The sequence below is a fragment of the Colletotrichum graminicola genome (genome assembly GCF_000149035.1).
Source record: "Colletotrichum graminicola M1.001 genomic scaffold supercont1.6, whole genome shotgun sequence".
NCBI classification, from domain to species: Eukaryota; Fungi; Ascomycota; class Sordariomycetes; order Glomerellales; family Glomerellaceae; genus Colletotrichum; species Colletotrichum graminicola.
Window position 1 is genome coordinate 958,843 of NW_007361010.1, and position 248,844 is coordinate 1,207,686.

At 55.6% G+C, this 248,844-nt stretch overlaps 60 protein-coding genes and 3 non-coding genes across 63 annotated transcripts; 37 read left to right on the plus strand and 26 right to left on the minus strand.

Annotated features, from left to right (window-relative positions):
* Positions 1-891: 891 nt before the first annotated feature.
* GLRG_02320 (cell wall anchored protein) lies at positions 892-3,151 on the plus strand (the record flags this gene model as incomplete). The annotated part of the gene is made up of 4 exons (XM_008092978.1): positions 892-1,099; positions 1,172-1,604; positions 1,666-1,923; positions 1,981-3,151. The coding sequence occupies 4 exons, from the start codon at positions 892-894 to the stop codon at positions 3,149-3,151; spliced, it is 2,070 nt and encodes a 689-aa protein (XP_008091169.1).
* A 4,825-nt stretch (positions 3,152-7,976) lies between these two features.
* GLRG_02321 (uncharacterized protein) lies at positions 7,977-9,143 on the minus strand (the record flags this gene model as incomplete). The annotated part of the gene is made up of 3 exons (XM_008092979.1): positions 7,977-8,481; positions 8,549-8,608; positions 8,941-9,143. 3 exons carry the CDS (start codon positions 9,141-9,143, stop codon positions 7,977-7,979), a joined length of 768 nt encoding a protein of 255 aa, XP_008091170.1.
* Positions 9,144-18,923: 9,780 nt separating this feature from the next.
* Positions 18,924-19,805, plus strand: GLRG_02322 (uncharacterized protein). The gene has a single exon (XM_008092980.1). It carries the CDS (start codon positions 19,100-19,102, stop codon positions 19,544-19,546), a length of 447 nt encoding a protein of 148 aa, XP_008091171.1. The 5' UTR covers positions 18,924-19,099; the 3' UTR covers positions 19,547-19,805.
* Positions 19,806-20,059: 254 nt separating this feature from the next.
* Positions 20,060-20,900, minus strand: GLRG_02323 (uncharacterized protein; the record flags this gene model as incomplete). The annotated part of the gene is made up of 2 exons (XM_008092981.1): positions 20,060-20,448; positions 20,516-20,900. The coding sequence occupies 2 exons, from the start codon at positions 20,898-20,900 to the stop codon at positions 20,060-20,062; spliced, it is 774 nt and encodes a 257-aa protein (XP_008091172.1).
* Positions 20,901-25,189: 4,289 nt separating this feature from the next.
* On the minus strand, positions 25,190-25,280 carry GLRG_13072. The gene has a single exon. It is a non-coding gene; the product is annotated as a tRNA-Val (tRNA).
* A 677-nt stretch (positions 25,281-25,957) lies between these two features.
* GLRG_02324 (phosphoribosylformimino-5-aminoimidazole carboxamide ribotide isomerase) lies at positions 25,958-26,844 on the plus strand (the record flags this gene model as incomplete). The annotated part of the gene is made up of 2 exons (XM_008092982.1): positions 25,958-26,447; positions 26,558-26,844. The coding sequence occupies 2 exons, from the start codon at positions 25,958-25,960 to the stop codon at positions 26,842-26,844; spliced, it is 777 nt and encodes a 258-aa protein (XP_008091173.1).
* Positions 26,845-29,624: 2,780 nt separating this feature from the next.
* GLRG_02325 (PH domain-containing protein) lies at positions 29,625-34,407 on the plus strand (the record flags this gene model as incomplete). Its single annotated transcript, XM_008092983.1, has 5 exons — positions 29,625-29,645; positions 29,726-29,872; positions 29,935-33,103; positions 33,160-33,893; positions 33,949-34,407. 5 exons carry the CDS (start codon positions 29,625-29,627, stop codon positions 34,405-34,407), a joined length of 4,530 nt encoding a protein of 1,509 aa, XP_008091174.1.
* A 987-nt stretch (positions 34,408-35,394) lies between these two features.
* GLRG_02326 (WD domain-containing protein) lies at positions 35,395-37,788 on the plus strand (the record flags this gene model as incomplete). Its single annotated transcript, XM_008092984.1, has 8 exons — positions 35,395-35,428; positions 35,513-35,601; positions 35,736-35,878; positions 35,987-36,133; positions 36,205-36,626; positions 36,681-36,717; positions 36,768-36,882; positions 36,937-37,788. 8 exons carry the CDS (start codon positions 35,395-35,397, stop codon positions 37,786-37,788), a joined length of 1,839 nt encoding a protein of 612 aa, XP_008091175.1.
* A 1,060-nt stretch (positions 37,789-38,848) lies between these two features.
* On the plus strand, positions 38,849-40,276 carry GLRG_02327 (uncharacterized protein; the record flags this gene model as incomplete). Its single annotated transcript, XM_008092985.1, has 3 exons — positions 38,849-39,347; positions 39,456-39,601; positions 39,680-40,276. The coding sequence occupies 3 exons, from the start codon at positions 38,849-38,851 to the stop codon at positions 40,274-40,276; spliced, it is 1,242 nt and encodes a 413-aa protein (XP_008091176.1).
* A 935-nt stretch (positions 40,277-41,211) lies between these two features.
* GLRG_02328 (STE like transcription factor) lies at positions 41,212-43,649 on the minus strand (the record flags this gene model as incomplete). Its single annotated transcript, XM_008092986.1, has 4 exons — positions 41,212-41,491; positions 41,701-41,784; positions 41,857-43,462; positions 43,526-43,649. 4 exons carry the CDS (start codon positions 43,647-43,649, stop codon positions 41,212-41,214), a joined length of 2,094 nt encoding a protein of 697 aa, XP_008091177.1.
* Positions 43,650-58,645: 14,996 nt separating this feature from the next.
* Positions 58,646-59,190, minus strand: GLRG_02329 (uncharacterized protein; the record flags this gene model as incomplete). Its single annotated transcript, XM_008092987.1, has 2 exons — positions 58,646-58,649; positions 58,805-59,190. 2 exons carry the CDS (start codon positions 59,188-59,190, stop codon positions 58,646-58,648), a joined length of 390 nt encoding a protein of 129 aa, XP_008091178.1.
* Positions 59,191-64,576: 5,386 nt separating this feature from the next.
* On the plus strand, positions 64,577-64,692 carry GLRG_12506. Its single transcript, XR_001139442.1, has one exon. It is a non-coding gene; the product is annotated as a 5S ribosomal RNA (ribosomal RNA).
* A 4,944-nt stretch (positions 64,693-69,636) lies between these two features.
* GLRG_02330 (plasma-membrane proton-efflux P-type ATPase) lies at positions 69,637-72,979 on the minus strand (the record flags this gene model as incomplete). The annotated part of the gene is made up of 5 exons (XM_008092988.1): positions 69,637-70,263; positions 70,326-72,047; positions 72,113-72,336; positions 72,416-72,711; positions 72,813-72,979. The coding sequence occupies 5 exons, from the start codon at positions 72,977-72,979 to the stop codon at positions 69,637-69,639; spliced, it is 3,036 nt and encodes a 1,011-aa protein (XP_008091179.1).
* A 13,526-nt stretch (positions 72,980-86,505) lies between these two features.
* On the minus strand, positions 86,506-90,237 carry GLRG_02331 (RecF/RecN/SMC N terminal domain-containing protein; the record flags this gene model as incomplete). The annotated part of the gene is made up of 3 exons (XM_008092989.1): positions 86,506-86,804; positions 86,869-90,131; positions 90,200-90,237. The coding sequence occupies 3 exons, from the start codon at positions 90,235-90,237 to the stop codon at positions 86,506-86,508; spliced, it is 3,600 nt and encodes a 1,199-aa protein (XP_008091180.1).
* A 4,451-nt stretch (positions 90,238-94,688) lies between these two features.
* Positions 94,689-100,641, plus strand: GLRG_02332 (SNF2 family domain-containing protein; the record flags this gene model as incomplete). The annotated part of the gene is made up of 3 exons (XM_008092990.1): positions 94,689-94,699; positions 94,778-94,795; positions 94,989-100,641. The coding sequence occupies 3 exons, from the start codon at positions 94,689-94,691 to the stop codon at positions 100,639-100,641; spliced, it is 5,682 nt and encodes a 1,893-aa protein (XP_008091181.1).
* Positions 100,642-101,454: 813 nt separating this feature from the next.
* GLRG_02333 (uncharacterized protein) lies at positions 101,455-103,068 on the plus strand (the record flags this gene model as incomplete). The annotated part of the gene is made up of 3 exons (XM_008092991.1): positions 101,455-101,478; positions 101,570-102,850; positions 102,943-103,068. The coding sequence occupies 3 exons, from the start codon at positions 101,455-101,457 to the stop codon at positions 103,066-103,068; spliced, it is 1,431 nt and encodes a 476-aa protein (XP_008091182.1).
* Positions 103,069-107,295: 4,227 nt separating this feature from the next.
* On the plus strand, positions 107,296-108,390 carry GLRG_02334 (uncharacterized protein; the record flags this gene model as incomplete). Its single annotated transcript, XM_008092992.1, has 1 exon — positions 107,296-108,390. The coding sequence occupies one exon, from the start codon at positions 107,296-107,298 to the stop codon at positions 108,388-108,390; it is 1,095 nt and encodes a 364-aa protein (XP_008091183.1).
* Positions 108,391-109,907: 1,517 nt separating this feature from the next.
* On the plus strand, positions 109,908-111,039 carry GLRG_02335 (uncharacterized protein; the record flags this gene model as incomplete). The annotated part of the gene is made up of 2 exons (XM_008092993.1): positions 109,908-110,134; positions 110,241-111,039. The coding sequence occupies 2 exons, from the start codon at positions 109,908-109,910 to the stop codon at positions 111,037-111,039; spliced, it is 1,026 nt and encodes a 341-aa protein (XP_008091184.1).
* Positions 111,040-112,800: 1,761 nt separating this feature from the next.
* Positions 112,801-113,336, plus strand: GLRG_02336 (uncharacterized protein; the record flags this gene model as incomplete). Its single annotated transcript, XM_008092994.1, has 3 exons — positions 112,801-112,975; positions 113,102-113,204; positions 113,267-113,336. 3 exons carry the CDS (start codon positions 112,801-112,803, stop codon positions 113,334-113,336), a joined length of 348 nt encoding a protein of 115 aa, XP_008091185.1.
* Positions 113,337-113,645: 309 nt separating this feature from the next.
* On the minus strand, positions 113,646-115,158 carry GLRG_02337 (uncharacterized protein; the record flags this gene model as incomplete). The annotated part of the gene is made up of 3 exons (XM_008092995.1): positions 113,646-114,018; positions 114,073-114,940; positions 115,086-115,158. The coding sequence occupies 3 exons, from the start codon at positions 115,156-115,158 to the stop codon at positions 113,646-113,648; spliced, it is 1,314 nt and encodes a 437-aa protein (XP_008091186.1).
* Positions 115,159-115,586: 428 nt separating this feature from the next.
* On the plus strand, positions 115,587-117,260 carry GLRG_02338 (uncharacterized protein; the record flags this gene model as incomplete). The annotated part of the gene is made up of 2 exons (XM_008092996.1): positions 115,587-116,546; positions 116,595-117,260. 2 exons carry the CDS (start codon positions 115,587-115,589, stop codon positions 117,258-117,260), a joined length of 1,626 nt encoding a protein of 541 aa, XP_008091187.1.
* Positions 117,261-118,014: 754 nt separating this feature from the next.
* On the minus strand, positions 118,015-122,965 carry GLRG_02339 (ATPase; the record flags this gene model as incomplete). The annotated part of the gene is made up of 3 exons (XM_008092997.1): positions 118,015-119,676; positions 119,733-120,011; positions 120,062-122,965. 3 exons carry the CDS (start codon positions 122,963-122,965, stop codon positions 118,015-118,017), a joined length of 4,845 nt encoding a protein of 1,614 aa, XP_008091188.1.
* Positions 122,966-125,335: 2,370 nt separating this feature from the next.
* GLRG_02340 (uncharacterized protein) lies at positions 125,336-125,596 on the plus strand (the record flags this gene model as incomplete). The annotated part of the gene is made up of 1 exon (XM_008092998.1): positions 125,336-125,596. The coding sequence occupies one exon, from the start codon at positions 125,336-125,338 to the stop codon at positions 125,594-125,596; it is 261 nt and encodes an 86-aa protein (XP_008091189.1).
* A 53-nt stretch (positions 125,597-125,649) lies between these two features.
* Positions 125,650-125,931, plus strand: GLRG_02341 (uncharacterized protein; the record flags this gene model as incomplete). Its single annotated transcript, XM_008092999.1, has 1 exon — positions 125,650-125,931. The coding sequence occupies one exon, from the start codon at positions 125,650-125,652 to the stop codon at positions 125,929-125,931; it is 282 nt and encodes a 93-aa protein (XP_008091190.1).
* A 1,781-nt stretch (positions 125,932-127,712) lies between these two features.
* GLRG_02342 (carbonic anhydrase) lies at positions 127,713-128,672 on the minus strand (the record flags this gene model as incomplete). Its single annotated transcript, XM_008093000.1, has 2 exons — positions 127,713-128,101; positions 128,192-128,672. The coding sequence occupies 2 exons, from the start codon at positions 128,670-128,672 to the stop codon at positions 127,713-127,715; spliced, it is 870 nt and encodes a 289-aa protein (XP_008091191.1).
* Positions 128,673-132,682: 4,010 nt separating this feature from the next.
* GLRG_02343 (uncharacterized protein) lies at positions 132,683-132,960 on the plus strand (the record flags this gene model as incomplete). Its single annotated transcript, XM_008093001.1, has 2 exons — positions 132,683-132,712; positions 132,787-132,960. 2 exons carry the CDS (start codon positions 132,683-132,685, stop codon positions 132,958-132,960), a joined length of 204 nt encoding a protein of 67 aa, XP_008091192.1.
* An 11,194-nt stretch (positions 132,961-144,154) lies between these two features.
* On the plus strand, positions 144,155-146,822 carry GLRG_02344 (uncharacterized protein; the record flags this gene model as incomplete). Its single annotated transcript, XM_008093002.1, has 3 exons — positions 144,155-145,144; positions 145,314-146,705; positions 146,775-146,822. The coding sequence occupies 3 exons, from the start codon at positions 144,155-144,157 to the stop codon at positions 146,820-146,822; spliced, it is 2,430 nt and encodes an 809-aa protein (XP_008091193.1).
* Positions 146,823-147,097: 275 nt separating this feature from the next.
* Positions 147,098-147,535, plus strand: GLRG_02345 (uncharacterized protein; the record flags this gene model as incomplete). Its single annotated transcript, XM_008093003.1, has 1 exon — positions 147,098-147,535. A coding segment is annotated over one exon (438 nt), but the record flags the coding sequence as incomplete, so codon positions are not given.
* A 570-nt stretch (positions 147,536-148,105) lies between these two features.
* Positions 148,106-149,856, plus strand: GLRG_02346 (dihydrouridine synthase; the record flags this gene model as incomplete). Its single annotated transcript, XM_008093004.1, has 2 exons — positions 148,106-148,252; positions 148,336-149,856. 2 exons carry the CDS (start codon positions 148,106-148,108, stop codon positions 149,854-149,856), a joined length of 1,668 nt encoding a protein of 555 aa, XP_008091195.1.
* Positions 149,857-150,141: 285 nt separating this feature from the next.
* On the minus strand, positions 150,142-151,352 carry GLRG_02347 (short chain dehydrogenase; the record flags this gene model as incomplete). Its single annotated transcript, XM_008093005.1, has 4 exons — positions 150,142-150,453; positions 150,563-150,895; positions 150,979-151,169; positions 151,259-151,352. The coding sequence occupies 4 exons, from the start codon at positions 151,350-151,352 to the stop codon at positions 150,142-150,144; spliced, it is 930 nt and encodes a 309-aa protein (XP_008091196.1).
* A 512-nt stretch (positions 151,353-151,864) lies between these two features.
* Positions 151,865-152,767, plus strand: GLRG_02348 (DSBA-like thioredoxin domain-containing protein; the record flags this gene model as incomplete). The annotated part of the gene is made up of 4 exons (XM_008093006.1): positions 151,865-151,898; positions 151,960-152,038; positions 152,098-152,138; positions 152,196-152,767. The coding sequence occupies 4 exons, from the start codon at positions 151,865-151,867 to the stop codon at positions 152,765-152,767; spliced, it is 726 nt and encodes a 241-aa protein (XP_008091197.1).
* A 174-nt stretch (positions 152,768-152,941) lies between these two features.
* On the minus strand, positions 152,942-154,083 carry GLRG_02349 (bucentaur or craniofacial development; the record flags this gene model as incomplete). Its single annotated transcript, XM_008093007.1, has 2 exons — positions 152,942-153,638; positions 153,725-154,083. The coding sequence occupies 2 exons, from the start codon at positions 154,081-154,083 to the stop codon at positions 152,942-152,944; spliced, it is 1,056 nt and encodes a 351-aa protein (XP_008091198.1).
* A 1,021-nt stretch (positions 154,084-155,104) lies between these two features.
* GLRG_02350 (uncharacterized protein) lies at positions 155,105-156,043 on the plus strand (the record flags this gene model as incomplete). Its single annotated transcript, XM_008093008.1, has 1 exon — positions 155,105-156,043. The coding sequence occupies one exon, from the start codon at positions 155,105-155,107 to the stop codon at positions 156,041-156,043; it is 939 nt and encodes a 312-aa protein (XP_008091199.1).
* A 1,876-nt stretch (positions 156,044-157,919) lies between these two features.
* Positions 157,920-159,698, plus strand: GLRG_02351 (WD domain-containing protein; the record flags this gene model as incomplete). Its single annotated transcript, XM_008093009.1, has 1 exon — positions 157,920-159,698. The coding sequence occupies one exon, from the start codon at positions 157,920-157,922 to the stop codon at positions 159,696-159,698; it is 1,779 nt and encodes a 592-aa protein (XP_008091200.1).
* Positions 159,699-161,194: 1,496 nt separating this feature from the next.
* GLRG_02352 (SNF2 family domain-containing protein) lies at positions 161,195-165,732 on the plus strand (the record flags this gene model as incomplete). Its single annotated transcript, XM_008093010.1, has 3 exons — positions 161,195-161,284; positions 161,388-165,446; positions 165,505-165,732. 3 exons carry the CDS (start codon positions 161,195-161,197, stop codon positions 165,730-165,732), a joined length of 4,377 nt encoding a protein of 1,458 aa, XP_008091201.1.
* A 1,462-nt stretch (positions 165,733-167,194) lies between these two features.
* GLRG_02353 (heterokaryon incompatibility protein) lies at positions 167,195-169,825 on the plus strand (the record flags this gene model as incomplete). The annotated part of the gene is made up of 1 exon (XM_008093011.1): positions 167,195-169,825. The coding sequence occupies one exon, from the start codon at positions 167,195-167,197 to the stop codon at positions 169,823-169,825; it is 2,631 nt and encodes an 876-aa protein (XP_008091202.1).
* A 1,076-nt stretch (positions 169,826-170,901) lies between these two features.
* Positions 170,902-170,985, plus strand: GLRG_13073. The gene has a single exon. It is a non-coding gene; the product is annotated as a tRNA-Ala (tRNA).
* Positions 170,986-171,337: 352 nt separating this feature from the next.
* On the plus strand, positions 171,338-171,556 carry GLRG_02354 (uncharacterized protein; the record flags this gene model as incomplete). The annotated part of the gene is made up of 2 exons (XM_008093012.1): positions 171,338-171,464; positions 171,522-171,556. The coding sequence occupies 2 exons, from the start codon at positions 171,338-171,340 to the stop codon at positions 171,554-171,556; spliced, it is 162 nt and encodes a 53-aa protein (XP_008091203.1).
* Positions 171,557-172,168: 612 nt separating this feature from the next.
* On the plus strand, positions 172,169-172,753 carry GLRG_02355 (uncharacterized protein; the record flags this gene model as incomplete). Its single annotated transcript, XM_008093013.1, has 2 exons — positions 172,169-172,391; positions 172,476-172,753. The coding sequence occupies 2 exons, from the start codon at positions 172,169-172,171 to the stop codon at positions 172,751-172,753; spliced, it is 501 nt and encodes a 166-aa protein (XP_008091204.1).
* Positions 172,754-176,557: 3,804 nt separating this feature from the next.
* GLRG_02356 (uncharacterized protein) lies at positions 176,558-180,139 on the plus strand (the record flags this gene model as incomplete). The annotated part of the gene is made up of 3 exons (XM_008093014.1): positions 176,558-176,564; positions 176,653-176,731; positions 176,875-180,139. The coding sequence occupies 3 exons, from the start codon at positions 176,558-176,560 to the stop codon at positions 180,137-180,139; spliced, it is 3,351 nt and encodes a 1,116-aa protein (XP_008091205.1).
* A 452-nt stretch (positions 180,140-180,591) lies between these two features.
* On the minus strand, positions 180,592-180,919 carry GLRG_02357 (dolichol phosphate-mannose biosynthesis regulatory protein; the record flags this gene model as incomplete). Its single annotated transcript, XM_008093015.1, has 2 exons — positions 180,592-180,777; positions 180,863-180,919. The coding sequence occupies 2 exons, from the start codon at positions 180,917-180,919 to the stop codon at positions 180,592-180,594; spliced, it is 243 nt and encodes an 80-aa protein (XP_008091206.1).
* Positions 180,920-181,650: 731 nt separating this feature from the next.
* Positions 181,651-184,383, plus strand: GLRG_02358 (MIF4G domain-containing protein; the record flags this gene model as incomplete). The annotated part of the gene is made up of 1 exon (XM_008093016.1): positions 181,651-184,383. The coding sequence occupies one exon, from the start codon at positions 181,651-181,653 to the stop codon at positions 184,381-184,383; it is 2,733 nt and encodes a 910-aa protein (XP_008091207.1).
* Positions 184,384-185,472: 1,089 nt separating this feature from the next.
* GLRG_02359 (isochorismatase hydrolase) lies at positions 185,473-186,535 on the minus strand (the record flags this gene model as incomplete). Its single annotated transcript, XM_008093017.1, has 2 exons — positions 185,473-185,747; positions 185,851-186,535. The coding sequence occupies 2 exons, from the start codon at positions 186,533-186,535 to the stop codon at positions 185,473-185,475; spliced, it is 960 nt and encodes a 319-aa protein (XP_008091208.1).
* Positions 186,536-189,138: 2,603 nt separating this feature from the next.
* Positions 189,139-190,600, minus strand: GLRG_02360 (uncharacterized protein; the record flags this gene model as incomplete). Its single annotated transcript, XM_008093018.1, has 4 exons — positions 189,139-189,210; positions 189,272-190,155; positions 190,356-190,516; positions 190,587-190,600. 4 exons carry the CDS (start codon positions 190,598-190,600, stop codon positions 189,139-189,141), a joined length of 1,131 nt encoding a protein of 376 aa, XP_008091209.1.
* Positions 190,601-191,200: 600 nt separating this feature from the next.
* On the minus strand, positions 191,201-193,827 carry GLRG_02361 (PHD-finger domain-containing protein; the record flags this gene model as incomplete). Its single annotated transcript, XM_008093019.1, has 2 exons — positions 191,201-191,347; positions 191,419-193,827. The coding sequence occupies 2 exons, from the start codon at positions 193,825-193,827 to the stop codon at positions 191,201-191,203; spliced, it is 2,556 nt and encodes an 851-aa protein (XP_008091210.1).
* A 734-nt stretch (positions 193,828-194,561) lies between these two features.
* On the minus strand, positions 194,562-195,441 carry GLRG_02362 (uncharacterized protein; the record flags this gene model as incomplete). Its single annotated transcript, XM_008093020.1, has 4 exons — positions 194,562-194,703; positions 194,771-194,866; positions 194,932-194,985; positions 195,065-195,441. The coding sequence occupies 4 exons, from the start codon at positions 195,439-195,441 to the stop codon at positions 194,562-194,564; spliced, it is 669 nt and encodes a 222-aa protein (XP_008091211.1).
* A 1,894-nt stretch (positions 195,442-197,335) lies between these two features.
* GLRG_02363 (uncharacterized protein) lies at positions 197,336-198,664 on the minus strand (the record flags this gene model as incomplete). The annotated part of the gene is made up of 3 exons (XM_008093021.1): positions 197,336-198,004; positions 198,091-198,172; positions 198,261-198,664. 3 exons carry the CDS (start codon positions 198,662-198,664, stop codon positions 197,336-197,338), a joined length of 1,155 nt encoding a protein of 384 aa, XP_008091212.1.
* Positions 198,665-200,069: 1,405 nt separating this feature from the next.
* Positions 200,070-201,569, minus strand: GLRG_02364 (tat pathway signal sequence; the record flags this gene model as incomplete). The annotated part of the gene is made up of 2 exons (XM_008093022.1): positions 200,070-200,874; positions 201,004-201,569. 2 exons carry the CDS (start codon positions 201,567-201,569, stop codon positions 200,070-200,072), a joined length of 1,371 nt encoding a protein of 456 aa, XP_008091213.1.
* A 7,525-nt stretch (positions 201,570-209,094) lies between these two features.
* GLRG_02365 (uncharacterized protein) lies at positions 209,095-209,768 on the plus strand (the record flags this gene model as incomplete). The annotated part of the gene is made up of 3 exons (XM_008093023.1): positions 209,095-209,128; positions 209,195-209,253; positions 209,361-209,768. The coding sequence occupies 3 exons, from the start codon at positions 209,095-209,097 to the stop codon at positions 209,766-209,768; spliced, it is 501 nt and encodes a 166-aa protein (XP_008091214.1).
* A 796-nt stretch (positions 209,769-210,564) lies between these two features.
* Positions 210,565-211,382, minus strand: GLRG_02366 (ribosomal protein L24e; the record flags this gene model as incomplete). Its single annotated transcript, XM_008093024.1, has 3 exons — positions 210,565-211,122; positions 211,188-211,299; positions 211,378-211,382. The coding sequence occupies 3 exons, from the start codon at positions 211,380-211,382 to the stop codon at positions 210,565-210,567; spliced, it is 675 nt and encodes a 224-aa protein (XP_008091215.1).
* Positions 211,383-211,892: 510 nt separating this feature from the next.
* Positions 211,893-212,354, plus strand: GLRG_02367 (DnaJ domain-containing protein; the record flags this gene model as incomplete). Its single annotated transcript, XM_008093025.1, has 3 exons — positions 211,893-211,943; positions 212,003-212,130; positions 212,213-212,354. 3 exons carry the CDS (start codon positions 211,893-211,895, stop codon positions 212,352-212,354), a joined length of 321 nt encoding a protein of 106 aa, XP_008091216.1.
* A 1,373-nt stretch (positions 212,355-213,727) lies between these two features.
* GLRG_02368 (QDE-2-interacting protein) lies at positions 213,728-215,515 on the plus strand (the record flags this gene model as incomplete). Its single annotated transcript, XM_008093026.1, has 4 exons — positions 213,728-214,090; positions 214,186-214,232; positions 214,296-215,024; positions 215,077-215,515. 4 exons carry the CDS (start codon positions 213,728-213,730, stop codon positions 215,513-215,515), a joined length of 1,578 nt encoding a protein of 525 aa, XP_008091217.1.
* Positions 215,516-215,719: 204 nt separating this feature from the next.
* On the minus strand, positions 215,720-218,237 carry GLRG_02369 (Ku70/Ku80 N-terminal alpha/beta domain-containing protein; the record flags this gene model as incomplete). Its single annotated transcript, XM_008093027.1, has 6 exons — positions 215,720-216,210; positions 216,296-216,507; positions 216,567-216,961; positions 217,035-217,586; positions 217,642-217,702; positions 217,750-218,237. The coding sequence occupies 6 exons, from the start codon at positions 218,235-218,237 to the stop codon at positions 215,720-215,722; spliced, it is 2,199 nt and encodes a 732-aa protein (XP_008091218.1).
* Positions 218,238-218,967: 730 nt separating this feature from the next.
* On the plus strand, positions 218,968-219,789 carry GLRG_02370 (uncharacterized protein; the record flags this gene model as incomplete). Its single annotated transcript, XM_008093028.1, has 4 exons — positions 218,968-219,014; positions 219,095-219,128; positions 219,241-219,544; positions 219,623-219,789. The coding sequence occupies 4 exons, from the start codon at positions 218,968-218,970 to the stop codon at positions 219,787-219,789; spliced, it is 552 nt and encodes a 183-aa protein (XP_008091219.1).
* Positions 219,790-220,405: 616 nt separating this feature from the next.
* Positions 220,406-220,912, minus strand: GLRG_02371 (uncharacterized protein; the record flags this gene model as incomplete). Its single annotated transcript, XM_008093029.1, has 1 exon — positions 220,406-220,912. The coding sequence occupies one exon, from the start codon at positions 220,910-220,912 to the stop codon at positions 220,406-220,408; it is 507 nt and encodes a 168-aa protein (XP_008091220.1).
* Positions 220,913-223,561: 2,649 nt separating this feature from the next.
* GLRG_02372 (uncharacterized protein) lies at positions 223,562-223,894 on the plus strand (the record flags this gene model as incomplete). The annotated part of the gene is made up of 1 exon (XM_008093030.1): positions 223,562-223,894. One exon carries the CDS (start codon positions 223,562-223,564, stop codon positions 223,892-223,894), a length of 333 nt encoding a protein of 110 aa, XP_008091221.1.
* Positions 223,895-223,945: 51 nt separating this feature from the next.
* GLRG_02373 (phosphoglycolate/pyridoxal phosphate phosphatase) lies at positions 223,946-225,253 on the plus strand (the record flags this gene model as incomplete). The annotated part of the gene is made up of 4 exons (XM_008093031.1): positions 223,946-224,014; positions 224,155-224,176; positions 224,261-224,329; positions 224,493-225,253. 4 exons carry the CDS (start codon positions 223,946-223,948, stop codon positions 225,251-225,253), a joined length of 921 nt encoding a protein of 306 aa, XP_008091222.1.
* A 234-nt stretch (positions 225,254-225,487) lies between these two features.
* GLRG_02374 (uncharacterized protein) lies at positions 225,488-226,660 on the minus strand (the record flags this gene model as incomplete). Its single annotated transcript, XM_008093032.1, has 3 exons — positions 225,488-226,124; positions 226,188-226,252; positions 226,310-226,660. The coding sequence occupies 3 exons, from the start codon at positions 226,658-226,660 to the stop codon at positions 225,488-225,490; spliced, it is 1,053 nt and encodes a 350-aa protein (XP_008091223.1).
* A 947-nt stretch (positions 226,661-227,607) lies between these two features.
* Positions 227,608-229,866, plus strand: GLRG_02375 (DNA topoisomerase; the record flags this gene model as incomplete). The annotated part of the gene is made up of 6 exons (XM_008093033.1): positions 227,608-227,688; positions 227,747-227,944; positions 227,999-228,177; positions 228,227-228,396; positions 228,444-229,777; positions 229,834-229,866. 6 exons carry the CDS (start codon positions 227,608-227,610, stop codon positions 229,864-229,866), a joined length of 1,995 nt encoding a protein of 664 aa, XP_008091224.1.
* A 3,978-nt stretch (positions 229,867-233,844) lies between these two features.
* GLRG_02376 (uncharacterized protein) lies at positions 233,845-234,246 on the minus strand (the record flags this gene model as incomplete). Its single annotated transcript, XM_008093034.1, has 1 exon — positions 233,845-234,246. One exon carries the CDS (start codon positions 234,244-234,246, stop codon positions 233,845-233,847), a length of 402 nt encoding a protein of 133 aa, XP_008091225.1.
* A 2,497-nt stretch (positions 234,247-236,743) lies between these two features.
* GLRG_02377 (uncharacterized protein) lies at positions 236,744-237,787 on the plus strand (the record flags this gene model as incomplete). Its single annotated transcript, XM_008093035.1, has 1 exon — positions 236,744-237,787. The coding sequence occupies one exon, from the start codon at positions 236,744-236,746 to the stop codon at positions 237,785-237,787; it is 1,044 nt and encodes a 347-aa protein (XP_008091226.1).
* Positions 237,788-242,675: 4,888 nt separating this feature from the next.
* Positions 242,676-243,245, minus strand: GLRG_02378 (APSES domain-containing protein; the record flags this gene model as incomplete). Its single annotated transcript, XM_008093036.1, has 2 exons — positions 242,676-242,696; positions 242,889-243,245. 2 exons carry the CDS (start codon positions 243,243-243,245, stop codon positions 242,676-242,678), a joined length of 378 nt encoding a protein of 125 aa, XP_008091227.1.
* Positions 243,246-244,510: 1,265 nt separating this feature from the next.
* On the minus strand, positions 244,511-244,738 carry GLRG_02379 (uncharacterized protein; the record flags this gene model as incomplete). The annotated part of the gene is made up of 1 exon (XM_008093037.1): positions 244,511-244,738. The coding sequence occupies one exon, from the start codon at positions 244,736-244,738 to the stop codon at positions 244,511-244,513; it is 228 nt and encodes a 75-aa protein (XP_008091228.1).
* Positions 244,739-248,844: the final 4,106 nt, after the last annotated feature.

Consider the following 248,844-nt stretch of genomic DNA (forward strand, 5'->3'; position numbering starts at 1 on the left):
CACTAGTCTGCCCTTTTATCTCTGAAATTCACTGACATTGATAGATATACTCGAAGGATACCTCAGCCAAGGTCGCTTGCTGGGGTTTCATTATGCTGAGACGATACGAATGCCTTATGCCACCATATTCATCCCTCTACTGGGTTTCTGTGATTCGTATCGCCCCCGGGGGTCTTCCCACGCATGCTTTGTCGCTTCCAGCCCAAGTAGGCAACCAGAGCAACGGAAAGTGGCAGAACCAGACATCTCGATGCGTGACGCCCCAGCCCACAGACTAGGAGTCCAGCTCCCCCAACTGGGCCAGCCTCGGCGCTGGAGCCGCACGGCGGTGCGCGAATCTGGTTCCGGCCTGGTTTCGGCGGGCGCCGGTCGAGGGGTTTCTGACGGTACCGTGGCTTGCTTGACAGCCAGTGGTGACTTGTCATGCCTGAACTCTCATTTCCCATCTTCCCCGGACCTCCTCTTTGTTGATCGGAACAGCGTCTCCCGTCGATCTTTTTCAAGCGAAGCAGCTTTGCCTGCCATCATCTACCTGCAGTCAAGAACTCCCCGTCATTTGTGTGCTTTTGACTTCCGACTTTCTCTCGGCCCTTGCTGGAATTCGGTGTAATCTCTCCCAACGTTCCACCGCTTGTTCCATACCAGAGGATCTTTCCTTTCCTGTCTGCAGAAAAGTCCACATACTTCCCGAGACACAGACCCTGGAGGGGAGTATCCCCCATCGATACCTTTTCGAATTACTCGAAACCGTCGTCGGGAAACAAGACCCATTCTTTGGTCACATACCGCATGCCCACAACGCAATCCGACTGACGGCTGAGTATTACCACGAGCCCATCGATGGACCGGCTGGGATCGACATCCCGTCAACGCGTCGGAATATCGCCCAGAATGCGGCACAGAATGTCGCTTTCTGTTCCCGTAGTCGCCCTCCTGGGTCTGTCGCTGCTCTCGGCACCGACGGCAGCGCAACAAGACCCGGTGGCTGATTTCTGCCGGCGCTTTGGACATCAGACAGCTGTTGTTGACAACAAGCTGTTCATCGATGGTGGTATCGTCAACTGGAATCCTCTCTCTTCCTTCCCTGCCAATTACACGAGTATGCCGTAACCTTGCGACCGGTCCAGAGGTCCCTTTGACGCAGCCGAACCTTTGCTAACGCCTCGCCTAGATACATGGCTCTCCTACCAAGACCTCTCCACAACGTCGGCCACGGGCATGCCCCCCCTGTACGCGAACCTCTCCAAGAACGGTTCCATCCCCAATGTTGCTGGCGGCGTCCTCTGGTCCGACTCGGTGAACAAGCGTCTGTATCTCTTCGGCGGCGAGCATAACCTGGGCGAACCCCCATTGCCTTTCAATCTCTACGGCTACGACATCATAAACAATCAATGGGATTCCTTCGGCCCGTCCCGCACTGGGGCTTCCATTTCAAAAGTTAGCTACGGTGCAGGGGTGTCGGTCGATAGCCGCGGCGAGGCGTACTACTTTGGCGGATGGCTGAGCAACAACTCCGTCCCTGACTGGGGCACCGGCCCGCGGGTGGCTACTACGGGGTTGGTAAAGTATACCATGGACACAAACAGTTTTGCCAATAACACCGGGTGGGTAGAAAGTCACTCGCGTGCTCGGGTGGGTTCGGATGGGAGCTAACAACCTCTATAGTCCTGACAACATCCGGCGCGCGGAGGGCAGCTTGCATTATATCCCTGCCAGCGACGGCGGGATGTTGATCTACTTTGGGGGTATCCAAGACCTATCTGCCAACGGCACGGTCACGGGCCAACCCATGGACCAGATCTTCATCTACGACGTTCTCAGCAGTAAGTGGTACACCCAGAAGGCGTCGGGCGAGGTTCCGGAGATGCGGCGGCGGTTCTGCGCGGGCGTGACATGGGTGGCAGATCAGTCGTCCTACAATATGTGAGTGTGCCCTTCGCATCCTTGTCCACTACACCAGCAACTGATACCCCCGTCAAGTTACATGTACGGCGGCGCAACCGCCCCAGGCGTGCTCGGCGGAGGCTACGACGACCTATACGTGCTCTCGATCCCGACCTTCACCTGGGTCAAACTGTACCCCGTCGGCCGCAACGGCACCGGCGACTATCCGCACCACTCGCTCTCTTGCAATATGATCCCGGGCCGGGGACAGATGATCATATCCGGGGGCCAGTTCCCGACCACGTCGATCTGCGACTCCCCGGGCCAGTGGGGCACCCACAACGTCGACCTGGGGAAGCAGAACCCGAGCAAGAGCCTCTGGGAGCTGTACAGGCCCAACAAGACGGCCTACGCCGTGCCGGACGAGGTCCTCGCCGTCGTGGGCGGGAACGGCAACGGCGGCGCGACCAGGACGGCGCCCGCCAACGGGTTCGATTATACCGATGTGGGCCTGCTGATCACCATCAAGGCCGACGTCGCCGTCCGGACGCCGACAAGGGTCGTTGCCGCGTCCGGCACGCCGGCACCGAACACGAAGCTATCCACAGGTGCCATCGTCGGCATCGCCATCGGCGCCGCGGTCTTGCTCACCGCGCTCGCGATGGGATGCTGCGTCGTCTGCAAGCGCCGCCCGCAAACACATCGCACGTCGTCGCCGGGGCAGAGCCACCTCTACCACGCCCAGAGTATGTCGGAACCGTGGTCGCCGTCTTCATCCCGGCTTAGCCCTATGCCGTCGCCCTACTCACCGTCGTTCGGCCACCTCGCACACGCCCCATTGCCTCCGCTGTCCCCACACCCGCAATCCCCCCGCGCGAGCCCGCCGGTCGAGCTGCCCACGCAGTCGTCGCTGTCGACGCCGGGGATCCTGACGGGGGACACGCCAGGGCTGACGCACGTGTCGTCGGCGGCATCGTACCCGCCGCAGCAAGCGTACTTTGGCGACGCGATGACGCTGCTGGGACAGGCGCAGTACGACGCCCACGGCAACATGTGGGTGCCGCAGGTGAGCATGGTGCAGGTCGCCACGGGGGCGAGCCCGCCGCTGCCGGGGTACACGGGGCCGATGGGCGATCAGAAGACGACGCCGCAGCCGGTGCAGGCCGAAGTGCAGCCTTCACCAGCCCACGAGCCGCAGGAGTTGAGCGCGGAGACAGGCGACCGCGCAGAGCAGAGCGCCCAGCACCAGACGTATTACAACCCTTAGGGCAACACGCGCTTGGGCAGTCGGACGTACAGTTTCGTCAATCAGTCAGAGTCTCAAGGTATGACATAGCAGGGGGGCGAGGGAACAGCGGAGTATGCAATGTGTGCTTGATTATATCTCCTTGGACGGGAGCAGGTTGTGATGTCTTTTCCCTCTTTCTTTTTTCCTTTTTCCTTTTCTCGACGATTCCCACTTTGGTGTTTGCTTGCGATGACGGGATGTTCGGAGTTGCAGGCCAGATAGGGATCGAACTAAAAGAATACTACGCATCTTTGAACATGGCGCAGCACTCAGCCCATCAGGGTTCTTAGTTCACCAGGGTCCGGCATGACAATGGGCATCAAAAAGACGCCGCCATGAGTCGCACGTGTCCGTGACCACAGCGGGCTCTGTGACGCCCAACTCCGAGTACGGATGTTCCTCTGTAGGAATTTTTAAACTTTGTAAGACGCTCTAACCTGTAAGAGTCATGAAAGGGGAGCTGTTGTGCAAATTATCAACTGCTTGGGGCTCTGCTGCAAGAATCCTCATGCAGGAAAAACAAGTTCCGTGTCCGTCCTGATGAACAATAAGGCCGAACAAAAGACCGTCGTCGACATAACCTTCCGAGATTTCGTTGTGGCGGAGACACGAGGGCAGGGATGAGAGTCAGTTGTTCCCCTCTTGGGGGGTTGCCGGTAAAATGCCAGTGCACTTTTGGTCGGCGGCCAGTGTCTACCCCGATCTAGAAGGATTACCACATAGGAGCTTGACATAATACCATATTCTAGTGTATCACCCTAACTCTAGGTAACCCAGACCCTAACCAAGACCCTAACCACTAACCCTACATATCTTTAAAAGCCTACGTAGCTATAGGAGATACATAGGGTTAGTGGTTAGGGTCTGGGCTACCTAGAGTTAGGGTGATGGAATATGATTATTTTATCTGTGGTAGTGGTGGCAGTACCTTCCAAAATAGGCTTAAATCACTGGCAGACTACCAAAAGCACACTGGCATTTTACCGGCAACCTCTTGGGGTGGCACCGGAGGTGTCGTACCCCCACCCCCCCTCCCCCGACCGACTCCCGAGCAACCGGGTCTCCGGACCCCGCTCCGAGCAACATCGGCCTCGCCGACATTCGTCCTCCCCCCCCCCCTTCTCACCTTCCTCTCCATCTTTTCCTCCCGACCGCAACCGGCCGATTCTGCGGCTGTAGCGTTCGTCGTATATGACCCCCCTCCCTTGCTCGACGGCGGAGGAAACAGCAAAGACAGGCAGCATCATCATTGTCACACTCGCAATCCCACCTCAGCGGTTTATCACATCCCAAAAACCGGTTACATGCAGTGCCCTTTGCAACCTCGCGATATAGCGCGGGCGTGAAGGGGGGGGGGGGGGGGGGGGGAGGTTCTGATGGCGGCGTCGTTTCGCTGTCGATAATGGGCCTCTAGTCTAGTCCCGCCGCACAGCCGAAGCTACCCTATCTGGCCATCCCCTTTCGCTGCGACATACTAAGTAATCAGGCCCACCCCCAAGATAGTAACAGTCCATCTCAAGCGGCACTATCAAACTAGCTTCGACAACTAGCAGCGTGATCGTCGTCGTCGTCGTCGTCGTAGTCTTCGCTGATCCAACTAGAGAAGATGACCACTCTCCGACTAATCAAAATAATCCCATCCCCAAAGGGAGGAGGGTAGGGCAAGCAAGGGCCCAGCACCTCACGTCATCCGCACCACACCCGCCCGCATCACAAGGTGCGCACGCCGGCGTCAAGTGCGCTTCAGCAGGCATAGTCCCGCGCACCACGCATTTGAACTCGTACCGTATACGGACAGGACACACTCAGCCATGCCACCCTCACCTTTCCCACACCTTTCCTCTCACCTTGTTTGTACCACCACACCTTGGCCTTGACAGAAGAGTCCCCTCCGCCGTACCTACATCTACGTGCCTGACTTGTGTGGTCACTAGCCTTGGGACCTGGCATCCACCACCACCACCACCACAATCACATCACCATCACCGCCGCCGCCGATCCCAGTCGTCTCTCGCGGAAACCTGATCAGCGTCCAGCTTCACCGCGCCAGCCGAGCCCCGTCAACCGCTCCCTTGTCACCTTCGTCGTCACACACACACGCGCACGGCAGAATCGCCACGGCGTCCCATCACGAGATGCGCTCACCACACCAGGCCACATTCCGTCATGACACCGGTCCGTTTGGCTCGACCCGGGACAATCCCTCTCTATCTCGCCATCGCCCGAGCACCTGACTCGAAGCGCCTCGTTCCCCCATCACCTCATACCTCGAGATCCATCGTCATCGCTCACATCGTGAACGCCCTCCCTTCCCCCTCCTCCCCCACGCCGCTCGGCTGGCGGCGAGCTCTGAACTATTAACAGAAATTGCCAAAGTCACCCGCCCGATATCGTCCCCACCCGACTCAGACCCCAAGTAAGAGTAAGTCACAGCCACAAACCAGCCGATTGCCGACGCCGTAGTGAAGATGCAGGACACTGGATCCCGTGCCCTCCCTCCCGCCCTCTAAATGCTTAAATAAAGAAGAACAAAAAATAAAATAAAATAAAAAAACACCTGTGCGGTGGCCTCTTAATGGGTTGTCCTTCTCCCTGGCGCGCGACACGGAACCACGTCTCGGACGGCACTTCATTCCCCATCTCGACTCGTATGGAAGATGGGGGGGCATGGAGCAGACAAGGCTGCCGACCAAGGGCAACCAACGGCCGCGAAAGGGATCCTAACCGGCCGGCGCTGCACCACCGTTCGCACGGAGTGGAAGGGGGGCAGGAGTCTCGCCCGCGAGAACCGCTGGTCGGCCGCCTCCGTAAGCAGAAACACGTAAGAAAATAAAATAAACTACGACGTGTATACCTCTATTGTCGAGTTCCCTAAAAAAAGAATTTTTTCCTAGTCTTCTTATTTCTCACCCATCAGAGCCCTGTCTCGATGGCCCAAGAGGGCCCAGGCCTCGGCCGAGCGGGCGGCACAGACTGAGCGAGCACCGGATCCTGCGCCTGTAAATTAAGTATCCCCCCCCCTCTCCACCAACAACAAGCAAATGAAGTCGTGACCTTGATACCTAGAACAGTCTATGTGTGTGTGTGTGTGTGTGTATGAGAGAGTGAGTGTGTGTGTGTGAGTGTGTGTGTGTGAGTGTGTGTCATACAATATCGACACCCCCCAAACAACAACAAAAACATCACACAAAAAACAAAACCGGGCGTTCTTATCACGGCATCCCTAAAGCTGCAAGTCCGTATTCCCGCTTCCGAGGGGGAGGGGGGGGGGGGGGGCTTCTGGGGCTTCTCCCCGGCCTGCCCCCCACCTCTCTCTATTTCTGCTGGTATCCTGCTGGACTCCTGTCCATCTCCCGAGTCAGTCTCGCTTCATCAGACCCCCCTTGCGGGCCCCCTTCCCCCACTAGGTCGGCGACTTACCATCTGGGGAAGAACCCGCCAGGAGGAGATCGACGCCGTGCGTCTGGGGGAACTATCTTCACATTGGGGGGGGATCTAGCGGATCGTTGTGTGTACGTGTGTGGTTCAGGTGGTGGAATTCTGCTTCATTGCTATCTCCCAAGAAAGCCAAGCTCCTCCCCGTTGTCCGCCGTCATCGATCCGCCGATCTGACGGATATGTGCTCACGCGCCCTTTGCGCATGCATGCGAGAGACTGTGATTCTGAACCGCGAATCCGTCCATTGGCGAGAACGGCTCCATGCTTTCTGCTGATCCGAGATATGCTATATAATTTTTTGGGGGGTGACATGAATAATGTGATTCCGTCGAGAGAAGGGGGAGTACTGTATCCGCCATATGCCTCCTCTGCAGGTCTCAAGTGTGAGAGGAAAATAATAACAAAATGCGCCCTAGATACTGCGATCCGTTGTGCCCTTCCATGCAAAAAAAGATATTCGGCGACCGTGGATGCCCACCCACCTTTCTATATGCCAAGGTGGTGACGGTGGCTGGATGGCGTAGACAACATCGTATGAGTGAGACATAACAATGCCCAGCACAACCCGTGAAAAAAAGAAAAGATGCAACAAGCTCCTGTCAATGAATCCTCTTCCCACGCCCCACACGCGCGCCGAGGTTTAGGTGGAACCTCCATGTTTGTTTTGGGAATGGCGTACCAACTGGCTGGTTCAGGTCTTCAAAGATGGGGTGGGAGAGGAAAAGAAAAAGAAGGAAAGGAGGACGAGACAACCCCCCCCGACTCGCTGTGCCAATGCCGCCAACAATCAATGCCTGTGCCAATGCAACCCCAATTTTGATTTTGATTCCTTCGCAGTTCCCCTCTCTCCTCTCACATGACCGAAACCATGGCGCTCCGCAGTGCAGGAAAAGACTTTGTAAATACGCAAATGAAACCTTCGCAGCCTGCAATGCTGGCTCTCCGTGCCGGTGACTTCCCCCTTGTGGGTGATGTCGCGCGCGGACGGGGGAAGGAGTCCGGTGAAGGGCATGCGAGTGATTCTGGAAGGTAACGATCCGGCACACCCGTGGAAGGGGGAGATGAAGACTGATCCAATCTCCCTTGCTGGCCTTCGTTTCTGTGGTTGCCCCCGCGTTTTCCGGTGCCCAAGATCGACGCTAAACCCCCACGGTCTGGGGCTGGGGTAGGACACGCGAGTACGAGGATGATCTCATGTTCCCCGCCCGCCGCGCACGCAGCACACCGAGGGCGTGACGCCCTGCAAAAGGCCGTCCATCGCCTTCCCCGATGCTGCCGTCGTGGGATGAGCCGATTGAACTGTCCGTGTCTGGTGGTGCTGCAGCTTCCTACGAACCCCCTCCCCTCAAACGCCATCAGGTGAGGGTTAGCGACCCACCATGGGGGTAACCAACTCGATGCTTTTCGGCCTCGAGTAGCCCGGCCCGGTTGGCCTCCGCGTCGGCAGCGGCCGGTCCATGCCGCTGGAGCTGTAGTTGTAAGCGTGCCCGTTCGCGGCGTAACCTCCGTCGTAGGTGGCAGGGAAGAAGCTGTTGGTGCCACGGTTGTACGAGGTGCTGGGGCTGTTGGTAGTACTCTTGGTGAAGGGCCACAGGCTGGGGTGAGACGTAGAGGGAGATGGCGGGCTCGGAGGGCGGATGCTGAGCGACCTCAGCGCGGAGACGGCCGATGAGTACTGGCCGCCACCGCTGGTGGTGGTACCCGGTGTCGTGGGCGGAGAGAAGTGCATCGAGTTCGGCCTCGAGGGTGACGCACGAGGTACGATGTCCCTCGGCTCTGGGTTGCCAATGGCGTAGAAGGGGTAGTTGCCCATGTGCGCCTGGCTGTGACTCCTGCCCGTTGATGCGCTTTGCTGGTCATGTTTGCGGCAGCTGAGGAGCGAGTGTCAGTGACGAGTCCTTGGGGGCACGCATGTCCTGGTCTAGGAGGGTAACTTACGCTTCTGAGCAGTAGAGGAAATTGGCGTCCTGGGGCACAAATTGTTTTTCACAAGTCATGCTAGAACACAACCAGTCAGCGAGGCTTCTTCAATCGATCGAGGAGCAATAATCCCAGTCATGGGCGTCAACCGTGATCGGGCAGGTTTCGGCGGATAAGCAACACGACGAACTGGACGCCCATCGTGACGCTGCAAGGCACCGAAAAGGGGAACACAATTTGTGACTGCATTGGACGACGGCGGCCGGTGTCGTCAGACGACGTGTTGCGGGGTTGGCGGTGCAGAACATGGCGCCAGCCCAGCAGCCGCTTGCACCCCCAAGCCCCGAGGAGAAACAAAGAAAAAGAGATGGAGAAAGGGGTTGTTGCTGTGTTGGCGCGTGTAAACATACCAGAACTGAGGGAAGCTCTCCCGTTGATCATCCCACGAGTCTTGCAGCTCTCGTTCCCGGTCCCTGGGGCTCTTGCCCAGCTTCTGAGGTGTCTGGCGGCGGGTGAGGGTCGAAGGGCGTTTGCCATACCGAGAAGGGTCGGAGGCAGTGACTGTCTTTTCCGACATGGACGTGTTGCCCGACTTTCTGCGGGCGTGATGCATTGTGAGATGTGGTGTTGCGGTATGGCTGAGGATGACTGAGAAGCAGAGGGTTCGAGTTCTAGTGTAGAGACCGGTGCGAGGTTGGCAGGGGTCTTGTACTCTCTCGCTCCGTCTCTCTCGTGTAAATGTAGGTGTGTTTCTTTCAGTCAGTGTCGGTGCCTGTATCGGTGGATGAACGGTGGGAGGAGAAAAGCGGGGAATGGTCGTGTTTGGTGGAGGGGTAGCGCTGTTCTATTCCCCTAAGCAGCGATGATTGACACTGGAGCTCTGTGCGATGCTTGTCTGTCCTTGTCTCGGCCGTCGGGTTTGGCAGAGACCACTGAGACGCAGGATGCAGTAAAAGAGAGAAAGAGAGGGAGAGAGAGAGAGAAAAGAGGAGATCCAGAGAAGAAGGTATCCGACTCTGTGAAAAATTTTTCGCAGTAATCGGCGAGATCTGGATTGTCGGTGGTCTTGGAATGGGAAATGCAGGAAAACGGTCCCTGTGTCTCACGCGGTTCCGAGTCGAGTGGCAAAGTCGGGGGCCCTTGGTCTTTAGTACCCGGGCCTAGGTAAGGGTTGTTGGTGGTTGTGGTTGGGGGTTTTTGGCAGTGCTCCCTTAGGTACGTTGCCCGCTGCTGAAGAGATTTTTTTTCTTCTTCTCCCGTTGTTGGTTTTCCCCCGCGGGTCAGAGCGGGTGCTGGGAGGATTAAGAAGGGTCTCGAGCTATCGCAAGTGCAGGGGACGCCTGATGTGTGGTTTGGAGGGGGGTGCCTTATTTCCAGTAGCTAAGGCGGCTTGGTGATGGATTGGAGAGATAGCGGCGGGTTTGCGTCTGGGGGGGTGTGTGTGTGTGTGTGGGTGTGGATATGTGTAATGTATATTTGGTCGAGAAGCTGATAAGTGATGGGAAGGGATGTGTGTGCGGCGTGGTGTGGTGGGCGTGAAGTATCCGTAGGTAGGCTACCTGTAGATAGGTACCTTGGGTTAGGTAGGTAGGTGTGTGTGCGTGGGTGGTGGGCGGGCTGTGTGACTGTGACTGCGACTTCTGACCTGATAGCGATTCCTCGAGGGGAGGTGCTTGATCCCCTAACCAGTCCAGTCGGAGGTTTTTAACTGCTGACGGAACCCAAGTCGAGGTCCAGGCGTGATGAGAAATAAAAAAAGGCGTGCCGCCAGTCCAAGCAGATCCCGACGTGTTGCTGCAAGCTTGCAAAGGAGGATTGGCCGGCCTATGCCTTTTTGGTCCTTTCTTCTTCTTCTTTTTCGACGTGGCCAACTCGGCTAAAAGAGAGAGAGAGAGAGAGAGAGAGAGAGATGGAGACTGTGAAACCCGCGCTTACGGTTATTACTGCTACCGTATCAAGCGCGAGTTGCTGGCCAAGCACGAGAAGGGGTGGTATGAGAGGTTGCGAACTCGGTGTCTAAGTCATGAACCGGGGTGGGCGACGGTAGTGTACTAGTAGTATGGGTACACTAGGTCCAAAGTAGCGTGTGCTTGGCCTCGGTCCAGGGATTGATGGTCTGATGCTATGCTGCCTCTGCGTGGGAAAGCAATGTTTGCTACCGTCTCGAGGTGTTTTAATCAACAGCCCGGCGTGCAGAAACGAATAGGCGCTCTCGCCAGAAGCACGATGACGACAGAGCAGGAGGGCGAGTGCGGGGATCGGGGACTGGCTTAGTTCGGGCAGTTGTGCGTCCGTCTCTCCGAGTTCATGCAACGAGATGCAATTCGCGTATCAACAGGACTGAGAGGTGAAGAGAAGATAAGAGAGAAGGGACGAAGACGACAGGAGAAGACGCTGACGTAGTGACCGACGTCGTCTTATACTTGTGTGTGTGTGTGTGTGTGTGTGTGTATGTGCGCCGCGAGATGAGGAACGAGATTATTCGAGGTTATCTCTCTCTTTCTTTCTCTCCTGGGTCCATTCGAGGAAGATGGGCCTGGGAAATATTTGTAGTCCCACGGGCGGAATGGATTATGGCCTTGGAAGTGCCTGTATCAATCAATGCCTCAGTTTAATGGATCGGTCAAGTATGACTCTTTCCGGTTGCCGGACACTCTACTCTGCCTCACTCCCTTGTGAAAGACGGACAGCTCTTGTTTTATTTTATTTCTCTCTTCCCCCTTTCCCTCTCGTAAGCCAGGGACCCAGCCGAAGACGCAAGGTACCTCGGATTGACGCGGGGACAGGCAGGGCCGTGGGTTCGCCGAAAGCGGAGATGTCGGGGGTACGAACGGACCTTGCGCCTGTGAGGTGAGAAATGCGCTGCCGATTCGCCCGTCGTCTCAACGTTGCCGATGACAGCCAGCCAGCCAAAAGCCAGCGAGTATACCAGGACAAGGGGTGCACAGGGCACACAGGCTGTGTGTGTGTGTGTGTGTGTGTGTGTGTGTGTGTGTGTGTGAGCGTGTGGTGGCATCCGCGTTGGTTGTTGTTGCCGTTGTCGTTGCTGTGGGCGTGGTGGATGTAGCCCGCAGTGCCAAGTAGCAGCGACAGTACGGATAACTGGTGCGAGTTGCAGGCACCCTGTTGAACCTTTCTGTTCTTGTGGGTTCGGAGTCGGGCAAGACGTGTCCGGTTTTGCTCTGTTTGCTGGTTCCGATTCTGACACCGGGTACGAAGTAGGAAGGAAGCAAGACAGGTAAGGTGCACAGGACAGCCAGCCTAGGTAGGAATAGTCTTGTTCCCCTCCTACCTAGCTAGCTGTTTGTCTCTATGAGGTGGATCGGGGAGCTTTGATTTCTTTCGCGTTGGGTGTGAGACCTGGAGGATAAACATATTAATTACCGCAATTGCAGAAAAGGGAGAAACGAAGAAAAATCAATAATGGTAGGTACTCTTTGTCTCGTCTGTGTGTCATGCTGGCGTGTCTTTTTTTTCGTTTTTTTTTTTTTTCGTAGCGAGCTAATTTGGCTAGGAATGAATTTCTGGAACAATGCAGCTTCTGTGTGAAAATTTCTCTCTCGCTCCAAATCCCCCCCTTTTCTTGCTCGAATGCTTGCTCTTGTTGTCTCTCTCTCTCACTCTCTCTCCACACCGACTTATTGACGCACTTGAGGAACGCGGCGGCCATCGAAATGAACCTCGTAGTACGGATAGTCAGATCGAGATTCAAGATCGTGACTGAGGTTTATATCGTGACTGGCCCCCCAGGGTATCCGTGCCTACCTTCATACTACATGATTGGTTGTAGTGAATGGTGAGCTCGCACTGGACAGGGAAGGCCTGCCAATCTTGTTGTCCCTTCTATCCTCTTTTTTCTTTCTTTTTTTTTTTCCTCTCGTTTTTTCCAGATGGCTGCTGTATTGGGCAACCCGTGACCCTTGTCTGTGACTCGGCAGGTGGGTCGATGGAGCTGTGTGCCTGGGGCAAAGGTATCTTTTAGCTGCTCGTTGCGTGTGTGTGTGTGTACCCATCTCCTCAGTATACTCCGTACGTAGGTAGGTACTCCGTACTTATGTGCAAGACAAGACAGGCGGGCCTTCCCCTTCCCCCTTCCCTTCTGTGGGGATGTCGTGCTGGTGGATACGGTCGAGGCTAGTGCACTAGCGGTTAGCGAGACGAGGGGGATGTGCCGACCAGGGCAAATGCCAAGCAGGGCTTCTGGTGGTGTAAAATATGGGGATGGTCCAGAAGGGAAACCAGATGATGATGCGATGCACGATGGATGCTTGCCGCAGGTCTGGGAGCCAGTCTGGGGAGGAAGCTGTGAAGTAATGGAAATGCATGCTTTCGGTACCTTAGTTGGTGCGGCGGTCGTGTGTAGTGTCACGTAGTGGGCACCTCGTCCGAGATTGTACCCCTTCCCGCTACTGAGCTTTCCGAGTGTACGCATAGCGTGTACACTACTCAAGCCGCAGTACGTACAGATACCTCATCGCTCCGCCTACCTGCCCACCTGTGTGCAGGTACCTACCTTAGCACTGGATACATTGCCTAACATACCTGCCTACCTACTTCGGGGATCCAGCGAAAAACTAGAACCACGATATAGCAGCAGCTCCTCAGTAGCGGTCAACGGTAGTGGAATAGTGATTCCGTGGCTGCGATCACGAATGCTAGTCGCCAGCCACCCCCCCACCATTACACGATCGAAACTCGAATGCCAGGCACGGAGGTGCAGCGGGGTGCGATGCGTTGCGGTGTTGCGCCATACCGTACCGCACTTGGGAACTGTACCTGTTGGTGTAGATGAGGTAACGAGTGCGACCAGGTGACCGGTCTTGCGATGCATCATTTTTGCAATTCTGGCGTCAGCTCAGTCCATCGGGGCGGCGGCACCTGGAGCTGTGCCCAGCAAGTTTGCACGCCATCAGGGTATCCCATTAGCTAACAGCCGCGCAGGACCCGGCATTAACTCCGAGCCAATCATATACCCTCCCCCGGACCAACTTATGTAAGACAGCAGGGAACGCACAAAAGGCAATCGAGGGCGTGCCTCGTCTCCATGTGCTCGAAACCTCTACGGCCTCAACGCCGGCTCCCTCAGAACGTGCAAATGTATCGATCCACACACAACGGGGCCAAGAGGTATATCACACGCCGGACCGTCCAAATTAGGTACTTGGACGAAGAAACAAGCACTCGAAATGCGGTGGGGCGGGAGAAGGATGCAGCGAAGCAGGACGACGACGTGGCCGGGATTTTTTTTTATGGCCATGACGACCTAGGTAGGTACAAAGTACATCGTACGGATACTTGAACAGGAAGGTGCTGCTAAGGCTAAGGTACATACCTAGGTAGGTATCTGACCTGCCTGCTCCATCCGCATGAACACTGCAACATGACAATTCCCCCTCCGGAGCCTCTGGGACGCGCCTGCCCTGCCGGCTCGCGGCGCTGCAACGCCATGTGCCTGGCTGCATAGGTACATTATATGCCGTTTTACGGAGAAAGGGTCAGCCGCCTGCATGACCAGCAAAGAAAACTGCCCACGGGCATAGGTATGGGATAGGTTTCTAGGGACCTTGCATCATCGTGAAACTTACAGCTGCTGCAACTTTCAGCAACCTCGACGTCTGATTAGACCGTCATGTTAGTGTGCACGCCGTGTACTGTATGTGTTATGTATTCCACTCGCAGGGGCTTGGCCAAGGCAGTCTCTGATACCATGTGCACTACGGATGGGTGTTTTACGTACGGGTTTCCCTCTCTCTCATCAGCTGCTAGAACGGGACTGGCCACTGAGCCAATCCCGTCTCTCGCCTTTCGTCTAGTATGTACACTATGGAGTGCATGTTCGCAACCGCACAACGCTGATGTTTCTCCCGTTTCCTTGATTGAACCTCTATTTCCCCCAGGCTGAGACTCTACAGTACATAGATTGGAGGGGTGATTGGTTCCACATGTCACGTCAAACCTTTTGTCGTCCGACTTTATTCTATATGTTATTCTTATAACCGCTCGGTTGAGTTCAGAACGACGGCCGTAATGCATTACGGCTTGGGCGAGTGTTTGTTTTCTTTTTTCGGCTGGTGACGTATTTCCCGGTCCTATTTTTCTTCTTCTTTCTTCCTCTTTTTTTCAAAAAACAATATTATACTTTCGGCGCATTCCTGGGATCACCAGATGTTGCCTCGGTGCTTAACCGGCTCGACAATCTGGGAGCAAACTGGACGGTCGCCAAACACTTCCTCAAGCCGCGTGTCAGCGAAACCCCACCGCGGCTCGACTTGACTTGTTACAATTCCCGTCCGTCCACCTTCCCCTGTCTCAACCGTCTCGTCGGCGAGTCGGGTCTGGTGGCGCGCGCACGAGGGCCGCCGTCCACTACAGCGGTAACCCCAGGACCGCACAACAAACTACCTACATAGCCTGTCATAGGCGGGACATGTGCGAAAGACGCGCACTCGATGCCTGGCAGTGCCGATATGTGCAGCGTGCGCAACGGAGCAAAAGAGTCTAACTGCTTGGTAATTTACTCAGACATCACCTCATCCACTGCCCTGAGCACGTTTGCTCACGAACGGGGGGGAACCCCATACTCCGTATGCAGAGTACGGTACACTATTCTGCATCCATCCCAGAGGACAGGGCAGGCAGTTCGAAACAAACTCCACCCGGGGACTTGGAAGACAACTAAAGACTAAAGTAGACCGTATACACCCGAATTGCCTAACCTACCTAGGTTGGTAGTGGTTAGACCTCACCTCCACCTCGCGGCCCTCCACTCGGGAGGCCCACGTCCCGCGTCCCAGCGAGCGATGGAATGGGAGGGAGGGAAGGCTCGGGGCCACTCTCGAGACGGGGAGAGAGACAGATACACACGCACAGAGGGAGAGGGAGGGAGGAAGAGAGAGGAAGAAAACCCAAAGCACGCCTAAAGGTCAAAAAAGGGAGTGAAAGCTGAGAAGGCAAGAGGCGCCCCGAGCCCCCGTGTGGGGCGTCATGCTCCCGAACGGGCGTCGCGAGCTTAGCCGGTCCGAAGCCTTGTTCCCATGGAGTTGTCGTGCCACGCCATTTGCTATATTTTTAAACTAGGTTCCGAGGTCCCGCAGCTCCTGGGTTAGTTAGGTGGTAATTCAGGTAGGTTGTTGTAATCTAATTAGTCTTTGGTCTCCAACCCTCTCCCTCTCCCTTGGACGGTCTGCTACTAGGGGGAAGGCCGTGGATCCGTGGACCTCTCCGGCCCAGCCGCACCGGCCCGTAAGCCACACGCCGACCCGTAAAAAAAAAAAAAAAAAAGGAGAAGGAGAAAAACAGTGCAGCGCCATTTTCCCTAGGAACAACACACGCACACAGCCACAAACAACGCAGCCCCCATGCTATGAGAATGAAATGAAATAAAAAATGTAACAAAAGGTACACAGTGTAGATAAGGAGAGCGAAGGGATAAGCGAACGGAAGAGCCAAAAGTGAAAGGGAAGAAGATAAAGTAAGAATAAAATAAAATAAAACTGGACAGTTTTGTAGAAAAGGGCGGAATTTCCAAGATTCCAAAGCTCTCAACCCCCATGAAAAAGACACACATCACCGTCCATGGAACCGAACGAAGGAAACCCTAGGTAATCCTCGCATCTCTCACGATGTCAAGAATGGGCATAGCCCCGCGGAGCCCCATGGAAGAAACGGCATCCGCTTGTTTTCATCTCTCCCGGTTCCGTTTCTGCAAGGGGAAGGGTTCTCCCGGTGCCCCCCCCCCCCCCCCCCCCATCAGTCGATTCAGTCGGTGTTTGGGCGGGGCATGCGTGCATCACCTACCAAAGCTGTTGCTTCATCCCACGTTGAGACGGAACAACGTGAGTCGACACCACCCATCGCAGAGCACGTGTTTCCATCAGGTTTGGCGAGACGACGTTCGGTTCCATTTCCATTATTCAAGCCAAACACCACAGACGCATTCCGCTGTTTTCCCCTCGCCCTGGCGAGCGGGGGCGATCCGACCATGGAGAGAGGCAGCCGGCGGGAAATTCTCTCTCTTTCTCCCTCTCTCTATGTATGTGTGTGTGTATGTGTCGCTCTCCGTCTCCGTCTCTGTCTCTGCCAGGGACCTATCTTCACCCCCTTACCCAAGTGCCAAGTCGCTGGTTGACAGGAGTTGATGCCAAGTCAGCTCACTCCGTCTCTCCCTCTCTCACTCCCTGGTAAGGTTATGTGGGAGGCACGTGGGGTAAGAGGGCATGAAATAGTGTAGCTAGCGCTTGTTACAGGCTTGCAACTTACCGCCAGGTACCTACACTACTGCGGTGTAGCTGGATATGCTGGGTGGGAGCTCTCCAGTGCACTGCACCTCAGTGTACTTAGGTACCTTAGGTACCTCTCTGCATTGTTCCCAGATACGGTACGTACTGGGTGTAGTTGACTATGCGCCTTGTTTACCTAAGGCAGTACCTAGCTAGGTATGCCATGTATGTACGGATACCTGGTCCTAACCAGATACCACATCATAAACTGCTGGTACGGATACACATACGCGTACGTACCGTACATACCTTACGACGGAGCGTAGTATCCTGACACGGACTCCACCGCGCAAGTCTGCCTCGCCCTTTCCAGCCCATCCCTCTACAAACAACATGGACGGTCCCCACGAAAGCCCACGTCCAGCCGCCAGAAACAACAGCCGTCAAAGCCGTCCCCTTCTGCATTGATACAAGCAGCTGGACATTGCAGTCCAAGCAGTCGCGATCCGTACGCCCACTCTGTTGACGCAAATAAAACATCATCATGCTCCATGCACGCTACCTCCGTCTCCATAGACACGGCGACCCCCGTCTGGTGCTAGGCTCGATGGATGGGGACCGACGGTTCTGTGTCACGCCAAACGGCCATCAATGAATGGTCGTCGAGTCGGGTTGCGACACGGACGGCCCTCAGTGTTGATCAACACTACTCTACCTATCATCCTATGGTCGCTACCTGTCTTAGGTTACAATCACATCGGGTACCCGTAGAATGCGGGGTATGGGCAATGCAAAGTCGTTGACTACAACGTGCACCCCTTCGTCCCTCGTTGACCATCGGGGGCATTGAACCAGACGAAATATACGACCCCTTGCGGACGACCCCTCGTCCGTCGCGATGGCTCGACTGGCGTGGCCGGCAGCTGTTGTGTGATTCCTCGTCGACCGCAACTAGAGCAGAGAGAGCCATGGAGCACATACTTGAGCCACCAACCCGCAGCTGCGTCAAACACAAAACGCCTTCGAATCGCCTACAACTCAACTCGCATACACAATGCTGCCGGTGCAATCAAGACCTCGCAGCCACTTGCCGCTCTGGGGAGTTGACGCATATTGCCGTGGCATTTTACCAGAGTAGCTGCGTCGAACCATCGACTTTCCTGTCCATCGAGACTGCCACATCCCCGCCATTGGCCCTCTTTCGTCGTACTCCAGACGTGCCAGCCAACACGGTCGAGGGCCCTACCTACTGCGTGTCGACCCGTGATTGACACAGTTAAAAGGGCATGATATGAGCAACTCCCGAATCACGCTTCCTAGTTCTAGCCGAGATGCACTCCCTCAGCCAGCCTTTGCCATGCGTGGGGGGTCTCGTATGATAGGCTTGGCGACTTCGACCTCTCTTTTCCCACTCGCCTGGCATGGGAGGGTTACGTCCATGCACCCAGGCTTCCACGCTCCCGAAACGAGCATGCCAGGGTCGCAGAAATTGGGTGCCGGCCGGGAGAACGAGATTGATAACGGCTCAGTAGCACGGCCAGAGAGACATACCCGTCTGGTATGCCTGTTCTGTCCAACGACGGCACGGCTAGAACATGCATGGCATACGCTTTCACCCCATGCTCGCGACCACGCCCCTCTCTTGCGCCGTCACAAACGACGCTCGATTCCAATTCATACTCGGAACAATCCCGGCACGAATACCCACGCATCAGCGTATGCCACTTTGGGTCACAAGCACACCATCAAGGTGAGCGAGGGCCAGCCTGGCCTAGGCATCCTTCGCCTCGGCAGCTTACCTCGACGCCTAGATGCTGGGATGAAAGGTCAGCCCGTTCCAAGCCACGCCCTGGTTCGAATGCAGCTGGATGGGAGCTCCCCATTGACCGGGGTAGGAGAGGGGGAGGTGGCCGACGGGCTTGCCTGCTCGCTTGTAACCCGAAGCTGAAGCAAATGTCGATGGAAGACTCTGCATCGAAAAACCAGCAACCTCTCGGCCAGACCCAATCGCTTGGACTTCCCATAACACGCACGTCGTATGTCGCATCACACTCACGAACCGAACATCGAGAGTCGGATACTATCGGGATTGCTTACCCACGTATCAAGTGGGGTTCACCCCTCCTCGGCAGGCACCCAGACCCTTCGGGCGCCATCCAGACCAGACAAGACCAGGGGGGGCTTATGCGAGATAACGACACATGAACTTCTCGCCGCTTCGTGAGCCGCCGCAAATGTCTGCCTGCCCACCAGTTGGTCCGCTCGCCGAACCCCCCGGGTTGGATGAATGGTTTCGTCTAATTAAACATTGGCGGAGAGGGGTGATGTTGGATATGCGAGACCAACGAAAATGCAGGCAGTAGCCGCCACACGCACGATTAACGGTCGTCCGACATCACGCCCACCCAACGCTCGAAGTGTCAGAAGTCCAGACTCGGAGCTATTGTGGATTGCCCTGTCCCGCCCCAAACCTTTCCCCCACGAGGCTCGACAGCCTGATCCGATCCACAGACACTGGGAACCCACGAGGCGCCCCGGGAAGGGCTATTCGGGCAACGACCGCAGCCTCCTTGGGGTGAACGTGAGCGAAGACGATGTCTGGTTCGCAGGAAAAGATGGCTTTCTGCTTATCTATGGAGCGCGCGGTTGCGCGGGAGCGGAGGCTTTGCGGAGCGGACGAACCCAACCAGAAGGAGCTGGTTCACACTACCCTGTCATCGCGTGGGGTGGCCCTCAACCCGCTGGCCTTTGCCAAGCATCCGGGGCCCATCCGTACCGTGGAATTGGGGGACCCTGAATGCTTCGAGAAAAAAAAGATTTTTTTTTCTCCCCCATCTTAGGAGCGGCCACGGCAAGCGTACCGGCTCTATTTCCGTGCTCCGAAAGGGACGCTTATGTTGTCGAATGCTAGTTATAACGGCACACCGGCCATGGTTGGTGATGACAGACGCCAATGCCGTAATACACACGACTATCTGATTCCCGGTGGCACCTTTTTGCCATCTTACGGATTTGTGTGTCCGCTTAGCACAGGCAGTCGAGATACCGTTTGTGAATGAATTCCCGCTATGCCATTATTATCCAGCTTATTAATTGAATTTGTTCATTGAAGTGTCGCTATCATAATGTTGTCATCCCAACCCATTACTAATACACCCGATGTATTACTTTTTGTGCCTTTCCCGTTCTGTTGTATCAGTCACCTCCACAAGTTTCGGGCCGCGCCAGACGTGATAAGGGCCATGGCCCAGAAATACAAAAAAAAAAAAAAAAAAAAAAAACTACACTACAGACTTCCACACCCTCCGCTCTACGCGGTGTTGTAGTACATGTCAATCTTCTTGATTTTGAACAAGGCATCCTGGGCCGGGGGTCCGGCGGTCCAGCCCGGGTCCCCGTTGGCCCAGTTGTTGAAGACCCAAGAACCGGGGGCGCTGGGCACGTTCTGATCCGTCTCCCAGCTGAGGTTGCCATCGACGTAGAAGCGGACGCGGTCCCTCAGCCAGTCGAGGCGGTACTCGTGCTCGGTGGTGGTCGGGTCTGCGGGCGGGGTCACGTCGATGATGGTTTTGTCAGTGCTGCTGTCCGTAGCTTGGTTCTCGAACCAGAGCCTGCGTTCGCCGTTATTGCTTAGGGAATGCGGGTCAGACAGCCACTCAATGTCCGTCTCCTGGTTATTGTTCGCATAGAAGAACATGCCTGTTCGGGGCGTATGTTAGTCATGAGTCTCGAGACAAGGTCCAAGAGGGCAAGAGGGTCTCCCTACCATTGCAGACGCCGGGGGTCTCGGAGAAGATGGCGACGGTCCGGACGGAGGCGTACTTGATGTTCGAAAACTTGGTGGTGACCTCGCCGGACCTGTATGGCATGGCCGTCTGGCCGCCATCGACACGGAGGTTGAGGTAGCCTCCCTGGATGAAGACGTTTTGCTTCAAGTACTCGTGCGTGTCGCCGATGGGGTACTGGCTCGCCCACAGGCCCTTGGGGAGCTTGGCGCCATCGGACAGTGTGCTGAAGTCCCAGGTCTGTCGGTTGGAGAACGTCACGCCGTCGAGGATGTTGAAGACGCCCGCGATGCCCGTCTTCCGCGCGGGATTCGCCGAGACGCAGGCGGCTAGGAAGGCCGTGACGAGGAGCGAGAGACGGCCCATGTTTAAGATGAGACCGGAGAGAGGAATGGAGGGGCTTGTGAGATCTTGTGGCATGGGAGGTGGCAGCCGGGTCTTGTTTCTTGAAGGGAAAGGGATGGTGGGGGATGTTGAGGAATTCCGGTACGTGTGAAAGTGATGATATATAACATGTCTCATTTGAATCCCGGTGGTTGATTCTCTTATAGCAACATTACAGTTTCCGCTATCTACGCGTGACGGACGTCATCCCACAGGCGTCTACTTGCACGGCACGGTTGCTCTCGACGACTGCAACTACCGAGCAGTCTTTCAAAGGCTTGCAAAAGCTCGCCTCCCGCGCTCACTCCGTAGCGCCCATATCCCCGCAAGCATCCCGTGGCAGTCGCCGTCGTGATTGATGGGCGGACTTCTAGGTCGTCACCCGCCGGAAGGGGGCAAGGCATGGGCACGATCGAGGCAGCGCTTCTCCGTGCGCCTTCCCATCGAGCGGGCTGCATGAGGGGGAGCGCGGGGAACGACACGGATGGCAGAGCCACTCCTTCCCTTAGCTCTATTGACTCGACGTCCGAGAACGAACATGGGTGGGTAGGGCGGTGCTTTTGCTCGAGTCCAACGGCTTCTCGGAGGTTCAACCGGACCAACCAGATTCCCTCGACCGCCGCCGAATAGAGGGTCTTGGCCCAGAGGAAGCGCCCTCATGGGCATCTGGGCTCGCCCATCCCGCCGAGCTCTGTTGGCGGACGTGGTCTTTGGGACCCGGTGCTCACCCATGGCCGCCAGCAGCCTCTGCCGGGCCTAGGCCGACCGCGGCCCTGGGACTCTGGCTCACACAAACAAGCGACGGCCGGACTGTGTCTCTTGGCCCTCTTGGGTGCTAGCGGGCTGCCATGCACCCGGGGGCGGGCCAGCGAGGGCGGCACTAGGCGGCACGGACTGCTAGGCTAGAAGGGCCAAGGTAGCCACAAAGGGGGACGTCCCTGTGCCCACTGCGCTTCTCGGCCGGGATCGCGATAGCCGCGTCCCCTAGCGCCCCGGTCGGGAAAGAAAACCTCGAGCCGCATCCGTCTGGCTGCCGGAAGCAGCGTTGTCGGGGCATCTCGGCCGCCTATCAACGGGATGGGCGTGAAAGAAAAGGCATGTACCGGTAGTGTGGATGGGGATGGAAGCAAGATAACAAGACATGTCTTTCCCACTCTATTGCCGGTGTTTGTTTTTCTTTTTTTCCCCTTCTTTTTCCTGTTCTCTCTCTCCCCCCCCTCTCACCCTCGATGCTATGAGACATTACGTTGGGCTGTGAGACACCCGTACGAAATAAGAGGTTGGTAATCCTCCCTTGGCGGATGAGGCGCTTGAGACACTCTCAAGGGTACAAAGAGAAACAGTGCCCCCCCTCCTTGCAGTTGAGGCACGACCCTTGGGGGTTCCCGCTGACGAAAGACCCTGGATCGAAGGATCAAAAGAAACCCAAGAGGCGACAATGGATTACAGACGACGCCGTTTGGCTCTGCTCCTTGACCCGCGCCGGATCGATGAGATCTCATAATGTGTTCTTCTGTGGAGCTTGATCGTCGGCGGTTGCGGCGGGCGAGGATGTTTTTGCCTTGTCGCTCGACGATCTACAAATATCAAAGAAGAATGAAGACATTTCCGTTCCGTTCACGGCGATTGAGTCCCCCTCTCTCGCCTTTGGCCGGACATTCGAGCCCGGCCATTCTTCGTCAGCATATCAACTCATGCTTCGTATAACCCTCACTGATCAATACCATCTTTGAAGGTCCACCACCGGCCCGTCCCTGTCTGGGTAGACCCGCCGGGCCACCGGACCGGAGCCGGGAAGGGGTGCGGGGGGAGGGGAGGGGGGCGGGTGTGGGTTCCTAACGCTCGCTACCAGGCGTCGAGAAATAAGCAGCAACAATTAACTCAGAGCCACACTTCGCTTTCCATCGGCTTCTTGACTCGGGTCGTCTTGAATGGGCTAAGAGGACCCAGGCCGGTCAGCGAGGTGGATATCGCCCTTCTCTGGCGGGGAAGGGGGACGATGGACCATACACGCGGTGAACAGAGGGATCCACCCTCGATCAGCGGTCTGTTATCGCTCCGCCTGCGGGAGCTATATCGGAGCGGGCCTGTGTGTATGCAAGAGTTGGGTAACTGCACAACAGATGCCGTCCCGCCGCTGGTTTGGGCGATGCGGAAGTGGGACACATCGGCCGCCGTGGTTCCTCCACTCGTCCACCTGTTCCGAAGATGAGGTTGGGGTCGTCAGTGGCTGTCGGTCAACTGGAGATTTGCAGCATCGCGCATAAATCGATATTCTTCGACGCAGGACTGTCGACCTGCTCACACCGGTCAGCCACGTGGCCTAGGGAGGGCTTTGCTGTTGTCCAGTATCGCGCGGTCTACAAATACCTCCAGGAAACTCGCCCCAGTGCTTCGATATAGACCGTTGTAGGGCCTTTATTCCTTATTCTCGGTCCGTAGTCGAGAATGCTGAACAAGATATATCACTGAAACATGCTCATAGATTTATGGAAACGATGATCGCAACGCTACCGCAGTTCATACAAATCATGCCCAAAAAGATCTATTTACTTTCGTAGATCCAGTTCATACTTTGAGCTCTGCGAACCTCTCTACTCAGCCGCCGTGGATACTGTCTCCTTCACGCCTCCCCCGCCCGCCATGGCTCATTGGACCTCGATACTCTTGAAGCGTTGTGACAGGGGAACTCTCGCAAGGCAACTGACAAATCTGATGGACCCGGTACGATTGTCTCGGAGATAAACCTGGGAGCAGAGAAATCAACACGTCATCTGGAACGGCTCGCCTTTCTCACATGCAGCGTCTCCTCTGGACGTGCTGCAAGGGAACTCGTCGATGGCCTAAAGGTCGCGGGGCCGTGGATTTCAGCGGCAGTTGGCGCTCATATTCGATGTCGCCAAGGGCATCACGATGCCACGTGTCGAAAGGCTGGATGAGCAACCTGATGCCATCCTGGTCCGCTCCCGCAACATCGGGGAAGGTTCTCGTCACTGCCTCCTGCTACACTGCCTTGAATAACATCAAGAACGAAGCGCCGCGCCTTGTTCTCGTTTACTGAGCCGTAGGTCTTACGACTAATGGGACGGTCGAGGTGGAGCAGGTACCGAGTCGCCCAGCGCTTCATTCCACCAAGCGACATGCACCATGGGGCGTCGGATTCCTCGGTACGTGATACCGTGTCAGTCAAGTTGCGGACCCGGTATCAGGGAAGGAGGGTTACTCGCGTAACCCCGCGATCCTTGGGCTTACCTAGTACCCAAGCACTCCCGTCGTTAGTAGCTGTCGTTAAGTTTATACATTTCTCGCATGGCGTCCCTGTCTTTGTTTCTGTCAGATGGATGTGCGGCAGCCCGGTACAGTTCACGGGTAGTCGCGGAGAGAGGCTCTCCTAGACCAACATTGTGGTTGTGTTCGAGAACGGCCTAGACGCGATGACTTGGAGAAATGGATGCGTAAAGGTTATGCTGATCCGTTGTTGACCCTCTCTGTACGCGAACCACTTGGTCCATGTCCAACTCAGACCTTGACCATCTCTTCGCCGCAACTGGTTCACAAGTGGGAACCGGCAAGGCAGCTGACCCGTGTCATTGCGTGGTCCGGGTATTGTCGAAGCAAACCCATAAGGTTGTCGAACCTGCATGGTTTGATGGGTGGATCTGGTTGATACCTGGTGGTTCAGATATGCTTTCTGCCTTTCTTGACTGGCTTCATTGGACCTTTAATGCAGCCCTTCTTGAGGTCCCTCTCATCTCAAGAACAACCCGATCTACTCTTGCAGATGGAACTTGCATCAACCAAACCGTTGGGCATATATCGTGCCCCCGGACGAGCTTCATCGTGCCTCAGTGCAGCGTTTGCTACTGCTGGTGTTGCTGGCAACGGAATTACTTGTGTACTGGCTCCATAGTGAGCATTCGAGAATTCTCTTTCGTGCTTCAACCCGCTGGGTCTCCGCCCAGTTACTTCATCGGTCAGCTCACAAAACTGATGTCGGGTTTTCACGTTGTGCAAGTGAAATCTTGATCGATGTACTCGCCAATCAAGCTCAATACCAAACAACCGGCTTGCTGACTGTCTGCCCGTACTACTTCCTGCTTTACCTCTTCGATGCTTTTTCAGTTGCTGCCTAACTTTCCATTTGGCAATTCGATCGACGGTGAAGGAAGAGCTTGCTTACTTACTCAAGGGAATAAAAGTGAAAAAATGCATTTGTGTGTGGTGGTTGAAAGAATAATCGATGGTCGATACTGACAAAAAGGAAACTGCTATGACCGTGGCAGGGCTCGAACCTGCGACCTTCTCGGGATCAAGTGCACATACTTGTGAACGAGAAATCATAATCCACTAGAACACACAGCCGGATTGTTACATTATCGTCCCATAGCTGATAACAAGTACCCCCATCATCTGAACTGTCAGACACCCCGCACCGTTGTTGCAGATTCCATGACACACAACTAGCTGTGGTTTGGACTAGTTCGAGCAACTGAGATCTGTACAGAAGTCTAAAAGAGCAATCAAAATGCTGTCGACGACACGGACAAGCCGACGGCAGCTGAATAAACACTCTATCACCTCCTTCATATTCCTGAAAACTCATTGGTCAATTTCAATTGGGAAGATTAATAGCTATGATTCCTTGGGGCTTGGATTTGGTTGGGTTGGGTCAATGTGAGCTTTGGCTTGGTCGAAGTCAACACCTAACGCCAACCCCAAATATGGCCCGGCCAAGACACACCAGAAAACATATCATAGAGGTTCCAGGCTCTCCAAACCACTCAAATACGAAGCCAGATACTTTGAGACTCTTCTGGCCTGTTCAAAAAGACTGAAACTGAGTTGCAAAAACCGCATTAGGAGCTCGCCAAGCTGGCGAGACAGCCCACCAGAGTTAAGCAGGTACCGAAATCGCAACCCCACCATCCACACAAAATTGTACAGGAGGGGTTCATCAGCAGTGACGCACCTGGATCTATCTCAGTTTGAGGGAACTTCTTCACCCAACAGGAACAGACCTGCACACCCGCACATCGAATATGACGCGATTCCGCCCTTGCATAGACCTGCACGCCGGGCAGGTGAAACAGATCGTCGGCGGCACGCTCGACAGCACGACGGCGGAGCTCAAGACCAACTTTGTCTCGACACACCCACCGGCGCACTTTGCGCGGCTCTACAGGGACAACGGCCTCGCCGGGGCCCATGTCATCATGCTGGGCCCCGGAAACACGGAGGCGGCCCGGGAATCGCTCAAGGCGTGGCCGGGCGGGCTGCAGGTTGGGGGAGGCATCAACGACGAGAACGCGAGGGAGTGGATCGAGGCCGGGGCCGAGAAGGTCATCATCACGTCGTACCTGTTTCCGGACGGGCGGTTCAGCCAGGAGCGGCTGGACGCGGTGCTCCAGGCGCTGGGCGGCGACCGGAACAAGCTCGTCATCGACCTCAGCTGCCGACGGCGCGGGGACGACAGGTGGTTCGTGGCCATGAACAAGTGGCAGACCATCACGGACATGGAGGTCAATCAAGGTTCGTTCTACCGATGCCACGTGGATACACGGGGTTGTTCAAGGGAGGCGTGGGAGTGAGTGTATGTCAATGGGTGGCTGACGAGAGTTTGATTGTTTTGTCGCGGGTAGAGTCGATCAAGCTGCTGGAACCCTATTGCTCAGAGTTCCTCATCCACGCAGCGGACAACGAGGGCCTCCAGAAGGGCATCGACGAGAAGCTCGTGGAGAGGCTGGCCGAGTGGTGCAGCCTGCCGGTCACGTATGCGGGCGGCGGCCGGAACTTGGAGGACTTGGACATGGTGAAGAAGCTCAGCAAGGGCAAGGTGGACCTGACGATCGGGAGCGCGCTGGACTGTTTCGGCGGCAAAGGCGTGAAGCTCGAGGAGTGCGTCGCGTGGAACCGGGCTCAGCAGTAAAGGGGAAGATTCCAAAGCGGGACAGCGGGATCTGTACATAGTAGACGGATCGCACCGGTGAACAAGTCTCACACTCACTCACACACACACTCACTCACTCACACACACACACACACACACACACACACACACACAGGAAGAGAAAGCCTTCGTGATGGACTGGATTCGGTTTGGGTTGGCATGACAGGCGTCACATCTGACGGCAGCCGTGCGACCCAGGCGTGGTAGAAGGATTCTGATGCCGTTCCGGCGCGGTGCGACGAAGTAACGGGGTGCCGCCGCGCTAGAAGATGCGTAGATGAAAGAAAGGAACAGACTGATACGGAGCTGGCTGCAAAATACACTGTTGGCGCAGGTTCCTAGCTCGTTTAGCGTCCCATCTTTCTTTCTTGTGTTGGGCGTGGCGCTGCGACGGGCGGGCGGGCTTTCTGCGAGATACTTACCACTTACGTACACATGCACGTACATCCGTCGACCGTATTTGGGAGACATGCCTTGCACGATGGTGTGCATCGGGGAATCCGCCTGGGCAGTTGTTGTGTATGCCCCTCCCTCTCTCTCTCGGGGCTGAAGAGGGGCGAGGGGCGCTCTATCAGGTTTGTTTGGGCCATCTGGTGCTCCTGGCTTCGCGGAGACGAGGGAGGGTCGGGTCGGGAGAGGAGCAGGCTGGAAACCCTGACAGAAGCACCCACCGGGCCGGTCAATCCATTGTGTCTGGGAAATGGGTTTGCGCCGGCGGGGGGAGGACGAGAAATAGCGCAGGCGCTAGGAGCATAGTCCGCGCGGCGACTAGTCCTGCGACGGGGCTCCTTTATACACGGGGAAATCGACTCGGCGTGCATAGGATTCGGAAAACAAACAAAAACAACAATGAGGGTTGGCAGTCGAAGCAAGAGGGGGAAGGGGGAGGAGCCAGGCTAATGCAGTCAACAAGAAACTGCGAGCATGTGCTGGGGAGATGGATGGGTGCATAGGACAGCGCGCAGCCAGCCACTGACAATGAAGAGTCGTGTTTTTTTTTCCCGAGCCACACAGACAAGATAATACGAAGAAATTCCAACATCGAGAGGGTGAGGCTCCCCTCGATCGCACGGCTAACGAGCGAGCGAGCGACATGGCGATAACAACAACACATACCCTGGTAATGCACGGGCAGAAAGAGAGAGAGAGAGCGAGCGAAAGGAAGGAGGACATGACGTGTAAAATAACAATGAGCTCCATCCTCTCCCCGTCATCTGATATCACCAAGCATCCCGGCATTCGGGCTAAGTAAGGTACAACACCATGAAAAACAGACGGCAGGAACCCACCAACCAGGCCCCATCGGATGCGATGTGCGCAATATGTGTACGACGATGCGATGGAGACAAGCACGACATGCGGGAGCCAAAGTGTCCAGGTCCAGGTTCAGATCCAGGGCAAGGCTGGCGGGTCTCCCAGGCCCGCAGAGAGTTTGATTGATCACGATGACTTGGCCTTGACTGCATAAGACGGCAAGAACCCATGTATCCTAGCTCCTGTTGGCCCGGCGAATTATCATGGTTCGACCACAACAACAACGGGGGGTTAAGCGTGATGCTTAGATGGTTACGGAAAAGACTGGACCCGCCTCTCGCGTTGTTGAATCAAGTTGACGCTGATGCAAAATGCTATCCTTCTTTTTTCTTTTCCCGTCGTATCCCATGCCGCTGCCTCGGATACCTACTTGCTTTTGCCCTGCTTTCCTCCCTCCCCCTCTCTCTCCTTCTCCCTGCAGGCGCTGAGTGAAGTGATACTCGAGAGAGGGAGGGGGATGTCAATCTGTTGTGGCGACGCCTAGGTCACCTAGGTACGGAGTAGTAGTATAAGGTACCTAGCTAGGTAGGTAGGTAGGTAGGCACTGTGGTAGCTCGCTAAGGGAAGGCATGAATTGTTGCACCGTGAAAACCGCTGAGAAGAGAAGCGTCACAGAAAGAGTGGGCACGTGCAGCACCTCAACCGCCCACGGCTAGCCACTCGTCGTCGTCTTCCACTCTCCCCAGTGGTCCGCTGCCAACAACCCCTCGTCCCAAGCCCCTCGTCTCCCCCTGTCAGCCTAGAGTCGCACTAAACAACAAGGTCGCTAGGAGCAACGCCACCGACAAAGAGCTGCCTTCCTTGTTTGTTTACTTCTCCGCGCGCACCAATCATCGCCACCTCAACGTCAACTCATACCGCCTCGTTGCCCTTAAACAACGCCCGACCACATCGACGCATCTGAACGCTCATCGTCTTGTTCACCCTCTTGTTGTTTCTCAACCCACGACGGCCGTCAGGAACGCTACCAGTTATTGTTGCCTGCATTTTACGCGGCATCGCCCTTTTTGATTGATTTTTTTTTTCTATCCTCGTGTGTGTCCGCTGTTGCTGCTTGTCGTTTTGCGCCGCCCCCGCCTTCATCACCTCCGGCATCAAGCATCTCCATCTCTCTTCTGTCACATTCCAGTCCACCATATCTCGACTTGTCTGTTCCCCGGATTATGACCAAAGCCGACAACTGACTGCACAAGGCGACGGATCCCAAAAAAGTCAAATCATACATTCTAGTAGACACTCAAGACGCCTTTTCCCCTTCGTATCTTGCAGAATCCAGGCCCGCGAAACATTGCCACTACCTACCTACCTGCCCCCCCCCGGAAACACCGCAGCAGAGCCTGCTCTTTACCTTGCATTCTCCTTAAGAGTACTGGTTGTCATCACCCTCTGCGACGCTTCTTGCCCTCCCCAGATGCGCTTGCGCATTCGCCAAAATACCACACAAAATGGCTTCTTCTGAGGAACCTGTAAGTTTCCTACCCATCTCACTGCCTCGCATCCTCGCGCGCGCGATTCCTGTCGACTAACATCTACACCCTCTCCTCAGGTGCACCCGCTGCGCATCTCCAAAGGCAGCAGCAATCCGGGATCTCCCCCCACCGCCAAAGCAAATACGGGCATCCCTCGCCCTCTGTCAGAGCTTTCTCCTTCAGACCACAGGAGGAACTCGCCCAGCTGGAAGCAGCCGTCCAAGGTGAGCCGAGAGTGTCTCAGGCTGGGCCTGTGTAGCATTTCGTCTAACAACCCGCCTTGCAGAAAATGACTCTCAACACCGACTCGTCTCCATTCCAGTCGTCCCCGCTGGAGACCACCACCTCGCCTAGGCTCTTCTGGCAGAAGCGCAACCTTGACTCCATCAGCACGGAGAACGCCGGCTTGTACGGCGGCCGCCACGGCTCGCCTTCGCCAACGCGCCGCACCTCCATCGAGCGTCTACAGAAAGCTTCGCGCGTCAAGAACAGCAACATCCTCGCCCTTGAGCAGAAGCAGGAATACGATCCTACCAGACTACCTCAGGTTGAGCGCCCTCTAGCTAAGCATCAGGGGAGCTCCTTTGACGGCACGACAACCATCATCAACGGCCTCCGGTCCTCCGATTCTCTCAGCAGAGGCGTCGGCCACCAGCGCAACAACAGCAAATCGAGTATCCCCATCTACAACCCCGCCGCGAGCCCCACAAAGCCCTCCACGCCAACCCAGGCTGGCCCTTCCAACCCGCCCCGCAGCCCAGGCAAGGATCAAGCGTCCCCGATGAAGTCGTCCCTCTCGAGAAGCCACTTCAAGAGCAGCTTCGACCACGAGACTGGCACTTGGTCGGACGACACCTCGTTCGACGACCGCGAACTTCCGTCGGGCAAGTCGCTGCATCGACACGCCAAGAGCGTCACATTCGATGCTGCCCCCCCTCAGATTAACGAGTATGAGATGGCTACACCCGACATCTCCTCCATCGGGTCCAACTCGCGCGAGGGCAGCTTCGATTCGATGGATGATGAGGACGACGAGGAAGGCCACTACCACTTCGGTGAACACGACATCGAGGGTGACAGCTTCGACGCCTCCCTCGAAGACACGGACAAGACGCCGGTTGTCGGTCCCGACGACTGGAGGCAATCCGCTGAGCGTGTGGAGGAGGACCCGTTTGATGGTAGCCCGATGCCCGACACCCTTCCGCGTCTCGGTCGCACAGAGCACAAGCGATCCGACTCCTCCACCTCGGACCACCGCCCCCTGCCTCCTCTTCCCGGCATGGGCTCTCCTGCCCGCAGCGACTCCCGCTCCTCGCCGGGCCTGTCTGCCACTGCCGAGAGGATGCTGAGTGCCCATCGCAGCCTGCCTTCGCCTCCGCCGGCGGCCGCGAGCAAGTCCGAGATCCAGAGCATCGGCAACGGCAAGATGACCCTCGAAGAGAGACTCAAGCTTATGATGCTCTCAGACGACCACAAGTCTGCCAACGAGCAGCAACGAGAGCGCCGCCTTCGTCGGGGTGCCACGCGCGATAGAATCCAGAGCCCCGCCTCGGATACCGAGACGGCCGAGTCCAGCATGCTCTCCCTCGATGCCGATGAGGCCGATGAGGCTGATGACACCATCGGCGACATCTCTGCTCTCGAGAACTATGAGCTGCCCTCTCGCATCTCGCGCGAGTCCATCATGCGCCGTGTCAACGGCGGCAACAGCGACCAGGGTGGTGACTACTTCTCGTCGCCAGCGCCCAGTTCAAGCCCCGAGCGGCCCGGCCCTGAGCATCGTCTCGATCTGCCACTAGATCCCGATGTCCCCATCCCATCGACGGAGGATGACTCGATTCTTGATGACATATCTGAGCTGAGCGACGAGGGCAGTGTCATCATTCACCGTGATGAGCCCTCGGATGCCGAGACCGAGTCCATCACACACTTCTACGCCCGGTCCGACATTGATGATAACGACACGGATTCTGCCAGCCACTACTCAGACGGCCCAGCTCGTGTTCCCGAGGTCACTCAGGTTGAGGATGATATCCTGACTCCTCGTGCCGCAAAGTCATTCGGCATGGCTTCCGAGGTCAGACCTCTCGAGCTCAAGTCTGACAGGGCCGGCAACGTGTCCGACCAGCAGGTCGACGTCGTTGCCGAGGCTTCAGCCAAGGAGCCGACGCCCGAGGACGAGATGACGCAGGTTTTCGAGCCTGAGGTCGAGACCCAGCCTGAGGCTGAGGCCCAACTTGAGGCAGAGAAGGAGCCATCACCAGAAGCCCAAGCTGCCGCGCCCGTCGATGCTCCAGCAGAGCGCGAGCACAGCCTTCCAGAGATGAAGGATGAGAGCAGGGACAACGAGTTCTCTAGGGGTCTGCAGTCGTTCATGCTGGCGCCGCCCCCAGAGCCCTCGGCCAAGGAGCTCGAAGACCTCCAGCCGCCGCCCAAGATGACGGACCTCCAGGCTCAGACGCAGCGGCCCTCGACCCCCAAGCAGTTCCAGCTTTCCAAGCCCGACTATGACGGCTCTGGATGGGGTGACCCGGAGGATGAATATGAGGAGGAGCCCGGTACGCCCGAGTCCGTCATTCATCGTCCCATGTCCTCCGACGAGGAAGAGGAGGAGTCGGAGATCTTTGATGAGCCTCCTATGGAATCCCCTGCCATCCCCGAGCGACAGGCAACCATCAAGGCCTCGGGCTCGAAGCTGAAGACCAGACCATCCAACACGCCTTCTGACATCATTGCCATGAGGGAAGCACGGCGCCAAGTTAGTCGCGAGGTGCCCGACATCCCAGTCATTCCGGAACGCCACCGCAACAGGCTGTCGAGGGACCTGCAGGAAGAGCCCGGTATTGATGAGGACTTCGTGATGAAACGCCACTCGAGCTTTGCCAAACGCAGTCTGACATTGGATCTCGACTTTGGCCTGAGTCTAGATCAGGATTTCGACCGGGTTATCGAGGCACAAAAGGTTGCTATTTCTCATCAAGTCCATAATTCGTCTCATTTCGCGAGTGGAGGCCCCAGCAGACAAGCGTCCAGGCCGGCCGCAACCACGAGCAAACTCGGTTCAGTAGAAGAAAAGTTACAGAATGCTAACAAGAAGAACCAGCGCGGCTACCTCATGCGACAAAACACAAAGGTCGTGACGGCCAGCGACAAGGAATCTTCCGACATGTGGAAGAGCCGATCAGCCGGCAACTCCCCAGTCAAGACGGATCGCCCCCAGTCGTGGACCGTCGAGCCCTGGAATGGCAGGCCCAGACAGAAGAGCGTCAGGCGCCGTCCCCAGACCAGCGGGCCGGTTCCGCCCATGCCTGGTCAGGAGAGCAACGCGCAAGCTCTCAATCCCTTGACCGAGGAGGACCTGAACCCCGAGCTGGCCACCGAGGAGAGCGGCGAGCGCGGCCGTCTCTTCGTCAAGGTTCTCGGTGTCAAGGATCTCGATCTTCCCATTCCCAGAAGTATGCCCTCCTCTTTCTCCCCCCTTTCAGCCCTTGAGATGACTGACCTCTTCCAGCGGAACGCACCTGGTTCAGCCTTACTCTTGACAACGGTGTACACTGTGTTACGACCGCCTGGCTCGAGCTTGCGCGCAACGCCCCCGTGGGCCAGGAATTCGAGCTTGTTGTGCCGAACGAGCTGGAATTCCAGCTTACCCTCAACGTCAAGCTGGAGAAACCGCCGCCAAAGAAGGTCACCGTGCAGTCTCCTACCAAGGCTATCAAGCCCAAGACGTCCACCTTTAGCAGGGTGTTTGCGTCGCCCAAGAAGCGCAAGGAGATGGAGATGCGCCAGCGTGAAGAGGAGGAGCGCCTGGCGGCGGAGCAGCAGAAGGCGGCCCAGGCCAGACAGGTAAAGGTTGCGCCCACCGCCTGGGATCTGTTGTCCCCGCTCGCTGCCGAGGACGGCAGCTTCGCTCGTTCCTACGTGTGCCTCAAGGAGCACGAATCTCGTTGCTACGGCCGCCCGTACGTTGTGGACGTGGCCTGCTTCAACGAGTGGGCAACTGAGGAGGCTGCGTTCGCCTCCAGCGTCAAGAGCAAGCGCGGCAACACCGCTGTTGTACGCCGTGCTCCGTACAAGATCGGCAAGTTGGAGCTCCAGTTGCTGTTCGTGCCCCGTCCCAAGGGATCCACCGAGGAGGACATGCCCAAGAGCATGAATTCTTGCATCCGGGAACTCAAGGCTGCCGAGGAGCGCCTTGCGAAGAACTGGGAGGGTCACCTGAGCCAGCAGGGCGGCGATTGCCCGGTAAGTAACTCCATGACGCCCAGCCTAACCTGACCATGCGCTGATCCGATTCCAGTACTGGCGTCGTCGTTACTTCAAACTTGTCGGCCACAAGCTCACTGCCTACCACGAGGCCACCCGTCAACCCCGTGCCACCATCAACCTGGCCAATGCCAAGCGTCTCATCGACGACCGGCGCGCACTCACGGAGAAGGAGACTACGGGCAAGGGCGGCAGGCGTCGGAGGTCGGCCTTTGCCGAGGAGGAAGAAGGCTACATGTTCGTCGAGGAGGGCTTCCGCATCCGCTTCAACAACGGCGAGACCATCGACTTCTACGCCGATACTGCCGAAGACAAGGCCGGCTGGCTGGCGGCCCTGACGGACCTCGTCGGTCGTGGCGACAGCGACGACGAGGTCGGTGGGCCTCGCAAGCAGGGCAAGTGGTGCGAGCTCGTCCTCAAGAGGGAGGAGGCGCTGCGACGTCGGGCAGAGGGCCGGCGGGTGCACTCGCGGACGAAGAGTACTTTCAACTAATACCCCTTCTTTTCTTCATGATTTGGCATGATCGCGTACGATTAGGCGACACGCAGAAACGAGAGGGCACGGCATGATCTATGATTCTCTTGGACCTGGAGTTCGTGATCGGATGATCATGTGTCTTTGGTCCGCCCTCAAGATGGCTTGTGTCTGCTGGATGCGCCCTTGCCTCGACATTTAATACTTTGGCAGGCAGATGGCGTTTCGGCATGGATTTGGATGGCGATGGAGGAAGTTCCCAGAGACTGTGTGAGAGCTTGTGTGGTTTAGATTCGCACTCAGACTCTTCTGAGCATTGTTCTTGGAGTCGGGTAGCTCGTTGGTTGTACGTAGCGTGTTGTTGTAACAAAAAAATGGGAGGCTTTTTATCGCTAATATGTTGGGCTCCATGACGTGAGGATGAATGTGGTGGCATCACATGACGGCACAGTGAAGATGAAGACTGGCTTGCTTGCCAACTGCGCTGTGTTGAGGAAGCGCATGCATCACGTGCATCATGACACGCATTGCATAAACTTGGCTGGATCCCCGGTCCATCGTTGTTCTCGCCGGTGGAGGGAAGCCATGGGGCGCAGCTGGCCGGGGGAGTTTCACCAATGTGTCCATCCCATCAGCCAGTAATGTAATGTACTCCGTACAGCTAGCTGTATGAATTACCTATATGCGAGGTGGGTACGTACCCATGGGAGCAATTGATCGCTACCCGAATTGTATTGGCCTGCGGGACCAGCAATAGCAGCAGCCGTACCCGCGAGCGGCAAGCACCAACCTCATTAGGTAGTTCGTTATTTGGGAGGGCCCGCCATCGACAGCTCCCAGCCCAGCTATTACACCGAGTCCTCCCCTTTTGGATCACCACAGGATCGCAGGTTGCGTCGTCACAGCATTGCATATCGTCGTCTGCATCTTTTTCTTCCCCTTTCGAATCCTCCTCCTCTTTCCCATCCCGCCACCCAGCTTCCCGAACATACTACATCATCCCCAATGGCGGGCCGCTTTGTGCGAGCGTCGAAATATCGTGGGTCTTTTTTTTTTTTTGTCGCAAGCCGCCGCGTTGCGCTGGGAGGGCCTGACTGCTGACGCCCGAATCCTTCTCGTCCAGGACACGTCTTTGGCAAGCCGACCCGCAAGGAGTTCTGCTACGATAACCTTCGCATTAGCCGGAATGCATGGGATACCAACTTGGTGAAGGTAATGGGTCTCCCTTTTGTTTTTGGCTTTCGTTTTCCGCCCCCCCTGTTTGTTCTGGCTCCAAGACAATTGATGGGTCAATGCCGGAACACGGGTTCGAGAGAACGAGCTGACCAGAATCTCCTTACTTCTAGGCCAACCCCGACTACCTCTCGGTCAATTGGGAAGCCGGCGGCGGTGGCGCCTTTGCTGTCATCCCCCTCGGCGAGACGGGCAAGGTGCCTGACCAAATCCCTCTGTTCCGAGGCCATACCGCCACCGTCCTTGATACCGACTGGTACGCCGATCCCAGCGACCGCCCGCGCGCGAAGTCCCCCCCCCACACTCCCTACCCATCTACCGACCACGAGCGCACGCGACACAGATACTGACGGCCACGTGATAGGAACCCCTTCAACGACCGTGTCATCGCGTCTGGTTCCGAGGACGGAAAGGTCTTTATCTGGCAGGTTCCCGAGAACTTCACCCTCTACACCGATGCCGAGGAGCCCGCCGACGTCTCCCCTGTCGGCAAGCTCGCTGGCCATTCGAGGTTCGTCGACGCCGGTCACTCCCCCGTCCGCCTCCTCTTAATCGACTACGAGACTGACAAACGACGTACAGAAAGGTCGGCCAGGTCCAGTTCAACCCCGCCGCCGAGAACATCCTCGCGTCCGCATCCGGCGACTTCACGATCAAGCTCTGGGACATCAACAATGGTTCATCTACCCATACCCTGAAGCACAACGACATCGTGCAGAGTCTCTCATGGAACGCCAGCGGTTCGCTCCTGGTGACGACGTCCCGCGACAAGAAGATCCGCGTGTGGGATGTGCGCGCCGAGAAGCCCGTCCACGAGGCACCAGGCCACCCGGGCGCCAAGAACAGCAGGGCCGTGTGGATGGGCGAACACAACCGCTTCGCCACGGCCGGTTTCTCGCGCATGAGTGAGCGTCAGCTCGCGCTGTGGGAGCCCGGTCGCAATGAGCCCATCGGAGGCTTCTCCATGCTGGACTCGATCTCGGGTGTCATTATGCCCTTCTGGGGTGGGTCTTCGTGGTTTACGTGACAGGGGCGGCCAAATGCTGACTTTAGGACAGACGAGGGATCCAACTGTTTGTATCTTGCTGGCAAGGGGTAGGTATCCCGGTACCGTCGGGTTGGTGCTTTGCTGACGGATCATGCAGTGACGGCAACATCCGCTACTACGAGTATGAAAACGACAAGTTCGAGTACCTGAGCGAGTACAAGTCCGCCGAGCCCCAAAGAGGCATTGCCTTCGTTCCGCGCCGCGGCATTAACGTAAGTTGGCATATGCAGGTGGTGCAGCAGGAGGTCAAGTCTAACACTGCTTAGGTGCACGATAACGAGGTTATGAGAGCTTACAAGACGGTCAACGATACTCACATCGAGCCCATCTCCTTCACCGTCCCCCGTAGAGCCGAGACCTTCCAGTCCGATATCTTCCCCCCTGCTACTGGTCTCAAGCCGGCCGTAAGCGCCCAGGAGTGGCTGGGTGGCAAGGATGGCATCCCCGCCAAGATTGACCTGGAGAGCGTGTACGAGGGCACTGCTCCCAAGGAGGTCGCCTCTGACTATAAGCCCCCTGCGATTGCCTCTGCTCCTGCGCCAGCTGCTAAGCCGGCGCCGAAGCCCGCCCCTGCTCCGGAGCCCACCCCGGTCGCCCGCTCACCGCCGCCCTCAATGAGGGATCAGCAGGTCTCCATGTCCAACATGGCGTCCAAGTTCAAGGACGACGAGCCTGCCGAGCCGGAAGATGATGACGACAACTCCAGTTTCGAGGAGATACAGAGACCAGCCCAGCGTGCTGCTGTCCCTGCTGCCGCTGCCGCCCCTGCCCCTGCCCCTGCTCCTGCTCCTGCTCCTGCCCGTGTCGAGCCCGCCAACATCCCGCCCCCCATTAAAGCGCCGTCCCCCTCCCAAATCAAGTCGCCTCCCGCCCAGCAGTCGCCTGTCAAGGCGTCAGCCAACTCACCTGCATCCCCGACGCACATCGAGTCGTCTCTGGACCAGATTAGACAGATGCTGGAGAACCAGACGAAGCTGATCAGCAAGCAGAACGACAAGATTAGCCAGCTGTCAGGCGAAGTTGAGGGGCTGAAGCGCAAGGTGAACGCCGGCGGGTCTCAGGATCAGAGCGAGAGGATCAGGCAGCTGGAGCTGGAGCTCGAAGCCGCGCGCTCTTAAAGTGTTATTTTTGCGGTGTGAGTGATGTGCAAAGGGGAGAGAGGGGGGTTAGTGGATATGCATGTGCGTGTGTCAGTGAGGGGTGTGCATCGGGGGTTGGAAAGATGTGATGAAAAGGGGTTTTGGGATGGATAGCAAGCAGTGTTTGTCACAAGCAGAGTTAGTTAGTTTGGTGTTACCCGCATTTTTGTTCTCTTCGGTCTGTCAAGTGCTTGGTGCATAGAGGGTGGTGCATATGTACATGGGTATTGCGTGGTCTGAGATGGCCGTCACCCTATTGTAGTGATTGGCCCTCGCCCTGAACCTAAGCTCCGACGGCCGACCGGATGGCTGCCAGTTTCATCTAGTTCATTAGACGTGAGCTATTCTTGGGCTGTCGGTCGAAAGTGGTGCACGTCGCGAAACACGTCACATTGCGAAGGCCTCCTTTGATGTCTGGAGTTGAGGGCGTCCGTGGCTCCTTTCATCCCACAAATGGGATATGCAGGAGTAAACTATGGGCAATGCGGAAGAGAAAGAGGGTAGGGTTTGGGGGGGGTTGTTCTGATGTTCGGGGTTTGACGTAAAGGATCTGGTGGGTGATATTTTTGGATGAGGAGGAGGAGGGGGATGCAAAAGCTGTGGCTTGCCCCTCCGTATTATCCCACCAAGGCTGAGAGAGAGAGCTCTTGCACCGCCCCTTGCCCCCACCTCGTCTTTCTAGCGGGTGTCCAATAACATGGTATTATTCAGCCACATTTAGGACGAGGCTGAGGAGAAGCATTGGGGGAGGCCCGCTGAAATTTCTGGGAGGGTGGGCAGACTGAGTGAGCTACAGGTACTGTCGTAGGGGTTTTTATTTTATTTTTATTTCTTACTTTTCTTGCTTTCCTTCCCCCAGTGTTTTGCGACTGCATTTTCCCCGACACGACGCGACCGACTCGCCTGGGCAGCCATCAATCCGACGCCGCAGGCCTTGCATCGGACGACCCCCCTTTGTGTGTTTCGATATCGGTATCCTACACACACTCCCCCAGCGACCAAGACGAGACCGTTTCGCGGGGCCGAAGACAGGGAAGCAATGGCCTCCGTCCTCGGGAAGCGCAAGGCGCCCTCCTCATCCTCCGCCGCCTCCGTCAAGGCCAGCAAGCCCATCTCTACAAACGTCACAAAGAAGGGTACTGGAACGCCAAAGACCACGGCGGCACCGGCGCCGAAGAAGAAGAACAATAAGAGTCTCGAGGCCACAAAGAAAACCGGCCCCGTACAGAAGATCGCCGCGAAGGCGAAGAAGGTTAAGAAGAGGGAAGAGGAAGAAGACCACGACGATGACGAAGAAGAAGAAGAGGTGGACGAGTCCCTGCTCTCCGCGCAGGAGATCTTCCGGAGGCACTTCGAGGCGCAGTTCAAGCCCATTGAGGAACCGAAGCGGAAGAAGGCCAGGGCCGCCGGGGTCCGGGGCGAAGACGGCGACGAAGCCGCCTCGTCGGACGAGGACGACGAGGACGTCTTTGAGGACGAGGGTGTCGACGGGCAGGAGGGGGAGGGAGAGGAGTGGAGCGGCCTCTCCGGCGAGGACGGTAAGCCGACACCTTTTTGTGCTCTCTGCTTGAGGGGACGGAAGCCCGGAGCTGGGCTTACAGGAGAAGAAGAAGAGGGCGTGCTGCTGACGGTTCACGTTTCGGCAGAAGACGACAACGGATCTGGCGAGGAAGAAGAAGACGACTACGAGGACGACATCGAAGAGAACCCCGTAATCGAGGTTGTCGACCACACAAAGTCCAAACCCCAACCCGTCGCGAGCATGAGCAAGCGCGAGCTCAAAGCCTTCATGGTATGTGGCCACCCCCCCTCCACCCCTTACTCTCCACAAACACATACACGCACACACATCCTAACCCGCCCCTCACAGTCCTCCAAACCCCCCTCGCAAACCGACCCGTCTCCCTCCGCCGCCATCTCGGCCCCGGCGGACCCAGACGATGAGAATGACAAGTCTATGCTGGCCAACGACCTCGCCCTCCAGCGCCTCCTCTCCGAGTCACACCTCCTCGCCCGCCACACCGTCACCCCCTTCTTCAACCCCACAGCCGCCGCAAAGACCTTCTCCGAGGGCCGCCTCCGCCAGCGCCAGGCCGACCTGCGCACGCAGGCGCTCGCCCGCGGCGTCTCGGGAGTCGGCTCCGTCTTCACCCAGGACAAGATGCCCATGGCCATCCGCAAGGGCATCGTCGCCGCCACCGCCGGCAGGGAGGCCAAGCGCCGCCGGCAGGCCCGCGAGAACGGCATCGTGCTCGAGAAAGAGGCCGGCCCGGCCCCCGGCAAGAAGGCCAAGAAGAAGGCCGGTCGCGCTGAGAGGAGCGTCGACGGCCCCGCCGTGGGTCGCATGCGCGGCGCCGAGCTGAGGCTGAGCGAGAGGGACGTCCAGAGCATCGAAGGCGGCGGCGGCAGTGGCAGGGGTGGGAGGGGTGGCCGCGGCGGCGGTAGAGGGGGACTGGGGAGGAGGTAGGACTGGCTGACCGTTGGGCCACGATATAACTTGGAAGTCAAAATAGTCCAGTTTTCTTCTCCTTTTTTCCCTCCACCTTTTCTTTCCTTACCCATATTCAATGACAAACTGGTAGCGGGTGCGGAGTATCGCCGACTGGATATATAGACGCGTAGCATCCCTGGCCAACCAATAATGATGAATGCATGAGCATACACATGAATGCCACTGGCATAATTGAGACATGGCATTCGAACCCCACTGGGCGTCATCGGATGCATTTATGCAGCAATATCAGTCCTCCTAGCGACATCACCGGGAGCGAACAGTCACTTCAAGTGGACAGTATAATGTGATCAACATGTATCAGCATTCAAAACTCTGCTAACTTGTGACATGCTCTGTCCAACACTCTTCAGAGTAGCCGAACAGTCTCTCCTGCCTGGTATCATCTGGCCTTCCAAGCAACTTTGCCTCTTCTCAAAGTATGCCCCTCCAGCGCAAAGGAAAAGAAACAAGTATATATACATGTGCGAGTCGTTTCTCTTCTTCGCATCTCGACCCTAAAGCTCATGCATGAAATCTCCCTTTTTCGGTGGGGTACAAACGCGCAGAGAGATCTTCCCAGTCTCTCCGTGCGCCATCTCTATGTGTGCGAGTTTCCTTTTTCTGTCTGGAACCAACGGCCAGACTCGATGCTGAACACACGAAACTGAAAACGAGATAAATAAAAAATCGTCCGGAGCCAAAGGAGCAATAGCCCAATCGCTAACTCGTGCCGAAATCCATGTCTGGAAATGGATGAAGTAAAAGAGAAGAAAAAAAAAATGGAAAAAGAAAAAGTTCCAGACCCATTCCGAAACCGTTATCATAGCCATGCCGCCCTCTAAGTAACACCGTGTCGAAGGAAACGTAACTCCAGTCGTAATGAGAGCTTTAGCTCATAAGATACCGTCTCACATAATGGCGCTCGCGTTCATGGCCGGTTGGCTAATGGTCATCGGCATGCTGAGCGTCTGCAAGCTGTTGAATGACTGGGCCATGCCGTTGGACGTCGGCGGCGTCGAGCCGTTGGCGACGCCGTTGAGCGAGGCGGTAACGTAGGCGTTCTCGGAGTTGGGCGAGGCCTCCCCGAGGGAACCAAGCTGGTCCTCACCAGAGTACTCCTCCTCCTCCTCGCCGGAGAAGTTAAGAGTAGTCTCGCCGTTCTCGCCACGGTCATGAGTACGCTTGTGTCTGCAAGAAAAACATCCCAGTCAGTCCATGTTGCTGTGAGAAGAGGATTGCTTCGCCCCCAATCTAGCGGCTGCGTAATGATGGTGGTAGTGCTGTGGCGCGGCGGTTTGGACGTTGATCATCGCTTGGGGTCTCTCTCGCTCCACATTACAATCTTCTTGACAAAGGAAATGACAAAGGAAATGAGATGAAGGAAAATTGGGGCATACTGTGCTAGGTTGTCTGATCTGGAGAATGCCTTGCTACAATAAGGGCAGATGTAGGGTCTTTCTTGTGTATGTGTTCTCACGTGTCTGGAGGTTTGGTCAGATTTCAGGCAGGTCGTTTTGGTTGGTGACAAATGAAATGTTAGATCTGAATCTTACCGCTTGAGGTGCTCGAGACGCTTAAAGAGGCGGCCACACGTGGGGATGGGGCAGGAGTGGGACTTTTGGGGGTAGGGTCCAAGTTCCATGACAGTCGCGGAGCGGGCTCTACGAACGACGCCGTTGGGGCCCTGCATACCAGGACGCGGAACACCATTCATAGAACCATCACCAGACATGTCATCGTGTTGGAGGTGGTAGTCTTGCTGCTGGAGGGACATGGGGTTGAGAGCGGGGCTGCCCTCGACAGTGGACAGCGGAGTGCCGTGCCGGGACAGGTCCAGCATCTCCTTGTGCTGCTGGCTTACCATGGACATGGCGGAGCTACTGTAGGCAAGGCCGGGTGGGGAGTTGTCCGCAGACTCGTCGCCTTCAGCAACAGGACCGACTGATGCAGAGACCGACCGCCGGAGATCCGATGGTCTGTGCTGCGCCTGTGCTTGAGCGGTGGCAGCGGCGATGGCGGACATTCCAGGCGGGATGGACGAACGGCGCCTTCTCTGCTTGTAGGTGGGGGATCCTTCAATCACCGAGTAGACGTTGTTGGAACCGTAAGCTCTGGAGAACTGAGGGCCGGCGAGGTTGGAGGGGGGGAGCTGGATCATGCCGTTGAGGCCGTTGACGTTGCCGCCCATGTGGTCGGGGATAGCGGTGTACAGACCGGTCTCCTCGTTGGCGATGTAGGCGGGCTCGGCGGCCATGCCCAGAGCCTGCTGGGGCGGCGTGATGGGTTCGAAGGAGATTCCCCGGTTGCTGTAGTCCTCGTACTGAGAAGAGACGAAAGACGGGGCAGGGGAGTACTCGAGGCCGTAGGCAGGCATCGAGGCGTGTCTCTGGTGGCCCTGGGTGATGGGGACACCATTCTGGTTGTACTGAACACGGCTGTAGTCGGGCTCCCGCTTGACCATCTGCTGCGGGGGCATCTGGGGAGGCATGCCCATCGCCCCGTACGGCACCATGGCGTCCATTCCGTCAGACATGGGAGCAACCGACTGGGGGATCATCTGGGGAGGCGGCATGTTGTCCATGGGACGCATAATGGGGGAGGTGGACTGGGACTGGGAAAATGTCACCTGCTGAGCGTTGAAGGAGGACGAGTTGGCCTGCTGGGCCTTGGTGAGCTGCTCGTAGAGAGACTGAGACGAGTCGTACTGGAACGAGAGAGCAGGCTCGCTGACAGCGACGGTGGTGGCTTCCTGACCCATCTTCTCGCGCTTCAGATCCCGCTCAAGAGCGTCGAGGAAGAGCCTGTCGTGGGGGACGCTGTACCAGTAAAAGACCTTCTGCTTCTTTTGTGTGCGAATGCAGTTGTTCTTGTAGAGGAAGTCGAGGAAGGGGCTCTTGGGCTCCTCGAGCGAAGCGTCAGTTCCCGACTTCAAGTTTCTCAGGTCGGAGAAGATGCCCTCCTCGAACTTTTTGGAGTTCTTGACTGGCCGGCCGAAGGCCTGGAATCTGAAAGAAAGGCACCTGACGATGTCGGTTCCGGAGATGTGGAAGAGGTTGTTCCAGAGAACGCAGGAGACATATTCGCCTGTGGGGAGGAGGAATCTGCGAATGTACTGGTCGGGTTGCCAGTCGACAGGTGCAGAGATGAGGAAGTATTTGACTGTGCAATTGCGTCAGCTTAAAGGCCCTCCAAGCGTCCTCGTACCGTCGGTGCGCGACTTACGGTTGTCAACCTGTTGCAGAGCAACCTGAGCGTCATGGGGCAACGCCTGCTGGGCTTCGGTGCTGAGCATGAAGGTCTCTGGTTTTTGGGGGGCCATGCCCGCGGCGGCATGTTGTGAATACATCCTGGCTGATTGTGATCTAGGATGGAAATTGACGACGTGTCGGTCGCGTCTGACCGGATCGGAGAGAGACTGCGCGCGTCAATCGACTCGGCGGGATAGCGCGGTGATTGAGAGTCAAAGAAAATTTGGGTTATGCGAGACGAGGATCGCAAGTGGAAAGGCGCTGCCCTTTTTTGATGAGCCCGGATGAGGGGGTCGATGATTCTTTTTGAGTGTTACTTTTCAGATGTGAGTTCGAGTCCAGCCCGGAGGTAATAAATGCTTTGTGATGTTGGCACGATTGTTGACCAGCACGACCCAAGATCGACCTGTGGTGAATGGTGGACAATGTCCGACGCAGTTGGAAAACCGTCAAGGTGCTGCGAAAAGAGATTTGATGGATTGTTTATCGGCGGCCTTTCGGTCTCAGGATGGAACCTCTAGGTCGAATGGATTAAGGGTCGTCGAAGGAGAACGAATAGGTGCTTCAATGGCAAAACTGGTGGCAAAAGCTCGACGAAGAAACCCGCAGGAACCGATTGGCAACTAGACAAAAAGCTTGGGAAGTTTGCTGGCGCGATGGGATTCGCGATGATGGGCAAGCGTGCGACAGGCAGTGTCTGATGTGTCGTTGGGAGGGGATGATTTGCCTCGGGGGTGGTCAGTCCTGATGAGATGAGAAGAGACACGGGGTGGGAGGTATGTGCGGCTCCGACGAGGAGAGAAGGGGAAGAGGGAGTGGGAAGTGGAGAGGAAGAATAAAAAAAAGAGAGGATGGGAAGAAGAGAAGAGTCTTGTAAGAAGAGATATCAGGAGAGTTTAGGAAGGGGAGGATGGTCTGGGGGTTTAATGATTTTGGACGGGGTGGGAAAAGGGAGGAAGAAAGAGGGTCGGGTTCGCGGCGGGACAGGTTCAAGCAAGGAGAAGCGAGCAGCGGTGCGCGGGTGCGGGTGCGGGTGCTGGTGCTGGTGCGATGGTGGGTGGTGCCTTGGGTGGGAAGGGGAGGCGGAGAGTCGACTGACTATGTGGACGTACAGGAGTGGGAGTAAGACCAGCGGTAGCAGCGAGGTAGGTACACTACTAAGGTACGGTCGCAGCGCGCGTGGGCGTGTGCCGTGGCGGGAGTGAGAGCCAAAATGTGGCAGCGGATGGGCGAGCGAGGGCACAGAGGAACAAGTTGACCTGGGGGGGGGGGGGGCTGTGACCGACTGACTGAGTGACTGACGGACTAAGTGGATGATGGATGGACCACGGGCGACAGGTTAGGGGGGGGGGGGGGAGGAGGGTAAGGAAGGTACGAAGTAGGTAAATAGACGAGGGGGGAGGGGTTTAAGAAAAGAAAAGCAAGGGGGGGTGTGAGCGAAGGCGGGGACGACAAGGGTCAGGAAGAGCGAGAAAGACGAGGAAGGCAGTGTACCCTGCAGCTTGTACCTGACCTGGACCGAATTGGACTGGGCTGGCGGGGAAGGATACCTGGAAGAGAGATGGCGCCCATCCACACGTCCACACCTTCACACGCAAGCCAGGTTAGGTCGGGTAAGATGTAGTGTACCAAGTAGCGCGGGTGGTGGAGGACAAGAGAGCGAGAGAAAGAGAGCGGGCGAGTGGAAGTGGGCTAGTAGCAAGAACAGAACAGACGGAATGCGGTGGTGGGATGGAGACGGAGACCTGAACAGAGGGGCTTGGTTGGGATTGCAGAAGTGGGTAATCTAGGATTGGGCTGTAGGTAGTAGTGTAGTGGTGGCCTAGGGGGGGTATGGGTGTGAGTATATGTTGTAGTGGGTGTGGATGGAACGAGTGGATGGTATTGTGGAAGATGAAAGTTGGAGGGACTAGGGGGAGAGAAGTGGAAAGTGAAAGATGTGGAACTAGAAAGAGAGTGCGCGCGAGCAAGAGACAGGATAAAACAGGACAGGACAGATACACACGGCCGGGGGGGAAGGCACACGCGGGCCCAGGAGATGCGTTACTATAGCAAGAGCAAGGGAAGGGAAGGTACTTCCCATTATTACTTACCATTTTGCACGGAGAGGGACCACAACGAGAGCAATACATATTTTATACTCCGCACACAGTAGTATAATACCTACCTAGACAGTAAGAGACAACAATAACGACAACGGGTCTGAGTTTAGTAGGTAAGAGAGAGACTGAGACTGAAAGAGAGACAGAGAGAGAGAGAGATAGAGCTATCAGGGAGAGGAATAAGGTGCAGAGAGAGCGCTAGGAACTAAGCATAGTATCCTGTGTTTGTCTTTTCCTTGCCTCTATAGATAAAGTTCGCTTCTTCTGCTTCTTCTTATTATTCTTCTTGCCCTTCTTTTTTTCTTCCTCTTTTTTTTTTCTAACTAATTACGTTTCCAGTAACAGTGCCTGTTGTAGTGGTGGTGGTAGTGGTGGTGAGGTCAAATTGACGAACCAGGGAACTCGTGGTTCAGGCCTAAGAACCATCTGACAATTCCTGTTTTTTTTTTCCCCCTTCTCGCCTTCCTCGGTTTTAGATGTATGATGCACACAACCACAACAAATGCGATGTAGATTCTTGGATAGAAAAACCATCTCACCCAAGAGGGGGTAGTTGCTTAATCGATATCTCTTGATTCTCGATTGGCGACGACGACGATGACGACGAAGACGGCAGCCAACCACCACCATCACACACACTCACACACATACGGCTGGGCAGGGAGGCTGCAACTTGCAGACCGCAGACCAGTGAGCATGCCTAGGGCTCTCGGGCGCACGCGCGCGTGTGTACGTGCGCGTGTGCGAGATGAATGAAAAAATTGAAGGAATTGCTTGAAGCGTGGTCGTGGATGTGGACCAAGGTGGATTGCGGCCGCCCGGTGTAAGAGCCAGTGAATCCAGCCTCCCTCCCTCACTCTCTCTCACTCTCTCTGCGATGAATGATGCGATAGTGCTGCGCGGAACGGTATTTTGACATCTAGTTTACAAGTACCTAGGCTCCCCCCCCCCCACGGTGTCTTCTCCACTAGCCCCTATGCCTGACCCAGTATTCCCCTTCCTACTTAATTGTGTTCCTGTCCTAGTGTATCTGTATCCGTAGTATAGCGTACTATGTAGTGTACCTAGGTAGTATGCAGGGCATGCAGTACTGTCAAGGGGAGAAATCCAAGTGGAAGGGGCAGCAGAGCACAGCACAAGGGGGGAAGGACTAGAAAAAGGCAACTAACTGACTTGACTGAGGTGACAGAAGGGAAGGAAAGCGTGCGAAGGTACCGACCGGGGAGGGGGCGACAGGAGGGTTCTAGGGCGTGCTGTAGATCGCCGATTGGCCGGACATGGACCTAGCCTCCAAGAGGCGGCAGAGCAAAGGCAAGAGCTTAGTTCGCTACTTCCTTTTCCTACCTTCCCTTTTTTTTTCTTCCTTTTTTTTCCTTTTTTTTTTTACGTCCTCAACTGTGCTGTGTGCGTGTATCGTGTGTGTGGATGTGTGTGGATGTGTGTGTATAAACATGTCCACGTTTCTCTCCATCTCTTGTCAGAGAGTATGTTTCCCAATGCAAAAACCATAGTGCTCACTTGGCGTCCTTCTTTAGTGACAGGTTCCAGAGAAGACTCTTGACTAACGCCTTACCAAGAACAAAGTAATAAGAAAGCAAGGCGGTCCTCGCAGCTCAGCGTCGCCTTCGTGATAGGTTTTTCCCCTACCGCACGGGGCACTTGGGCGGAAAGTGTAAAGACAGGAGGGGAAGAGTTGAGCAGAGTTGGACGGGAGGTACCCTCATCTCTGCCCTGCACGCAAGCCGGAGACATGTATCGCCCGGTCCCTAGCCACCCACCCACACACCCCTTTTCCTTCTTTCTACACTAAGATCATGGATTGAGTTGAGTTGGCCCAGGATGGGGTAATGCATTGCAGAATGGCGCCACAGCACAACACAGCAGGGAGGCAAGCAACGGTTGCTGTAACCTACAGCATAGCATAGAGCGCCGGATAACGGATAAGCAGTCCGGGTAACAGGCCAGGCTTACCCTGGTAGGCTGTGTTCTCTCTCTCTCTCTCTCTCTTTGCCCCAGAGGCAAAGGCAAAGGCAAAGGCAAAGGCAGAGCACCGCGACGCAGAGCCCAGAGCCTCTCTCTCGATCGCTGACAGAGCGGACAGCGCAACACTGACCGGCTTTGGCAGCGACACTGACTGACACTGGCTCCCGCTCATACACAGCCCGCCCGCCGGTCCCTTGTCCGCGCCTGCGCTTCCATGCCCGGTTGTGGGAGACGAAGGAAGAGGTAACGGGGGAGGGACAGCGCTTTCGCGGACTCTGACCGCTGAGCCAAGTCAGTTAGACAGTCAGACAGTGTCTCTCGCATGGTCCCTCCTCACTGCGCTGCGGCGGACAGTGACTTCCACTCAATCGGGAACAGTCCCTGTGCGCTATGTTGCCCACCACAAGGCACTGTCATTGTCGTTGCCAACCTTGCTCTGCTCCTGTCAGGGTTTCCCCTCCCGAGAGGGTGCGGAACATGCGGACTTCGTCCAACAGAGGGGGGATGGATTGTTTACACCGCAGACGACTGCTCTTCCCTAGAGATGAAGGACGAGGACCACGACGACGAAGAAAGAAAGGGGGGGGGATCGGAATAAGAAACCCCCCGCCTCCTAAACGGTCGATTCGTTCTAGACTGGCGATGCGGTCATGACGGCATTGCTCTGGTTCCATGAGGGAACCGGGGGTGAGGGGACCTTTCCAAGCGATGAGCGACGGCGGCAATGCGCTTCTTTGTCTCACTCTCTTTTAATCTATCTGACAGAGCCTTGTCTTGGTCTTGCAGACCGTCTCTCCCCTTAGAAAAGAGGCGACTCAAGAGTCATGTTCCCGGCCGTCTTCAGAATCGAGAAACGGCTTTTGAGTGCTTGAACGACTGGGCCTTCCAATACATCGCATTCCTAGCTCCACCACCCATCTCGGAATTAATATGCGCTTTGCCTTCAAGCCTCCCCCCTCGAGAGATGTCTAGCAGCAGATCTACCGCATTCCCCCCCCCCCCCCCTCTCTCTCATCCACATCACCGACAGCCGCTACAAGTCACCACCACACCCATATGGCATACTAAACTATTCCCCTCCCCCCCTCCCCCCTCGTCCGTTAAAGTTGCCCAAAAGGTTAAAAAGACCGGCGGCGGACCCAATCTCGATAGTCCATGGGAATCTCATTTCCATCCAGGTGCAGATATGCCCATCACCGATTAAAGTGTGGGAAAACAAGAGGCACTTGCGCGTGCCAATTAATTCCGGCATGGCATGTCATGCCTCTCTCTCGTGACCCCTCCCCGATAGACCCCAACAAGACCCAATACATATATACGCTTAGTAATGTACAATGTACGCAATCTGAGGAATCGTGCCATCGGGCGTCCGGCCGGGTTGCCATCAATTGGCTCCATCTATCCAGTCCACACTAACATCCATCCACCCATGCCCGGGTGCGAAGAAAGAGGTGTACCGATAAACTTCGTCTTTTCCTCCTTCCTTTTTGCCAACAGGACGGAGCATGGATTCGCAATGCGAACGGGCTGCCGGGGGGTGGTGCCATTGCACGGAATCGAAGAAATACTGGGGAGTGGGCAGACAGGGGTGGGGGATGCAAAGTAGAGTGCGGGCGACACGGTCGTCGTGACCTTTTTTTTGTTTTTGCCTGTTCTCCTTCTTGTTCCCAAGGCCTTCCTCTGTCACGGGCCAATCGTACGAGGACGCGCAGTGCGAACACAGCATAGCTTGTCTCCGTCTGGTCGCTTTGTTTCTCTTGGCTTCCGCCTTCACCCCCTCCTGTTTAGTGTTTCGAGGATGTGATGCTCTCGATTTGCCGTCGCGATCCCGTTGTAGATGTTTGGCCACGGGGCGTCTGGCGGTTGATGAGACGTCCACTTGGTCGTCAGTCTCAGCGCGCTGATTGGGCGCGTCGCAGAGGGTGGGTTTCGGGCGTGCTGGTTCATGCCGCCGCAACCGTTGAGATGTCGGGGCAATAAAAAAAAGTCAATAAAAAAAAAGAGGAGGAAGGGAAGGGAGACCTGGTGATGGTTGCACTGGCTGAGATTACCTGCCAGCGAGCAATCGTACTATTATTACGTGTAGGGGTCAACAACGAAGAGGGGGCGGAAGAGACCCAAGCGTGTGCGCTTCATATCTACCTACACTGCTCTCTTGTTCTTCTACCTAGAAGCATGCCCATCAGCGGGAGACATGCTGGCTGCCGCCCTGCTGAGAGCTGCGAGCCCGTCGTCTGTGTGAGGCCCCTGTCATGGGTATCCCCGTATTGTCTTATCGACAAGGTCCGCGTGCGTCCTCATTCTCTGTTCCTGACTTGGGAAAGAGGGTTACACGGCACGCGACAAGGGTTGGAAAACAAAATCAAAAAAAGATTGGGGGAATGTTCATATCTGCCTGTGTTAAGGGCAGCAGCGAATGTGGCCCCGGGGATACAGTTACATTGACTCTTCGCCCCCCCCACCGCACCATATACCGTCCGCCGGTCAGAGCAGACCCCGCCTGCCTGATCACCACAGCCGGTCGGGTCTATTGAAGATACCTGATAAATCTTTTGATTCATGATCCAAGAGCCCTTGCGGTCGGTCCAGGGAGAATTCCGTCCCGCTCGTATCTCTTTTGCCATCTTTGTTTAGCATGTCGGCAAGCATGTCTGTACAACGAATCTAGAATTTGTCGGGAGACACATGGAGGTCTTTCCTTAAACGCAACGCGCGAATGTCAGCGAGGGCTTCATCGTCGTAGGCGACGGAGGTCATCTGACAAGGAAGCCACGGCACTCTTCTTTTTTTTTGTCCCCACTCACTGGAGGCGAGCGGGCTTACTAGTTTATGTATCCGTAGAGGTCAAGGCGTTGTCGAAACTCTGAGCGGTCGTCCTATCAGTATTTGACATGTCTCTACGCAAAACGGTAATATGACTTTGTAGCGAGACAAGTCATCGCATCTCGCGAACTCTCCCATTGTCTTCCGCGAACCGGGGCAAGCAAGGCCCTTGGAGCGGAGCCGTCCGACTCACAAGTCGTCTTTTCAGAACAAACCCCGGAGCCCTATGTTTCTGTCTTTGCGCGCTGCATTTGTGTTTCCCAAACATGAGCCAGCATACCAATTGGGGCAATGAGAAGCCAGGATGTGCGGGAGAAAAAAAATGAAGGAAAATGAGGGAAAGAAGGTTTAGGTGGGCTAACCGTAAAGAGAACTGGCAACGTGCGCGTACATAGTACTGCTGGCAGGCAGGTCATCGGTAATCACCAATAATCTCCACATGCAATATCGCTTGCTTCGGAGGGCCCAGCTCTACAGCGACTTCGCTCGGGGTGCAATGGGCTTCAATAGCTGACACATCGCTGCCATTATCTCGTAATATTGCCTTCTCCTGAGCAGCTGCAGACAACTACGGATGAAAACGTCGTAGCGGCGGGGACATACGACGACACCGACGACGACGACGAAGACGACGGCGACAACAACCGCGATGACGGCACACTGGTGAGATTTCGCTCGGTCCGAGCACCTCGTAGCTTGATGAGACAGGTCTGCCAACAGCTGTCGTTTGGGACATCAAGATGCAGCTCGGACGACGATGGCTGAATGCCACAGCCATGAGCTCCCAGCCAGTGTGACTTGCAGCAAGCAAGAGCGTTGAGGCTGCGGGGAGGGCGGACAGGATAGGATAGCGCACCGCGCCCTCTTGCGACGCCAGCCAGCAGCCATCGTCTCGCGGGTCCCTCGTCGAAGCCTGTGCAGCAGTGTGGCTCCCTGCCCAGGACCGGGTCGGATGTGCTCCCTTTCCTGACAAGCGTCGATTGCGCGACGACAGAGGGCGCTGAAGAAGTTCGGCCGGTCATCTCATTCCGAGGTTCGTATTGTGCCCCTGGACGAATGCAGAGCGCAACCTTCAATGTGACGCTGTTGCCATCAGCTGAGGGTCGAAATGCAGGTCCGAGGTTCCTGATGTCGGTGACAGCGTTCGCAAGTGTGATAGATCGGCAGGTTAACCCGGCCGAGGGCGGGGTGGTAACCCAGCAGATCTGCCAGCTGCCTCCAGCTCTGCTCGGGCTGCCTGTAGGTAATCTCGTCGAGCCCCGCCCATCTTTGTCGAGTTGACGACGGCCGTTGGAGCGAGCCGTTGGCGGCATGTGCTAAGCTCCAGACATTCTGCATTCCTCATCAAGACCTTAATCTTCTTCTTTACAGCCTTGTCGTGACGCGGAGGTGAGGCCGCAAACGTCCGTGTCTAAGTAGGCAGAGACAAAGGGGAGGGAGTGGCTTGACAGATCCAAGACAGTGAACGGCGCTATCCACGGGCGATGTAAGCCATCATCAGACTGCATTCAGGACGGCGCACCCTCCTCATCTCGGTCCATTCTCAGCGGGGTTTGGAGTACGGTATGAGAATTCCAGAGCCACGTGAGGAGGACACTCTGAGCATGTGGGCAGAGCTCACAACGACTGCTGTTCCATGTGTGCGCTGTGCAGTTGTCGCTCGCTGGGACTGAGGGGAATCCGAAAGAGCCACATCCATCCAGGATCCAAGTCGGAAAGGAGAATGACGCCAAAAAGGAAGCCGGTGCCACGACGCCAAGCCAATACGCGATTGGCTGTGCCTTCTGCACGAAATGGAATCCTTTCCCGGTGCTGCCTTGAGCCTTAGGCCAACATCACTACACTCAATTCAATGCTCGGCAAAAGGGCAGGTGCGGCAGTACGTACCCTGCCTGCCGCCTACCTACATCAGGTAGCTCACATGGAAAATGCGTGTCGCTGCCGCATGTTCCTCTGCTCGAACCTTGCAAATTGTGAAACAAGCCTGGCGCATTGCTTCAGAAAATAGCTTGGACAGCTAGCTTTTCGCGTCAGTCCACTTCCAGCCATCCTTTTCTGCCATGGGTGCAGTGCAGTGCAGCCACCCTCGCATCCGCTACTCCCACACCCCTCCTTCTCGCGTGCACATCTCTAGGTATAGTAGGAACGCTTTGCTTTCCTCGAGTCACGAACTTACATGCCTACCTACCATAGGTAGTATAGTGTCGTGCCGTGCCAGGCCTGACTGGCTGGCTGGCTGCACTAGGTATACAGCTCGACACGAGATGACTTGCTGCCGCGTGCTTTCGCCTGTACTATTGGGGGACAGAGTGAAGTTTGACAAAAACAAGCAATATCTTGCGGTTTCCGCGGGACCATTGGATGGCCTCACACATATTGAGTTGGCCAACGACAGTCTTTCCTGATGGCCTCCATCAACCTGCAGGCCACGTCTCGCCGGCCACTGGCGCTCGGCTTCTCGTCGACTTTCATGCAGAGCATTGTACACCTCGATACTGGCCCATGGGTTTTGTTTCTTCTGCACGCGCTGCATCGGTTACCCATATCAGCGCTTGCTTGCAATCGTTGAACTGGCCCGGCCGGCATCTGAGCGATGTCGTCAATCGGGCCGCCTGAGTCGCGTATTGCCGTCTTACTGACTAAGACCCCGTTATCGGTCGTATGGAGATCTCGGGGTCATGTGGCAATGCCGTTTTGGCTCTTGGCCATCCGATCCGGGCAGGTCTTCGACCTTACCGTTACGTTGCACTTAGCACTTTACGGATTACCGCCTTCAACTACTACTATGCGGTGCTGCTATGATCAAGACCGAGTTGGCTCTTCGGGTATTATTCGCAATCGTAGTCCGCATGGGACCACCAAAAACAAGAGTGCGGCAACGTCGTACTCGTTAGTTGCTTTATGCCGGCTCGGTACTACTGATTCGGCAGATCGGCGGCCCATCGCGATGGAACGAGTACTAAAAAAAAAAGAACAAGAAGAAGAAAACGCCGCGGTCAAATTGGACCATGGATGAGGGTTCGTGACCCCGAGACCCATGGAGCAGAATAACGACACGGCGTCAAAATGAATGGGGACTACGGCCGCACCTCGGACAGCACTGTGTCTCCATGCAAGGTACGGGATCCCAAGCATCAGGCTGCAAAAGGCGCGCACAAGACGGCAAATCGGCGTTTTACGGTGCGTAGGGATTCGAGAGCGGGACATTCTGCACCCATGGCCGATGGACCGTGGTTATGTCTGTTTGATCATCCCCTAAGAATGCGACGCACGCTACCCCGAGCTTTCTGAAACCCCAAACCAGCAACTGCCAGCTGCAAGTCGCCTGCCTCGAGGCCTCGGGGGCCGCGAGGCCCAACACCTCGCCCCGCCCAGGATGCGGTGCGGTTCGCTATCATGGTCGACGTGGGCGGTAATGATGATGGTGCTGGTGGTGGTTGCAGCATGCCCAGGCAAGGCAAGCAAGCCCACACTAGGCCCGAGTCAAGGTCCGGGCCCAGATTCAGATTTAGAGGGAAGGCGACGACCAGCTATCCCGCCTCGACAGATCGTCCCGTTACCATGGCCGTGTTCAGTGCGCACCGTCAGGCTGTGAGAGTTCAAGTTGACCGCTGTCTAACTTATGCTTACCGCACGGCCGGGCAGTACTATATCCACTTGTCTGGGAAGTGCTTTTCTGTCATATAATGCCCATAGCGAAGACCTAACAAGTACGGATACTGTCAAGTTGATGGAACGGAGTCCGCGGCTCGGGCTCCGGGGCTTCAGCTCAAATACCTAGCAAGCAACGAGGGCGGAGATGTGTCCTCAAAAGGAATGTGCCCCGTAAGCCTGAATGTCACGATAGCATCTGCGGAGCCCCTCCTTAATCTTAGATGTTTACCACCCGCTTCTGCGTTCTCGCAGCTAGCGGTAAACAATAGAGGGGCATCGGGAGGCTCTAGAATATTGGGCGACGATCACCCTCCTCCTGGCAGGCGCATCCTGTCCCGGCACGGGTACATCGTGAGACTTGTGCTGAGGAGACTGCAGTGGTCGTGGGACTGGATAAGTCAGGTTGAGCAGGGATGGATGTGTCGCCTATCGCCGTCGACGCAAGGGAGGGCCAGTGCCTGGAGCTGAGCCAACAGGTCCGTTCACGTGAGTGTTTACGAATCAGCTCGAGGTGCTGAGGCCATCGATGCCTGCTGCTATTTTTGAGCCCAGAAGTGGATAACGGGACCTCATCACATGGATTGGACCATTCCAACACCCCAAAACACGTGCGTCCCCAAGTGCTCGTACGTACAATAGGTAGGTGGTTGCCAGCGATTCAGACTCGCTGCACCACGCGGCCAGTGGCGACGTTAATGTCCATATTTTCCGAGATGGCATCGCGGGTTCAGATGTCAAGCGTAACGCCTGAGGACCGCCGTCATCATGGGCTCGTCCCCGCCAAACAAACCCGCTGGCGGGGCGCCTCTCTTGCCTTGGTGGAGCAGCACTAGCAGCAACATCTATCCGTTGAGGAAAGAGTGGTGATCAAGTCTAGACCCCTCGACGCACGCCGGGATGCCTGTCAGCTTGGTGCCAATTCGTCATGACGTGGGGGCCTGGTTGACCAGTGAGCAAGCCAGACAGTCAGGCACGCTGCTCATGGATCATGATTAAGTCGAGGGAGAAGTGTGCTTGGTCACTCGGAACGAGGCCTTGGGTACAGCGTCGGATGGGATGGGGATGCTGCTAGTCGGGTCGTGCTGACTGATCCTGGAATAGGCAGTTTCAGGAAAGGACCCTGGGTGGATTCGGCCTAAGCTTAAGCCGTAGGAGCCAATCAGAATCCTGAAGAGCTGGCCTTGCAAGCGCTACGAGCTCTTCAGGTCTCTCATTGGCCCCCTCAGAATCATCCCATGATGCGGAGTGGAGCCCAATGGGCCCGCCTGGGTATGTACCTTGACTCTCACACACCTGCGAGTGGCCCCGTCGCCAGCCAACCACATCCACTCGCTCTTACCTATTCTCTCTCTCCCGCTGTTTCTGTCGGCTATTGCTCTCTTGCAACGTCTGGCCTGGTGTCCTTCCCGTCCCACCTATTGGACTGGGACCATATACACCCACACACACACACACACACACACAGAGGTATACCGGTACCACACATACCCACTCGCATCACGATGAATCAAGACGGGCCAGAAATAGCTCCTGCTACTTCAAGGTTACCTGCTTGTCTGTTCAATTGGGGATCGTTGCACGGCGCATGCGGGAGTGAGATCGGGTCGCAGAACCTTCGGCCGCCTCGGCCTTGCTCTGGTGTGTGCCCGGCGGCTGCTGAGATTACCTGCCAGCCGTTCACCACCTCTCCTTTCCACCACTTCGACTGCCTGCCTTCTTGTTTCGCGCCCTTCCCCGCCTTGCCTTGCCTTGCCTTGCTGACGAGGGGCTCCGGCCCGCCAGCAGGTCGAGGACCTTGACGCCGGCACTGCATATGCCGTCGAGGAAACAGGAATAGAAACATCACAAGCGACGCGGTGATGTGATGTGCCTGGCGGCCTACGTGGGCCTTGAGGGAGAAACATCGACTTCCTAAACTAGGTGGTTGCCAGGCTCTAGCTCAAGCGGCATAGGGAATCGCCCGGCAACGACACACTACGAAGAACAACTCTAGCGATGAGGTGAAACTTGAACCCCCGACGACCTACCTAGTTTACCAAGTACGGAGTGCCTGTAGAGAAAGCGACCGGGATCCAGGTCTGCCGGCAGTCGACATTGGCTGGCTTCACCATCGCCCACCCTACCGTCAGCTAGGTAAGTATTTCTCCGGCCGCGTGACGGCTGCCATCGCTGGCGTACCTGCCGCTCACCTGTCAGACCTGCACGGTAATCCCCGAACAATGTGGGCGAGTTCCACCAGAGTAGTGTAGGTACAGTACTTACTGCGAGCGGGAGGCTTTCTTCAAACTTTGCGGGTCGGTTCGGAAGTCGTTGACATCCCGATACCCCAACCGGCACAAGGCTGCGTCGTTTGGCCACGAGATGACAGATACGGATACAGCCAAGTAGGTACAATGGTATCCGGCCGAAGTTAATTACCCCTGTTAGGTAACTAATGTTCACCCCCCTACTGCAGGACTTCACTTTTGGTGAATATTCCCCCTCTACTATGATATCAGCTGTGGGGGGTAACATCATAGGGGTAATTAACTTCCCCCTGCCACCCTGTAGGTACCATGACCTATCTGTAGGTATGCGCGTAGGACAACTCTGCCCAAGGCCCGCAGCATCTCGAGTACCTGGATGGATACGGCTCGGTGGGGCTGGGAAAGCCCCCAACCTCTGCGAGATTCTGAAACGACAGGGGAGAGATGGCTGATCTTTTTCGCCTCGCTGAGTCGACGAAACAGGACACTTCGACGTCGACTTCTTTCTTGACCTGTAATGGTGGGCACCACGACAACCTCAGTGGGAAGGAAAGCAATGCACCCCCTTCCAGCGCCGTGTCGGCCGCTTCCCATCACCCAGGACGGTATGATTCGTGCATGAACCTGCCTATTCAGTACGGACATCTACTGCGCACTGCGGTGCGGTTCTCCTTGCGCTTGAACCAAAGTTGCGGTGACGGCGGGGAGCCACCGTGGAGGATGCAACACACCACCAGCCAGCTATACCAGCATGCACCCAGCCATCTATTTCCGCCGTGGTTTCCTTGACAAAGTTTCCCCCACCCTTGGTACGACGCTGGTCGGTTCTCAACTGCGAGCACGACCGACTGGTCGTGTTGATGTCAACCCGCAGGCCCTTCTCCAGTTTTCCGCTGCACCCGGCGACTTTGTGATTACAGATACACGCAGAACATGGGTATCGCCGCGTTGCGCCTGCGGTCTGGAAGCGTCACGGTGTGCTTGAGCCAATGTTGTGCAGCACCCGAAACACGGCGAGAGGGGCGATTTTCAGGTACATGAAACACGAGCGACGAGCCATCTAACGACATGTCGCGTCGTCTTCCAGAACGATTTGAAGTAACGATCGCCCGTTTATGCCGGCGTTGGGCCTGCTGGCCTTGCTACCATGGGTTACTACCTATACGAAAGGGGCCTCTTTTCAGCAGGGCTGGAACTGGACAATTACATTGCGTCCCTTGCTCGCGGACTCGGGGTCCGTCCCTCTGCGCGGTATCCATCTTTCTCTCGACCGTTCCTGTTGGTTTAGCTACGCCTGGGCACCACTCATGAGATCCTTTCCCCCAAACGGCGGCAGATGCCAAATGGGGCGGGAGGTATCCGTACTCCGTAGGCATATCAAGATGAGCTCCGCTACGGGTGCTTCTCGCGTCGAGCTTTGCGGGCCGCGGCAGACAGCCAGGCACAACTCGACTTGGCTGCACACTATCCGCGCGAACTACTACACACCTAGCGTACGCCTTCTCAAATCAGACTAGTCGCCGGCCGCCAGCCAGCAGCAGCAGCCTCATCCTCTCCGTACTCGGGGAAACTCCCCGATGGATATCACACCGCCGTCCTCACAAGTCCGGACGAGGCATCAGCTGGCTAGTGTCATTTCCCAGTTTGGACACACGACTGTGCTAACTGCTGCTCTTATTTTTGGCCGTATCTCAAACTTGACGGCATCTGCCATCAGGTTTTTTTATACCCTTACCACCATCAGTTCTGCCGCCCACCTGCTCTTGTTTCACATCGCCACGTTTGTTTCGCCGCCCCAGCAGTCCCATGGACATGAACAGGCTCATTCCCACCACGCACCGTCCCTCTCTGTCCCGCAGTTTACGTACCGGTACTCGTCCGAAGCGGTAAACACCTGGTTAGGTCGGCTTTTGTACGGCCTGGGTGGCGCACACTACTGGTGAAGTGTTCTCGACGCTGTGACCGAGTTGCACAGGTAGTGCTCAGGCAGACATCTGAAACCTTGACAGACGAATTGTCCAGTCTTTTTTCCGTCACTAACAGACGTCTCCTCCCTCCCTCTCTCTCTCTCTCCGGCGTCCGCGGTTAGATTCACCCGCCTCGTGGTCATGCTATGCCGCCTGCCTTGACTGCTGTAGTGTAGTCCGCGTCCGTGGGCGAGGAAGCGCCGACATAGCCTCCCGAGCTGCATGGAACCCTTCCATCTCGCAGCCGAGCTTTGGCTCCATCGCCGGTTGTTTCTAGCCACCTGCCCGCTTCCTGCGTCCGTGGCGGTCGCGATGCTACCTACCTGTCACTGTCAGTCTGCGCCACTGGCGCCTGCTGCTTCCAAACGAACAGCACCGACGGGCCCATCAAACCAGACCTTGTCAGCCGGGCAAACATCCCCTCTCCCGCTTTTCGCTACAGCCCAGCGTCTGCTCCCCCCTCCACTTCCTGGCCCACGATCTTCCAGGCCAAGGTCTTCCCAGATCGAAGAGCTTCCTCGGCCTCGCCTCGCCGGTAGACCCCTGGACGAGATCGACTTCTGAAACCGCAGCCCTCGTCCGGCTGCGCCTGCTATTGGTGTATGCCGCCCTGAGGCATAAAGATCCGAGGACGCTCAGACTTGGGACACGCAGGGAAGCGCCGCCCTCTCTCGTCCGGTTGACTCGTTTGGTCCCCTGAAAATAGGGGTGGCCTGCCGGGCGTCGCCTCCGACTGGCCGGGAGGCGGGATGGCGAGTAGGCGAGGAACCAAGAAACCTGCATATTGACGGAGGCCTTGTTCCCTGCACGTGGCGCCTCGTGAACTCTCAAGGGAGGGAGGGGAAGGTTTGCCGAGCCCTTCATGCTCTCGCGCTTGGCGCCGGCAAGGCTGGAGCGATCACCGAGGACTGGGGACTTGGGGGCGAAAAGATAGGTAGACAGAGAGGAGAGGGAGGAGGAGGAGGAGGAGGAGGAGGAGGAGGTTGTCGTAAGCTATGCTGCCCTCGTTGCGTTGGTATTGTGGACGGACGGCCATGAGGCGAGTCGGGGGGGCCAAGAATCGATGACGGCGAAGGAGGCAACAGCCAGCCATCCTCCCCCCTAGTGTCTGAAGATGTCTTGCCGTAGCATGACGATGACTTGACAGCCCTGTACCATGGCATCACCAGGTCCATGCCGTTCCTCCACTTTGCCGCCGTTCGTTCTCTTATTCCTCCTGGTACTGTCGACTGTTGTTGGGCTTGCTTGGACGGGTTCAGCCGGTCCGGATACAGCCCTCCATCCTCCACCGGTTCTGTTGTCAGCATGACTCCAGAGGGCATAAGCAAGGCCTTGCTTTTCAGGGCCGCAGTCCATTTATCCGGAATCCAGCATTTGCTTGCCACATGTGCTGCCCCGGTGTTCCCTTATTCATGGGAGGGCGGCAGGGAGAGGAGGAGTGAATCGGTTCGCATTGCGAGTCGTGGGCGTCGGTACGCAAACCTCGCCTGATTCTGACAAATGTACCGAATAGAGAGGGATACCGAGATGATGGCGGTCTCTCTGGAGCAAGGCACTGCCGACTTGGACCCCTTGCGACGGGAACTGCCCTCACAGCTTGGGCCGAGTTGGCGGCATCAAGAATGGCATTATTGCCTGCGTAGCGCCGTGCCCGAAAAGCCCTTGGCCGTTGTGCGTAATCAGCAATTAGGGTTTGAATCGTCTACTTCTAGAAAGAGGATTTGCCTCCTTGTTTTTTTTTATGGTTTTCTTTTCTAATTCTCGGGACGACGAGGACCAGAGGCAGGGCGGGCGGGTGGGCACGGGACTGCGACTGACTCTTGGTTAGTTCTTCCTTTTCACGTGTGCCCGATGGCCCGACGTGGGCAGCGGATCACCGCGTGGCTCCGAAGGGTTCGGTTCGCATCAGACTTGTCCTCCTCATCGCTGTCCTCCGTCGTTCCCCCTGCCGCCAACCCTGGCTGGGTGAGGCGGACTGTCCGAACCAAGAGTGCGGGGGGGGGGGGGGGGGCGGAAAAAAGGAAAACGGAGAGGAAAGAGGCAACTCGCCTCCAAATGCGGAGAAGTCTCTTTCTTGTCCCTCCCGAGTGGGTTGGTCAATGGTTGGGGGGGGGCTACCTATTGCGTGAGAATGACGGAGCCCGGATCTCTCCTTTGAAGTTTATTCAAGTGTTTAAAAAAAAAAGTTGAGTTGGGTTCGGCTGATCATGGCATGTTGTGCCCGTGTGCGAAGCAATCGAGTATCTAGAACCCCCCTCCCCCCCACCGCTGCGTGCGTGTTCGTGTTGTTGGTTGGTGGGCGGATTCATGCTGCTCGCGCGCGTGTGTGTGTACGTACATTGACTCGAGGTCCTTGATGATCTGATGTCGGGGTCGGATGGGATTATGTGACGGTGACGCGGACGGGCGAGCGAGCGGGCGGGCGAGCGGGCGGGCGAGAGAGAAAGAGAGGCAAGGAGGGACTACTCGATCATGGTGGGTGGTGACCCGTCTCCGGGTCTACGCAACCACAGCCCTCGTGCGCGTCATGTATGGATGGGTGGGGGTTTCTGGTTTGCTTCTTTAGTCATTGAAGCGCGGTTCACCACGAGAAAGACAAGTGTCTCCCGGCGGGAGAACCGTCGGTCCTCTCTCGAATGAGGCGTTTGCGGCAGCTTTGCGCGCTGTCTCGGTACACCGCACACCGCCCACACCCCCCTTCGTTATGAGCTGTTGTTTCAATGACTTGTGGCGCGATGCGCAATATGGCGTTGGGTGCACCCCCGAAATTGTCCGGGTCACGATGGTATTTGTCGGGAGGACCGTGGTCCCGTGCCGGTTTCCTGTTTGCTGCCGACCGGTGAACCAAGGCCGGGTCGAGGTTATGAATCGCAAGCAGTCTCTTGGGCCGTCGATCATGTTTCGTTGTTTGGTGAGTTTGGAGGACACCACGCTGTTTGGCACCAACATATCTTCTTATTGTCTTGGATCTGCATTCGTGTCCGTAGAGCTCGGGAATTCTTTCTGCTTGAAACCGTACTGTTGTCGTCGGATCTGCTATTACGCGCGTACGTAGTATCACTTTGAATCAGTGTCGTTCGTCCTGATGCTTCACAGCTCATCCAGTCAGCTGCTACTAATCCAGTGCGGCCCCATACGGCCTCTGTCAAGGTTGTAAGAAACAAATGTGGCTCTTGCTGTGTTTCCGGCAGAGCGGGTTTGTTATTATTGTTGTTATCATTATGATCATGACAATTACTACTGTTAGCGATCCACCGGTGCTACCTGCATCCTGGGATACACGTTCAGATGAGATGTCCACGGTGTTGAAACATGTATCAAGTTGTTCAACTATTCAGTCGTATCCACGAGGGAAACGAAACAACCAGGAGGCTGCCGTATTGGCCATGGCCGCACTTTTCAAGTATCCCGTAGCTCAACTGACCCAAGGACCACCCCGATGTCCTGAGTCTTGCTTCGTACGTCCCAGGCTTTGTCGAGGTAAAAGGCTGTCTAGCGTAAACATTCTCGTTCTCTAGTCACTCTGCCCTTCCCAAGTGAGTGCAAACAAGATGTGTGAGACATTCGTAACCCCAGCAGGGCGTGTCGTACACCCCCCCCCCCCAACAACAACCCGATCGTGACGCTACTCGGACTACAGGCCTCGTGGGCCTTGGTCGAAACAAGCTCAGCGGATTGATTGACATGCTGCCAGTTAAAGTCAGAACTACGGTTCCATTGACATGCCCCCGCTAGTTCTCTCTTCCGAAGGGCCTTTCCGTTCTGCACAGGCGGGTGGCTGCCTTTAGCCAGGTATGCCTCTGTATCACCGCGTCGAAGCTTCTGAAGCAGATTGCAAGTGGCTTAGCTATGGTGTACAGTCTGCGACTCTTCGCCTGTTGTCCTCTGTGATTTGCTGGGGAGGTAAAGAAGGCTTAAATGGTGTTTGGGCTCCGGTGTCAGGTAGACTATGTCGCTTGTTGATGTCTCTGAGACTGCATTTTGAAGTAGACAGCCATGCGGACAACATCGCCAGTATCAAGAGCCCCGTTTGACCACGGTTTTCGGACGTTCGAACCATGGTAAAGCGACCCTTCTTATATTATATCCAGTGACATTTTGCGGATGCGCTTGTTGCTATAGGATCACAGAAGTCGCATAACTCATTTGGGCGGTTCTTGACATACTCCCCCCCCCCCCTAAGCCAGCGATGTGTAGACACCATCTGGGATAAGTCCTCAATGTTTGATATCAAGCAATTAGCTTAGCCAGATACCTAAGAATACCCTGTTGCTATGAACTGCGCTGCCTAGTATTTCAAGTCCTCGAGAGCCGAGTACGTCGATGGGGTTGCAGGTTTGCTGAAACCTGACCGTGTGCTAGAGACAGTTTCTGCAGCCCGTCGCGCCAAAAGGAAGAGTTTTGAAGCCACCTACTCCTTCTATTTCACCAAGAGATGTACGAGCAGTGTAGCTCATACGGGAATGCAATTGAGAAGCAGCTACCGTGACGAATACGAGACTCACACATAACGATGGGTTTATACATCCTGGCAGGAAAGAAGACACAGAGCAGTGCGACGCCGAGAGCGGTTTCTACCTAGCAGCCACAGTTCTGTAGATCTCACTCTCCTGCTTCCAGGTCTCTTGCTTTTCACCTCTTGTCACTGCCGCATTCTCCGCTAGAATGACCTCGGACTCCAGGTTCGAATAGGCTTTCACTTCCACATACTGAGTCTCTTCTAGACTGAGTGAGGATTCAGTGAAGATCAAAGGTAGAATCCGAGCTCCACGCTGGTTTCGAGCGAGACAACACAAGGATAACTGTATAGAAGCGAAGCTACGATTCCTGGTATGCTGCTACTGGCATACACGTGAATTGGCCCTGACATACAACTAATTTGTCGAGGACATAGACGGCGGCGTTCAAGCTTACCCTATTCCTGAAATGATTCTGTGGACCTCCACGCTACCAAGGCTATCAACTCGGTCAAAAGTTGACTTCAAAAGTGCTCAATGCCAATATTCATATTCCTTTCTGAGACGCTAAGCTGGTTATCAAAGGGCAGAGCCACCGTCGCTCACGTTAAACGGTGAGACTGTAGTCTCATTATTCGCAGAGGATGAAAAGCTTCACAAGCATGAGGTTAACAGTAAGACTGGCTGCCTTGCGCTACCTAGGCAATGCAATTGTACGCCAAGCCCAACGATATCTGTATCCAAGTAGCTACTTGCACCAATGTGGCAGGACGCCCATCATCATCTACCGTCTTCAGCACAATTGCCATGCGCAAACAACAAGAGAAGAGGCAAACAATTCTACTGGGATCGCGCTCTATCATGTATCATCATTGTGTTGAAGTTGCTCTTCTACAGCCTTTATCTGTATTCATGTCCTAGACTTACCAGTCTTTACCGGTAGATACTTGGCATGGCCATGACTTCAGAGAGTCCAGTAGATATTGAGAGCATGAAATAACACAGTTCACTCACGGCATTGTTTTGGACAAGTCTTGCTCTCTATCTCTAGTGTAATATGGCGTAGGAACTAACAATAGTGAATAATCACAATGTAAATCAAGCATTCTGAGAACAGCCTCTCGGCTTTCCATAGTAAGAATTATGTTTTGGATTATATGGAAAAGTAGTATGTACCATGGTATCTGCTCTGGACGATTAATTACTGGACCTCTTCTCGTTTCGTGGGTGGGATGACTTTGTGAAGACTCGGCAGCGTGGGCACTAGGTAACAGGACTGTAAAGACTAAGAATTCTTTTCTTTGAGTATGAGTGTAATTCTAAGATACATACAGATGAAATCTCTCGTGCTTCACTCCAATTCGGGGGCTCGCTACCGCAGCCGCATACGGTCCCAGACGCCACGACGAAGCAATCGAGCAGGCCCAGCTACAATCACCGCGAGGCAGGCCGTGTACAAGCCTTTTGGTTTCAGTAATAGAACCCGAATCAACGGAGGTTCTTCAGAGTTGTAGCTACCTCGTAGAGATGCTGGCTTAACCCCAGAGTGCTTACGAGGGCTGTCCACGACGGTGCTGGAAGCACTGCATGCAAAACTACCATGCTGAGGTGCGATGATTTCCGTCAATAAAAAGGCTGAGAATACTGTTTGAACCCCAAGAGAAACCACAGATAGAGTCTCGAAGGGAAATATAGACCATAGCTTTTGGAGAGAATTAGGTCTATGGGCATATCACTAGGCATTACCGGATGGGTTCCTTTATATACGGCTCTAATACCTTCTTCACGTACATACGACCATACCCATTGGAAAACTCGGGATCCCGTCCGCTCTCCCATAGATAAGCCAATGAGGGCTGGAGTAGTAGTCGGGTCGGTGACGACCGGCGAATGCCCTGTGTTGTATGTTCTTTTTGCGATCCTCCTTGATCGAGGATCGCTGTTCGTTTTGTTCAACCATCTATCCCTATCTGCTTTGTGTAGGCAGTCGTCGTCGTGCGGCTTCGTCTTGCGGGCTGGGGAGGAACGACCGGGGACGCTGTCGACCCCATCAAAGTCGAGACGTCCTCGTCGTGAACGTCCGTTGGCGTGATGGTACTGCTGTGGTGCCGACCGAACATATCCGGGCTACCACGACCTCCCCTCCCCTGGATACGCACTCTTCTACTCGCTAAGCCAGGACGGATGTAGCCGAATCGATACCTATCAGATGAAGTTTCCATAAAGATGGCGTCTTTGCGTTTTCATATGGCCTACTACATTCTCGTCGCTGGTCGCCTCCAGCCCAGATCACGTGATCGCCTGAGATGGCTTGACCCGTCGCTTGAAAGGCAGTGGATTTCGACTCTTTTGCTATATGTCAAAAAATTCCAACCGCTCATAGACCTCAATAAAAGAGACGGTAGACTATTATCACGTAGAAGCTTTCTATTCTGTTATAAGGTGCATCCTGAAGAACAAGCTAGTATACCCGCAGGCGAACTGAACATCCTCAGTACTCTGCTTATAGGGTAGCACTTATGGCCTTTCTGTTAAGAGTCCGAAAGCAATATAAACGAAGAGTATATCTAAGGCTGGTTTGGACTTGTTGACATACAGGTGGTATGCTCTAGGGAGGTAGGTCACGTGATATTCACGTGAACACCGCTATCCCTAGTAGTATCTACCCTTCCCCTACAACAAGGGTATGCCACTAGTAGGTGCCTAAAAGTGTAGATACAACAAGCAACAACTACACCACAATCCTACCACATATGTATATATGACCTCAGGATATCCCTTCGTAGTGATTAACCAACAAGACTATAGGGCAATGTGGCTGGTCATTAGCACAAGGGTGCCGAGCAGCCGATAACCAACAACAAGTATGTTGTGCCAATGACCCAGACCGGAAATGGCGAAGCATTCGATCAATACCCAATTGTGGAAAGTCAAGAATGAGGGGTACCCACAAATCAAACGGTGGGAGGACCTACCGTAGCCTTCCTTCCGCTGTAGAAGCTGGCGACACATCCAACTGGTGAGCTAAATAGAGAGTGACGAGTTGAAGGGGGCATGAGGACTTTCCTCCTTCCCTCCAGCCCTGTAATCGACTAGAAAGACGACCAACAAAGAAAAATATCCAACGGAAAAGTGCTCATGGAGTCCTTTGACCTATGGACACCTCCATGGCCCTATGGAGCGCTCGTGTTACGGCGGTAGCCCTCCCATGATGCTGTGTCCAGAACCGCAGAACGGCGCAAAGCAGTCTTCTGGGTCCCTAGATACCATAGCGTTGGAAGCATCTTGTCAGAGAAGTAGTGGCTGGGAGCCATTAAGCTGGCGATAATGGTGATAAACCCATTTGACAAGGTAGCCCTCGAGACGGGCTTGGTCCACAGGCACTATCTTGGAACACGCGGAAGCGGCGCTTCTCCCTAGACGGTTGTTCTCGTACACCCCGGAGCGAACCGCTTCATGTCTTTGCATGCGCCAACTACCGTTCAAGAGACGAGTGTACATTCCGGGCTAGCGAAACATCGCGATTCTGTTCTTGCTCCGTCAGGTCGAAGGTGATAGGCAGTCCATACCATTCGGAAGAACATTTACCAATCTTTCCGATTTTGACTTGTAGAGTTACAAACAGTTTCTCTGAGGGTAAGTGGCCGTCTAGAGCATGAGGTACCCAATATAAGCATCGGCTGGAGGAAGCCGGTTATACTCCTGGCTGTAGTAGCCGTACGGGGCTTCATGCCTATCCTCAGCCCACTGGACAGGAGCTATAAAACTGATTCTTGTGGACATTCTAGTCCAAAGCCAACTTTCGAGGCATGGGAATCATATATACGTATTTACAACATGGAAAATATCAGCATATCCTACTATTCTTCACCTTGGAATAGCCTCATTCACTGCTCACACAACAGTGCCACGCTTATACAGATACAACCTCGACCGGCAGCCCCTAGCCTTGAATCCGGCTTTGGGCCAAGAACTGCGTCGGGGTCTCTTCAGACGATGCAGGGCGGGGCGCAAAGATGGGATGCAGTGTCCCACCCCTCCCGAACGACACCAGGATGTTGAGGATCATCTCTCTTGGCACGACACAAACATGGTGGCAGGGAGGAAGGGGGGGGGGGTTCCGCGATCGTATCTACATTCCCTTTCTTAATGTCTAATTTCCGAATTCACGTGGCAAAGCCTTCTTGAGACGTTGCCAGCATTCTCGATCAACCTTTGCCTGCACGATATACTAGGCAGACTGGAGAGCTCCATGTGAGGTGGGTGGTGACGATCGGTGTCACACTTCCTTGACGGCATCTCCGCGCGATCAAGAACGACACGGCTGTCTTGGCATCAGGTTGAAAATAGAAACAGGCTGGCCCAGGGGCTGACGGAGACGTTGTCATCGTCGTCGTCGTCGCCGCGTATGCAACCCATCCCCATGAGCAGGGAGGGGGCAGGCGCAAAGGAGGCTACGGTGAAAGGGACAGAAGAGATGCCACATGCATTGTTGTTTGCTTTTGGGGGGTGGGGGGGAAGCGTTGGCATCACGCACGCCGAGACATATCGGGATTGCTCCTGCGTTGTGCTTGTCATAACGAACCCCCCTCCTCTTCCTCTTCCTCCGCCAAGGTGTATCTCACTTTCGAGATTCGCAGACATTCAACAGATGAAGGCTCCGGGTGGGACTACTTGGCCATGACGTTCGTCCTTCCACGGACGAGCCTGATAGGCCCATCGGTCGTACATAAGCTTTCAGGTGTAACCTAATCGATCTCAAGGGATAGGGGGAGGGCGGAGGAGAAGGTTTCCTAGGCGACTAGAAGGGGGGCGGGGAGGTCGGCGAGATCGCCGCAGTGCTCAGCAAGGGACGAGAAGCATAGTGCATGCCGCTTGGTGCTTACATCGAAGAAGGAAGAGGAAATCTTGGCTTTGGACTGCCGGGGCGGGGGTTCCGATGTGTGAAAGGCCTCCCTCCATCCAGTCTCGTCATGGAATTCTATCGAGACTTTGCGCACCTTGGGACCGGGACGGCGCAGGAGGACAGAACCACTCGAGATGCAGCCCGTACTGTGCGAGTCCGGAAAAGGCGGCTCACGGAGTATACTTTCGGTCTTCCCCCTCCACCTCACCCCTTGCCCGGCCGACCGTACGTACATGCACCCGTCTCGCGTTGGGGATCAAGCGCGCATAACAATGCCTCTCCGGGAACACTGGTTTCCTGCCGGGAGCTTTGGGCCGCTCTCTCTCTCTCTCTCTCTCTCTCTCTCTCTCTCTCTCTCTCTCTCGGGCGCGAGACTCGGGACTCGGGATACAGAGATGGGAGAGAGGGGGGGAGCGCCCGCCCCCAGTCAGAGTCTCAGAGAACAAATCCAGGCCGTCACCGAAACGCTTATCAAAAAGCGTTTGAGACAAGAAGGGAAGGGGGGGGGACGAAAGGGAAAGAAGAAACCGAGTATCGGCCGCAAAGAGGCGCCCCCACTTATCCCCGTGCTTGCCGTTCTGCACTACTCAATGCCCGGTCATGCCTTTTCTGACTCCCACACGCTGACATCCACGCCAAACCGAACCCCGGGAATCCCGCGACTCGACCCGACTCGCGTCCCTTCCCCGAATCCGGGTTTTTACCGTATCCTCTGGTTAAATTGGGCTTTAGCTACTGCACGAGCTAACGGCAAGGGGTATCGCGGCCGCTGGACAGCGGTTGGCGTGCTGGCAGAAAGCAGGAGCCTGGATGGGTGAGTGGCAAGCAAGTGGATGGGTGGATAGGTGGGTTTATTGACCGCCTACTATATTAGACTTAGCAGTGTGGTTATCCACTTTGCCTCTTACCGTTAGCTCGTGCAGTAGCTAAAGCCCAACTTAACCAGAGGATACGGTATATTTTTTATTTTTATACGGAGGTTAGCCGTTTTAGGGTGGGAACTTTGATCACCCTCTGCGTCCCCTCTCTGCATCTCCGGCCCATTTCCGCCGCACCGGTGGCGTGGCGTCCTTGGAGAATCTCCTATGCTGCTCACTTAGCTTGAAGAATCAAGAATAATCAAAACTTCCCCGGACAGGGTGGAGAAGAGGCCCGTACCTCGGAGATGTAGGTGAAGCAGGAGGCAAAGGAGAAGGACAAAAAAAAGGAAGGAAAAAAAAAAAGGAGAAAAAGAAACACAGACCAGAGTGACCGGGGGTGGGGGTTCGGATTTCTTGTGCATGAAAGGGCCCAAGTGTCCGTTGCAGAAACAGCCGTGGTTGCGGAATACGGGCTGGACCCAATCATACGCAGGCTTTCGGACGGACCAGGAAAGGACCTTTTCTTCTCCCGTTCTCGGCGGTACACCATACCCGATCAGGAGAGGTTGACTTGCAAGCCTCGTCGGTTGATCGGGCCGAAGTCGGGAATCCGAGGCAGTCTTACAGCCCAGGGTCGAAATACGTTCGGCTAGCGTGTTATTGGGCAGGCATTCTCACATATTGGCAGCACGAGAAGCGATGGAGACAGAGACAGTCAAGTTTGAAGTTGTAAATTTGTTTCAAATGAATTATCCGACCGACCTTGACCCGATCAACGCCACAACAATGAACATGGTCTTTTTGTTACATAATTATAGAAAACCGTGAGAATGGGTCATTAGTGACAGTCGTTGCGATGCCGCAGCATATCATCGAGCGCGCCATCTAGAGCGTTGTCCTTCGCCTTTCCGTTTGGGGTTGTCTTCTCTCTTTCTCCGTGTGCCATGGCATCGTTCTTCTTCTCTATAATGGATATGAAAATAAAAGGAAATGTTTTTGTGCGACCCGATGCCTCAAAACACGCTTTGTGTGATTCTGTGCTGCTGCGCGCGCTCCAAAAAATGATCTAGAACAAGACCTTGGCTCTTTAGCCCTCCTCGACGACGGCGCGGTTGGCAATGTAGAAGCGCTCGCCCTTGTCGTCCTTCTCGTGCTCGAGGGCGACCTTGCTGAGCTGGGTGAGGACGTTCTCGATGAGGGTGTCGGTGACGCTGCGCTTCTTGCGGCCCATGTCGTTGAGCGACCGGAGGTTGGACAGGACGTAGTAGACGAGGGCCATGACGATGGTGACAGCGACCGAGTACACGAAGACGACGCAGACAGTGACGAAGTCGGTGCGGCCATCGTCGGACAGGAAGCGGTTGATGGACGGGGGGTTGGCAGGCTCGCCACGGCCACCGGAGAACCAGCCAAAGACACAGAAGAGGATGGCCAGGACATCGACGGCAGCGATGGCGCCGATGAGCTGGAATGAGGGGAAAGTCTCGAAGCCGCGGGTGACGAAGATGAGCCAGTTCTGGGTGAGGGAGATCTCGAGGAAGAGAATCTCCTGGATGGAGCCGTACTCGTGGATGACACCACCTTCGACGATGTACATGGTACCGCGGAGGATCCAGGTGCCAATGGCGAGGAGACCGCCGAGAACAATGGAGATGATCCAGATCTTGGGGAGTTGCCACTCGACGGGACGCTTCTCGAAGTGGGCGTTGTCGTACTAGCGAGCATGTTAGTATTGTTGTCTTTGGGAAAGGGCATAAAGTGAATGCGTCTACTTACGGCGACGGCGATGGTGGCCAAATCAGCAAACAGGGCAAGGAAAACGATGAGATCGGCGCGGATGGTCTCGTTGATGATGATCATGGAAGTGACGAGGTAGATCTCCAAGTGCAAGCAGAGGGCAATGCGGTACTGGATGTAGGCCTTCATGCGCTGGAAAATCTGGCGGGACAGCTTGATGGCGGAAACGATGGTGCTGAGACCGGGGGCGAGGAAGACAATGTCGGCGGCGGCCTGGGCAGCTTCGGTGGCACCCTCGACGGCGATACCGCAGTCGGACTTCTTCAGGGAGGGAGCGTCGTTGACACCGTCACCGGTCATGGCGGTCAAGTGACCACGTTGCTGAAGCATCTCGACGACCTGGTACTTGTGCTCGGGGAACACCTCGGCGAAACCGTCGGCGCGCTCACAGAGATCGTGGATGGAAGTGCCGGCCATGTCGCTGTGCAGGAGCTTGTCAGAGTTGTAAACCTTGGTACCGAGCTGGAGCATGCGGCAGGTCTCGACGGCGATGGCGTGGGCGTCACCAGTAAGCATCTTAACCTGGAGACCGAGAGCCTGGGCCTCAAGAATGGTCTGGCCGGTATCGCTGCGAGGGGGGTCGAAGAGGGACAGCATGCCAAGCATCTCCCAGGGGCCATCCTCCTCCTTGACGGCGACGGCGAGGGAACGGAAACCACGGCGGGCGAACTCGGCGGCCTTCTCCTTGAAGAGGGCGGATTGCTCCTCAGTGCAGTCGGTAAGGGCGAGGACGGCCTTGGGGGCACCCTTGGCGCAAGTGTAACGAACACCACGGTGGGTGGCGATGGTGGTGATACGCTTGGAGACGGGGTCGAAGGGGGTGAACTTCTCGGTCTTCCAGCCGTCGGAGATGAGCTCCTTGGCCTTGGGGTAACGCTTGAGGGTGAGAACGGTGATCTTGTCAATGGGGTCAAGGGCCTTGATGTTGTGCGAAGAGGCAAGAGCGGCAACGGCCATCATCCAGTTGATGTCAACACCCTCCATGACGAAAGGCTCACGAACGGAAAGCTGGTTGGCGGTGAGGGTACCGGTCTTGTCGGAGCAGAGGATGTCAACGCCGGCGAGGGACTCGATGGCGGTGAGCTTCTGAACAATGGCCTTCTCCTCGGCGAGGTAGGCGGCACCGACGGCGAGGGTGGTAGTGGTGACGCAAGGCAGACCGATGGGAACACCGATGATGAGGAGAATCAGGGCGTAGTGGAGCAGGTTGACGGAAGTGCCCTCCTCGGAGACGGAAATGGAACGGTAGAAACCACCGATCCAGGCAGCGAGGATGAAGATGATGACAAGAGCGAGAAGCGTGGTACCGATGGAGTTCATGATGGCCTTGAAGTGACCCTGGTCCTGGGCGCCCTGGACGAGGGAAGCGGTCTTTCCGACGAAGGAGGCCTGGGCACCGTGGGTGACGATACAGAAGGCCTTGCCACGCTTGCAACCGGTGGTGTAGTAGCAGGTGTCGGTCATGAACTTGTCGACAGCGAGGGACTCACCAGTCATGGCAGACTGGTCAACGGCGACGATGGCGTGTCCGAGCTGGGGGTTGGCGTTCTCCTCGTCACCCTCCTCGAACTTCTCGCGACGGGGGGACATGACATCCTGGGCCTCGAGCTCAGCCTTGTAGGCGGCGTAGCCGGCGGGGTTCTCGTAGTCGCAAATCAGTTGGCAATCAGCGGGGACGACGTGGCCTTCCTCAATAATGATCTGGGAAAGGACAGTGTTAGCGACATTATCCCTCTGGCATGCATGAGCTGCGGGCGACGACTTACGATATCACCGGGCACGAGTTCACGAGCGCGGATCTCCTCTTCCCTTCCGGAGCGAATGACGCGGGCCTTCATGGCGATGTCACCCTTCAGGGAGGCGACAACGTCGGCGGCCTGCTTTTCCTGGTACCAACCGACAGCGGCGTTGAGCAGAAGAATGGCGACAATCAGACCGGCATCGAGCCAATCCTGCAGGGCGAAAGCGAGGATAGCGGCACACTCCATGACTGCATAGGGAATTAGCGTTTGGCCTGTAGTGTTTCACGGCTGTCATGCTTCGACAGGCCGCAGCGGGCTTGTGCTCACCGTAGAGAATGGGACCGCGGAAGAAACCGACAAACTTGAGGAACATGTTCTCCTTCTCGGTGGTGAGTTCGTTCCAGCCGGTGTACTTTCTGCGGCGCTCGACTTCGGCGGGGTCAAGACCTTGCTTCATGTCGGTCTTGAGCCAGTCGGCAGGGGTAACGAAGGCGCTGGAGCCAGCGCCTTCGGCGGCGGCCTTCTTCCAGAACATCCATTTCGGGACCTTCTTGACAGTAGGTGCATCGGCCTCCTCAACCTCGGCATTGGGGTCGCGGTAGGTCTCAATGTAACGGACTAGACTGTTGTTGGGGGAAGGGAAAGCTGTCAGTCTCGAAGAGCTTTGTTGGAGGGGAGAAGGAGGGAAGGAGCCAATGACGTGTAAGAGGGGGGCACAACTCACGATCTGTACTCCTCGTTGGTGCCATTCTCACCAGCAGCGCCCTCGACCCGGTTGTTTCTGGCGCGCTCCTGAATGAAGTTGCCGGTCTCGAGGTCCTGATCCTCATCCTCAGTGCTGATGGGTTGAGGGTAGTGCTTGTTGCCTCCTTTTCCTATTAAGCCCGCCATTTTGTATGGTGCCATAAACTGTCGGAAAAGGATTACAGTCCAGCTGTATCACTTGAGGAGCGCAGGCAGGACGTAGGTATATATAGAGGGTAGAGGGAGAGGAGAGAGATATGAGGAGGGGAGAGAGAGACAGAAAGGAGGGGCAGAGCAGGGTGAGGAAGACGGCTAGGCCAGAAAGGACATGAACCACGGTGGGAGAATGGGGCATATTATATTACATCTGTCAAACGGCGAGGCCGGACTGGTCGAGGAACATCCGCGGATGGGAACGAGAAGATGGGACCAAGGCAAGGCGAGGCGGCATGGGGAGGACCTGTCTGGGCCGGCATTTTGCAATGGACTAGGGGGTACGGAGCACAGCACTTCAATGGAGGCAAGAGACCGCGGCGTCGGCATGCGTGTGTGTGAAGGCTTGTGTGTGTGAGTGTGTGAGTGTGTGAGGATGTGTGTGTATGTGTGTGTATGTGTAAGAGCTGTGTGTGTGTGTGTGTGTGTGTGTGTGTGTGTGTGTGAGTGAACAAGGGACCAGCGTGTAGCTGGGTACCCCGTCTTGCTCGGATCAACGCCAAGAAGTTGCAAGCATCAAAACCGATGCGGGTGAGGGAAAAACTCGCACACTGTGACCGGGCGGGCCAACGACGTCGATGCTATTTCGAGGCGGAAGGGACGAAGGGGGGGAACATGTTTGTCGGCTGGGCGGCGCTGCAGATGAGGCGGTACCTGTGTACGTACTGCCCGTCGAGGTTACAGCCTCGACGGCGACCTGACAAGACCAGAGACGGGAGCTGCTGGGAAGTGGCAGGCAGAGAGGAAACGGCCGTGGGCGTGGGGCGTGGGCATGGGCATGGGGGCGTGTGGCCGTGGGCTCGATGGACGGGGTTGGACGTGGGGACCTGGTCGGCGTCTCTCTCTCTCTCTCTCTCTCATCAATCGCCTCTCCCGTTAGACTTGCCATCATTTCTGTGGAATAGTATTGGCCAGTTTCTAGCGTAAATTGGTTCTCCCCAGGTACCCATTAGACGGGCCGACCTATCAAGACAGAGACAACTTTCTGTCTCATCTGCCAGGATGCGAGTATGGATATCTGACAACAAGGGGAAGCCAGCGTGAGTCGTGCGTTTCGACGGGAAACTCTCTAGTGACTTCGCCTTGTATGGGGGCAGAGCGTGGAGATGGTGGTAAACTTCAAGTCCCCTCCGTTACCAAAATAAATGCCTCAGTAGCACTACGGTTGTGCCTGGGCTGGGCACCGCACCCAAGAATGGAAAAAAAAAAAAGAAGAGGATCCAGGGCCTGGAGCTCTCTCTTCCAGACATACTGTAATTCCGAGATTTCGTCGAACCTGTTCTCGGGCAACACTCCGCGCGCCAGCGCCGCAGACAGCTCCAGAAGTGAGAGTCGGCAGAGCTGTGTCCCATCCGTCTAGTCCTCGTTGAGCGAGCGCGGGCCCGGACACACCCCCTGGTCAAGGACATGTTCCGTGGGCTGGAGGGGAATAGAGAACAATAGACGTTTGACCATCGGTGGATTTGGGACTCGCCGATTCCCACTCGCACTTCCTACGGTAGGTAGCTAGCCTAGCTACCTATCTACCGTACACCGAAGGGTTGCTGTGTAAGTACGTACCGTGTTCACCACCACCGCCACCACCACCACACAACACACACTTGTGGTGAGGTCTGTTCGTCGAGGGCAGGTACGTACTGCTAGGAATGCCTCGTCCGGCCCCTTGGCCGCGACAGTTTCAGTTCTGCTCCGAAACCCGTATCACGTGACCAAAACCTCCATCGCCGCCGCGCCTCTTCGCTTGCATCGTCTTTCTTTCTTCGACAACCAATACGACCCAGGGCTCCCCCCCGGTCCGCCTTAGTCCAGGTACCATAGTACTCAACTGGCCGCACTAACCGCACACGATAAGCTTACAGCATTGAAGAGGTAAGAGGTACCGTGGTACCTGAACCTTTTTTGCTCCTTCCCTTACCCTACTGAGAGTGAGACCCTTTTTTCTTCTCTCTTCTTGTCACATTCATCTTGGCATCCTCTCGTCGCAACGAGAAGCCGGCGTCCGAATTGCGCACTTGCATACCTGCAAATTTCTGCACTGACAATGATACGGCACTTGCATAATTGCATCCAATTGGCCTCCTGTACCCCGTCTGCGCCTCTCTGCCTATGTCTCTGGTTCACTCATCTGTGGCTCTCTGTCCTCAAAGTCCCTCACTGCCACCCCCCAAAAAACTCAGTGCCATTTCCGCTGTACAGTGCGGCATGAGGCAGCTTGGATGGCCACCGGCATAAAGCTTCTCTGCCAAGCCTCTGAATTGTCATGTCCACGTCTGGCCGTAGGACCGCCGCGTTGTAGCCTCCGGTCCATGAGAGGTCGAGAGACGTCGCGCCAAGAAATCCCCGGAATAGACCGCGGCGATGAGCGTTTGGCTATGTGTGTGTGGTAAGGTCCTCCATGGTAACACACATAATGGCCAGAGCCCCCCCCCCCCCCCCCCACCCCTTGTCCTGCCCCCGGGGCTAACGAATCGCCAAGTCTTGCCTTGGAAACACTCCTGTGCGATCTGCCTCGCGTCGGGCCTTGAGTTGAGGCTATACGTGAGCCATCCTGACCACTAACAGCGTGTTGCGCGTTTGCCTTGACAGTTTCCTTTTGTTCTTAATTTATTCTTGTAAATTTTTTTTTTCAAGAGTTTTATTTTGGTTTCCGAAATGGGGCACTGCCGTCTTTCTTTTCCCAACCCAAAACTTGACGACAAAACATACAATGGGGAGAAAGCTGCCAAGGCCCGATCCCCGGCCGAGCCAAAACCCCAATCTGGATCGAGTGCAACGGTGTCGTTGAACGGGACGGGTTGCCTGGAACAGCAGCACTGGATAAAGAGGAATTGTGAATAGCGTACATGCATATCCATCGCGCATACTGCGTCCGATTAATGCCAGGGGGGGAGGGGGCACATGGGGAAATGGGGAAGAAATCACCGCAATATTGGATGGGGGTGGGAAATGAATTGGCGTTGGGACTTGCGGGTCATGACCGGCAAGGAACAAAAAGCGAGGGAGGTTTTGTGCATGCGGACAGCAGCATCGCACAAGACGATGCGGGATATTGGCTTGCCTTGGTAGAGCATGCTTCACTTTGCTTCATTAACGAGCCCCGAGCTGGGCGTGACGTGACCCTGCCCCGACACGGGACCGGCTTGAACTTGACACCGGTCCTACAGGACCAAGACGCCGCTTGGCTCGTTCTGGACGTTTAATGGCTTGCTTTCGCCCCGGATAGTGGGCGAGTATGGGAGACGGGAAGCGCTTACCGGTCCGGGGGGGACACGGGAATAACGAGACGCAATTCGCGCAATTCACGCAACCTCGGCGCGGATGATGCCGATAACCATTGTGTATTCCGTACATGTACGACCTTCAGGGAGGGGACGGCCTTGGAAACGTACCTTGGTAGGGGCTGATAACGACGACGACGACGACGACGACGACAATATTGGCAGACGAGGGCAACAACGACAGCAACGTCGATAGCAACCTAGCACGGAAGCCGGAGGCGAGATGACGATGGGTGGTGGATTGGATGGATGGATGGATGGATGGACGCTGTTCAATGTGGCAGGTCGGCCGGTCGGCATACCGGTCAACCTGTTTTGCGAACCCCCGATTGTCACCAAGTTCCTCTTGATTCCGACGAACCTACGAAGCGGAATTGGGAGAGAGAGAGAGAGAGAGAGAGAGAGAGAGAGAGTGGTGGAGGGGGCCACCCTCCACCTAGTCAGGTCCCTAAATCCGAAAGTAACGACCCAGTCAGTCGCACCAACGTGGCCGTTGGCACTGTCCACACACAAAGCGAGATTCGTGCGAGCGAGACCCGTCTGACGATCCGTCAAATCTCTGGCGTAATAGCGTAGGAAGTCGCGCACGCTCCACTTCCCAGCAGCTGGGAGGAGCTGGCTTGGCCTTGGAGCTCCCGACTCAGGACATATTGGGACACCGTTCACGCAATGCATTGCTGGGCCCCGTTCTTTTCATTTCCTCTATTGGTTTTCTTTCCCATCTCTCCTCTTTTGCCTTCCCCTCCTCTCACCCTCCATGGAAATGCCTGCCCGCCCCGATAAGGACCCAGGCACCGCAAGCGCAGCTCCCGTAGCGACGGCGCTAGAATGAAAGAAGGGAGGCGTTCCTGGGGCGGCAGAGCGAGGGGAGGGTCCTTGCTTGTCAACGACAAGTCCCCCCCCCTTGCAGAGCCCCAGGGAACCCACCCGATCCCCATCAATCCCCTCGATCTAGCAGGGGTTCTGGAGCTTCACTTGCCGTGGGGTTTATTTGACGTGCTGCTGCGAGCTGAGGTCAGCGATACGGTGCGGGCAGTGGCCGCCGAGTCTTTTCTCTCTCTCCCCCTCTCTCTCCCTCTCTGTATACGAGGGTGTGGTGGTGGTGGTAAGGGCCTCTCCTCAGCTGCTTTTCTTGCCATCCTCTCGCTGCCTTGTGACGTATTCAAGTTGGCCAGAAGGTGGCCCTATCCGGCAACTTAATTTCTCGTCTGACCTTTGCTGTTCTGCCCGGTTGCGGCTGTGTAAAGTTTCCATTGATGTGCCGGGCCGGCATGATAGGTGAGCGGGAGAGTTGTGCAGTAACCTCCATGGCTGCCTGCAAGACGGTCACGGGATGCATAAGGGAAATGGACATGGCCGGGGGGGGCATCATCATCACCCATGGAAACTGCGGCACCATAGGCGCGGCAGCAGCAGCAGCAGCAGCAGTAGCCTCGACCATATGGAAGAAGCTAAGCAGACACAGACAGACACAGACAGACATGGGCGGGGAAAAGGGCGAGAACGGACTACATACAACACAACCGGCTTCAGCCAAGGCTCTCTCTCTCTGTCTGCCTGGTCTGCCACCGACCCTCAGGCCAGCTCTGCCAAGAAATGTCGGGACTGGGAACCGAAAGTTTCTCTCAAATCCCCATATCCGTAGTTGGGGGACATCATGTCGTCCCGAGGCAAAGCTGGAACAGGACAGGGACAGGACAGGACAGGAAACGGGAGGAGGAACAGCCCCCCCAGAGGACGGAAAAGTCCATCCGTATTTTGGCAGGGAAGAATTCGTAGGAAAAAAAAAAGAAAGAAAGAAAGAAAAAGTCCCACACGTTCGGTGCAGAAGCCGTGTGGGCGGGTCTTTTCGACACACGACAAACACGGCAATTTTGCGGAGCGTACTCTGTAGACTACGCACCATGCATGTATGTCAATGGATAGCCCGGTCAGCCATTGGTCAAAGGGGTTTGGATGAATTTCTGATGGGCCAGCTGGTCGTTGGTTCTTAGTGTACTATCCGTACGTAGGTATTCGTATGGGAGGATCCCCCACGCAGCGAGTCGGCAATTCATGGCCTTGCCATCCTCAGAGTTGTGTGAGCGTGTTGGGAACGTGTTGGGGATATGCGCCCGGCTCCATCGTAGTGTACTCCTGATCTTCGCCCGCGTTGCCAAGATGCGACGGTAAAGGGTCGCTGTGGTCAGTGGTTGAAACAGCCAACAACACAGCAGAAGATCAAACATCCAAGGGGAGCAGCGTCGATGAAGAGACGACCCGGGTGGCGTTGCGTTGGGCGTCTGGCCTGTGCTCGCCTAGGTAGTCTACGGAGTGCTACGTACCGACGGTACCATACGGAGTAGGCATCTCTCTCTCCATTTCCAACTCGTAACCAACTAGCGTGTGTGAGGGGACAGGCATATACAGGTTCGAAGCTTTGGACAAGGCCGAAGCTCGCGTCGCACGACCGGGATGGCACATGGAAACAACCGCTTGGCGCGCGCGATCCGTGGTCTCTTGCTTTTTAACAAGCACTCTCGGCATAAGGAAGACGAAGAAGAAGCAGAGGAAGGTCATGATGGTGGCGGCGGCGGCGACGACGACGACGACGATGATGATGATGATGGTGAGGAGGAGGATGATGGTGAGGAGGAGGATGATGGTGAGGAGGAGGATGGCAGTATTGATGATTCGTACAGTCTCCGCCAGACCCTCCCCACCGTCGTGATACTCCCGAAGGATGCGCAGGTGCCCATCCCAATGGCAACGCAGATGATGCTAATGTTAATCGAACCGTATCGGTGGTATATTCAGCCGAGACTGGGGATGGCTTGCTGCTGCGTCTTCCGGAAAATCGTCAAGCTTTCGCGCTCTCCGTCCCGTCTTTTCTCTCGGGGTATCGATTATCTTACCTGAGGAAGTAATCTCGTCCAGCAGCTAAGGTTTCCCAGCCCGGACCTTGCCATTGGATTTCTCTCTCTCTCTCTCTCTCTCTCTCTCTCTCTCTCTCGCGCGCGCGCGCCCTTGCCCCGTCCTGTCTGTCCCATTTTCGCTCGGGGGTTCCAGTTTTTGGCTTTTTAGCCGAAGAGAGAGAAGGGACCGAAATGGCATTGATGGAGTCTCCTCCGCTCTCTCACATCCTTTCCTCCCCCAAAAAGAGGCTAGGCCGAACCAGTAGAACCGAGGGTCGGTCGGAAAACCATGCTTCTTCGTCTACACCAAACCCGCCCCTTGCCCGCCTCGCCCGTCTGCGCTTTGCAGCTGCAGCTGCAGCTGCAGCTCGCGTCATTACCGAGCTTTTGTGGGCGCGCGCAGGATCGGACGTATTACTACCTCAGTGGAGGAGGAAGCGCGTATTGGTTTTCTGCGCATGTTGGAATGCCAAACGCGGGACCGGGAAGTGCACCCACATGCATGGCACAGTGCACCCAGAAAAGTCACTGTCGTGTGTGTACGTGCGTGCGTGTGTGTCTTGGATAAACTATGTATGGCATACGTGCCTGGGTGCATCGCAATCGCAACCAAGCCTTGTTGGCCAAGACATGCTCTGATGGGTCGGCGGGAGATTCAGAGAGCATGCCGGCCACCCGACCATCAGCGAAAACGAAGGTGAATTCAGTTTCCTAGTTTCGATGATCGATGAGAGACGAAGAATCAAAAAAGAGAAAGCCAGCCCAAGGGAGGAAAGTCAGATTTCGTCACATCATGTCCGACGATGACGAAACCTTTTCCCTCGCCGACTAGTGATGAGGAAAAGCCCCCAAGCGCTGCGTGCATCGTGGCTGGGTCATTAAGCCTCCGGTCTTTTCGTAATCTTGGTCGGTGCGTCAATTCGTCATAGTTCAAGTCAATTAAGGAGAATGAAAAAAAACACACACAACTCCGTCTCAATCTGGCAGGGGGAGGGGGAGGGTATTGAGGTCTTGATTTGATTGGTTTTTTATTATTTTATGGTTCTTGGTTGCATGCGCCAGATATACCTACAAATATACCGTGTATGCTTGCTTGAGGTGAGATAAGGGACCAAACGGCAAAGAAACAAGGCGGAAATCGTTACATGGGAGGGACCCTGTTCACTTTGTGGTTTTTATTTTATTTTATTATTTTCATTTTTTTCATTATGTCGTTCCTCTTTCCCCCCTCTCTCGCGTATGATTGGCCATATCGAGTCTTTTTCATTTCATGGGGGGGGGGGGGTTTAATATTTTTTTTATTTTTTTATTGATCTTTTGGAATCCCAAGTCAAGACCGAAACGCCGAAGACCGGTCGTCTGTCAGACTCCGCTGGGCGGCAACGAATTACCGGACGAGGCTTCCTCTTGGGCGCATCACGCGTTGACTTTGACGAACAGCGTTCGCGACCGCAGTACAGAAAACGCACGTCGGCTCGGCCGTCGTGGCTTAGAATGACAGCGAGCAACGGACTGACTGGACTTGTCTAACGGCTGCAGCGCCAAGAAGCGCCTGTTTCCCTCACGATCCCAGTCCCAGTCCCAATCCCAATCCCAATCCCAATTCTCTCTTTCCCAAGACCGCATCGACGAGCTGCGGCTACGCGTCAGAAACAACCCTTCTTGCTTCAACCATACAACCCACGCACGCACGTACGCACGCACGCACGCTCGCTCGCTCAGCACACCGTCATCACAGAGCCACACACAGCCCGAGTTCGCAATGCCCTCCATCCCCGTTCTGCCCAGTCTCGTGGCGGGACCCTGAAGACGAGACACCATAGCCTGCCGACGCCGCTGCGCGCCCATTACGTGTACTCGCTACGCCATAACCCCAGGCGCCCGCTGTGCTGGTATCGTGCCACGTACCGTCACCCGCGAGCGCGGGTACGTTCGCCGACGTTGATTCCCGCCTAGCGCGGCCGACTTCCGCAGATCTGCCACTAGAGGCCTGATATCTGATTTGACGGCGTCTCATCAAATCTCACGTTGACTTTTGCTCTCCCCCCCCCCATACCCTGTTGTCAAGACAGTCTGTGCCTGCCCTACCTGTGTCTGGCCTAGCCAAACGCGAGGATGGGTAGCGTCGTAGGCGGGCGTGCCTTAGTGCCGTGTCAAGATTGTGTCGCGCTTGTTCGTCTCCCGTCAACAACGGGTCTCACCAACGGTTCAAGCAACAGCCCCCGCAGCCTTGCCCCTTCGAACGTCTCGTTTGAAGGCCTTGGAGGGTTGCGTACGGATACTCACCGAGATGCCCACACCGAGATAGATACGACCGTCCCTCTCATGCTACGGCGCCACGCGCCCCCTCCACCTCTTCTCCGAGGGTCCCCTTGGCCGAAATGCCACCCGTCCCGTTTCTTCCACGCAGGTACGGTCGCACTCGTCCGCGAATCGACCCCAGGTTCCTGCATGTCAACGACCAGTCAAGGGTTCAACAAGTCTCCTAGCGTCCGCCGCACAGTTTGGCAAACGACGTGTGTACGGCGCACAATGTAACCCTCCACGCTCTGCTGGGACCGTCCGCCCCAAAAGAGGAGCGTCAACCCAGTCGTCCAAACAGAAACCAAGTTGGGGGTTTGCCAAGGTGGTATTGGTAGTGGTGGTGGCGGCGGCGGCGGCGGCGGCGGCTCATCTGCGAAGCAGAAGCTGGCTTGCCGGCTAGCTGGCTAATGTGGGTATCTTGGACGGTACGACGCTAGCATTATTTGGCTCATACGGATACTAGAGGGGAGAAGGCCCAAGATCGGCATTGTTTTAGCATGTAGTGTTGTTTCCAGCCTGGACGGCAACAGGCGGTCTGGCTCATCCAATCCGGAGAAGGGCAAGACGAAGACGACGACGAAGACGACGACGAGGCCGCCGCGCTCGGCGGAAGGCCTTCCCTAGCAGCGGCCCCTCCTCGGAATGCGGTCTGCAATAGACGGCAAGTCTTTCCCGTCGTCGAGGCCGGTTCTTTCCTTTCCTTGATTTTCTTTCCCCTCTTCTTATCTTCTATGGCCATTGATTGGTGTTGCCCATTCCGGTATGTCCAGGCGGCAATGTCCAAGGAAAGAGCTTCCAACGTTTTTTGGACGCGAGCCGCGTGAGATCCAGGGCAAGTGCTACGGCCAGAGTTACGTCGCGTTGCATTCCCTCCCACCCACACCCATGGCGGTTAAGACGAACGAGTTGCCATCGCCTTGCCTGAAACTCAGGTGGTCGTCACCTCTCTATCTTTTTTATTTCTTTTTTTTATTCTATTTCTATTTTCTGGTTTTCACTTCCTGTCCCCCCCACCGATGCATTTCCCGGAACAGTAGGGCGACCAGTCGTCGGAATGTCTTGCACAATTGGCCAGCCGCGCTAGCGAGCGTTACACACGCATGCCAGAAACAACCTACACTACTACTACCTAGGTGAAGCGAGCCATGGTCCCCAACTCCTGTCGCTATGCTGCCGATCCAGTGACGTGCGGGATGGGTCCGCCCCCCCCCCCCCCTCCTCTCTCTCTCTCTCCCAAAAACCGGCACCAGACCATGCGTCTCCATCTAGAGCTCGTTTTCCCAGGGTTCCTGTGGACTGCTGGAGAGCAGCTGGACCTGGGTGGGGGCGGTCCCTCCTCTCGTCCTTCCTTTGAAATTGGCCATGGGGCTGCAACCGTGTTAGTCTATTCTGCAGTGTAGTATCCATGTAGCCCGCCGTGTGGGCCAGTGTCATCGTGGATTTATCGTGGAAATGCGGATAGCGCATCGTGGATATCGTGGATATCGCGGATATTCGTGGATACAAGGTACATGGTATTATGATTATTATTGCCTGAGGATCCTGTACTACCTACCTACCTACCTACAGGTACCTATTTACCTACCAACGTATCCGTATCCATGTCTCCTTTTGCTCGGGTCCTCGGCTCTCCACGGCTTGCTCTCCCCTGCTTTCCCCAATAGTGTTATCGGATCGGGTTAAATATCTTTCTCAGGAAGGAAGTAGGGCGCCCCTCTCCATCTCCTTCGGGACCGCACCGGCGCGAATCTCGGCCGTGGTTGCCGCTGGTTCCTACCGTTGCATCTCTCTCTCCCTCCATCCATCCATCCATCCCCCCCGAGATAGTTCCAGACTGCGAAACCCGCATCCTGGCCATCTCATCAAATTTCGAGAGATTGTGTGAAAACGTCATTTGCCCGCGCCTTTCCTCTGCCGCTCTCTCGCAAACCTTTCCCAGTTCCTTCTGGCCCGCTCCCATCTCCGAAGCGGCCGGTGGAAGGCTTTCTCGAGGACCGAGGAACACGTGCATACCCACACCCCCACTCCGCATTACTCCAAATTTCCTCCAACTACGGGTCCCCCGTCTCCAAATTCCCCGACTGGAGCTGATGACCAAAAATAAAAAGATAAAAATTCAAATATATTGTTTGTTTGTTTGTTTCTCTGTTCCCGCTGCCCAGCATGAACCAGAGTTTAGCGCGAAATTGAGTTTAAAATATGAACAAAAAGGAACCCCACGTAAGCCGTGTTGTCATGCTTTTCGCCGTCGCCGTCGCCGTCGCCGTCGCCGTCGCCGATGCCGTCGTCAGGGCCAAGAAAGTGATCGACTTCTCTTGTCTATTTTCCTCTTCGATTCCTGCATGTTTATTTTGGTCACCGCATCTCCCAAAACCACCAGCCAATCACCGACCGCCCTCGCCGTCATCTAATTCGTTCTTCTCCAAACTGAGCCCCCCTTGACCGTCTCCAGTCTCCAAGAAACAGGGCAAACCAGACGTCGCTCGCCCCCCTTCGTTCCCTACAGTCCAACAAGAAGGGGGGGGTTGGTGCGTTCGGGGTGAATTGCAGATGTGTCATCGTTCCCAGAGTTGCTGGCCTTGGCAGAGTCATGAGCTGAATCAGTCCCAGGCGTCGCCAAGTCGTCCAAGTGCCGTAATAACTTGCGGCGCGCATCAACTTTCGCCGTTTTGAAAACATGGCTCGTGCTCTCACCCCTCGTTGGCCGTGTTATCTTGGTAAGGGCTAAGCAAGTGAGGCAAAGAAAGGCAAGTTCGAGAGAGACCAAGTTTTGGCAAGTTGATCAACACACGCAAATCACTCAAACGCGGCAAACGAACCTGCGGTGTTCCCAACGCAGTGAACCAACCGACTCGCCTCAAAAGCCCAGCCCGGCGGCTCCCTCCTGCAACAACTTTCAATTCAGTCCGGCCGTACGAGAGAGAGAAAGGGCACGTTTCAAAAGGCAGTTAGTTCCTCCTTCAAGTCATGCGACTCTCTTCTTACCGTTGCCCCCCTTTTGTAAATCTTTCGTTCGAATTCCAGTTACACGACAGACATGAACCATTTCCGATACCCCGTCCCTTCTCTGCCCGAAGAAAAAAAAAAGCAAATGTCAGAATAGAAGGAAAAGAAGGAAGGCTAAAGCCACGACCACACACACACATACACGTACACAAAGGCGGCATTGACAGGATTGGGCCTGCTTTCCATCATCCCCCGGCATCCAAAACGTCCGACGTCGTCCACAAAACCCGCCAAGAGTCTTCCCCAAGGGGGGCCGCCGCCGCTCGGGACCGTCGAAGCTTTTCCTTCCTTTTTCTCCCCCCTTCTTCTTTTCTTCTTCTCCTCTTGATCGTTGCACGTCGTCTTGGCCGGTCGGCACGATCGGCGCCGAGACGCGTCGTTCCCGTCCTCCCCAGGACCTCCCTTCCCGACCTCACGAGCCTTTCTAAGCATTCTTTGTTTTTTCGTCCTCGTCTTTCTCTTTTCCCCATGTCTCTCATCTCTTCGTCGGCTTGCAGATCTCCGGGCTAGAGTAGCCAAGAGTGGCTATGCCAGCAGATGACTTATCCTTCTCTGCTTCTCTCCAATTTTGCCTCTCTCGTGTGGTCCGGGTCCTTTTTGTCACCCCCCCACCCCCTCCACTGACCCTTCGTCTCATCGCAGGCCATGACTTTTGAGCAAAGGCATATATCCCGCCCCCTCGATGCGACCTCCGGTCCGGGGGAGGAAGTCGGCCGTCATTGGATGGCTCACTTGTGGTGCCTGTTTGACCTGTCTCTCTAAATCAACTGCAACTGCCCCCATGTTCCATCAACCCTCCTCCCCTGGCCGCCGTCGTGTCAAAGCTATTTTCTACCTTCTCTTGACTTCCCCGGTTTCGCGGGGGAGGAGGAGCAAGGCGGGGCCGGTTTCCGTTGCCCGTTTCCGTTTTGACGCCCCCCTCCGCTTCTGGTGGTGGATGCCTGCTATGATTTTCTTTTTCTTCTCTGCGCCCTCCTTCCCTTCGCATTGGGCGCGACGAGGTGGTTGGAAAGTGCCGGACCGGGGGGCGGGGGCGGCAAAACAGTTGTGAGTCGACCCGGTCGACGATCATCCTCCGTATGCCGGGAGAACGGTTCCCCAGACATTATATGAATAGATGGATCGCCTGTGAGTGTGTGTAGGTGTGATGTGTAAACCATTGGGGGGGGGGGGGGGGGGCTGACAGGGCTGATCGGCCAAGGAACGGACCAAGCCTGTCAACGTAGACTCGTAGATCACTCTGGGGGGGGGGGAAGAGCGGTAAACCCTTGGCGACATACAATCTCCATAGAATGAATGTGTCCCCCCAGCCACTATCCGTGACGTGTTTGCCGGGTGGGATCTCCTGCACACAGAGGGAGGGAGAGATAGCGGCGCGGATCCAAGATCGGCTCAAGGGCGCTGGTGAGTTGCGGAGGCGTCATGATAAAATGACAACCAAGATAAAAATAGGATCCGGATTGCATCACGAGAAGGAGGCGAGAGCAGCCTCTTCCCACTCTCCTGGGCGTTGCTCTTCCGAGGCCAAGCGGACTCGATGCGAACCGCGCAACGCGTGGCGTGTCCTCCCTCCTCAGAGACATCAGGTCCAAGGCCAAAAGTCGTGGACGAGGCTGAGTGGATGGACAGCAACGACGTTGGCCCTCTGGGGCAGTGTAGGGCTTGGCATTCATGAGGCGGGGCGACAACGAGGAACGTTTAATGAGTTGACGATAATGATTCGTAAGAAGAGCTAATTGTCCAGAACCCCAAGCCCAGCGGTCATTTCCACCAGACCATACGGTACAGGGCCAGAGAGAGAGAGAGGGGGGGGGGGCGGACCCCCAACCCAGACATCGTGATATCAAACAAATAAGTCGCCGCAACGCCATGCCAAGAGACCATCCCCATCAACGATGAGGATCAACCTCACTCCCCCCACCCCCACCCCCAATCCGTTATTGCTGAACACATTCCACGCCACGCCGTGTTTTTTGTCTCACTTCCCTGCAGCGACGCCCTCAACGAAGCTCAGGGCCTCCTCGGTAGGGACACAGTCGATGGAGCTCGTCTTGTTGTGGAAGGTGACGCCGTAGCACTTGTCGGCGATGTGGACAATCTCAGGCCGGAAAGTGGTGCAGATGAACTGCGTGCCGGCCTCCTGGGAGATGGACTCGAGGAGACTGGCGACAGCAGTGCGGTACTGCGCGTCGAGGTTGGCGTCGACCTCGTCGAAGATGACCATGGGACTGCTCTCCGTCTGCTGAAGGGCGAAGATGAGACACAGAGCACACAAACCTGGGTAGGACGTTAGTGATTGTTAACATTGCAAGGAGGACGCGATGACCGGGGCTTCGCTTACTCTTCTGACCACCGCTGAGCTGCTGGATCCGCTGCTGCTCGTCTAGGGTCTTGGAGTTGAAGGACACGCTGATGCCCACGCCCGTGTAGTTCTCGACGGCGCGGTTCTGCTCTTCGTCCGACTCGGGGTCGACGCGACGGTCCGTCCGGCGCTGGATAACCAGACGGCCGTGACCGGCCGGCACCAGCTTCTCGAAGATGGTGGCAAACTCCTTGGACACCTGCTTGAAGGTCCGTTCGATGGCCTCGTCCTTGCGCTGGTCAAGGTGGGCAACGAGCTCCTCGATAGACTCCTGCGAGGCGTCCAACTCCTTGCGTCGCTTGAGGAGCTGGTCCTGTTGCGAGGTGAAGCTGTTGTACTGCTCAAACGCCTTCTTGTTGACGTGCTGGAACTTCTTCAAGGCGTTGCGCACCTTCTTCAGCCTCGAGTCGATCTGTCTGGGGTCCATCCTCTCGTATTTGTCAAAGGCCTCTTCGGGGAGGACGCCGAGGTCCCTGATGGCCTTAGCCGCGTCAGCAGCCTGGGCCGTATATACCGCCTTCTTGGACATGCTCTTCTCGATGGTGCCGCGCTGCTTGGCTTCCTTCGCGGCGACGGTGCTGCGGATTTCCTCCTGCTCCGCCTTTTTGGCTTCGCGACGGTCGAGCTTGCCGCCCAGCTCTTCGAGCTTCGCCTCGACCTCCTTGATCTTGGCTTCGATGGCGTTGGTTTCCCGCTGCAGCTTCTTGAGCTCCCGCTGGGCCTCCTTAAGGCTACCGGAGTCGCCAGACGACGTGTTGTTCTCAAAGGCCTGGCTGTTGAGTTGATCCAGACGCAGCTGGAGGTTCTGGTTGATGTCTGTCTCGAGGATCTGCTTCCGGCTCTCTGCTTCTCTGCGCTTCTTACTGGCCTCGTTCCACTCCCTCTGGAGCCGCTGCACCTGCGCGTCCAGCTCGACAAGTTGCCTCTCTTCAGCGTTACTGAGAGACTTCTTAAAGTCGGACGCAAGCTCGGATTCGTTCGCGGCGAGACTTTCCGTGAATATCTTCATGTCCCTCTCGACCGCTTCGCGATGCCTGATGGCGTCGTTCAGACGTCTCTTCTCGTGCTCGAGCTGGCCGTTCTTGTTGGCCAGTTCGTGCCGCAAGGGCTCGAATCCAGCTTCTAGCTGCCGGAGCTTCTGCTCGGCTTTCTGCACCTCGCCCATGGCGCGGGTGATTTCCTGCTCCTTCTGTTCGATCTGGGTCCTAATCCGATCAGACTGCTGCAGGAGCCGCTCATACTCGTCTCGCCACTTGTTGACAGCCTGAACGCCTTCTAGTCTGGACCGCCGGGGGTCGATGTATCCACCAGTCATGGCACCCCTCTTGTTCGTGGTGTCACCGTCCAGCGTGATTGCGTCGACGCCGTGGCTTCTTGCGTACTGGCCTCCTATGCTCAGGTTGGGGCACACGACGACTTTGCCGAAAACTTGCTGAAAGGCCTTCTCGTACATCGGGTCGTAGCGGATCTTGCTCAAGAGCGGCACAATGCCGTCTTGAGATCTGGGCATGGTGATGTGCCTTGGGTGAAGGCGGTTGAGAGGCATGAAGGTAAGTCTGCCTCCGTAGTGGGTACGAAGGTGGTTCGTCAAGTAGGTCGCTGTCTGGTCATTGTCGACAATGTAGTGGAACATGCTGTTGCCTGCAATCTGCTCGACGGGCAGGCGGTAGGTGTCGCTGACCTCGAGGAGTTCCGCCATAGTGCCATAGGCCCCGGGGATATTCTGGTCGTGCTTCAGCCGCCGGATCGTGGCAAGACCACGAGCGGTATCGCCGTCCATCATAGAGCTCAACTCGCGCTCTGCCCGGTCCCTCTCCTGTCGGGCATCCTGCAAGATGGTATCGAGCTTCTCTTCCTCACGGCATAGAAGCTTCTTCTCGTCGTCGAGTTTGTCCAGTGTCTCTCTCGCTCTGCTCAATTCCTCGAGCAGGTCGTTCCGAGCACCGCCCGAGTTTTGCAGCTGCTGCCTCAAGTTGGCGACGTCACTCTCTAATTGCTTGATCGACCTCTCAGTTGCAGTAACATCCTCGTCGGCATCCATCTTGTTCGCCTTGTGGCTCATGAGTCTAGAATGCAGATCCTCGATTTCCGCCCTCAAGTAGTTGTCACGCTCGGCCTTGTTCTTAAACTGGGAGCCGCGACTTTGCTTGGTGAAGAGGCGGTTCCGCGCGGCTTCGGCCGTATCCAACTGCTGCTTCTTTTCCACTTCCTGCTGCTTTCGTCTCGTGTATTCCGGAACGACGTTGTTGAGCTCCTGCTTTTTTGCCGAAATCTCCTCAATGGTCGCCGCGAGGTCGGCCTCATGTTGCTGCTGGGCTTGGACGGCTGCCGACTGACCGTCGGACAAGGTCTTTACCTTGAGTTCTGCCTTGGCCTTCGCCTTGGCAGTCTCGCGACGATCCTCCTCGAGTTGACGGCGCTCGACCTTGAGCAGGTCCGTCTCCTTTGTGAGCTTGTGGATCTCGGATTCCAACTTGGCCAGCATCTTTTCGGCCTCCTTGAGCTCCGCGCGTATCGAGTCGGTGTTGTCCAGTCCACTTTGGCGAATATTTTCGATTCTCTCGAGTTGTTCCTGGATTTGCTGCTGCTCTTGATAGTAGAGCGCGTATTCGAGGCACCTACGCTCACGATCCTTGTCCTGGAAGCCACGGAGCTCCTCCTTCTCCTCTTCGAGCTCGGCCAGGCGCTCCTTGATGTAGCCCAAAAGCTCGTCGATCTTTTCTCTCTTGTTGTTGGTCTCGTTCATAATCTTGAGCGACTCCGTTCGGCGCGCTTCATAAACCTGGGTTCCGGCGACCTCCTTCAACAGAGTAAGCCGGTCCGACTCTTTCATGTTTGTCAGGGCGGTGACGCGGCCTTGGGGCACGATGTAGTAAGGATTTGACCTCGAGAAACCGGCCGCTTCGAGCAGGTTCACGACATCGTTCTTGGTTACTACTTTGCGATCGACCGAGTATTCATCCTTCTTCGTTCCGATGGTACGGCGTAGGATGACCTCCTTGCCTCCCGTAGGAAAGCGCTCGTCGCTGTTGTCGAAGATAATCTCGACGTAAGCGGACATAACCGCCGATCCTGATCCTTCGTGTAACAACGCCTGGCGCTCCTCGCGGGTCATCTGAGTGTAGGCATCGCTAAGAACAAAGCGGATGGCCGCAAAGAAGTTACTCTTGCCGGATCCATTGCGACCGACAATGACGTTGGTGCCGGGGGAGAAGGGTTCGATAACGGTTTGTTCCTTGTAGCTATCACCAACCAAGTCAGCGGGGGGAGGGGGGGGTGCGAGGCGTTAGGGTTGTCGCAAAGTGCGCACCTCTTGAAGCCCTGAATGATGATCTGCTTGATGTACATGGTGGGGGAGGGGGTTGCAGCCTCAAGGGCGGCAAGTGTGCGCTTTTGAAGTCGCTAAAGGGATTCGCGGCGTGTCGCGCAATATTTTCATCGATATAGCGAGGAGTCGTGACCGATCGTTGTTGGTGGTGGTGGGGATAGGCGACGCGTCGGACGTGAGAGGTCACGGCGCGTAGGTAGAATGGGTGCGCCCGTCCATTTGAGAGGTGGTGCGTGCCTGAGGATGAAGTGAGCCGCTAGCAGTGTGCGATATCACAGTGCTAATTATTCGCACTGTACGTGACTGCGCGCGCACATGTCAACCAAGTCGCGCTAGGTACTGACATTTCTGCTGGTCTACATGGCAGTGATGGATTGTTACCGTGAATGAAGAATAGATTCTGTTGTTCTCAAACTCGCCCAACATGGCATTGTGTCCTTCTCAACAATCGACACTGATTCTGATTGCCATGGAGTTCTGGTCCAACTAGAAAGATGCTAGCCCAGGGCTTTGAAGCTAGCGCTCATCACTTAGTGCGTGTTGGAGACTCTCAAGCTCTACTACCAGCCTCCACCCAGGTTTTCAGATCCTTAGCCGGCTTGATGAGCCGTCATTTGCCAGTCAATCAGTTCAAGCATAGATGGTAATATGCATGCACGTCGCGAAATCTTTAGATCTCACTCACAACCTTTTGCGTCCACACTATCCTATCCGTACATGCCACAGTGTTAGGGCACTCATTTGGCACATTCGTTTGAGACACGGCTTGATCGCGCCATTGATGAAGTTCTCTCACGCCGCATTAATCTTTAGAGCTACTGGCGCGTACCTCGAGCAACGAGGAAGCCTGAATCAGCCACACTACCTACCTATCGAGATACCGCGTGGCAAGCGTTGGGTGCGGAGAAGTGGGTATGGTTGTCAACCCGCACTTGTCCGAAAGGACTACGAGAGGAAGACCCTCAACGGTTCCGGTACTTCCGCGTTGGCCTCTATATGCGCCTGTGCGCATGCAAAGTTGTCTGTGTCTAAAGCGCCCGAGGCCAAAGAAAACTGTGATGTGCGGCGATCGTATGAGCGTGTCGGTGTGCCTGAGCCGAACAGCGGCATTCATGACAGTGCGATTAGCAACAAGTTTGAGCTTCAACATGGATAGAGCTGGATCAGTCCCATATGCACCCCGGTCGAGTCGCTGGGAACCTATACGCACCGACCACAAAAGGCGATGCAGAGCACACACGCTTTCAGCAGTTGACGGAGATGGCCACGTTGCTGGAGAGTAAGGTGTCGACGAAAAGAAAGGAATCGAAGCGGTCTATCGGGATCCGAGACCAGGAGGTGCAGGGACGAGTTCCGAACCAGTCGGGTCAGACGTGTACATGCTGATGAACTGTTTCTGGATTGCCCAATCCATTGCCGGGGAAACCTAGAAAAATGGCAATAAAGCCAAGCGTCAGGGGACCAGAACCCCCGAAGGACCCGAAAGGGTAAGACACCCTCCAGCAAGTCACCCTGACGCCACGAGGAATGAACTGAACGGGTGAGGCTGGACGAACAGAGGTGAAGTTGAGGCCATCACAGTCAGAACATAAAAAGGGATGCGCCAGGGTGTTCACAAGGAGGCATCGTCAGCGGAGTGTCAGGTCTTTGGGGAGCTGGACATTGATGACCCAGGACGAATCAGAAATGGCGTGGCACCGGAACGCCAGAACCTTGGGACCCCGGGAGGCGACGCCAAGATTCCCAACCTTACCCCACGTCTTTGTGGCAGCCGAGCCAGCTTATTTCCCATTCAAGGCGTCGGCCAGAACTGGTTGCAGCTGCACCGGCATGCCTGCGATGATCCTCGCGCCAGCGTGGTTTGCTGCACTTGCAGCCCGCCATCTCCGTTGCTTTTTCATCCATCTCATCTGTCATTAATTGACCCATCCCAAGCAGCCAGTCATCCAGTCACGGTTTGCCCTAAGAAGCCTAATCGTCGGAATTCCTAGTGGTACAAGGTCATGAGAGGTTGCCCGCTGCCCAGTGCTGCTGGCGATTCGAGGATGTCGCCCTGTCTGTGTGTAGCGGAGGCTTAGACTAGTCTTCAAGGGGTAGCCCGGCCTGGGGATGATCCTAGTGTCAGCTGAGAAAGCCGTGGACCGATCTATCCGTTTAGCTTGCTTCAAGGCAACGTATAGCCTGGGTTCGTCGCCGTTGCCAAAGAGTTCCAGCCTGGAAGACTTGATTGAAGACAAAGCCGGAACCAATCTGTACCGTATCGTTCACGGTTTTTGGGTTCAAGAGAGACGAGACATCAAATTAAGCCCGACACCCGTCTCACGGACAAGGGATGGAATCAGAAAAATGGCACTTGTGCATCAAAATGCTAGCCCTGGCCACCTCAGCAAATTGGCCACGGTCATTGATGATGAGGCCCCATTTCTCGAAAGTGCCGAACGGGAACATTGGGCGTGGGGATGAATCTCACAGAGAGAGAGAGAGAGAGAGAGAGAGAGCAAGAGACATGGGGGGGAACTCAAAATAGAAAAGCCCCGAGGGTCAGCGAGAGCGGTGGTGAACAAGCTGTTTTGGTTTGTTTTTGGGAGCTGTTCCAGAGCGTGCGCGCGGTCGCATGTGTCTCGCTGATAGTGGGAGAAGGACGAACGAGGCTGCCTGAACTTTTCATCTGCCATCTGCCTCATTCGGCCATGCGCCAGTGACTCGCTCGTCGCAGTGTTGCATACTGTCGGTGTGGTGCGGGATAGATGATGAATCGAAGAGGCGAAATGTAATTGCAATAAAATAGATAAGGTGCCAGTGAATGGATGCCAGGCCTCTATAGGGCAAAGGGGGGGTGGAATTATGGATGCAATTGATGAAGATGTCGTAGGAAGTCGATGAAAAGAGAGAGAGGTTCTGTACTCGTAGGTTCGCCAGCCCAGATAAACATGGCACGGGATTCCGAAAGGGAGAGAGGGGACAGAGAAAGAGATGGACGAAAAGGGACGATGGCACGGACAGGCGGCTGGCGAGGACTACAACGACAGGTTGCAGGCAGGCCTGACAGGGTTTCTTGTTTGCTGGGGAGTGGAGGCAGACCAGGGACGCTAGACGACGCTAAGCAGATTAAGCGAGGCGCCGTCGCTGGGTGAAGGAACGGCTGGCTGGCTTTCCTTCCATTTTTTTTCTTTCACGGGCCCACGGGTAATTATAAAAGTACTGCAGGCATGCCTTTAAGACTGTCCGGGCCCCTCCACCCCAAAATTTCCCTCCAGAGCGACGTCCCGCGCTGCCAGAAAGTGCTACCCCTTTGACGAGACCCCATCAACCCTAGCGCTTTATTGGCTCGTCTTGCCATCTTGGTCAGCACCATAGGCACCAAACGCGCCCGGTTTCCAAGGCCACACACCTACCTATCCACCTCAGGCACTGACACTCGCAAGCTCATCGAGGTAAGTTCCGTTGGTCTCTCTCTCTCTCTGCCTCCCCCCACCCATACATCCATACGTACCTCAGGCAGGCACCACGCGCACCGCATCGCGCACTACATTCCCGTCCTCGCACCTGGCTGGCACCGCATCCCCTCCCCAAATCCCCAATCCCCAATTGTCCATATCTAGGCGCGCCTCTTCCTTCCCACTTGAGGTGTCATCCCTCTCTCTCATCCTATCGTTCTGAGCCTCACCCTTTTTATAGGCGTCGTTTATTCTGTTGCTTTGTTTCTTATTTTTCTCGACCCGGCGGCTTCTCAGCTTCGCACCACTTTTGTGCAACAACCCAGCAACAATCCACGACTTCCATCGCCCTTTCGATCAGGTTCTGGGTCGGCCACTTTCCACGTCTTCTACACTTCTTTTCCCCCCCCTCGATTTCGCGCCCCAAATTGCAAAACTCGCTTGCAGCGAAGCTGCCGACACGACGCGACGGCACCGTCTGGATCCTCGTTGGTTCTGATGCATGCATGGTAGTCGCGTCTTTGCACCAAGACTCGCCCTGATCCACAGTGGACGGGATCGCGATTCGCATCCGGCCCCATCGCCGTTACCCGCTTGCCCAACTTTTGGTACGTACCCCAAGTTCAAGGCAAGCGCATTTGCTCTGTCTGCCCCGATATGCCCGTATCCATCCATCCGCTTCATTCATATCATCCCCATCTGTCACCTATCCGTTATGGTATGTCTCGGACCGGCACATCTAGTGCCCTCTGGCTATCGAGATCATCTCAACGTGGATGCCGCTTTCCCGCGGCTGTCATGATTCAGTCTTCACCCAAAGTGCATCATCTCTGTTTTGGGCGTGACGGGATGGCATACACCCACGTGTTTAAACTTCCAAGACCCTCCTTCCTACATTACGTCTCATCCATGCGCTCATGCACCCAACACCAGAGTTCCTTCACTTTTCTTCGAAACCACGGCAACTTGGCTAACTCCGCACGTAGAAGCTCAATTCGATGATGAAACACTCATCAAATTCATCATAATACAAAATGGCGTCGAGGTGTGTTTCTCCCTGTGATCCTTGCATGATCACCCACCCCCGATCAGCCCAGAACTGGCACTAACCTTGCGGCAACAGACTTGACAGATTAGTCACGTGAGTTCAATCACATGCCCTCTAGCCCACACATCCTTGGGAGGCAAACATCCCTGCTTGGCTCATCTCATTCATGGTCCGACCCGGGCACAGCTGCGACGATGACCATTTTATGAGCGCTGGGCTATGCCGCCGCGCCAGACGATGTATATGCTCATCCTCTCTAGAGCAGTCTGCTAATCGCTTCGCGCAGGATTCTCGAAACGGGGAGCACCCGCCTGATTCGTGACACCGCAGTCAACCAACTTGCCGACTGGCAAAAGCAGCATCCTGATGAGCTCTTCAATCTTCTTGCCAGGGTCGTCCCCTATCTTCGACACAAGGATTGGGAGACACGTTCTACCGCAGCCAAAGCAATAGGCAAGATCATTGAGAATGCGCCCTTGTATGACCCGAATGAGGATGAGGACGTCGTGCCGGTCAAGAAGGACGAGGCCGAGGAGAACGGCCACGTGAAGAAGGAGGAAGAAAAAGAGACGGCGTCCTTTTCTTCTAACGAGCTTCTCAAGCTGGAGTCGCTGAATGTAGAGCACATTGTCAAATATGGCCGCCAGCTCCTGCGGGGTGGCAATATCGAGTATGCTTTGGCCTCATTAGACCCTCCCGCACGACTTGCCCACCAGAAGAAAACACTTAATGGACGCCTCGGTCTACTCGGCAGAGTGTTCGAGGATGCCGAGATGCCGGTCCTCGTCGAGAAGGATGCTAGCCCGCTCACCCCCCAGGACTCAACAAATGGTCACAACGGAAGCAAGGAAAGCGCCACCTCTCACGGGCACCATCAGACGACAGAGGAGGCGGGCTTGAGTTCCAGGCAGCTCAACGTCCTCAAGAGGAAACGGAAGAGAGAGCTGCAAAAGGCGGCACAAGGAAAGGGCGGCTTTGGGGATCTGACCGTGAGAAGAACCACGACAGCAGGTTCCGAAGGATTCGACGAAACACCAATGGCGGACGCCGATTCGAAGCAGAAGAATGGAAAAGTGAACGACTATTTTAACCTGGAGAGGCCGGCGGATGTCGACGAAGACTCAAAGGTTGTCAGCGAGTTCAAGGGGCAAGTGATACCCATCAAATCCGAAATCGAGGTGGACGAAACCATGGAAGGTGCCGAATGGCCGTACGAGCGACTGTGCGATTTCCTCAAGGTTGACCTCTTCGACCCCTCATGGGAGACTCGACATGGAGCTGCGATGGGCATTCGAGAGGTTATTCGTGTTCACGGCGGTGGAGCTGGCAGAATACGCTCCAAGTCCCGCGCTGAAAACGATCGATTAAACCAAGCTTGGCTGGACGACCTGGCCTGCCGACTCTGCTGCGTCCTAATGCTGGACAGATTTACCGATTACAGTTCTGACACGTCCGTCGCCCCAATCCGCGAAACCATCGGCCAATCTCTTGGCTCGGTTCTGCGACATATCCCGGCAGAATCGGTCCACGGCATCTACAAAATTCTATATGGCATGGTTATGCAGGACGATCTGCACCTAGACATGCTCCAGTGGTCCGTCTGTCACGGCGGCATGGTCGGCTTGAGATACGTCGTTGCCGTACGGAAGGACCTGCTACTCGAGGACAATGAGATGATCGATGGGGTCATTCGCCTGGTCATGAAGGGGCTGGAAGAGCACGACGACGATGTGCGGTCGGTGAGTGCCGCGACACTGCTGCCCATGGCAAAGGAATTTGTCACCCTGCGGCCCGGGTCCATTGACGGCCTCATCAACATCATGTGGGGAAGTCTTGCCGATCTGGGAGATGACCTGAGCGCCAGTACTGGTAAGATCATGGATCTTCTCGCCACCCTCTGCAGCTACCCCGAGGTGCTCCAGGCCATGGAGACGTCTGCCGCCCAAGACGAAGAGCGCTCCTTCACCTTGTTGGTACCGCGCCTGTATCCCTTCCTCCGACACACCATTACCTCTGTTCGCTTAGCCGTGCTGAAGGCTCTCATGACTTTTGCAAACTTGGGCGCCGAAAACTCCCGCGGATGGCTTAACGGGAGGATTCTGCGCCTCATTTTCCAAAACATTATTGTCGAGCGGGATAGAGAGACACTGGCCATGTCATTGGACGTTTGGACGGCCTTAGTTCGCTCGTTTTCGAAGACCCCTGATATCTTGGCTGACGAGTTCGCCGCTCACGTGGAGCCTTTGATGAAGCTTACACTGCACCCAATCGGCGTGTCAAGGCATCCCTTGCCCATGCCCGCCCATCTTTTCCAAAAGCCCTCGGGCGGAACATATGCGCCCGTCGCAGCGACGCCCGCCCGCAAAGCATCTTCTCCCGAGGGCCCCGAGAGAGCAACCAAGCGCCGTCGCAAATCCACAAAGACGGATGACGTTCCCGTTACCTCGCATACACACGACGTTGATGGTCACATGATTCAAGGTGATGTGGACCTGGTTGGCATGGATACGCTAATCCGTTCGCGCGTATCGGCAGCCAAGGCCATGGGCTTGATCATGTCCTTCATCCCCCCGTCGAACCTTTCTGAATATGACCAGCTTCTTCTTGCCGGTCTATCAGACAAGGCGTCCTCCACACAGCTAGCAGCCTGCATGGTTATTGACGAGTATGCAAAGAACGGACCCACGACGGAGGCTGCGCAAAGATTCGCGGCACCCCTACAAACCATCATTGAGACGGAACGTCCCAGTCATTACAGCGATCTCGTTAGCTACATGCACAGGGTACGGTCGCAATGCCAACAGCTTCTCAACATGTTCCGCGACCACGGCAAGGTATCAAGCGGACGCCTTCCAACGCTTGCCGTCCTCGTCCAAGGCGACGAGCAGGCAGGCCCCGGCGCCTTTTCTATTGCTGTCGCGGACAAGGTTGTTGGTGAAGATTTCGAAAAGCTGAAGAAGGTCATGTCTCCGGGACAGCGTCTGGTAGCCAGTCAAATGCTTGGTGAGGCCAGAGATGTAGCCGTCTCGGCCATTGCCGACGCAAAGGCGGCCAAGGACTCCCGAGATGTACGCATCAGAGCGGGCGCGGCATGCGCACTAGTTGCAATCAAGGCCTTGCCCAAGAAACCCAGCCCATTGATCAAGGGTATCATGGACAGCATCAAGACAGAAGAGAACCAGGAGCTTCAAAGCCGGGCCTCAGGTACCATTGCAAGACTTGTCCAAGTGTTCAACGAGAAGGGCCGTCGTGGACCAGCAGACAAGGTTGTTTCCAACTTGATCAAGTTCTCTTGTGTCGAGGTTGCGGAGACCCCCGAGTTCCCTGTTCACGCAAGCAAGACAGACTGCGTGCTTTCAATGCAGAAAGAAGAGGACCGCGTGGACCATGCAGATGCTGTCAAGTGGGCAAGGGAAGTCAAGGCCGCTCGCATCACCCGCCGAGGAGCCAAGGAGGCTTTGGAGATCCTGGCTCAGACCTACGGTGCAGATCTCCTCATCGCTGTACCCACGATCAGAGTCTTTATGGAGGACCCTCTTGTCAAAGCATTCTCTGGCCCCTTGCCGGCCGAAGCAAGGGATCCTGAGAACAACTTTGGCCAAGAAATTGTCGACGCTTTGTCCCTCATCCGGACTCTCATGCCAACCCTCGACAAGGCCATCCATCCATTCATCATGGAGAAGGTGCCATTAGTTATCAAGGCCCTGCATTGCGAGCTGTCCGTCTTCCGCTACATGGCCGCAAAGTGTATGGCTACCATCTGCAGTGTCATCACAGTCGAGGGCATGACAGCGCTCGTCGAGAATGTATTGCCATCCATCAGCAACCCCGTTGACCTCAACTTCCGCCAAGGTGCTATCGAGGCCATCTACCACCTGATTGCAGTCATGGGCGATGCCATCCTTCCTTATGTCATTTTCCTCATCGTCCCAGTTCTGGGCCGAATGAGCGACTCCGATAACGAGATTCGTTTGATTGCGACAACCTCGTTTGCCACCCTCGTCAAACTCGTACCCCTTGAAGCCGGCATTCCCGACCCCCCGGGTCTGTCGGAAGAGCTGCTCAAGGGCAGAGATCGCGAAAGAACGTTCATCTCACAGCTCTTGGACCCGAAGAAGGTGGAATCGTTCCAGATCCCGGTCGCAATCAAGGCCGAACTTCGCTCATACCAGCAAGAAGGTGTCAACTGGCTACACTTCCTCAACAAATATCACTTGCACGGAATTCTTTGCGATGACATGGGTCTCGGTAAAACCTTGCAGACCATTTGCATGGTAGCAAGTGACCACCATCAGCGTGCAGAGGAGTTTGCAAAGACTGGTGCGCCCGATGTACGACGGCTCCCGTCCTTGGTTGTTTGCCCTCCTACGCTGTCCGGTCATTGGCAGCAGGAGATCAAGACCTACGCGCCCTTCCTCAGCGTTACGGCTTACGTCGGCCCACCTGCCGAGAGAAAGTTAATGAAGGACGGCTTGGACAAAACCGACATCGTCATTACCAGCTACGACGTTTGCCGAAATGACGCGGAAGTTCTCGCAAAATACAACTGGAACTACGTCATTCTAGATGAGGGACACTTAATCAAGAACCCCAAGGCAAAAATCACAATCGCTGTCAAGAAGTTAGCAAGCAACCACCGGCTAATCTTGACCGGCACGCCCATCCAGAACAACGTCTTGGAACTTTGGTCTCTCTTCGACTTCCTGATGCCTGGTTTCCTTGGCGCTGAGAAGGTCTTCCTGGACAGGTTCGCCAAGCCTATTGCTGCAAGTCGTTTCAGCAAGGCGTCTTCAAAGGAACAGGAAGCGGGCGCCTTGGCCATAGAGGCCCTTCACAAGCAGGTCCTTCCCTTCCTCCTGCGACGTCTCAAGGAGGAGGTGCTCGACGACCTGCCGCCGAAGATCTTGCAGAACTACTACTGTGATCTTAGCGACCTCCAGAAGAAGCTTTTCGACGACTTCACCCGGAAACAAGGCAAGAAGCTGCAGGAGGAGGCGGGCCGCGAAGACAAGGATGCAAAGTCGCATATCTTCCAGGCCCTGCAGTACATGCGGAAGCTTTGCAACTCCCCGGCCATGGTTATGAAGCCTGGTCACGGCATGTACGAAGAGACTCAACGCATCCTTAGGAAGCAGGGAACCAGTCTCGAGGATCCTGTTCACGCACCCAAGTTGACCGCCCTCAGGGACTTGCTCGTTGACTGCGGCATTGGCGTGGAAGAAGCCGAGTCGAACGACCCGCTGTACCAGCCGATCAAGCCGCATCGCGCTCTTGTCTTCTGCCAGATGAAGGAGATGCTGGACATGGTCCAAAACACAGTCCTGAAGAGCATGCTACCTGGCGTTACCTACCTTCGCCTGGATGGTGGAGTCGAAGCCAACAAGCGGCAAGACATTGTCAACAAGTTTAACAGCGATCCGTCATATGATGTTTTGCTCCTGACCACCAGTGTCGGAGGCCTTGGCCTCAACCTTACCGGTGCCGACACGGTCATCTTCGTCGAACACGACTGGAACCCCCAGAAGGATATGCAGGCCATGGACCGGGCCCACCGAATCGGCCAAAAGAAGGTCGTCAACGTGTACCGTCTGGTCACCAGAGGCACGCTCGAGGAGAAGATTCTCAGTCTGCAGCGCTTCAAGATCGACGTGGCCTCGACGGTGGTCAATCAACAGAATGCTGGCTTGGCCACGATGGATACAGATCAGATTCTCGACCTCTTCAACCTGGGAGACACGGGACCTGGTCTCATATCGGACAAGCCACAAAACGTGATGGAAGGACGAGAGGAAGACATGGTGGACATTGAAACGGGTGACGTTGTTACGAACAAACAGCCCGGCAAGAAGGCCTGGCTTGATGATTTGGGCGATCTCTGGGACAACCGCCAGTACGAGGAGAGTTTCGATCTGGATGGGTTCCTAAAGACGATGCAGTAGAAGGCCGACCCACCACCGGAACGAGCTAGCAAGAGGTTCTGGGGAAAGCATGCGTATGGAGTTTGGATTGGCGTCTGGTTTAGACACGAGAGCTTCGGGATGCTCTCTCAAGTCACGGAGGCTACAAACCTCCCATTTATTCCCACGCAGCAAGCAGTGTACTCATAACGAATAGTGTGTTGGAACGTATGTACCATATGATATTAGTAGTTATACGGCTCAGGAGACTAGAGAGAGTCGTGACGAAGGAGGCAGATGAGTGTGCAGGGTGCGTTAACATTCATGAATCAAAAGTTCACCACAAAGCCATAACAATCCCATGCAAGGCTGTCAATGCTGGTGACCTGTGTTGCGCACTTGGTTGGACTGCAGTTTCCTGTTTTGTGCACAGCCTTATCTAGCTATTGTGTCCATTGCTGAGAGCGGTCTGATGAGGCAAAGCTGTGAGGACAAAAAGGCGCAGGTCTATTCTTTGTGACTTTCTGGGGATATTGGAAGCCTAGGCGACTACGAAGAGTACTGAAGCTAGGTTCTGAGAGGTAATGAATGACTGTGGCCCCCTGCTGACCTCATAGCTGAGCTCAGGTGCAAACACAGCACCTGACGGCGGGGTAATGCCCCGCACTTGTGATGCTCCATACTGGCTCTACACCGTCACCCAGCTCCTGCTAAACAGCGGCTGGTGTCAAACAGAATCCAGAAGATTCCACACCACAACCAATACTGTTCCAAAGTTCGTCGTCAATAATCGAGGCCCGCACCAGCTGCAGGCAATCAAGCATCTACACATCACAACGCGAACCATTGTCAAAGATGCCTGTCGACTACAGTAAATGGGTACGTTTCACAATTGCTGTTTCTTCTTTATGTGGTCTTTGCATACAATACCCGCCCGACCGCAAGCGTGCTGACTTTGTAAACACCACAGGACGCGCTGGAGCTCAGCGACGACTCGGACATCGAAGTCCATCCCAACGTCGATAAGCGATCCTTCATCCGAGCAAAGCAGAACCAGATCCACCAGGAACGACTTCAGCGCAAGCACCAAATCGAGACGCTCAAGTACGAGCGTATCATCAACGATGGCCTGATCAGGCGCATATCCAACCTGCTCGACGCCCTCAAGTCCCATGCCTCCGAGGCTGAGACCCGCAACCCGGGCGAGGTCGCCTTCCGGGCCGTCATGGAGTCGGCCGGAAAGCCCGAAGACGACCAGCCGCCCCCGCGCCCCGAGGGTATCCACGCCGACTCGGAGCCGTTGCCCACCTTCTCCAAGATGATGGCTGTCCTGCTGGACCAGGTGAACAAGGAGCTCGACGAGAAGAAGCCCGAGAACCGGTACCAGGCCATGCTCGAGGGCGTCGAGGGGCACCTGACCAAGGTCCAGAACCTGCAGAAGGAGCTGTTCGCCAAGCTGGCCGAGCTGGAGAAGGAGGAGGGCCGCAAGATCACGAGCGAGAGCATCCACACGGGCTTTGACAGCTCGCACGTCAACAAGTCCCAGGATACGGGGAAGAAGGAGGAGCGCAAGCCGGAGCTCCTCAACCCCAACTTCGACATGACGCAGTCTATCCCGGCCAAGTCAACGGCGTCGCACAACGACGACGAGGAGATCGAGGCGTCCCCGGCGGCCAAGGCGTTTGCCCAGATCAAGGCCGACGACTACACGTCTAGCCTATCATACCTGTCCAAGAACCCCCAGATCCTGACGGAGCGGGAGACGGACGGCCTCCTCGTCCTCGCGTTCGACGCCGCCCTCGAGGGCAAGGACGACTACTGCCGGCAGTGCGTGCACCAGGCGCTGCTGCTGCAATACTGCCGCGCGCTGGGCAAGGACGGGGTCGGCATGTTCTTCAAGCGCATCACGACGCGGGGTCACCAGGCGCAGGAGGTCTTCTACAAAGACGTCCAGGACACGTACGGCAAGATCAGGAACCGGGCGCGGGAGATTGTCAAGGAGCGCGCCAACGAGCCCGAGGGCGTCGAGCAGATCCAGCTGCACGCGGTAGAGCCCGGCACGGAGATCAAGATTACGATCCCGCCCAAGGACAGCGAGGACCCGGCGACCAAGCAGGGACGTGAGATTTTCGAGAGTTTCAGCCCCGACTTCCAAAGGGCTTTGGAGAGCGGTAGTTTGGACAAGGTCAACGAGGTGCTTGGCAAGATGAAGGTCGACGAGGCCGAGGACATTGTCGGCAAGCTAGGTGACGTAAGTGATGCCCCCCCCCCACACACACACACATACCCCTTGTTTCTGCAAGGTTTGACCGAGTACATGCTGACGAGATGATGGACCGCCAGGCCGGCATCCTGAGTCTGGAGGAGCAGATCATCGACGCCACGACGGAGGAGGGTCAGAAGGCGCTCAAGGACATGGAGGCGGCCCAGGCCGGATCGGAGTCTGGCTTCGCGGCGGACCCCGAATAAGGGGTGAAAGCCAAAGAGGTGTGGACTTGGGCTCTGGGGCTGGGCCGAGCTAGAGCATTATGGCAAAGGGTCAGAGCACCGGGAGCTGAGTGTAGGGGCTTTGCGGAAGACATGATTATGAACAACTGATGAAAACGAAGATGGTCTTGTCATTGGCGCGAGCGAGTTGGCATCCGAAAAGGCCTAAGGCCTGCCCAATATGCGCCTCGACAGCGCGCTCGAAACGGCGCGCTTTCATGGTAGGCATTCGCTGCATTGCCTTGGGGTGCGAAGTGTTCTCTAACCACCGGGCCCATTTCACCATATTAAGCAGCCTGGAAATGCAGATCCTTTTGTGCTTTATCGACATCATAGCAACTGCCCCAAAAACCTTAAAAGGGGGGGGGGGGGGGGGGGGGGGGGGGAGAAGGAGAAGGAGAAGCAGAAGAAGAAGAAGAAGAAGCAGAAGAAGAAGAAGCAGAAGAAGAAGAAGACGACGAAAAAAAAAACAATTGCGAGAATGAGAGCGAGCATTGAATACGGTTTGAGCATTGCAGCATGGAGCTTGGCAGTGTCCCTTTCTGCGCAAAGGCGTTGCGCCAAGGGCATTGACTGGCGAATCGATGAAGGAGGTGAAGGGTGTGTGTTAGTGTCAGACGTGTATTGAGTGTGTCGGTGTGGCTTGACATGACGGGCATGGCAGTTGCTTGGCCTCGGAGCCCTGGGGCTAGTTCACCCAAGGCGTCGGTGCCAGTTGTCGTGAGGAGGGGGAGGAGGACAGAAGTGATGAACTGAGAGTCCGCGCGGAGGCGAGATGCTCGTGCGTCCGGTCCACGCGCCATGAGAGCAGAGAAGCCCGGCGAAGGAGGCGAAGGTAAGGCGGACGAGGGGGGCCTGGGTTTGCCGCCCCGGACTTGGGATGCCAACTAGCTGGTAGTTCTTGCTTGTCCTTCTTTTACTTTTACTTCCTTTTCATAATCACAAGGGCGTTCATTGTGCGCGTTTTCTAGGGGCCGCTTCGTTCTTGCACCTTGGCAACTTGGCCCCGGAGACGCGTATTGGTACGTTTCACACGGGGGGGGGGGGGGGGGGGGGGGGCCCAGGGTCAGAAAGGGTGCGCATCACGAGGCGTTGGACACGGTCCCCCGAGATGCAGCGCGTGCTGGCCAGTCGTGAGTCCAGACAATAGAGAACGAAAGGGCATGGGGAAACCGATTCTTCCGGGATAGAGATTTTTTTTTATCTTTTTTTTTTCAAAAAATAAAAGCCCAAGATAGAAATCTAAAAAACTAAGCATATCTCTCAGCCTGCCTATTCGCTTCGTCAGTCTTTAGGGGGACGGAAACAACGAGGTGGCGGCAGAGTGACGGCGATAAGTGACAAGATACTAAGAGACAAAAAAAAAACCCCAAGTTTCAAAAATAGCAACCAGAGGTGATCGTCGCGGGGGCGGGGGGTTGGTTGGTGGGGTACCTACGATGGATATACGCTAGTGTCGGTACTGCATGCACTACACACACACTGCCCTCCTGCCTTGGACGGCACAGACGGTTGGCAGGTAAAGCGAAGGATCTGCCGTCCAGTGAGGAGGCGCAGGGCAAAAGCGGTGGGTGATGACGACGGCGGGGAGGGGGATGAATGAGCTTTCTTGTTTGGCCCGTTTTCTTTCCTGTTTCCCGTCGACCCCTGCGCGGCACTTGGTTCCCGCCGGGTCCCCCAAATCGATTGGCATTCTTGGGCCCGTTCCGTGGACGCGGCGACGGGGCTCGTGGCTTCGTGGCTTTCGTGGCTGGGCAAGCTGGAGGAGCTGCTGTGCTGTGCTGGTTGGTTATGTAAGATTCGGTAGATACGTATACGCACCACAAGGTAGGTAGTTGGTACAAACGTCCATCCGAACCCGGGTTGATCTCCCTCCTGTGTGATCAACACCGCAAGTTGGCATCAGAGCTCGCCATGGCCCCCTTCTCGCTTCTCCAGTCTTTTCCCTTCCGCCGCCAAACCCGTCAAAGATTTTGGAACAGCTTGCTTTGCCTGGCCGGCCGGGCAACCACCGCCAGTCGGGGAGGGGTTAAAGGCGGGTTGTGTTTATTTCATTTCACTTTCCCCCCGGTTCCAAAGGTACATCCGCCATGCACTGATGATGTTTTCACCATCGGAAGAGAGATGGAAAAAAAATAATGAAAAACAGGCTTCTCTGCCCGCGACCGGGACGACCAGTAAATACGTCATCGAGTCCCCCCCTGCCTGACGAAGAAGAGAAACGTTTGCAACCTCGGACACACTATTTTGTATAAGCCTTACCTTTCTCATGTTCTTATTTTCTCGTGTTATTTTTTCACTTTTTTTTTATTTCATTTTATTCAAGACCAACGTTCCGTCTTGGCCCATGCGCCGACTACACTAAGCATCAAGCACAAGCGCAAGTACTTGTCAACAAGGCCCGGATGCGGTCTCGAATTCGCTCATCCCGCACTGCCTCGCGCCTTTTTCCAACGGCTCGATGAGGGGAACAACGTGGTGGGCGAGAGGCGAAGAAGCCTCGCCGCTAACAGAGAGGGGGGGGGGTATTGTTTTTTTTTTTTTTAGCAGACTGGGATTCTTGGCCAGAGACTGGGTATCCCTCTTGGTTGGTTTCGTTCTCTCTGGGCTGAGGGAGGGACTTGTCTCATGTCCGTGGAGTTGGCCCTTTGACGGGCGGAAGCAAGTAGTGGGCAAAAAAAAAAAGTGCCAGGTAAAAGGTGACACACACGCACAAGGCTTGCCGGTCTGCATGGTCTCGGGCTTACTGCGCAGCAACCAAAGGCAGCCGCAGCACTCTATGTAAGGCGGCGTCCTTTCCTTGTATAAAGTACCGAGTTCAACGTCCCGGATCTGCACTAGGCGAGCATTGAAGGGGGGGAGGGGGCGGAGGGGGCGGAGGTCGCAGTATCCGTCGGAGACGTCTTGGGGAAGGGCCCATTTGCAACGTGATTCGACGGTGCTCGGCGTTGGATAAAACGTCGCTCTCCCTGCACGTCTTCTGCTGACCCGGACTTGGACCCAACGCGCGGTTCGGACGAAGGTCGTGTTGAGGGGGGCGACTGGGGCTGTGTAAGTCTGTGAGTGAGGTGAGATGTACGCACATACATCTGTCTACACTACGTCTACGGACCCCCATCTTCCAATAAGATGCCTAACCACGATACAAGCCCAGCCAGCCGTACGCAAAGACCATCATGGAACAGTCATTAGGAGTGGGGTTAAGAAAAGAGAGTGGCTAGCGTTGAACGGGTCCAACATGCCAATCGTTGATTCACGACAAGGAAGAAGGTAATAACAGAAAAAGAAAGAAGAAGAAGAAAAAAAGGAGGGGGCCATGCTATGAATCCAGCTTGCGACTTCGCGCAGCCCGCTCATACGCCCCGGAAGTCCCGCCGCCAGGAACGGGAGGGCGGGACTGGGGGGGGGGGGGGGGGGGGGGGGGGGCCACGCAACCAACGGGGTCCAAGGACGTCGGGACTCTGCCGCACGTCTGTCTTCCCCCAGCTTCGTTCCCTTGGTTGATACTCTTCCACACTGGAAACCCGCACGCACTCGGTCAACTCACGTCTTGTCTTGTCTGATATTCCTTCCTTCAGCCCCATCGGAGGACACGTAAGGTAGGGATACCGGGGCCGGTATCCGTACACGTACGCTAGTGGGATGGCGAGGAGCAGCGAGGAAACACTTGGGTGTTTCCTCTCTCCTTGGCCCCCATGGATGACGGCGGCGCATCCTCCCTCGTTGTGCCATGCATATTAAGACTGGGGGATCCGGCACTGCTCCTGTCCATGGGAACGGGAACACATCATAACCGCCCTCTTTTTCTCTCTCTGTCTCTCTTTCGTCAGCTCTACACTAGGTAACTGAGGACCCGCCCGTCTTGGATCGTCTCCTGCCTACCTTGTCCGGTAACATCCCGCCTGTCGCTGCCGTTGCCGTCCCCTGTTGCCCTCCTCGCTTAGCCTCCTCTCATCCCGACCCGACTCCATCTCTCCGACCTCGCCATTTTCTGTTGCCTTGTTTTTTCGACCTCAGGCCAACCGCCTCGTTATTGTCGTTGCTGTGCCTGCCTGGTGCAGAACAACAACCACCCCCGCCGATCGTCTCTCGACGGTTATCTAGGTGACGACGTATCCCGCTCTCGAGTCGTCGGTCCATCAGGCGTTTCCGAGTGCAGCCTCGTACACATACCGCAACACCGATAAACGCAGACACACCATTCCCACCATGGTCTTCTCACTTCGCAAAGCCTTCGCGGCGCTCCTCGCCTCCACGGTGACCGTCTACGCCCAGTCGTCCTCCAACACGACCCCCTGTAACAACTCGCCCGTGCTCTGCAACCGCAAGTACAACAACATCACATATATGGGCGCTCACGATAGCGCCTTCCTCCGCGACGCCAGCACCCAGAACTCCATCGCCGGCAACCAGTTTTTCGACGCCACAGTCGCCCTCAACTCGGGTCTTCGCCTGCTCCAAGCCCAGGTCCACGTCGTCAACGGTTCCTCGGGCAGCGCCCTCCAGCTGTGCCACACCACCTGCAGCCTACTCGACGCCGGCACCCTCGAGAAGTGGCTCTCCTCCATCAAGAACTGGATGGACAACCACACCAATGACGTCGTCACCATCCTCCTCGTCAACTCGGACAACCAGCCCGCCTCGGCATATGGCCAGGTCTTTGAGTCGTCCGGCATCTCAAAGTACGGCTACAAGCCCTCCTCGGCCTCGGCCACCTCCAACTGGCCCACCCTGCAGAGCATGATCGACGCCGACACCCGCCTCGTCACCTTTGTCGCCTCCATCACCCCCGACACCAACTACCCCTACCTCCTTCCCGAGTTCGCCTACGTCTTCGAGACCCACTACGAGGTCACTACCCCCTCGGGCTTCAACTGCACCATCGACCGCCCCTCGACCTTCTCCGCCGCCACTGCCGCCGTCTCGGCCAACATGCTGCCCCTGATGAACCACTTCCAGTACCAGATCCTTGCTGCCGACATCCTCATCCCGGACGTCAGTGACATCGAAACCACCAACTCGCCCAGCACTAGCACCCCCGGTAACCTGGGTCTACACGCGCAGACGTGCAGGAGGGAGTGGGGCGTCAAGCCCGTCTTCGTTCTTGTCGACTTTTTCAACAGAGGCCCTGCCGTTGACACGGCCGACTCGCTCAACGGCCTCTCCGAGTCGGACATTTCGGGCAGGAGCAGTAGCAATAGCGCGACGGCGAGCTCGAGCAGCGGCAAGTCGGCCGGCCGGGCGCCGGGCATGGAGACCGGCGCGCTCGTTGCGTTCTTCGCCGCCGCCGTTTTCTTCTTCTAAGCGCGCGTCCCAGCGTTGCTTATCAGGCCATTTTTGATCGATTGTCTGCGTCCATGTAGGGGGAAATCTAGGATGGACATTGGGGTTTCCTGCTCTTGATGTTTCTGCTTTTCATCTGCAGAAAAAACACTGCATAGCGATGGCGTTGTATATGAGCCGAGGGTATAGTCGGCTGGGGAATCTTACCTTTCCTCTTCTTCTTTCTCATATTTTACAACTAGGGAAAACGCAACCCTGCGATGCTCTCGAGGATGAGTTCGGATATAAGCGCTCGGAGTGGCGCAACGACGAAGATGATACCTCACCGATATAGGATAGGAATATGAATGAAGATAAGAATTTGGATATCGAGCGACATACCCCGTGGCTAATATCAAAACGTATACTTATTCGCATCTTGACCGACTCCCTCTCTTGGCCAGTTTGTTTGCAAATTGAGATGTGTTCAAGCAGGGTCGTATGACTGAACCTTTCGACGGCAGAGACGGCAGAGACGGCGTGGACGGTAGTTGGCTATATACGCCGTGCGTGGCATCTCTAAGCAGAGGCGCAACTGACCACCACCCAACCTTTGCCATGCGCTTACAAGTGAACCGGATTGAGTTTCCCGCCATCCCGGCGCGCTAAAGCGCGCCGATGCCGAGAACAGACCAGGCACCGTGGTGGATGCCGACTTAAAGTGAGCGGGCCGTTTCGGATCGACGCTGTCACGCCAAGCCCATCCCTGCCGCGCACCGGCATCCTCCGAGAGGAGGGGGGGAGGGTGGACATCAGGATTTGCCTTTATCTCTGGGCGCCTCGCAAACAATGCCTTAAAGAATAGAGAGGATCGGTCAAGGTTTCTCTTCCGGACACTCTGGGACGATACCGTTCCGAAAAGGGGAAAAGCCTCATTGATGCATGGAGTCGCGACGGGGCCATATCATCTCGACTCAATCTTGGCGAATCCCAGCTGCGCGGGCTGACGTATCGGAGAGGGGCGCGAAGGGTGAACGCGAGGCCTAAGATGACAACCCTTTCGAACCGTCAAGTGGGCGGTGGGCAGAGAGACAGACTGGTATTAGGACTTTACTTCGAACCTGCTTCTGGCACATGCGATGCCGCGTCCTGGGAAGGGGGGGAAGCTTATTGAGTGAACAAACCCCCCGATGGATGCTAACCTAGGGCTGCACACGAGAGTGAGTAGGCAAGCCGCCTAATCGGAAAGCTAATACTTTGAAGCGACGGCGAAACTTGTTCGTTGCCTCCTCCCCCACTCCCACCTCTTCTCCCCCCCGTATATAAGGCTGCAGTAGGGCGTCGCCAAGGGCACGGGATGACGTTCTGACAGTATATAACAACCAGTCATTTTGCAGCCCTCTCGTTTCTTCCAAGCCCCCTTTCCCCTTTAACTCGGATTACCCAGGTTGCTGTGCAAGCTGCGTTCGACGTATTTCTTGCTTCGACGGAAGCCGATGATACATAGCCCTGCCGGCGGTGCCCCCTCCCCCCCCCCCCCACCTCATCGTTGGAAAAAGATGCTTTACTCGTTCGTCTTGGCCGCGGTCGTCTCGGTCACCCTGAGCCGACGCGTGGCGGCCCTGCCCAGTTCTTTCCATGCCGATCACTCCGGCCCGGAGGTCCTGGCAGCCAGGCAGCAGCAGCCGTCGTGCCTGCTCCCGAGCCTCATCCAGAGCGCCAGCAGTCTCACCGGCCAGGAACCCGGAACCAAGGGTATCAAGCGGGGGCAAGTCGCGGCAACGACGTACGTAAACCTCCCACCACCGCCGCCGCCACCACCCTTCTCCTCCCCTGCTCCTCGCGTACAGATCCACTAGCAGCCGGCTAACACGCACGCGAAACCACGCCAGTGACAGGGACAACTTCATCAACTTCTGCGAGGGCCAGACCCTCACCAACGGCCAGCAGCTCGCCGGCGGGTCCTGCAACGGCATCCCCATGGGCAGTCTCCCCTCGGCGCAGAACATGATCTCGGCCGTCATCACCAACCCGCGGCCCGGCGATCGGCTGCCGTCCGGCGTCGGCTTCAACGTCACGGTGCAGACGGTCCACCTGCGGGCCGGCCTCTTCGCCAACCCGGCGACCAACTACTACACGGCGCCGCAGGAGCTCGACGTCGCCGGCGACGTCTACGGGCACTGCCACATCACGATCCAGGACATCGGCTCCATGACGACGACGACGCCGCCGGACGCGACCAAGTTCGCCTTCTTCAGGGGCATCGACGACGCCGGCGACGGCAACGGCCTGCTGACGGCCCGCGTCGACGGCGGGCTGCCCCCCGGCGTGTACCGCGCGTGCACCCTGATTGCGGCGACGACCCACCAGCCCGTCGTGATGCCCCTCGCCCAGCGAGGCGCCCAGGACGACTGCACGAGGTTCGAGGTCACGGGCGGCGCCATAAGCGCCGCGGGCGCCGCCGAGGGCGCAAAGGTCATCGGCACCAGCGGCGGCGGAAGCAGCAGCAACCACAACGCCAACGGCAGTGGCGGTGACAGCAACGGCGCCAAGATCATCCTCACGAGCGGGGCCAGAAGCAACAGCGAGAGCAGCAGCAACGCCGCCAATATCATCCTCACGAGCGGGGCCAGAAGCAGCAGCGGCAGCAATAACACCAGCGACAGTGGGCAGCAACGCGTGCAGCAGTAGTGGCGCCGCAAAACATGGGAGGAAGGGGTAAACGTCTGGCAAATGAGGTTCTTTGCTCGAAAAAGGCTCGCATCCTAGGGGGAAAAAAAGTAGACAGGGGCGAGTTCGGGTCAAGGTTGAGGCTGTCCTCTGTCATGCTGGACCAGCGCTAGGAGCCCGGGTCCGCCGTCAGCCCTTAGACGAGCTCTGAATTCTAACGTTAAGAGGCATCTTCTGCGAAAGCAGCACCTTTTTTTTTCTCCCCGGCGTATACGCCCGCAACTCGAGAGTCGTGAGTCGTCAGTCGTGAGAGTGTGAAACGCGGCACATGATGCCAATGGCCTTTTTGTGGGGGGGGGGGGGGGGGGGGGGCGAGATATCACAGAGGGTACGTCGTCGGGATCGGAGTGAGCAGAGGAACAAAGTTTGGAGGCAGGGAGGATGTGACAGAGGGCTGAACTAAGTGTGAGGTGAGCGCGCGAGCCTATTTTGCGCATTTCTTTGGCCGACATGGGAAAACCGACTTTGCCTTGGGGGACTATAGACTCTGACCTTCGGCGAAGAGCCGGCGGCCGTTGCATCGCATGCCCTTCTCGGGAGTGCCGAGAGGAAACAAAAGGTTTCCCTTGAAACGGATTAGGGAGCGCGGCAGCCGTAGATCCGGAGCAACAGGAAAGGCCAGGGGATCGTGGAGGTAAAAAGAAGAAAAAACACTTTCCCTTCCGAGGCACGGGGAAACTCTGTCTTTTTTTCTTTCTTACTTTTCTTTTTCTTCTTCTTCTTCTTCTTCTTCTTGTCTTCTTACAGTCCCGCTCGGCCGAGATCCGTCCTACTCATCGCTGATTGAGCCTGCCCTAGCAGAACTCAAACAAAAAAGTCAAACAACGTACGCATTGTACCTCGGCTAGCCTAGGCTCTCCCGGCATCGAGCTAGCTACCGGTTCACGGCTTGGTCTCCTGTAAACATCGAGAGGCCTTTTGACGAGAACCAGAGTTCTCAGCCGAGATTGAAGGAGAGGGTTCTGTTGATCTTTGACTGAGACTACCGACCGTTCCGGCTCCCGACGAGGCCGACGGTGAGGCTGATGAGCAATGGAACCAAGAAGCTGAATCACACGGCTGAAGGGAAAGAAGAGTATAAAGATGCCCATCTGACTGCCGCAATCATACGAGCAGTGTCCTCCTCAGTAGGTAGACATGGCCAGCGACGGTCCACGGTAGTTTCAGAAGCCATATCGTGCATTTTATACACTAATTCTCTGTCCACAATGTAACTTTACAGTGGACTTGTCCAGGAACCTTACCATACTGTGTTTGGCAATTACACATCGTGCCGGCAAAGATACAAAAGAGGAAAAGAAAAAGAAAGAAAAAAGGCTTGGGTAAACCAGTGACTGCGTGTTACATTAGGTAGGCGGTCATTGCTGATGAGATGCACGCGGACTTGTATCCAAGTCGGATGCCCCGTTGAAACAGCAGCGGCGCTAAGCCGGATCGGGCATGGAAGCTTGCCCGGCCCGCGCTTTCGCGTCAACGGCACACACCTTGACCAAGTGGGGCTGCGGCTCTATCTCATCGACTGGTGAGAGGATCCCCTTCCTAGATATCGATATCACAACTTCGGGTAGCAAAACAAACACTCACATACCTAAACATCCATCTGGGGTTTTTTATTTTTGCTTTTTCCTTTACATTTCTTCAAGAAGAAACTCACCACGGCTGCCCCGCAATCGTATCGACACGCCGTGTGCAGGTCAAAAGCCAGGAACCGAAAGCTCAACCATGTCTTCCGAGGACTACTCCAAGATCCCCACGCCCGAGTCGGCATACTGCGACTTCTGCCTGATCCCCGTCGGGACAGGAAACGTCTCCGTCGCCAACGAGGTCGCGCAGGTCCAGCGCCTGTTGAATGCGAGCGGGCTCAAGTGCACGATGCACTCGGCCGGCACGACCGTCGGTGAGTCCAGACCGCGGGTTTACCCCGCCCCCATCTTCCCCCTCTCATCACCGTACAGAGGGGCCCCGCTCATGGGCGTTTTGTTTGGGTGAATCCGAGCAGAGCTGACGGCGAGACCTCGCGCAGAGGGCAGCTGGGACGACATCTTCCGCGTCATCGGGCAGGCCCACTCCCTTGTCCACCAGAGCGGCGTCGTCAGGATCCAGTCTTCGATGCGCGTCGGTTCGAGGTTTGTCTATCTGAAGTGATGAGTTGCACGCGGAAACGCCCGGGGACTGATGGATCGCGCAGGACGGACAAGAAGCAGTCGGCCGAAGACAAGGTGAAGCGGATCGAGGGCATTCTGGCGTCGGACAAGTAGACCCGTGCGCGTTGCCAGGCCGCCCAGCTCACGCAACGGAAACCGGGACAGAGAACGCCGGCTTATTAAGTTATTCATTGACGCAACGATATACTATTTTATTACCCCACGCCGCTTTTCGTAATGGTACATGTATACATCTCAGCCTGGTAGGTTGTGATATTGACACCGCCGACCCCTTGAACCACCGGCACCACTGAACCGCCTCGAACCGGACACAACGCTGGCCCCCCTTTTTGCCCTCGGACGAAAACGAGAGATCAAGACAAGAACTTATCGAAACATGCCAGTCAGAAAAGCATTGCTGCTCTAACCGCGCATGGTCTGCTTCTTCATGCTCTTCTTCATGTCGCGCTCGCGCTCCCTCTCGAGGTATTTCTTCTGGGCCTTTGCGTCGAGGGCGCTGAGCTCGGCGTCGCGCTTGGCCTTCTTCTGCTTCTCGCGCTCAAGCGCACGCTCCTCCGCCTTCTCGGCGTCGGCGGCCTTCTTGAGCTGGGCAATGGTCTCCTCGCGCACGCTGCGCACCTTGCGCAGGACCTCGGGGCGGAAGTGGGCGCCGGAGACGAGGACGTCGGGGATGCGGACAAAGTACTCAAAAATGGGCAACAGGTCGTTGTAGTTGTTGTTGGAGGGGATGCGGTAGCGGAGGAAGATGCGCTTGCGGGGGGTGGTCTCCTCCAGACTGTAGAATGTCAGTATTGGACGAGGAAGCAGCGGAAGGGCCGTGGCGACTTACGTGGCGGGACGCTCAATGGGCTGGTCGGAGACGATGAGGTAGTCAAAGGCGTCGCCGGCAGACTCGACAGCCTTGATGAGCTCAGGCGTCAGAAGCTGCTCGGTGATCTCGGCGCTCTCGCTCATGACGGTGACCCAGTTGGGGAGCTTGGCATGGTCCTTGGTGAAGGTGATGGAGACGTCGTAGCGGTCGTCGCGGACCTGCTTCATGCGGTCCTTGGAGACAATGGCCCAGACAAAGTTGTCGTAGGTGCTCTTGTTTTCCTTGCTGCGCAGCTCGTGGGTGCCGGGGATGGAGGGGACGGTGAGGTGTTCCTTGCCGTCAAAGGGGTAGATGATAGCCTCGACAGAGTCATGGGGGGTCTCGACGGCATCCATGAAGAAGCTGGAGACGGACTCGAAGATGCTCAGGGCCGGGTTGAAGCGCTTGGTCAGAGTCAACTTGACGTCCATGAACGCGACATTCTGGCGACCCGTGCTGTAGCTGGCGAACTCAAAGAGAGAATTCTCGCGCAACAAGCCGGCAGCATCCTTGGGATCGGTGTTGGTGGTCGAACGCGGGGAGAAGCCGACCGAGGCGAATTCAGACTTGAGCAACGGCGCGTGGGCGAAAGCCCAGGTCTGAGCCTTCTTGCGGTTGAGGCGCGTGCCAACGATGTGCAGAAGGAAGATGACGGCGCTGACGGCTAGGATGGCACCCTCGAGCTTGAACTCGCTGAGCGAGTGACGCTCGTGGACATTGTACCACTTCGTGTAGGGACGAGCCGTAGCCTCAGGCAAGCTACCGCCGAGAGTCGCGCCGCCGGGAGCAGCAGTGAAGGCGCCGGGCGTGGGTGACGGGTCGGGAGCCCCTGCGAAGTCTGCGAAATCTACATGCAAAGGCGGATTGCGTCAGCTTGGGATGGTGGGTTTTGTGGGTGCCGAGGGGAAATGGGTAGAAGCTTTGACGGCACGGGGGGAGGGGGGTGAATGGGGGCACTCAAGAGATGCGAACTGCAATTGAGAATCACATACCAGCGTCTCCGCTAGGGATCGGGGATGCAGAGGACTTGGAGCCTCCAAAGAGGCCGTTGAGAATGTTGGCCATGGTTGCGGTCGGGGGGGATGGCTGGCTAGCTGCGGTGGTGTCGAGGTCCAAGACTGCAGACAGTGAAGCTGCGAGCCTGTGAGGAGAGGTATCGCCGCCAGCGAAAGGCGAAATTAGGTCAGTTCGTCAACCTGTCGTCAGCCAGTCAACGTCGCTGTTCTGGAACCTGGGCGTAACGGCGTTGCCCCACATAGCATCTGGATGCGGTCGAGCCGAGTTTCCGAATCTCGCGCGTCCAAGTCGCCAGCCGCTCCCGGAATAACATGCCATCCGCGGTGATCCGGTGTGTCCCCGGTTGTCGGGACAACATGCATCGAATGTCAATAGTTGCGGACGACCGTCAATGCAGCAACTTGCAGCGGACGATAATAGAGAATGCATTTCCATCCCGGCAAGACAATACTGAATGAGAATAAAACCAAGATACAATGGCGCGAACAACGGCAGCCCGCACGTATGGCAAGACCTCGACGAGAGCCAAAGCCAGGCGATTCCTCGCCGAGCTCCCTCAGAGTCCGTTACAAAAACCCAATGAAGTGGTCTCGGTAGCCGCTGAGGATGAGTCCATCATCAAAATCACGGAAAAGCTGCACGCCGTCGGGTTTGAGAACGAATCGGAATCCTCGGAGGACGAGCTTTCCAGAGACTTTAGCTCGGTTGTTGTCACATCTCCCCCGAGGCCAGAAAAGACGGCATCTCCCAAGCGGATAACAAAGGAGACTCCCAAAACCAGCAGACCGGCGACACCACCAAAAGTTAAGGCACGAGTTCCGACACCTGTATCAAAGGTTGAGACACCCGAGATCAGAATCTCCCAACCCCCAGTGCAGCCTGAACCGGCCTACCGCGTTCTCACTTGGGACGAAGTGTGCCCGCCGGGAGACACGATCGAGAAGATCGCCGAGGCCTCCTACGCAGAAGTGTACCGCGTCCGCAACGAGCGCGGCACGAGCATCATCAAGTGCATCCGCCTCGAATCACCCATCAAGGCGCAGACCAAGGCCCAGGAGCGTTCGGGTCTGGTCGACGAAGAGCCGCATTCCGAAGATGACATGCGCGGTGAGCTGCGTATATCCGAGTGGCTCGCCGATATCCCCGGCTTCGTAATATACAAGGAGCGTTACCTTGTGAAAGGTAAGGCGCCAAAGTGCCTGCTGGAGACACACCAAGGGTTCCACCGGAAGATGAAGCGCAAGGATCCGGACAGGCTGCAGTTCTACCCGAGCCCGAGCCGCTATCTTGACGACACGACGTTCTTGGTGGTCGAGCTGGGTGATGCAGGGACCGCGCTCGAGGACTTTGAGTTGGCGAACTCGAGCCAGCTGTGGGATATCTTCTTTCATGTCGCCGTCGCACTGGCTCGGGCGGAAGATTTGGCCTGTTTTGAGGTACGTTGACGTGAGAGTCGAGGAAGACGCCCAGCTAAAGAACTGCAGCATCGCGATCTGCACGAGGGCAATCTCTGCATCCGCAGGACCGACGAACCTAGGACGCGCGACCCGAAGAAGCCGGGACCTTACTTCGGCTATTCCGGCCTCGACATCACGATTCTCGATTACGGCCTGTCCCGCGCCGAGGACCTCGGGGCGGAAGAGTCAGAGCCTGTTGCGCTCGACCTCGAAAAGGACCTCAGCATCTTCACCAGCACCCACGCGCCGCAGTGCAAGGTCTACCGCCAAATGCGGTCTTTCCTGCTGCGCGGGGAACGTGGCCACCTGCCGCCGTCGGCCCACAAAGCCCCCTATGCCAAAGGGTGGGACGGCGAGCCCCTCTCGTGGGACGTCTACGTTCCCTACACCAACGTCCTGTGGCTGGCCTATCTGTACCAGTACATGGCCAAGGGCTTCGCGGGCGACAAGAAGGACGTGGCCGAGTTCAAGAAGGTCACCAAGGAGATGTGGAAGTACCTGGACCCGGACGCCAAGGCTGGAACGCCGGCGTTTGGGAGCGCCGCCGAGGTCGTCCGGTTCGCCGTCGAAGCCGGGTGGATCCACGAGTCGCAGTTGATGGGCTGCGAGGAGGAGAGGGAGGACAGCATCATCCTGTCACGGGAAGAGCTGGAGGAACGGGCGCGGCGGAGATCGCCGAGGAAGTTGCGCTGAGGAGGGGTGCGATTGTTTGAGTACGGGTTGCAAATTTAAATTTAAATTATTTTTTTGAGGGGTTTACGGAGCGTTTGCATACCAAAGGAGCATCGGAACGGGGAGCATTAGATTCGAATCATTGGCGAACCGGTGGTTCACAAGGGCATATACAGGTGTTCTCATATTACATTTTGGCGGTATCTTGTATAGACACCGATATCGACACAGCCATCATCGCTCTTGAGCCTGTCCATTTTCCATGAGAAGTCGGGTACGCAGTCAATGCATGCGCCTCTGTCGGAGCAACTGCTGTCCCTCACAAGCACTCACTTGAAGGCTGCGTTGAAACACCAGAGCATCGGACGGGAAACCATACATCACTCGATCGGAGAAAGACCCCCCTTTCGCATATGGACCGGCGGAGTCTTGTTATTTTATTTTTCATGTTGTTGAAAAAAACCATGGTCATCGTGCGTTTTTATCTATTGCCTGTCCCATACTACGCAGGGAGGATGTGGCTGTGCTCGATATAATGTGCTTTATCACAAGAAAGAGGCCGTACTGTCGCCTACAAATTAGACCGTTTCCCTCCCCCCCTCCCCTTCCCTGTTCTGCCCAGCTTTGCTCTCCATCATGCCGGGTGAAAAAGAAAAAAAAAAGGTTAGACGTAGGGGACGAAACAACTTGGAGAAGAAAAAAAAAAAACTACTCAAGGAGAATGTACTATGTTACAGCTCGTAGAAACAATACTCCGCCTTCCGCTTCTCTCGGCTCACGACTCCTGGCTCTGCTGGAACAGCCCTTGGATGCTCTCGATGTCGCTGATTGTCTCGTTGAACACGTTCGTCAGGTCGCTGAGAACCTTCATACGGTTCCACTCGTGTCTCGTGTTCCAGATCTCGTCCATGAGCTCGCGATTGATCTGCTCAAGCTGCTCGATGGTGCAGCCCGAGGTCCTCTCGGTCAGTTCGTCGAGAAATTGTTCGACCTGGCCCTCATGGATGACAGGCTGCTGCTGCGAGGATGACGAGCCCGAGTTACGGATATCGTCGTTTGTGGATTCGTTTAGAATGTTGACCAAAGGCATAGCATGCTTAGAGTCGCCTGAGCTTCTCGACTTGCTGGGAGATGACGTTTGACTGCCGGGAGGGCGGATGACTCCGCGCGCCATACCGTGGGCTTGGGAGTGTGGCCAAGCATCATCGCTGGAAGTGGCTTGACTCACTTGCCCCATTCCGGTGGGTATCTGCGTGTCTTGCAGCTGCGAGTTATCACCCTGGCTAAACTGGTCTGGATGGAACCCGTTCGTTGCCTGTGTGCTCCACTTGTCTGTCGATCTCTCGGAGGGATCCGACGTTTTGGTGGTTGAAGCGTCGTTCACAATTGCAGAAGGTGACATGCCTGGGGGGACCGTCGTGACAACGGACCTCTGGGACACCTGGGTAATTCCTGTTGACGGGTTCGCTTGCGGCGGCCATTGAGACGGCGGCTGCATAGAGCTATCTTGTGTCGTGTCGTCGTCCGTCCCGCTCATGTGCACGTCACTCTGCCGCGAAGGGTTTGATACCCCGTTGCTTTGCTGCTGGGCCTCGGAAGCGCCGCCGGGTCCCGGGCTCATGACCTGGAAGCGGGCCAAGGCATGGGCCGACCCGGGAATGCGCTCACCCAGCGTGACGGGGCCCTGAGAGTCGCTGTCGTTGCCGCCGGTTATGTCGGTCTGCACGCGATCGACAACGGACTGCAAGGCTTTCCTCTTCCGCTCCTTCTCGGCTGCCGCCTTGGCACGCTGAAGTTGTCTCTGGTGCAACGCCTCCCAGTCCACGGTGCTCGTGTTGCCCTCGATGGTGGCGACGTCGACCTCGACATTGCTGACGAGCTCGTTCGCTTTGAGAGTCCTCTCTTTGTCCCCAATGTTCTTGGAGTCCTTGGCAAGAGATTTTATGTCTTTAAGGAAGTCCTTGGGTCGGCAATAGAAGCCATTCGACAACCGCTCCTCGATTGTCGTTGTTTCAAGGTTATAAAATGTCTTGCCAGTGGCTGTCTCGCGCAGCACGTCATCACCGTGCTTGTCCTTGACGATCTCGAAAGGACGATGCTCGGCGCCCATGACGTCGGGGCGAACATAATTGGGGTCCTTTTCGAGGAACAGGTATTCCAGTTGGCCAGGAGTTATCACAGGCTGTCTGAACTTCTTGTACTTCCTGTTGATTTGGTCCATGATTGGCTGCAGTTGCACCTTCAGAATGTTGAGTAGTTGATGGTCGCGCTTCTGCATAGCCTTGACTTCCTCCTTGGTGGGTACCCTTGGTGGCGGCGGTGGAGCGACTGGTAGCTGATCCAAAACTCTCATCTTTCGATTGGCAGGATCAGGGAAGTCGGCTGGACTCTTCCGGACATGCTCGACAATGGCGGAGAAGTATTCTCGCCGGTTAGACTAATCCATGTCAGCGGAACTGCTTGTCAATGATCCTCGCTCGCTGGGTTACTCACATGCTTCGGCCGCTCAATCTGCAGCCGGTTCTTGCGAGAGAAGGCGAACAGTTCCCGCACAAGCTCCGGGGCGAGATCCTCCCCTGCCTCATACTCCGCAGTGGCAAGCACCAAGATGGGATCTGTGGGCGGGATGGACTTGAGCATCGCCTTGAAGGTGATGAAAGGCAACGTATCCCTCATGGCGGCATACCAGGAGTCGATGCCGGGGATATAGATGACGCTAGGCTTGTGTCTCTTGACCTCAGTAAAGAGGCTGACGATCACCTGTTCCATGGGCTGCAAACTGTTAGTCGAAAGGAAACACAGTTGGCCGGGTCACTGCTTACCCGTCCGTCACCAAGCAAGTTGGGAAGGCCAAAGTTCTGAACCTGCACGCCTTCGAAATAGTGCAGCAGAGCAGACGACAAATAACTCTGGCCCATGCCCGAAAAGCCATGGATCAAGAGCCGGGGACGGAAGATGCGGGAACGCTCAAACTCTTGGTGCAGAGCCTCCCGTCCGAAACCTTGGTCCTCGTCCTCGAATTGCTCGAACATGGCTTCTTCCAGCGCAGTTAGCTTCTTCTTACGAGGAAGCACCTCGTTCAACGCCTTCTTGATCGACCCGAACTGGTCCCGCAACAGCGGCCCGATACCTTTGGGCAAGGGGGCCGCGCCAGTGCCTGCAGACCTCTCAGACGAAGGAACCATTTTCTTGATGGACAGCATGAAGTCTGTCGCGTGGATGCTGATATTGTCCGGGTTGACAATGAGCTTGTCCTTTGATGAGTAGACCTGGGGGTAGGTCCTTTGGATGGCGTTCAGTGCAGCTTCTGTGCAGAGGGCTCGGAGATCAGCACCGCCGTAGCCCTTGGTGTTCTCGGCAAGCTGCTGCTTGAACGGCTCCGAGAGTCCCCAATCCTTGGTGTGGATTTCGAGGATTGACTTTCGACCAGCAACATCGGGCAGCGGGAAGTAAAACTCGCGATCAAATCTGCCAGGTCTCCTGAGGGCCGGGTCAATGTTGTCCGGACGATTGGTGGCACCGATCACAATGACCTGCCCACGACCGTCCATACCGTCCATCAGGGCCAAGAGTGTTGATACGATGGAGGCATGAATCTGCTCCTGTTTACTGGAGCGTACAGGCGCCAATCCGTCGATTTCATCAAAGAAGATGATACTCGGCTGTGTCCTTCTGGCTTCTTCGAAAAGCAGACGCAGCTGCTTTTCGGCCTCACCAACCCATTTGCTCAGGGCATCGGCGCCCTTTCTCATGTAGAAGGTGATTTTGCGACCGCCGATGCCGACAGAGTTGGCAAGGGCTCGAGCAAGGAGAGTTTTACCAGTACCAGGTGGACCGTGGAAAAGAACACCTCGGGGCGGCGTGACGTGGAACTTCTGGAAGAGCTCTGGGTAGAGAAGGGGGAGCTGGACCATTTCCTTGAGTTGGTCAATGTGGCCTTGGAGACCACCGACGTGGTTGAAGTCGACAGTCAGATCCACGCCAAGGGGGTCGGCGTCTGCCAGAGCCTTCTGGTTCTTGATCTTGCCGACGTTCGGTGTGGCACCGACGCCCGCATCTCCGCCCAAGGGCTGTGCGAGACCCGGCAGAAGCCCGGCTGGAGCGGCCGCGGAAGTGGGTGTCATGCCGACGTTACCAGCCGCACCTGAGCGCTGGCCCATCTCGTCGTCACTGCTGTCAGAATCAACGCCTCCCGCAGCACCTGCACCCCAAGGTCCAGTAAGCAGTGACCCGGCACCGCCGCCTCCTCCGAAGGGGCCGAAGGTCGTGTTCAGGGCGCGATCCCATGCCTGAGTTGCACCTCCGCGGCCCCCGCGACGGCGTGCAGGCGTCGGGGCAGGGTCTTCGGCGTCATCCTCTTCAATGTTGACGGCGGAAAGGGGCGGCATAAAGTAGTTCATCGGCTTCGCGGCGGCTCTGCGACGCTTTGAAACAGTTTCCTGGTAGATGATGGCGGGCGAAGGTCGTCGAGTGCGACGTGAGCGCGAGTCTTGTCGGAGTTCGTGAAGTTCCTCGGCCAACTCATCCTGGTCTAGCTCGACTTCCTCGGCTGACTCGGCGCCTCGGCGCGAGCTCCGGGTGGATCGACCCTTGGGCTTGGCGGCCCTCCCGCGCGGAGCCGGGCTGTCGAAATCGCCGTCGTCACCGTCGCCAGAATCCTTCTTGGGCGACTCGGACATGTGGGCCTCCTCCTCTGCCGACTCTTCACCGGGCTCGAAATCGCTACTCGGCTCTTGAACGGATTTTGACTTTCGAAGCCCGTTGCGGCGAGTCAGGCGTCGCTTGGGACCATCGTCTTCGGCCTCGCCCTCAGCGTCGGCATCGACGTCCGGCTCAGCGGTCCCAGCTGCGGAGTGACTTCCTCTCTTAGCCCGAGTCCGCCGCGTGATTGGTCCCTCATCTTCGTCGTCGTCATCATCGGCTGCAACACCGTCGTCTTTCACCTGCTCGGTCGACTCCTTGACATCCTCCATCTCGGTATCCTTGACCTCTGAAGCCGCAACCTGAACGTTGGCGGCCAACTCGTCAATATCGACGTCGTCCTCGCGGGGGCCGCTGCTCTCCTGGGTCGCCTCTTCGATAGTCTCGGGGCCCTTCTTAAGTCCCTTGATCGAGCGGGAAGACCGAGTTCTGGCCAAGGCCTCGGGGCTCCTGGACCGCGAGGCAGGGCGTGAGCGTCTGCCGGAATTAGTCAACTCGACGAGTTCTTCCCCAAGCTCTTCTGTGCGAGCACGGGTTGATCGCCTGGTGATTGTTGCTGCAGGAGCAGACTTCGAGGCGGACTTGGGCACCTTGAGCTTAATCATCAAGCTGTCCTTCTTCTTGGGCTTTTGCATATTCTCAGAGAGCACATCATCTGATTCTTCGGCAATGTCGGATTCGTCATCGTCGCTCTCCTTGTAGCTGTTGTGCTTCGTGGCGGCCTTTCTTGCACGGCGACCGGCAGCATTGACAGGTGCATCCTCGACTTCTTCCTCCTCTTCCGAAACGAACGAGCCCTCGTCCTGGCTATCGGAGACGTCATCTTCGTCATCGTCCTCGATGTCTGATCCACGGTATCGGTTGTTGCGTCGCCTGCCACCAGAGCTCCTTTGATTCCTGGGCCCGCGCGATCGCTTCTTGGTGCGGGTAGGAGGTGCATCTGCGCCAGGCTCGAAGTTTTCGTCATCGGAATCCGACTTGTTGGGATCAAAATCCTCAATGTCGCGCTTGCGTTTCGTCGGCATCGTGTCTTAAGAGGGGCCGGGAACGAGAGGTGGGCGCGGTCGGGTTGGTCGTTATCGCGTCTTTTGATTGTTGTGCACGCCGGAAGAGCTAGGAATTGCGAGGCAAGTCTAGGTTCGTAATATCAACGTCAGCATGCAATCGATGAAAATTGGAACAGAAGGTCATTGAAACAGAAATAAAGATGGCAAAGTTGGTCTGTATTGCAGCTACCAAAAAATTGGGGGAAGGCCGTACCTGTTGTCTTAGCGCTCAGGGAGAAGGATGTGCAAGAACGATGGAAGCGTCCGTCAGGCGTTGATAGTGGCAAGACAAACCCCCATTGGAGTTTGAGAAATCGGGACGCGAAAGAGAACGCGGTCGGCTTCGATGTCGGCGACGTTTGTCACTGGGCAATTTTGCACGGCGAGATATCGTTATGCCGCCGGCTGGTGAGAAGTTCGGTTTCGCTGGAAAAAACCACCATTGCGCGTTGCTGCGCGCTGCTCAACAGGTTGGGTAGAGAGTCAGTCGAGTGGGTCTCACGTGCAGTGCCCACCAGCCACAGATGGCCCGGGCGCCCAGCACACTCAAGCTATCAGACTTCCATTTCGGGCCTTGCAGACCCATCTTTCTTCAATTTAGTGGGGCATATCCGGGGCCTCATTTACGTTGGATTTTTGCATCTTGAGACTGTCACTTCCGAGATGAGGCATTGCGATGGGATTTTCGGGCCTACGTGGCCCTAGCACGGTCAGCGGTTCTGTCACCCGATTTTCGTCTCGACGTGCCGAAAGTCTGAAGCATACCCAATCGTCTTGCAAGGATTGACGGTGCTCCCCGGCGCACGAGGTTAAAAAAAAGTCGGGCCCGGGGTAAGTGGGTGACGAGTGTCCACCTCGCATCATCGCGACCACGGTAGCACTCGAAGAAGGAGGAGGACTGGTATTGCCAAGACAAAGTGCGACAATGGAGTCGCCAAGGCTAATCATGTCAAACGGAAATGCAAGATAGGCGGTCGAAACGGTCAAATCGACCTTTTGGGGGTTGTAAATGGTCGCGGTGCATAGACATGCCAAATGCCGGACGATTACCGGCAATGATGTCATTTCTCGGTTTCCATCACTGCCGAACCTCGAAACGCTTTCTTCCAGCGACGGTTGTCGTTGAAGGCTCATAACGGGGCTTTGGTGGCTTCCGAGCTTGGGCGTGTAGGTTGCCTGGAAATCCCCACTGCTGACTCGGAATCTTGGCCGCCAAAGACCGGAAGATTGTTGCCATCTTCAGAATCACCTTCTTTACATTGCCCAAAGTTCAAGCTTCACCAACTCGATGTTTTCCATCAGCCCTACGGCTCCGAGTCTGGGGTAACCCGCAAGCTCAAGCTTCCGGAACACATGGCCGGGGAACGTGGCTGGTGCTCCCCGGCTTAGGTAGTAGGTCCATGCCTGAGTGCCTGAGGCATAGAGATAAGGCGGGTTGCTGTAGGTGCGCTGATGCCTTGTAGCCTGAGCCCCTCCAGTGCGCCCGACTAACTAGGCAGCAGGATAACGAATCGTCACGTGCATGGGTGCCGAGAGCCCGCAATCGACGCTAACCCGTCGGCGTCGTCCGAACATACGGGACGGGAGCGACTAACACAGCGTTGCTGACGACGCTCCCGTACCGAGATATCGTCTGATTCGCTGACACCGACAGTCGATCATAGCCACGAGATCATACCAAGCAATTCTGTGCATTCAAACCCGGTATCTAGTGCCCGGCATTGCGCGTGTGAACGAATGAGGCTCTCGAACATCAAACACCTACTATTTCCTTGTCCGGCGAGCTGGCCTCAAATCCATCCCCCTTGGGCCAGTTTCTGAGGCCGTCAAGGATCGATCAGCCCAGTATGCAGATCCCCGCGTACCTACACTCAGCCAGTAGCCATTAAGGTAGCACAAATGCGGAAAATGCAAAGAAGGGCACCAGAAGAATTGGCCTGCCCTGCTGCCTGACGAGGCCGGCTCCACTCGCGGCTCGCGCTCGCAGGTTCGGTCGCATCAATGGGGTCACCGCGACCAGCAGACCGGTCTCACGTGGGCCCACAACCGACCGGCAAGTCGGCCAAGTCGGCAAGTCGGCCAGTCGGGGTACAGCATTTCTAGGCCACCGAGTCTTATGGGGTCGCCAATCCATGCCGACCAAGCGATTATCTGCGTGGGCCAAGGCTAAGCAGCCGTGCAGCTGCATCCAGCTCTGACGAGCCCTTCAAGCATTTAAGGACGGATGTCCCGCGGTCGGGATGAACCCCTCTCTGTTCAGACGGATTATCTACAATCAGAGTCTTGTGTCAACTTGGTCATACACACGCCAACTCGAAAACAGCCGACCATCGCACTGAATTACAAACAATGTCTTCCTACACTACCAACAACTTCGACATGCCTCGCCCCAAGAGCAGCCGCGTCGGCTCCGATGCCAGCTCCATCTCTTCAGACCTCTCCGCCACCAGAAGGGCAGTCTCAACCGACTCCCCGCGCCCGTCCAAGCGCAAATCCTCCCACTCCCAGGCGGTCAACGTCTACACCCACTGCGGCCGTCACAGCTCCCAGTTCCTGTTCGGCGGTCGCTCGTTCAGCGACATGGCCCGCCACATCTTCAAGCGGGACTAATATCGGGATGCTTGTGCAAAGTGTTCTTTCCCAGGGAAAACACACGTCATAACATGAAGAGTTGTTTCCCAGGTGGAGAGCGCCGTCATCGCCAAACAGCACTCGGCAAGAAAGCGCCGATCCCATTCGAGGCGCCAGCGACCGCGACCGCGACCGCACGCCCCGTCAAGAACCACATCGGGTCGGGAGATCCGATAATGGCTCCATCAGACTCGAAGACGCCGACAAGCAGCTTCCGGCGCCAAGCGGGCGAGCGGAGCCGCGAAAACCGTGCTTCCGCCGTCGCCTATCCAATTCGTTCTGTGCAAAAGACGGAGCCCGCGGAGTGCAAATGAGCAACGTGAGAGAGTCACGTGCGAATTCTCCCCTGATGCCAAGACTTGCGGTACCATCAGGGGAGCGACAATCGCATTTCGCTTCCACTCCGTCACGTCACGCGAGACACGAGACTTGGATAAGACTTGGGGCACAGCGCCATCGATATCCACTCCGTTGGACACAGTCCACACCCAATCCTCCTACCCCTCTCGTATTGGCGTCTTGGCAGTTGAGGCAGCAAGTATCCGTAGGTGGATGAAAGTGCTTGAAATGTGCCAAGTAAATGAAGAAATATTGAGCATGGGGGCATGACGGGGCTCCAACCAGGCCATCGCGGTTGCCGTTACCAAGCATACTGATTACAGGGTGGTTGTGGGGCAGCACTTAAGTCATCAAAGTACCTCTTAAAGTCTCTCGCTTAGCCTGCACAGACCTCCGCACAGATCAGCTTACTCTTTTGCTAAGGAAAAAAAGAAGAAAACAGAGATATCCCTATTAGCTTAGAGTGCATCTTAAATATGGTGGTATAAATTAAATTTTTAGATAAATCTACCTAATAAAGCAACGTTCTTTTAAATAAGAGTAGCTAGCCTAGAGTATATACTATTAGAAAAGTTTTCTCTTGTTGTTAACTTAGAGTTAAGGATTTGAAGTTAGTAGTGTGGGTGGGGACAACAGAAGTGACTTAAGAGGAGGTGGGTCAGTACTTTGAGATAGTCTGAGATGCTGAGGTTTACCCTGGTATCTGTATGCCTGTTAACGGCAACTGGCGATTGCTCTGTCAACGTCTTTCTCCCTCCCGTTTTCCAGTTTGACACAGAGGGAAGTGTCTTCCCTTCCCCTCCCACCAATCAGACTCCCGCGCCGCCAGCGGTTGCGGTGCTCCGCACGATGCGGAGAAGAGGGGCGCAGAAGCGGGTCGGTTGGGGTTCACAAACATGGCATCGCTCGGTGAACGTCCGTCGCGTTCCTTTCTTTTTCTTTTCCCCCTCTTGCAGGAACGATAACGTACTGCAAACTGACGGGCCTATTGGCCTGACGGGCAGAAAGAGAGGGGCAGGCTGGACGAAGCAAGCGAGGCGTTAGCCAGACCTGTCATTTTTTAGGCTTTCCAATGACAGAAGGCAATCTTGCAACGGTCTTCTGGGACGGCCTGTCAAACAGGCTCCAAGCCTGCTGCGTTTTTGTGGAGACGATATGCTCGGGTTATTTTTCTTGTTTGGAATAAAAACAATCACTCTATATTACACCATCGTACGGAGTACTTTGATCGACGTCCCCCTTTGACATTCTTTGAGCGCATCAAACGAACATTCAGACTTCCCTAATACGCGATATGATGTGATGTTGATGTTGTAATTCTTAGTTTGAATCGCTTCCGTCCCCCCCCCCCCCCCCCCCTTCTGTAGTAATATCCGACTGGTTCTGTCTACGATATGTACCGTTACTCATCAATATCCCCCTACTCATGTCTACGTATCTATGTATGTACATATATGTAAGGATACGTATGCCGGTTCGTACGTGTGCCGCCCCTCGCTAACGCCAAATTGAACAAAATCCCCATCCTCCATAGTATCCACAAGCCTGATCGTCCGCACCTCCACAGAATTACACCACGAAAGCCCACATACTCCTCCCCACGCGCGTAGGTACCCTGGTTTTCTCTTTTTACGACCTCTCCGGTTTCTGCCTGCTCACTCAACCGACGCCTTTCGCGTCCCCTGCCCTCGAACCGTCCCACCCTCATGCTATCGACCCGTCTCTAGAGTCTCAAGGGGGTCGGAGGGGAGGGTCCTCACGCGGAAAGCGCGTTGAGCGTGGTCCTCGAGTAGTCCAGCAGGTTCATCTTGCCGGGGACGTTCTGGGTGTAGCGCGCGTTGAACTTCATAATCTTCTTGGCGGCGCGGTACGTGACGTCGTCGATGCGCAGCGGCTCCGCGACGACGTTCCACGCGATGCCCTCGGAGCACGGCGGCGTCGTCAGCGAGCCGTCGTACTGGTACACCTCCGCGTGCTCCAGCACGGTCCGGAGCTCGCAGAAGCTCAGGGGCTCCGTCTCGGAGACGGAGCCGGGCTCCGCGACCTCGTCGACGCGCGCGAAGACGCTCTTGAGGAACTCCGAGGGGGCGCTGTTGTCGACCTCGATGAGGAAGCCGAGTACGGAGTAACCGGGTCCCGTGGAGTCTGGGGGGGGGAGACGGAAGCAGCGTTAGCCCGTGTCTGGTCCATAACGGTTGCAAAGCAACGGTGGAAAAAAAGAGGGGCTCGACTTACTCCCCAGTTGCTCCTCGTCGGCCTGGAAGACAAAGTGCACCTCCATGGGGAAGTACTCGCTGTCGACGCGGTGCTCACTGGGCGTGTGGAAGTGGAACTGCTTCAGGTTGAACTTTCTCCCGCGCCTCGTCAGCGTGCCGTTGGGCGCGACCACCTCGAGAGTGCTGCCCAGGTTCTCGAACTCGGCGCCGTGCGGGAGGTCCGGCACGTCGAACCCAAGGGTCTTGCCGGAGACGAGCGTGGCCGAAGTGTCGTTGAGGTTGATGGGACTCTGCTGGACGCCCGTGGAGCAGGTGGTGCTCGCGTTGCTGTAAGTGTGCCAGTTGAGGGGGCCCGTGATGTCGTTGTAATTGAAGGTAGCGACGTCGACGCCGCCTTCGGCGCGGGCCGTGAGGCCCTGGCCTCGGGTGTAGAGGGATGTGCGGTGGTGGCAGATGGCCGAGGCCAAGGTGGCGAAGGGGAGGATGAGGGAGGACTTCATGGTTGACTTGGTGTAAGTGGAACGAAGCAGACGAGGCCTCTAATATGATTATTATAAGTAGTGAGTGAGAGAGGAGGATCGATCAGGGAGGAAGGCTGAGGCTGACGAGGACAACATCTCACATCAGAGCTGAGGCCGGGGAGAGTGCTCCTCTTTATCCTCTTCCCCCAGTACGCCCAAAGGGGTGGTGTTGCCAGACCTCATACCGGTACAGCCCTGGACAAAAAAAGGCACTCAGAGTAATGGAATAAAGTATACCGGCGGGCGTCATCTCACGACGTCAGGTGCCACCAACATGGAGATTGGCCAGAGAGATTCTCCCCTCACACCTCCCACACGGTACTTGGCCTGCACGGCTCGGTTACAAGGGCATGAGTTCCCAACTTTCCCTTCGCAACCCCGGGAACAAGAGGCAGAGAAGCGGAAAGAAGAGACGAATGTCCCTTGTCCCCCCCCCTGGTCAAGAATGACCGGGGGCGGGTGGTTGTTGACAGAAAGGCATTGGACGCAGTCAGATGAAGAACCTCAGGAAACCCGCTATGCCAAGCGCTACGAAAGGCGCCAAGACAAGACGACAACGAGAACGAGGAGGGCGCGGCAGGATGGAGAAAGATTCGATATCTCGGCTAGATGCCCACGTTTTTGTTTGTCTCGACTCGAGGGACACGGGAGTCGCAGATTGGCAACGAAAGCGACTTAGGAAGACAAAGAGACGAGAAATCGCACATCAATCTCACAAACACAAACACATACAGACACACACACGTAAATGCAAACCCCGCAACAGAACCAAATATCGGGAGGCTCTGGGTCGGAGAGGGTTCCCTATAGCGGAGGCAGACGCGGGGTCAACATAAGCCAAGGTATCCCGCGGAGACGAGCGGGCTGCCTCGCCGAACAAATAAGATAGTAAGCGAGCGGGCTCGGCTATCTGCTCCCTCCGTCCCTCTCGCTTCGTGTCATTTTCGTGCCTCTCTCAGCGGACGCCGGGATTGCCCTCGATGCGAGAGATGGCCAAGCTGGCTGAGACTCTTCATCAGGCCTTTTCTTTAATCTGTCTTGCTTTGCCCAGTAATCCGTTCAGTCCACGACTTTCCGGGGGAGGGAAAGGCCAATGCTAGCGTGCTGACCGGGAATGATGGTCCAGCCGGAGCGAGAGGAATGAGTTGAACAGAAGCTGGGTGTAGCCACAGCCCAAAAGAGTCCGATAAGCAGTGCTCGCCGACGAGACGGGCGTTAGAGGCCCTATCCCGGCAAATAGATGATGGTCATCGGGGAAGCTCACAACTCTATGTCATTGGACGAACTCCTTATATCGGGCTGTGCATCTCTACTATGTATGTATCTAGGGAATCCCGCCCTGCTTGTATTTTTTATTCAACTGTTTTACTTTATTCTTCTTGGCCGGGCGTCATCGATGGCAGAAACTTACAAATTTCCAACAAGGGATTCGTTGTTTTTCTAAGCCTCGACGGCGTGTGACCTCTCTCTCTCTCTCTCTCTCTTTCTTTCTTTCTCTCTCTCACATACGCGTCTCCTCGCGGAGCAAATGACAATGTCGTGACAAACGTGGCGTGCCAAGCCAAGGGGCTGGGCTGTGTACCCAACATGCTGGCCGTCTTGCTGCCGACATATTCAGAAGAGTCGGACTGCTCGGGCTCGCGCAACAATCAACTCAAATGCAGCGCCATGCAGGAAAACACAAAAGCTTGAGAGATATCCGGCTGCGACAGCCGGTTTCACCCTCCCAGTGAGAAGAGGAACAGCCAGGTGCAACCCGACATAACGTTTGCCACGGCAATCATCCCCCCCTTGCCGTGCGTCTTGACGTCAACGTCCACTCGGCAAACTGTCCGGACCACACGCAGTTCGCTCCAGCCGACTGAGCTGCTTCTCTTTCTCCCTCTTCAACGTTGCGTTGACAAAGCCCGCTAACCACCCGTTTTCCGTCTTGCGTGGTTTTCGACTTGGCGGCATGCGGCTAAGAAACCGTTGAACGCCAACCGGCTAGGCGCTGGGCAAATGCGGAGTCCATCTGCTCCCCCTCCCCTTCGAGCCGACTTCGCCCGGGAAATTTTCGAGCCAAAGAACAGGGACAGCCAAGCTCAACCTGGAGGGGAAAAGAAATGGGGATACTTCGTGAGTAGGTAGAAGCAGAAGAATCGACGCCCAACGATCGCCCGTCAGCGATCCGCTGAGACATTTTCCCCAGTCCAAGGGTGTGCATGGGTGACAGGCGGGTCGGGCTCTTGTGGGCGATATGGCCTGCACTAGTCTTGTCTTTAGACTGTCGAGGCTAATCCGACGTCGATCAGCAACACAGCAGACGCTGCGGAGTAGAAAAGGACGATTTGCCGTTCCCTTCCATCTCGGTTTAACGAGAGAGAGAGAGAGGAGAGGGGGGGGGGGGGGGGGGGTCGTGGAGAGGTTGCGGTCACCTACGGTTTTGAACCGGCTACCTTGCCCGGGTCTCACATAACAAGCGCTCCAGATACCGTTATATAAAATAAACATGTACACCTCCTGGCCCGACCAGGCCGCGTGCGCCTCGCATGACACGCTTGCTATAGCGACACTCGGGATTTCTACAGGACCCCCACTCTTGTACAGATGTGCCCCGCACCCGGGTGATATGGTTATCAGATACACTTTTAAAGTTCCTACGTACGACTATTTACACATATTCTCAGGCCTTAGTCATGTTGTGGAGTACATACGCCCAGGTCGCAACTGAGATCGTTGTCGGCTCTAGTGAGATTATAACAGGATATTGTAACCTGATATGCCGAAGTAGACCGCATATCTTGCCCTCCACTCGCCTTATGAATGGGGGGGGGGCTGGAGAGTGGTCCTAGGCTCCATCGATCCCATGGAGATATGATCCGATGGCGTGCCCACAGGCCCTTCTCCTCCCCCTCTTCTTGGCTCTCATGTCATCGTGATTGCACTGCGTGGATTGCTCGACGAACAAGCAGCCGTGTTGATGCCCGCACTTGTGTCTCGAGTCCCGTCGTTCTGAGGGGGCGGCCGCAACTTCCACGTCTCTTGCCGCGCTCCCATAATCTCGTTAAGCCAAGTTGGAAAAGAAGTGAAGATCAAGACGATGGAAATACCGGGGCCAACCCGGAGAGCCATCGTTATCGCCCAGATTTCAGTACCGCACTCGAGCACAGCGTCGAGGGGGCGACCCTCCTGGGCATTCAACAAGCCGCCGACCCGGGACATCTCCGGCCCTCGTCTCGACAACAAGTCACCGTCCAAGAGGCCCATTTCCGATAGACGAGGAGCTGTTAGAAATGATCGTTTCCCCTGACCCCCTAGCGATCCCTGTTGCCGACTAGATAAGCACTATGGTGTGTGTGTGTGTGTGTGTGTGACTGTTGGACGTCAAGTCAAGATGTACATATCCCTTTGAAGCAGGACACTTGCGACAAAGACCTGGTGGTTGAAAGAAACCCCAACGTATCGATATACATCACGCCCGGCATCAACAGCTCTGACTTCCCAACATCGAACTCTTCCACATAAACGTTGCAATGAGAAAACACCTCGCAAGTCGAACAGCCAAGCCCAGCTGCGCCCTCAACAGTCGTCTGCGACCTGGGGGGGGACAACAGCATGATTGACCCCCCACCCCCAGCCTTTCTTAAAGCGAGCACCCGGACATATGCAGCCTCGCGTCGTCGTTGTCGTCGGAGGGGGAAGGCACTGAGGCCAACCGCTTCGGCTGCTAGCGTTCGGCCCGAATCTGCAGGCCGCCCAGTCCGGTAAACGTAGAGGCTCCGAACGTCCTCGCCGGGCCCGGGCTCGAGTCGTACGATAACAGTGGGTTTCGACAGAACGCCAACTTTGTTTTCGCGTTGCCGAAGCTGTCTCGCGGGCTCCTGCATGAGGACTTGCTTGCGAGCGGTTAAACGCCGCGCTATTCGGTATGATCTTTTCGTGCCCCATGTAACCGGGGTCTTCGGAGAATTCGAGTAGCTCAAAATACGCTGGGTTCTGGAGAGAAGATGGACAAGGAGCCAAACAAGCTCTGCTGGGTTAGTCACGGTACAGGATGGCACTACCGCGTTTATTAAGGTACTGTACCGCTGACACATGCAGGGGCTCGCAGGGACGGCTTCTCGGAAAGGTCATCAGGTCGGGCAAGCTCTGGCATTACGTCCCCCCCGAGGAAGGGTCGCCGTTGAAGCATCCGTTTGCTGTTCTGGTTTCCAGCAGCGCATATCTGACACGGAGCATGGCTTGTTCCAAGACTGTGGTGACGACCGTTGTGTTTCTGAACTAGACGCAACGCTCTCCGATATATCAAGATCGCTGCCGCGTCAGAGGGCAAGTCATAACCCTCGCACTTACTGCGGGCGCCGAAGGCAGCGCCACTTTGTCCCCCATACCCCCTCATCAGCTGAACCGCAACCGTCGCTCTGTGTAGTCGCATCATGGATTTTATACCAAACAGCCCGGGGCGCTCTTGCACTGCCTAGCCGCATCTTGAGTCCCGAGCCTGGTCCGTCTCCCAGTAGCACGCGTTCAACCTCCCACAGCACGATTGTGCCGCTCGCGAAGACGGACAGTCCCCGGCCATGTAGGTCGAGCAGCTTTCCCAAACCTCCCCGGGAAGAAAAGGGCTGTCCCTCTCGCACAGCGACCCGAGTCTTCCGGGAGCCGGATCAGGTGGGCAATACCCAAAGCATCGACCCACGAAACCGCTAGATAGAGTCGCCAGCTGGGGTACCCGGGTTGCACATGTCCGGGTCAGGCCGGCGGTGTTGAGCGCTGTTCATCTCGCGTCATGAAGCCGATACAGAACCCAAATATACATGTTGTTGCAGGGCCTATGGCCTCGTATCACGCTTTTAGGGCTTCTTCCGGTGTCAATTTTCACTTATCTTTGCTAATTCACCAGCGAATAGCAAAGTCCGTTACACGAATTCAACGGTTAGCGGTTGTCAAAGTCAATCACGCCATAGTTGAAGGGAAGTCTGGTTCGGCAGCTGATCTGCGTTATCAGGTATTTTGTATCGTATATAGAGATTGAGATGTGGCATAGGCTTGCGTACCGGGCCATGAGGATCGTGGAATTTATGTACCGGGTAAACTGGGGTAGACCGCTCATGAATATGTTATTGGAAGAGAGGGGGGGGGGGGGGGGGGGTCCGAAGGACAGCATCTAAGCTGGCCGCTCAAATGGGCATATCGCAGTACATGAGGTCTCCGGTATGCGAGTCACATGAACGGCCGGCAAAGCCTGGTATTCAAGCGGCGTGGACTGGTCATATATCACTAAAACCGCGTCGCCGGGGATCATGGACTGGTTGATATCGCTCGGCAGAGCGTGTGACTTCACCGAACCGCGTACCCCCGCAGGCTCGTCAGTGTGAGTGAGAGGGGTGGGACAACTTGGGCCGCCACCGGCCACTCGCATGGCCGGACGCTGCTTCCCACCTTTTTCAACCTTCGCACCGATGGATGCGCCGTTGATACCAACGGGGCAGCAAAAGTCATCCCCGCCGGTGGTCCCGCTCCGGAACCCCCGGAGGTCTACCGGCCCTCCGGTTCCGATCGGCGCGGAGGATACTTCCCCATGCTCGACGGATCAGCCGCGTATACCGGCTCGCACTTCGGCCCATCGGGCAACCTGCCCTTCTCACTATATCTTCAACACAGCCACGCTCGGAAGAGACCCCGCCGTCGCGTCGCACAGCATCAATATATTCGGAGGTTGTGCGTCATCGGAGCGCTCCCCAGCCCGCCTGTCCGCCTCACACCCTCTCCTCCCCAGCCCTCGTGCGACATAGCATCCCGTCCACTGGGCCCGGATGCGGTGTCACTCACAGTCCCCGCCCTTCCTCTTCACCGCACATATTCGAGTCGAGAAGTTGGCAAATGGCTGTCTCCCCCTGTCTCTTCGCGCAGCGTTCTGTGGTGACTTGAGAGAGAGAAAGGTTAGCGGCCAACTTTAGGGTAGCATGTTTCTTAATCATGCTAGACGCAACCCTGAGGGCGGCGGCGGTTATCCCGCTCGGTAATTGTATGAAGCGTAGGAAGCCCCCCCACCTCCGACACTGATCACACGCCGTACGAGTCGCTGCAGCTGGCTGCACATGGGAGTGGATCGGAACACAGTCTCGCAGCCGCTCGGAGTGCGACGTCAACCCACGCTCGGCTTGGCCCTGGAACGAGGAAGTGACACCGCCGGGCTGCGACATTGACGGGCTGGATGGAGGCATCCAAAAAGCAGGCGGAGCACGTAAGACACGTCGAAAGGCGGAGCCCGGGTCGGCGGTGGCGCTTCATCTGTAGAGCGGCGCTATAAACCGGACATTTCGTCAAGGCATTCGCCATGAGCCTTCCTATCCTTGTAAGGTTGTCTCGGTGGTGGGAGTCAAAGGCGTGTCACGGCATCCCGTATTAGCCATGGCATTATTCCCATCGCCTCGCTCTGCACGGCTAGTCCAGCGGGTGTAAGAGGAGGAACGGATGGTATTAGTGGCAGGCCTTTCTCAAGAACCCCCAATGTATGCACAGAAATGGATTCTATTCCCGGAGTCAGGGAAAGGGCCGCTAAGGCATCCAAGTTGGGACTGGACCGTATGCCGTTTCGAGTGGGTTAGGACGAGTTGAGTTCCCAAAACGGCAATCCGTTAATCCCGGTATGTTTTTGATATGTTTGCCCGCCATTTGGACCCCTTTGGGGGGGGGGGGGGGGGGGGATGTGCGGCCTTAAGGTGTCATGCTATTGGAAGCCGCGGGGTGGAGGAGGAGGAGGATCAGGGCAAGCGGCCGCTCCGTTTCGGCTCTAACGCTTTATTGAATATGAGACCGCTTTTATTAGCAACTCTCCATGTTGCTCCCTTTCCCCCTCCGGTTTTCATGATCCGAACAGAGCGCACGTTTAAATTGATTGTATCTCGCTAATCGGCGGCTCGTGGAGTATGTTCTTGTGCTCCTGGCCTCGGCAGGTCTATTCGCAGATGAGAAAGACGCCCGCCCCCCTGTGTGGGTATGAGACGAGTTGTGGGAAAGGAAATAAGGTGCGGGAATGCCTGTTTGGTTCCTCTCATCTCACCGCAAGTGATCTGTCATCCGGGATAGGGACGCCCTCGTTGGTGGACATGTTCGGCCTTGGCCACGACAGCTTGGAGGTGCCATTCGGGATTGTGACCTTGGAAGGATATGCTAGCAAGTGAACCGGTCAATGTGGCTTCTTTGAGAGGGCTTGCGTGCCTTTGCATTTGCCGTTGCCCTGCATCGCCTGGTCGTCGGCTGCAGCGCTCGCGTTGCGCCTCGCTGCAACTAGAACTTGCTTTGAAGCACATTTCTCTTTCTATCTCTCCGAGAAGGCCTTCTCGCCTCGCGATTCGTCCGCAACTTGTCTCGCACAGGCCCCCCCCCCCTTGCCAGGACGGTCGACGAAAGACAGGCGGGCGGACGAGATCGACTCCGATAAAAGATAAAATTGAAAACAACAAAATCGTTACCCGTCATCGTGCCGCTAGGCTGTCAAGGCGATAGGTAGATAATAGTCTGTGAATTCAGGCCGTGCTGGTATCAGCCGACTAGGATACATCAGACGCACGTTGGAAACTCACAGATCTCTCTGATCGCGGGGCGTCGGGCGATGTGGGATGCTGCTGTGCGGGTTGCGCAAGTGTGCGAGGATTCGAAAGCCCACCACCCTCCCACCCATACACACAGATTCTCTTGCGACCGAGGACATGCCGCCTGACCTCGCACTGTTGTTCGTGGCTTGCCGCCCAAGTTCATGGTGGAAAGAGGAACGGGCCTTTCGAGATGATGAGGCAAAGCTGACGGCGATATGTCTTACAAATTCCCACATCCGCGGCCTGGGGAAAACGCTGGCCAAACACGCCACGCTCGAGCCGTCAACCATTGAAGCATCGGCTTGGCCAGCGCCCATTGGTGATTGAAGCAACTACCGAAACAGGGTTTCGATTTGTGCACCGGACTTTGGTTAGCGCTCGCTGCTGGTTCGGAGCTCAGCCGTTGACCGCCAGCAAGAAAACGTATAACCATTCCACGGATGGGCTACATGGCCAGGACCCTGACTGAGCTTCCGCCACTGCGGATGCAGCGTATCGGCAGGGTCGCGGCTAGTAGGCAGCCAACCCTAGCCCAAGGGGCCGTGTGCAGTTGGCCGCTCTGTCGAACCGCCAAAACTCGTAGCGATCACCATCGAGTCGGGTCTGGTCCAAGAAGATGGCGATAGCACCATCTCCACAGAATGCGTCTGATATTCAGCGACTGGCCAGTGCCAGGACTCCTCCGTCTGGACAACCACCCGGGTGACAACCCACGGCTCTGACCTTGGATGACGGGCTTGTTCTCTTGCTCCTGCAGCCTGCAAGGTTGATCCAGATAACGCGCAGAGTTCAGATGGGCCGCCCACCCCCGCCTTGCCATCTCCCACAATCTGTGAATCTGTCGAGGGAAAAGACCTTGTGCTTGGGCACCATGCATGGCGTGTGCGCATCGACACCCGACGACAGCCGCGCTCTCTCCCACATACCTACTTAATTGACACAGACAGGCCTGCCCGGGCCTGTGCAAGTTCACGTGCAGTTCGCCTGCCAGGGGCTGTACCAATCCGAGGCGGATCTCGCTATCGGAATCGCGCTGATGCTACGGAGTACTGTCGCTGCTACCGCTACTTTTGTGACCAAGGGTCGCGCACGTCGTTGGCGTCTCTTCAATTCCCCGCAAGGCCTGAGCAACGTCGCGCAGGATGAGTTGCATGTGAAGCCTCAGCGTTGCAGTTGTGAGGATCTGAGTGTCCGACCAATAATGGTTCGCAATTGGCCCCCGCATGGCGTAAGAAGGAATCGTGGACTGAAGCCCGTCCTAGTGACCGAGATGTGAGGGAGAGGAAGAGAGAGACAGAGGGTTCAGAAAGGGGAAAGGAAAGGGAATGCTGCTCGCGCCTCTGTGGCTTTTTGTTGTCATTGGCAGTGGCCCAAAGCCATTTGGAGTTGAAACAGCCGGTGAGTTAGACCCGTGGATTCAATACTAGTATGAACTAGCCCGGACCTTGGGGCAGCAGCGCGCCCCCTCCAACCGAACGATTCGAGAAAAACGTCGTCCAGCCCGCAGAGAAAAGCTGCTGGAAGGCGTCGCGAGCCTGGGTTGCTCTGAGCGGTGGCCACACGTACTGAGAATAAGCCTTTCTTGCTTTCGGGACGTACGTTGAGCGAATCGCCGCCGTAGTATTAGCTGACGTGGAAACAGGTCCGAAATCGAGTGCCGAGACATGCCTCGACCAGCAGCAGGCCGGCATACTAGACAGCGGTTGCTTTCGAGACCTGCCAGCCACAGGGCCGGCTTGGCGCTTCCGAACACCGCCCGACATAGAGGTGCCCGCATCATCGAGCCCATGGGATGACCGGGAGCTCTCATCGGTAATGCCCTGCCAGATCGGGGCATGTTCGCGGGAGGGGGGAACCCCATGAAGGTAGCCAATCTCCGTGGCAAGACGGAGGTTGTGCGGTCCTGTACCTCGCGATTCGGCGTGACCCAATCACCAAACTTGATAGTAAACCTTGGTAGAGCGTTGGCTACCATGCCCACACTCTGGACGGGGAGTGAAGCATACCGTTTAGGCATGTCGCTCCCTGAAGGGGGGGTCGACGGGCATGGGCGAGGGTGGTTTGAACCATTGATGATTCCAGCGGAGGGTTTGCTCCAGGCTGGTGGGCCGAGACAATCGACAAAACGTTGCTGCAAGCAGCCGAAAGTTTGTCGATGATGTCGGGCTGATGAGCGAAAGTTCTCCGTACCTGCTTCGACGGCGAAGACCCGGATGAGATGAACTCGTGATGCATTTGCGAGGCCCAGCTCTATACCCGAAGTTCTCGACCGTCCAGGTGTGAACAATTCCGTCATTCGACTGCCGGGAAGACGGCTCGATGGTTATGTCAACCTGTTTATCATGAAGAGAGCCAACAGATCCGCCCAGGGACGGCCGTTTCGAACAGACAGACACAGACTCGTCCTTGAATCTTGTTGGATGCCGCCCAAGGCCTTAGCTCGATGCGCATACATAGTAGATAGGTATCCGTACAACCATGCATTCACTACCTATGTAGGGAGTAGAGAGTCCACGTAGCCGACCGACATGGGCAAATCTCTTGGGGTCAATGCAGGTGTCGTGGCGGTGTTGTTGTAACGAAAGGACAGAAGGCGGCCGGCCCATGGAAAACAAAGGTATATAGGTACTCTGTACTGTTACGGTGTACTCCGTACAATACACACACTCAGTGGCCGCCGTGCTCGCTCAGCGTCCCTCCAAACACGTCGGAGACGCAGCATCGCAGCATTGCAGCAGGGCTGAAGTGGCTGTCTAGGCTACCTGGGACGGTGGGTTGTGCGTTGCAGGGAAGATGCAGTGTACTCCCAAATTGCCTGCGATGGGGCCGGTCCTTGCATATCATGCTGGCGGGCCCTGATCGGCTCGCCTCTGTGGTTGCTGGCTAACAAGAAACCTTTCATTTCCAAAGCATGAGATCCAGCTTGGGGTGCGGAGCACCTGGCCGGTGCTGCTGTCCGAGGGGTCTGTTTCTTCTGCAAGCTCATAGGTAATCACATATAGTACATAGTATGGCAGGGGGTACGACATACCGTACTTACTACTATGCCAACAACAACCCACCGTATTCATCCCGGCTTGCTAAGAATACATACTCCGAGGGCAATCAATTGCTTGCACTGCTTAGTACGGATATTGCGAACGCATCGCTTCGCATCCATCCCCATCAGCAAGGGCGCCGGACAGTTGTAGGGCGCAACGCCACCGCTCTCGCCGCCAAAAGCGATCAGGGCCCGTTGGCAAGCATGCTAGCCCGTTAGCGTCTACGAACATACCCGCCCCGCTACCGTTTGTCGATTTCGACCCCCCTTTTTGGCGTGGCCTGTGTAAATCCCGTGTATGCTTGTCGCGGCCCTCGTCGCGCTTGAACCGTCGCCACTCGCGGTACGAGATGTAGTGTAGTGTTGTGTACGGAGGAGAGTGGTGTGTACAGGGTATGCTGAGTGGACCGGGGCATAGCTGTAGCCCCTTTGCATCCAAGTGTTTGTGCTCGCTCTCCACGTACGACATCTACGTACGTTGGATGTCGCTTCGCTGCCCGCTTTATGGACTGCTACTACTGGTCGGCCCGTTGGTAAGAGATCGCTGGTCGCCAGACAGTATTGTGGGCCCCCTTACTGGTCTTTGAGACGTGGACTAAATATAGTGAGTGTAATGAGACGGACTAACGGCCTTGGAGTTAAAGGAGAGGACGGCAGAAGATCAAAGAATGTCAAAACATGCAGCTCCAGCCAGTTGTGCGGTGGATGAGTCGAAGCTTGGGCGTTTGCAAAAACGTCATGAAAGCTGTCAATAACGGCGGTGGCTGTTCTCCAGAACCGGGCAGGTCGGGGTACTGCATTCTGAGCGCGCAGGGTGAGTGTGTGCGCGTTGTATGTAAAGTAGCCAGCTGATGTGGTGGTCGGACGGCAAATCATGTCATCCCATCTTCTGCCGATTTCAGGTCAGACGGCTCATAACAATGTGTTCGTGTAGTGTGCGCGCCGCGGTTGTCCGGGTATAAAACATAGCGTCCGATCTAGGCTTGATAGCTGGGCACGAGTGCTGATGTTGCTTGCTGATGCCGCCAAGCTGCAGAGCTCACGAATGGCGGCTCCATCATTCCCCCCTTCCACCTCCTCCTTCCCCGTCGGTGACTGGACCGTCTGGAAGACCAGGCTAACCAGGCCAAATCCCGCACATTGATACCTGTGGAGGAGTGAGGGACGAGGCAGGGCGGTGGAGGAGTAGTCATGGAATCTTCCCCCGTTAGGACAGGGGCCGCCATCCCTTCCGATATGCACGTAGTATTACCTCACCACCTTTGGCAAGGCGAAGCAACCTACGGTGGGGTACTTTGGAAGTCAAATAAGGGGGGGGCGGGAAGGGTGCTCTTGTTTTTTCCCCTTCGTATCCGCCGATCCATCCCACGCAGCTGATGACTGCCATCTGCACCACGCCGCACACTGCACTGCAGAAGGGGAGAGACACGTCCAAAGTCAAGATTGAGGCGACCGAAGTCGTGATTGGCCAACGGGGTGGGCGAGGTATGCTGCTGTTGTTGTTGTTGTTGTTTTGGTTGTTGTTGTTGTTGTTGCTGTACCGGCGTGGCGGCCTGCTGTCTGTCTAACCTGCCGAGAGATGCGTCGACGAGCCTGTGTAATACCCGAGGCGAACCTGTGGTGTACCTTAGGTAGTATCCGTACTTGCGTCCCTTGGCACAATTGATGGGCTGGTCATTTAAGCCGAGGAATCTGCATTTCGTTCCATTGTGTAGTGTAGGTGGATGGTACGGGTGTGCGAGGGCGGGTGTGCCTCAATCCTGAAGAAGCGGCTTCCAGTTGGAGGACGGCACTATTACCACCTAAATAAATTACGTTAGGTACCTGGCTGGCTGGCTGGGCATCCATCTGTCCTATCCATCTGTACAGTGCTTGCTGCCCGCAGTGTACTCTGAAGAAGGGGCTCGAGACGACAGGCTGAGAAGGTGTGGTGCAGGTGCGAATGCTAGGCAATGTTGGCTAGGTATCAGCGTATGCTGGGTAAACAACAGTGCAAACATGACTAGCTCTGGGCGGTTTGTTTCCGTCTCGCTGGACTTCTTGGACGCTCTTTGGACGCTCTCTGGTGTGGGACCGTTGATGCGTGTGTTTATTGCTCCTGGAGCGGCGTCTCATCTTTGGTCTGACTGTGCCTGGACCGGTGCCGCATCATCTTTCTTGGTAGCGGGTGCACCTAAGGGGAGAGATGCTTCGACGGCGGTCTTATTTGTCGTGCATCTGCGTGTGATTCTTGCAGAAGCGCTCTTTCTTGCTTTTCAGCCCGGCGCAAAAGTGTGTTGTGTCCAATGCCGTGTTCCCGGCATTCGAGTACGGAGGCGAAGGCAGTGACGGGATTGGCGCGTCGACATGTTGTGGTGTTGGTGGCATCATGCGAGGGTGATACGCAGCAATGTTTTTTTTCCCCTTCCTTCCTTGAATGTCTTCAGGGGTTCCTTCCGGGCTTGGAGAGGCAGGCACTCACTCTGACGACCGCGGCGGGCATTTCCAGTCGTCCAGGAGCAACAGGAGCAAGGGGTCGCGGGGCTGTGATTCGCCGCCTCTCCTTAGATCGCCCAATGACAGGATGCCAAAATTCTCCAGACCGAGAGACAATTCCCTCCACGGGTGAGGAGACGAGGAGAGACGCGTTCTACCCATTCCTGTTTGGGTTATTTGGGGAAAGGGATCCGCCCTGTGCGGCCAACGGGGATGTTAATGACGACGGGGGGCTGTTTTCGCACAGGGCCGCCTCCGATCACTTCAAGTCCCACGCTGTATCCGTAATAGTCCGTGATGTTCCCCTCCCCCCGTTGGTGGATTCCAAGGGTCAGTGTTCGTTGTTCCTCCTTCGACCCTGCCTGTCAAGTTCGTCCGCTATGGCCACAGCTCAAGTTGGCGAGATGTTGCCGATGCGATGGATGTTGCTGTTGTTTCTGAGAGGGGTAAGAAAGCAAGGCAGGAAGGAAGGAAGGTCTTGTACCTGGCTAGGCTGGACAGGACTGGACAGGACTGGACTTGGACAGGGCTGGCTGTACTGCACTGTACCTAGATAGGGTATGGCATTGGTATGAGGCAAGTGAGAGGAAACGCTCGAATGTTCCTCTCCCTTTCTTTCCGTCCCTCGGCCTCCTTCTCTCTTTCTCTCAGACCACAGCAGGTAGCCCCAGTTCACAGCACTTGCAGGGCCAGTTTGGACCAGTCAGAGACGACCATGTTGAACAGGGACCCCCATGGTGCCGCAGGAAAGTACAGGGTATGTGTATGTACAGACATGGGATCAAGGATAGGGACCGAAAATCCAGGACGTATGGATGTGCATTTGCCAGGTGCCAAGACGCAACACTTTGTACCTTCAAAGCCACATAATGCTGCAGAGGTACTTTGGTCTGTGAGTCTCCATAGTGGAACTCCATCTTTGGTCCGTCCTGTCTGGCTCCAGTACACCAATGCAGGCAGCATCGGTACGATACCAAAAACCTTCCCATTTGGCAATCTCCATCTCGACCCTTCCACGCACCCCCCTAAAGTAAAGCCGCCATTTGCCCATCCATTTGCCTTGCCTCGCCTTGCCTGGCGCGCCTTGCCTCACAGAACGAACGTCCTTCTCCTCCTCTATTGGAAACTCCTTCTCACCATACCTGACTTCCTCACTGTGTATCCCCTCAAAAAAAAAAAGTCTCACCCTTTCCCTTCCCTTTCTTTCCCCCTTCTTCTTTCTGTTCACCTCCCTCTTCTACCGCTTCTCTGCCCCCAATTTCATCCTGCCCCTAGAACCCATTCATTCCATCCCATCGACGTACCCCCTTTTTTTGTCATCGTCCCCCCCAAAGGAAAAGAAAAGAAGAAGAGAAGAAGGAAAAAAAAAAAAAAAAAACCTTCAATTTCTCCAGAGGCTGCCTGAAGCTCAAAGTCCCTTCCCGCTGGGTCTCCGTATTCAATTGCTCCGATCACACCTTCGCTCCGGTCATCGCCCATTCCGCCTTCCTGTCGTTTTCTGTCCTTCTACCTAGTCACCCATCCCGTCCCATCCATACCGTCCTACCGAGACTGAAGAGAGAAAGAAGAGCACCACCGCGCCCTTGCTACACCTGACGAATGCCCTTCTCCTTTTTCATGATTTAAAAATTAAAGATACAACCCTACCTCAAACTCGACGACAAGACGAGCTCGTCTGACTTACTCGACACCATCGTACCGACGACTACTCTGCCGCGATACCGAACCGGATACGAGTGCCTCATATTCCCATGTTCTTGGCCGACTGATAGCTTTGCTTCGAGTTGTCACTGTGACACTTGATCTTCTCTACCCTCGGTCGATTGTTCTGTCGCCCAGTGCTCGTCCTCTCTAGAACAGAAGTGCTTCGCGGGAACAGCGAATCACTCTGTCTTGCCCTCTGTCCGCCGAATATCTCGTTGTTCTCCTCTGGCCGCAGGCGACCTTCTATTCCAACATTATAAACGGGCACTTCCATCTCGCCCAGGAAAATATCAGACAACGCCGGGCAGGTTAGCTAGCCTGTCTCCGTGGGCTATCAAATAGAAGAAAGGTTTGTAGGATATGCGTCCCCCTTGCTTTTACAGACACGCTCACCTTTGTAATGTATCGCATATGCATCAACCGCGTGGGGGCATATTCGCCTGCTGTTGACGGCCGCGTGAAGTTGGTTCAGCTTTGCTAACATGATCCATTTTGCCAGTATCGAGAATTTGCGCCCTGCAAATTGCTGATCACAGCATCGTCCAGGCCACTTGAATCTAGTGTGTATGAGTCTCGAGTGAACCTGGGCAGGTCGAGCGACTGAACGACCGGCGAAGAAGCACTCGTCTGGCACTTCTCTACTGTCGGCTGCTTGGAACATGGCCGCGTTGGTTCAAACGTATCCTCAGCAGACCACCACTGTCACCACCCTCGAGCCGAGATCCCCCGGCAGCATGATCCCCGCACAGGCTCAGGCGAATCAGCAATACATGGCCGCCCAGCAAGCTCAGAGAAACTTCTCCGGGTCTGGTGTATACCGCGGGAGTAACGCCCCGATTCAGCCATACGCCTTTACCAGTACCCCGAGCCTGAACGCCAACGGCCAGTGGCAGCAGTACGGTAGTGGCTACCGCACATCCTCTTCCCCAGCTGTTCCGACGCAAGGCATGGTCCACGGACAAGACGCAAGCCGATCCCGTCATTCTGGAAGCTCTTCCATGTCCAGCGCTGGCTACGGCCACGGCGGCATGGGGACGAGCAACGGCGGGTCGAGGGACGACCTGGCGATTCCTGCTGCTCGCACGAACTCGCAGGCCCCGAGACCACAGTCGGCGTACTTATCTGGCAACGCAACACAACAGCAGCAAATGACATTCGCTCAGACCCCTGGCACTAAGACAACGCCTGATCGGTACCGGCGCCCCGCTCTTCAGCAACAGCAACCACGCCAAACTAGTGCCCCTTCAGGCTCCGGCATGGCTACGGTTAGCCATTTGTACAATGCCCCGGAACAAAAGAGCGTGTCAGTGCGAGGTCGAATGCCATCTTATCAGGGCAGGCCAAACAGTTCCTACGATGCCGCCGATGACATGCAATTGAATCGGCAATCAACCGAGGACAGGCGACTCAGGCGGCGCAGCATGCACTCGCTTGATTCTGCCGATTATCCCAAGCCGCTAACCCCACAGGAATTCTCCCATTCGGAAGAACCCCCCCGCCCCGACCGCCGTCCAACTCCCAAAAACAACGAAAAGACGCTTCGCATGGTTTCCACCCTCACACCTCCCGTCGACAACAACATGCATGTCCGTAATGGCAGCGCCGAAAGCCTGGCATCGAGCCGCAGTAGCCATTCACGTCCGTCTTCGGTGAGTAACCACCCCCATCCTTCACCTCCATCCTTCACCTCCATCATTCCCCCTGTCTCTGTCGTTTCGCCGTCGGCGTCTTCGTCTCATCCCTTGATTCGATTGCCCAATCATGCACCGGCCCGATCATCCTGAATCGTTCCATCGCTAACAAGTTTATTTCCGCCAGTCTGCCAACCGCAGCGTTCCCACCCCCGCCGTCAACCCCCCCTCTTCTTCCTCGACTTCTCCCAACCCAGATGACGGCTCATCGAAACAAGATCATCCCAAGCTTGTGAACGTTCCGCCACGAAGCTCATCGTCAGATGCGGCTAAAAAGCAGTCGACGCCCTCTCCCCTTTCCCAGCCGGTGACGATGGCAACAGACTCGAGTCCACAAAGACCACCTTCCTCTCTGGGCAATGCTTCGCAGCAGGCGTCGGCTCCGGGCACACCCGCATCCAACGCAGTTAATGCCAGTAGTCCCGCCGCCCAGCATCTGGCCGCGATCAATCAAAAGAGCACGAGGTCGAAAAGCAAGACATCACGATTGCGCAGAGCCTTCTCGTTTGGCAGTGCTGCCGATTTCAAAAAGGCCGCCGGCCCCGATACCGCTCCTGCTGAAACCAGTACCGCGGCCGACCCGTCGCGACTGCACAAGGACCCGACGCCTGCTGAGATATACGATGCCGAACAGGCCGCTATCGCCAAAAAGCAGGAAGAGGGGGGAATCGGAAACAGCATCTACGGCGGGCGATTGTTCTCCAACTCGACGGACAACCTGTCCATCTCATCGACCGCGTCATCTGCTTCCATCATGATCCGTAAGATGGGCCGCGGTATGAAGAAGAGTACGCGAAACCTTGTTGGCCTGTTCAGACCTAAATCGGTTATCGGCGTTCCGGCAGCCGATGCGATGGCTCCAGAAGCCAGCCAGGCTGCAGTGTCTATGATCACCGTTGAAGCTGAAAGAGTCAACGTCAACGCGGATCCTCGTACGCAAAATGGCGGCGGCACTGGGTTCCCCCGCTTGGAGCGGAACTCACTCGACATCTCCAACACTCCCAGCATGGTATCCGAACGCGCTGGGAGCTCCGGTAACGACAGCGCCGGACGGAAGAGCATTGTCGGCGGTGACAGGGAGCGCGCCGAGGTGCTTGCAGCCGTCAGGAAGGGGATTCTCAAGCACAACAACAACAACAACAACCGATCAGGCAGTCCTGCTCGTGAGCGCACTTCCAACTTTGAACTGCCCGCGATTCCCAACATCGCTGACTCGCCCATTTCCACCGCTCCGAGCACGCCGAATGATGAGGCGCAAGTTCACAAGCGATCGGGATCAGTGGCTATCGGCACTGAGGATTACTTCATGACCGCTCTCAGGCTTCGTCAGGACAGTAAGAGTGCCCCGGGAACGCCTTCAGGATCGGCCAAGAGAAACGCAACTTTCTCGCCAAGGATTATCTTCCACGACACATGGCCGAGCGGCGAGTATGATCGCAGGGGCGAGATTGCAACTTGCAACCGCCTTACGCCGATGCTGGCACAGCAGATCAAGGAAGAACTCAACACGTTCAAGATGGTATGTCGGCACCCGAAACCCGCCCCCCTTGTTTTTTTTTTCTGCCGTGCACCGCTAATCGTTTCCAAGGAAATGGAAGTTCATGAAAACTCCAAGATTTACACGCACTTTTTCTAACGACGGCTACGCCTGCGAGACGGAATCTTCCCAACTCTGCTTCTCGATGGGCAGCAAAGCCCGATCATGTATTTCCACTACATTTACCTTTTGACGGCGTTCAGGAACAGCATCGTACGGCGTCAAGGCGTTTATCAATCGTCACATTGACAGCATTTTCTTGCCTGACTGAGAAGCACACGCCGGCCGCCCTTTGTGGATTAATTCTCTGTTTTTCATGTTATTTGCGGCGGGTGGAATGGCAGGCATACGAGCAAGGCGGCCGGAGAGGCAGGATGGCCTTCGATATCCAGTCAGTGCAGACAGATGGCGGGCCAAAGACCCGTTTGCATTTGGGCAGCGATTACACGGACCATGGGGAGACGACGGCAGCAGTGATTTGCGGCCTCCTATCATCTTACACTTTTTATTATTATCAGATGGGGCCCAAGCCCTGTGGCGATAGTAGCATGCGGACTCTGAAAGGATCTCTTTGCTCGCGCTTGATACTCGGTCGAGCTTTACTGTGTTGGTATTTGCTTTGTTGGAGGGTCAAAGGACTTCTTTCTTCTTTCTTTATCTGTCTGTGGGTTCTCTTCGAATTACATTGTCGCCTTCTAGTTCGTCGGGTCAAGAGAAGGCAGAATAGAGTGTGGCTTTTTTTTTATCAGGAAAAACAGCTTGAGTCTCAAGAGGGTACAGACCGCTCCAGCGAATTGAATACTTTTAGAGCGCACTCAGTTATGGCTGTGTGGGGGAGGTGTACCTCCTCACTCACATGTGACAGCTATCTACTTGCGACAATTGCGCATTGAGTTTTTGCATGCCTTGACTTGTCTGACACACGGTCTCAGTACAGAACAAGGACGACGCTCACTGGGTCCCAGAACGAGCAATCGTGGACAGTTGATAGAGGTGCACTTAGCCACCTAGAGAGGGAAGTCTTGAGGTGCCTAGTTTAAGTAAGGTACCTACTACGCATCATCCTGTGGTGGGTGATACCAAGACCCATGGCCCCACCAACCAGATAAGACAACTCAATCTGGGGCTATCAGCCTCGTATTCTGTCTGGCGCAAGGCTCGACAGAAAAAAAAAGAAGAAATGAAGGGGAAAAAAACCCCTGGCTTTGTCACGACCGTCGTATCCCTTGTCGCATACGAATGACACGCGACTGACGATACTACAATTGGTCGCATAGCCCAGCTTCTAGACAGCCGACACACTGGAGGGCCTTTTCAGGCTGTGGAGGCTCCGGACTTCTCAGACAAGCCGGCTCCTCGCCCGTCATTTTTCCTCGATAAGGATGGCGACAACGATCGAGACCCCAACCGCGGGGCTCGAGGCCGGAACAGCTGCAGCAGCCAAGCCCAAGCTGCACGGCCGGGCTTTCTACGAGAGCATTGGAAGCCCAAAGTACATTCTCGCACCCATGGTGGACCAGTCCGAATTTGTAAGTTTGGCGCAGCTCGTGCTGGTTTTTGTGAAAGGGCATGGTTTTGAACGGACCGCTGACGTTGGGCATCATCGTCGCAGGCCTGGAGAATGCTGAGTCGATCGTTCATACCGCCAGCTGAGCAGAAAAATCTGGTGGCCTACACGCCCATGTTTCACGCGCGACTTTTCAAAGATACGGAAAACTACCGCCAGTGCCACTTCCAGGCCGTGCGACCCGGTGACGCAAACGATTCCACCTCGACGCCGCAGGCCTGGCTCGACGGCAACCCTTCCATCGACCGCCCGCTCTTTGTACAATTCTGCGCAAACGATCCCGATGCTCTCTTGGGCGCTGCGCTGAGGGTTGCTCCGTACTGCGACGCCGTCGATCTCAACCTAGGATGCCCGCAGGGCATCGCCAAGAAGGGAAAATACGGTGCCTTCCTGCAGGAGGACCAGGAGCTCATTTTCAAGCTCATCAACACCCTGCACCGGAACCTGCCGATCCCCGTGACGGCCAAGATCAGGATACTGCCCACCAGGGAGGCGACACTCGCATACGCCAAGAATGTACTGTCGGCCGGTGCGTCGATCCTCACGGTTCACGGAAGGCTGAGAGAGCAAAAGGGCCACTTGACGGGCCTAGCAGACTGGAGTACCATCAAGTGGTTGAGGGAGCAACTGCCGCCGGAGACGGTGCTTTTCGCCAACGGAAACATCCTGCAGCATGACGACCTCCAGCGTGCGTTGGAGGCCACAGGCGCAGATGGTATCATGAGCGCCGAGGGAAACCTCAGCGACCCCACCATTTTCAGCCGCCCGCCCGAGCCCGGAACAGAGACGCGGGAGTACTGGCGCGGCAAGGACGGCAAGGGCGGGTACCGCGTGGACGCGGTAATGAGGCGGTACATGGATATCTTGCACAAGTACGCCGCGGGCGAGGAGCCGCCATCGAGGCGGCCCCTCTTCGTGCCCGGCGACGACACAGCGTGGATGAAGGAAATGGACAAGGCGCTGGCGGAAGAGGAAGAGCCGGAGCGCAAGAAGCGCAGAAAGGACACGCCCAAGCTGGGGAAGAGCCGGACCCTGAGCCCCAACTACTCGGCGATGCAGCCGCACATGTTCCACCTGCTGCGGCACTTCGTATCGAAGCACACGGACGTGCGAGACCTGCTCGCCAAGAGCCGTGCCGGGGACCTGGAAGCGTACGAGAAGATACTGAGCATGGTGGAGAGGAAGGTCGCGGACGGGCTGCTCGAGTACGAGAAGGCCGGACCCGCCATGTTCGAGGGCGACGAGGTCTTGGGCCCCACGGCGGACCCGGGCGAGGTGATCGAGGAGGACGGGGAGAGCTCCCGAGGCGCCATCAAGCGGTGCAAGAGGCCGTGGTGGGTCGTGCAGCCCATCATCCGGCCCCTGCCCAAGGAGGCCCTGGCCAAGGGGGCCGTGTCGATGAGCAAGAAGGACAAAGCCAAGATGGGCAAGGCCGAAAACGGCGAGGCTGCCGGCGGCGAGGCGGCAGCCGAGGCAGCGAACGGCAAGGCCAAAGGGGAGACGGCGGCGGGGCAGAGTGTTCAGGAAAAAGTGCTGGAGACTGATGACAAGTTACTCGCGGGCTGAAGTGATTCTCCATCACGAATTTTAAAAAGAATTACCATACAACAAAGAGTTTAGAAGAATATACCCCTCCCTCTTCCGAGATGTTTGATATAGGAACTTAGAGCCGAGGACTGGGCGGAGTAAGTCCCCCCTCCTTTGAGACTGGTGACTGCAGGGCCACCAGCCCCGGGAGGCTATCAGAGATGTTATACAAAAGCCAAGGCGATTCAGACGACCCTCTCTCTCTCTATCTCGTCAACCACGACCGCCGCCCACAGACGCCGTTTTTTTTTCTTTTTCTTTTTGTCACAACTTGGCCTTGGCGCTGTCGTACCTCTTTCCCTCGTCGTCCTGCTCTCTCACGGTGAGGTCCGGCAGCACCGCCGGCATGATCCTCCGCGGCCGCGCGCCGGGGACGAGAGCGTACTTTGAAAAGTCGGTGACGCCGGCGTGGTCCCGCAGGAAGTCCTCGTCCAGCACGAGCTCGCCGTTGACCCGGCCGGCCGGGGCGCGCAGGATCGCGAGCACGGCGTCGGAGAAGATGGTCGGCCGGCGCAGGTCCCTCGACTCGCCCGGGTCGGCGGCCTGGAACTTCTGCGTGGCGGCGGACTCGATGGCCTGGCACGAACGGTATCGTCGTCGTCAGCTCACAAAGTTTGTCTGATCGGACTAGGAGAGGGGGGCGTTGTGGCAGATGCAGGCGGAAACTTTGGGCTGTAATACATACCACGGCGGGCCAGATGCTCGTGATGGCCATCTCGTCCAGCCCCTGCCGGGCAAAGTCCATGGCCAGGCCCTTGGTCAGGACGCTCATGCTCACCTTGCCCATGGCGTAGGCCGTCTTGCCGCGGAAGAAGCGGCTATAGATGGGCGGGCTGACGACGACGACGCGGCCGCGACCGCGGTGCTTGAGGTGCGGGAGCGCCGCGTGGAGGGTCAGGTAAAGGCCCTCTGGGTTCACGCGCTGCATCAGCTGGAAGCGCTTGGGTGGCGTGTCTTCGACCGAAGACCACCAGATGGCGCCAGAGTTGTAGACCAGGACATCGAGGCGCCCGTACCTCTGGAGGGAAGGGGGAGGGATGGTGTGTTAGTCGGCTTCTGGCGGCGGATGAAGAGAGGAGCTGGGAGGACAAGAGGACCTACCTCTACCGTCTGCTTGACCATCCGTACCACGCTGTCCTGGTCGCGAACGTCTACAGCAATAGGGGTCGCGTCGCCGCCCGCTTCGTGGATCTCCCGGGCGACTGTGCTGACCGTCGACTGTTGCGAGTTGGGGTCCGGCGGGAACGGCGTGGTCTTGGACGCATCGCTGGTGGTCTTTGCTGCCACGACGACTAGGACTGGTCAACGATCAAGTCCATTTCTTCTTCTTTTGGTTGGGGACCATGAGCTCGAGAAAGGGGGGGGGGGGGGTCATCGGTACCCGTGTAGCCATTCTTTGCGAGGTCAATTGCGACCTGTCGACCGATGCCTCTGGAGGCGCCGACTACGAGAGCTACCTGCTTTCCGTCATCCATCGTTCCTGATATACTCCCTTGGAGGGATCAGTGATTATATTAAGTGGCTACACGAAGATGGAATCAGGACATGCGGATGCGCGATTAGAGGTGCAGAATCACCTGTCTTGTAATTGACGCACAGTCCCTTTTATCACAAGCTATTGAGGCATGAAGATGTGATCTGGAATAGTAAACATGTCGTTGGGGCTCGGCAGAATTGCGTATTAGTGATCATCGCGCCCTGGCTTGGAGCGACTAATGATGCTGCCCCCCCCCCCCCCCCCCCCCCCAAGCCGGGGCTAGCTATCCGACCCCGGATTCCAGCACTCGATGCCGAGGTTCCCCACGCCATCCACCTCAACTTCACCCTTCAACTCTCACAGCCCCCCCGTCTTGCCGCCTCAACACGTTCTGCAGAATAATTGCGCCATAGATAAGCTACGAACCAAACAGACCGATTGCCCTCCTTGCTCGTCCACTGCTTTGGACGAACCTCTGCAGCCATCTTGATCGTTCCGAACACCGCCAAGATGGGCGGCAGGGTCGATGCTTATTTAGACATCGGTGAGTCTTGGTTTACTATGAGTACATGTTGTCGCAGAGCTGACTGGTTCCCGGGCGCAAGCATCTCTATACAGCTACATCGCATTCTACCATATAATCAAGAACCAAGAGCTCCTTGCGGCGCATGGAGTCCATGTAGAGTTGGTTGCCGCATTTTCCTCCTTCAATGCCATCGCTTGGTAACACGCCTCTTCCTCAGCATCCATCCAATCCTGCTTGGCGCCGTCAACGCCGCTACAGGTAAGCAGCTCCTGACGCCGCCGTCCCGTTCTGCCCCTCCTCAATGACCATGCACAGGGAACAAACCACCATGGTCCCTCCCGGCCAAGGCCGTGTACGGCAGCTTTGACGCCCGCCGGTCCTCCGTGAGGGTGGGCAAGCCCGACATCACCCCGCCCGACAACTTCATGGAGAGCACCATGACGGTCCTTCCCCTCCGCGCGCTGCACTTCATCAAAGCCAACTATACGCACGCCGCGTACCTGACGGCCTGGCACTGGCTTCTCCACCGTTTCTGGGAGCCGCCCAATGTCAACCTCACCAAGCCCGACGCCCTGGCCGCGGCACTGGCCGACGCGCCGCGGCAGTACCCCGGCGACACCGAGGACCGGCTGTTCAGCGACGCGGACGTCAGGAGGATCCTGGAGGGGGCCGCGGCGCAGGAGATCAAGGACTCGGTCAAAGCGAAGACGCAGGAGGCGGTCGAGCGGGGCGCGTTCGGCGCGCCCTGGTTCTGGGTTGTCAACGACGAGGGCAAGGGGGGGCCGTTCTTTGGGAGCGACAGGTTTCACTTCATGTATGATCATTTGGGCGTCCCGTACCAGGATGTCGCCATCCTCCCGCCGCAAAGCAAAGGCGCGAAGCTGTAGGTAACTCAACACGAGTGGCTTTATTTGTAAATAGAATTCGGGGGTTGGGGGGTATCTCTGATAACTGAAAAAAAAAAAGACGAAAAAAAGTAAAAAATAAACGCCGAATCGTATACATGGCACGAGACCTTACGGCCTGCCAAAAAAAAAAAAAACCCCGGACTCGTCCCAATCTCACAGCACGCGGCCGGCCAACCTCGCGCGGCGGGCCTCCTCCTCCCTCTTGGCCTCGCTGCGCGCCAGGAAGTCCTGCCTCTCTGCGTACGACCCCTTGGCCCGGCCCGCCAGCTCGAGCTCGTCCTTGAGCCCCTCCTTGTCGACGAAGCCGGCCCAGTCCATCTTGCTCTTCTCGACCGTGTTGAGTTTCTTGGCCTGAGCCTCCTTCTCGCGCGCCTTGATCCGCACCGCCACGCCGAGGTTCAGGTCGGACCGCTGGCCCGCGACCTCGACGACCGGCTCAAAGGCCGACCGGAACGCCTTCCTGAGCACCCGCTTGGGCTCCTCCTCCTCCCCCTCCCCCCCGCCCCCCGCGTCCGCGGCGGCGTCCTTCCCGAGTGAGGCGAGGTAGAGCTTCGCCTCGGCCGAGGAGCGCGCCACGAGCTTCTCTTCCGTGTGGACCTTGCCGGCGAAGTTGTAGGTCCGTTTGATACGTATCATATCCGAGGGGTCGCCGCCGCCGAGGGCCTCGTCTGGCTTTGTCGCGTCGGCTTCGGCGCCGGGCTTCTTGGTCCCGACGGGGTCGGCTTCCTCGGTGGTCTTGTCTTCGGTGGTCGGCGGTGTTACCGTCTGGCCCGCGAGCATCTGTGCCCAGATCGCTTCGACGTCGACCGTTACCGGGCCGGACACTGCCGCCGTCTTGCGCTCCTGCTTTCTGTAGCCCCTCTCGTCAGTACGGTCGCTTCAACCGGCGCGGAGCCGGGAAAATAAAGAGAGAGAAAGGAAAAGGTGTCGACTCACTCTGCGGCGCGCATGCTCCGCGTCTTGACAAGCCCTCCATCGCCCCCCTCGTCCTCCTCGTCCGGGGCGGCGGCGGCGTCCGCATCCTTGGCCTTCCTGCGCCTCTTCTTCTTCTTCTTCGCCTTCTTGATCAGCGCCTCGTCGCCCGAGTTCTCGAAGCCCGCGTCTTCGGCCTCGCCGCCGTCGGCGTCGCGCTTACGTTTGGCGAGCTTCGTCGCCGCCGCCGTCGCGTCTTCGCCGTCGGTCTCGGGATCGGACGCCTCGGAGGCGCCATCTGCTGCGACGACGTCCTCGGGCGCGAAGTCGGAGTCCTGCGAGGACTCATACTCTTCGTCGTCTACTATTGGATCAGGTGGCATTTCTTTTTTGGTTGGATGTAAAGTGTATCGAGGACTGGAAGAATTGGTTACCGAAGGGAAGGGGGATGCAGACGCGCGCAGAACTGGAAAGTTTAGTCGGCTGCCGTCGGTACAGTGTTGACCGAATGTTCTTTGGTGGGACTCGGCGTGTGGCCAATCATGTCTCGAAGTACTTGTGCCTTGCCCAGACAGCGAGCCACCTAGTAGCCACTAGTGGTCTGTAGGAAACATTTGGGGACGCTCTGTTGAAAACCCCTTGTATCTTATCATGGTCTTCTCAACTGCACGTTGTGCCAGTACGCTGCGCGAAATGCATGCGCGACACTACAGCACCAATGTATACGTATGAATAACCGGATGCCAACAAAGACTCTGCCACGACGCACAGCCCCTCTATCGCAATCCAATCCCCTCCCCCCCGGCAACCCGTCTCACTTTACCCGGTTGAGGGCATCATGACTTTTGCTTCCTTGAGAGGGGGATCGACAAAAGATCCATTATTTGTCTATTTAGCCGGTCTCATGAACTCTAGCTTAACGCCATGGGAGCCTTGAAGACGCTTCTTTCTGGCTGGGCCTGCCCCCATGTCTTCCAGGCATTCGAATCCCTATGAAAGAGGGAGGGGTTGAGGCGTAGCTGTACCGAATCGTATCTTTTCACAGCAAATGTGACAGACTCGTTCCCCTTCGTCCAATAAAATGGCTGCGGAATGGTGTTGGTCCTGATTTCCCTTTCCCCGCACAAGCTGGGCATCCTGTTGCCACCAGTTCTAAGTTCGCGGGGCACATGTTCCCCTCCGTAGGGGTCTATAAGAACCTCCCTCTCAGTGCAAACGTCCCGGAATTCACTCCGTCCAGATTTAACGATATATGAGTTGGGCTCTGGCCGGTTCCTCTGTTATTTCTTTTCGTTTCCCTCGGCCAATATCTCAAACTGCTTGCTCATCGTCGACTAGCGCCTCTATCGGAGCTACCCACCTTATAGGTTGACTGAATAAGTTATTCTTCAGTTGTCCGCGGCCATGTCATGCCCGGCTGAGCCTCTCACTGAGTCTCAAAAAGAGCACTTCAGACAACATGGTTGGCTCAAGCTGAGCAACTGCTTTACCAAGGAACAGGCGGACTGGGTCACCAAGGATGTCTGGACACGACTGGGCATGGATCCCAACGACAGGTCGACCTGGAAGCCGCGAACAAACATGCCTCACCACCGCAAATTCGACGCTTCAGAGTTCGCCCCGAAGGCCTGGGCAGCCATATGCGAGGTGTGCGGTGGAGAGGACCGCACTACGCCCGAGTCGAAGCAGTGGCAGGACTCGCTCATCGTCAACCTCGGGAGCGAGGAGAACGAGGGCCGGGAGGTCGATCCCAAACAGTTGGACATCTGGCACGTGGACGGCGACTTCTTCGTCCATTACCTCGACTCCCCGGAACAGGGGTTGTTGGTCATTCCGCTGTTCACGGATATTGTCCCTGGCGGTGGCGCGACCTTCATCTGCCCGGAAGCGATACCCAAGATCGCGAAGCACCTTCACGACCACCCCGACGGCGTCTCGGTGCGAATGGTACCGAGAGGCGACCCGGAATTCGCAAAGCCGACGAGCCTCGACTGGTATAACTCGCTCGCCCGAAGCTGCGACGGGTTCGTCGAGGCCCACGGCAACGTGGGCGACGTCTATCTGCTTCATCCCCTCATGTTGCACACCGTCTCGTGGAACCCTCTTAGGCGGCTGAGAATTATCACGAACCCCCCGGTCTCTCTCATCCAGCCCCACGACTTCAACAGGCCGGACGGCGCTTATAGCCTTGTGGAGCAGGCCACCTTGAGGGCCTTGGGCGTAGAGTCGCTGCCCGAATGGAAGATTACGGCTGCCCGGGAGAAGGTCGTTCCAGAGAGGATCAAGGCGCAGGAGCGAATGAAGCAGGAGGAATTGAAGCGGCTTGCAGCTTTTGCCTCCTAGACAAATAGATATGAGTACAACATGAGTTCTCGGGATCTGTAAATCGTCAGGAAATTGATCAAGATCAACGCTCCAGGACCAAACCATGCACAAAATCCATCAACGGTTGTCCTAACGCCGACCTGCCGGCTCCTTCACCAGTGCACATTATCAGAAGCAGTTTGTCACGATACGCCACCCCTTACGGTGCAATAGTGCAACCTTTCTCGTATGCGAAGTAGTGGACTATCTTACTGGTCTGATGCATTGGTGAACTTTGTTGTCTAACGTCACAAGGGAGTCGTTATTACATGTGAAGTTGAAAGAACCCCCCCTTCCCCCAGAAAAAAAATAAGTGACATCAAGGGGTTTTCATGCCCAACCCCAGTAACACTAAGCCGGTATTGGACCGATCTCGTGGAGCCGCAACATATCTGCAATGCCGTGATATGACGATGATCTGGTTGGGGGAAGGAAGTCTGCATGTAGTGGTGGTCACGATTGGGGACAAATTGTGTGAAAGTGTTGTCCGCTATGCCTGTCTCGGAGCGTTTGATGATGGCGAAGTACAAAACAGGCAGGCTTGATGTCCTAGGATCAAATATCCGTCAGCGTCCTTCCTCGACTTCGACAACACACATTATCCTAGCATCTCGTTGAGTACACTAGTGAGTATGGGGGGCATGTTTCGTTAGCTTTCACACAGGCTTCTCCTTTTGAATGATATTACCATGAAATATGCATTGTCTTCAGAGTAATCAATGTTCTGACATGCGTCTCATTTATCACTGTTTAGAAACTGGTAACATCGTTATTCGGTAACTATCTCTCTAGAAGACCACTTTATTCCCTTCGCTATCATAATGATAAGATATTTACGGAACAAAAGTGTGTTCGTCTCATACATATCCCATGACGCAATTAGTCGATTGTGGACGATTATGGCTATGTGGCTATACTACGTCTATAAATTATGTACGGTTCTGCTCGTTTCCAACTCCCCAAGAACCTCAGCCACATGTGCCACATACAAGGTCAGATCCTTGGCCAAGTACTGACATGTCTTTCGAGTCAAATAAACCAAACGGGACACAATGGCTTAAATCAACAGTATCGAGTACTTCCGTGTGCTACGACGTTGGCTCTTTGTCAAAATCATCGACGAGAATGCTATCATGGCTGAGGTGAAGCTACCCTGGAGGCCATACTCAGGTAGTCGAGGGACGTCTCGAGATCTACAAAGGTCAATTAGGTGCATTGCCGAAGAACTGCGAGATGCGGTTCACGTCCGGCTTCGACGGGCGGTGAGATCCGGGAATGGCGACTTGAGATTGAAGTATACTTACGGCCGAATCTCTCAAAGTGCCAGTATCGAGATGAAGAATTTCGGTCATTCAGGGGTACGCAATAGCGAGGTGGATCGAGAAGGTCCCTTTCATTCGCGTGCAACACATCATCTTACAAATGCGATGCATTCCTTGATGCCGTGAGGAACTGCCGTGGTTCAATTCGTGGAACAAGGTTAGCCACAGATTGTTCTTCAGGTTTTCATATGCCGACCGACCGATCGACCACTTTACTGGAAGCGACTGGGTAGCTTCCTGTCCTAGCGGTGTCTTGCCTTGCGCTGATGATCTGTCGTGAGGTTGACCATGAACCGTTGGGCGCTTTGACCACCGCCTTCACCAAAGGTACTCAGCGCTAATCAAGTTTCGGTTAGGCATACGGATATAGGGCCCCTGCTGCAGTGCTCCTGCCTGACATCACCCCCATCTCCAGTCACTTACGTACCTGGCTGGCTTGGGTAGATATTGTGACCATATCCGAATTATTCTTTTTCCAGTTTTCCTCCTGACACGCCTCCTGGCCTCCTCACACACCCGAGAATACCACCACAATGAGCAGCGACGGCGAGGATTTCGTGGTCGAAGGCCCCGAGCTGGCCGAGGACGATCCCATGCGCGCATTCCTCCCAGCTTCATTTGGGAAAAAGTCAAAGGAAGCCAACATCGCAGCTCAGATCGACCGGAGCCGAAGAACCGCAGAGAAGCCCTCGACCGGGACGCCCCACGAGGCATCCGCAGCAGGTCCGCCATCAGCTGCCCAGAAGGCGAAAAAGCCCGACTCAGACAGTGACAGTGGTAGCGACGGGTCGGACTCGGACTCTGACGACTCTGAAGATGGCGATGACTACCCAGTCTCGCACGAACTGGTTCTGAAAACACACGAGAGAGCCGTGACGACGGTCACGCTGGACCCGGCCGGTGGAAGACTCGTGTCAGCGTCGCTTGACTGCAAGATCAACCTGCACGATTTCGCATCCATGACACCGAGTACTCTCCGAGCATTCCGAAGCGTCGACCCATGGGAAGCCAAGTCCTCTGCGGTGAACTCCGAATCGCACCCGATCCACCATGTCGAGTTCAACCCCCTATCCGGGAGCGTCTTCCTCTGCGTCTCCGCCCACCCGCAGGCCAAGATCATGTCGAGGGACGGCGATATTGTCACCGAGTTCGTCAAGGGAGACATGTACTTGAGGGACATGAACAATACCAAGGGCCACATCTCAGAAGTTACGACAGGGACTTGGCACCCCAATGACAGAAATCTATGCGTCACTGCCGGCACTGACAGCACTCTCCGGATCTGGGACATCAATAACAAACGCAGCCAAAGGGACGTAATTGTCTTCAAGTCGAAAGCAGCGGGGTCTGCGGGCCGAACAAGGATGACTGCCGTCGCATGGGGCGCGCCAGCACAAGCTGGTAGCAACGTGCTTGTTGCCGCTGCACTCGACGGCTCCCTGGTCATGTATAGCGGCAACAGCCCGTTCTCAAGGCCCTCGGCCGAGATCCGAGACGCTCACAAGCCGGATACCTGGACTGGAGGCATCGATATCTCTTCCGACGGTCGGATGGTAGTAACGCGAGGAGGCGATAACACGATCAAGCTGTGGGATACGCGAAAGTTCAAGACGCCTCTTGTCACGGTGGACCATGCGTCAACGTCGGATCATTTCCCCATGAGCAACATCAAATACTCGCCAAACTCGACCAGCATCCTGACGGGCTCGGCAACGGGCGACCTGCACATTTTGAACCCTGGAAACTTGCGGCCCGAACACGTCACGCCCATCACTCCAGGGGCGCCCCTCATCACCGTCAACTGGCATCCCAAGATCAACCAGATTATTACGGGTTCAGCGAACGGCGAGACACATGTGATGTACAACCCGACCATGTCTACTCGGGGTGCTGTCGAGGTGATGTCGCGGGCGCCGAAGAAGCGGCACATTGACGACGACCCTTCTCGAACTACGGACATGTCTGTTGGCATGTCGGGAGACTCCATCGTTACACCGGGCAGTGCGATGGCTGGCAGGAGAAACGCGGGAGTGACGGCGTCAGGCAAGTCTCGAGACCCCAGGAGACCGGCTGTGCTGGAACAGACACCATTTATGAGGAACCAGCCCGACGAAAAGCATATCGCAGAAAATATTCCTCTGGCAAAGATGCTCCACGAAGATCCAAGGGAAGCACTTCTCAAATATGCCGACGCTGCGCAGAAAGACCCCATGTTCACTGCTGCGTGGCAGAAAACGCAGCCAGTAACCCAGTACGCGGATGTGAGCGACGGCGAAGAGGCAGGGCCCGACAAGAAGAAGGTGAAGCGGTAAGGAATGGGGCGGGCCGATCTTACGCCTCGGCCGGCAGCTGCGCGTGGTATTTCGTGGGGGGGGGGGGGGGGGGGGGGGAGGGGGCACGGTCGGAGGGAGCATGAGTCTAAATTTGGAGGAGGAAAGGGCAAACATTGGCAGGATTGCACTCCTTGGAGTCGGGGCGAGCTAACCAAGGGATCAGCAGCAGGACACTGGAGAGCTGGAGGAGACCGAGGTGGCAAGAGTTCTTTGCGGCCTGCGTGTTTCCAAGGGATCTATCTCTCCACTTGTTCATCTTTCCATCAGATTAGCTTCGCTGGGAGCAGCCGTCGAACGCAAGGCGACAGGCAAAGCACTTGCAGGAGTGTGGACATCCCCGCCACGGCCAACTCATCAGGCCAGGCCCGCCGGGGCGGTGCCTTAGCCAACGAGCGACTGGAGGCCCATGACGAGAGACTGACGCGCCTCCAACCCGCTGGCAACTCCTGGACCCTTTACTTTTTCTCTCTCCTACCTAACTGGAAGCGAGAGGCGACAGATGCCAAGTGGCGTGGATCCGGCGGCATTCCTTGGTGGTGGCCGATAGTTACCCGACCCGACAGGACAAGGCCACACGCGTTTGACACCCGTGCTTACCCTCCTCTATGGTGTGGTATTGTAGACGGTTTGAGGAGGCGCAGGCTGGCAGGGTGTGTGGCCGGGTTAGTAACCGAAGCCCAGCCAGCCAGCCAGTCGGCCACCAGTGCCTGTCTGCAATAATGCACGGAAAAGCCTGGCCCGAGCGTTCTCGCTTATACGTAAACAGACTAGCGTCTCATGCCTCAGGCATCCATAATCTTTCCTGTGCTGAGAATTACGGGGGGCCGCAGTTTCACAGACTGACCGCACCAACCATCAATGAATCTTGTTGTCCTCACCTCTCCATCTCAACCGACACCGCGCGCATCGAAAAATCGCCAAACCCCCTCCACAGGCATCGATACCCATCTCGAAAAGTGTCGAGCAACCTTTTCCACGCGATTTCCTCGCGCATCCCGCTCGAGGCAACGCCTTGACGCCGCGCCTTTTCCCTCCCCCCCCCACTCCCGTTTTTCGCCTCGCGTCCCATTCATCGTCCACGCATTTTTTCCCCCACGCCTCGCGGCACCGCATTCGCATCCCCCATTTCCCATCGACCTCTGCCGCCGAACTCCATCCTTCCATCTCGGTGAGCTTGATTCTACGCGACCGACGTGCCTCCGTTCCGACCACGCCATCGCGCTTGCCGCCTCCGGACCACATCGCCGCCTCAAAGCCGTCCGTCACGAGGACGACGCGCCGCATTTTTATCGTCCACTGTCACTATTAGCCTTCTAGTCTCTCTTTCCGCGCGACGGGCCCGGCGCGACCAACCTTGACCACGGCTCCACTTGTCAACACTTGACACGCCCTTCGCATGATAATGCGCGCGAGACCGTCGTTGCATCTCTAGAGATACACGTAGTCAATCGATTTGCAGTTAAACACTGCCCATCATGGCTTCCGTTCAGGCGGCCCCTGCCGTCCAGCTCCCTGGCGCCGGCATGGCAGCCACCACTCCTCAACAGGCTCAAGAGATCTTCAACGTAAGACCATTCTGCACACAGCTTTTCCCACCTCTTACGCATTCTCGTGATCCCTGCACATCCTTTTCGTCAATTTTTTATCGATGATGCTAATGCCTCCCAGAAATTTAAGCAGATGAGGGAGAGTGGCGTCCCTAACACCGATCCCGAATACATCAAGGCCGAGCAATTCGTTCTGTCCTTCCAACAACAGGCGCGTCTGCGACAGAAGCAACAGGCGTTCCTTCAACACCAGCAGCAACAGATGCAACAACAGCGACAGATGCAGCAGGGCGGACCCAACGGTGCTGTAAATGGCGCGCATCCCGTCCAGCAGCAGCAGCCCCAACAGCAGCAGCTGCTGCAGCCGCCGCCAACTCCGTCTACACAACCTCCCGCGTCTGGTGCGCTTGGCGGCTCTGCGCTTCCCTCAGCGAGCTCAAATATCACAGGCCCTACCGCCGGCTCACCGTCCACGACTGCCCCTTCCAGCGGGCCCGGCGCTGGTCAATTCAACCCTCAGCAACTGAGTTTGCTTCGCCAACAGATACATGCATTCAAGCTGTTGACCAAGAATGCCGGCGTTCCCTTGCAGATGCAGCAGGCCATCTTCGCTCAACGCGAGCGAAGGAAAGCCATGGCCGCCGAGGCAGCCGCTCTGGCAGCTTCATCAACACCGGCAGCTGCTTCTCAAGACTCTGCACAGCCCGGTCCGAATGGCGCCGAACCCAAGTCCGAGCCTCCCGAGGTTCAGGGACCAACTTTCAAGGCCGTCAAGTCTCCTTACAATGACCCCAACCTGATCCGCAAGTCAATTAGCCATTTCGACCACACCCAGCGTAAGAACCGGAAGCTCATTCCCGGACTTTTCCCAACGGGTGTGGACTTCGACCAGCTGCGGTACGAAAGGGAAGTGATTTTGTTCAGCCGGATGCGCGACCGTTACGCTGAGCTCAGAAACACCCCGGCAAACATCGCCCACTGGGACACCACCAAGGACGATGTCGAGCTAGATGACAGTGCCAAGGTCAAGGCCATTATTGAGATGAAGAGCCTGGGCTTGTACGCCAAGCAGAGGGCGTTACGCGACAAGATCGGACGCTCGATGATGTTTTACGACAACCTTGCCATGACCACCAACCGTTCCAGCTACCGCCGCACAAAGAAGATGACGGTCCGTGAGGCCCGGATTACTGAAAAGCTTGAGAAGCAACAACGCGACATCCGGGAGAACCGCGAGAAGAAGAGACACACCGACTTTCTCGCTGCCATTACTCAGCACAGGAACGAGATCCAGCAAACCGCCGCCAGCCAGCGCAACAAGTCGACCAAGCTTAACAAGCTTATGTTTTCTCAGCACTACAACATCGAGAAGGAAGAGCAGAAGAGAATCGAGCGTACCGCTAAGCAGCGTCTGCAGGCCCTCAAGGCCAACGACGAAGAAGCGTATCTCAAGCTGCTCGACGAAGCCAAGGATACCCGTATCACTCACCTTCTCAGGCAAACCGATGGATTCTTGCGCCAACTCGCCGCCTCCGTCAAGTCCCAGCAAAGGAAGGCCCTTGCAGAGCAAACCGGCGAGGAACAGATGCCAGAGGAAGAGGAAGAGGAAGAGAGCGAGCCGGAAGATGAGGGCGACACGAGTGGAAGGAAGATCGACTACTATGCTGTTGCCCACAAAATCAAGGAAGAGGTCACTGAGCAGGCCGACATACTCGTTGGTGGCAAGCTCAAGGAGTACCAGATCAAGGGTCTCCAGTGGATGATTTCACTGTACAACAACAACCTCAACGGTATCCTGGCAGACGAGATGGGTCTCGGCAAGACCATCCAGACCATCAGTTTGGTTACTTACCTCATCGAGCGCAAGAAGCAGGAAGGGCCGTACCTGGTCATTGTGCCTCTTAGTACTCTGACCAATTGGACACTCGAATTCGAGAAGTGGGCCCCGTCTGTTAGCAAGATCGTCTACAAGGGACCTCCTCTTGTCAGAAAACAACAGCAGGACCAAATTCGGCAAGGACGCTTCCAAGTGTTGCTCACCACGTACGAGTACATCATCAAGGACCGCCCAGTTCTTAGCAAGATCAAGTGGTTTCACATGATCATCGACGAAGGTCACCGCATGAAGAACCAGAACTCAAAGTTGACGTCTACCATCCAGCAATACTACCACACCCGATTCCGCCTCATTTTGACCGGTACCCCGCTGCAGAACAACCTGACTGAGCTTTGGGCCATGCTCAACTTCACACTTCCCACCATCTTCAAGTCTGCAAAGACTTTCGATGAATGGTTCAACACACCTTTTGCCAACACCGGCGGGCAAGACAAGATGGACCTCACGGAAGAAGAACAGATTCTCGTCATTCGTCGTCTGCACAAGGTTCTCCGTCCCTTCCTGCTCCGTCGTCTGAAGAAGGACGTCGAAAAGGACCTTCCGGACAAGACGGAAAAGGTCATCAAGTGCAAGTTCTCGGCCCTGCAAAGCAAGCTGTACAAGCAGATGGTCACGCACAACAAGATTGTCGTCAGCGACGGACAGGGCGGCAAGGCTGGTGCTCGTGGCCTGAGCAACATGATTATGCAGCTTCGCAAGCTTTGCAACCATCCCTTTGTTTTCGGCGAGGTCGAGAATACCATGAACCCCCTGAACATCAGCAATGACATGCTCTGGAGAACAGCTGGAAAGTTCGAGCTCCTGGACCGTGTTCTTCCCAAGTACAAGGCAACGGGCCATCGCGTTCTCATGTTCTTCCAGATGACGGCCATCATGGACATTATGGAAGACTACCTTCGATACCGCAACCTGAAGTATCTCCGCCTGGATGGTACGACCAAGTCAGACGAGCGTTCTGATCTGTTGCGCGAGTTCAATGCCCCTGACTCTGAGTACTTCATGTTCTTGCTTTCGACCCGTGCCGGTGGTCTTGGCCTCAATTTGCAAACCGCCGACACTGTTATTATCTACGATTCCGACTGGAACCCTCATCAAGATTTGCAAGCTCAAGATCGTGCCCATCGTATTGGACAAAAGAACGAGGTTCGCATTCTGCGTCTCATCAGCTCCAACTCGGTCGAAGAGAAGATTCTGGAAAGAGCCAGGTTCAAGCTTGATATGGACGGCAAGGTCATTCAAGCCGGTCGTTTTGATAACAAGTCCACGGAAACGGATCGTGACGCCATGCTGCGAACCCTTTTGGAAAGCGCCGACCTCGCAGAGACGGGCGAGCAGGATGAGATGGATGATGAGGAGTTGAATATGCTCCTCGCCCGTAGTGACGATGAGGTGGCCGTCTTCCAGAAGATCGACGAAGAGCGCAGGAGGGACCCGATCTATGGCGAAGCAGCTGGCGCCAAGGCCAAGCCTCGTCTTTTGGGAGAGGACGAACTTCCCGAGATCTATCTCGGAGACGGCAACCCGGTGGAAGTAGAGGTTGAAACGAGTCTCGGACGCGGGGCCCGTGAGCGAACCAAGGTCCGCTACGACGATGGCCTCACGGAGGAGCAATGGCTCATGGCTGTTGACGACGACGAGGACTCACCCGAGGCTGCTGCTGCACGCAAGCAAGCCCGCAAGGACAAGAGAGAGAACAACCGACTCAAGAGAACAGCCTTGTCGAATGCCGCAGAAGTGTCTCCTTCAGCAAGCCGCGCAAGTACCGAGGAGGTGGAAACCCCCAAGAAACGAGGTCGCAAGCCCGGCAGCAAGAACCAGGAGAAGCGCAAGGCAGACGATGGCGAGGATGAACCACCAGCCAAGAAGCGCCGCGGACCGCAAGGCAGACCTAAGGCGGTCTCCGTCTCTGCCGGATCTGGCGCGGCGGGAATCTCGGCACAGCAGCGCCAATCCCTCCAGGCGAGCGCGCGTGCTTTGTTTGACGGACTCATGAACCTCGAGGTCGACGATCCCGAGCCCCCAGAGGAGGAGGACGACGAGTCGGTGGCGGGCAAGCGGATCATCATTGGTCCCTTCCTCGCCCTACCCCCCAAGCGCGACTACGCCGACTACTATCTGATCATCCAGAACCCCATCTCGATGAAACAGATCGAGCAAAAGATCAAAAAGCAACAGTACTACAGCCTCGGCGACATGTGCAAGGATGTTGATCTCATGTTCAGCAACTGTCAAACGTACAACGAAGAGGCGTCGCTGCTGTATCAGGATTCCCTGACTCTTCAGGTTAGTCACGGCGCATTGGGAATATCGATGTTGATGAACGGTTCTAACTTTGACGCAGAAATTCTTCCACGAAGAGTTGCAGAAGGAGCTGGAGAAGCACCCGGAGCTGCAAGACCTCGAGGGCAATGGTGCCAAGGAGACTTCTGTGGCACCCAGCGCAAGTGCGAGCGTCGGCACACCGCAGCCCGTAACATCGGCCACGAGAATCAAGCTGATCTCTTCGGCTTCAAACGGGGCCAAAGAAGCGAATGGGGGAAGCAACGGCGCTCAGAGTGACCAGGAGTAAGCGGGCTCGGCTTGTTTGGTTTCGACGTTTCAGTGATCACATTTGACGTTTGATGACGTTTGAGTGGTTTTTCCATTTCTTCGGGGTTTGATGCCAGAAAACAACAAAACGGTAATGGCGTACAGTCAAGGGCTGGCCTTGGTGCAAAGCGCCGGACGGCTCAACGACCGTGAGAGCATCAAAGACTGCTGGACATTTACAGGCGTATGGGTTTTCGGTTTTTTTTTTTGGAACATGTAAAGGTTACGGCGGGAATGGCACTCGATACAAATACCATGGGCCAGAATTTGGGCCACAGAGGCAGAAGTAGTCAGTTGAATGGCGGGGGTGTTGGGTGATGGTGGTGGTAGTGTTGGATGGCGCGGCGGAGGAGGGATTCTGCCTCGATTCACGGAAGCAGATATTCGTCGCAAGTTTGTTAGACTAGCAAGCAAGTGTATTTTAATAGATGTGAGCATGACGGGAACAAGACATGTTTTTTCAACTGTACCAATCTACCAAAAGGAAATGTGCCAGATGGATTGGACGACGGCACGGACCGAGACGTTTCGTTTCGAAGGTTGACTGGTGAGGCAAGTCAGACTACGATGACAAGACCCCGTCCACGATTTCGCTGCCTTTGGGAATTGCGGTGAATGGGTGATTAATTAGATGATGGGAAATCCCGTAGGGAAGGGCCCTGCAATACGAGTGCCCAATGACCAACTAGTGCGGGACAGTACCACGGCTTCACACCAGATGTGTGTGTGTTCTGTTAAATTGGTTAATCGAGGGGGCTGGGGGTGCGACTGTGAGGTTGGCCGAACAGACAGGCCGAGGGTGGCGGTGCTGTCGACCCTCTCACCTCTTGTCTCTCATCTCCCTCTCGCGCTCTCATGCTTCGTCTCGGCCGCCCTCTCATATCACACATCTCATCAGTCTCGCTGGCCTAGGTGGCCTGCGCGTCGCCTATCAGAATCCCTCTTTCCCTCCCCCGTTTCATCAACAACTAATTTCATCATCACTCACCATTATCCGAATTGAACACTTGCTCCCTCTCTCTCTCTCTCTCTCTCTTTCTCTTTCTCTTTCTCCTTCTCTCATCACCCACCAGATGCCGATCCCACACATCACACCTGCACAGTGCCCTGGCGACGGTATTGGACTTTTGCTTTAACCCTGCGTTCATCGCCTCAGAGACATCCGTCGCACGGTCTTACCGAGCCACCCTCACTAGTGTCGCGGCGCAAGGGCGCCCAGAGAGAAGGGCAAGAACGAAAAAAAAAAAAAAAAAAAGCCCCGAGAGAGGCCCAACTATATACAATCGACCTGCTAAGCGCAGCGGCGTTCAAGCTTCCTCGCGCGAGCGCCGCCCAAAGCGCATCTGCATCTGCACCTGCAGTTCGCACCTGCAGGTAGCGTGCAACACAACTCATACGAATAACGCACCAGGGCTGTTGGAAACCAGCCAAGCTCATAAACGATGGACCATCCGAGTCCGTCCGCCCGCAGTGGCGCCGGAGGCGGCGGTGGTGGTACGGCAGCGATCAGACGAGAGGGACCAGCAGGGGGGCCGGACGCAGTATCCGACGAAAGCTCAGCGAGCTCCATGTCGGACGACGAGGACGACGCAGGCGCTGGATATAGACCCCAGACGCCCACGCCCCCGCCCCAGCGACGACAGCAGCAGCGACAACAACAACAGCAATCACCACCATACCATCCGCCACCGCCGAGGGGCAGCAGGGAAAAGGACATTCGTGTCGAACGACATCGCGAGCGCGATCGGGAAAGAGACCGCGACCGTGATCGGGAGCGTGATCGGGACCGGGAGAGGGACCGGGACAGGGATAGAGACCGCGATCGGAATCGGGAGCCGGAATTCAGGAGGGGAGAACCACAGTCGCCGCCGTTGGACAGGGACCGCGGTAGCCCACCGACCCCGAGGGATGTAAAGCGGCAGAGCTTCGCGGTGGACGACAGGCACTACAACAGCGGGCACGGAGGCGGCAGCAGCGCCCACCACAACGGCCACGTCCGACGACGACAGCAGAGTGTGCCGCCCAACAGCGCCCTCAACGGCGCCAAGCGGCAGAGCATCACGGAACGGCTCATGAGCACCTGGACGGCGCGCACGGCCAAGGAACCGGTGGGTTCCGCGCCGTCTGCGATGCCGCCCTCACGCCGCGCCTCATCGGCGTCGACGACGGCGAGCAAGTTCAACCCGGTGGGCCGCGTGCGCGAGTGGCTCGACACATGCAACGCTGAGCACGGCGACCACTGCTCCGCCCCGCCGGGGGACACGTGGCGGCCCATATGGCTCATCGACTCGGTGAACCGGTGCCTAGTGCGCGCGCGCGCGGCGGACCGGTACATCGCGCTGAGCTACGTCTACGAGCCGCCGCTGCCGAGCTCGAGGGGCCCCGTCGAGACGCTCAGGGGGAACCTGGAGATGCTGACGGCGAGCATGGACGACGCGGACGTGCCGCAGACGATAATGGACGCCATGTGGCTGGCGAGGAAGCTGGGGATCAAATACCTCTGGGTGGACCGTTTCTGCATCGTGCAGGACGACGACGTCGAGAGGGAGGAGCACGTCAAGAACATGGCGTACGTCTACGCCAACGCCTACCTGACCATCGTGGCCGCCATGGGGGACGCGGAGAAGGGGCTGACGGGGCTGCTGAGGAGGACGCCGCCGCCGCGCGGGGCCGCGTCGAGGAAGCACGACGACCTGGTGCTCTCGTCGCTGTGGGCGGGGCGGGCGTGGACGGTGCAGGAGGGCATGTACTCGCGGCGCAAGGTGTACGTCTTCGAGGAGACGGTGGCGTGGGAGTGCCACTGCGACGTCTGGCAGGGGTCGCCGGCGGGAGGGGGACGCTTCAGCAAGATCCTCAAGGGCGGGGGGCGCGGCGGGCCCTGCCAGCAGCGGACCTTCCCCGCGGCGACGGGGTACCTGCACCCCGTGTGGCCGGACATGGACGAGTACGCGCGCATCGCGATGGAGTTCAGCGCGCGGCGGGTAACGCTCATGTCGGACACGACGCGGGCGTTGCGGGGCATCACGACGGTGCTCTCGCGGTCGTTCGTGGGCGGCTTCATCTTCGGCATGCCGGTCAGCTTCCTCGACGTCGCGATGCTGTGGCAGCCGCGGGCCATGGTGAGGCGGCGGATGATGGTGCAGCCCATGACGGGGATGAACCCGCTGCCGTCGTGGAGCTGGCTCGGCTGGCACTACGACGGCGTGCCCGCGGACCTGACGCTCTGGCGCGCCGCGGCCGACTACGTGCAGGACGCGCCGCCGTCAGGGAAGAAGGGCGCCGAGAGGCGGTTCAGGAGCCCCTACGCCTTCCGGCTGCGGTCGCTGGTGAGCTACGAGCTGACCGACCGGGCGACGTACACGCCGCTGCCCAACGACGGGATGGCGTACCGCGACCGCAGGCACCGGAGGGCGGTGCCGCTGCCCGCGGGGTGGTCGAGGAGCAACGGCGGGTTCCGGTACGCCGGGGACCCGGAGGTCATGTTCCGGTACCCGGTGCCCGTGGCGGAGATGGCCGGGGCGGACGAGGGCGCGGTGGGGGGCTCCTCGCCCTTTGGGGACTTTGCGATGAGCGCGACGCTGCTGTCGTTCAACACGTCCATGGCATTCCTCGAAGTCGACTTCGCCACGGCGCGCAACGGGGCGCCGATCGACGCCAAGGCGGCCAACGCCGTCAACACGGGGAACAACACGGGCCCGGGGGCGGGGCTCGTGGCGCCGGGGCGGGGGTACGGGGTGCCGCTCGCGGTCGGCAACATCTGGTCGCGGACGGGCAAGTGGTGCGGCGTCGTGACGGCGCACGACAGCTGGCTGGGCCTGCAGGGCGCGAACCACACGGGGGAGGAGAAGCTCGAGTTCATCGCCATTTCGATGGCGAGCGAGCGGGGCGGCAGCCACGTGTTCGACCTGGACGCGTTCCGGGACAACATGGACGAGGACGAGATCGTCGACTTTGTCAACGTCCTGTGGGTGGAGCGCGTGGGCGGCGTGTGCTACCGGAGGGGCCTGGGGCACGTCGTGCAGAGGGTTTGGGATGCCGTGGCGAGGGACCGGGTCGACGTCCTTCTTGGATAGGAGAGAGATTGTATACCAGGGGGGTGTTACGATGTAAGGAGATATATAATACGATGGGGATGGGGTTGGGGTTGTGGTTGTTTTGGTGGTGGGCTGGGCGGAAGGCATGGATGTATTTTTTTGACGGGGAGGAATCTCGGAGTTGGGCTGGGCCGCCTACTGTGGGCGAGGCGATCGGTGTCTAGATCTTCTGTACGCGATATATGTTCCGTGGAGTGGGCAATTCTGTGTTTAGTATAGCTTCACAGCGAGTTGTATATTGGAAAGCCCGTCGATACGACGGGGCGTGTTTGAGCTGCCACGACCTAACACCTCCTCCCCCCCCCCCCCCCCCAGCTCTCCCTTGTTGCCCCTCCTGATATGTGGTTTCACCGCAGCTTGATGGGGACAATTTTAATGACCTACAGAGAGACTGCACCTCGGCGGGGGTTGGTTCCACCTACGGTTGGCATCGAGGGGGGAAGCCGCAAACCATCGTCCTCAGTTGCATCGCGGGGTGCATGCAGTCTATGCACGACAGTACTAGGTCAAAAGTCTGGCTACAGCAACAAGGATGGCCAACCAAAAGCTATAGTAGGTGTTCGAGACACGGGGCCTTTGGTGGTGCACCGTGAAGTGACCTCGAGCTATTAACAGGTCCCCTCTTGGACTCTGCGTTGGGTTATCCTTATTGCTGCAGACGGACTTTTGACATAGTACGGATACTGTATATGTCTATTGGAATCCGGTCCAATGAGGGTAAAGGACGGTCACGCTCTAGAATGCAAAGCGAGGAAAGAAACATACCTTATTACTCCATACACTCACTATCGTGCCCATTTCTCAAAAAAAAAAAAAAAAGCGATGTCACTTGGAAGAAGTAACTGTCAATCTCCAAGGCGCCTGCCTGCAAATCCCAACATAGGCTAGCTTACACAGAGACAAGACCACTTTCAAGCCTGTGGCATTCCTAGTCAGGTACAAAGGTTCTGGAAGACGTCCACTCATCGAGGGGACCCACCTTTTGCCGCCTGGCCGCCCTCTTCTGCACCAGACATAGGATGCTAACTGACGCTGCTTATTCAACGAACATGTCCGGGCGCATGGTGTAGTGGTATCACATTCGCTTTGCATCTACACGTCTCTGCGAAAGGCCCAGGGTTCGATCCCCTGTACGTCCATGATCAAAGCAACTGCCCCAGTAGTTGCGCACTGCTTTTTGCCATTCACTCCATTTTTGGGACTTGCCAATATCTCGCTCCTGACACTTATGCATATGCACATGCACATACGTACTACACATCCCTCTCTGAGTTGAGCACAACCAGACAACGAAAACTTTGTGAGATTTCCCTTGGGACTGAGCACGTCAACTCTGTTAAAACGGCATCGCTAGCCTTTACCGAATAACGAATGCCGTCACGTTGGGCAGACCAGGTGCCATCGACGCCGATGGCCTCGCGTGCAGGTGCTCTCTGCTCTAGTCGCCAAGTGTCTCTTTGGCTACGACGACGAGGATAATATCCTCGCTCAATGGCGAAGACCCTGGAGAAGATTGACAACCGACATAGAGCCAGGGCGGGGCCGAGCGCGTTCGAGGCCGCAGCAAGCCCGGAACCCGGCAGCCGACCGAACTTCCTGGATCAGCCCCCTCGTGATCGTGATCGAGGGTCCTTCCACAAGGCGGAATGACCCGTTTTGCTAATCAAGATCGTAGGCGGTCAGGTTGCGAGCGACAAGGCGACATCTTGACCCACTTGCAGAAGTTTCAACGCCTTTCCATGACAGGCTTTTGATGTTCGTCTGGTGATGATGCTCTTCACCCCCTCCCCCCATGCGATGCGGACTTGTGGTTTGGCCACTGATGGCACATTGGTATGGAGTGATGGTTAAGCGGGTCGGCAGAAGGATTGGCCCCAAGATTTGGACCGATATCCGTAACCAATACGGTCCCTCTTGGGGGTTGCAGCGATGATAGAATAACACAGTAGGAAAACACAGTCAAATGTATCATGCCAACTACTCACACCACGATTTCCGAAGAAAAGAAAACAATGACATCGGCGACACGGCGTATACAGTAAGGGTTGTGATGATGGAGTCGGGATCTCAACCATCTTTCCCGACGAAGATCCCGAAGAGATCGGATGCCTTCAGCGTCTCCGGGCCGAAGAGTCAGGAAGGGGAGTGGGGGAAAACACATGTGGACTCGGACTGCTATTAACGTCACGACTCCACACCTTCCACTTCTCCGACGTACATCAACGAACTTGCCGTGGGTCGAACCGGAACTATTTTTCTTCTTCTTCATAGCATCATACGAACGAACGAGAAGAAAAATAAGAAAAAGAAACCGCGACGAAAATGGATCGCCTCGCCGCTACGGAAGGCGTCGAGCCGCACGACAGCTACTCCCGGATGGAGCCGTTCTCCGCCAGCGAGACGGCGATCGAGCGGGACCTCCGGCTCCGGATACGGGACTTTTACCGAACCAGCGACCGGCGCGACCAGGACGAGCGCTGGCTCGATTTCTACACCCCCGGCGCGAGGGCCAAGGTCGGGGCTCAGGAGGGCGAGACGCGTGAAAGTACGTCTGCGGTGGCCATGTCGAGCACGGTTTTGGTGGGGGTTCTCTTTTTTCTTCTTTGCGGAGGGCTGACTGGGTGAGCAGACATCCGGCAACTACGCACGGCGATGTGGAGCACCGTGTCGGCCAGGAAGCACTGGCTCACAAGCGTGGTCGGCTCAGCTACCGAGAAGGGGGTGCACGTCATGTTGAGGGGGGGAGTAAGGCGCAAGGGGCTGGACGGGAGCGAGGACGTGTTCAGCTGGGCAGGTAGCGCAGAGTGGGTGAGGCAGGACGGGGAATGGCGGATGGATGCATATCGAGTCTGGCTCGACCCGTGGACTGAGATCGAGGGCGAGCTGCCTGCTGTGTCGCACTTCTGAGGAGGTGCAATATGCGACGGCGGACCCGGCCGAAGCAAATACTTCAGCGCAGAGATGCGCGCGCTGAATGAAGGGTGGGAATTGGTAAGACCGGCGACATCCAACCACCGGAATACGGCACTGCGTGCTTGACAGCTGGCGCAATGTATGTGCTTGTGTTGGGTGTGTTTGTATGTGTGTGCGCGTTTTGTAGCCAGTGTTTCACCGATGACTGTCTTTCTTTCTTTCTTTCTTTCTTTCTTTCTTTCTTTCTTTCTTTCTTTCTTTACCCCCCCCCCCCCCCCAACATACGACCCCCCCCCCCCCCATTTCTATCAATCTGGCAGATTCGGTTCGATCCCATCGATGATGGCAGCAGATTCGTCCATTAATGAGTCCGACCTCAGACCGCTCCATATAATGTACTGCGCTTCGTCGGCATTACGGCCACGGCCGACTCCGTGCCTTGCTTAGTCGCACACTGCTTTGTCATTGGATTCGTCGTCTCGCCTCGGCTGGCCTCGCTTCGCCTAATCGCATTGAGGGATGGGGGGTGCCTTGGGTAACTGGGCCGAGGATAGCCAGAAAAGAAAACTTAGGCTGTTCCCCAACAAAAAATGACTTCATGACCTGCATCTTGGTTCTTTGAAACGGCGAGGGTTGAGGTATGCAGCAGCTCACCCAAGCAAAGCAACCCGAGAGGCTTACGGGCATGAGAGGAAAGTGGAGGGAACCCGGGAGATCCCTACCAGTACGTGCCTACGTCACCGAGTGGTGAGTGGTGTGTTGTTCCCGTGGGCCCGATGAGCGATGTGAGCGGTCTGTTCACCTGACATGACGGCCTCCTCCGCCCCCCTTTCGTCCTCCACCGAGGGGTCAGGTGTCTTTGTCATATGGACGGTCTGGTCCAGGGCAGCCGGGAATGCGGTAGTTTACGAGATAGGACAGAGTGGACCGATGACCGATGACGGGGGAGGGGGAAATGGACATCCACGGTATGCTGGAATGGGAAATCAGAGTTGGAGGCAATCTGCCAGCGGATGGCCGGTAAATGACGACGACACCGTTTCGTTAGTTCAGCAAACAGCCCATGATTCCTTCACCAGCAAAGGATGCTTCGCCCAGTAAGCATCGTAGTGGTTGGGGTCCGCGCCCGCCAGTCATCAGGCCAAAGCGGGATGATGACATCGGTCACCCCCGGATCATCATTTCTGTGCGCCGTCCGCTGTCCTCATGCTCGCGGGCGCAGGCACACGCAAGGCAGACATACCACAGGCGCCAGCAGCTGGTCCCGGCTACAGGGGGGGGGGGTTGGCTTTTGGATCTGATGGAAATTGATAAGATTGGAGTGGGGGGGGGGGAGGGTTGGTGGCTGGTGACATCTAGTTTGACACTGGCTGGCTTGGCTGGACCTCGCGCCGTTGCCGCCTGCATCTCCGGCCTCGGCAAGAGACTCTATCCGTTCTGTACACGCATGCAGAGCTGAGGCTAGGTGTATGTGCGTGTATGTGCGTGTTTGTGTTTGTGTTGGTGTGTGTGTGTGAGTGTGGTAGAGAGACAAGCCTGGAGACTCGGTACGGGCAGAATGAAATGGAAGAAACGGTGTGGTGCAATACTGAGTTGAAAGAGGGGGTCTTGGATAAGTTTGAATTCGTATTGGAATCCGAGTTCCGCCGACATGCCGAATGTATGTGACTTGGACGTTCTCATCCAGCGCTGATAGCGAGCAAAGATAAGGTTGCGGCGTGTCTAGAAACACAGTGAGAGAACAGGACACAGTAGAAGACCAGGAGGTGCCGAGGAATGCCTGCGTTGAAGGGACAATGGCCATGGGAAACTGGGCTGGGCTGGGCTGGACTTGATTCGACTCCGGTTTGGTCCAAGAAGCAGGACAGCATGAGAGAACGGACTAGGGTGTGCAGAGAGAGAGTATCAAGAACGTGAGCCCCGCGCCCCGCTGGAGTCTTCACCCGCCGTGTGCCGCGCCAAAAAGGTACCAAGTCCATTCGGGGGGGGGGCCCAAGTACCCTTCGTCAGCAGGTGCCGTCACGTCCAAGTTGTGCATCAACCAAACGTCGCAGCAGAGATACGCCGAGGGACTTGCCCAGGTACATACACCAGGTCCCTCCCGGATCAGTGAGCCAACCCCCCTGTCCGATGTAGGCTGGATCCCGACCAAGAATGATATGCGGTATCTGTAGTGTACCTAGGTAGGTATCTGTATCCGCACTGCGTCCTGCGCGTTGCCCACGATGCGCACTGCCTGCCAGCAGGTACCGAGCGGCGGTGGTTGACTCCCTCACACTCGGAACCTCCCACCTCTCAGTCGCAGGGCGGAAACAGTGCCCCAGTAACTTGGAGGGATCTCCCAACACCGTCGAACACGCCTCTCATGGCAAGCCTAGGTAGTGTAGGTAGGTAGCAAGCTGTCTGCACTTGACACCCCTGCTCTCCTGGGTCCAGTTCCTCCAAATGACCGGTTAGGATGGAGGGTGTGGAGGGGTGGCTTGGAGAGGACATTGGATTGGGGGATACCGCGCCGTCATCGGGGCAGGGTGGGAGAGCAACGGAAGAAGGCAATAGGTAAGTAATACTATGTATCCGTACTGGAGTACGAAAAAAACCCCGCTCCTCTCGGGTGGCCAGTAATGGCTGGAGGTGAGAGAGGGAGAGAGAGAGAGAGAGAGAAAGAGTCAGGTTCGGAGGTAAAGGTAGCTAACTGGTGGCTACTGTGGGTGAGTGAGAGCTGACAGAGGTAACGAACGATCCTTTGCATGTCGAATGAAGCATCTTAGGTGGTGTCACCCAGCCGGCTCCACGGTGACGGTGTATCGTACTTCGGACAAGTAATGTGATGAGGTGGTGCTGCTTGGCTAAGTAAGGAAGGTCTCCCCTCCGATATCTTATCTTAGACGCCGCCGCTATGGAGGGGTGATGGAGGTGGAGGTCTCGAGAGTGTGTGTGTGGGAGAGAGGGGGGAGATACGGATACAGGTAGAGAGAGAGAAAGAGAGAGAGAGAGACGAGAGTGGAGGGAGGGAAAGGGAGAGAGACTCGGAGGTACCTGGCCCTACCACTTTGCCTACCTACTGCCTGCTGCTGCTGGCGGCTGATGGCGGGGAGCACGTACCAGTTACCCACCTATCCGCACTGGACGGGATGCATCCATACCGGACCTGACCTCACTAACACTGACACTGGACTCTTCCCCGTGCTCTCTCCTTCGACTCATCAACACCAAGAACACAAACCACGAACCACTATAGCAGCTATTCCCGTGAACACATCAGTCACGTCACGTCCGTCACGACTCGCCACACTTTTCTCTCTTTCTGTCCCTTTCCATAGATGTTTCGCTTGCCATCCTAGTAACCTGTCTCTCTCTTCCTCTCCGCCTTGGCTGTGCCTGGAAAGAAAGCCGCTCTTTCAACCCTCTTCTGTTCGCTCGTACACTTTCAACCACTGTCCATCTCACCTACCTTGCTTTACGACACCTGCCATATCTCGTCGTCATTCTGAGTTGGCGTCCATAGTCGTCCATTTACAAAGCATTTGCATAACACCTGCGGCACTTTTGTTACCTGCCGCCTTGGGTCGACTCAGTACCATCGATCCATCCCCTAATAGACCGACATCTCTATTCTTTGCAACCCACCTTCCCGAATACCTCCCAAACGACGATACCGAGCCGCCGATCACCGCCATATACCACTCTTTCTTCTTGTACGACACCTCGGCCCTTCCATAAACCAGGTAGAAGCTGCCTTGCGGAAACGCAGGTCCTTGGAGCAGGAGACTGCTCCAACTGCGGCGCAACACCACCTGAATGCCGAGTAAGTTTGGCTGCCCCTTACCAATCTCCACCCCATACGCGCCATAATTCTCATGGAAACCCTATACTCATCATCTCTTTCCATACAGGTTCGAAGAAGGACAGGAAGAACGCGAAAGATGGTGCAGTTAGCGCCGCGGTGACGAAACTCGCCGCGGGCAAGTTCACGTACGTTACCCCCTTCCAGCCCCTGCCCTCATTGGAACCCCGCGATAGTCCTCGGTATTGAGTCACCGCCGTACCCCCTTCACCCCCCTCCCCCTCCTTCCTGTCTTCTTTGTCGCCACAGCAGTCTCTGACAACCCAAATAGGAACGGTAGTCCTTCCAAGAGTCCTCCGTTCGATGCATCGTCGCCTCCTGTGAATTCTCCCGACATTCGACCCATAGCCCAAGGCCCGTCCCCCTACGATGGGCACCCTGCCATCTCGCCGTCCCTGGATGCTCTTTCAACAACCTCTGCCTCGGCTGCGAGCACAAACCAAGATTGGGCACGAGGAGGCCTTTCTGGGTCTCCAGGAAACTTGATCAGCCTCATGGGCGAGTCACCACCCACCCAACCTTCCTCCTATGAGGATTCCGGTCGCCTCCACCACGGATGGACCGTCCAGCGACAGTCCTTGACTCCCCAAACGGCCTCCCCTTCCCCTCCCAATAGCATGCCAAACCACATGAAGCGACCCCTGAGCTTCCAAATGGACTCCCAGTTCCCGCTTGAGGCTTACCATCAACCCGCTGCCGCTGCAGCATACCGTCGCAGCTCTATGCACTCTCAGCTTTCCCACGCTAGAGTCGGTCCGCAACCCCCGCTCCCCCACCAAGCCCAGCCGCACTTCTACGGTGCTCCTGACATCGATTTTGATACGGCCTCCAAGGCTGGCATGAAAGCCGGCGACAAGGGCTACTATTTCGGATTTGACACGCTTCCCTCTGCCCACACCGAGTTTGTGCCGGGATCGGACAATGTCGTGCTGGCTGGCTACGAGGGTGGCCTTGAAGTCTATTCGGTTAGCAAGCGCGGCTTGGATCGCGTTGCCGGTCTGAAAGGACTGAGAGGAGGCGTCTACGATGCTAAAATCCTGCCCTGGTCGAATCCTGGCACCAAGGTCGACTACTCCCCGCTCGTCGCTATTGTCATCCACGGCCCGGTGCTGCCGCAGACCTCTCCGGAGATCGCGATCCAGGCAGCGAACGATCGCGTCGCCGAAGACGCAGCCGAAGCACCTGGCAGTCCTCGAACAGACGACAGCCAGAAGGGCGGCCCCTCTGGTCGTTTCACACCCGTCATCGAATTCTACCAGACATCAGTCGAGTTGTACTCCCTCAAGACGGGCAAGCTAGTCGACGTGCTTCTTCAGGCTCCCAAAGCTTCTCTGTCGACCCCAGTCACCAGTCCAATCTTCAAGGCGCCACCGCCCACGGGCGCATTCACGATTAAAGCTGACGCTGGAAACATCGTTGTGGCTTCGGGCATAAGCGGAGAGTGCTGGGTTTACCGCTCGATCCCGGACTCCGACGAGGCTTCTAGCCGGTTTGGCTGTGTTGGCAAGCTCTGGACCAGCCTTCAGCAACCTCCCAGAGGCGACGTTGCGGAGGAAGCAGAGAGGCGCCACTCACCAGCGCTCCCACGACCGAACCCACAGACCCCGATACTGTCGCTTAGCGGTAAATGGATTGCCTATTGTCCTCCCGCAGCTTCCTCGCAGATTGCTCTCCGCGCCCATGTTCCGGTGCCCGTTTTGGGCAAGGCCCCTGGCATCTCTTCGGTAACCTCGCCCGTCCTCCCTGCGGTCACCGGCTCGGTTGACTCTCCCATGGCCGAGAGCATGGTCAACAAAATAATGCGCGAGACAACGCAAGAACTCATCTCCGGTGCGAAATGGGTCGGTCAGCAAGGACTGCAGGCCTGGAACTCGTACTGGAATAAGAATACGAATCAGATGCCTCCGTCGCAGTCTAGGTCGCCTCCGTTGACTGCTCAGCAGTGGGCTGGTTCGTATCCTCCCCGTCACGACGCGCCTCAGTTCCCACCGACACATGGCACGCCCGGCCACGCGGTGACTAAGGATCCCGGCCTCGTCTCCATTTTGGACATGGACAGCTTGCGGACTTCTGTCACTCTGCACCCGCTCATTACTTTTGCGTCTCCGCTTGGCTGCAGCTTCTTGTCTTTCTCGCCGACGGGACTGTCCCTGTTCACGGCTAGCGGCAAGGGTGACGTGCAAACGGTATGGGACCTGATGTGCATCCAGTACACCAAGTCGTCGCCTCTCCAAGTGTCAGCCGCCAACAACGCGATCGGTCCAAGGGTCCGCCAGGTTGCGCAGTTTTCTCGGATGACGGTCGCTCGGATTGTTGACGTTGCTTGGTCGAAACCCAACGGGGAACGAATTGCAGTCGTCACCGAGAGAGGCACCGTTCATCTTCTCGACATGCCGTCCAGCGCCTTCACCTGGCCGCCGCCTCGTCGCCGCAAGGCCACAGAGGAAAACGGCGCGCCCGCGTCAGACGCACCTAGCTCGGCCGTCTCGATTGCTTCCAGCGCTTTTGGTGCTGCTTATTATGCCGCCAGGCCTTTGATCACTAGGCCGCGTAGGAGCAGCGCGAATGCTCAGGGCTTGGCTGGTGGCAACTTTGTCGACTCTGCGAGCGTGGGTGGAAGGGCTATTGCTGCCAGCATCAGCCACTCCCTGGGCAAGACGGGCGTTGCCATAAACCAGCTGCGTCACACGGGAGACAACCGCGTATCTCTCCCACAAAGCTCAACGCTTCCAGGCTCGTCGTGCGTTGTGTGGATCACTGGTAGAAAGTACCATACTCTGTACGTCGTTGGCGACGGCCTCGTCCGTACGTTCCCGTCCAAGACTCGTCGTTCGTCGACCGCGCCCAGCAAGCAGCGAGCAGCTCGTGGGCTTCGTTATAAGGATTTCAAAATCCCCGCTCTGCCCCTCGATGGCTTGTCTTCTGCGGTCCGTCAGTTCATGGACTCCGACGAATACCTGGATTTGTCCGACAGAGAGCTGGACGCAGGCAAGACACTGACCCTGGACCCGCGAGCTAGACCGCTCCAAGTCGACCTGAGCGCAGAAGCCTCTATCCCTCAAGCTGAAATAGAGTCCAGCGCACCATACCAGCCTTTCCATACCGACAGGCGTGTAGCTCTGTACGAATACGGAGGTCAATCGGCGGCGCTGCCGCCTTCTCTGGCGGCCCTCATGGCCGATACCACGCTGGAGGACCAGGCAACGCCCAAGCAGAAAAAGCGGCAGCAACGCTTGCGTGCTCAGCACACACCTGTCGAGACGGACTCGTCACAGCCCTGGGCTTTTGGCCAGCCGCTTAACCTTGTCAAGCTTGACACCGGGCACCACTCGATTTCAGAAGATGAATTCAACATTTCGGATGATCATCGTGCGCTCCCGCTGTCGTCAATGGAGAGAGTGATGCATCGTGGAGAGAACGGCGACGAGATTGTTGTCACGACACGTCGTCGGCGTGGAGCACGTCACATGGAGGATGAGGATGGGTTTTTTGAGGACGATTGCGAAGTCCTCGACTTTGCCGATCAGCGGGTTTGAAGAAGGATGCCAGAGGCGTTTAGAACTAGGTTAGATCAGGAGTCACTTGCGCCTGTGGTTTTGTCTAGAATTGCTCAACAACACACGCGCGAGCGGAGGCTTGGGATCATGAGGCATGCATGGCATGGCATGGACTTGGCCGGCTGTGCCACTCACTCCTTTATTTGGTGTTTTCAGGGGGAGTTTCCCTGGCCTAGGGTATAAGTCCTTGAGAATTATCAAAGTAGGTAGTCCGTTTCACGAGATGAGCTGCACGCTCGTTCTCCAATAAAACCCGCTTAGATACCCATTTCGGTACTTTTCTCTTGTATGTGCAATGCAGTAAACCATGCCTTCCAGGCAATTAATATCGACGACGTCTCTGCCATCCTAGACATGCCTCCGTGACAGAGCATGGTTCCAGCTTCGAGACGCGCGGCCGTTGTAATAAAAACCCGACTTCTTTGCCATGTCTACGCCTTCTTCTTCGCAGCAGCCTTGGCCTTGGCGGCCTTCTTTCTGTTACTCCGGATCATGACAGTCCCTAGGAAGGAGCCTACGACGGCAGAGCCGAGCAGGATGAGGATGACGGGAATGCGGATTGCCCAGACGCGGGCAGGGAAGAAGTTCTGGAGAGGGTGGCCTTCATCGACAAAGGGCTATGGCAGGGTACTGTTAGTAAACCTTGATGGTCACTCGTGACAACGGGCAAGGGGAAGAGCAGGGGGGGTGGCAGGTGCCTACCATGAGCAGAGTCCAGATGGAGTAGTATGTGAAGATGACAGAGGCGGCCACGAGCATGGCGAAGCCGACGAGAGTTCCACTCTGTATGGATTAGAAACACATGTTAGCTAGCTGTTGCGATGTTTCGTTTCGTTTCCTCCCTTGTTGCGCAAGCAAGTGCACACGCAAAAAATTGTGGGATGGGTGCAGAGTCCTTGGGCAGCTTCTCAACGTACCATTGTCGATTTGTTGGATGGGAGGAGGGGTAAAGGAGCGTAGAGAAGGAATTGGCAAGCTGGCGGGCGTAGGTGGTGACCGTTGTTTCGGATAGTGGATGGCCGCGTTCAGAGGAGAGGAGGATCTTGGGTGAAGAGGGAGAGGAGGGTCAAGATGAGGTAGGACAGGCCAGTAGTAGCTGCCGTGGCCGATCGGGAAAACCGTAGTCGCGATTTCAGGGGATACGGGCGGCGCGCTGCGCTAAAAGGAGCTGCCACGGTTGACTGTGTGACTTCTCCAGCCAGACGGGTCCCCTGATCTCGGACAGCTCCAGCCGCAAGGTCCGTGCTGCGTCCGGCGAATGTGGGTCATTCGATTCCCCAGCCACACTTTGGATTTTTAGGTAACTCCTGTCCAAGAAGTCCAGTTGCGTCAAAGCAGCAACCTTTTTCCAAGGACAAAGAAGAGTATTACCAACACCAACGCATCTCCGATTGACCTGCCGCCTACTTCTTGGCGTCGCAAGACCCCCTGAAGCGAATACAGACCTTCGACAGGTGGTGCTCTGGGGACTTACGGGATACCAAGGCGCGATGGCATCGGCAGACGTCGGCTCCCCGCGCCTCGAGCGCCGCGAACGCGATGGCGAACCTGAGGACGACCGCGACGGCAATGACCGTCGACACCATCGCGACAATGAGCGCCCCCGCAACCGAGACAGAGAACGCGATCGCGATCGCACCGACAGCTATCGACCGGCTCCCAAGGAACAGCGTCGCCCGACACCCCCCGTCAAGACGGAAGAGGAGAAGCAGGCCATCGCGAAGGCCGAGTACGAGAAGCTGCTGTCCATGCGATCCGGAGGCACATATATCCCGCCCGCACGGCTGAGGGCGCTACAGGCCCAGATCACCGACAAGAGCTCCAAGGAATACCAGAGGCTGATGTGGGAGGCGCTGAAGAAGAGCATCAACGGTCTGATCAACAAGGTCAACTACTCCAACATCAAACACATTGTCCCCGAGTTGTTCGGCGAGAACCTGATCAAGGGTCGCGGCCTTTTTTGCCGATCCATCATGAAGGCGCAAGCGGCCTCTTTACCCTTCACCCCTGTCTTTGCAGCCATGGCGGCCATCGTCAACACGAAGCTGCCTGCCGTCGGCGAGCTCCTGGTCAAGCGCCTCATCATATCCTTCCGCAAGGGCTTCAAGCGCAGCGACAAGGCTGTCTGCGTCTCATCCACCACCTTCTTGGCGCATCTCATAAACCACCAGGTCGCCCACGAACGACTGGCCGGCCAGATGCTCCTCCTCCTCCTCCACAAGCCGACCGACGACAGTGTCGAGATCGCCGTCAACTTTATGCGCGAGGTGGGGCAGCACTTGCAGGATATGCAACCCGCAATCGCCTTGGCTGTTTGGGATCAGTTGAGAAACGTCTTGCACGAGGCCGACATCGATAAGCGCGTGCAGTACATGATCGAGGTGCTCTTCCAGGTCCGAAAAGACAACTTCAAGGACAACCCACCCATCAAGGAGGAGTTGGACCTGGTCGAAGAGGAGGACCAAATCACACACATGGTCGACCTTGACGGAGAGATTGACGTGCAGGACGGTCTCAACATATTCAAACACGACCCGCAATGGGAGGAACACGAGGAGGCATACAAGAAGTTGAAGGCCGAGATTTTGGGAGAGGGCAGCGACTACGACGATGACGACGACGACGATGAAGACGAAAGCTCCGAGGAAGAAGATAATGAGGAGGAGAAGGCCATGGAGATCAAGGACCAGTCCAACACCGATCTGGTCAACTTGCGACGCACCATTTATCTGACCGTCATGTCCTCCATTGATCCCGAGGAAGCCGTACACAAGCTCCTGCGAGTCAATCTCCCGGCCGGCCAGGAGCCGGAGCTTCCATCGATGATTGTCGAGATTTGCTCCCAGGAGAAGACCTTTTCCAAGTTCCACGGCCTGATTGGTGAGCGCTTCGCCAAGCTGAACCGCTTGTGGACTGGTCTCTTTGAGGAGTCATTCGCCGACTACTACGGCAAAATTCATCGCTACGAGACAAACAGGCTTCGCAACATTGCGCGCTTCTTTGCGCATTTGCTTGCAACTGATGCCATTGGCTGGCATGTTCTCTCGGTCATTCATCTGAACGAGGACGAGACAACCAGCAGTTCCAGAATTTTCATCAAGATCCTCTTCCAGGACATCTCTGAGGAGCTTGGTATGGCGAAGCTCCAGGCACGGATGAAGGACGAGATTCTGCAGCCCAGCTTCGTCGGCTTGTTCCCCCGCGACAATGCGCGGAACATCCGTTTCTCTATCAACTACTTCACCAGTATCGGCATGGGCGCTCTCACGGAGGCTTCCAGAGAGTATCTCCAAAACCTTCCCAAGCCGACTTTGCCCGCACCGCCAGCTGACGATTCCGACTCGGATTCAGTGTCCGACTATTCTTCTTACACCGGCTCGTCCTACTCCCGCTCGCGGTCAAGATCGCGCACGCCCCGGCGTGCCATTGACCGCAAGTACTCCGACTCCAGATCTCCTCCCCCTCGTGGTAGAGGACGGTCCTACAGCCGGGACAGGAGCTCTACCCGGTCTCGCTCTTATAGTCGCTCGGTCACGCCTCCCAGAAGGGCACGCCGTGACGACTCTCATTCCGCAAGCCCGCCGAGAGGACGCGGCCGCTCAGTCAGCTATTCCAGGTCTCCGCCTCCGGCCCGAAATGGCCCCAGAGATCGCAGCCTCAGCGTGACGCCGCCGCCGCGAAGGGCAGCCCGGAGAAACAGCCCATCCGTCAGCAGGTCCCCTTCCCCACGGAGAGGGCGTTCTATCTCCTATTCGGCCAGCCCCCCACCTGCGCGAGGCTCTGCTCAAGGTTCGGCCCTTGGCCGTAGCTCTAAGCCAGACTCTCGTCGCACAGCCCGGCGAAACAGTTCGTCGGTGAGCAGTGTACCACGGAAGCGCGCCCGCTACGATAGCCGATCTCCCAGTCGGTCGCCGAGCCGTGCATCGTCGTATGACTCGCGGTCTCGCTCTCCTGTCCGCCGCGGGCCTAGAGATAGCCGTTCGCCTCCGGCCCGTCCACGGGACATTGCCAGCATCTCACCGCCGCCCCGGGCAAGAGTCGCCCGTCGCGACGATTCGGCGTCGAGGTCGCCAAGCCCTGCGCCGAGGAGGTCACTCAAGAGAAGTTCGCCCGATGGCCGGGGCAGAGACTCGGGGAGCCCCGTGGGTGCGAAGCGGAGGAGGTACAGTGACTCGGTGTCCCGGTCGCGAAGCCCGCCGCCGACGAAGAAGGGTCGGAGGTGAAGCGTGGAATGGGTGCTGAAAGGAGAAACAGCAGGCGAAATTGTACGATGGATTCGGGAGGTGGCCAGAATGACTGTCAAGCTACTACGTGATGAGGACGCAGGAGGGGGGGGGGGGATGCAATTTCAAAAGGGCGAAATTCACTGCTTGAGGCGGCTTCTCAGTTTCTTGTTCTTAATTTCCGTGAACTTGTACAGTATCACGATTAGCCCGTATCATGAAAAGTCGTTCTCACATTTACTCACTGCGAAGCCGCCCGCTCACAACCCATTTTCTATATCAATGAGCCAACGTCCCGTGGAGGCCCACGTACATCAGCCTCCTTCCCGGTACAGCAGCTCTGCGTAAGAAGCCTTCGCTCGGTGTGGACCCAGGTGCTACCGGTTCATCCGACCAGGCAAATCACCTGCGCCTACTATGACCCCCTCTCTCCTTACCTCGTTAAAGGAGCTGTATATGACTATGCCTATTAGAGAAACTTTGTTGTTGGAATTTCGCTCTGAGTAGGGCCACTTCTTTCACCGGCTCGAAGCCGGCTGGCACGGCACGCCGACCTGCATGACCTCTGCATACCCAGGCACAGGCACCTAGGTTCCCCACGGGGGGCGGGGCCGGGGTTCCCATGCACACCAGCCGGGCTTTTCAGAAGCCACCTCGTCCCAAGCTTGTAATTTAACAAAGGGTAAAATGAGAGACAGTTCTTACTGCCCCGAACCGCGGAGGGAAACTATGTTTACTGCCATCAGGTCCCTATTTCTTCATACATTCTCCTCATTGTTCCGCCGGTCACTAGGGACTGATGGGCTTCTCTGTTCGAGCACTACAGGCTACTCTGATTGGCCGATCAACGCCGGCCCCGGCACAGTCGGCTTCTTGTGTCCGGTGGTAGCAGCTGGCTTTTGCTGCAAGCCGACGCTAATTTATCACAAGCCGTTCCCCCGAAACCTTCTGTACTTTATGTACCGTGTGATTCGGCTAGCGACTAGATACCCCGCTACCTTCTACAGCCAATTTCAAACCAAAAAAAAAATAAAAAATGTATGTCCGCCGTGAGCTCCAATTATTGAACCCTACAGCCCCCCCGGGCTATCAGCCCTTCAGCGCGGCGATGATGTCGCTGCTGTTGGCTATGAAGCCGTTCAGATCCGCGTTGTACCGGACCATCTGCTCCGCGTACCACGGGCTGATGGTGGCGGCGCAGTCCGGCACGTAGACCACGTCGAAGCCCTTGTAGTAGGCGTCCAACAGCGCGCCCCATACGCATTGGTCGCTGTTCACGCCGCCGAAGAAGAGCGTCGTGATGCTGTTCTCCTGGAGGTACAGGCCAAGCGGGGTCTGGGCCCCCCACAGTCCCGACACCCGATCTACCAGCGTCCGCACGTCAGTCATCTCTCTCTCTCTCTCTCTCTCTCTGTGTGTGTGTGGGTGTGTCTCGGGATCACCTTGGGGCCCGTGGGCTTCACTCACTCTTGTTGAAGTAGAAATCCGTCCCCTGCTCCACGCCGCGGACCATCTCGTCATCCAGGTCCCCGTACGGCCTCGCGTTCCAGCTGCCCCGGCACAGCTTCTTGCCAACCTGCACCGTCTCGCCGTTGTCGCCCTCGATGGTGCCCATGTCGGAGCAGAAGCTCGTGGCCCGGGTGTGGTCGTCGGAGAACCCGTCGAGGTCGACGGGCGGCGAGATGATGAGGTCGTAGTCGTCGAAACCCCAGTTGGTCCACAGGATCTTGACGCCACTCTCGCGGAAGGCGTTGATCAGGTTCACGGTGGGCCCGACGGCGGCGCGGCCGAGCGTGGCGCTCGGGGTGAGCTTGGGGTGCAGGAAAAAGTTCTGCATGTCGATGATGACGAAGGCGGAACGGGACGGCTCGATGATGGCCGAGGCGCGGTTGCCCGACATGGGAATCTCCTTCGGGGAGGTCGTGGCCATCCGGGCGGACCGTGTGAGGTCCCACGTCGTCCTGTTGGTGGTCGCATTGGTGCTGAGGAGCTTCCAGTAGTTGTAGTAGTTGCCCAGCAGGGCCGCGTCCGTAGAGTCGCCGTTGCCGGCCAGGGCGTTGAAGGTGGCATACGTATCAAAGACCTGCGCGAGGGCCGGGGCTGCGGCGTGGAGGGCCAGAACCAACGGCCGCCATAGTTGCGGAAGATGCATCGGGGACGGGTTTGTGAAGTTCTTAGGGGGGAAGCTGAAGGGGGAGAGGAATGGGGCGTACTCGAATCCATCTACGACCAGAAAGCTCTGGTGGGATATATACGCTTATATGCACCTTCTGTAGGTTTTGCCCAAGTACTATCTATGATCGTTCTACCTACCATAGAGGCATTCGATGTGTAGCACTCGCTTTGTCGGAACTCTATCCGAGTTCCTCGCAATATGGCAGATGGTCCGGCTTTAAGTTCAACGGCCTACCTGCATCCTTGTCAACGACTTATTCCATGACCCAACCCCTAGTTTCTAGTTTAACCTTGAAGACACCTGCCTCTTCAGCCAGGGAGACTCGTCCGTACTCTCCGCTCCGGTGACGAAGACACACGCAAATAGCAGTTCTCGTAGCTAGCCGCCTCTCAAGTCGCCAAGACAACGAGGGTGCCAACAGGCGCCCTGCTGGGCGTTGCATAATATGAGGTGCCGATGCCCCCCTGCTGGAATCAAAGCACTGCTCGGGCACGCAGTCTACAATAAACAACGAACGCTTTGTCCAATGATTAGATGACTCGTTTTTGTGTTTTCATGCTAAAGAACCGGGGTGCATGACCCGTGGAATTCCATATACGCATTCCATATACGTAGTATGGCCGGCCGCCCTTTCATTTCCCCCACAGCCGCGACGACTTCGTCAAGCGCTGTATTTCGCGTTTCCTGACTAGGGCGGCATGGAACGTCCTCCTCCTCCACCATCACCCTATCTGAATCGACCGAGCCGGCGCACAGGAAGGTTGCGTTGCACGGCCCCGGCACAGGAAATTCGACAGCAGACTACCGTAATTTGTGTCATGCATGCTGCTTATCAAGCGTTTACCGTGTGCTGGCTTCTCTACGCGATTCGTAACTGGGCAGCTCCGTGATTCCCATGCTTGTTCTCCTCTCGTCTTCTTTGTTTTTCCTTTTTCGGGGGGTTGCCTTGTTTCGTTGCGCAGGTTGAGGGGGGTTCGGAGGGCGATAAAAACTGCCGCCGGCCAATACTTGAAACTGATCGGCAGTAGGGGATTCGGGGATTTATATCGCTTTCCTCGTCACCCTCCAGCAGATATCCCATACAAACATAGGGTCTCTCTGATTCAGATACCAGATGTCATTGCAGGGTCACGGTATGTGTTTACGTACATGTATCTGAAGGAGAGTCAATCACATGCTTCCATGCCAAGGCAGGAGTGCGTCAGCGATACTCGATCCCGACGACGCGAGTTCGACACCTGCGGCGCCATTCCATATGGGAAAGATGCTTGGCTGTTTGCCGTTCCAAAGTGGAGTTGTTGGTGTTGGTCGCTTTTCCGAATTCCTTCAGAAGCCCAGTCTGGAGCTGTTCGCCGATGCTAGCCACTAACCAGAGTACAGTATGAGATGAGGCCCAACCTCAAGATGAGTTCGTGCAGACAGCAACAATCGACCTTACCCATACGCCCGACTGTCATGTTGATGACATAGTGAAGGGCTTATCCTAACGTCTCCTTATTCCAGCCAGTCAGTACCAAGCCACGAGCACATTCTCGTTCGCTCTCCCCTGGTTAGACAGTTGTTCGGGTAGTATTGCCGTCCAATGTGCAATTTAGCATTAGACCCATATGCATAAATACGAGAATGCAACGAGGAATAGAGGATACCAATTCAACAGACAGTTACTCCGAGAATAAAGGCCATGTGTTGTGAGTGCTTCCCTGCCACATTTAATCATGCCAGGCACGCCCGTTGATCAAATCGCATAACTTTCAATCTCCTGGCATATTTGGTCTCTCAAGCTCGCAGGCAGGTTCTAACTTTCCTCCGCTATAATATCTCCACCGGATCATTGGCCGTGCCCTTTCCACCGCCGAACGACAGCGAGGGGCCTGGTCGAGTACTGTTCATAGAGGGCATGCTTCCTACACCTCTTTTCGTTCTAATCGGCACACTCAGAAGGGAATCCTGCGACGAGTCCAGCTCCATGTCTAGCAGAAGCTGTCTCCCTCGTGCCCCAGGCACAGTATTGCGTATCTCTTCAGCAAGAGATTCTGCCAGTTTTCTCTTCTTGCTGCCGATGCCTCGAATCTCTTCTATCTCGTCGTCCTCATCGTCTTTGTCATCAAGGCCCCGAGTGTTGCCTATTCTTGCACTGGATTTCTCGGGCATGTCGTCCGTAACAGTATCGACACTATCTCGCATTGTATCGAGTTTCGCCAGTCGTTTTCTCCGCGAGTAGTCAGAGATGACTGGTGTTCCCACTGTTTCGATGCTGAACTCGGGAGAACGACCTACCAAGCCTAAAAGATGGCCTTTCGCTCGATTCTCAGTCCTTATACGACGGCTGTCAATCATTGGGGTATGGACTTGGACGTTATGCAAGCCAAGACCGCTATCTAGAGGCATCCGTTGCAATTGTGAGGTTGTAGGCGGGTGTACAGGATGGATTTTGTTCGGCCGAGATGTTCTAGGTTTCTTTAGCCAAAGTTGGAACTCTGATTCGGACATGCCCTGACTGAGAATCGCATCGAGTAGGTCGAATTTGACATTCTTAATCGGGTGTCCTCCTAGCTTCCGATCGAGCTCGCCCCATCGATTCAGAAGATGAACTCCCTCCAAGACAAGGATAGCCCCCTCAATACCAGGAAACACTTGGCACGGGTCGAACTCTGCCGAAGTTGTCGGGGAGTCCTTTCGCTTCTGTGCAACCTTTGCTACCAGATCGCGTACCTTGGAATCATTCTTCAGGAATCTCTGGTTGATCGTCACGGGGACGAATTGCTCCACCCACCAAATGGTAGCCTTCCGACTGAAGAAATGTGCTTGCATCCATGGAATCGTCACCTTCAAGTTCTCAGTCGTGTGCGTCCCGTACCATTCGCCCTGTAAAAACGGAAGACTATCGAGAGTTGCTGCATCAGAGATAACGGGATTCCGGCAATTTCTCAAGGCCTGGAGGGCGGGAAAGCTTCTGATGTCGGATCTCTGCTTGTTGAAGCTCAGATTTGATCCCGAAGTGATCATTTCTATCTCCTCCTCGAGAAGCATCCGCCAACCAGCCGCATCGGCCTCTGTTTGGATTCGCCAGAACCCCTCGACGAGTCCCCCTTTCTTGGCCAACTGGCGAGCCATGGCCTCACCACAGCCCCTGAGCCCCGCAGAGTCGTAGTCACATCCAGTTAGCATTCCGAAGAGTGTAATGCTCTTCTTGTTGAAAAGACCTGTTTTTCTGATATCCTTCATATCGAATGATTGGGTCTCTTCTTTTAGCTTCTGGTTCTTGCCGTTGCGCAGGTCTTTGATGAGAAGGGTGCAGCCGAACATGAAAGAGTCGCTATCTTCGGACCAAACGGCGTCGACCAATCCCTTTTGCTGCAGTAGTGCACACTCGGCCTCGGCCTCTCCTGGGGCCTGGTGCCATGGCACATAAATATGATCAAGCATACCTTTGAGGAGCGCCGTGGTTGCCTCGCGTTGAAAATATCGCTTTGAGCCCTTCTTCATCTCCGGTCTCCTTTCGCCGTCAAAAACGAAAAGCAGCTGGATACCCAAACGCAACAGCGGCAGAGTACGCTCGAGTATGGCCGTCTCCCGAGGGTGGGAGCCAGGACTTTCTGCGCATGTGTTAGATGATGGTTTGACTTTGCAATAGCTATTGAAAGCGAAGGTTTCTTCCCCAAGCACGTTGCGTCATATGAGACCGGGGAGGTGGGTTTTGAGGATTGCGAGAAGACGGAAGGATGCATTTCGCGAACTGCAAAGAGGGCTGGAGACAAATAGGGACTCGAGACAGGATAAGATGTGGGTTACAGACTCTCCTGGATCTCGGCCTCCTTGGCATCAGTGATATTCTTGAATCTCCAATGGGCCTCGTCAATGGCTATTCGTAGCGGTCGCCCGTGTTCCTTGAGGTGCTTTGCAGCCCATTGAGCCAGCGACCTCTCCCTGCCTGCCTCGTTGACGACGTTCCAGAAACTGGAACGGAGATTAGTATAGGGGACAACAGATATAAAAGGCGACTTGATACCGCCGGGATTGCACTCACTGGTAGATGCCCATGATTAATGAGTTTGACAGGTAGCAGGTGGGAAGCGTCCGAACAGAAATGAAAAGAAAGAGCGTGTCGCTGAGCGGAGAAGGCTTGTGTAAGCTGGAGTAGACTCAACGAGACACCATTGCAGGTGAAGCGGCCGGGAACGTATTGGAATGCGTGTTCACAAAAGACACGAGATGCAACGACACGAGATGACAGTATATGAGCGCCTGTCTGATGAAGCAAATATTGTGGAAAGAAGATTGGACGCGCAGGGGAAAGGGAAGGAAGATAACTAGTTAGGAAGGCCGCACTCAGGCATAGCCTACCTACCACACAGGTGCATCTGGACGCACAGACCGCGAGGCTTCCTCGAACCTTATTGATGCGTGTCTCGGAAGTAACGATATACATATATTTTCTTCGTAAGAGCAACTGTAGCGGTAATGCTATTGTGGATATATTATGTCATGTTGATACAAGTCTATGTTGTACAGTACTGCTTTGGTAGCATGAGCTCTGGAAGTATGACCCCTTTCAAGAGCCACGAGGCAACGCCAACCCAATCCGCGCATTTGGCCTCTTGAACGCCATGTAGATAGCGTATCCCGGATCGCGGCCCAACCTCAGGCCTTGATCCCCCTAGCATTAATCTCGCCCTTCTCCCCGATATTCAAGCGCACACGACAGTCAGGGCAATACCATTTAGTTGTGCGCGCGGGGATATGCGTCATACCGAGGCACTCTAGATGGAACCACTCTTTATCGCAGTTCTTTTTTAGACGTGTCAGCATACAAAAAGAAACGAAACACCAGGCATTCAAGCTGGACAAAGAGTACTTACATCATTGTCGCATGCAATCATCTCGCCAAAGCTGACCCTGTTGCAATCGCAGTACCGCGGCTCGTTGGGATCGATCGGGTTGCCCTCGTCATCCTCCTCCAGCTCAATCTCGATCGGCTGGCCCTTTTCCTTCTTCTGAGCACGCTTCTTCTTGGGCGCGGCCTTGCGCTTACCTACGGCACTGCTGCCTCCAGCGTTGGTCTTACTGACAATACCGGGCACAGGCTTTCTAGTCCTTTTGCCCGGCTGTCTCTGCTCTGGTGCTGGCGTGTTCCTCGCGGTACTAGTGCGACGGGATCGTTCAGGAACGAGCGAGGGCTGCGGCTCTTGACTCGAAGCTTTTCCTCTAGAGCCGGGACGTCGCTGACCTTCCGGGACGGGTGTTGTGCCCGGCGTCGCCGCCCGGGAGCTCGACTGTTTGATGGAAGGGGCCGCAGAAGATGAACGTTGCGTTTGCGGAGCCTGTGACGGCAGCACTGGCGCGAGGTTTTCCGCCTGCTGTTGGCCTTTCTTCGCCATGTCGCCCCTGGTTTCCCTCCGAGCCGCACCATCGCGTGTTGGAGGAAGAATCGGCGTGGTTGACTTCTTGGGTGACAACATCGGCGGAGGTATGGGCGTCTCCGCAAGTGGTTTTGTTACGATGTTCGCCAGCCCGTTGCTCGTAATGGAGGCAGGTTGTTCGGTTGAACTAGTTGGTGACGATGCCGGTGCAGAGGTGTTTACTGGTTTCGTTGTTGCCGCAGCCGCAGGCTCCTGTCCGGGAATTGGGACTGGAACAGGCGTAGTCATCTTAGGAGTAACCACAGTGCCGCCCGGGGTAAGAACAGGGGGCGGGATGGGAGTTTCGGCCAGAGACTGGGAGGCGAGACCGGCTCTGAGATGAGGCAGCGGCACCGGAGTCTCCGTCTTGGTACGCTTTGGCGCAGGACGCGGAGCCGGTGTCTCGAATGGCTCAGGCTTCTCAGCCTCGGCCTCCGGAACAGAGTCTCTCTTGCGCTTGTTGCCGTTCGTTTTCGGCTTAGCTTTGGGGTTGGGGGTTGCCTTGTTTGCCGACTTCGGCTGGTCGGCACCGTTGTTGGAAGTCGACGCCGACGCCCGCGCTTCGTGAGACATCAGAAGCCTCGCAGCCTCTCTAAACTGTCGGGCTGATTCTTCCGCCTCCTCAGCAGCTTGCTTGGCCAACGACTCTCGCTTGAGCTTTTTTGCTTCATTCAACTTCATGCCCCTGTTGCTCAACTGGATGTCGTCAGAGGCGAGCGCAGCAGCACTGATAGCGCCCTCTGGTATCTGTTTGTTTCCGTTCTCGGCATCGGGAGCCAGGGCAGGGGGCACCTGGTCAAAGACTCTGCCCTCGTCCTCGGCCTTTTTTTTTGCCTCCTTGTAGGCGTCGATTCCACGGCCGAGCGTCTTGAGTTCTCGCAAGATCATGGTGTCACTGGGGTTCCACGTTGCGTTCTTCTTCATACGCTTCCTCAACCTTGCCAATTCCCATGGGGTCAGCTGCAGCCAAGGAGCATCCGCGCTACCTATCACAGCGTTTTCTGGCGGAGGCTGCAGCACAACAGCAGGTGTGGCGGCTGCACCGGGAGTTGCGGCCGATTTAGGAGGCCGCGCTGATGCGGTTTTTGGGGTCTTCGGCGGACGGGCTTTAGGAGTCTTGAGGACTTTGATCCGGGGCGCGGGAGTTGACCGAGCTGGTGTGCGCCCAATGGATTCGTCGTCTTCCTCCTCGGAACTTTCGTCGCTATCGTCTGAATACGCCACAAACTGGTCGAACGGCGGCAGCACCTCGCCAGGAACAGTGATTCTGGGTATGCGCGGCCGTCGTACTTTTTCGCCGTCCCCATTGCGCAGCATCCTCGGGGCCCTGACAAGCTGAGGCGACTTGGTCGTAGCCACAGGGCTCTTTTGCTCCTCTGCCGGGTAGTTCTCCAGCATATCCTTCAACTTTGCGAGGATCGTCTTTGCGCGATTATAGTGACGGCTCACGTTCTCGGACATACGGATCGACTCCTCGTGCGCAAAGACCCGCGAGCTGACCGCATGGTTGAGGCTATCCGAGATGTCTGCGCGCAACTGTACAGGGGACGGGCGTTCTTCGGCTGGTATGCTGGGGAGCTTTCCCCAGGTTGAGGTGAGGTTGTGGACCTTGAGGGATGCTTCTGCGTACGTCTGGTCGAGCTTGCCGATCAGGGTCAATGATCGCATCATATCAGAGGGGAGGTATTCGGTAAAGTCGAGAAAATCGGTGACAGTCGCCTGGGCGTCTGGGTCGGCGCGCATCTCAAGCGATTCGACAGAGTTGCTAATGGCGCCGAGTGACTGGCGGATGTCGTGTTCGACCGAGGTCTTGTTTTTGGGTGACACCTCGATATCCATGGCGTCTGCGTGCTCGTTGGTGGAGGCCATCTTGTGTCAAAGAAAGGAGAAGGTTGTCAGCCAAGAAACCGGCGTCGGGTTTGCTATGGACGCATTTGGTTCGCTGTGATGATCGGAGTTGGCCGTTGGGTGTGCTGCGAAATAAGCTTGCGCATTCTATGGGATGAAGTTGACTGTCGCGTTTGCGAGGGAAGTCGCGACCTGGCCTGGGGTTGAGTTTAGCTCCAGAAGCTCCCTAGCGCAGCTGCGAGGTGGTGGGGCTCCAGACATCCATTGACAGACCAGGATGGTGTGGCTCGTGCGCAATTTGGGTCGGAACATTGAGATTCCGCGTCCCACCTTCTACTTCCGACGCTGGGCTTCCCCAGGCAAGACCCGCTCCGTGTGATCACACGAACCCAGTCCATTCCATCAACGATCGATCATATGGCTGTACTGCCCTGTCTCGCAACAAACAAGTTCAACACCTCTCCCTTGTAACCGGATGACCCAAGGAACGCCCATTCTCTGGTCCTGGGAACTCTGCGTCTTTCTCATTATTAATAGTCTCGTTTCCGTCTCACTTTCTCGACGTCGAAACGCCATCTCAAAATTATACACAGCCGCCTGATGTCTCGCCTTACACATCATCTCCATCCATTAGCCGCGCCCTCAACGGGTCGACTTGGTCGATGCCTTTGAACATCCTATTCGATGCCGGCCAACGGACCAGATTCTAATGCCAAACTCCCTGCAAAAAAAAAAAAAAAAAAAAAAAAATTTCACTAGCAAACAGGTCTCATGCAGGTCGCCAGCCCAACGTCCTCCTCGCGGCTAATTATTGCGCCCCAAATCCTCTGCTCTCCCTCGACGCAGTATCCCGAGTTTGGTCCCACGATCGTCAGTGACCCGTAAAGAGTCATCCTCCTGCATCTCCTGTCGTGATATGTCAGCCGCAGTACGGTTTGGACCATGCACCATCAAGCTAACTTACAAAAACCCGTTGATCGTCGTACTGCCATAGATCTCCAGATCATTGGCCTCACACGTTCCGGTGACCGTCAACTTTCCGAAGCCTTTGAGGTCATCGCTACCATAATTAGTATATCAGCGCGGCTCCTTGGGCGGCAAAGTTTGCTTTCGACAAGTACTTACCTGATGGACATGTACCCGACGACTTGAATATTCCCATACGCCTTCAGCCTCCCGCTATTCGCACAGCTCATAAGCTTTCATTACCCTTTGGCATTGCAATGACATGTCGTATGTTCTCAAAGAGGGCACTCACTCGCATACCAGATTCCCATTAACCTCAACAGCTCCGTAGGCCTCGATTCTGTCCCTCACATCAAAATCGCCATTGAACGCTATGTTTCCACCAGCCGCCACGGAACCAGCGACCCTGAGCGGGCCGTGTAGTGTGATCTCGCCTTCACTCCGTATCGATTTAGACTTGGTCACCGCCGCTGTCGTTGTTGTCGTTGCAGTGTTGCGGGTCTCGCCGTGGTCCGTTGGCGGACTGGGGCCGGTCGCGGCAATAGTCGATGACGAAGCGTAGCTTGTTGTCGTCCCTGCGAGCGAGAGATCGAACCGCTCGTCGTAGGTCTCGTGCTGTTCAGAGAACTCTTTGCCTTTACTTGGTGTCTGCATTGATATGGAAGCCATATTTGGAAAGGGAGCTATACCGGGTTTCCACTCAACAGCTTTCTTCCGAGCCGGACTCTCTCATTACCTCTTAGTAAGTAGAAGCAGGGAAGTTGAGAACGGCTGTCGCTAATGTTGGCAGAAATCTAACAGTCTCTCGTGGCCTGGAAGGGCAGTCGGCTTCTTTGGTGGGTGGGTTTTGGAGAATTTATGAACTAGGGCAAACGACGCTCTCCGGCGATGATTATAGAGTCAGACCGTCACTCCTGAACCGATAATTTTCAATGACATCTTTGGTGTTGAACAATACGCCTCACCAGTCCCGTTACATCGAATGCCCCCCCCCAAAAGCCAATGAGCTGAACAAGATACTTTTCTTTGCACATCGCATCCTCTGCGCGACCGCATCAGCCCAATACGAGCTGTCCGTGTGCCTCTGAGACCACTGCGTTCCGCTCTCTCGACTCTGTCGTATGACAAGGGAAATCGAGGGCCAGTGAGAGAGAGAGGGGGGGGGATCAAGATTAATCTACCGATCGTCATCGCCATCCCGGCAGACGCAGACGCAGCACCCCCACCCCCAGTGGCACATCTCAGTCCTTGAGAGACAGTAATCACTCTTGGCCCTAGTCGCAATGCCACCGAGTCCTACATAGCCGTCCCGCGGCGGGTGCTCATCCGGCCCGCGCGGCACCGCGGTAGACGTCAAAATTGGACGAAGTTGGTGCGCAGGAAGACAGGCTGGGAGGAAGATAGACAATGTCTCAGTTCGGGTTGGCCTCCTAACTCCTCCAGGCAAGCTAGGAGGAAGATGGACAGACATGTCTCAGTTCAAGTCGGCTTGCTATCTCCTCCTTATTCCCCCTCACCACTCTAAACAATGGATTGTGAACACCTTTGGAGATGACGAGGGTTAACAACGAGGGCCGGGAAGTCCTGCTCTCGGTATGTCGTATGCCGCTAGCCTTGCGCAAATCGTCCCAATCCGGAAGCGCTCGGAGGCCACGGCGGTCGAAGAGAGAGCAAAAAAAAGCACACAAAAAAGAAAGCAATAAAAACCCCCCCGATTCCGGTCGCCTTGCCGAGAATGACTGGGGAAATCCACAGACCAGGGGGGGGGGGCGCGTCGACAACACCCGCCGCGCATGTCTGAAAGGGGCGAGTCTTCCTGAGCCAGGAGCCGTTTCCAAGGCGGTCCCTCTGAAGGTCGCACAGGTTACGGATACACAACGATAGTCTACGACTCTTTACGGATACAAGTCTTGCTTTTCTAGTCACATCCCATCCGGCCCCCCACCTCTTCAGCCCTACCAGCCTCCGTCGGCTGAGCCGACCACCAAAGCCGAAGACATGTAGACAATCATTCCACTAGCGTCCGGTGGATTGGGACTAGCGCCTGTGTTTTGTTGCCCAGGCGAGGCTGACTGCGAGTGTATGGCATGCTTGCTTACCAGCTCGCATGAGCCGTCACGTCACACATGCCACTGGGTATCGGCAGGCTTGAGTTTGGGTCCAAGTTCAAAGTCTGGTGAACTAACTCCGTTGGTGGGCGTGTGCTCCTTGTATGGGATTTCCGGAGTGTGCAACAGATGGCCAAAAGACGTGGGTGTACGTTGCTTGAAACATAGAAAACAGACAAGTAAAAAAAAATGGTATACATCATCAGCTTTATGACTGACTGATTGAGCGAGGCAGGCCGCGACAACGTTGTGCATGGAAACCCCCACCTCCCTCGATCCAAGCAAAGGATCTCCCCTCTCTGATCCAAGTCTTTGAAAGTTCCAAAATAGCACCACCAGTGGCTATCGAAAATGCCCCTCCAAACTCCCCTTTCTGTACCGTAAGCAATCTGCAATCTGCCTCGCCAAGGCGAACAATTCCTTGTTCCCAACGCAGAAAAAGGCAAGTCCCTTTCTCATGCGTCTCCGCCGCCGACGAATGCAAGGCCGGCACCTGTCAAGAACGCGGCGGCAACCCAGGCGCTAGCATACAGAGACGCACCGTATGACTCGACGCCGTTGATGGTCATGAAAGTCTGAAGGTAGGTGTTTACGCCAGTGACGAGCATGACCACGGCCGTTCGCAGGATGCCAACTTTTTCCCGCGTCGTATAACCCCAGATGTTCCACGCCAGAGTCTCGCCCAGAGTAGCCGTCGCAGGGTCGAACTCGGCCAGCTTGTTGTCCTCGGCAGTTTCGCCAGTTGCAACTAAGGGTGTGAAGATGAAGGATTTCGCGGCAATGCCAAAGGCAATCGTCACAGGCAGTGTGGCTAGAAAGTTGGTGCTGTAGGCCGGTGCAAGACTGGGCAGACCCTGAAAGTAGAGTACGAGGGTCGTAGGCAGGTATGTCTTGTAGGCGGTGAACAGGGTGAGGCTGTAGAGGGCCGCCGCCAGAACAGTGGTGTAGATCTGAATCGGGATGTCGGTGATAATCTCACGGTTGGCGACGTTCTTTGCGCCGGCATGCGCGCCCGACAAGGGCCTCAGAAGCTGGAAAGGCACAAATGTTGACAGCATCTCAATGCCCAAGGCCGAGATGGCGGTCGCGGGGCTAATGTTGTAAAACGTGGCAATCAGGTAGACCTAAACAGAAGCCTCGTGTCAGCACAGGCGGCATTACTCGGCCGAGGGATGCCATCATTGTCACGCATCATCAGACCAGAACATACCGAAGGGCCATGCGCAAGCAAGTTGAGCGCAGCGAGGTCGTAGCTATCGAAGTTGCCGAACCAGCCCAGCGCGAGCTCGAATCTGTCGGGACGCCAGAATTGTCAGTAAAGACATGCTTCACGAGAGTTTTGCGGATCCACGAATCGGGAGTTGAAGGAACAAAACTCACATGCGCCATCCAGCTAGTGTCGCGACCTCGCCCCAGGCGTCCAAGCTCTTAGAGATCCCCGCCAGCTCTCCGCGGCTCCACTCGCTGAGGAAGCTGTAGCACAAACTCGAGATGCTAAAGCTCAGCACCGTGACGAGCGGGAATTGCAAAGCAGCCGGCAGGTGCGAGCGCTGGCGCCTCGGGTGCTGATGGTCGCGATCCCTCTCGCTGATCTGCGTGGCCTCCGACTCCTTGGCCGCCGCCGCCGCCACCTCCGTGGCGTCATTGACGACGCCCAGTGCCTCGACCGTACCGTCGGGTGCCGTCTCGAGAGACTCGAGGTGGCTCGCGATGGGCTCGATCGCGCGCGTCGTGACCTCGTCGACGGTCCGCGCGGCCTCGCCTCTGCGTCGTAGAGTTGGCATCTCGAGTCGCTGTGTGCGTGTCTGTGGGGTGGACCGAAGAAGCAACGTGTTTTGTTGCGAGTTTCCGTCAAAACAAAGAGTAGAAGCAGCTTAGATGAAGCGATGCGCCAGATGGAGAGGAGAGGGGTAGGGGAGAGGGAGGAGGGGACAGACTCGAGGTGGAGGAAGTCGCGACTGCCGTTTGCGATTTGTGATACGATGATATCAACCTAAAGATGGACAATGCAATAGTGTAGAGAAGTGAGACCTTTGCGTTTCCCACCTCCGAGTGCTGCTGTGGCCTATGATGCCGAGTGGAGAAAGAAGCTCTCCCAGTGGGTAAAGGTGACGTCGCTGGGGTAACAGCAGCCGCGGAAAGATGGTGAGGTAAGCTCTGAGTGTAAAGGCTGATCCAAAGGGTCTTCTCCCCCACACTGCCGACCACCGAGCGACCGCCGTGCTTCAGCGTCCCGCTCACTGAAGCGGAAAACAACTCCACTGAGAGCGGGTGCCGCAAGGATCGAGTTTTCCACTGCTCCGTTTATTCGATCCGTATTTTGCAGAATTTTTCTTCTTCCTCTATGTTTTCCTCTTGTTGCAGGAAAAAATTTCACCATCATCCTCTCCTGTTTTATAGGCATAAAAGAGCCAGAGGCCCCCCGGCCCCTCTCCTCCTCGAGACTCGGGGACGACACTGGTCCTCTTTCTTTGACTTTGCTTCCGTTTGCCTGGTGTCTGTCTGTATGTGTAATCTTCAAAACTGAATGAGCTCACATGCAAATCTTCACCTTCGGGAGCAAAGCTCCGAGTGTGTGCCTGGTTTAAGGTTGCTGCCGGCTTGACTGGCTTGACCGGTTTGCTACATACGACCAGCTAGCCCTGCCTCGTTACTTCCGCCGCCGTCGTTGGTAAACAAGAACCACGCGTCTCATTATATGCCCAATCATCACCAATAGTTTTCCCATCCATCCATCATACAAGGGGCCTGCCTACACATGTCACACTTGGCACATGGCATTCTTTTGATCTTTTTTATTTTTTTCTTCTTATATTCGTTATGCTGGCTTCAAACCGCAGAAAAGAGCGTTGAGGCCGTTCTTGAGGCATCGCACTCTGTCTCGCAAGACCCGTCAGTGTGATAGCTTCGGGCGTTCGCTCGACGCCCTCTCCGTCTCTCACTTTAACCTCGTGGCGATGCAATCTCGATCGGATCATCGACCTGCCTTGTCTGGCCAGGCAATGATGCAAGACCGGGCCCTCCACTCCTTGGTGCTGAGAGATCGGCGGCGGAGACGGAACCACCTTGTTTACAGGGTTTAGTATATGGTGGTACAAAAGAAACACAATCCTCCCCTTCGCTTCCCCTCCTCAGTCATGTACTCATCTCCTCAGATATCGTCGGCATCAACGGTCGAACCGAAGCTTTCTACTCTTCCATCCGTCCGAAGACGCCGTCGTCGTCTTCGTCGCTCCGAGACCGAGATCGAATGTCAAAGTCGTCGTCATCCATGACGCTATCGCTCTCTTCCATTTTGACTTCAACATTGCGAACCTCGCCTCGTGTGAAGCTCTCTGGTTGTCTGCTGGGGAAGCTGTTGAGGAAACCGGCGCTGAAACTGGCGCTGAACCCTGCACTCGAGAAAGATGCCGCTTGATCAAGATACTGCGCAGGTAGCGGGGGCACGGGCGGGGCGTCGGCAGGAAGTTGCACGGTCCGACCACTGTTGCTGTTGAAGCTGCAGCTGAGAAGCTCGACCGCGGCGGCCAGGTCACGATCTTCTTGCCCTGTGGCATTTCTTCCGGACGATGGCGGCCTTTGGTCTAGGCTAGGTTGACGAAAGTGTGATGAGAATCCCCTACCGTGCGGCATGCTGCCTGTCACGAGGGGATTGGTGGATGGTGCCGATTGATACGACCGACCGAACCCGCCCCCAGATCCAAACCGCTTTGAGAACGTACGATCCGACGACGCGAAACCTTCGAGCTGGGGCGGCGGGGTGGTGTCGGCAGAGCTGTGTCGCTCGTCCGAGTATCCGGAAGCAGCAGGGGAGGCCGACTCTTCTTGGTCACTGGGGAAGTCCCTGGCGGAATCCGGAGGCGTGGCCGCGCCGCCGTCCTCCTTGCCATGGTTCATCGTCAACAAGACCGAAGCAGCTTCAAGAAGTTGGACTTGTTGGTGCTTGGAAATAAGAAGCTTGGAAGTCAGAGACCACTCGGGAGTGTGTTCCCACCTGCCGAGAAATGAGTCAGCAAACTAGCCAGCTACATGACGATCATGAGCAACCCAATAATCGGGTCTCCAGAGCCTACACCGGGAATGTCGGGGAAGGAAGACGGGGAAATAGGGAAGGGGAACGAACAAATGCTTGGTAAGGCAACTGCTGTGCTTGTAACCCTTTCCACAAGTCTCGCACTTGAGCTCAACGCGGTTGAACTTTCGGCTGCCCTCCTTGATGAGGGGTTGGCCGTCGCTGGCGCGACGGATACGAGCCTTCTGAGCATTGTGCTCGCCCTCGTCTGCCGACCCGTTGTTCGGATCGTCCTCAATGGCGCTCTCGTGGACGTTCATCTTGCCTTCTAGGTGGAACTTCTGCGTTGGCAAACTTGCGGGAGGGGAGGGTAGGCTCCCGACAATTGCAGCGCGAGCGGCAGCACTCTTTGACGCCGTGTTACGGCGGGAGCTGACGGCAATGGGCGTGACGTTGTCACCGCCGATTTCTTTGATTGCCGCTGCCATGGCGGCCGCGTTCGCGGCGGTGTTGGTCATGGACTTGCGGCGGGTGACGCGGTGGTTGGCATTGAGAGCGCCGCCGAGAATGGAGTGCGAGTTGGTACGCGAGTGGGATTGTCGTGTAGCAAGTCCGGAAGAGGAGACGGTGGACAGAGATGGACGGTGTTGGGTCAATGGCCTCGTGGTCTGCTGCATTTCCTGAGCGAGGACGAAGTGATCAGCAAGACTGGGTTGAGCAACGATGTGCGATAGGAGCGGGCGAGGCAGGGCAGGGCATGGGTTGGAATCCCCGTTCCGGGCATACTTTTGAAGAGGCCATTGCCAACTACCGATAGTGATCAGGTTCGACACCGAGAGTCGAACACTTTTTCCCTCGCAAGATAATGGTGAGAGTGTGATCGTTGGTCGAAGCGGTTGTGTTGTGCAGAGTTGTTCCAAAGATGATTGACAGATAGGCAGGTGATGAGTGAGTCGCAAAGACAAGCCTCCGGGCGAGAAATAATATTATTTTGGGGATTCAGCAGGGGTGTGTCTGTGGGCGGGTGTACGTAGTAGCTCCGAGGTGGGCCAGCCGACCGCATGTGGTGAGAGGGTAGTGGTGGTATTGAACGGTTTGGGGGGAGCCTCGGGGGTTAGTCAACTGGTGATCAACAGGGCTGTCGAGGTCCAGGCCGACTTCAACTTTTTTTTTTCTCCTGTGAAGTCTTCCGTTTCTCTTTTTATCGAGAACGGGACTGATGGAGAGGGAAAAGTTGTGGGCACGAGACAGAGGATGTTTAGGAGGGGCCCCAAAAACTCCAACGATGGACGAAAGAGACCAGACGGTCCATTACAGCAAGTACCTGACCACGACGAAATAAAAGCGCTGGTCGGGGACGAGCACGAATCCCTCCATTGGCCGTTTCCCACCACCAAGTCGCTAAGAAGAAGGTGCAAGAGAGAGAGGGGAGGGGTAAGAAGATGGCACCTCAGTACGACTACACGCCCACCCACCTCCTTCACTCACCTCAGAGCGAGCGGCGATTGGGGGAGGAGAGAAAGAGACTGAAAGAGGAGGTGGGCTGGGGTGGGCTGGGAAAAAGGGGGCGTGGACTTGGAAGGGGCGAGGAATCTGGGTACTCCGTACATGGGGAACGACAGGGGACTGGCCCTCTCTCTTTCTCTTCCTCTTTCTCCTTCCCACGCACTCACCCTCTCTCTCTCTCTCCGTCTGTTTCCCTCTTGTACTGTCCCCCCCTTCGTATCCCACAGTGTGCGTAGGGTACGACCGTACAAAGTTACGCAGCAATGTACCTCGTGGGTGGTGGAAAGTGGACATGGCCGTGGACGCAGCGAACGCAGTGGCCGGCTCCAGGAACAAGGAGCATGGGAGCATGGCCCGTGGCCGCGTCCTTTGGCAAAGAACGAACGATGGTCGGCCTCCCGAGCGATGGACGTGTCCGTAAGGCGCCGGTGCGGCGGGGAAAGGTCACTGGGGGAGGGGTGAATGGATCCTCGTGGACGAATCCTGGTATCCCATTACACAGTAATCCTCACCCTCCAAGCCCAGACCCCTTTGTGATCAGGGCGGGCGTGGTGGTGCTTGGGCTGCGTGCACATTGTAAATAGCAACTTTTTATGTATGCCTGTCTCTTCTTGCACGGATGATTGTTTCGGCAGCTCCTGGCATTTTGTATCCGGATCTCGAGGCGCAAATGTCAGTACCTTACGTGATGCCTGCCCAGTTACATAACAACAGCGGTATGTTTATGCTTCCATGGTTATGCAGCCGTCAATGCCTGTTTAACGTAATGTTCGAAGAAACACCGTCTTTGTAGGTACAACGCCTCGCCTGCTTACCAACAGTTGGCCTCGTGCCTTGGCCCTCCTCGTCGGGCGAGGGTGGCTCCATTTTTATGTTGCTTTTCCTCTGGGTCGCCTGGAGAATTGTCGTCTGCTCGTTAGCCTCGTGACCGCTTCTCCGCTTTTCCTTTTCTTTCTTTTTCTTCGCCATCATCATCTTCTCTGTCATCTCGGTGTGGCAGTGTAGGTAGGTTGGTATGCGTGTTCGCGAGGTAACGAGGTGGAATGATCGAGACAACAGTCTCCAATAATCTCCCAGGAATGCCGTGTCTTGGTTGAAGCGAGAGACCCATCGACTGCGAGTGGTATGTTTCGGTAAGCTGCCAGGTTCAGAGTTGCGTCGCACCCCGCGACAGCTCTGGTTCCCTGTCGTGGCAGCTCTATCCGGGCAGAGACCGGTACACTGTTCCCGGCCCAGGCTCAGAGCTGCGAGCGTCGGGCTGGGGCATTGGGGCACTGCGGCATTTGGCACGGGGAGCACTGGTCGCCTCTGGTTTCTCAACCAACTGGAGACAATGACTTCCATCGGATCGGGAATGGAAAGTTGAGACGTGGGGAGGGACGTAGTAGCTTCGCAACGCCGAAGCACTAGGTCTATGCCAAAATAATGATGTAGTTTGTGGGCTGTGATCTTGTGCGAGCTCCGCCGTAGTGAGTTGTGCGCAACGCGCCACGGTGTGCTGAGGTGTGCTGCTTTGGTCGGATGAGGATAAGTCAGGTAGAGACCTTGAATGAGATGAGGGGAAACCTAGGCGAGAAAGGTGCTAAAATGAAGTATTGCGCAAAAAGGTGTTGGCGAGATGTCTTGTTGAAACCTAGTGGGTATCTCCTACCTAGTGTGTCTGCACCCATCGTGTTTCTCTACCCGTAATATCTTGTGGACGTCAGTTACATGTATTCGTTTCTTTCTTGGCTGGTCGCCCATTGGTGCGCAATGAACGTTGACGTGTCGCGATACAGGACGCAAAGGACAAAATAAGAAACGGTAAAGGAAGGAATCGAAATTCCCCGGCGGTTCTGTTGATCGTTGATCGTTGATCGCGCGGGACTAAAACTAGTTTACCTACACTATGTACCCAGGCAACGTAGGGACAGTTCTTCGACGGCGCGTTCTTGGGCTGAATTGTGCTCGAGAGGCAGGGCAGGTACGGTACACACAGAGGAACCAGCTTAAGTAAGGTAAGGAAGGCAAGGCACATCACCTCATTCAAATCATCAGATCTGATAAGGCCACACCGGCGGCACTTGACTCCAGTGAGTCGGCTGTGAACTGTGCGATTCTGATTAGCTGAGCTCCTAGGCGCACAGTGAAGACAGTATCATAATCATGCTTGTACCTGGGGAAGTGCCCGTGATGTATGTACCTTTCCTTTTCACTTGAGCGCCTACCAAGTTCGGTAGCTCTGTGTAGGTAGGAGTGCAATTCTTCCTCTGGAGGCAGATACGCAGGGCAACGATTCTGCAATTCCATTTTGGTCCAAGTCCACGGCCGGAACAAGTGGAAAACACCTAGACTGGCTGAACGAAGGACCCAGAAATACCACAGCAATGTTGCTCAGCTTTGGTGTCCACTTGGGTTTACGACGATGGATAGCCACTAACACCACCACCACCACCACCACCATAACTCGACGCAGGATCATGATAACGCCACCCCCACCTTTTCTCGCCCGCCATTCCCTTGCCCCTCTTGCTACTCTCTTCCTTGTCCTATTCCCATAGGCATTACGCTTCAACCTCGCACCCCCCCTACCGCGAAACGACCTACCAATCGCCCGATCCAGAACCGGACCTGACCACTATCCGCTGGGGGGCTCCCACACCCATAACTCACTACACCACCATCTTTTGACCAGATGCAGGCCCCCCTCCCAGTGACCAGTAATCACAGGACTCGTTCGCTGGGACGCTGTGCCTGAAGAAGGGTTGGGCCGGCGTTGGAGCAACGCCAGTTCGACGAAAAGTGCTACGCGGTGCCCCGACTGCTGTGCGCTGGCTGGCGCGTCTCTCCAAATTCAGGACTCTGCCGTTTCTCCAGCTATGCCTTACTCAGGATTTCTTTCCTCAGACCTTGCGTGCTGTGCTGGCTGGGCGATCCGTTGGAACTTGATAGAGGGCCGGTCTTCACCAGGGTGTCGGGCAAACAGTCTATCCAAAGGACCGTCTCGTCCCCGTCTCTCTCATCCCGTGCTAGGGGCGCCAGTACCATTCGGGACAATCAGCTGCCCTCTCCTGTCCTCAATCGGGCGCCATGCGGCCTTCTGCTCTAGCCAGTTCGAATGGATTGTCGTGCCTCTGGAGGACGCCGCTTATACCGTTCATTATTCCGCTCCCCCCTCCGACGTGCGCCTGTTCGTCACACATCTTGCTTCGCCGGCCAGAATGGGGGAAGGCCTTCGCCACCCGACGCTATTTACTCGGATTCCCGTTGTGCCAACGTGATGGAATGTCTGGGGCAGTGGACAAAGAGCAACCAAACCATCGTCAACGAGGGAGTCTTCAACACGGAGGGACCGGCCAGTGTCCGGAGATGGACAAGCCGCATCGCACCCGAGGAGGACACGAGGACATACCCTACCCGGATTCTGAAGAGGAATTGGCTTCATATTACGTTCAGCATGCAGCTAGTGCGTCACTGGGCGTAGCCATTCAAGTCCAGGCCTCGATGATCGCAGTTTCGGTTGCGCAAAACTGACGCTTTGGATGCATGCAAGACCAGTCTCGGTATATGCCGCTAACTCTTCGTCTTCGGCCATTCCCCAACATTGACGAGCCGGTGTTGTCTCGGAGAAGACGCCAAAAGCCTGTCTTATTATCAAAGGACAAAGTTGCCTCTCGCAGGGCCTGTGAGCCCACGATCATCCGTACCAGTCTTCTACTTGGCCTGCTGTACGATTGTATCTATCGCCGTCCTCAAACGTTTGCCCTGTATTGCGCCATGTCAATCTCAGCAAGTATAAACCGATAAAGGAGCCCACCGAACGTACTGAGCCGGTGTCTGGCTACTGGCAATATACCTATGCTCCTAACACCCTTGTGAACGATGTGGGCAACGAACATCCACCCTATATTGTTTCACCTGATAAACGAAAAGCACGATGCCCCAACGGGCAACTCTGGCTCTGAAGAAGACTAAACTGTTTCCGAAAACGAGTAAGGTCGGTTGGATCCCTTCCAAGTCAGGATCAACCGTAGAAAGACAAAGCTGCCAGGGAGGTCGACGATTGAAGGATGCTAGAGACACCTCAGTTGCCAGAGACATTGCCTTTTGCATAAGCAACCATCCACTTGTGTTACGGCGTGCCTTATGCATATTTCGGCGGCTGGTGCTTAATATAACAGCTGGGCAAAGCCGCACACTTGCAAGGTCAAACTCGTCGACCTCAGTCTGATCAACGCCAGAACTACGCCATATTGGCACGACTCTGTCATCCCATGCCCACAATCGACAGCGACACCTACAAGTCGATCAAAGCAGGCTGCTGGGCACTCTTCTCAGGGATTGATCTTGGACAAATGATGCCACGTACGGGCCGTCGGCGAAAACTCCGGTTATGCTCCACCTTTTCTTTTTCCTTTTCCCACCTCCCAGAAGTTGGTTTGCGCAGGACAGAACCGCACTAAGGGCATCGCCCCAAGTTTCCCAGCGTCAGAGAGAGAGAGAGAGAGAGAGAGAGAGAGAGAGAGAGAGAGAGAGAGAGAGAGAGAGAGAGAGAGAGAGAGAGGAGCCATCGGCCACATCGTCGATGGCCCTCTCTGAGGTTCAGCAGGTCGTGGTTCTGTAGGGCAGTTGAGACACGGGCGCCAGGGATCATGCCCTACCGAGGTGCAGCTGCACCCCCTCACTGCGCTGGACAGAATGCCATGCCCATGCCGAAGCTGGATTCGATTCCTCTACTCCGTACGCATGAAAGCTCCCTCAATCGGGATAAGCAGGCCGCCGCCGATCATCGCCGGCCGCATAACTGCACAAAATGGATGAGCAGCGTGGCCTAGAGTGTGCACTATTCAGGCAGTGCAGAGAGAGAGACTCGGCCATCCCTGCACGCAAGGGAGATAAGGTTTGCCAGGTGAAGTGACAGCTTCCTGGCGGACCTCGCATCTGGGAAAGAAACGAAGGAGGCGTGGAACGGGGATACACCTGTCTTGACGGTCACGGGACCGAGCGGAGGAAAGGATAAAGTCGGTTGCGCCTCGTCTTATGTGAGTATGGGATTTCCTGATTTCCCGTCCTTTCCGACGAGATACGGATAACCCAAGAGAGATTACATCAGACAACACTTCTCGAGCCGGCCCAGCCGCCAGTACAGTCAGCACAAAGTAGGTATACTACCTACACTTATCGCCGGCTTGCTCGCTCGCTCGCTTGCTTACACCACTGTCGCCCCGTTGCCATCTCGCGCCCCAGCTGTCGAGGAATGGATATTTGACGGGGCGGAGACACAACAGTGGACGTCGCATTCACAAACGGGCTAGGACGATCAGCGGTGCCAGGACAGCCCCTCTTGCCGCAGCTGCACATCACACCCCCACCCCCTCTTCAGTACCCATCGCGTGCGTCGCTATCAGGAGCCCTTGTCGGCTGAGTGGGGAGTGGGAACGAGACACTTGTAAGTACCATAGGTAGGTACACCTTCGTACTCTAAAGTACCTCCCCGAACTGTGCTCTTTTTCATTGGGAAGCCCAGGCAGGCGACGTCCCCAACCAAATCGCGCAGTGTTGTCCGTGCTACCCTTTTTTTTTTTTCCCTCTCTCTCTCTCTCTCTCTCTCTCTCTTTTTTTTTTTTGGTTGGTGTGTGTGAGTGTGTGTGTGTATGTGTGTTTGTGTGTTGCTGCGTATGTGTGTACCTGCGTCAGCAATGGTATTCCACGTGGATTGATGCTGTTTCCCCGTTTCGAATGTGCTCGGCGTGCCCTCTCTTTATCTCTGTCTCTTTCGTAAGAGGCAGATTGGAATGTGGGATGGGTTCACCAGGAACGGAGCCAAGGTTCGTGGTGCCCGTTCCGCTCCCCCCTCCACAAAGGAGAGTAAGAAGAGGGTTGGACCCTTGGGGGGTGACTTATCAGAGCCTATTCGCGCTACCGTTGTACCGAGGGGTGTGGTGTCTTCTTCAATGTTGGTTATCATTCCGAGCTCAATGTGATTTTGACGAGACGTTTTCTTCGGCGGGAGGAAGCTGAAAGCAATAATTGACGAAGTCGGAGGCGTGCCTGTCGATCTCGTAGAATATGCCCCAAACCCGAAAAGATTGTCAAGACCGCCGCCCAGCCACACACGGAAGGCCCAGGATGAGGGCTGGAGTATGCCCGAATGCATCCATCGATCGGCGCGCGAATGCTGCGCAACTTTACAGGCTCCCTCCCAAATAAGCTGCTGAGGAAAGGGAAATGCAATAACGTCAGAAGCAACAAGTAGTGTCCACGAATGGAACGGGGAAGGGGAAAACCAGTGCACGGCAACCATCAGTAGGGGAATGTGGTTTCTTCATTGACAGAAAAGGTATGTTTTCTCTTCTTCTTTTTAGCTTCCCCTCTCCCCAAAAGTGACCGGCTGCGAACACCAGATGGCGCAGCATCCCACACGCACAAAGCTCCGACTAACCCCGCGGCGCCACACTCCCTTGGACACATCGGCCGCCATAGGTATAGCAAAACCGCACGTCGCTTTTCCCTCTCTTTCTCTCTCTCAGTGAACCATTGCCAAAGAAAGAGATTGCCCGCCGGTTGTTGTTGGAGTCGTCGTTTTTTGCTCTTTTTCCATCGGGAAGCGCCATTTGAGCCATTCTTTCCTCGTCACCTTCTTTCCTTCTTTTTCTAGACTGCGGTCCACATTTACCAGTAGAAAGATACAGCAGCCCCCTCGCCGGAATAGCGATCATGTCTGACGTATACCGCAAGACGGGGCGCGGAGGTAACGATCCCAAGCGTCTCTTCTTGAATGCCCCACCCTAAGCTCGGTTTTTTTTTTCTTTCGCAGGAAGCGGAAACTTTTACTCGAAGAAGGACGTCGAAAACGTTCAGAAGGCCAACTCAGAGGTGCGTGAACGCTCCACACGGCTGTTTTTTTTTTTTTTAAGTCTGTGACTTTGAACGTCATGGACACCTATCCACACACATGCTCACCGGTGACCCCCGACAAACAGGACCTCGAGGCCCAGAAGACCACCAACGCGACGGCGGCGGCGGCGGCCACTGGCCCGAGGTCCCCGACGGCCGGTGGCTACGCGCGCGTGGGGCGGGGCGGGGCGGGAAACTTCCACGACCCGTCCTCCCTCCCGGACGCCAAGCAGCAGGAAGAGGCCGCGGACAAGACGCGGGCGGCCGTGAGCGCCAGCCTCTCGCGGTCGGCGAGGGGCGCCTCCGGGCGGGGCGGGGCGGGGAATTACGGGGACTCGAGCGTGCCCGGCGGCGGCGGCGGCGAGACTGCCGAGGACGAGGCCGAGCGCAAGCAGGCGCTGGAGAGGAAGATCATCGAGGACGTCGAGGCCGGGCTCCCGATGCCGCCGAGGGCGTATCAGCACGCCACCAAGAAGGACGAGGAGAGCGCCTGATGTTTCCCGTCCGTGTGTTTGTGTGTTTGTGTGTCCGCAGAGCAAGGTCTTTTATCACGTTGGGCCACCACTGCTGACGGCTGGTATTGGGAACACTTGGAGTTCAGAGGGGGCGGGGAAGGATTAGCTGGGATGTGTGGCTGTCTAAGATATTGATACCCACAACGCTCGTTTTGGGCGCTTTCACTTTCGCGTTGATACTTGGGGGGGGGGGGGGGGGGGCTGTATTCGTGGGGTCGTATTTCGCAGCATCATCTATCTTGCTTGCTCCTCTTGTCTAGAAGAATAGACATGCGTCGTGCCTCTTCCGCAACAAGCCTCCTAACCCACTGATTTGCTCGACATGGTAGCAGAGGTCATCCTCTCCGTGTAACATGAGAAAGCCTCCGACTGGCTCCTTCGACGGGCCGCGGAGGACACGGGCATCCTGCAGACAGGGAGGGAAAGCAAAGGCGGCGGACTGAGATGACGAAGGGGGGGCCGATCTGAATCTGGACCTCGGATAACTTTTTTGTGGTATTCCTTCTTCTCAGAGCCACCAAACGCCGTCGATGCTAACCGCCCTTTTGTATCCCTGAACGCCCGGTAAAAACAAAGCCCTCCCAAAAAGCCGCCTCGTCTCGCCAGTCCCATAAACGGGGAGACGAGACAGAGAGGCCCCATCGATTGGCATCTCGTCTCTTTCTTCTTAGCCTTCTGTCTTCGTCTTTGTCCTCCTCTAAACGCTTGGTTGGTCGTACGCAAGACGTGAACCGGCACCTTCTCTTCTCCCTCTCTACTCTCACCATCGTCGTTTTCAGTCCTCCATGTCGACATCGCCATCCTCCTCCTCGTCGTCGTCCTCGGCATCGTCGTCGTCCCACTCGCCGTCGTCCTGCTGCATAACGCCCTCGCGCTCCTCGACGACGTCGCCGTCGACCGTGACGCGCTGGCGGATCTTCTCCTTGCCGAAGACCTTGCCGGGCTTGTTCTTGGAGAGCACGCGGCCCTCGGCCTCGAGGGCGGCGATCTCGTCCTCGGTGGCGCCCTCGGCCGCCAGCCTCTTCTTCTCGGAGCCGCGCAGGCGCGGGAGCAGGTGCTCGTTCTCGGCGACGAGCTTGCGGGCGGCGGCGATCTCGCGCTCGCGCTTGCCCTGCATGCGCTTCTTGTAGAAGACGCGCTCGCGGCGGGACCGGATCTCGGACACGCGCTCCATGGCCTTGAGCGTCTTGGCGACGAGGTCGCGGTCGTACCGCACGGGGACGTTGCGCCGCGCGCCGAACTGGAGGGTGCTGTCGACCGTCATCTCCTTGTGCGCCGAGGCGCGGTACGCCTTTGTCCACTTGAGCTTGCGGGGGTTACGCTTCATCTTGAACTGTTGGTCTGGCTGTTAGTTTCCATTCTTCGCGGGGGTGGTGGAGGGTGCCATTGAGGACGTACGTTCTTGTGGCATTTGCTGCGGCAGAAGCGGAAGACCTTTGCATCGTTGCGGACAAAGGTGATGCCCTTGCTTGGGTAAGCAGGGCGACTGCAGAAGTAGCACGTCTCGATTCTAGATGCATCACGGGTTAGAAATGTGTTTGGAAACAGTCGTAGACCCCGGGGAAGAAAGAATAAAGCAGAGACGTACCTCATTGCGACGGCGTCGATACCTTCACAGGTATCACGGTGGGGAGGGGGGCAGTCACAAGGTTTGGTTGTAGGTGTTGTTTTCTTGACGACGCTTCCACACACACTCACACGCACAGAGGGTCAGCGGAAGGCGGTGATCGAAGCTTTGCCTCTGGAAGTTTTTTAGAAATTTTTCTTCTGCCGCTCCCAGACGCCGCTTATCGATTGTGGTGGGGCAGTGCCCAGCGCAGCCAGCCAGTGAGTGTGATGGGACCAGAACACCGGCGGGGACCAAGGGACCTGGCTCGAGCTTTCTTTCTCCTCACTGGCTTACTGGGCGGAAGAACATGTTCTCCGATGAAGTCGCAGAAGGCACGGACCAGCCCACCGGCGCATCACGGCTTTGGAGCGGCGAACTCCAGAAAAAAAGCTCTCCGGATCCAGGACCTTCTTCGCGATAACCACCCGCTTTTTCCGCAGCCATCCACCATCCTCAACCACTACACCCAACGAAACAAACGAAACCCATAAATCATGGCTTCTGTTCTCGCTGTTGGAGCCGGCGCTGCCGTTGCAGCTTTCCTGGTACGTCTACCATCGCCTCCGTAACTCTGGTGAACAAATGGCTGACGAAATACCTGTAGGGTCGAGCCGGTCTTGTCGCATGGCGCCGATCCCGCGGCGGCGTGGGCGCGATGGGCAAGGCTTTCTACAAGGGCGGCTTCGAGCCCCGGATGAACAAGCGCGAGGCCTGCCTCATCCTCTCCCTCCAGTAAGCCACGAACCCCGTCCGGTCTTGCGAGCCGGTTCGACTACCAAGCCAAGAGCCCGGTAGCTAACATAATGTCCTCTAGGGAAAGCGGTGTCACCCGTGACAAGATTCGCAAGGCGCATCGCACGCTCATGCTCCTCAACCACCCCGATCGCGGCGGTAGTCCGTACCTTGCGACCAAGGTCAACGAGGCCAAGGAGTTGCTCGAGAAAACGACATCTTGACCCTAGCCATCCCAATGGCCTCGAAAGCTGGAGACTGCGAAATGCGACAAAAAATCAAACGAAAAAGAAGGGGTGCGCATGTGCCTAGAACCATAACTTCCTTGGGGGAGGTCATGCTTATCGGTTGAGGGTACTTGTAATAATATCAGACTGGTCGTTCTTCATAGCGGTGGCGTTTTTTTTGGGGCGGTTTCCTCTGAGGAAAGGGGTAAATAAGGGTTGTGTAGCGACTGGACTGGTCTTTGGATATCGGGGCATGTTGTAACATTATGTAAAATGGCATGAGGCCCTCTCGTCTCTCTTCTCTCCCAAGTATACACACTATATTACTTACCGTGATAATACATCTGTACCAAGTCAACTCCACTAGACCGCTTATGGGGGTTTAGAGGGACTATATCCATAAACACACAATATTTATCTCAACTTGGTGAGCGTCTGTGTCTATGACCCATGCTCTTCTTTTCTAATGAGGGTTCGAGTAATGTCAAACCGGAATGATTTACAGATGGTGATATCACCAGTTTCTTTACTCTCCCTAAGTGTGAAGTTTCAGGAAGGCCAGCCCTTCTTACAAAATGATTCAATACTATAACAATTTACAGTACCAGGCTGATCATCGTTGGTCAAATACATAGTCGCGTTGTTCTGCATTGCCGACGGCTTTGTAGCAGCAAGTTTGGCAAAAGTTGGGTTGACAAAAGTATTTGTTTGCCCAGTGCTTTATCAACCGCAACGACATGTGATGATCTTAGATCTTTGTACGACAAGCAGAGGCATCTTAATATCCCAACAAGCTCTAGACATATAATGGAAAGCCAAGAAAAGAGTTTCAATAGATGACAGGCGTTGATTTGGTTTGCAGCAAGACTCTTAAGAAGCTTGGAACTAGTAATCTCGAGGTACATAAACGGTTGTTATGATGAGAACAATTATGAAAATAAGCAGCATAGTATCATTTTTAGCACATTTTCTGGTTCCCAGCATGACCGGCTATAACTTCTGCATGTGAGCCAGACGCTCTGTATATTAATTACTTGGGTACTAGCCAGCTAGTCTAGAATTGCGGATGGGAAAGGGACGGCGTACGGCACTGCACCCGTTGCTGCCTATTCATTTGCCCTGACTGTCTATTTGAGCTGCCTGGATAAAGGCCGTTTGTATTTGGTTTCACTTATCAGCACCGCACCAGCCAACAGATATTCGTTCATCCACTAGATCATCTGTCGTGGCAGCTGCTACCAACCTCTTTCTGTATCCTGAGAACTTCACCCCTTCCTAGTTCAGCGCAAAAGCCCAAAAAAAGTCAAACTTCATCTTACCAATCGATTCTCTGCATACAACTATTTTGTCCCTCCCCCTTTCCGATCGGGATGGCGCTCACCCAAGCCCAGCAGATCGAGCGTCTTGTGACGGCCTTTGGCGGCAAAATACGTTTCGAAGAAGTTTCGCACCATGAAGTCGAAGAAACCCCCGAGACCATCGTGCTAGATCCCCTCGTCATGGATCGTCAGACCGCTGCCAATAAAGCTGCCTTCAAGGGCAAGTCCATCACTCAGTCGACTCTCTCCAAGGCGACTCCTCCTTACGTTGGACCGCCTCTCAAGCCTTCCAAGTCCGACAAACTGGAGCCCGCCGACTTTAACGCTCTCATCTCGCAGAACTTCCCAGAGTTCAATAACATGAGGGCCGGCGATCTCTCTGAGGATGGCATGGCCTTCGTCGCGTGGGACCTAGTTCAGAGATATCCCTTGAGTTTCATCGGCAAGACCAATCGACCAAAGGCGAGTTCCACCATGAGCTACGAGGGATCAGCTAACACATCCTTTAGGCCCAACCTTTCTTTGATGACATGACTGAAGACCAGATCTGGGACTTGTAAGCCTTTCAGCCCAGCTCCGACAAGTTGCGTCTCTCAACAATCCGCTAACGTTTGTTCAGCTTCTATGTCTACCATCCTCAGGCCTTGGACAGGATGCCTTACATCTTCGTCCCAACCAAGCAATTCCAGCACTTCCTTAACGTGATCAACGCTTCGATCCAGACGATGCTGACCATCCCCCCCGGCAAGCCCGGCGAAATGTTCTACATCAACTTCGGCTCGAGCTGCACCATACGCCCAAAGTACATCGCCCGCTCGGCTTCACACAACGAGTACCGTGCCCTCCGCGGAGCAATCCCGCCCCCGGGAGTGGACGATGCCTGTTCCAACGCCACCCCCTTGGGCAAGGAAATGCTCCTGTCCCTACTCAACATGCACAACAACTACAAAGACATAAAGATCAAGGGCAAGAAGAAGAAGCAGCAGAAGGCCCAGAGCCGTGACGAGTCGATTTATGACGCACAGTTGTACCTCGGTCTTCGCCCCAGGGCGAGTGATGCCACTGAGAAGGACAGGCGGATCGCGCTGGACAAGCCGTTACTCCACGCCCGGGACCAGGATGTTGTGTTTGTGTGCATCGATATTGAGGTTGCCGAGGAGCATCATGGTACCGTTCTCGAAATCGGACTGTCGATACTAGACACCAGGGACATTGCCGGCGTCTCGCCCGGCGAGAATGGCTGCAACTGGGTCCCGTTCATCAGGAGTCGCCACCTCATCACCGATGAGCATCGTCACATCCGCAACCGCAAGTACATCAAAGGCTGTCCCGAGCTCTTCAATTTTGGGTAAGTCTTTTCGAGACAGAAGTCATGCGAGCGCGGGCTAACAGAAGGTTAGTATAAGCGAGTATCCCAAGCTTAGTAACCTCGGCCCCTCAATCATTGCGGCCATCACCAACCTCTCCGTCGCCGGCCAAGAGGGCATCGCCGACGCCGACAGGCGGTTCCGCAACGTCGTTCTGCTCGGCCACGATCTACGATCGGATATCGGCTACCTGGAAAAAATGAACGTAGAGTTATGGGGCGTCGGCGGCGTCATGAGCCGAACCCTCGACACCAAGGACATGTACCAGGCCTGGCGACAGGAGACACAGGGCCGCAGCTTGGCCGCGGTGCTCACCGATCTGGGCATACCGCACAGCAACCTCCATAACGCGGGAAACGACGCGGCTTACACCATGCAAGCGATGCTTGGCCTGGCGGTTGCGGCGAGAGTTGATAAGGGTCAGAAGAAGGACCTGGACATGGAGGCTCAAGGACAGTTGGCTGATGCCTGAGAATGGGCTCTTGTGCCGATGTCACATAACACTAAAGGATGACGAGAAGCAAATAAAGACCCATAGCAGGCATGTTGTACGGGTTCGATGGAGATCCGTCATTGATAACTCCTGATATACATGAACGAACGCCCGCCTCATAACTCATCCATTATTTTGATTTCAGAAACTGCAGCCATGTTAGCGATGTCGAATCACGTCTCATCAAGGACGAAAAAAAAAACACACCTCATCAGCCTGCTCACTCGTGACAACCGACACCTCAGATGTCGCTTGGTCAATGAGCCCCAGCCTCGACGTCCGGATCTTCCACCACATCTCGCGCCGGTCGCCGCCCAGCTCCCCCGAGAGCACCTTGGTCTTGAGGCCCTTGATGACGTCGTTGTAAATCCCCGGCTCCTCGAGGTCGACGAGGCCACCGCGTAGGACGCTGAGGTTCTCGGTGGCGCGGGCGTAGTTTGCGTCGCCGAAGCTGTCGGTGATGAGCTGAGCGACAATATCGCCCATCTGGCGTGCGGCGTCGCGGATCGCATCGACTTCTTCGGCGACGGCGAGGGCGCGCTTGAACTCGGGGATGGCGTTTTCCGCCGAGATCTTGGGGCGCTTGGGCTGCGTGCCGAGGAGGGCGTCGACGTCGAGGCCTGACAGGGGTTTCGTGCCCTCATACTTGCGCTTGCCTTTTGCTTTCGGGGGAACTGGTAGGGGAGGGTTTATCTGTCAGCGGCAGGGTTCTGCATAGGAGAGGAGGGGGGGGGGGGGAGCCGGAGCTCGCTGCATTACCTTTCTTGACTTGCGCCGCAGAGATGAGGGTTTCGATTTGGGATTTCGCCTTCTCGACCAGATCCGCAGGCGGCGCGGCGTAGCGGACGAGTATCGGAGGGATAGGGTCGATGGCACCCTCAGGGTTGACCGCCCTTTGGCGGATGGCCTGGTTGATTCTGTGGATGATGGGGTTGTAGGTATCCTCGATGGCGGCGTACTCTGATGGGTTTCTGCACGAGTGTCAGTGACGTGGCTTGCATTCCGCCTGCGAGGATCGAGGATCGCTTACCCTTCATCGTCAGCGCTGAAACTGCTCAGGTCCATGGAGTCGACGTAATCGCTCATCGCATCGGTAAGCTCGTCACCAGGTAACAGGCGGTGATCTGCCGTGATATTCTGCCCGCTGACGGTGATGACCCGGTCGAGGGGCGGGAACTGGTACCCGCGCACGTCTTCGGCGAAGGGGAGGGGCACGTCGTAGAGGCATTCCATGTCCGGCTCGATGCACGGGGCGAGGAGGACCAGGACGGGGTCCTTGTTGTCCTTGACCACGAGACGGGCGACAGCGTAGGACTCGAGCTCGTAGAGAGCGTGTATGAGGGAGGAGAGGGCGAGCTGCGACTTTTCGTCAAACTTGCGGCCGACAGTCACGCAGGTCTCGCCCATGTTGAGGAACGGCTCGTACTAGGTCAGAGTGAGTAAAAAAAGTGAAAAAATTAAAATAAAAGGGCATCCATGGCGAGGGAGAGAATCGCACCTTTTCACATGGGATGAAGCCGATGATACTGAAGCTCTTGACAGTCTTGAGCTTTGTGACGTTCCATTCTGACTCACTAATGGCCACTGCCGTACGTCCGTACTCGTACCCCTTGGCTAACGACTCGAACTCGACGTCGCGCTTACCTCCCGGCGCGTCCGGGTCGTTGATCTTGTACGTCCTCGCGGACTTGACCGCCGCGAAGCCTGCAATCGACTCGACGCCCTCCATGGGGTCGCCTTCGGCCGTCTGCATCGACTGCGACGCGGCGTCCTGGCCCGCCGCCGACACGACGACCGTGGAGGCCGTCGGGGGCTTGGCCTGCTTGGTCTTGAAGTAGCGCTCGACGTTGATGACGACGGGCGTGGGCGGGATCTTGAGCTCCGGGGGCGGGTCGGCGAGGCCGAGCGTCAGGGGCCCGTCGTAGGTCTTGTAGGGCCTGACGGGCTTGAGGCGCGGGGTGTCGAGCTCGTCGATGGCTTCCGCGATAGTTGCAAACTGGGCGTTGTCGCATTTCGAGACTAAGTCCATGAGAATACCCTCATTCTTTTTCTGTAGAGGGCGTTAGTCGAATAGGCGGGGCCGGTGATGAAAAAAGATCACTGACTTTGATGGATGGTTTGTCTTCCTCCTTGAAGCCGTAGTCTGCGTCGTCAAAGTCCACGCCCCTGCTTGTGTTAGTGAGGCGACCCAATCGACGGCTTTCCAGACCTACAAGACAATCAGTTCAATCCCGTCTTGATTAATTTTCTTCGCAATCGCGTCGACATCGTCACCATCGATTGGAGCCAACCCGTCAGTGACAAGATAGATGCGCCTCTTGTACTTGAGCTTCTTGGTGAAAGCCTCAATCATGTCCACAGCGATGACAACGGCGGAGACGGCATCCCCATTCGCCGTTTCACTTGGTTTGATCGCTTCCTTGAGTTCCCGCAGCGATGTCATAGTCATGGGACCGAGCTCCTGCAAGACGGAGATGTTCTCGTACCCTTCGTCGTCTTGCATGGCGTTCCGCGTCTCGTCCGTCTTGAGACCAACGACGCCGACGGTCCATGTCTTGCGCGAGGCCGCGACCGTGGTTGAGATCTTGTCCCAGACATAGCGCATGCTCCAGTCCAGGTCCGGCTCGGCGCGGCCGTTGTGGCAGTTGGCCATGGACAAGCCAAGGTCGACGATGTAGACTGACGCCTCCTTGTCGGCCATTGCGAGCAGGTTGATGAGGGGGCAAGTGATTTAGTGATTTCAGTAAGGACCAGGCATTGGATTCGCGAGCCCCTTAGGGAGGAAAAAAAGGGAAAAATAATTCAACAGGCCCAAAAGGAGATCCGGGTGTTGATGAATGTCGTTGCGACGGCGAGCGGGACTTGTACCAACTTGGACCTGGACCCTGGCTCGATTTAGGCAGATGAGGTCCCATCGAGCTCCAGGCTGCTGCGCGACCCAGGACCGCGTTAAGCTGCAGCGCAGCGAGTTGTCATCGCGCGATCACGTGACGTCGACAAGCAGCAGGCGCAAGCCAATACGGATATGTTGTTCTCAATGGGACTCTCATTAGTGGGTACTCATTCTTTCCCCTGGCAGGTCTTTAGGATATCCACGGCATTCCCTGATGGAAAACTTTAGCAATGTGCAGCACAAACTCTGAGCGACTCATGAATAGGGTCTCCTCAAATAAAGCATGTGGTTTCCAAGCGTTGTCGTCGGCTTGCCAAAACGGCGCTACCTAGGCATTGGGGAGGTGACCTCATACATTCTACCAGACCCCTGTCCCCTCCTGAGCCGCTCGTTCCAGATGGCACCTCGTTATAGGTACTGCAGACCTCCAACGCAACCTCGCAGCGTTCTTTCAACTTCAACGACTCCAACTCCAATCAGGCGAGTAGGTAGCTAACAAACAGTCAAATCACCTTGCAAATAATCACGACCGCCCATCATGTCTGACTCCGTCATCTTTTCCCCCGGGCCGTACCACATCATCTCGTAAGCCGTAACCCCGCCCTCATGAACCAACACGACCGAAGAAGGTCTTGCATCATCAATGCCTAACCTCATTGGCTCAGCTATGGCGCGCTCCTGGGAACGACCTTCTTCCATGTAAGTCGCCCGCCGTGCGATGCAGAACAAATGACCCTTCATGAAAAAGAAAAAGAAAAGAAGAGAATAAACCATCATGACGCGACGTGGCTAACGCATCGACCGCAAAAAGTCCTTCGTGAATGGCATCACCATGTTCCGCGTCCTCGAGCGGCCCGCCTTCTCCACCGCCCAGAACGCCCTCTTCCCCGTCTACTTCACCATCCAGACGGCCCTCCCCGTCGTCCTCGCCCTGACGTACCCGGGCAGCCGCAGCCTCCTGGGCGGGCACGACAGCAGCATCAGCGGCCTGCTCCAGGAGTCCAACCGCTACAGCGCGCTGCTGCCCATCGCCACCATGTTCGTCACCGGCCTCGTCAACCTCGTCGTCGTCCTGCCCAAGACCGTGACCGTCATGAAGGCCAGATACGCACAGGGTACGTGTGCAAATGACTTGTGTTCCGTGGGGAAAAGCAAACGCACGGACGGAAGCGGCTGACAGCAGACCGTTACAGAGAAGAAGGACGGAAAGAAGAGCTACGACCCCGCGCCTCACTCGCAGGAGATGCAAGCCCTCAACAAGTCGTTCGGCAAGCTCCACGGCATCTCCACCCTCATCAACCTCGCCGGCTTCATTGCCATGATCCAGTATGGCTTCACACTGGCCGCGCGCCTCGACTGAGAAAAAAGAAGAAAAAGCCGGCCATCTTCCATGTACAATAAATAGTGTAAGGGAACGGTTCTCGTGGATTAAAGTGTTTAGGTCGGTCAAAGCCATTTATTGGGATCTGCTCAAAAGCATCATTGTATGCACAGGTTGGCACACCACTGCAAGAAATGAATACGCAAGCATTGTTTATCAGAGAATCCCCATCCCAATTCCTTTTTCTCTCTCCATTGCCATGATTGCGGAACAAAAACCATGACTCAGCCTCGAATGAAACGCCCTTTTCCTTTCCCGGGGTAATGTTAATGGCATTGCTCTCTGTGCGCTGCTGCTGCGCCGAAACACTCCTGCCGTCTGATACCCTCTGTCCACTGTCTCGGATCGTCCGGGTGCTATTCCCCGGTTCTTAACACGCTCTTAGCTGGGTATCTTCTCAGACTGGCACCTGGTGACCGCCGCGAGTCCGTTCGCGTGCCGAAAAAGCCGAGTGTCGAAGTTTACTGAAAATGCAGGAACATGAAAATGCAGTTGTCGCAATTGGTGCTTCGTGGGTGGTGGTGATGATGGTTTGGCAACCATCTTCTTGGTCAGGTTGCTCCAAAGCCACACCACAGCTGTTCTCGTACGTCGCCTAAACGCCCTTGCGGGACGGAAGCGTCGTGGTCTTGAGCATCTCGCTGGCGGCAAACAGCTCCTTTTTGGCGTCCTCTAGGGCCTGGCGGCGCTGAGCCTTGAGCATCTCTTCGTCGACGACCTGAGCGGGTCTCTCGACGGCGAGGGCGCCCCTGACGGTCCAGCGGCCGGGTTTGCGGGCGAGGGCCTCCTCGACGTCGATTTCCTTGGTAGGCTTGGGGAACTCGCGGGAGAGAGGTGGCAGGCGGTTCTTGGTCTTGTGGGTGGTGATGGTGCCGCCAGGGGTCTCGACGGTAACAACGCCGTCCTGGAGCTCAACCGAGTTGCGAGACGAGTTGGTGGCCGAGCTCAGCGAGGAGGTGAAGTAGTCGGCCTGGGAGGAGGCGTCGGTGGAAGCGGTGGCAGGCGTCTGGGCGGTGTTGGTGTGAGAAGCCATTCTGTAGTCGTAGGGGGGAATAGAACGCAGGCCAAGAAGCTGGTCCTCGGTGAGTGTGACGGGGGCCATGACTGCTATTAAAGTCGGGGCCGAAAATGAGCACGGATTGTGGGGTGACGTGATTTGATGATGCTGGTGCTTTTTTTTTCGGTCCCAGTATTGATGAGACGGAAGTCTTGGGCAGTGGAGAAAAATAAGATCGATAGCGTGCCGCGCGCGTGGGTAGGTAGGGAAGCGTTAGGTTCCTCGGGATGGTTTTCTGCCGTGGTTTTTTTTTCTGCGACAAGGATCTGCGTTGTTGGAGGAAGAAGGAGGAGGGTGATAAGGTAAGGTATTAGTGTGAGATAGGTAGGGTATCGGAGAAAGCAAAGCTGTAAGCAAGGTGCGAGGCAGGGACCGTGTGGGTTGAACGTGGTGTAGGTGGGTAGCGGAGAACTGCTCTTTCAGGTTATTGTATCAATGCTTGATTCTCTCCTTGTAGGTACTGAGTCGAAGAAATCCGGATCGATCGCCAACGAGGTTGAAGAAGGTCAAGGAGTCGGTATTTATGTTGTGTGCCGGATGCTGCTGATGGATCGAGAAAGGGTAGGTACGTGGGGCCGTAGAGTCAAAGATGTGGCGAACAGGGAAGGAAGAGATTTTATAACGTGCAAACAGACAAGAAAGACGCTTTTGTCTTTCTTATCTTGGGTCAATGTCTTTTGTGGGAAGGAGCAACCGGACCGAAAGGACCAGATGGAAAGCCAGCGGACTCGGTGAATCAGAGCAGTTGTCTTCTGGACAAGATGCGTTGAGCCGGATCGGGCTGGACTAGTGGATTATTGGTTGTATTTTATTTGCTGCTTTTCGCTACTGCTTGGCGAGATTCCGCTTCACCTAGATACCTGCTCCGTAGGTACCAACCAATATTGGACCTCAGCTCTCCTACCAGCTTTTCTTTCTAAGCCATGCGTGAGGTAGGACTGGCCAACCACCCACCCCACCCTCTTCAACGTTCCAACATCGGCATCCCGTGCTCTATCCCCGGAAGAAGGTCTAGGCCTCTGAGGGGAGAGCAAAAGTCACGATCCATGTCCTTTCCTTCTTCAGATTGTCATACCCCCACGCTCAGTCCCCAGGGTCTCAGCCTGTCGGTGAAACAAGCGAAAGCGGTGAGGCGTCCATTCATTGACTTACCTTCACCGCCTTAGGAATGAAGCCTGCAGTGCACTTGCCCGCGGATGACCGGTTCTCGCAAACTCAGTGCCTCGACAGCATGCCAAAACTAGAGTCGGATACGAGCCGCCTCGGTCCCGGTGGTAAGATGGATGAGATATCAAGCCGTGGGCCCGAGGTAGGGGTTTGTAAGCGAACAGAGGAGCCGCGGACACTTGGCATGCAGGTGCAGCTGGGAAGTCGACCGATTCCCAGGGTAGTTAGTCCCTTCGAGGACGGTGGGGGCCACTAGTGGTGTCCCTTTTTTTCCCACTCGAAGGGTGCCGCTGATCGACACTCGTGCCCCTCCGTCCAGCGGCCCCCTTTACCAACTAGTTTGGTTTGGACGCGGCCAAGGACGGCTTCGTGCTTGGTGCTTTTCGCGGCACACATAGAGGTCTCGGGGCTTTTGGTGGGGGGATCTCAGACATTTCTAGGTTGAAGATTGAGCACGAGCGATGAGATACGTGATCTGCTGAAGAGGGAGGATCTGCACACATGTCACAAGGGTAGAATAGTGTAAACACCATCAAAGAGAATAGAAGAAAATTAGAAAGGCCAATATGGAAGAATCGTTATTGACGCCACCACCGGCGAGACCGTTCAACGACTCATGCAACACGCTGCTGCTCTGCGACGGGGTGACGTCACCTGCCTTGGTAATCAGCATCGCCGTCGCCGACAGAGCCAGATAGGCCCGACTTGCATCAGAATGCAGGTCGAGTTACTGATTGAAAAGCGGGTCATCGTAGTAAGCATCGAAAACGGGATAAAGGCGCCGACACAACATGCCATGCAAGTCCGACAGGATGTAGCAACTCCGCACTCGGAGATGCGTGTGCGCTTGATTCCTTCGTCCGCGCGGGGGGTGGCGCATCATCGTGGCCTTCGTACGCCCGCTCCCGCGTGCGACAGGAGCGAGCTGGGTGGGTGGTCGGTAGTCTGCAGTCTGCAGGTTGTCTCCGTGTCTTGCATCCTATTCACGCCACCCGGGTTTCGCATTGTTGAATGGCGGTATATACGACGTCCTGTTGGTCTAAAACGAACGTGGCGTCGTTGGCTGCCCGGCAAGAATAGCAGAGTGAGGGGAAACTATGTGTGCCAAGGTGCCATTCCTCATCCTTTCTGGGTCATGCAGGTGTTTGTTTCACTTCTGTTGAATTGCCCCGTACAGGCGCGCCCTGCCTAGCCTGCCACTGCGTTGATATTCGGGATGAGCATGTTCCATTGATACTAAATAGATAAGAATGCGGGTTGGCCGCGCCTTGCAGCTCGTGGCGGTCCGGTTTCGCTTGCGGGGACACGAGAGTGAGTCTGGAGAAGAGGTGACTAGTATGGATGCGATTGACTTTCTCTTGAGGCTGCCTTGAGTGACGCTGGATGAAATCCGGGGAAGCCTGTAAAATTGAAAAGAGGGATGGGGGTTCTCGAGATTTCATCGTTTGTTCATTCCAGGTCTGACTGAACTGTCCCACCTCTTTCTCGACGATAGACCTACCCAGCTACCTAATTACGTTCAGAAACATGCCTAGCTCACTGCGCACGAGCCGAGAAATTACATGTCTCTCCCCATCTCAAAGCAAGCCGATACCGCACCGTCTCAGCCCGCCTCTCCTTCCCCCAGGTTTTGATAATCTCAAGACCGCAATACCAGCACTGACCCGCCCCCGTAAACCAGCCGCAACACGCAAAAACGCCGCCGCAGACATGCCTGACCAATCGGACGATGGCCGTCCAACTTCACTTCCCACTTCCGTCTCATCCCGCCCGCATTCCGCCCGCAAATGCACACGCTTGGCCCTCAATCTCCGAAACTCACTGCTGCATCTCATACCTGGTGTCCTAGAGTTTTGTTGACACCGAAAAAAAAAAAAGACAAAGAAACATTGAAGCCTCTGAAAAGTCACGATGTCTCAGCAGCCCAAATACCTCACCGGCGATGCCCCCGCCATCCAAGAATTCCTCGACAAGTTTGACGTGAGCGGACAGCCTCCCTCCCCCCTCTCCGCCCCTCACCTCAATCTGAGTCATTTTCTTCACTCTTTTGAGCATCTCACGATGGCGGCATGAGAGAAGATGAGCGCAATGAGCGATGGCTAATGGCGAGGTGAACCCAGGTCTTTCTGATTGATTGCGATGGTAAATCCATCTCGCGGTCTCCTATCCGGAGGAGGCAGTGCTCTTCGTCCGAACCCGGCTAACCACTGCACCGCCCCGGAATAGGTGTCCTCTGGTCCGGTGACCACCTTTTCGATGGCATCCGCGAGACTCTCGCCTTTCTTCGCTCAAGAGGTTGCCCACCCATCCCATGATCATCCCCCGCTCCCCTCATCCCTCCCCAGTAACCTCAAATACCCCAACATATCTCAACCTTTTGACTGTCCCTTGGCACACACACACACGCACAGACGTCACTTTCCACCGAGTTCTCATCATTGTTCCCCCCAACCAACAGGCAAGCGCACCGTCTTCGTGACCAACAACTCGACAAAGTCCCGCCCTGACTACCACAAGAAGTTCGCCGCCCTCGACATCCCATCCGAGGTCGAGGACATCTTCGGCTCCGCCTACTCCTCCGCCGTCTACGTCTCCCGCATCCTCGAGCTGCCCGCCGGCAAGCGCAAGGTCTTCGTCATCGGCGAGGCCGGCATCGAGGCCGAGCTCCGCGCCGAGGGGGTCGACTTCATCGGCGGCACGGACCCGGCCCTCCGCCGCGACATCACGCCCGAGGACTTCGCCTCCATCGCCGACGGCTCCGCACTCGACCCCGAGGTCGGCGTCGTCCTGGCCGGCCTCGACTTTCACATCAACTACCTGAAGCTGTCGCTGGGCTACCAGTACCTCCGCCGCGGCGCCGTCTTCCTCGCCACCAACACGGACAGCACGCTGCCCATGTCCCACACCTTTTTCCCCGGCGCCGGCTCCGTTTCCATTCCGCTCGTCAACATGACGCAGCAGCAGCCCCTGGCGCTGGGCAAGCCCTCGCAGGCCATGATGGACGCCATCGAGGGCAAGTTCCACGTCAACCGCGAGCGGACGTGCATGATCGGCGACCGCCTCGATACCGACATCAAGTTCGGCATCGAGGGCAAGCTGGGCGGCACATTGGCCGTGCTGACGGGTGTGAACAAGAAGGAGGACTGGGAGAAGGAGGGCGCCGTCGCCGTGCCGGCTTACTACGTGGACAGCTTGGCCAGCCTGAAGCTTGATGCCTAAGAGGGGGGGGGTTGATGAACATCAGGTTGAAGGGGTTTATGATTGCTATGACTACAGGCTCCGAATGTATAGATGAACTCCATAAAGACCGCATTAGGACTAGAAGAATCCCCTAGAAGTACACACACATGCTTTGGCCGTCTCTACAGAGCGCCTCATTGGCCCCTCTCCATCAAGATATGTTAGATGACAGGCCCGACTGTCCGTGAATAGCCTAGCCGATGGTTGCCGAGTTTATTTGTTCTTCTTGCTCTGTCTCTCGGCAAGCTCACTCGTCCGGATGACCTTGGGCTGCGGCTTGGAGTACGGGAAAAGCGACTTGGGCATGAACATGCCGACTTGCTTCTGGTAGTGCTTGTACTCGGGGTACTTGCCGGAGGTGATGAACTCGGTCAGCCACGTCGAGCCTTGGAACAGCATGATGAGGAGCGCGGCGCCCGCGCCCGTGTAGCTGTATAGGACCTTGGTCGCGTAACAGCTCCATTGGTACAGCACGAACCAAACCATCTGCTCGGCGAAGAAGTTGGGGTGCCTGCTGTACGACCAAAGCCCGTTCGTGATGAAACCGCGGTCGAGGTCCTCCTGCGCCCAACCGCGCGGCACCTTGGCATCCTTCTTGTACGCGGCCTTGGCGTTCTGGTAGTCCCACTGCTGGCCGTCGCTGATGAACTCGCTGAGTACAAGGCCGGCGATGATGGAGAAGAAGGACCAGTCAGCGGCGGTGACCTCGGGCTCGATGCGGCTGGCGAGGAAGAGGGCGTAGGCGGGTGGGGCGGAGAAGCTGAAGAGGAGGATGGACTGGTAGAAGGAGATGAAGGTCACGTTGAAGATGAAGAAGACCCAGCCGGGGACGTAGTCACGGACAATTTCCCTGTCGAGGATTGTTAGTCATGCTAAGCAGGACCGGTTGGTTGCAGAGGGGCATTCTGCGTACCATCTATAGTCTTCGCTTCCGCGCTCGTAGCCTCCTTTGCGCCAGTAGTTGAAGGTCAGTCGCGCCTGCGGGGAACATATTTAGTAAGTGGCTTTACACGGGGCAGGAATCGGAATACTCACGCTCCAGAGAGTGGTCGCGACACCGGCGAGAGCGACTCTGTGAGACGGCTCGCCATTCAGGTACGCCCACGCAGCCGTGTGCAGGACGTACCAGTTGGGCAGCAAGCTCCACAGGCGGTCGATCTGGGAGTAGTTCCTGTGGTACTCGGACAGACCGAGGGTGATGAGGGCGATGAGCAGGGAGAAGGCAAAGCCCGAGACGAGGGGGTTCGTCTCGAGATAGATCTGGGGGAGCGAGTGCGGGCTCGCGGCAATCTTGCGCGGGAGGTCGAGGAGCTGCGGGATGAAGGGCTCGGCGACCCTGGCCCACTCGGAGCACTCCTCGAGGGAGCTGACTGAGGGCAGCGCCATTGTGTCTTGTGGTATACGCTGCTCGTCTGGTTCTGTTGCAAGACGTTGCAGTTGCAATTGCACAGCAAGGTGGTGAGCGGAGGGGTCGCGATGGGTTATGTTCAAAGGTCTTGTTAGTGTGAAGACGGTACAAACAAAGCGCGTCATAGATCGGCCCGGTTGGGGAGGACTGGAAAATCCAGGTCCCGTAGCTACCGCGAGCTCTGTGCATGTGCAGGGGTTCTTTGGGCATTTTGACCACCGATGGTCCGTTCTCCGAGCTCTACGGTTGGGTATAACGGGACCGTCATAGACAGATCTACCATCATCATAGATCCATCCTCCTCCGAATGCTCCAGCAATGAGATGTCGAACTAGATCGGTTGGCTTATGTTAGTTAGCCTGTACCCAATAGCCGATCATGGTGGCATCCATCTGTGAGCGAGACCGCCAGCTGGCGACCAGGGAAGCGCAGCGTGCACGGCACGGCACGGCTCAGCGCTCCAAACACAGCTCCAATCAGCGCGGCAGCCCCGCTGTGGGGTGCACCAGGCTGCTAACGAGGGGCAGCTGAACCTCACCTCGACCTTCTAAAACTTCACTTTTCGCTGAGAAGACGCCACATTTTGTACACGTTCCCGCGGCTCAGGGTTACAAAGAAAACTGGGAAGACGCGAGGTTCAGAACCTAACAGTTGCAAGCTGAACCGGCTGCACTGAACACATTCCATATGCTCCTAAAGTCTTAAAGTTGCCGTGGCCAAAGGATCCCAGGAGAAGAGCTTGACGCGTTTGCCTATCAAGGACGCGTCTCCTCGGGCAGGACACTAGTTTACCGTATCGTGCTCCTGCACTTCTATCAAGACACCCGTGGATGAATGTCCAGAATATGCGAGCAAGCATTACCAGCCGCCTCCATCATACGTCACTCCACTCTCGTGAACTTCACGCTGCTTCTAAAGCGAGACCATGAAAGTCCTCTGTGTCGCAGAGAAGCCGTCCATCTCCAAGGCCGTTGCTGGCCATTTGGCAGGACGGAACCCTGAAGTGGTGAGTGCCCGGGCAGACTCTTTGCCGTATTCCCGTCCGAGACTCACCTCTCTTTCAGCACAACACGCGCTCTCAGTACATCAAGAACTACGGTTTCGACTTCGACTTTGGCGCACCATGGGGTTCCTGCAGCGTTACCATGACCGCTGTCCTTGGCCATCTCACGGGGCTCGAATTCACCGACGAGAACAAGAACTGGTCGCATCCACCTCCTGAGAGCCTATTCACAGCACCAGTCGTCACCGTGGTGCCACAGGTATGACCTTTCTAATATTGCTCTCTTTATGCTGCAGTTGCTGACCTTTACCAGGACAAGAAGACCGTAGCCGAGAACATTGAACGCCAGGCCCGATATTGCCAGCTTCTCATCATCTGGACGGATTGCGATCGAGAGGGAGAGCACATCGGAAAGGAGATTGTCAATGCCGCCAAGAAAGGCAACAACAGAATTGCCGTCAAGCGCGCCACGTTCAGCAACATTGAGCGAGCGTATGTATCTCCTTGTCTGTGGGATGGCGATATTCCTGACACGACCTAGACATATTTTGACTGCTGCACGACGCTTGACGGACCTAGACCAAAAGCAAGTCGACGCCGTGGATGCGCGAATCGAGCTGGACCTCCGAATCGGTTATGCCTTCACCCGCTTCCTGACTATCAGCCTTCGACCGCTTGGCGGGCCTCTGCAAGAACGAACCATCAGCTACGGTAAGCTCTTGCATTGGTTCTCGTATACCTTCTAACAACACACCTAGGATCGTGCCAATTTCCGACCCTGGGCTTCGTTGTCGATCGATATTTTCGGGTTCAGAACTTCGTCCCCGAGCAGTTCTGGAGCATCAAGGTCATGCATTCTCGCGAAGGCAAGAAGGTCAACTTTAACTGGTCACGGAACCGACTCTTCGACCGGATGTCTGTGGTCATCCTCTATGAGCGCTGTATCAGGGCGAAGAAGGCCAAGGTGACAAAGGTCCAGGAGAAGCCGACGAGGAAGTGGAAGCCTCTACCCCTGACGACCGTCGAGCTTCAGAAAGCGGCGACCCGCCTCTTGCGCATGAGTGGACAGCAAGCAATGACAATCGCGGAAGGCCTCTATAACAAGGGGTTCATCAGTTACCCTAGAACCGAGACAGACCGCTTCGACAAAGGCATGGATCTGAAGGCGCTGGTCAGGAAGCAAACGTCCGACAACAGGTGGGGAGAACATGCGCAGGGTCTCTTAGACAGCAACTTTCACCAGCCGCGCGAGGGAAAACACGATGACAAGGCCCATCCGCCCATCCATCCCGTAACGTACGCAGCACCTACGGTGCTCAACCCGGACGAGAAGCAACTGTACGAGTACGTCGTGCGCCGGTTCCTGGCGTGCTGCTCAGACGACGCCAAGGGCCTCGCAACAGACGTGGAGATCCTTTACGGTGAGGAGACTTTCCACGCGCGCGGACTGGTCGTCTTGGAGCGCAACTACCTCGATGTTTTCGTCTACGAAAAATGGAATGACTCTGCGCAGCTCCCGCAGTTCACGCCGGGCGAGTCCTTCCAGCCGACAGAGGCGATGATGACGGATGGCAAGACAAGCCCGCCCGGATACCTCACGGAAGCCGACCTCATCGCCCTCATGGACGCCAACGGGATCGGTACAGACGCGACGATGGCAGAGCACATCCAGAAGATCCAAGACAGAGAGTACGTCCAGCTAGCGGATGGCGGCCAACGTGGCCAGGACGGCGATGACGGCGACGATGACCAGGATGGGCCTCCGTCGCCGCCAGCCAGAGGGGGTCGCGGGGGGCGTGGCAGTCGCGGCGGAAGGGGTGGCAGAGGGGGTCGCGGCGCGTCGTCGGCGGGGGGGCGGAGGGGGCTCAAGGTCTTCATCCCGACACAGCTCGGCGTGGCACTCATCACAGGGTTCGATCGCATGGAATTCGAAACGAGTCTGGGCAAGCCCTTCTTGCGCAAGGAGATGGAGAACAAGATGAAGGCGATATGCGACGGGCGCATGACCAAGGACGCCGTGCTGCGGGAAAGTCTAGGCCAGTACCGGCAGGTATTCCGGGACTCCCAAGAGCGCCTCAACGTCCTCAAGGCGGTAAGTCAGGGTTTCCCCATGGCCGACTTGCCCACGCGCGCTGACCATGGCACTAGGCGTGTCGCGAATACATGTCGATTGGCGCGTAACCTTTTGGCGATCCAGATAAGGGCTCACAGCCCTGTTGGTTCAACAAGACGTCCATGTGTCGAAACGAAGTGGGATGATCCCAAGCGAGGTTGTCGCGGCAGCATGACTCCATTGCGCAACAGGGATCCCGGGTCGAGGCTTTCTTATCCATCGTGCCCACCAGAATCCAAACGTGGGTGTGACGACTGGCGCATTGCCAAGTTCCGACGACCGGCGCGGCTGGCTAGCTCAGACGGCGCGATATATCGTCACGTTTCCAAAGACCAAGGCTGCTCTGAGGAACAGCAGCAGAAGCATGACGCCGGTTCATGTTAACCGGTTGATCGGGACCACGCAGGTGAACGGAAGAGGTCGGGAAGACGCAGAGAGGGCATGGAGGGGGTGTGACATGAGCCCCCCCCCCCCCCGCCGCCGTGATATCTTGGACGAGAAGCGGGGTGAGAGGTCACTGCAGCGAGTTGTAGTGGTGACGGCGCGATGTGGGAGGGGTAGCCCGGATAGGAATCGGTCCAAAGGCGGAGGGCACTACAGGCCGAGTAGTCGCACATGGTTGGGGGGGGGGGGGGGGGGGGGCGGACAAGCTGTCGAAGACCCACGTCTCGGTGAGGGAGGGGGGTTGAGAGAGAGGTGGACGGGCGAGAAGAGGGCAGCATCGGGAGAGGGGCGTCGTTGAATCGAAGCTTGCAGTGTAAAAGCCCGAAGCCTCGACGACGCAGCATGCCACAACGTGGGATTTCGTCGGTGGATTGACGGACACGGATCACAACGGGCGAGTCTGATTCGATGACGATCGACGATGACATGTCCGGCGACTGCTTCGTCGTGGGCTCCAGCCGACGAGGGAAACAGAAACAACGTGCCCACAACGGCGAAACGTAGGTACCAGTAGGCACACACACACACACACACACACACACCACACTAGTCAACTTGCTGTTGTTCTTCGATTTTGCCCTACTGGTCGTAACGCAGGGTTTCCAGGAACGAAGAATGGTTGCCCTGTGGCTCTTGCGCCTTGGAGGAGGGAGGGGGGCAATCTGGGGCGGCGTGATACACGACTTGCACGGCTGATGGTGGGACCAATCAGATAAGACGGCGGGCGCAACGTGATGGCTGCGCTCGTGGGCGTGCGACGTGGATTGTATGCGCGAATTCCGGGGGAGAGCCTGACTCTGTCTCTTTCTCTCTTTGTGTGTGTGTGTCGATACAAATCAGCAATTCCAGGGCCCACGACGTGCTGCGGCCAGGAAACCGGGCTTTTGTTGAAACCCCAACGGTAGTCATAGTCCCTCCAGCGCGATGTGGTCTCTTCGGATCAGGAGCGCGAGGTACCGAACAGACACCCGCATCGTATCCCGATACGGGATGCATGGCATCTTACCCATCACCTCATCCTAACGAGGGGAAGGGGAGAGGAAGAGAGGGGGGTGATACATGAGCGACATACCTTGGTTAGTCGGGGGGCGGAATCGGACCTGGCGACATAAACTACAAAGAGGAAGGATTCATTCTTCTTTTCTTCTTTCCTTTTTCGGGTCGGGAACATGTGAAGCGGGGCCCGGGTGAAGGATGACGAGGAATAAGCAACGGATTCGACCGATGGGGGGGGAGGAACAAGCGCGGGCGAGAAACTACAGGCGCGGGGAACGAAAGGGCACTCGATGGTCGTCTTCTTCTTGGTTCGGGGCTACGAAATCCGGGGCAACAAAGGACGCTTGCTGCTGGACGCGTGTGTAAACCCAAAGAGATGCGCGCCTCAGCCGGAGTGGGGGGGGGGGGGGGGGGGGGGAGGACGAAATTGGGAATTATGGAGGGAGGAGGAGGCGACAAGGAGGGCGGGGATGGGTTTTGTTCGACGACAGACGACGGGCTTATCATCACCTTATCGACGCCAGCATGCATGCATGCATGGGCAACGCGGCGTGCGCTTACCTAGCTCAGCTCTCCGCATGAGACGAGTACCTGTGATTCCGTGGCATTTCGAGTTACACCTGCGAACATTGCGCCTCCTGGGCTGGTCTGGTTTCTTCCTTTCCTTATATTTTATTTTATTTCTAGTTGTGGTGGTATTTGTGTATCTGCGGGTGGAGAGGGCGAGATATCGCGATGGGTGTGGGTTTCGTGGGCGGGAGAGAGCCGTGGACGGGAGAGAGTACCGCGAGGTACCCGGTGGCTACGTGCCTGTCAACGGCGCAAACTCAATAAAGGGCCCCCTCCCATGCAGCATCGAAGCAGCTGACCGTTAGGGACACGCCCCTCCCTCGGGTACATGTGTATGCTTTTGGTATGGTCGGCCTCCTGGTTTTGAGTGAGTGCGGGTGTGTGGCCTTGGATCTCAGCTGGGCTGATGATGCTGGGAACGAGCCAAAGTCAAGGTCCAGGTGTCATTGCAGCCGTGTCAGAGAAGCGCGTCGCAACGCAACGCGCTTGAGGCGGGCGGAGGGCAGGGTAGCTGTGTAATGCCGTGAGTGCCTATCTATCTCTCCCTTTGGCGACCGGCAATGGGCCACGACGGTCCAGTCCTTCTCGCACACTGAAGGCTGTCTTGTCTGTCTGTCCTCGACATTGGGCAGTCTCGGTTGGCCCGTGAGACATGAGAAGGAAATGAGGGGGAATGAGACACATGAAGAGAAGCAGGAACAGAACAATGCTAACGTACAGTAATTGGCCGAGCTGGGCTGGGCCAGTGGCCTTTTCCCCCTTCCTTTTCGAGGAGATTGCAGTGGTCCGGACAGTCGGTTCACTTACATGAGCGCGCGCCCCCTGCTCGCCTATGCTTTCTTTTTTTCTTCTTCGCTCTCTTCTTGTCTCTCACTTGCCTTCCGTTTGATGGGCGTCGGCAATGGGACCCGTCGGAGCGGGTGCCTTGTTCCCTTTCTTCCTCGAATGCTTCCATTCCTCAAAGAAAAGGGGGGTTAGACGGTCCGTCCATTTTTGCAAGGGGCGCGAGAGGAATTCCCAATCTCGCCAAACGGCAGATGATGATTTTTTTCCCTCTTACCCCCGTCTCGAACGCCCTATATTGGGGTTTTTATTTTGTTTCCTTTTTTTTTTTTTTTTTTTTTTGCAACGTCGCTCACACTAATAGGAAAAAGGAGTTCGGTGCGCCGTGCGGTGATGAAGAGGTCTCGTTTGCCCTTGTTGTTTTGACGAGGGGATGGGGGCATATTTCCATGCGCCCTGGCCCCGCTGGCGCCAGTTGCTGGGAGAGACCGAAGTCTGCGCTTGATGACGACACCTGTCGCAGTCCCCGGCGCAGTAGGTGCTTTGAACAAACAGTGAATAGAGAGAGCTTCGTCCACTAATCCGTCCGTCCGTCCGTCCGCCCGTCCGTCCGTCCCAGTGTTTCCGCGCGTGCGAGCGCGCATCTAATGGCATTGGCCACTACGCATGCGCCCAGAGCTCCCCACCGAAGCAATGCGATGTCGCTAGCTGGTCTGCTGTCGTCGCCTGTTTATGCTTGCTGCGCACTTGCTCGCTCCAGTGGAACGATCCCGTGGCCGAGTCTCACAGCGGGCACCCGGGTATGGGTGGACATGGGTGGACATGGGAACGATTGACCGGGGAGGTTGAGAATAGGTAGTAGCATGGGGGCGTTCGGGAACAGGGCGGCGTCTTGGATACCCCGACTAAGGCAAGTGGGTTTGGCGAGTACGTACAGGCGTCAAGCACTTTGCTGAAGGCACGATAGCGACAAATATTGGTGTGTGTGCGATGAGGGAGGGAATGGCATCGCGATTGGGGTTTTCGAACCCTATCATGGACCCCAAATGTGTGTGTAGGTGTATCACGACCGCCATTCGAGGGACCACGGGGGCCCAAGGAAAGTTCAAATGCCATGAGTCAAAGTTGTGTTATCGGCGGTGGACCTCTCAGGGGGGTGAGTAGTGTATCCGGTACTCTCTGTATTGGGATGGGACAAACAAGAATGGGAACAGCGCAAGGGCATGGGATTTGGAAATCAAAGTTTCAAGGCTTCAGGAATCGTCCCCCGACAAGTTTGTTGGATTCCTGGTGGTAGGGTAGCCGACGCTGTAGCCGACGCCAAGGTTTCGACTTTGACGTTTGAATGACTTGCCAATAAGGGCGCCGGTGGTCTGACGAGCATCATCAGAGGCCGCCAGCCATCTCTCCCTGTGGCAGCATAGAGAAAGGACGAACGGGAAGTTCAGAGTGCCGTGGCTCTGGATGTGGGCGGGAGTTTCGTCGACATTTGATGCTCGGCAGGGGACCTTGATACAAAGCATCGACTTTACTGCGAGTTTGTCACCGGCCCAGGGGACCTCCTTTGCGATCTGGTACTGGGCCCCAATGCCGCCCTTTGGCCCCGGTCTCTCTACCCTGTGGTGGTGGTGTATCACGACCGCAAAAGAGGCCATACCTGGTCTCGACGTTGGGGTTAGATACCGATGGAGTCGCCTCTCTTTGCTTCTGGGCTAGCCGAGGGGGTATTGTGGATTTTTGGCTGCAATTCCGGAAGGCCGCGGATGTGGCCCCCCCCCCCCCCCCCTCGTCACCCATGTGCCATGCTCTCTCTCTTTGGATACCGGCCACCGGATGACCCTATCGGCAGTCCGGGGAAAGCAACGAGTGGGCACTTCGTTTCAGTAGCTTCGGGGTTCGGCATGGGTGGACGAGTGAAGACGAGGACGACACATGGGACGTCTGATGGGTCCGTCATGGACTGTCGCGGACGACGGCCCAAATCATCATGGGTTCTAGTTATCTAGTTCTTAGTTGCGGTGAGTCGACAACTATACTAGCCATCACGTCGAGGTGTCGGTCTGCAAAATGGCGATCGATGGTCGGTTGGCGGTAAGCTTGGAAAGACAACTCTGGAGACTGGAACCCACCCAAGCTCCGTTGATGTGGATTGTTTGGAGGTTACGGGACGGGGGGTGCTTGCCAATTAAGGCGGTGGGGTTTTAACGGAGTTTGCGTGGTTGTCGTGTGTTGTCGGTCAAGCCTCTTTTCGCTACCTCCATCAAAGAGAAAGCAATCAGCCATGCCCAAAGGTCAAAGAGCTCTCTCTCTGTATGTGTGTGTGTGTGTGTGTGTGTGTGTGTGTGTATGTCATTACCCAACAAAAGGGTAGGCACGTCAAGGTAGCAGCCCGCCAGGATAAGAAAGGACGTCGGACCGAAGGTTGCTGACGCACAAGCGTTGAACAAGAAGCGTCACATCCAAGGTTTGTGGTCGACAGGCAGATAAAGCGATTAATCCAAATATGCTAGTAATCGTCACAAAAGGCAGCTCACCCTTCCCAGGTTAGGTAATCGCTTACCCGAAACAGCTGGAATCGAAAAGCAGGAAGGACAGACAGACAGACAGACCGCGAGAAGCAATGATGGCACAGCACAGTCTTTGCGCCTGAGTAGTGACACACTGTGTAAAAAGAATACCTCGCATCCCTCTCGGGCAAGTGGAGGCGAAACCCACAGGCAACACAAGCAAGCGCGAAGATAACGACACATCCCTTTACTTCCTCGCATTGGTAGCGGTACGTACCTTCCATCTCATCCGCCCACTCCTTTTTTGGGTGTCAGTGCAGGGAAATAGCCACTTTCCTGACCAGCCACACACTCCATCAGTCACCACCACCTAGCAACCAACACATCAACACCCCGTGGCCAACTCACACGCCCAGGGCGCGCCGGTCCTAATCATCCATCATCCATCGCCTTCGCTCCCCTTCGCTCCGTCTCCTTTCCTGCCCGACGGCGGCGTTCTTTGTCTATTGCTGCCGCTGCTGTGGTTTGGCGGGTTCGGGGTAAGGTGCATGCGTGCTCTACGGGCCAAGTCTTGGGCTTGCGTCTTTCTGCCGCTGCTGCCAGGGCAAAAAAAGGGCCAGGCGGTACTGCAGCATCTGGCGTACAGGACCGGCCTTGATTGACGTTTCTCCCGGTCTTCCATCGTAGTGATCCATCTGATCATCTGGGAGAAGACACGACTGCCGAGTGTAGTGTACTAGGTACGGAGTATCCGTACACTACATACCTATCTACCCACCTGGAAACAGAGGAGAGGTACATGGGTGTACCGCATCCTCTACGACGGATACCTTGATCCTGGGTTGCATCCGTCCGGCGCCGTGGGTACCTCCAGTGGGCTCTGTGGCTCCCTCTGGGCCCCCCCCCCCCCCCCCCCCCCCCCTTCGGCCACTGCCTTTCCACGCGCCCCAGGTCTCTCTATGTATCTCTTGTATCTCTTGTACCTTTTCCTTCCTTACCCTGCTCCTGGTGCTGTGGGCGTGGTGCTTGCTCGAGGAAGGTGTGTGTTGGAGAGGCGAATAAGTGTGCGTATGTGTGTGTGTGTGTGTGTCGCTCTCAGTCATTCAGTCAGGTTTTGGTGGTGAGTCTTGTCTGTCACTCTCAATCCCATCCCATCTCCGTATCCGTCCACGGCCCTTTTACTTAGCCCTGGCTGTCGCACTTCCTGACCCTCCCTTTTCCTTCCTCTTCTTCTTTTTCTTCTTCTTCATTGCAAACACAACATCACCAAGATATCACACACCAATACTGACGAGATTCTCTTGTCACAGTCAAGATAATCGCAACAGCCACAGCTCTGCCTGCCTGACCTGCCAACCCGTCATTAGCCGACCCTGTCGAACTGAGCCTACCCGCACAGTTCCACACTTGCATCGCATCCCTTCCGCTTCTAGCAGTACGTCAACAGTGTGCCCTGGGTGACTCAACACCACAACCCAACCATCACCACCCTTTCTTCCCCTTGTCGCGAGATAACACCCCTCAACCCCCCTCATTCCGATCGTCGTCGTCGTCTTCTGCATCACCTCTGTACAAGATTCCCAACTAATGCTCGTTTTTCGCTTGTAGACACGTCTAGAAGCTAAAGATACATCTAAACGACATCATGGCGACTATGGCAGCTGCTGTTCGCGATATCCACCAGGCCTCCGACATGGGTCGAGACAACTTAACTGTTGTAGCGGCTCGGAGTGTTCCTGCGACGACTGTGACACGATCTCAAGCCCTCCCCACCCCTCCCAACTCCATCTCGCCCTCTCTGCCGCCTCACGGCCTCAAGGCCCAGCTCCAGAAGGCCAGTCTCGAGCTCATCGACTCTGATCTGGACCTGCATGACGACCCTAGTGGTCTCGCGCGCGAAGCCTCGCGGTCGCCTTCGTACGATGCGACTGGTTCCATCAGCACCACCTTGCTGGCCAAGCATCACCTTCCCGAGATCCTCCTCAACCACGGCCCTCTGGCCATCCGCCACATCATGGGCTATCTGACGACGTCGGTGCCAGGCTTTGCTGGGATTCCTCCAACGAAGGCGCGCCGCTTGGTGGTCGGAGCTTTGGAGGGTCGCGGAGCTGAGGGTGGCGGCCTGGATGGCGATGTGGAGTTCGAGAAGGTAGGCTGGGGACGGTGGGATGCCCGACGACGTGGTCAGCCTCCACGAGGGTCTTCGCCCCCGACCGACTACCGATCCGGCATCCCCATTAACAAGAGTGGCGGACGTGGTATGGACAGGTCCCGCCTGAACCTCGCCTCTTCTAGCGCCGGCGACTCGGTCGTCTTCTCCCACGACGATCGCGACGCCATGATGATGGAAAATGAAGCGGACAAAATGTCCCTGGATGGCTCTGCCTCCGCCTCGTGCTCCGAGGCTCCGGACGATGACGATATCGACATGAACGATGACCCAGAGGATGCCACTGACGACGAGGACTGGGCTGCTGTAGGAGCCGCGGCTCTTCGTGCCGAGTCCTACAACACCGCTGGAGCTACAGCTCAGTCTGCCGGGCGCAGCTTTCTCGGCATGCGCACCGTCTCCACGGGCATGGCTCGCTCCCACCAACCTTTGACTTTCGACTTCTCAGCGCATGGGGCCCCGTCTGACGCACAAGAGCGTGATGCGGTGGAGGCTCTCCTGCGGCTGGGCTCTGTATAATACCACTTTTGCATAGCACGGCGTTGGGGGATGGAGATTGCGCTGTGCGATCGGTCTGTTTGAGTGATGAGGAAGCATCTCTCTATTTTTTGGTTCTCTTGGGCTCGAACTGTGGTCGGGCCGGGGTCTGCCAAGGCTAGAATGCCGTGTCATGACCTGCCTGATCTGGCCGGCGCGCCCTAGATCACACCTCACCACTCTAAGACGTGTCATGACACGGCGGTTCTACAATTTCATGGGTTCGGCGTCCTGGCATTTGGAACGGCAAACAACGCCCTCGCGCGAAGGGCAATCATTGTGGCATTGGGCACCACTTTGCATTACGATTACGGCTCTATTGGAGGATGCTCCAACACTTTCTTGGTCGAAATCATTTCGACACACTACACCCAGGCCGGCCAGCCATTTTGGAACAGCCTTCCTCTTGTCTCTCCCAACTGTCTCGTATCGCGACATGATGCGAAGAAGAGGCCGAGGCACTGCATCACAAGGTTCGCCGCATCGGCTTTGCCGGCGGCGATGGCCAAGGACACCGGAGGCCGTAACAGGGTTTTGACAACAGGTTGGAATGGGCTGGCCTGACAACACTGCTCCCCCTACACAAACTTTTCGATTCTCTCCCATTCATGCGTATACCACTTTTTTGCACATACCCCCTTTGTTTTTGTTACACATCTGCATATCCCCACTTCAACACGCCGTGGAGGATCACAACAACATTTATGCTGGCGAGCTTCACCTCATCAGCCATCGCATCATGCGCTTGCTTTGTGCGCTTCGAAACACCTTTTTAATTATCCTGCGGATTGACGAGGAAGACATTATGGATATCCAGTGGCTTCAGGACACTGAATATGAACACACGACACATTTATGTATGTGTTGGCGGACTGGAAGAGTCAGCCGGAGCTTGACTATTTAGCAACTCTCGCGGAGGACAGGACGCAAGTTGGAAGAAAAACGGGTGATGCTCGGGCTCGCTGATATTGTCATTACCGATCGGCTACGGAGCACTGTGTCTTTTGGGACATGAGGATGAGCAGTGGAATTGAGAAAATTCAAAAACAAAAGGGAAACAACCCCCTCCACTTATTTTTGGTGAAGGACGGATGTGGGTATTCCGGGCTTACGAGCAGCTAGCTAGGCTTAGCACTCTTAAGAATGGAACTCGTGACTGTTTCGTCCCATCAGCTAATGTTTCTTCTCATCTGACGTGCGCTTGCGTGCCATGTGTTCATGCCCAAGTGACGTCACCTCATACTCGAGGAATATGCCATCTCGGGGCACCACGAGGCCACGGCGTCGGCTTAAATGCCTCGTCCCGACAACATTAGGTTACACTGGTAGATGACGAGATGTGTGTGTGTGTTTGTGTGCAAGCGTTTTTTAACTACAGTAGCCGTTCCTTTGCCAGACGAAACAGTGAGGCTTTCCAACGTCATGTTGTATGGGTTCACCGTGCGGCTCTGCTTATCAAGCTTTCTGCTTTGTAATCAGAATCGAGCGTGCGGATGGGTGATGATGCCGGGCGGGTGGCGAGGCGATAAATGACTACTTCGAGGGGATTGCGGCTGTTTGCGCGTCTTGGGCCGTTCAACCCTTTGCGGCAGTCATGTCTCCCACCGTCCGCCTCCCGGGGGTCGCTGTGGTTATATTCCGTACGGGCCCCGGAACGCATGTAGCTGCGGGGACCAGCAAGATATCAATCTCCAATAAAAAAACTCCGGGTTGACGGCGGGGCATGGCCGGAGGCGGCGTTCCCGCTTTGCTGGCGGGAGGGGTCCACAACCAAGTGTCGATCTCGCGCAAAAACTAACCCGGATGGCAGTTTCTGAGATTGTAAAGCATAACGATTGCTCTGATTAACTCCAAGTCACTGATTACCAATGACCATCGCCGGGGCAGTCTCTCATTATATACCCGTAGTAAACATGTTGGTATAAACTAGACACCGGGGATGTGTGGGGTGGAATGTAAAGCCAAATGGCCCCTGATGGCCGATCGGGGTTCGGGGAACGTCGCTGAGCGTATTGCTGAGATCCAAGATGCCTCATACCTGCTCAAATAGCAGTCACTGAATGAGACCCGAGTTCGTGAGAGACTTATTGCCAAACGAGCTCAAGTAGCTTCCTGAACATGCACGAGCCTTGGCTACCTAGATAAGAACGACGACGCAGAAGGGCTTCCCAAGTACCAGTGGAAAAGACCATAAACCTCCCGTGACAAACTGGACGTCCTGTTTCCATTTTCGGGTCGCACCTCGCCCGAGGGGGGGTGTGAAGGGGATGAGGGTATTTTGAGTGACATGACCGGAAGGAAGCCAGCGTCAACCGTGCCTGTCCCCTTGTCAACCTGATAGCGGCCCGGACGTTGGGTTCGCTGTTCTTGCCGGCTGTTGCTGACGTCGTCAGCTGTTCGTACCTGCGGTCTGATGAAGGTGGAAAAGCCTGCGCCTTCTCCAAGTTGCAGGGTCGTGGCGGCGGGGTTGCTCTTGTCAACTTAGAACTAGAACAGGTTTGGCATCGGGTTGTAGGTATCCTTCTCTACGTGGATGCGTCCCTGTCACAACTTGGTTCTCAGGACTCCCTCGCTTGCCCATGCGAGGATGGAAGAACTTCCAGGTGCGCGTGCGAATATGGGAGCCTTTCCGAATTCCACCCATGGCCTTCCGCATCGACATAGATAGTCTTGGTTTCAATGTCAGGGAAGTTGCGTTCAAAAAGTTGCAGACGTGTATAAGATTACTCCTGGTCTGGTGCTTGGCTTGTTTCCTCTCCTTGACATCTTCGTCTTCCCACTTCAACCCCATCGTCCATCGCCTTCTCCTCGTCCTCCAATCTGTTCTTCATCGTTTGAAATCAATGCCTCTCTCTGCCTCCATTGCCAGAATGAACGCTATCAAGCCAGACCATCGTCCTGCCTCTAGGTTTCTTTCGTACCCTCTCGGTGCACTCAAGGTCTTCCGACTGTTGTCCGTATCCCTCCGTTTGCATCATCCGCTGCCTGTCCTTGAAAATCAGACTGGGTAAGGTTTCGAACATGTGCTGCCTTCCCATGCCCCTTTTAGCGAAGCTGAGCTGACTTCGACTATATAGACCCGATCCTTGGTTACAAAAGAAGCCCGTTCTTGACTACCATTCCATACAATCTTTCTCAGTCGAACCATGGCCTCAGACCTTTTCAGGTGTCATCATCATTGGCCATGTCCTACATCAGATTCTTTGTGAGGACCCCCAATGATGACTGCCTCCGGGCGTTACGACTTTTTCCGAGCTGTGGCGATGAGGATAGTATCTCGTCTGAGGGGAGACGCAGCCCACTTAGCCTTTGGCTAACCCTCTGGGATAATTAGTGTACCAACGCTGGCCTCAGACCTTTTCAGATGTCATCATCATTGACCATGGAACATTCAAGCGCGAGATTTGCCTCTGTGTTGCTGCTGGAAACCGTTTTTGCATAACCACGCAATATTGCTGTTTCTCTGATGCGTTTGTGGGCAGGGTGGTTGAGAAGAGAAGGTAGAAGAAAGTTAGTGAATAGTTATCCGTAAGGGAAAGTTCAAAGTTCGGAAAAAGAAAGGGCAGCAGTCAATAAACCTTTCGAGTCCTCCCTGGATTGCATTTGGGTGAAGGCCTCATTGATGATCCATAGTAGAAGAGTTGATGGGGATTGCTGTGTCAAGGCAGAGTATTCTCCTGAAGCTGGAGCTGGAATTTTCTTTGTCCCACGATCATGATTGTCGAATAGAGTGATCACACACGAGAGGCGAGGGGCTCCTTCGGGTTTTGGTTGGAGCGGGCGTCAAGCGAGGGCGGGGACTGAAACGTGAGCGATGGTTGTATGATTGAAGATGGTGACTCGTAGGAAAGATGTTTGTTTCTCATGGATTTGCGGTCGACCAAAGGTATTAAAGTGCAGATGGCGGTGACGTGGGTGAAGGTAGATGAAATTATAGATGGTGGTGGCCACGGTTCGTGTAAGGCATGGTGTTCAAGGAGGAACCAAGGTTGGAAGTCTGTGGGGGTGCCTGCAGGGTACATGGGTGGGGGCGGCGTTCCCACTGTCCCGTGGGGTGCGGTCCACACACAACAAGAGCCGATTTCGCGCCGAAGCACTAAGCTTGTAAACCATAATGGCTGCTCGGGTTGACTTTAAGTTATTAATCATCAGTTGTCTCCAGAGACTGTGTCTCATTTTACTTATAGAAGATTCTTGCTTGTTAAGGAGGGGAGGGCTGGGAATAGTGGCCTGGACGAGAGAGCAGACGCCAAAAGAATATACAACACCAGGTATTCGCTAGTCGTCACCGACCTAACCCCTAAACCAGCCCTCACTGGAATCATCTAGATGGAGCGGAGATGGCTTTTCCCATGATGGCTTTGGAAACCTATAGTTGTGGGCACCGCTCTTAGGTACGAACGGCCCGGAAATAGTGCGGCCAACTGAGATCCGTCTTGGACGGTAGACGTCGTCGTTAGCTTGATGGACATTTTTAGCTTCTAGATGGCACCACATGCAACCCTGATATCCTACCCTCTGGTGTGAGTATCTCACACTCGTTCATTCAAAGGCTACCTTTGTGGAGAGTTCAGCGAGACCTAGGCAGAAAGAGGAAAATAGGGGAATGACTTCTTCTGCCTACCACATTATTTTGCCATCATAATGCAGCAACACATCGCCATCCATGCAGAAGGCATAGGAGATCCTCGCTAGACAAGTCTTCTGCCAGAGCCCTGACGCATAATTCTGCAATCTTTAGCCAACGGCTTGGCTTCTGAAGAACTCCCTATGGCCATCTACGCAACTGTTCCAAGAGAATGGCAGAACCTTTCGAATGGTTTCTCTGGCAGAAGCTGACCTTCCGGCCCTGGATTTCAAAGTCGAACTTTCAAGGCTTTCCCGCGGCTATCTAAAGTCATCAAAGATCTCATATTAAGACCATCTCCCTTTGTCTGAAAGTGAAAGAATACCGTTGTCGTGGGTGCCTTTGAGAGGTTGGAGGGCAACATACACTTATCGAGAGAGAGAGAGAGAGAGAGAGTGTGTGTGTGTGTGTACCTTTCTTTAAATACGAGGTTAAGGAGAGCGAAAGTAATCTCACAATAGCTGCGACTTGGCAATTCGACATCATGTCTTGGCCCGTCTCCTCGGGGCTGGTGGTGGCAAAAAACTTGATATTCTTGCGCTCGGCCTCTTCTTTGGAGGCCTCAGTATAGGGGAAGATGGCCTTGAACATACCGGAGGCGGACACGAAGCTGTCGTGGCTCCGGCGCATGAGGAAGAAGGCGCTGGGGCTGGACTTGAAGATTTCGCAGACGATTCCCTTGGGCAGGGGGACGCCAAGATAGATGTAGTAGAAAACGCCACCTTGGCCGTTTGCAAGGCTGGCCGGCAGCTGTATTTGGGTAAGGCGGCGGCGGGTGACGACGTGGTTATAGGATGGCACATTTTCGAGCATCAAAGGGGTTGCGCTTGGTGGGCAGGCGCCGCTCAGGAGTTTTCGTGGAAGGGTTGCCAAGCGGAATAAGCTCCGGGCGAGCGGTTCGGCATCTTGCCGCAGTGTGGTTCTTGTTGAAGTGGGAGCAAACCTCGCGGTCCTCCTTCTTAGCGGGAGTGGTGCTAGAAGAGGAGGTGGTTAGGGTTGTCGGCACAGTCTTGCAGTATGATGCAACCTCTGTCTTCTGCTCTTCGTCTTGAGCGAGGTTGTAGATAGTCTCAATAACGTCAGACCAAGTAGGTTTCTTATTGTTAGTGTCATACTTATATGTATTCGGCAGGCGGACCTTGAAGTAATTAATAAGCAGAAGAATCGCCCAGAAACGATCAGATTTTTCACCTCAGATACTGATGATGCACACGCGAAGGTATTGAACGCGTTTGAGCGCTTCATGGAGGGTCTTGTGGCTGTGAGCGTTGCCTTTGGAAAACTCATACAAGCGCACTAACATTGTCCTCAGACACCTTGGGGATATACTTCTCAAGAGACATCATGAGGGTGTACGAGTTACCATCATCCTGCCAGCCTGCGTTGAGAAGCTTGTTGATGAGGGTGCACGAAGAGATAAGGAGGGTCTACGCGACATCGCGACCGGCTTCCCATGAGATGTGGGCAGGAGTGCTCTTGGTGGGTTCAGCGACACCTGAATCGACGTACGCCTTGACTTCGTGAGCGCGGACAGTGGCACCCATGAGGATGACTCATGAAGACCAAATATACCACCCCTTGAGCTTGGGGGTCGATAAGACCGTACAGTAGTTGTTGCTGTCAGTCATGGCGATGGTGGCGAATCAACTTTTTGACCAACGAACGCTTGATTGATGTGAGGAAGAGAGATCGGGCTTGATTCTTGCTTTGAGAAGGGCAAAGTAATTGAGGTGAAGTTATACGATTTTCGTATCTGTCAGCGACGTAATCAAGAGGCTGAATAAGCCGCGTCGGGTGAGGTCGATGCGATTCTTGCTGAGCAACATAAACATGAATCGAAGAGAGAGAAGGAAGAGCAGATATAACTAATTGACTGTACTAGAAAAAACCTTTCGGGCTTGAAATTACCCAATGTCTCAGCAAGTTACTAATCAATTGGTTTATTGATTTGAGGATATTACTATACTACTCTAGGTGGACGATAAATGTCCCCTGAGAACTTGAACCTATGTCGGTGCTCTACCGCATCTTCTTCGTGTGTTCCACAATGGCTGATGCCAGTGCTTCATTTTAATGCTTCAAGAAGGCTTGATAGTCCCGTCAGGATTGTACTTCCTTGGAGGGTACTCGTAGGTGTACGAGTTGTCTTTGGCATTTCTTTTATTGCCACTACTGTCGATGTATGTGTCCGATTTGCCTTTCGATCCCCAGGCATAGGAATCGTTTGAGGTATAACCGCCAGAGCGGTACTGTTCCTCGTCCTTCTTGCCACTCGAGCCACCACTGGAAGAACCACCAGAAGACATGTTGATGAAATTGAGTGTAGGGTGATTAGAATGAGTCAGGGGTTCTGAAAAGAAGGCGTGTATGTTTTGTTTGTGTGTGTGTGTGTGTGTGTGTGTACTGTCTGAGTCTAGATCTATGAACTCGCTCAAGGTGGGAATTGATATATAAGATAGTTTTTGAGGCATTACAAGTGAATATGCGCAAGAATTTTCAGTGATTAGTTACTTGTTGGGATATTTTGAACTAAGCTGGCTTTCACTCCTGTTCACTTCTGTTCACCGCAACAATCCATTTGATTGATCCTTGTAGTTTGTTCAACTCATTCCAAAATCGCCTTGCGCCAAATTTTCCTTTCTTCATGAGTGTAACTCACATGCGGTTTCTGCCTACGCTTCAGGATTTGCCAGAATAGTGGTGGTCTTTTCAAAACTCTTACACGTTTCCCATGCAGCCCACACCTTAGGCCTCTTGTATGTCTCGCTTGTTGTTTAGATTGTTCGTCTCGGCCACTGAAAGAGATAGGCAATTCTTTTGTACTTGCTTTACACCGCTGCTGTTCCATCAAAGGGGATCTCACCTACTTTAAAATCCCTGATCACTGGAGGTGCAGCCATCTTTGTCTTTGCTTTCTTGGATTTAGCCCTGGCCCATACGGAGTCGCTGAAAGCCTTCTCGTCCTCTATTGACGCAAATGTTGAACGAATTTTAACATACTGCTTACATACAGTTTTAGAAATCATATAAGGTGCTTGTCCGGAAAGTGTAAGAACTTCAATTCGGACACCGTTTCGAGGCTCTATCCAACCACCTCACCACCAGAAACACCAAGAGCAATGATTTGCTTGGCAATATCGGCCCTGATATCGGGCCAGTGTCCGGCAAACTCGTTCTTAATGTCGGAAGGTATGGTGGAGGTAACAGCTGCAATCAAAGGCACCTTGGCGGTTAGCTGGTCAGGCTGAAGCTGAATTGTGATTGAAGCTGTTGGAGGTGATATGGTGGTACTGTTGCTTGTGATCCTCTTGAGTCTGGACAGGAAAGAAAGGGAGCCGAGCATTTCGCATTGGCACAGAAGTGAGATAAGCCTTCACAAATTATGGCCAAAGCCTACTATCCTGACGAGGCAATAGCCTGGAGCCCGAAGAGAGACACGTGATAAAATCGTTAGACGACGGGAAACAGACCACGTCTTCCAATTGGATCATCGAAGATCCCGAAAATACAACAAAGTCTAAACAATGCATGCCGCGCGTCAAATATTCTTGGGGTCTTAAAAAAAAGCGCCCAAACTCTCCCGACTGATCTACCAGCGTGCGGGCATCAAATAACGGCTTCAGGGTCCATCCTCTACCACATTCGGCCGTAAGAGTGGGCAATGTCATCGATTCCCATGCTCTGATCCGCCACCTTTTGGGTATTCTATACGATGCAGCGAATATCTAATTCTGCTAGGGACAGGGTGGTGACAGGCTCCGTGGATGAGACGACTGGCATTCGAAATTTTGAGAAAGTAATAGGAGGATTCAGACTTGATTCGCCGCTGGCCGATCACGTCAATATACGGTCTAGTGTATGCACCAGCAATAACCTCCAGTCTTTTTGCGCTTACGACCATTATAGGAAACAAGTACAACTCACTAATCCATTGTATGGTTATCCCATACTCCAACTATGATTCACATTACTACCTTGTATATGGCGGATATTTACAGTTGCCCAAGTATCCGTGCTTGTGGTCAAACTCAAAACTACAGGCCAAATCCAATCAAGATCTCTACAGCAAGCCCTTCGCTTTAGCAATCTGATATTCTCTGGTAGAATAAGGTGAAAGTAGGCCGAATTGGGGTTACGTCGTGTCACATCGGCACTAAATTGGTTTTGATTGCATTAGGGTGAGGGGAGGGGGGGTTATTGTCGAGATATCGGGCATCCCACTAAGAATTAGGCCGGCCCGAGGCCACGTGACCCGCCTCGAGCTATCCCCTCAACCGCGATAAGCAGGGTTGGGAATAAGTATACTTAAGTAAGTATTTCAAGGTTAAATACTTACTTAAGTATACTTACTAAGGTTAAATACTTACTTAAGTATACTTATTAAGGTTAAATACTTACTTAAGTATACTTAAGTATACTTAATAAGTAAATAAAAATAAATAAAAATAATAAGAAATTAAAAAGAATTATATAATAATTCTATATATAGTAATTTTTAACTAAATATAAAAAAACCTAACTTTAAATAAAAACTTTATAATTTATTTTATTAACTAATTAATTATATATTATAATTAATATAATTAAAATAAGTAATATAAAAAATATATAAATAGTTATATATAAAGTAAGTATATATAATATAATTTATTTATATTATATAATACTTATTTAAGTAAGTAATATAAATAGTATTTTTAAATATATATTATATATAAAAAGTTAATAAAAAAATATAAATTTAATATAAGTGTTAAGGCCTTTTAGGTATAGCTAAATTATATATATATATACTAACTTATATAGTATATATAAAAATATATAGAAATATATTTTAAGCTATAGTTACTATTCTAGATTTAATAATATTTCTATTTCCTATTTAGGTAAACGCCCTGCTTTTTAATCTTAGTTTTTAAAACTTTATTTTTAGTATATATACTAATATATATTATATTTTATCTAGAGAAAAATATAATATAAATATAAGTTATATTTACTTAAATATTTTAATATATAGTTACTAAAAATAAAAACTATACTAGTAAACCTTTATAATAATTCTTAGATCTATACTATATATTAATTATATAATTTATTATCTTAAGTTAAGCCTTATAAGTATTATATTTTTAAAAAAGTATAATTTTTTATATAAAATATAGTTTTAACTCTCTAATTATATATTTTAAATAAAGTAAGTATATATATAAATATATATAAAGTAAATATATATATATATATATATATATATAAATATATATAAAGTAAGTATATAAATATATATAAATATATATAAAGTAAGTATATATATATATATATATATATAACTATTTAAAGTAAGTATATATATATTTACTTTATATAATATATCTTTAAGGTACTTTTTTTTAAAAAAGTAACTTTATTAATATTTAACTTATATAATATATTTCTAGGGTACTTTTTTAATATATTAGTTATATAATATATCCCTAGGGTACTTTTTTCTAGAAAAGTAACTTTCTTAATATCTAAGTTATATAATATATTCTTAAGGTACTTTTTTCTATAAAAGTAACTTTATTAATATCTAAGTTATATAATATATCTCTAAGGTACTTTTTTTAGAAAAGTAACTTAAGTAATATTTAACTTATTAAAATACTTAAAAAAGAAAATAAGTAATTAATTAATTAATATCTAACTAAGTATATAATAACTAATAACTTTATAACTAATAACTTAATAATAAACTATTTTAAAACTAATAACTTAATAACTAATAACTTAACTACTTTATAAATAACTACTAAATAACTACTAAATAACTAAAATATATAAATACTTAAAGTAAGTTTATATATTATATCTTACTTTTTTATAGTATCTATAGTATTTATAATATTTATATTACTATTATCTAAACTATAAAGATCTTCTAATTTATTTAAATTAGAAACTTTTTAGTTTTTTAATAATATAATAGCTTTAATAATAAAAAGACTTAATTTATTTCTATTTTTAGTAATAATATTACTAGAAATAGAAAATATTCTTTTTATAGCAGCTAAAGTAGCTAGAATAGCTAGATATCTTCTAGCTATTAAAGATAAAATAAAAAATTTAGAAGTATTATTTTTTTAGTATAGTAAAGTATTAACCTATTATTATTAGTAACTATTAATATAAATATAGAAATATATATAAGAATAATATATAAAAGTATTTATATTATATATATATATATAAAATAATATATATATATAATATAGGTTTAATATAAATATATACTTACTAATTTAGGTAAAGGAGGTTCTTTTAGATATATTAAGTATTCTAACTTTATATTAGACTTTAAAGTATATAAGTTATCTTTAGAGTTAGAATCCTTAGTAAAATAAATATTAGAAGTTTCTTTTACTATATTAAA

Bases quoted from the DNA above. Each gene is read 5' to 3' on its own strand.
- GLRG_02322 (XM_008092980.1), top strand. From the start codon at position 19,100: ATGCAGGCAGTAGCCGCCACACGCACGATTAACGGTCGTCCGACATCA.